The sequence below is a fragment of the Alternaria ethzedia genome (assembly GCF_023757985.1).
Source record: "Alternaria ethzedia strain BMP 0044 chromosome Unknown scaffold_8, whole genome shotgun sequence".
Classification (NCBI taxonomy): Eukaryota; Fungi; Ascomycota; class Dothideomycetes; order Pleosporales; family Pleosporaceae; genus Alternaria; species Alternaria ethzedia.
In genome coordinates this window covers 652,015-877,342 of record NW_026056201.1, presented here as the reverse complement: position 1 = coordinate 877,342, position 225,328 = coordinate 652,015, and the positions used below count along the sequence as shown (strand labels likewise).

The 225,328-nt window shown below is 52.8% G+C and overlaps 72 protein-coding genes across 72 annotated transcripts; 40 read left to right on the top strand and 32 right to left on the bottom strand.

Moving 5' to 3' along the window:
• Positions 1-5,456: 5,456 nt before the first annotated feature.
• J4E87_004493 (uncharacterized protein) lies at positions 5,457-5,894 on the bottom strand (the record flags this gene model as incomplete). The annotated part of the gene is made up of 1 exon (XM_049376114.1): positions 5,457-5,894. One exon carries the CDS (start codon positions 5,892-5,894, stop codon positions 5,457-5,459), a length of 438 nt encoding a protein of 145 aa, XP_049234323.1.
• An 8,050-nt stretch (positions 5,895-13,944) lies between these two features.
• Positions 13,945-14,549, bottom strand: J4E87_004492 (uncharacterized protein; the record flags this gene model as incomplete). The annotated part of the gene is made up of 2 exons (XM_049376113.1): positions 13,945-14,193; positions 14,280-14,549. The coding sequence occupies 2 exons, from the start codon at positions 14,547-14,549 to the stop codon at positions 13,945-13,947; spliced, it is 519 nt and encodes a 172-aa protein (XP_049234322.1).
• A 3,532-nt stretch (positions 14,550-18,081) lies between these two features.
• J4E87_004491 (uncharacterized protein) lies at positions 18,082-19,062 on the bottom strand (the record flags this gene model as incomplete). The annotated part of the gene is made up of 5 exons (XM_049376112.1): positions 18,082-18,126; positions 18,190-18,276; positions 18,328-18,360; positions 18,536-18,944; positions 19,058-19,062. 5 exons carry the CDS (start codon positions 19,060-19,062, stop codon positions 18,082-18,084), a joined length of 579 nt encoding a protein of 192 aa, XP_049234321.1.
• A 2,411-nt stretch (positions 19,063-21,473) lies between these two features.
• On the top strand, positions 21,474-22,486 carry J4E87_004490 (uncharacterized protein; the record flags this gene model as incomplete). Its single annotated transcript, XM_049376111.1, has 2 exons — positions 21,474-21,599; positions 21,653-22,486. 2 exons carry the CDS (start codon positions 21,474-21,476, stop codon positions 22,484-22,486), a joined length of 960 nt encoding a protein of 319 aa, XP_049234320.1.
• A 2,271-nt stretch (positions 22,487-24,757) lies between these two features.
• J4E87_004489 (uncharacterized protein) lies at positions 24,758-26,921 on the bottom strand (the record flags this gene model as incomplete). Its single annotated transcript, XM_049376110.1, has 2 exons — positions 24,758-26,577; positions 26,633-26,921. The coding sequence occupies 2 exons, from the start codon at positions 26,919-26,921 to the stop codon at positions 24,758-24,760; spliced, it is 2,109 nt and encodes a 702-aa protein (XP_049234319.1).
• Positions 26,922-27,586: 665 nt separating this feature from the next.
• J4E87_004488 (uncharacterized protein) lies at positions 27,587-30,630 on the bottom strand (the record flags this gene model as incomplete). The annotated part of the gene is made up of 2 exons (XM_049376109.1): positions 27,587-28,597; positions 28,828-30,630. The coding sequence occupies 2 exons, from the start codon at positions 30,628-30,630 to the stop codon at positions 27,587-27,589; spliced, it is 2,814 nt and encodes a 937-aa protein (XP_049234318.1).
• Positions 30,631-31,190: 560 nt separating this feature from the next.
• J4E87_004487 (uncharacterized protein) lies at positions 31,191-33,231 on the bottom strand (the record flags this gene model as incomplete). The annotated part of the gene is made up of 7 exons (XM_049376108.1): positions 31,191-31,734; positions 31,785-32,098; positions 32,148-32,394; positions 32,442-32,702; positions 32,757-32,867; positions 32,921-33,125; positions 33,183-33,231. 7 exons carry the CDS (start codon positions 33,229-33,231, stop codon positions 31,191-31,193), a joined length of 1,731 nt encoding a protein of 576 aa, XP_049234317.1.
• Positions 33,232-33,884: 653 nt separating this feature from the next.
• On the bottom strand, positions 33,885-34,678 carry J4E87_004486 (uncharacterized protein; the record flags this gene model as incomplete). The annotated part of the gene is made up of 2 exons (XM_049376107.1): positions 33,885-34,574; positions 34,622-34,678. The coding sequence occupies 2 exons, from the start codon at positions 34,676-34,678 to the stop codon at positions 33,885-33,887; spliced, it is 747 nt and encodes a 248-aa protein (XP_049234316.1).
• A 394-nt stretch (positions 34,679-35,072) lies between these two features.
• On the top strand, positions 35,073-35,938 carry J4E87_004485 (uncharacterized protein; the record flags this gene model as incomplete). The annotated part of the gene is made up of 4 exons (XM_049376106.1): positions 35,073-35,166; positions 35,217-35,324; positions 35,411-35,569; positions 35,664-35,938. 4 exons carry the CDS (start codon positions 35,073-35,075, stop codon positions 35,936-35,938), a joined length of 636 nt encoding a protein of 211 aa, XP_049234315.1.
• Positions 35,939-37,985: 2,047 nt separating this feature from the next.
• On the top strand, positions 37,986-40,867 carry J4E87_004484 (uncharacterized protein; the record flags this gene model as incomplete). The annotated part of the gene is made up of 3 exons (XM_049376105.1): positions 37,986-38,165; positions 38,325-39,002; positions 39,050-40,867. The coding sequence occupies 3 exons, from the start codon at positions 37,986-37,988 to the stop codon at positions 40,865-40,867; spliced, it is 2,676 nt and encodes an 891-aa protein (XP_049234314.1).
• A 1,168-nt stretch (positions 40,868-42,035) lies between these two features.
• Positions 42,036-43,872, top strand: J4E87_004483 (uncharacterized protein; the record flags this gene model as incomplete). Its single annotated transcript, XM_049376104.1, has 2 exons — positions 42,036-43,329; positions 43,391-43,872. The coding sequence occupies 2 exons, from the start codon at positions 42,036-42,038 to the stop codon at positions 43,870-43,872; spliced, it is 1,776 nt and encodes a 591-aa protein (XP_049234313.1).
• A 1,961-nt stretch (positions 43,873-45,833) lies between these two features.
• Positions 45,834-49,641, top strand: J4E87_004482 (uncharacterized protein; the record flags this gene model as incomplete). The annotated part of the gene is made up of 4 exons (XM_049376103.1): positions 45,834-46,008; positions 46,063-48,231; positions 48,280-48,619; positions 48,666-49,641. 4 exons carry the CDS (start codon positions 45,834-45,836, stop codon positions 49,639-49,641), a joined length of 3,660 nt encoding a protein of 1,219 aa, XP_049234312.1.
• A 1,350-nt stretch (positions 49,642-50,991) lies between these two features.
• On the top strand, positions 50,992-52,441 carry J4E87_004481 (uncharacterized protein; the record flags this gene model as incomplete). Its single annotated transcript, XM_049376102.1, has 3 exons — positions 50,992-51,109; positions 51,162-51,617; positions 51,675-52,441. 3 exons carry the CDS (start codon positions 50,992-50,994, stop codon positions 52,439-52,441), a joined length of 1,341 nt encoding a protein of 446 aa, XP_049234311.1.
• An 818-nt stretch (positions 52,442-53,259) lies between these two features.
• Positions 53,260-54,668, top strand: J4E87_004480 (uncharacterized protein; the record flags this gene model as incomplete). Its single annotated transcript, XM_049376101.1, has 5 exons — positions 53,260-53,607; positions 53,656-53,898; positions 53,945-54,266; positions 54,332-54,550; positions 54,646-54,668. The coding sequence occupies 5 exons, from the start codon at positions 53,260-53,262 to the stop codon at positions 54,666-54,668; spliced, it is 1,155 nt and encodes a 384-aa protein (XP_049234310.1).
• Positions 54,669-56,145: 1,477 nt separating this feature from the next.
• On the bottom strand, positions 56,146-57,300 carry J4E87_004479 (uncharacterized protein; the record flags this gene model as incomplete). Its single annotated transcript, XM_049376100.1, has 1 exon — positions 56,146-57,300. One exon carries the CDS (start codon positions 57,298-57,300, stop codon positions 56,146-56,148), a length of 1,155 nt encoding a protein of 384 aa, XP_049234309.1.
• A 1,596-nt stretch (positions 57,301-58,896) lies between these two features.
• Positions 58,897-60,548, top strand: J4E87_004478 (uncharacterized protein; the record flags this gene model as incomplete). The annotated part of the gene is made up of 2 exons (XM_049376099.1): positions 58,897-59,083; positions 59,134-60,548. The coding sequence occupies 2 exons, from the start codon at positions 58,897-58,899 to the stop codon at positions 60,546-60,548; spliced, it is 1,602 nt and encodes a 533-aa protein (XP_049234308.1).
• A 717-nt stretch (positions 60,549-61,265) lies between these two features.
• Positions 61,266-63,495, top strand: J4E87_004477 (uncharacterized protein; the record flags this gene model as incomplete). The annotated part of the gene is made up of 4 exons (XM_049376098.1): positions 61,266-61,661; positions 61,710-62,356; positions 62,411-62,917; positions 63,051-63,495. The coding sequence occupies 4 exons, from the start codon at positions 61,266-61,268 to the stop codon at positions 63,493-63,495; spliced, it is 1,995 nt and encodes a 664-aa protein (XP_049234307.1).
• A 222-nt stretch (positions 63,496-63,717) lies between these two features.
• Positions 63,718-64,325, bottom strand: J4E87_004476 (uncharacterized protein; the record flags this gene model as incomplete). The annotated part of the gene is made up of 2 exons (XM_049376097.1): positions 63,718-64,073; positions 64,133-64,325. 2 exons carry the CDS (start codon positions 64,323-64,325, stop codon positions 63,718-63,720), a joined length of 549 nt encoding a protein of 182 aa, XP_049234306.1.
• A 1,288-nt stretch (positions 64,326-65,613) lies between these two features.
• J4E87_004475 (uncharacterized protein) lies at positions 65,614-67,399 on the top strand (the record flags this gene model as incomplete). The annotated part of the gene is made up of 3 exons (XM_049376096.1): positions 65,614-65,689; positions 65,741-67,191; positions 67,244-67,399. 3 exons carry the CDS (start codon positions 65,614-65,616, stop codon positions 67,397-67,399), a joined length of 1,683 nt encoding a protein of 560 aa, XP_049234305.1.
• An 826-nt stretch (positions 67,400-68,225) lies between these two features.
• J4E87_004474 (uncharacterized protein) lies at positions 68,226-71,093 on the top strand (the record flags this gene model as incomplete). Its single annotated transcript, XM_049376095.1, has 6 exons — positions 68,226-68,233; positions 68,723-69,307; positions 69,364-69,463; positions 69,515-69,682; positions 69,847-70,312; positions 70,378-71,093. The coding sequence occupies 6 exons, from the start codon at positions 68,226-68,228 to the stop codon at positions 71,091-71,093; spliced, it is 2,043 nt and encodes a 680-aa protein (XP_049234304.1).
• Positions 71,094-71,963: 870 nt separating this feature from the next.
• On the bottom strand, positions 71,964-73,702 carry J4E87_004473 (uncharacterized protein; the record flags this gene model as incomplete). Its single annotated transcript, XM_049376094.1, has 2 exons — positions 71,964-72,794; positions 72,848-73,702. The coding sequence occupies 2 exons, from the start codon at positions 73,700-73,702 to the stop codon at positions 71,964-71,966; spliced, it is 1,686 nt and encodes a 561-aa protein (XP_049234303.1).
• A 3,969-nt stretch (positions 73,703-77,671) lies between these two features.
• J4E87_004472 (uncharacterized protein) lies at positions 77,672-79,878 on the top strand (the record flags this gene model as incomplete). The annotated part of the gene is made up of 4 exons (XM_049376093.1): positions 77,672-78,114; positions 78,174-78,206; positions 78,262-79,585; positions 79,669-79,878. The coding sequence occupies 4 exons, from the start codon at positions 77,672-77,674 to the stop codon at positions 79,876-79,878; spliced, it is 2,010 nt and encodes a 669-aa protein (XP_049234302.1).
• A 2,346-nt stretch (positions 79,879-82,224) lies between these two features.
• Positions 82,225-84,474, top strand: J4E87_004471 (uncharacterized protein; the record flags this gene model as incomplete). Its single annotated transcript, XM_049376092.1, has 2 exons — positions 82,225-82,851; positions 82,900-84,474. 2 exons carry the CDS (start codon positions 82,225-82,227, stop codon positions 84,472-84,474), a joined length of 2,202 nt encoding a protein of 733 aa, XP_049234301.1.
• Positions 84,475-84,939: 465 nt separating this feature from the next.
• Positions 84,940-85,737, top strand: J4E87_004470 (uncharacterized protein; the record flags this gene model as incomplete). The annotated part of the gene is made up of 2 exons (XM_049376091.1): positions 84,940-84,971; positions 85,020-85,737. The coding sequence occupies 2 exons, from the start codon at positions 84,940-84,942 to the stop codon at positions 85,735-85,737; spliced, it is 750 nt and encodes a 249-aa protein (XP_049234300.1).
• Positions 85,738-86,276: 539 nt separating this feature from the next.
• Positions 86,277-87,015, top strand: J4E87_004469 (uncharacterized protein; the record flags this gene model as incomplete). The annotated part of the gene is made up of 2 exons (XM_049376090.1): positions 86,277-86,308; positions 86,355-87,015. The coding sequence occupies 2 exons, from the start codon at positions 86,277-86,279 to the stop codon at positions 87,013-87,015; spliced, it is 693 nt and encodes a 230-aa protein (XP_049234299.1).
• A 306-nt stretch (positions 87,016-87,321) lies between these two features.
• On the bottom strand, positions 87,322-88,582 carry J4E87_004468 (uncharacterized protein; the record flags this gene model as incomplete). Its single annotated transcript, XM_049376089.1, has 3 exons — positions 87,322-87,732; positions 87,785-88,346; positions 88,401-88,582. The coding sequence occupies 3 exons, from the start codon at positions 88,580-88,582 to the stop codon at positions 87,322-87,324; spliced, it is 1,155 nt and encodes a 384-aa protein (XP_049234298.1).
• Positions 88,583-89,338: 756 nt separating this feature from the next.
• J4E87_004467 (uncharacterized protein) lies at positions 89,339-92,040 on the bottom strand (the record flags this gene model as incomplete). The annotated part of the gene is made up of 3 exons (XM_049376088.1): positions 89,339-90,133; positions 90,186-90,470; positions 90,931-92,040. The coding sequence occupies 3 exons, from the start codon at positions 92,038-92,040 to the stop codon at positions 89,339-89,341; spliced, it is 2,190 nt and encodes a 729-aa protein (XP_049234297.1).
• Positions 92,041-92,745: 705 nt separating this feature from the next.
• On the bottom strand, positions 92,746-93,657 carry J4E87_004466 (uncharacterized protein; the record flags this gene model as incomplete). Its single annotated transcript, XM_049376087.1, has 2 exons — positions 92,746-93,496; positions 93,653-93,657. 2 exons carry the CDS (start codon positions 93,655-93,657, stop codon positions 92,746-92,748), a joined length of 756 nt encoding a protein of 251 aa, XP_049234296.1.
• A 24-nt stretch (positions 93,658-93,681) lies between these two features.
• J4E87_004465 (uncharacterized protein) lies at positions 93,682-94,665 on the bottom strand (the record flags this gene model as incomplete). The annotated part of the gene is made up of 3 exons (XM_049376086.1): positions 93,682-94,170; positions 94,221-94,418; positions 94,468-94,665. 3 exons carry the CDS (start codon positions 94,663-94,665, stop codon positions 93,682-93,684), a joined length of 885 nt encoding a protein of 294 aa, XP_049234295.1.
• A 474-nt stretch (positions 94,666-95,139) lies between these two features.
• On the bottom strand, positions 95,140-95,678 carry J4E87_004464 (uncharacterized protein; the record flags this gene model as incomplete). Its single annotated transcript, XM_049376085.1, has 2 exons — positions 95,140-95,600; positions 95,648-95,678. 2 exons carry the CDS (start codon positions 95,676-95,678, stop codon positions 95,140-95,142), a joined length of 492 nt encoding a protein of 163 aa, XP_049234294.1.
• A 665-nt stretch (positions 95,679-96,343) lies between these two features.
• J4E87_004463 (uncharacterized protein) lies at positions 96,344-97,984 on the top strand (the record flags this gene model as incomplete). The annotated part of the gene is made up of 3 exons (XM_049376084.1): positions 96,344-96,621; positions 96,674-97,072; positions 97,120-97,984. 3 exons carry the CDS (start codon positions 96,344-96,346, stop codon positions 97,982-97,984), a joined length of 1,542 nt encoding a protein of 513 aa, XP_049234293.1.
• An 854-nt stretch (positions 97,985-98,838) lies between these two features.
• Positions 98,839-102,479, top strand: J4E87_004462 (uncharacterized protein; the record flags this gene model as incomplete). The annotated part of the gene is made up of 5 exons (XM_049376083.1): positions 98,839-100,938; positions 101,561-101,854; positions 101,903-102,167; positions 102,218-102,346; positions 102,403-102,479. The coding sequence occupies 5 exons, from the start codon at positions 98,839-98,841 to the stop codon at positions 102,477-102,479; spliced, it is 2,865 nt and encodes a 954-aa protein (XP_049234292.1).
• A 644-nt stretch (positions 102,480-103,123) lies between these two features.
• J4E87_004461 (uncharacterized protein) lies at positions 103,124-104,117 on the top strand (the record flags this gene model as incomplete). Its single annotated transcript, XM_049376082.1, has 6 exons — positions 103,124-103,132; positions 103,192-103,232; positions 103,315-103,463; positions 103,531-103,682; positions 103,742-103,979; positions 104,029-104,117. The coding sequence occupies 6 exons, from the start codon at positions 103,124-103,126 to the stop codon at positions 104,115-104,117; spliced, it is 678 nt and encodes a 225-aa protein (XP_049234291.1).
• Positions 104,118-107,726: 3,609 nt separating this feature from the next.
• On the bottom strand, positions 107,727-108,905 carry J4E87_004460 (uncharacterized protein; the record flags this gene model as incomplete). The annotated part of the gene is made up of 1 exon (XM_049376081.1): positions 107,727-108,905. One exon carries the CDS (start codon positions 108,903-108,905, stop codon positions 107,727-107,729), a length of 1,179 nt encoding a protein of 392 aa, XP_049234290.1.
• A 299-nt stretch (positions 108,906-109,204) lies between these two features.
• J4E87_004459 (uncharacterized protein) lies at positions 109,205-110,975 on the bottom strand (the record flags this gene model as incomplete). Its single annotated transcript, XM_049376080.1, has 2 exons — positions 109,205-110,725; positions 110,973-110,975. 2 exons carry the CDS (start codon positions 110,973-110,975, stop codon positions 109,205-109,207), a joined length of 1,524 nt encoding a protein of 507 aa, XP_049234289.1.
• Positions 110,976-111,412: 437 nt separating this feature from the next.
• Positions 111,413-112,570, top strand: J4E87_004458 (uncharacterized protein; the record flags this gene model as incomplete). Its single annotated transcript, XM_049376079.1, has 2 exons — positions 111,413-112,495; positions 112,550-112,570. 2 exons carry the CDS (start codon positions 111,413-111,415, stop codon positions 112,568-112,570), a joined length of 1,104 nt encoding a protein of 367 aa, XP_049234288.1.
• A 1,769-nt stretch (positions 112,571-114,339) lies between these two features.
• Positions 114,340-115,876, bottom strand: DBP5 (RNA helicase required for poly(A+) mRNA export; the record flags this gene model as incomplete). Its single annotated transcript, XM_049376078.1, has 3 exons — positions 114,340-114,609; positions 114,662-115,583; positions 115,629-115,876. 3 exons carry the CDS (start codon positions 115,874-115,876, stop codon positions 114,340-114,342), a joined length of 1,440 nt encoding a protein of 479 aa, XP_049234287.1.
• Positions 115,877-116,480: 604 nt separating this feature from the next.
• Positions 116,481-119,055, top strand: J4E87_004456 (uncharacterized protein; the record flags this gene model as incomplete). Its single annotated transcript, XM_049376077.1, has 7 exons — positions 116,481-116,522; positions 116,575-116,601; positions 116,700-116,884; positions 116,935-117,277; positions 117,324-117,404; positions 117,450-118,587; positions 118,652-119,055. The coding sequence occupies 7 exons, from the start codon at positions 116,481-116,483 to the stop codon at positions 119,053-119,055; spliced, it is 2,220 nt and encodes a 739-aa protein (XP_049234286.1).
• Positions 119,056-120,975: 1,920 nt separating this feature from the next.
• Positions 120,976-122,470, top strand: J4E87_004455 (uncharacterized protein; the record flags this gene model as incomplete). The annotated part of the gene is made up of 3 exons (XM_049376076.1): positions 120,976-121,918; positions 121,966-122,369; positions 122,423-122,470. 3 exons carry the CDS (start codon positions 120,976-120,978, stop codon positions 122,468-122,470), a joined length of 1,395 nt encoding a protein of 464 aa, XP_049234285.1.
• Positions 122,471-123,499: 1,029 nt separating this feature from the next.
• Positions 123,500-124,174, bottom strand: J4E87_004454 (uncharacterized protein; the record flags this gene model as incomplete). The annotated part of the gene is made up of 1 exon (XM_049376075.1): positions 123,500-124,174. One exon carries the CDS (start codon positions 124,172-124,174, stop codon positions 123,500-123,502), a length of 675 nt encoding a protein of 224 aa, XP_049234284.1.
• Positions 124,175-126,775: 2,601 nt separating this feature from the next.
• On the top strand, positions 126,776-127,817 carry J4E87_004453 (uncharacterized protein; the record flags this gene model as incomplete). Its single annotated transcript, XM_049376074.1, has 4 exons — positions 126,776-126,925; positions 127,112-127,360; positions 127,409-127,714; positions 127,764-127,817. 4 exons carry the CDS (start codon positions 126,776-126,778, stop codon positions 127,815-127,817), a joined length of 759 nt encoding a protein of 252 aa, XP_049234283.1.
• Positions 127,818-129,684: 1,867 nt separating this feature from the next.
• J4E87_004452 (uncharacterized protein) lies at positions 129,685-130,624 on the top strand (the record flags this gene model as incomplete). The annotated part of the gene is made up of 2 exons (XM_049376073.1): positions 129,685-129,738; positions 129,824-130,624. 2 exons carry the CDS (start codon positions 129,685-129,687, stop codon positions 130,622-130,624), a joined length of 855 nt encoding a protein of 284 aa, XP_049234282.1.
• A 3,421-nt stretch (positions 130,625-134,045) lies between these two features.
• On the top strand, positions 134,046-134,360 carry J4E87_004451 (uncharacterized protein; the record flags this gene model as incomplete). The annotated part of the gene is made up of 2 exons (XM_049376072.1): positions 134,046-134,052; positions 134,143-134,360. 2 exons carry the CDS (start codon positions 134,046-134,048, stop codon positions 134,358-134,360), a joined length of 225 nt encoding a protein of 74 aa, XP_049234281.1.
• A 1,654-nt stretch (positions 134,361-136,014) lies between these two features.
• On the bottom strand, positions 136,015-137,487 carry J4E87_004450 (uncharacterized protein; the record flags this gene model as incomplete). The annotated part of the gene is given in 5 exon segments (XM_049376071.1): positions 136,015-136,083; positions 136,100-136,325; positions 136,356-136,433; positions 136,645-137,313; positions 137,483-137,487. The coding sequence occupies 5 exon segments, from the start codon at positions 137,485-137,487 to the stop codon at positions 136,015-136,017; spliced, it is 1,047 nt and encodes a 348-aa protein (XP_049234280.1).
• Positions 137,488-137,557: 70 nt separating this feature from the next.
• Positions 137,558-139,413, bottom strand: J4E87_004449 (uncharacterized protein; the record flags this gene model as incomplete). Its single annotated transcript, XM_049376070.1, has 2 exons — positions 137,558-139,161; positions 139,263-139,413. 2 exons carry the CDS (start codon positions 139,411-139,413, stop codon positions 137,558-137,560), a joined length of 1,755 nt encoding a protein of 584 aa, XP_049234279.1.
• Positions 139,414-140,440: 1,027 nt separating this feature from the next.
• On the top strand, positions 140,441-141,828 carry J4E87_004448 (uncharacterized protein; the record flags this gene model as incomplete). The annotated part of the gene is made up of 2 exons (XM_049376069.1): positions 140,441-140,808; positions 140,892-141,828. The coding sequence occupies 2 exons, from the start codon at positions 140,441-140,443 to the stop codon at positions 141,826-141,828; spliced, it is 1,305 nt and encodes a 434-aa protein (XP_049234278.1).
• A 1,069-nt stretch (positions 141,829-142,897) lies between these two features.
• J4E87_004447 (uncharacterized protein) lies at positions 142,898-144,478 on the bottom strand (the record flags this gene model as incomplete). The annotated part of the gene is made up of 1 exon (XM_049376068.1): positions 142,898-144,478. One exon carries the CDS (start codon positions 144,476-144,478, stop codon positions 142,898-142,900), a length of 1,581 nt encoding a protein of 526 aa, XP_049234277.1.
• A 3,378-nt stretch (positions 144,479-147,856) lies between these two features.
• J4E87_004446 (uncharacterized protein) lies at positions 147,857-149,782 on the bottom strand (the record flags this gene model as incomplete). The annotated part of the gene is made up of 4 exons (XM_049376067.1): positions 147,857-148,766; positions 148,818-149,229; positions 149,284-149,391; positions 149,776-149,782. The coding sequence occupies 4 exons, from the start codon at positions 149,780-149,782 to the stop codon at positions 147,857-147,859; spliced, it is 1,437 nt and encodes a 478-aa protein (XP_049234276.1).
• Positions 149,783-150,074: 292 nt separating this feature from the next.
• Positions 150,075-150,958, top strand: J4E87_004445 (uncharacterized protein; the record flags this gene model as incomplete). The annotated part of the gene is made up of 4 exons (XM_049376066.1): positions 150,075-150,114; positions 150,169-150,676; positions 150,733-150,832; positions 150,884-150,958. The coding sequence occupies 4 exons, from the start codon at positions 150,075-150,077 to the stop codon at positions 150,956-150,958; spliced, it is 723 nt and encodes a 240-aa protein (XP_049234275.1).
• Positions 150,959-151,267: 309 nt separating this feature from the next.
• On the bottom strand, positions 151,268-151,986 carry J4E87_004444 (uncharacterized protein; the record flags this gene model as incomplete). The annotated part of the gene is given in 4 exon segments (XM_049376065.1): positions 151,268-151,287; positions 151,307-151,688; positions 151,741-151,954; positions 151,982-151,986. 4 exon segments carry the CDS (start codon positions 151,984-151,986, stop codon positions 151,268-151,270), a joined length of 621 nt encoding a protein of 206 aa, XP_049234274.1.
• Positions 151,987-153,479: 1,493 nt separating this feature from the next.
• Positions 153,480-154,434, top strand: J4E87_004443 (uncharacterized protein; the record flags this gene model as incomplete). The annotated part of the gene is made up of 3 exons (XM_049376064.1): positions 153,480-153,633; positions 153,687-154,312; positions 154,363-154,434. The coding sequence occupies 3 exons, from the start codon at positions 153,480-153,482 to the stop codon at positions 154,432-154,434; spliced, it is 852 nt and encodes a 283-aa protein (XP_049234273.1).
• Positions 154,435-155,171: 737 nt separating this feature from the next.
• On the top strand, positions 155,172-156,065 carry J4E87_004442 (uncharacterized protein; the record flags this gene model as incomplete). The annotated part of the gene is made up of 1 exon (XM_049376063.1): positions 155,172-156,065. The coding sequence occupies one exon, from the start codon at positions 155,172-155,174 to the stop codon at positions 156,063-156,065; it is 894 nt and encodes a 297-aa protein (XP_049234272.1).
• Positions 156,066-156,250: 185 nt separating this feature from the next.
• J4E87_004441 (uncharacterized protein) lies at positions 156,251-157,712 on the bottom strand (the record flags this gene model as incomplete). Its single annotated transcript, XM_049376062.1, has 3 exons — positions 156,251-157,222; positions 157,276-157,576; positions 157,654-157,712. 3 exons carry the CDS (start codon positions 157,710-157,712, stop codon positions 156,251-156,253), a joined length of 1,332 nt encoding a protein of 443 aa, XP_049234271.1.
• A 932-nt stretch (positions 157,713-158,644) lies between these two features.
• J4E87_004440 (uncharacterized protein) lies at positions 158,645-160,618 on the top strand (the record flags this gene model as incomplete). Its single annotated transcript, XM_049376061.1, has 1 exon — positions 158,645-160,618. The coding sequence occupies one exon, from the start codon at positions 158,645-158,647 to the stop codon at positions 160,616-160,618; it is 1,974 nt and encodes a 657-aa protein (XP_049234270.1).
• A 1,306-nt stretch (positions 160,619-161,924) lies between these two features.
• On the top strand, positions 161,925-162,387 carry J4E87_004439 (uncharacterized protein; the record flags this gene model as incomplete). The annotated part of the gene is made up of 2 exons (XM_049376060.1): positions 161,925-162,160; positions 162,243-162,387. The coding sequence occupies 2 exons, from the start codon at positions 161,925-161,927 to the stop codon at positions 162,385-162,387; spliced, it is 381 nt and encodes a 126-aa protein (XP_049234269.1).
• Positions 162,388-164,479: 2,092 nt separating this feature from the next.
• On the bottom strand, positions 164,480-166,249 carry J4E87_004438 (uncharacterized protein; the record flags this gene model as incomplete). Its single annotated transcript, XM_049376059.1, has 6 exons — positions 164,480-164,654; positions 164,705-164,871; positions 164,920-165,027; positions 165,076-165,821; positions 165,886-165,978; positions 166,036-166,249. The coding sequence occupies 6 exons, from the start codon at positions 166,247-166,249 to the stop codon at positions 164,480-164,482; spliced, it is 1,503 nt and encodes a 500-aa protein (XP_049234268.1).
• A 171-nt stretch (positions 166,250-166,420) lies between these two features.
• J4E87_004437 (uncharacterized protein) lies at positions 166,421-168,151 on the bottom strand (the record flags this gene model as incomplete). The annotated part of the gene is made up of 4 exons (XM_049376058.1): positions 166,421-167,123; positions 167,186-167,762; positions 167,808-167,896; positions 167,946-168,151. 4 exons carry the CDS (start codon positions 168,149-168,151, stop codon positions 166,421-166,423), a joined length of 1,575 nt encoding a protein of 524 aa, XP_049234267.1.
• Positions 168,152-168,324: 173 nt separating this feature from the next.
• J4E87_004436 (uncharacterized protein) lies at positions 168,325-169,153 on the top strand (the record flags this gene model as incomplete). The annotated part of the gene is made up of 2 exons (XM_049376057.1): positions 168,325-168,505; positions 168,558-169,153. 2 exons carry the CDS (start codon positions 168,325-168,327, stop codon positions 169,151-169,153), a joined length of 777 nt encoding a protein of 258 aa, XP_049234266.1.
• Positions 169,154-169,287: 134 nt separating this feature from the next.
• Positions 169,288-170,049, bottom strand: J4E87_004435 (uncharacterized protein; the record flags this gene model as incomplete). The annotated part of the gene is made up of 1 exon (XM_049376056.1): positions 169,288-170,049. The coding sequence occupies one exon, from the start codon at positions 170,047-170,049 to the stop codon at positions 169,288-169,290; it is 762 nt and encodes a 253-aa protein (XP_049234265.1).
• Positions 170,050-170,904: 855 nt separating this feature from the next.
• J4E87_004434 (uncharacterized protein) lies at positions 170,905-172,832 on the top strand (the record flags this gene model as incomplete). The annotated part of the gene is made up of 6 exons (XM_049376055.1): positions 170,905-171,168; positions 171,223-171,363; positions 171,441-171,861; positions 171,911-172,068; positions 172,116-172,265; positions 172,320-172,832. 6 exons carry the CDS (start codon positions 170,905-170,907, stop codon positions 172,830-172,832), a joined length of 1,647 nt encoding a protein of 548 aa, XP_049234264.1.
• Positions 172,833-173,651: 819 nt separating this feature from the next.
• J4E87_004433 (uncharacterized protein) lies at positions 173,652-177,476 on the top strand (the record flags this gene model as incomplete). The annotated part of the gene is made up of 3 exons (XM_049376054.1): positions 173,652-173,881; positions 173,935-176,351; positions 176,401-177,476. 3 exons carry the CDS (start codon positions 173,652-173,654, stop codon positions 177,474-177,476), a joined length of 3,723 nt encoding a protein of 1,240 aa, XP_049234263.1.
• Positions 177,477-179,488: 2,012 nt separating this feature from the next.
• On the bottom strand, positions 179,489-180,334 carry J4E87_004432 (uncharacterized protein; the record flags this gene model as incomplete). The annotated part of the gene is made up of 1 exon (XM_049376053.1): positions 179,489-180,334. The coding sequence occupies one exon, from the start codon at positions 180,332-180,334 to the stop codon at positions 179,489-179,491; it is 846 nt and encodes a 281-aa protein (XP_049234262.1).
• A 750-nt stretch (positions 180,335-181,084) lies between these two features.
• J4E87_004431 (uncharacterized protein) lies at positions 181,085-184,853 on the top strand (the record flags this gene model as incomplete). Its single annotated transcript, XM_049376052.1, has 4 exons — positions 181,085-181,675; positions 181,723-182,375; positions 182,612-182,621; positions 182,685-184,853. 4 exons carry the CDS (start codon positions 181,085-181,087, stop codon positions 184,851-184,853), a joined length of 3,423 nt encoding a protein of 1,140 aa, XP_049234261.1.
• A 688-nt stretch (positions 184,854-185,541) lies between these two features.
• On the bottom strand, positions 185,542-191,230 carry J4E87_004430 (uncharacterized protein; the record flags this gene model as incomplete). Its single annotated transcript, XM_049376051.1, has 2 exons — positions 185,542-191,119; positions 191,166-191,230. 2 exons carry the CDS (start codon positions 191,228-191,230, stop codon positions 185,542-185,544), a joined length of 5,643 nt encoding a protein of 1,880 aa, XP_049234260.1.
• A 3,681-nt stretch (positions 191,231-194,911) lies between these two features.
• On the top strand, positions 194,912-196,754 carry J4E87_004429 (uncharacterized protein; the record flags this gene model as incomplete). The annotated part of the gene is made up of 3 exons (XM_049376050.1): positions 194,912-195,727; positions 195,792-196,171; positions 196,280-196,754. 3 exons carry the CDS (start codon positions 194,912-194,914, stop codon positions 196,752-196,754), a joined length of 1,671 nt encoding a protein of 556 aa, XP_049234259.1.
• A 949-nt stretch (positions 196,755-197,703) lies between these two features.
• On the top strand, positions 197,704-201,736 carry J4E87_004428 (uncharacterized protein; the record flags this gene model as incomplete). The annotated part of the gene is made up of 4 exons (XM_049376049.1): positions 197,704-199,725; positions 199,775-200,686; positions 200,738-201,238; positions 201,290-201,736. 4 exons carry the CDS (start codon positions 197,704-197,706, stop codon positions 201,734-201,736), a joined length of 3,882 nt encoding a protein of 1,293 aa, XP_049234258.1.
• Positions 201,737-204,573: 2,837 nt separating this feature from the next.
• J4E87_004427 (uncharacterized protein) lies at positions 204,574-205,792 on the top strand (the record flags this gene model as incomplete). Its single annotated transcript, XM_049376048.1, has 3 exons — positions 204,574-204,696; positions 204,750-205,394; positions 205,448-205,792. The coding sequence occupies 3 exons, from the start codon at positions 204,574-204,576 to the stop codon at positions 205,790-205,792; spliced, it is 1,113 nt and encodes a 370-aa protein (XP_049234257.1).
• Positions 205,793-207,198: 1,406 nt separating this feature from the next.
• Positions 207,199-208,662, top strand: GEL1_2 (beta-glucanosyltransferase; the record flags this gene model as incomplete). The annotated part of the gene is made up of 3 exons (XM_049376047.1): positions 207,199-207,304; positions 207,353-208,013; positions 208,062-208,662. The coding sequence occupies 3 exons, from the start codon at positions 207,199-207,201 to the stop codon at positions 208,660-208,662; spliced, it is 1,368 nt and encodes a 455-aa protein (XP_049234256.1).
• A 3,774-nt stretch (positions 208,663-212,436) lies between these two features.
• J4E87_004425 (uncharacterized protein) lies at positions 212,437-213,540 on the bottom strand (the record flags this gene model as incomplete). The annotated part of the gene is made up of 1 exon (XM_049376046.1): positions 212,437-213,540. The coding sequence occupies one exon, from the start codon at positions 213,538-213,540 to the stop codon at positions 212,437-212,439; it is 1,104 nt and encodes a 367-aa protein (XP_049234255.1).
• A 1,021-nt stretch (positions 213,541-214,561) lies between these two features.
• On the top strand, positions 214,562-215,984 carry J4E87_004424 (uncharacterized protein; the record flags this gene model as incomplete). The annotated part of the gene is made up of 5 exons (XM_049376045.1): positions 214,562-214,635; positions 214,689-214,836; positions 214,935-215,438; positions 215,494-215,913; positions 215,964-215,984. 5 exons carry the CDS (start codon positions 214,562-214,564, stop codon positions 215,982-215,984), a joined length of 1,167 nt encoding a protein of 388 aa, XP_049234254.1.
• A 633-nt stretch (positions 215,985-216,617) lies between these two features.
• J4E87_004423 (uncharacterized protein) lies at positions 216,618-219,645 on the bottom strand (the record flags this gene model as incomplete). Its single annotated transcript, XM_049376044.1, has 5 exons — positions 216,618-217,640; positions 219,057-219,331; positions 219,383-219,500; positions 219,547-219,580; positions 219,635-219,645. The coding sequence occupies 5 exons, from the start codon at positions 219,643-219,645 to the stop codon at positions 216,618-216,620; spliced, it is 1,461 nt and encodes a 486-aa protein (XP_049234253.1).
• A 410-nt stretch (positions 219,646-220,055) lies between these two features.
• On the top strand, positions 220,056-221,052 carry J4E87_004422 (uncharacterized protein; the record flags this gene model as incomplete). Its single annotated transcript, XM_049376043.1, has 2 exons — positions 220,056-220,078; positions 220,122-221,052. The coding sequence occupies 2 exons, from the start codon at positions 220,056-220,058 to the stop codon at positions 221,050-221,052; spliced, it is 954 nt and encodes a 317-aa protein (XP_049234252.1).
• Between the last annotated feature and the right edge of the window lie 4,276 nt (positions 221,053-225,328).

Sequence of the window (225,328 nt, the reverse complement as noted above, 5' to 3'; positions counted from 1 at the left end):
ACAAGGCGCCACACCTTGATTTTGGCGTTCCAGGTAACAGGAAGGGCATGCGAGGTCTTTGCGCTTGTTGACAGTCAGATTGAGAAATGAGACGATGTTATTGCCAGAGTAGGGGAATTGTGTACGCCCACGGGGACTGATGAACTGGTGGGTACCCAAATTCAGATCGAGAATCGGCTCAATCGGCTCGGGATCGCCTAGAGCACCGATCGCTAGGGGAATGTGCACGCGGCCCTGGTCATGGCGAGGTAGCATCTCCTTGACAGGTAGATGCCAGGCGCTGCCATCGGAGTTCTTAGGTGGACATACTGCAACAGCCATGGGGTTGAGGAAGTAGTAGCCTGCCCACCATCGACGCTGATCGAGCCCAGAATCGTCTGTCATGAAGTTGTAGAAAACATGGATGCGGCACTCGTCGCAAGTGTTGACACCACATCCCACACACGGGTGTGACTCTGTTCCAAATCCACCTTTCGAGCAAACCATCACAGGATGGAATGTCTTCGCTGGACAGGGGCAATGAGTAGACATCCTGACGAACGAACCGAATCCGGAGCACAGTGTCTTGGAAAGAAGATTGGCTTTTGCGCTCGCATCGTCCATGCGAATGTGGCCATGAACAGTTTGGCAGAGCTGAGTAAGAGTGACGAGCCTTTCCGGTACCAGGAGCGAGACTAGGGCCTGCAGATCGGAATTAGTAAGGCGCATAGAGTAAGAGGCTCACAGACGTATGCCTTACCTCTTGTATTGGGTACAAAGCCAGAGCGACCGCGAGGGGATTGGTGATATTTGACACCGCCGGCGGTAGCGTCCAGGCGCGCTGCGCTGTCTGCTGCACTGACGACATCGCACAAAGCCTTCTTGAATGCTTCCAGGACTGTGGAGAGTATTGAAGCAGTCGCAATCGCAGTAGAGCACGCCTGCACTGTCTGGCCTTGTCGAAAGGATCGTTCAGGTACGTCTGTTCGATTGGCGATTGAAGTTACTTCCGCATTGCAGGGGCGCGAAAGAGGAAGACGGGAGTGAGTGCAGAATTGAATCAGGTAGGTACCCGAGTGACGTCGTCGCGGAGTAAGAGCAAGAGAGCCTTGGAGGCAGTCGCACATGGCACGTGCGCCAGTAGCAAACAAACACAATATCCACCGCCAAGTGAGATTAACAGCTACGGTGTCATGCCAACCTGGGGAAAAGATTGAACAGGTCTGCAGCCTACATTAATACAGAAACATGCCAAGTAAGAGACCTAACGTTGATGTAGGCTCCGGGCCTGTTCGGTTTTTTTCTTCATGTATGAGTTGCCACGTTCAATTCGTTGTTCAGCTACCTGGCCACTCCGAGTGAGACCTCATATCAGTTGAACCTGTCTCACCTAGACCTGCATTGGCAACTTAGTCCTTATCACACACTTCCGACATTTCCCACGATCTCTTTTAGGAGCTCAGGAACCATGACCGCGGCATCACCTTTGAACATCCAGTCGCCCGCCCAAACGCATCCAGGCTCGTCATAATACTCTTCCATATTGAAATATGCGACCCTCGCACCAGCGTTCCGAGCCTTGGGTATATACATCGCGGCCGGAAGGACGACGCCACTCGTACCGATTACCAGCAAGAGGTCGAGAGGTTCAGAAGATACGAAAGAGTGTATAGCCTCGGTGAGGTTGCTCGATAAACTTTCGCCGAAGAGTACAACGCTCGGTCGCATGAGGCTGTCGCACCGTGGGCAATGAGGGAGCTGGGTATGATCGAGAGGAGGCAGAGGGACGGACGCGTCGCTAATGTCGGATGTGATCGTGAGCGCCTCGGTAGCAGGATAGGAGACGGGCGTATTGTAGTCGCAACGGTCGGTAGAGTCTGAGATGTGCTTGCTGCATTTCATCTCGAACAGGGTGCCGTGTACTTGCGCGACCTGCTCGTCAGGTATGCTCGCTCGTTGACATAGACCTAGATAGTGTTAGTGGACGTTGTTCCGGCCCCTAGCCGTGAGAGGTCTGCTTACCATCGATGTTTTGATTGATTGCGAAGAATCCACTCTTCTCCTTTGCGAGCCTCGCAAGCGCGATATGCCCCCGGTTTGGCTTTGCCTCTTGCGCACGCTTCATCCGATCGCTGAAGAACCACCATACCTTCACCGGGTCCTGCGACAGGGCGTCGATATTCGAAAGCTCCTGAGGCTCCATACCTCTCCATCTTCTATCATCGCCGCGAAACGTCGAAAGCCCCGAAGCAACCGACAAGCCAGCACCCACGAGGGCTAGAACGCGTTTCGATGATCGCAGGTACTGTGTGAAGGATGTGAACTCGTCCATGTCGATGTCAAGCGCCGGATCGGGGGTGGAAGTCCCGCGGAACTTGCGCGTCTCTTGCTTCGCTCGAAGTGCTGATGTCGCCTTGGATTTGGTAGTAAATGATGAAGTCTGGGGCTTTCGAGGCGGGTTGGGGTTGATCTCTCCAAGCGCAGTCGCCATTTCCTTGGTATGGAAAGTACTTTCCACCGTGGAAGATGCGTCGCTCGTCATGGTGTTGGGTATGCCGTTGATGCATAGTGAAGCCTTTGAGCAATGCACCTAGGTATACTGAGTGGACGCCTTACATGGTTTAAGATGACTCATATGAGCTTGATGTATCCGCGCACATCGCATTGATCAAATTGCAATGACTCCGATCTCTACCTTAGAATCCTTGGGTACGTTGCAACGCTAATCTGCCGGTGACGCCTGAGGTGGTAACCTTGGAACGCATCGATGCATAACCATGGTAACAGTAGTGAGTGCGCGATGTTTGTTTGTAAGGTGGCTCACATCTCGTTTCTCTGGAAGAAGGGGACCTGTGAAGTCGGGGATATCTGACCAAGGACTCAGGTCATGACTATCGGTCGTACGTGATCTGTAAAGAAATGCGCCGCGTCGGTGACGCGTGACCTCGGGAAGCTCAACGCGCCCATTCCAGGCGCGCATTAATCAGCGCCCGAAATCATGGGAATCTCATCCACGGTTGAGGAGTGTTGTAACAGGTGTTGTACCATTGGCTGAACGTCGCAACCGTACAGTGTTCGAATGAGTTTTGCGAGGTCTGCCCGTAGTGTTGAGAACCGAGGTGCAAGCATGCACGGTGCGGGCAGGCTGGGAATGGCGCGTCCGCGGGTGCAATACACTAATTACGTCAGCGAGGCGGCTGACTGTCATCCGACCACCCTCTTGCCGGCACGTCTCATCAACTCTACGAAATCTGCATCAGCCATTTGCTTCTTCGGAGTTCAGTCGACTCAAACACCGTGAATTACACGTCGACGTCCTCTCTTGACCCTAACGACATGATCAACACGTCACTATGATACGCGCACCACCGACCCAGCCTCGTATCCCACGCCAAAGCTACGACGATAGTGTCCTACCGTCAGCCCTACAACACAATTACGGCTTATTATTTAAGTGGCGACTACACCCAGTGGTAAACGGCGGCAGTATCGAGTCCGACCAAGTGGATAACTGTTTGCTGCCTCTCTCCAATTTCGCCTAAATTCTCCACCCTTCCCAGCGCGTTTGCGATACGTTCACACTCATAGGCTATATCAACATTGATCAGCGTGGGGGAAAAACATTCCATGCAGGGACATACGTACAATCCAGATTGCGGAAGTCTTTTGCTCGTAATGGAAAGTCGGCGATAGGTTCATTCGTCTTGACGTCGCGCATATGACCCATTCTCATCTCGGAAAGTTTGTATGTACTGTGATATTGGCGCATCGCGGTATTCCAGATACTGACACATACTTGTTAATACATGTTTCGATTATTTCGAATCCTCCGACATCACTCACTGTGCCTGAACCTGTTTGTTGAGAGCGACGTAGTTGTGATTCAATTGTCGTACCTTTTCGCATACATCGCAGACTTGCCCCAGCATATATTCCATAGCTTGCTTGATGGGTCCATCGCGTTGAGTCTCTGGGAGGGTGCCGATGGCGCGGAGTTGGGCAGCGGCTGCCTCAAGCTGCAATGCGATGTCGTAGGGGTTGTTCTCCATGATGGCAGTGGTATGTTGACGACTTCGATGGGCGAGTTCGAAGTGGTCTCTAGTCACAGTGGTATGTTGACGTCTTCGATGGACGAGTTCGAAGATGGGCTTCTAGTCACCGAGGGGTCGATCAGCCTTTAACAGCAACTCGCAACGTCTGTGCATCTGCGAAGGGATATTCGCGGGCTTTCCAGAATGTTCAATATTACGCGCTCTCTCTCTTCGCGGCTCTTGGGTGGTTCAAGCTTTCGATCCCCTCATAATCGTTACCTCACGTCGACCAAACATCCACTGAAGGGTCTCTCCAACATCATCTGCTCTTGTATACCAACTCCAAAATGCGCAACAGACAAGCTGAGCTCGCCTTTCTCGAGTCGCAGCTATACTCTACAGTCGGTCAGCTGCAAGCCATTTCCATCATCCCTTTGACTGCTGCTATGGAGTCCGCTACTGTCCGCACCGATATCAAGAACCTCAATCAACGCCTTGTGTCCCTCGAAAGGATGGTTGTAGGTCTCCACGACAATGTGTTGCGTCTTCGGGCTTCTATGGATGCCGAAAGTCGCACACTGTCTGTTGTGTACAAAGATTTGTTGGTCAGAAAAGCGAGGTGAGTGCGCATAAAGCTATGCTTTATTGTCATACTAGAACTTGATAGGGAGCACAACACACACGCGACAGCCTATAATGCTCAAGCCGACCGACATACGATTCTGCTATCGATCCACAATTCGAGGACAAATGAGCCCATTCGTGGTTTTCCCGAGACTTTGGAATGTATTGACAATATGGGGGGTAAGTACAAGCTGTGGCGTGGGCTATCGACACGTACGAAGCTGACCAGCCATTTTTGTAGATCACCAGCTCGAATATCTGTTCCGCGTACTTGACCCGAATCATGTTCCAAGCTCTTGGACTCTTGAACAAGGGCGAGCGCGGCTTATTGCTATTATCCAGGGTGTCGAGAAGGTTCGACCAGCCGAGCTACTGCCTTCGAGATCTCTGGACCATCAGTCACAATATTGATAGCAGAATGGGAAGAAATAACTCCATGCGCAAGCACACAACCGCCATGCCGAGTCGCTAGTCACGTGCAGGAAATAGACGGTTCGGAGACTTCGATTTCGCGATACATAAGCACTACTACACGTCCTTGTAGTCAAACCCTTCGGGGATTCCGAAATATATCAGCCTGTACCCAAAGTATAGACCACCGCGTAGTCTGTTAAAGCTCGGCCGTGTAGTGCCACCCAGTGATAGACCCAGTCCAATGATGCACATTGCAGAATGGCATATTGCGCCGAGCGAATGTCAGATCGCGCGACCGTGACGATGACCCTGTAAATGTATGTCCTCGACAGATATCTTCTTTGCGCAAAGAGGAATGAGGTCCTCCTCAAGCATGGCAGACTCCTTGGGTCGGGCTTCTTCTTCCGGCTAGCCACTCAAACCGGGAATGAGAACTTGGTACTCCTCGCACAACTTCGTGAACTTCTCCAATGTAGCAATGTCGAAATTCTTCATGCGTATACCCAACTTTAGTGCGGAAGCAAGGTTCTTCTTGCTGTCCCTAGCGCACTCTTCAAATCCACGTAAGTTCTTGTTCCTTTCCAGAAACGCTTCCGGTGACTTGTAGTACGCAGCAAAGCGATGAGCTTGAAGTAGCGTTGGAGGGAAGTCGATTCCATTGCGTACGCTTTGGAGGGCGTCGTTCTTGTTTTCGCGAATTCGTTGCTGAAGATCCCTGATCCTGGAAATCTCGTGTGTCGATCTTGGGTGTGCTGCAGTGTACTTTTTCTCTGCGGCGTTGATGTCTGCCAAGAGTTGGCTGGTCGCTTTTGTGAATGCATCCCAGTTGGCGAAGCCGGAATTCATGATTGATTTTGTCAGGTCGCCGGTCAAGGCGTGATATCGGTCTTCATCAGACTTTGTGGGGATAGCGGTTGAATCCGCATGATGAACTGCGCGTATGCTGCCGCGTCGGGCGACTTTGTTGTGGGAGATGGCCATGGGAGATGAGCGTGGGATATGGATGTGGGATATGGATGTGGGAGATGGATGTGGGAGATGGACGTGGGAGATGGATGTGGGAGATGGTTGTAGGAGATGGCTGTGTGCGCCGAAAGAAGTAGTCACATCTGATGTCGCCGCATAGTCTCTGAACCATGGTTCTTGACCAGTTTTGCAGTGGAAACAGCGAACAAGTCGAGCAACTCGGCATACCTTGGTTCTACTCGACAAGAGGAGTGATATTGTATGTTGCACGGCCAATATCCTCTCTCGAATGTATGCACATCCAATGCTATCGCATTCGGGCTCCAGACATAGGTTGTATATCCCCGTCCAAATGCTCATTGTGCGCAACTGCCCTTGGCGCCTGGCTGGGATACCCAATTTGCATTCGCATGGGACGTCGACTTCGGTGACCTTCATAATGGCAAGGCAATTAGCGCATCGGTCATCAACCGCTCCTGATCACATGGTCACTCACCTTCGGCTCGCGGTCATTCTTAGTCAGCTCTGGCCGTCGACGTGTCGGTAGCAGTAACACCAAATCTTCGCTGATATTCGCATTAGCTTCTCACCTGGTCTGATAGGCGCTCCACATTACCAAATATGTATTTTTCTCCATGCGTGTTGCATGAATTCGTCATCGCTCAACTTCTCTCTGCGCAGCTGCGTAAGCTTTCGCGATCTCTCCGGACCTCTTCGTGCGCAGACAACCACCCACTCTGGCGACCTCGATCTGTGAGCTGTGTGCAGCCACCGCGCTCATTGACTGCGTACGCGGCTGCTCGGCTGGTTTCCAGATCATCGTCCAGAGCTCGCTTGCCAGGTTCATCGTGTAGTCGAAAGCGCCTTCCAGTAAAGGCCATATCGGCTGGTGATGCTGGTGGTCCATCGCGCGCTGTCGGTGACGGCCTCGGATGTCGGTTTTGAGTATCTTCTTTCTTTCGGACTCGTTGTGTGCCAGAATATGTGTCTTGTGAGGATGTTCGGCTAAAGAAGGTGGTAGAAACGCGCCGAGAGATAAGGTCACAAGATAAGGGTCTTGATATGGCATCGCAATGATTGGAGCAGCCCAGTGGGTCCAGCAACCTTTACAGTTTGTATCCTCACGAACACCGCGGGTAAGGATCGACCGCCTCTTCCTGTCTTCTTCTGTCCGCTATTGCACCGCGCTGATCATAGCCCATGCCGGTAGTGTACGCGCTGGTGATGTGCAGCCACTCCTTCCATCAGACTCACCGGCTCAGCATCGCGCCTGTCGCCGCAAGAGTTGAGCGCGACTGCAAAATGACTACTTTCTCGTTGGCAACTGCCTGAGCAAGGCCTTCTTGCCTTCGCGGCCCATCCCGTTTACCCTTGCCGCACAGCTTAAGAAAGAGAAATACCACGTTGGTGACATTGGTGAAGGGAAGTTGAGCGAATGCTGAGATTGCTATGGCACTTACTCAGCAATGAAATGGAGATGCAGAGAGACGAAATTCGTAGCTGGATGAACAGGTTTTATGGAGTAAAGGTAGTTATGAGATCAGTTGACTCGATGGTGAACATGAGGCCTTAAAGCGTATTCAAGAGATCGGTTCTTCGGAAAAAATCCCATGTTCAGGAAGCTAGCGAGGTGTCGCGATGAGATAAGATGAAGCCGTGAGATACATACGGATGCTGCTGGCCGTTCGCGATGCCTATGTTGAGATTCAGGCTCACGGAGTCGATATGACAACTGTAGCCAGCCGCTAATTTCTTTACGTACGTTATCATGTCTCTGAAGTCACGACGCGTCCGTAGAGATTGGATGTTGGTCTGGAGAATACGATGATTGGTCCAGTGGCCAAGGAACAGACCAGTATTCAGTTTTAGAAGAATGTCGTGGATATACTCAATGGGTGGAGGAGACCATAGCAACACCGAGGACTGCAGTCAAATGCAAGCGCACGTATAAAGAAAGCTCCTTAACGTGTTTATGGAAGAAAGTGGCTGGGGATGTCCGCTCTTACGTCATGCAAAGCACGGACATTGTCCGGAGATGACTCGGATCAAGCTGGAGATTTTGGAAAGACAAAACATCACAACGTGACATCTCGGAAACTTCTTCGCAAAGCTTTGCACAACGCAGCGCTATGCACGTAGACGATTTGTTGAATAGATTAACTATGCGACTCGAAGGTACATGGTATCCAGGCAGTGGACGAGGCGATGCGGGTGCTTACTCCGGTGGCAGCATCGGTCGGCGGTACCGCTTCTGAAACGCGCCATCGTTTGGCCTGATGTCTCAGGCATCAAGGTCGGCCCATGATAATTTATGGCAAAAGCTGAACACTGGGAATCAAAGTTTCGCACATGTCCTGCTGAGTTACTCCATATACCGAAAGGAAAGAGCAAAGAACTTGGAGATGCGTCTCAATAGAGGGAGTTGAACTTGCGCCTGGAGTGAGCAGTGAGCGCCGATCTGAACTGGTGTTCAGTTGCATCACGGCAATGGCGGGTTATACTAACAGCAGGCATGCCAGATTCTATTCGCCTACCGGCGCCGACCACCAGCCGTACGTCGACACCATGACTATACCACCAGAGGCGCGGATCGCAGTGGAGCCGCTTGAACCACTCTGGCAGCCGTCAGCCGGCTGAACATTCTTGGTAGCGATCGCATCAGCCAACGCTGGACCGCAAAGAGAAGGAAGAAGGGGCGCGACCAAAGTCGAGCAAGAGGATGTTAACGGGGCGAAGTTTTGTCAGCATGATCGATGCCCTGAAGGATGAAGAGGCTCTCACTGCTGTCCCCGGAACCAAAGTCTACGCTGTAAGAAGCGCATCAAGAACAACATGCACAATAGTGCCGATCAACTCGGGAGATTCGTCGCAAGCCCAACACCGTTGGGACTCTGGCACGGGAAGCGAGCGTTGCCAATAACACCCCATCACTAAGTCTCTCAGCCAACAGCGCGTGCACGGCAATGTCCACCTGGCTATAGCCGCTGTCTTATTGCGCGGCGAATAATATATGACAGCGCATCGTGATTGTGCTATCGTCAGCGTTGGGCCACTATCGACCAGGCTTGAACTGGATGGCGAGTGTGTTGGATCGCTCGCTACCAGATCAGTCCCGCAGCTTGCCTCCGGTGAGTGATGTCTCGGTCAACCCGGACGCGCGTTTGCTCAGCGGTGGCCTTCATTCCCGTCGGATGTGTCATAGGGAACAAGAGACGCTGAGCGAATGTCTCCGCGGCTTGACTGCTGGCACGGCGCTGCTGCAGTGCAGGTGGGTACCCTCGAATAGCGTCACATCACTGCCACGACGCCGCTGTCTGCTAGTACGCGCACCCGATCATCCTGAGGCCAGTCAGCGTGGACCCTTACATCGTACCCACGCGCCCTTGATGACCAGCCGCGAGCTTCCCCGGGTGAGGGTGTGGCAGTGAGATGTCCTTGGATGGCGAAGTGGTTCGCCTTAACGAAAACCTGGATTTGCTTCGGTACTCGCTTCTTCGCCCTGGACTTTGAAAGCCTCAGGAGAGAGCGCGATGCTGCCCCTTTTCGCAGCGACAAGCAGCAAATCGTCCTGAGGCGCCGGTCTAGCTTCTGTCCTCTCTGGTACTCATGGATCCTACCGAGAAAGCTTCGAGATATCTGTTCAAAACATGTATAAGCGAGACTATTACGACTTGTTCTAGCCGACCTCCATGTATGCGGCGTCGACACCCGCCAGACTGTAACCCTTCGTTGTCACTCAGCGTCACCCGGGCTACCAAACCACCTGCATGCTATGATCTAGATCACGTATCGGGTAAAACCAGCGACGACACGCCTCATGCACGAAGTAACAATGCTACATCCACTGGTCAAGAAGCTATCCCAGTCGCCGTGCCCTTGGGAATTCACTGTCATTACGCATACGCGAGCAACGCTAAAGGTGAATAACAACGGGTTACTGACGGCAGTTGAAACATCGAAAAGACAGTCGCCCGCAATTCTAAGGTAATGAAATCGCTGATGTTGTTAGTAAAACGCGTCTCACAGTGTCATGTTATGATGATAGTTACACTGACGATGGCCTTGATCATGTGATTTCACCTTCACGATTATCTTGCGGAACTTTAACAACATCCGCGCTCGCTTACGTACAAAGATACGAACGGCATCTTCCATGGGTCTTGCGAAATTTGCCAAGCGTTTGCGCAGATACCATGCTCTGCCGTTGTGGGAAGCGGAGCTATATCAGCTCCGCATATAGCCTATGTACCTCGCCTCACGGGCGACCCGAAAAGAAGCAACTTTCGGCGACACTATTGGCTACGACTCCACTTTCTATTTTTCACAATCGTCCAATAGATTTGCGGGCCGTTGGCGGCGGAGCTGGCACACGCATCGCGCTATGTTGTGGGCTACAGCTTTTGGCGCGTCATCAACACTTGACAGCTCTGCGGCGCACAAGATCGTATGCGACACACAGAAGCAGCAAGAAAAGCCGGTTGCTTCGAAACCGGCCGACCATCTACCGGGCTCCTGGATTGTTGCCTCTTGCCTCTATGACAGTGCACCGAAAAGGCGGGATGCGGCGACGGCACGGTACAACGCTCACTGCGCCGGAGTATTACTCGCGCCCGTTCGATATATTCCTTCACCGATTGACAGGGTACTGCGCACATGCAGGTGTTCACAGCGCCGGTGCAGCATCGCGCAGCAAGGCACCGAGCTAGCAAGCCCTTGTTGTCAATCGCCGCCGCGGTGGTGCGATGCATACATTGACGCTTGGAGGTGACCGGTCAGGCATCACGTATGGGTAAACCTCGGTGAATCTTGTGAATATTGAAACACAAGTTCATTGACAGCCCAAGTATCGCGAGAAGCAGGTTACGATGGGGATGACGTAGTCTTCAATGGTCGTCGAAGGAAAGGACGCGGACCATAAGTGCATAGCAGCGTTGGGCTCAGTAAACCTCCCCACATCAGCAAGTACACCTACGCCTCACGCGTCAATGCCCTCGATCTGTTGAGACGCCTCTCTGCACGATGAGCATGACTAGCGAATTCAGCATTCACCAGATCGATGGCCGCGGATAAGCGAAGTCATTGCCAAATTGGGCCTTCACCCAACGGCCTCCACCTCTACTCCGGAGTACCTGCCGTGACTCTATCGTTCTCCCCACATCCCGATGAAGCCTACACCCGCGGTGCATCTCTAAGCGATGTCTCTCGGTAGCACAGGTCCTCGTCGATCACGAGTACACGATCTCCGCTTTCCGCCTCGCAATCACTTCGTTATCCATCATCAAATGGTAAACATAGCAATCGCCACCTCAACATCTAAACATGAAACGCAGTCTTGCCACTGCCACATGGCCGACGAGGATGCCGTTACCAGCAAAAAGGCACAACGTGAGGCTTCCCAATATCCACTGCAGCGGCGTGTCGATCCTTGATGCTTCTCTTCCGCTTTCGCCTTCGGCGTATTCCGTTCGTGACCTCCATCCTCTGCGTTCGTCGGTTAGATCAACAGTAGCTAGCTCCCGAAAGAAAGCGGAGTACACGTAAGAAGGAGATCGCTACTGCTACGGCACAGCTGATGAGCAGAAAGGGAGCATCCACCACCATGGGGGGGTGCGGCATAGGCGCAGCAGGCAAGGGATTGCACGGTCAGGGTCCATGGAAAGTGTAAGCGAGAGACATGTGTGCCTGCGCCCATGGCAGTGGTCACGTCGGAAAAGCTTCATCATCATAATCATCATCATCAGCCCATCGGGTGTACGTCTATGGCAAGAGATCGTCCTGCACAGGGTCAGCAAAACTTCCCTCTCGCCCCGGTTCAACCCCAATCCAGCATATGCCTGCCGCGGCATGCTCGTTGCGTGCGTGTGGCCACACCCGAGCTGGCTGCTAAGGACCAGGGTCGTCTTGGTACGGACCAGTAAACGACGAGCTGGGTGCTCAAGAGGGAATCTTACGACAGGGTTCGTCGGATCGTGCTGCACAAACGGTCACTACTGGCTCGGGATTTGGACGAGTCGGATGCAAACCAGCGCATATCGTGAACGCCCAACTTGAAGACTTTTTCTTCTTCTTCTGCTCCGTAGACTAGTAGGCAATAGTCGCGAAGCTAGGCGCACGTTTTATAGGGTGCTATAGGTGGTTTGTCTATCAAACCGGTGTGACCAACGTCCAGTTCGCGTCGCATTCACTACTCTCCAAAACAAACAACCGCGCCTTCTTCGCCTCCCGCGCCCGCATCCGCTCTGCATATCCTACTTTGACCAAAGGACGCCATTTGGCGCAACAGTAGCGAGGTGTGTGCGGGAACAATGTACTATATCACTAACCCGGATATTATGAACAAGGTTTGTCCCCTTCCCGCATGCGGCATGGTCAGCCCGCGCTTTCTTAATATCGAAAGTATGATCGGTTGGCGAGGGCTCATGTGTATCTTAGTAATGGGTGATAATGCCTTGGTGTCATTAGTTCGAGACGGCTGGGAAGCGGCGTGGGGAAGGGATGGAGGTATTTGGAAAACGGTAGTTGGGGACATAGTGGTGTTGGTTGTGGACTAGGCATTGAGCTGGGTCTTGAGGCATCGCGTTTGGATAGGGATGGACTGCTTGCTTGAATACACTCTGATGTGGTTCCCAAATGAGTGTCAGCGCAATTATTTGGAATTGAATTCTTTCAAGCTTGTTGCTGTAGCTCACATGCGCTTGATGCAAGTACTATACCAGCATGAAGTTTGACTTGTTGCATCCGCGACCGGCCGCAACTCCGATGACACCACCACCACTTGTAAAGCATCATGCCATGCGCATCCAGATCTCATGACAATCTCGACATGTAACATGAAGCTTAAGCATCTGATCTCATCTTCGCGGCCATATTCGTCTCAGATTCGCATCTCAAACTGCTGGATCTGAAACCCATAGTTGTGGTTGAGACACAAGCCACAACCCCGGCATTGACACACGGTCATCAGCGAACATGATGCGCATAATAGCATTCCAAATTATTGATATCAAGTGCGGGTTATGATTTACATGCGATCGCATATCGCGTATCGAAGTTGCGATGGAGGACCCGGGTACAGGTATTTGACATTAGATGACGGGTGTCATGCCTTGAGAGATGGACGTAGGAGATGAATGTGAGCCACAGATTACAAATGGGTATTCTGAGAACCAAGCGAAAAATGCAGTTGTTGGCTCGAAGACCGTAGTCTAGTAAGACATGCAAAGTGTGAAGGAGATATCTGGCAAGATTGTGTCGCGCAGCAAGAAGCAACGATTATGTATAGAAGAGAATAGATGCAATGCGTGGATGTAAATAAGCAAAAGCATATGACGATACCGCCAGTGATGTACAAAGGAAAAGATGTAGTGACGAGTAAAACAAAGACCAATGAGAATGCGCCCCTTCCGACTCTGCCTGGGTATCGTTTCCTTCTCTTTCACTCCCTACACCCTTGTTGTGTATCCGGAACGCTGGCCGACTCTTTCTCAATGCCGTCCATGTCAACTCAAACCTCCAACAGCTCCCTGGATGATGTGATACCAGCCCGAGCCGTCTCTTTCCCAACGCCACCGCAATGCTGGACTCGCTTGGAATGTGTCGCGCGTCGAAGGAATAATCGTTCGTAGTATCCAAAGTATGCAGGTAATTTGTAAAGGAGTGTGTATTGGAAGAGGAAGGGTATACCGTTGGCCCAAATCGTGGTACGTCGTAAAGGAAATGTGTTTAGTGATTAGGAGGCTGGTGTGTGCCCCAGAAGAGTATTGCAAATGCCGAAATCGACCACAGAGAGGCAGGTTTGTGTCCAGCACAAACCCCGCAACACTGCCCCCCTTCCGCATACGCGCATGCTTGTTGTTCATATTTTTTGTTCTCACCATGCACGCAAGCCCTCGAACTGGCCAGCCAGCCCATCGCAGTTAGAGTCGGCCAGTCATTGGTAACTTGCGCCGGGATCGCTGGGACCAGCTGCCATCTGAGACGAGGAGTAGGCACCCTGGTGTTGATGTTGTCGATGTTGTGATTCTTCCTCCTCCTCTTCCTGCGCAGCCAACTCCACAGCCTCAAGTGCCTCGGCCTTGTCCTTGCACGCGGCGGGCGAGAAGCCACTGCCAACCTTCGAGGAGATGATGCGCCATCGGTCGTTCTCGTACTCCTGCATGGCGTTGCGAAGCTTTACCACCTGTATTGCCGGTTATGGTTAGCATGTCGGAGATTGTGGATGCGATGCACGACGTCGCGCGTTTCATGACTAGGGTTGCGACTTACCATATCATCCGTCCAGACAGTGGTCTTTGCTTTGAGCTTCGTGCAATACCGTACTTGGAGTGTGCCAGAACTGCGGCCAGGGAAGAAGTCGGCGATTTGCTTCCATGTGAGGTTTTTCTTCTCTTTGAGGTCGACGAGTAACTGGTCGTCCTCGGGCGTGAACTTGAGTTTTGGGCCGCGGGGTCGTTGCGCTGGCGGGGGCATCCCTTCTTGACCGACTACGCTAGGAGGGCCATGGTGTTGAGCGGGAGAGGGAGGTTGGCCCTCCATCGGGTGATGTCTCTTACTGCGATGAGTATTTGGCAGATGGTGGTGATGTGTGGGAGGTAAAGAGGACTGTGGAGCGGGCGGCGGATACTGTTGAAGGGAGTAACCCTGGGTCGCGTGTTGTAGTGAGACGCTTCCCGTTGCTTGTGCGTAGGGATTGAGCTGCTGCTCTAAGCTCGGAGGCAGTTCGTGCTGCAAGTCGTCCTGGTGGCTGCGCTTGCGTCCGGCGGTCTGCTGGGGCGGCGGTGGGTAGCCCACGTTGTAGGAAGATGGCGAGTGTTGCGACATGGAGTGGTGGCGCAGAAGATGGGGTTGATGTAATGAATGTGTGTCGATGTCTGTGTAGGTAGGGTGGTGGCCGGCGCCGGCATGTTGCAGCGTTTGAGACTGGTGTGGCTGCAGGAAGGAGTGAGGGTGGTATCCCGGAGGCAATCCGGTATGGGAATGGAGGACATTTTGATGTTCGACGTTTGAGGTCGGTATGTGATGTTCTTCCCCGGCATCGCCTGGTACGCTGTAGTCGAGGAAAGGGCCTCGATAGGGACTCGCCAGTGTTGCGATCACGCATGGAGACTACCAGAGCTAGGTTGCTCTGGCAGGCCGCCGCAGTGAGACCTGAGCCAGAAAAAGGATGCCTGGTTTGAGTTGGTGTTCGGAGTTGCGATGGCTGTATCGCACGCGTTTGGGTATTTCGAATTTTGTTATATTGACAAATGTTGGAGCAAGAAAGGCCTAGGGGAACGCGCCATCGGTCGAGGTCTTATCGCGTGTGTTAAGCGTCTGGGTTGTCGAATATAGGTTGTAGCCTTGTAGGGAACAAACGAAAAGTACGTATGGCTGGGGATGCTCGTGGAATATAAGATTCCTGCCTGATGGGAGAAGGCATTAAAAATCTCGGGCAGTAGGTCCCTTCAAAAGCCCGGTCCGTCTTGTGCGATTGCCACACGGACACAGGATCCAAGCATGTACAGCAATGGGTCGTCCCCACGAGACGCTCTGTTCCTGAGGAGCACAAAATGAGCTTAGTAGGGAAGGCCCAGGAACTGATTCTACGTCAAGCATAATGCGGTGATCAATGACAAGGAGGGGTCCCCCGGCATGCGATCTGGACGAGTACAATGCTCGCAGACGTGGGTCGTGAGTGGCTGCTGATGCAAAATGAGATGGGCATGAGGTACTGTGCCCGGCTTGCGAGGGTCGGTGGGGCCCGGGGCGTGCGCGGTCCATGCCATCGTCGTTTATTTCTAGAATGCCGCCAGAAAGATCTCCAACGCCGTTGCAGGCGCTGCAGGAGGGATCCTGGCGCAGCGTGGTGGCCAGGAGATGTGCATTGAAGACGTTCTGAACCGGCTAGCAAGACGGCAGGGGCTCGAGGCGATTCCCCGAAGAGGCAGCGCCACGAGCGAGCGCCGTCTGCCAGATTGATGAGACACAGTCTACCAGACACGGAGCCAGGAGCGCGGGAGAGGTGCTCGGGTCATGCTCGGAGGCGAGTGCTTCCAAACGGCCTGGCAGAGGGGTGCTGTGACAATGATGGCATTTTTTCATGGCATCTCAATGGCATACACGCCCGGTGCCTCAGTCGACGGCACTTCATGCCTGGAAGAGCCTTACCCGGGCTCAGGGCCCCATGAAGCATGATGGTGCTGGCGAAGAAGCGGTACTCGGATCAGGGCAGGACAGCTGTCGATGCCGGCATTTACGCAGCCGTAGCACCCGCCTGTAAGCAGTGGGACCGAGCGATGGCAGGGCTCTCGGTCATGGTTCTCTAACGCATAGGCATGACGGCCTCAGATTGGCTCATGCGTGGGCCGTTTCAAGGTATAGAGTCAGACCCTGCCCTATATGCGCTTCGTCACCCCCCATGAGTTGGGATCTACCAGCCACAGAAATATCCCGACGCCCGCATTGGATGACGCACTTCGGCCTGCTGCAGACGCAGCGGGTGTACGGAGTGCTGGTGGCAAGTAGAGATGAGCACTGCGAGAGAGTATACCTGAGACAGCAGCCAGGTGTTTGAGGCGGGCGAATGCGTGAGGCGTTGTGGGGAGAAGGAGCAAGCGAGGACGACAGCGGGCTCGCCTGAGTAGCGAGTTCCCGATTTTAGCGTCGACGTCGAATCGCAGCCGGCCGCGATCTTCTGGCCCGCAAGCCTCGCATACAGGTCATCTCTCGACTGCATGGGCGAGATGAGGCATCGCGAGTCCAGTGCGTCGTGCCGCTGCCTACACGGTCGCCCTATGTACGCCACGACGGATGCGCTCGCCGAAGAGGCAACCGCGTCCTCCTGGCGCGCCCTCACCACCAGCCGCTCTCACGTGACGACTTCACGACAGACGCGCTCCCCGGCTGGAGGCTGGGATCTCCCTGCATCTGCAGCCCTCGCTATGACCTCACCGCCGTCGCCATGTACGACTTTCAGGCCTAGCGATAGTCTGCCAATCTTCAAGTACTCGACCAACGGCGCATTATCCATTTAGGCTGATGCACGCCATTGCGAACTATAGGCTCGCGGAACTGCACGATGCAGCCCTCACCACGCTCCGTCCAACAGACCGCGCCCTTCACCGCGGCCACGCCCTTCACCGCGGCCACGCCGCCATGTCATCTGGCCTGCGTCGTGAGCGGAGCGCGTGCAGCGCATGTACACGGTGAGTAGAAGCGCGTTGCGGCGCATTGTGGGCGACCAAGTTCCCCCGACGCGCAATCTACTGTCGACGTTACGGCACGGCTTCGTGCAAGCGCGTCGCGACCACATCGCGCGCCCGTTGATATGGTTCGGTAGCATAGCCGGAGCGTTCGTCTGGGACTATGGGTAACTCATGCCGTTACACGTGGGCGTCGCGACTGAGATCGCCCCAACGACACCGTTGATCGCACGAAAAAGAAAACAACGATCGTCCTCTGCGCCATGATTGCTACACTGACGGCAAAGGCGCGTCGTCTATGTGTGCTACAAATAGCCAGGCGGATTCTGCCGATCTGCGTGCGGCAGTAGGTGAGGCGGAACGTTGAGGTGTGGTGTGGCGAGGGGTTGAAACATTCAACGAACCGCTGCAGGCTGCCGAAACCAACTCTCCCAACTGTTCGTTGACGTGAAACGATAACACAAGCAAGATCGGCCAATCGCCGCTTCGACACGCAAGACTTTGAGATGCTCCCCACATGCGATAATCCGTTATGGCATGGATACATTGCCGACTATTGCTAAGTAAAGACATTCGACATTATATCCAGGATGGAAGCTCCCTCAGGACTACAACCAAATCCCGAAGCGAAAGGATGACCGCGGAGAAACACAATAACATTGGTCAGCGTTGCCGAAAACTGCTAAGCATCTTTTGGAAAGAGAAGGCGACTAATGCCTTGTGTACTCCGCTGCCGAGAACCACGTCCGGAAACACCAAGAAGGACGAACGGATGCCCACAGCACTTTTGCGCATGCGATGCTCGATCAAGATAGGAAAGCTGGTATCATAAGCGGGCCCCACCGCACTAATTCCGGAAAGATGCAGACTGTGATCATGAGTGTCGTTCAGTACTTGCCGCCAAAATTCTCCTTTGCGTACTGCTCGCATGCCTGGTGCACGTCAGTACAAGCTCATGCACGCGAAGACTACGTTCAGAGACGATCAAGACATACTTTTGCAGGCTTGCCAACCTTCTGACCGATGACCTTCCATTTGTTGGCATCGTATTCTTTGATGGCGGCAAGCAGCGCGGCGCTCTTCTTACTCATCAGCACACTCTCAGAGGGACGGAGATATAGCCTCTAACTCACTTCGTCCTCAGCGAACTCGGCATAGTGCATGTCCTTGAAGGTCAGTTAGAGGGTCCGCAGTGGAACAGTACTGGTCGCATGCCCACCTTGTACCAATGTTTCTTTACACTCCCTTCTGTCCGCTGCGGGAACGTCTACCAAAGGCCAAGTCAGCTAACTGTTCTCCGGGAACACGGCAGTTGTCTGATCCGGCAAGCGCCCTGCTCACCTTTGCGATCTCGCTCCAGCTGTTTCCAGCATCTCTCATTTGTTTCAATCTCAATTCCTCAGCTGGCGTCCAAGGCGTATTTGTCCGACTCTTCTTGGTCTTGGGCTCCTGTGCAGCATCGACATCAGCCGTGGGTGGCAACACAGCACTACTCGCTTGCGCCTCTGCACTATCTGCAGTACCTGCCATCTGTTCCTGGGACTGTCCGAGGGTTACAGACTTGCGCTTTCGGCTCGTAGGAGATGGCAGTGGCGGTTGAGCGCCAGTGTGAGCCTCTGGATTCGCCGTGGTGAATGACGCCGCTGGCTGTAAACTGGGCAGCTCTGGCGGTCCAGAGTACTGAACGCTCGGTTGGGGGTTCGCTGCAATGGGCGACGGTTTCAGGCTACGCTTGGTGGAGGGCGAGGAGCTGTCGGGGGCCACAACGTCAGCGCGCGCGGCAAGGTACCGAGTCGAGTAGGGGAAGTATCTCAGAGTCGCAGAATGGGGACAAGACGAGACGGATATAGTGGAAAGACTCACGACATGGCGGCAGACGGGGCGATAAGACCTAAGCCAGGCAGGCGGCAGCACGAGACAGCTTCACTGGGGAGAGCAGGATGCGCCTATAGAGTGTAGTGTCATGCTCGTATATTACAGCTTCAGGACCACTTTCAGAGGGTACGACGGCCAGACTGGAGGCAGTAGATCATCATGATATCCAAGGAAGCAGATGGCCTGTCGGTGCGAGCGCTGATCAAGTACAAGGGATACAAAGAGGGTCAGGTTGGCAGCAGACGGGCGAATGGGAGGAAGGCATAGGCATCATGGTGGAGGACGAGGGCGACGCTGTGAGGTTAAGTGGCCGAATGCTAGCGGGGGTCGGCGCCCAAGATGGGGAGGGCAAGTACTAGTACTTGCCCGCTAGTGAATTGAAGGTGGTCGTCGAGGTATAGATACGCGGGGACGCGCTGCAGACAAGAAGCGGGGTAACAGGCTCTAGGGCCCGGCTCTGATGAACAGGTGGCTTTGAGGTTACGGGGACAGCGCGACGAGTGCTAAGAGGGCAGCGGAGGTAGAGTGCGCAGCGCGTGACTGCTTCATGCGTGTCCAGCATACATGCGAGTGATGCGGAGCGCCCCCGATCGGGTGTCGCGACATGATGACTGTGTATACAGACAGCCACGGCGCCGGCGGAGTAGTGGGCGAGACAAGCGCATGTTGTCATGAGTGTCATGGCGATTCCCATGCCGGGTCGAGTAGAGTGACTCCAGATCAGGTCACCGTGGAGTCGCTACCAGGCCAGATGGCGTGCCGTAGTGGTGACGGAGTTGCTGGCAGCTGGAGCGGGGCAGCGTGCATGGACCGGCCGCTCTTTCCTCGAGTGGTGCTCGTGCCTTCCAACCTCATCATCGGTCAACAACACAGCGGGAAGTCGCCATGGCGAGAGTCGCACAAACACGACCACGTCAGACGGCTGCTCTGCTCGACAATCTATCTCACGACCTGCCGCTTGACCGCCAATGGCGCCCTCACCACCACAGAGATTGTGCTGCTATTTAGCCCGGCCTCAGTCGTCGCCGAGTGCGAGCCATCCCTGTCTTCTCCACACGGCCACTGCAGCAGCGGCTTGCAACGATGGTACCAAACAAGGACCTCTTGCGCTCATCAGCAACACCGCTGGGCGCGGGGAAGAGGAGTGAGGTAATCGATATGCTGCTGCCGGACCGTCCTGAGTACTTTGCTCGCCGTGGGCCTGGATGCCTTTTCAACCCAGGCTCCGCTCCGCATTCAAGCCAAGCTCTTTCTCCAGCCGCCTGACGCAGCGCCAGTATCACTACAAGCCACAAGCGTTTGATCAGAACCGCTCTGCCACAGCCTTACCACTTACGACCTATAGCAGCACACATGGCCTGCCAAGCGCTTCGGCCTTACGAGTTGCCTGACGTGTTGATGCTGTAGGCGGAACACGACCCATCCGAACGTACTCGTTTCGCCTGTCTCACAGCGTCGTCATCTGCACTCTTGTGTGTTGCGAATCATCTCCACTCACCGTCTGCTCGGCCCTATTCACATGAGCAGATTCGTAGCAAAGTGTCTGAGGCATCGTCGTTGAGGAATGCTTCAAAGCTCGTTGCCAATGTTGTTTGTCTCTGCAATGGGCGACCGCCGGCGCACAGTCCCCCCCGCAGCCTGTCACAGCACGTTCTGCGTTAGCGCCCGCCGTCGCTTCGGCACTGGTCGCTGCTTGTTTCCAGCTTTCCAAACATTGTCAAACCTCGCGCTCCGTCAAAACTGCACCAAGTCCGACGCGCGCGGTTTTGAAACTGCCCCCGTGGGTCCCGATGAGGCTGAGGACCTTATGCATCCCGCTCTAGATCTTCAGAGCCCCAGGCAGCGATTTCGTATGCGTCTTCATGTCCGTTCCACTTCCGGCTTAACATGTCTCGTGTCAAGGTTCTTCTAAACATTTTGGCTGCGAACACCGTCTTTGCCCCATGATGCCGATCAGGAATCGAGTTGCAGAAGCGACGGTTTGAAAACGTTGCCAATCTCAGAAACTGCCACTGCTAATCGACCTGGTCTGTGACCACTGACCGACCCGTTTCTTGACCTCTGTCCAAACTCTATAACTGCCCGAGTGCCCCAAGTTTCGAGGCTTCAACCGCATCTGTTCAATCGGCATCTGTCTTTTGTTTTTTAGCAGCCTTGTAATACTCTCTTTTACTTCCCACTGGTTTGGGCTGCACTACATTCACTTAATCAACTTTACCAACATTGCTGAGCAATTACTTTTTTACCGACACACCGTGTAATACTTTCTTTTCAGAGCCAGCCTCGATCACGACGAACAGACATCCCTAGTGGACACGAATCAACGACTTCTTCTACGCCAAGTACTCCAACCAGCAACATCAACATCAACATACTATCAGCTCAGCAACACAACGATTACAACATGCTTCACCACCAGCCCCAGATTCTCTCCCCTCTTCCTGAGATGAACTCTCAGTCTCCTGACCCTTCCAGCCTCCGCGCTAGGAAGATGTCAGCCGGTGGTAACAGGTCTTGGTCCGAAGAAGAGGTATGTCCACCAGTTGCACTCATCAGCATCCACCATGTACTTACAATATCTAGGAGAACTACCTTCTTCAGACCCGCATGCAAAAGATGCCTTACAAGCACATTGCTGCTCACCTCAAGAAGACCGAGCTTGCATGCCGCCTGCACTACCACCAGCTCTCGCACGGTAGCCACCGCCGCAAGCGCAACAACTCGGTCTCTTCCAACGCCTCTTGCAGCTCTTCCGGTACTGCTCCGGTCTACTCCATGACCATGGATCAGGATGCCTACTCTCAATCTTCCCGCCATAGCTCTCCCATGAGCTACACTGGCAGTCCCCATGTCCGCGCCAATTCCATCACCACCTCTCCCGGCCGCTCCCAGCACAAGATCCTCCTTCCCAAGCCCCGCACCCTTACTCCCCGTGGATCTCCGGAGCCTTACAACGGTCTCCGTATCAACACCGAAGTGGCCCACCAGCCCAAGATTGTTGACACTGATCGTCTCCGCTCCATCTACGAGGCCCGCCGCCAACAGTTCTGGGCTACCGTCGCTGCCGACTACGGTGCGGATGTTTCCCCCGCCCAGCTCGAGGAGATCTGGCGCAACGGTTCCAACGCTGTTCGCCCTCCTACTCCGGACGCCTCGCCCGATGGTAGCATCATGCACAACCCCATGTTCAAGCCCTCTCCCTTCCCGAGCTACATCTCGCCTGCCCACAGCGAGCCAGCCAAGCACTACAGCCCGATGAACCCCATGAACATTAGCGCCGTTTCAGCCCCAGAGCGCATGCCTTACGTTCTGCCCATGCCTGTTCCTTCCTCTGGCCGCCCAAGGGCTGGTACGTGGAGCTCCGCGCCCAGGGACAACATGCCCATCGCCAGCCTCCTCAACGACGATAGGAAATAAATGTCCATTATCCTTACATTCCCGTACTTGTTAGATCACTTCCTGGGTCGTGGCATTATGCATGGGAATGCGGTTATGGCATTGGCAAATGACTCTTTTCTCCTCTTCTCTACTTTCGTTAATTCGCTATTCAATCAACCCTTTTCTTCATATTACTGTCTTAACGTCCTCGGTGGTATATGTCAAGAGCGGTATGGTTTGCATGGCATATGAGACAATTGTTGTTTCGGATCTTTTACTCAGGCGTTCAGCATTTGGAATTTTGGTCTTGGCGCATAGCATCAAGTGGTATCTGGGCGCTTCACTTTTTGAAGAGTTTTGCAGCATTGTTCTACGCGGTAGATGGTAGCGGTAGTCAATACAGAAGAATATCCACATTACTAGTCCAGATCTTCAAGACACTTGGTCGTTGTGTGAAAGTTCAACGAGCATACCCTTGACGACCACATGTTCCTGACATTTCGCTTACGCCTGATGTTTGCCTAATACAGGCGGTTAAGCGAGCATGTCAAACACGACTTCCTCTCCTTTACCTTTTGTGAACTTCCTCTTGTCCGTAGTATTACTGATATCATATCAAACGCATGTTAAGACACTTGAGTCTTGGACATGAAGATATTCGCAAAACCTGCAGTTTGACCACGGCATCAACGACAACGTAACCTTTTTCCACCTTCACACTCGACCTAGTGCACAATCAACCTCTTACTCACATTTACCCGCTCATGAGCTGATTCCTCGTCCAGATAACTAATCTGACAGCGGCAGCCTTGCTTCCAAGGCCCGCCCATGACACCCACCGGTGCCGAAAACCCCAAGGCACAGAACACCACATCACGGAACTTACCAAGCGAACGCGAACGCGCCATCTGAACTATCTGTCCTTTTTCTACTAGCATACCGTTGCAATCGTCGGATGATTTCCTTCTTTGCCGCTGCCGTTGTCGCTGCCGTACTGGTACCGGTGGGTGCGGTGAAGCCTGACTCGTCGCGTGTTTGGTAAGGTGAAACGTTTGGGACCGCACTAGTTGCTCTTTGCGCGGCACAACGGTTTGGTAACGGCGGGCGTGGGTGGCAGATGCACCTGTCAAGATCGTGTGTGCGTGTAGGTGGCGATTTCGCTTTGACGATGTTCGCTCACGATGTGCTCGGAGTGCGAAACGGCAGAGTGGGAAGTTGACGTGGTGTTGGTGGGTTTCGCACACGTAAGCAGGGGTGCATGCAATACACGCGTGTGTCGTCTTTGGCGATGTGCATATAGACAGCCTCGTCATAGACCGGAGTAGGACCATTGAGAATTCCAAATCACAACTGTCTTACTAAGAGACGCGACGGGTTTGCGAGAGCAGAGAGAAAAATCGGCATCCCGTGTTCCTATTCTTGTGTGCTGGTCTGACGCTCGACCCCATGTCAGCCCTGCGCATCTCCCGCCCATCCCGCGAACGTCATTTGACTCGCATCCCACCGATCCTAACGCACAACGCCACAGCCCGTCCATCCGTCCAACTAGACGGCATCCCAGCCATCTACAAGTTACCAGTGCTCTGTTGCTAATTTCCCGATATTCATGCCTTGGTGCCTTACCCTTCCTCCATGATCCCTTTCCTGTGGCCCCCCCTGTAAACACGCCATCTCATCGACCAGAGATCCTCCCTTATCCCCACCACACCCCCCTGGCTTGGAACCAAACGAGTCAATTTCCATGTCCCCGGTCAGCGCATATGCCGAAGTCCTAATGCAGATCTACGCTCCGGCAAGTGTCAGGGATGTGCGTTGGATTCCGGTCCAGTGGAGTCGGTCAGGGTCGCATTGGCGGTATTCATGCGAACTGGGTTTGAGACCTGGTGGGGATCTGTGAGCGCCTTAGTTTCGAGGCGCATAACTGTGGCGTGTGAGCGATGGATGCGCGCGATGGATTCGCATGCCTTGTAGGGCTGATAGAATCTGTGTATGCATGGCTGAGGGGGAAGATGACGTCGCAGGCTGAAGCCGTGGGTTCGGTCATATCCGCGACATGCATGAGTGAGGGGTTCTGGAAGTGTGACCGAAGGTTTGGTGGTGCATAAGGCGATAGGAAAGCCTGCGTCGGTGTAGTCGCCTAATGCGTGTGTAACGCGTGACTCCCAAAGGATTGTGTCGGACCGTAGAGTCGTTGGGTCAGCTGACTCTCGTGACTGTATCAACGTAATCGTTGTGGCTATCTGGGGTGATGTTTGGCCGACAGTACTCCCGAGGGGACCATGGCTGCACTGTGCTTGCGGCCCTTCTTCATCAGGGGTTGGACTCTGCGACTGTCTCTCCCGCCCCTTCCTGACCAGCCTCGTTGTCCGGTTGCGACCCTCTCCTGTCTTCGGGATCTTGGTCGCCCTTTCCACCATTCTTTTGTTGCTCGCCACTTGATTCAATGTCATCTCTCAGCTCTGCCTCTTCTTGTGGGTTCTCTGTGCCCCTCGAGCTGTACTCTTGATCCATGCGATGCATCAACTCTTCGCCGGGTAGAAGAATGCTTCTGTCGATCGCCAAAGGTAGTCCACGATGTCTACCACGTAGCATAGCAGCCATTAAGACGACTTTGCTCAAGCTGGCAAAGTCGCCGCATAGACTGGTGTTCTTTCCCGGTACACCGAGGCTCAAGCCGACAGTGCCATATGCCGATGTGACTTCGAATAATATCGAGAAGACGCTGAATCCCGGCGATGCGTTGAGAATGTGACCTCGCTCAATGATACATATGAGAAAGAACACAAAGAACTGGAACCAGATGTCGTAAGCAAGCTGCTTCTGCAAGTGTGATGCTACGCCAGCAGCACTACTGTCATTCTCTTCCAATCCGATCGATTTCTCCTCGTACGTGTTCGTCTTCCGCAATACCAACGTCATGGGGTAGATGGAGATGTACATGATGACTAAATAAGCCACCAAGCATGCGGGCGCGAGCGAACTCATGTTAATGATGTATGCGCCGCTAGTGCGTAGTCCGCTGGCCATGAAGAGTCCATCTACTACTCTAGCGCCAGTGGATAGAGCTTCGACATCTGGCATGCCGATATTCAATATCTCGAAGCAAAGCCAGGCAGTGATATCGATGCCCAGCTGGACGAGAAACAGGTATACTGTCTCGCGCTTGGGGAAAAGGTATATGAAACAACGTCGCGGATGCTGTAGTAGGAATTGCATCGTGTTCCTGATACGAGACTCCTTTGGTAGTATCTTCTTCAGCATCCATATCGTGATGCGGAGTAGAATCGGGAACTGCGTCTGACCAGCGAACGCGAGACATGCAGCCACAAGCAGAACATATGCATTGCCGCTGAAAGGGACGAAGTTAGCGTTCAGCACGTTGAGTCCACCGTTGGAGAACTCTGTCACCGTCGCAAAGTATGCCCACCATCCTGGGTTGATGGCACCGGGCTGCTCTTGATACAATGTGCTTTTGGTATCATCGCGATATGCGTACGGTATCAGGAAAGTGATACCAAGCAGATACCAGAAGATCTGATAACCCACCAGGATAAGCAACAGAGCTTGGAGTGCACGATACTCCACACCTCCGAGCTCCATGCGATCCTGCTCACTGAGCTCGCGGAATCGACCCTTGGAATCGAGATGCGGCTTGAAAGAGACGTAGTCGTGTTTCTCGGGTTTCAACTCTGTCGAAAAGCGGTCCAGCATGCGGCTGAAGAAGTTGCGTGCGGACTTCATTTCCCAGGGTGTTGGTATGAAGCCAAATCCGGTCTCGTAGTGATATGTGCGTCTTCTCGACTTGGGATACATCTTTGCTTGCGGCGGCTCCTCGTTTTCTTCTTGTGCTTTCTTTCCTGTCTGGCCTTGTTTTGTATTCGGTCGCTGGCGCAGGCTTCCGGTACTGCTGCTGCTTTCGTTTTGATCTGAATGGCTGTTCTCGATATCTTGCACGAGTCTTTGCATCGTGTGCGAATGTTTGACGACATCTGCCATCTTTTTCCGGAACAGTGCTCTTCTGATGAGTACCACAGCTGTCGATACAAATGGTATGTTGCCAATCATTAGCAGCACGGCGAAGGTCGCTTGCTGGAAGCCGGACATATCTCCGAGATCTACCGAATTGAGCCCTGCATCGATTAGTATTCGGCTCACACAATTCCAGAGGACGGGGAAGACACTTACCTGTAGTTGTCATAGCACTGGTGCACAAAAACAGCGCGTCGGTGTAAGTCACATGCGCATCTCCATACTCTTTGGGCCCATCAGCAAGACCCTGCCCATAAACAATAACCGAGGAGATCGCGATAACGACAACGAAATACAGCATATGCGCGCGATAAAAATTCAACTTCAACACCTCCTCTTTCAAATACTTCAAAAAGTCATCTTTGGCCTGACGCGGGTTGCGCAGCTCCTCAAGCGGGTCGTGCATCGCGTCGTTGTCGTCGAGCGGCAACCACGACGAGCTCATTCCGGCTGCAAGTCGCAATGTATATACTTTGCGGTATTTGTCCAAGACGCGTACCAAGAGAAAGCGCAGATCAACGTGGCAGATCTGGATAGCGCAACCTTGTCAGAAGTAGGCTGTGTTTAGCTGCGCTGCCCAGGCATTTTCGCGAGGGATGATGTCACTGACCCTCAAGCACGAACCTTATCGCGCGTGGGGAACGACGCATCATCGTGGACGCGACAACATTGATCTTCAGGTCCGCGGCGTTCTCAATTGGCTTGCTGTATTGAACGGTGAGGAGTTGGCAGATTGTAAGTTGTTTCCGTGCCGGTCCGGAGATGTGGTGATAAGAGCCTGGATTTGTCGAGCGATGAGGTTCGTCCCTGGCATATTACTGGGATCATCCATATCGAACTACATCTGATGGCTTATATGTGCGTTGTCACCGCCCCCTACGTTGCATTCTGTATTTCTTGTTATGATCTCGAAATGCTGGATGAGAACATGCAATCGTACGTTGGAGCGTAGTATGTGGAAGGAAACGTTATGATGCTGCTTTAGAATTGACCGAGACAAATGTACCCACTACATCTGTGAAAGAACTGTTTACCCAAATGCGTAAACTAGCTGAGCATCACATTGCGCAAAACACCATACTGGAGCTCTACCACCACGCCAATACCCTCCTACTCTGAGCACATAACAACTTTACCCTCCTCAAACACCACCCCCTTCTCCCTCATCTCCTTCTCTTCCTCCTTACCAATCACCGTCCCCTCTCCATCAACCCTCTCAAACACCACCCCCACGCGACTCAACTTAAGATGACTCCACATCCTCGCCGACTCACTCCAACCCCCCAACGCCCCAAAACACGCACTAATCCCCACAATCCGCTCTCCACCCACCGCCTTCCTCACGAACCAATCGCGCATATCCGGCTCTCCAAAGTAGCCAACCCGACCACTCTGCGTAACAAGCTTGAGAGCGCGGTACTGCTGCTCGACGTGGACTTCAGTGATGTCTTCCTGGTTCAGCGGGAAAGTGACGGTGTTTTGTTGTTGGTAAGGGTGTGGACCGCCGCCTGTCTTTTGCAGATCTTCCCATGCGGCTTTGAGGGATTCTTGGAGAGGCTCAGTCATGTCGTGCGCCCATTTGGGGGATTGACATAGGACGGGTCCGCGGGAGCCGACGCTGCGGCCGCGATTACCCCACATGTCATGAGGGCCGGGGTTGATGCCGACGATATCGATACCCGTATGGAGTTGGTAGGACGATGACGATGTGCTGGTTGCAGGGAGAGAGCTGGGCAGTGCTGTCGTTGTGGGGCTTGCGCTGGTCGACTGCGTGGGATCTTCGGTCGAATCGTGAGGCATGGAGAGACTCGTTGCAATGGGCTGAAAGCATTCAATACCTGTGTTTTTCTTGCTCCACATGAACACATCGTTGGGCATCATATCCTCGGGGAGTTCGTATGGTATGGGGTGAATGGGAGTGGGGAAGGACTCGAAATGGATCGTAGGATGCGCCCAGACTGAAGCCTGTTGAGGATACCTTTGACCAATACGGTCGTAGGGTAGCGATGATCCAAGCTTTCCCCATGCCATCTGCTGAACGGAAGGGTATCGCGGCTGAGCGAGTGGTGCTGAGTCCGGTCTGCATGCTTGAAGAAGACCGAGACGTGAGATAGCTCCATTCTTGCAATGAGGTCAGTAGATGCCTGTAGAGTAGCGCAGACGGCTGCAGCATTTGGCAACTCACCGAAGCAATTTGACCCGTCATTCCTACTAAATGCATGCCATCCAACACTTGGAACGGCCTCCGCACACCAGCGTAACTCTGGTGCAAGCCTTTTTTTCTCCCACTATTCAGTGTCACCTACTTCTAATTAGTATAGTTTTCTTCGGAGATGGTGAGCCCAGCGTACAGAGATACCGCTGATCATAGCAGTTTTGGATGGCCAAGGATCCTCAGGCTTCCCATGAGGCCCGGTCTGATTCACAATATCTTCGATACAGCAGACGATCTCCTTGATCCACTCCCCACGATCAAGATGAAGCGGAAGTCCAGTAAATCCATCAGAGCTGCCAAAAAGTCTTTTTTGGTCACCCAGGGTGACGGAGATGCCCACTAAGTAGTCGTGGCTGTTGTTAATCTGGCGCCAGTAGGTGTCCAAAACGCAAGCACGATGAGTAATCTCATTCCAAGAGTGAATAAACTGTGCCGAAAAGGTCTCGGTCTGAGCTGGCAGGGGATACATGGTCATGGGCATGTGCAAGCATGCGGAGCTGTCTAGAATCGCCTTTGCTTCGTCCGAGTCTGCCGGCTCAGCGGGCTCGACCGGCCCAGTTGCTTTCTTGTAGAGCGAGGCTACTGGCTGGCAGCAGCCCCAGATCCGGCGTCGATTTGCTATGTGCATGAGGGGTCCCTGGATGCCGAACCTGGGACGAGTCGATGAATCCACCCAGAGAAAAAGACCTTTGTAGTCGAGCGCATCGGTGGTCGCAGTCTCCACGAAGTAACGCAACTCGTAGAACCATGGCAATACACGCATGCGTACCATATGTTTCCAGAATGCGGCTTCGCGAGTGACGCTGCTGACGTGATGCGAAGCTTGCATGAGCGAAAGCATGTCTTTGGAGTCAACATATCCAAGGATTTCGAGAAGCAGGTCGTACGGGAGGACTGCAATTGGATCCGTTCGCACCTTGTGCGCTAGATTTGCCAACTGCGGACTCCCACCGAAAATGTTGGCGGGTAGGATGTCTTGTATACTTTCTTGGAGAGCAGGTCGGGGGGAAGGATCGCACACTTCATACTCCGATCCCGCTCCATTATGCCAAAATTGCTCGTTGCCCGAAAAGACCTGATAGTCCACATCCAAAACTGGTCTTTCGTTTGCAAGAAGAGCGCTAAACGTTCTCAACATCACATGCTTATTAATATCTCTGCTCTCAAGTCCTATGCTCTTTGCGAGAATGTCGAAGCATGCCTCGTGGAATGGAAAAGCTTGTTGTTCGTCCCCACTCGCGTAGCTCGTGATGTTCAAAGAACCTTCGCCCGGATCATTGGGATCTCTTCCAGGCCCTTCGATATCTAGAGAGCCATAGTCGTAGTAGCGGCCTCTACCGGATATGTAGGCTTTCCGCTCGGGATTGAGTGCCAGTGCGCGGACCCGATTAATCCATCTGACGTCGTCGAGTCCGATGAGTCTAGGATCAAAACTGTTGTCCTCAGTGTTCTCGGTACTGGCATAATTGTCAAGACCCCACTCATCGCTAATGTCCAACTCGGGATCTTGCGACCAACTTCCATCATCGACTTCTTCCACAGGCTCAGGCTCTGGAGTACGGGGTCGAAGAGCGACGTCAAGAATCTCGGATGATCTCGTAAGTAAGTCGGAGTCGTTGCTATCGATGGATTCTGTGTCTTCAGAAGAAGGATCCGAGGAATATTCGTAATCCGAATCTGCATCGTCTTCGTCCTGTTCTTGCTGTTCTTTGCGTTGCTTCTCGACGGCTTCGGGGTCGATCGCATCTTCCATTTCTTCGTCCTCATCGTCGCTGTACACAAATCCGCGTCCCACCTTCTTCCCAGTACGTCTTCCCATCCTTATATCCATCGCGCGATCTCGCTTGCGCAAAGACTTGCCATTTCTCGATCCAATCCTGATGGCGCCAATGTTCATGCAGATGGAGCATAAGATACAGTAACAATCGAAGGAGCCCATGATGAATGATGAAAGATGAATAAAACACAAGCTGGTATCAGAACAGAAGGTTGGAACTCGAGCTCTTATGAAAAGAAGCTTGTGGAGTATCTAGGGCGGTACGGCGGGATTATGGGGTCTTCGGATTAGGCGTGCACCCTTGGTGCAACGCCACCAACCCCACTTTGTCCCAAAACGTGGCTGCAGCCTTGCCATCCCCGGACATGATCTAGGCATCCCAAGGCAACACCGCCCAAACAGCATCATTCACAAACTAGTTCATTGCGCAAACCAACATGGGTTAGTACTTTCCAGAAATGCATTCGATGCCACCATCCATCCAACCACAACCCGTTACCAGGCTAGAGACACAGGATAAAATGAAGGCCGCATTGGGGTAATTCTATGATGGGATGCAGGTTGAAAAGCATCCGCCGCCGCAGCGTTTCTTGGATTCTTTCAATTCGAGAACTCTATAGATAGGATCGTGAGCCTTGACCCATGACAACAAAAAGAAAGAAGATACCAGATTATGGTAGTAGGTATCGATAGCGGAGCCAACGAGAGCTCGGAAAAAGAACTCACGATTGTGCATCATGGAACTCATCGTCCTCCTGAGTCTCACTATCGGTCCTCCGCAGGAGATCGTCCTTTCGTGGCTCTGGTTCGGGGTTGGAATTAAGGAGTTTGCTGGGAGGCAGTTCCTTGGCGAAGGCCTCACGGTTCTCGGGTGAGATCGCACTAGGTTGCGAATAGGGCTTTTCGAGAGGTGGCATAGGTGGGTTGCTAGGATTGCTGGGGATGCTGCTGTTTTTGAAGGGCGGGGCATGAGTCGATGTTCCGTCGAAGTTGCTGGGGAGACCTACGCTCTGCTGTTCGTGTTGTGTCACTGGTCGCGACTGCACGCTTGTAGGCTCGGACGGTACTGGCTGCAACGTTTCCGTAGACTGTGCTGACTGTCCAACGGGTACTTGTTCCGCTGGTTGTACAGCTCCTTGTGCCTGTGGTAGATGCGCTTCACTCGCTCGCGATGGGATGTTGAATTGTTTGTCTGGCTTCTGACCCGGGAGGATCGCGTAGATCTGCAGGATCTGCTTGACGACCTCGTCAGGCGTCTTGCCATCACTACATCCTGTTAGCACGAAACGCATACGGAGAGTTTGCAGGGTACTGACATCTTAGCATTGATGATCCAGTCGAGGTCTTCTTCGCCCTCTTCGCTGCCGCCACTGCCGCCCTTTACGCGTCTGAAGAGCTGTGGGTGCCAGTCCACGCCTTCGCTGTTTCTTTTCGCAGCTTCCTGTCTTTGCATGTCTTCAATCTTAGCCTTGGCATCGGTTGCGACGTCCTGATCTCTCCGCTTCACAGCCTCGGTCACATCGTGCCAGAGCTTTTGCGATTCTCGGTCGTTTTGTTCCTCGAGAGGCCGAGCCGACGGTGGGGTATGTTTGGTATGTGCTGCATCGAACAGGAGCTCCTTTTTGCCAGTCTACAAATGGTCAGTACATGTTCTGACCCTGCAAGAGTGAGAACCTTACTGTCAGATCCTTGATGTACATCTCCTCGTTCCACTGGCCCGAGAGCTCGTAGAGGTTCTTGCCGCTGGAGTCTTTGATGTAGCCACCGATAGCGTTGTAGGATCCACTGAAGTAACCCTTGGTCTTGAATTCGAGATCGGCAGTGAGACCGGTCTCGGGGCAGCGAATGTATGCGTGGTCGCCAAGCTCGTACTTCATCGTCCCGAAGAGGATACCGCGCGCGTACATGTTGGGTTGAGTGACGAAACTACCTGTCGTGAGCCTCAAGCTGTGGTGTTCATGCGCTAGACTTACAATCGCTCGCCGGTATTTAGTAGCCGCAGAACTGCGATGCCCTCCATCATACTCGCCGCGGAGTTGCCGAGGAACTTGCTGCGAGGCTTGAGGGTGCCGTCTATGCGGATGTTGTGCTCGGGGGCCATGAAGAAGTAGCTCGACTTGGGCGGGTGGTGCGACGTCTGTTCGGAGATGTAGTAGCCCTTGGTGCCGTCCGGGTAGTCCCAGTAGCCTGTGAAGATTTCACCCAGGATGGGGTTGAGCGGCTTCTTGACTCCCCTAAGTCACATCAGTTGTTGCTTGTGGGCGCAAGAAGAAGGCGGAGATGCATACGGGGGCTTGATGTGCCAACCACTCAGGTAGAACTTTGTCACTGCTACGAATCGCTGTACGGGGTCTTCCACCTTGGTTATAGGGAGAAGTGTCTCCGGATGTGCCATGAAGCTGCCTGATAGTCAGCCTATGCACCCGTCGCCAAGCCTAGATGCGCTACACACTTTGTTATGCGTTCCAGCATCGACCGCGGTTCGAGGATGAAGGTAGGAAGCGTGACGCGGCTCAAGTCGGCGCCGGGTCGCAGTTGGGATATGATGTGGGAGAGCATGCTGCCCTGCTCGGAATCCATGACGGTCTCGTCCTCCTTGGTCGTCTCGTCGCCGCCCTCGTGTCGTCGTGTCTCGTCTATGGAAGACCCGCGGCTACCTAAACATTCAAACTTGCATCAGCTTCGGTACGGCCGGAATTCGGGAGATGACGCACTGGTGAGCGACGACCGCCGGTGTTTGGAGACTATAGGGAGGTGCGGCATGGTGAATACAGGCCGCAGAGGGAGAGAAAGGGAAAAGTGGTGGAGGTGAGGCGGGCAGAAGCAGGCAGCGAAGTACCGGCAGAGGATGTCTTGGTGCTTCGGGTGCCGGCGAGGGTGAGCTTAGTCGCAGCAATGACGATGGGGGCTTCACAAAAACTAGCGACCCCGCGCGTTGGACCTGTTTAGCAGCAAACTGTAAACATCAACAACGCTCGACCGTGGAAGGGCGTGCAGTGAGGGGTCCAGGGCGCCAGGCGACACAGCATGCAGTCTTTTGAGCATCCAGCTGACTGGCCCTAATATAGCGATCGCCAGGCTGTGTTCTGCAGGCCTGCTGCCCCATGCCCCGCAGTCGGCACATGCCAAAGCGCCGCCATACGAAGTACGCGACACGCGCATGCGGCACGGCTCGGAGCACGACTATTCTTCCGAATACCCAGGACCTGCGATTCCAGGAACAGTGCCACCAGATACAGTGGGGGCCGGCCCGGATGTCGCGCGATGATAATCTTGAATGCTACGCGTCCGCATTCCGGGAGAACCGGGCGCGAGAAGGATTCATGGCGATGACGTCGCTGTCAAGGGGTGCACATCGCCAAAGATCTGACGAGACACCTTATATTCGATTACTATCAGACATTCATGACTGTCGTCTAGTCCAGCACACTCTCGCCGGCCCTGCTTGCATCCTTCGCGCCCTGGTCCTGAGTCCGCTGAATTTGCTCCTTGACCCTCTGGACCTGTGCATCATCCTTGGCTATAAGCGTCACTCCAACCTTCTCGTACTCCTTGTGGACCTCCTCCATTGCTGACGGATCGACTGCCCTTGTCGCATCGCCGACTACCCATGTTTTGAAGCCCTCCTTCTGTGCATCGATCGCAGTGTACTTGACACAGTAGTCGCCTGCGAGACCGACGACAAAGACGTCGGTGATCTCGGCCTTGCGCAATCTCTCTGCAAGATCGCTCCTGGCCACAGATGGGCGCTTGAACGGATCCGCGAACGCAGAGTACATCTCCACGCGCTTGTCCTGGCCCTTCTCGACGATGTGGTCCACCCTGCTGACGTCCAGTTCTGGCAGCAGCTCGGAGCCTTTAGTGCCCTGCACGCAGTGGTCTGGCCATAATCGCGTTTCCTGCGTCTCGTCTGGGTTGTTCGGGTTCTTGATGGTGAAGGTGGATTCGAAAGGCTTGTTGTTCGGCGGAGAGTGGTTCGAGGCGAAGGAGACGTGGTCTTGGGGATGGAAGTCTTTGGTCGCGACTTTGAGAGCAAAGGGATATGTGAGGAAGTCGTTGATGGTCGGGACGATTTCGCGTCCACCTGCTACTGCGAGCGCTCCGTTCTAAGCTTGTTAACTCGGAGGCACCCATGCGAATGGTGGGTGCTTACTGGCGGGCAGAAGTCTTCCTGTACGTCGACGATGACGAGCGCTGGTTTGAAAGACATGCTGGGTAAGTAACCAAAATTATCAAATTAGTGCGTTAGTGGGTGAAGATGTCTAGAGTGGTCCCAAGGTTGAGAGTAGAGTTCCGAAGGCTGTAAGGTAGAGCAGTCGTGCGTAGCACCGTCTTATAAATAATCACCAATGTCTAAGATCAATGCAGCGTAGGTCATGATGCTGCAGGTGCATGGCGCAAGCCGTAGAAACGAGCCGTTGATGAATCAACGATCGCAGACCACGAGGCAGAAGCTTGCCAGCAGCGTCACCAGCGTTCTGTGGCTTGCCTTACCTAATCACAGCGCCAAGCCGTCTGCCGTCGGCTCGTCAATTCACGACTGACGAACATCACCAGCTCGATAACCACGCCCACCCTCTCCACTCCACCCCAATCGTCCCGCCATGTTCGTCCAGCGCTCTGCTATCGCCGCAGCAAGGCGTGTGGCCCCCCGCGCCATTGCGACCCGCCGCACCTTCACCACCACCTTTGCCCGCTGTATGTTTCGCGAGGAGCTATCGTACGATGTGCCATTGACACCATAGCAGGGGAGTCCACCGAGAGCAAGGAGGCCAAGGAGAGCAACATTGCGCAGAAGGAGACCGGTCACTCGGCCAACTCCCCCAGCGTCCTCGCAGGCTTCAAGAAGCTCGACCGTATGTTGCGCCCGCACTTCGTCATCCGCATTGCCGCGGCTACGATAGGCCAAAACCATCAATTGCTGACGAGGTCACTTCTGTAGAAATCAAGACCGAGGAGGACCTTCTGCCCCCTGGTGCGCAGCCCGGTACCGTTCCTACCGATGCCGAGCAGGCGACCGGTCTTGAGCGTCTCGAAATTCTCGGAAAGATGCAGGGTATCGATATCTTCGACATGAGGCCATTGGACGCCAGCCGTCTCGGTACGTGATACCGCCCCCGGAAAGATCAGGAAAAAAAAAGAACTTGCGCGAGTTTGGGCTACTAGTGGCGTGATGTGATGCTGATGAAATGCAGGTACGATGGAGGACCCCATCACCGTCAACTCGGCCGGTAACGAGCAGTACGTTGGTTGCACCGGTTTCCCCGCCGATTCGCACAACGTCCTCTGGATTACCCTTACCCGCGAGGAGCCCAAGTCCCGCTGCATGGAGTGCGGATCCGTATACGAGATGAAGTACGTTGGCCCGGCCGACGACGCCCACGGCCATGACCACCACCACGCCGAGAACCCATACCCCAGGCCCAAGAACATGGCCGACTTCCTCAAGCCCGAGTACAGGGAGTTATAAGCTTGGGCGACTTTCTCGTAAATTATAGAGTGTATCTATATGGTCGCTAAACCTGTAGCATAGTATGGTGGAGAAGTTTCTTTTGAGTTGAATGCATGCATCCGACCCGTTTGCCTGGTATTTCGAATATTCTTCGCTCTTCCCTCGGGTCAGGCTTGCATGTCAGCCCGACGCGTCGAGGCTTCTCAACATCTGATCACCCCTAGTGGTTCACTGCAAGGAACCCTACCCTAGCTCATGACCCTTTCAGCGCGATAACACCCAGAACAACACTTTCGATATCTTTCTTCTCCGCTGTCCTCCTCTCTGCATCCGCATCCCCGTCAAGGCCACCGCCCTTCTTTCCCTTCTTCCCACTATCTCCTCCACCCAGCTTATACACCTTCTTCACCTTGTCAACATCACACCATTCACCCAGTTCCTCCCCATTCTCACCCAACTCCACACTCGTCCCCTCTACCGCACTGCCCAGATGCTTACTCACAGATTCATTCGTGATGCTCTCATCTTTTTCATAAGCGCCCTGCTCCCTTGTTGATGTTGAGGGAGACAAGGGTAGCTTGACAGCAATCAGTGCGGTCGTGGTATCAGCGATACCGAATTTCTTATATGATTCGCCAATGTTATTGTTGGGCGAGAGGCGGAATACTAGCTCGGAATGTGGAGTGCGGGTTTTGGCACGGTTGGTCAGGTGAGCGTGTAAGGCGAGGAATGTGGCCGAGAGCAGGTGGTGTGGTGAGAGTATCTGGGGTGATCTGTTAGTACCGAGGGTGAATGTCGATCCATCGTAGATGGCGATTCAAATGAACCGTGACAACAGGGTAGGGCTGAAATGTGGCATGGCTTTTGTCGTTGGGATACGTTAGTGCTTAGGGTTATCCAGCCTCATCAGATGCCAGACTGATTTACGCATGCGGTGTGATGAGATTAACCATGGTGCAAAGATGCCGCGGGGAAAATATCCACGCCTCGCAATCTCTTATCACGAAACTTTATTGACTTGTGGGGTGTTGTTTTGATCCAGGTGACTCAGCGGACCCTGACAGGCGGGGGTTGCTGGAGGCGCGAAAAGCAATGAACAGGTAGTGAACCACGACCTACCATGGATGCATCCAAGAAGGCATAGTCGAACTCTGGATTGGCCTCGAGTAGTTGGCGCCTTAGGAAGGAGGCGTTTTTGACATCCTTGAATAAGGCCACGTGGACAGGGAAGGCCTCGTAGTGCGGGATTGTGAAGGTTCGCACGGACGCCATGTTAGATGGGATTGGTGTTGGCGTAAGTTTGGGTGTTGAAATGCACCACGTCGCGGGGGCGGAACCTTGTTGGCGATGTGATGTCGTCGTGCGTGTTTCGTCGTGTGATGAAAACTCTAGTGGCGTCTTTGTGGTTGATGATGCTCTTTGGTGATCATGGAGACGGACGCTGCTAGGCGGTTCGCCAGTTGTCGATTTGCATTGGCAATCTCCAAGGATATCAGATCGTGGGTGAGTCTAAAGCTCGACGGCCGCTTTGGGCAGGAGCGGGGACGGCCAAGCTAGATTTAGTCCCAGAGAATGAAGGTGGCACGGCGAATCAGGACGGATCATCGTGTCGATCGCCAGAGAACAAACTAAATTCGCCGAATATGTCAGGGCAGGCACCGTCACAGCCGTCTAGAGGTCCAGGTTTCTGAGCGCCATGTGGCCAATAAAGGGCGGACTGGACTCGATAGCTGGAGGGCTTGCGGAGAATGGGCCTGTTCCCTAAGACGCATCGCCGAGAAACGCGCTTTCACTCGCACCCTTTGACTCCCAGCGCAGCCAGCCCTCACTTCCTCTTCCACCCTCTCGCAACCCGGCCGACGAGACTGCACAGAGGTCGCGCATCTTGCAGCGACGCTCAATTCCCGCGCAGCCGCAAGTCTCGCTAGAAGTCATGTGTCTTTCGTTTGACAGGTGATAGTCGCAAGCCACCCGAGGCGCACCACCTTTGCTGGGTTTACTTGCATCGGTCTTCTCCATCGGCATTTCCCGTCTCGTGCCTGTTTCGACGTGCATTACGAAAAGTATGGCCACCAAGCGACCCCCGGACGATGACCCCAATCTCGTCAACAAGATCCAGCGAATCGAGCATGCCGACCCGCTGAGCCCACAACACCGCCCGCCCTCCAACAATGACTTCTCCGGCTCTGTCAAGAAGAAGCTCGCCGACTCCAAGCGGACGGGTCAGGCGTGCGATCGATGCAAGGTACGTGATGTAGTTAGTCGCACGCGATGAAGGAGTCTTGGTGCATGTCAATTGGTGTGGACGGTCGTCGTCTCACAACATTGGCAACCACTGCGCCAGCGACGTCATTGCCTGGACGCGCCTTCCTAAACACCATGACACCACTAACCACCACGGCAGGTGCGCAAGATACGCTGCGATGGCCGCCCCGAGGGCTGCACACCGTGCGAGCAGAACAGGACGCCCTGCCGCACCACCGACCGCATCACCGGCCGCGCCACTGTCCGCGGCCATGCCGAGGCCATGGAGTCGGAGAACTCGTACCTGCGCGCCCAAATCGCTGACCTCCAGGCCCAGCTGAAGGAGCACAACATCGAGCCCCGCGCACCGCCCGCCTACAACGCCCTCCAACCGCCCAGCCACCCGTGGTCCTCCGCCCCCAGCGACAGCCAGGCGTGGAACGATGGCCCGCGACGCACCAGCACCTCACCTCTGCCCGGCTACGCGCCAGCCGGCACTCCAGGCAAGATCGAGACGCTGCCGCAGTTCAAGCACGGCTCCATCGGCGACAACTATCTCGGTGTCGCGGCGGGAGACTCACTCTTGAGCCATATCAAAGGCACCTCGCTGTCAATCTTCGGCACTGAAATCAACATTACCGACTTCATGGCAGGCGAGGAAGAGTACGAGAGCTCGCCCATGTCCTACACGACACTGATCGACATTGCAATCGGCAGTCGCCATGTCGACGAGCCCCAACTACCGCCATACCCGGAGCTGCAAGAGTACGCCATTTGGTATCTGCGTTCTCTGAACCCCTACACGATGCTTGTCCACAAGCCCGTCTTCATGGATTTGGTAGGCCAGCCACCAACTATCACAGTGCGCCCCGCTAATGCCCACAGATTTGGAGATTCGGCAACGACTCCAGCTTCGTTCCTACTGCACCCCAGATTGTGACGGTCCATTTGATGCTCGCGACCATTACCTACCAGATCGCGACCCGGAACAGCCAACACAGCGGCAGCACGATGCTGGACGATTCGCATGCCCACTACATGTATGCGCTGAGTTTCTACAAGGAGCTCATCCGTGGAGACCACGGCTGGGAAGACGTTCAAGCCATGGCCATGATATGCCACCATCTCCGGACCTTCCCCAAGCCCGGTGCGGCGTGGATCATGACCTCGACCGTATACTTGTTTGCTGTCCAACTGGGTCTGCATAGATCTGTCAAGGTCTGGGTAGACGGCACCGGAGAACTCGGCAAGCTGGATATCGAGATGAGGAAACGAGTCTACTGGACGCTGCACGCGCTGCTGGTCAACCTTAGCGGAAAGCTTGGTCGGCCGATACCCATCAGCATAAGTGACATCGATGTCGAATTTCCGGATCCAATGAACGACTGTCTGCCTGGCGAGGAAGGCAAGCTGGACTCTTTCCATCAATGCTCGTTCCAAGTTGGCATACAAATGGCTAAATACATTGTGTGGGAAACGGAACTCTACAAGATCATCTATGCTGTTCGACATTCGCCGAGAACATACCTGGAGGGCTTGAAACGCCTCGAAGCCGGCATACAGCAGTGGAAAGACGACCTCCCTTACGAGTTGCGCGACCCGTCGCATGCGTCCGAAGATGACCACATATTTGCCTTGTATCTCGAGTACTGGTATCAGGCGTTCAACCTGCTTCTACACCATCCAGCCGTTTGCAGGTCCACTGACACGGCCGTCATCAATTCCAATCTGGACAAGTGCTTGACTGCGTCGCAGAAGATGCTGCACAACTGTACGGCGATGATGAACAAAAAGAGTCTGGACATTCCCTGGATCAACACGGTCGTTTACATTGCCGCTGCCTTCACCACTCTCTTCATCTCATCTATGCGACAAGAGCAAATGTCGCCTGTGGATATGACGAAGCTCAAAGGCGACATGGCAGCCTGGGTCAATGTGCTTGGCGAATGCGACCAGTTTCTGGGATCCGGGAACAAGCTCAAAACTGCAGTCGCAAGGATCGTCGACCAGTCGCTTAGTAACATCAACGATAACATTGTCAAGCGAACTGCGACCGAGTCTCTCGCTCGCGTAGCGATGCATGCTCCACCCCGATCGACGAATACCGCCCCCACGTACGACAACAGCGGGTACCGCGACCAGTACACAACCTCATCCAGTTCACCCACAGACCCTACCCTCACCTCACAATCAGTAGGCCCGTACAGTGGTCTTCCGGGAAACAGTACACATCCATACAGTCTTGGCACCCCGGTGGCTCTCCCTCAGCATACGAATAGAACGTACGAACAACACGCATACAGCAACGGCGATGAGACAAGCATGCATGCGAACCATGCAGCAGCACTAGCAGGAGCAGGCTCGGGTAGCATGTCGCAACCCTCAACTGATGCGTACGCCTACAGTAATGCGCAAATTGCCAACAACGGCCACCAGCCCGCGTACGCGGCTAATACCTATGCTCCTCAAGACTGGAGTCAATGGACACGAGCATACATGCAGCCACACAGCCAGCCTGGTGAATATCTAAATACAGCAACCACTCTCATGACCCTGGGTCGAGATGGTGCGTCCCAGGGAACCGGGAGCGACGGCCAAGGGCTTGTCCAAACATCCGGAGTCCAGGGACACGCTCCCACACATTGGCCAGAGCTCGCATTCCCGAATGCCGCGACTGGTGGCAGCCACATGGCTCAACATTGAGCTCGGAAACACGACACATGGCACATAGAAGGCTGTGTCCCTTCGGCTAATCTACATGGGTATTTGATCTTTATGGTCCGGCGTAGTGGCAACCTTCGATACCCGGCATCTGGAACACTTTGTGGGGTTAATGTATGGATATGAAGCGGCTCTCTGCAAGCTGCATGTGTTTGGTAATTTTAATTGCGAGATTTTTTCTTATGTATAATACTTCGGTTGGAGGCCAGACTCCATTCTTCGGAGAACGAACGCCGAACACGACACGACGACCGGCTGATGTTGGTCAGCAAGGGTTAGATGTGACGTTGTTGTTGAAGGGATACTGGATATTTGCCGAGTTGCAAACAAAGGACCATTGCAGTCGAAACAATGAAGATAATGATAATATCGAAGTAGGCCCTTCTCTGTCGTAGCCTGTCTGATAACGATACTTCCACAAACCATGCCTTCTCTTCCTGCGAACATCCACGGGTCGGCCGTAATCATCGCCACAGGATCTACTCTCCGTCCAGACCATACCCAGGTAAATTGCCCGCCACCCGTCGCCTCGGTGCTACAGTGCGGACCCTGGGGAGTGCGCGCATCAATCTAGCAGCAGCACTAACCCGTGCCACCTAGGCTAAAGTAGGAAGCCGACTTGACGACTTGGCACGACCCCACCAATTGACCTTCCATTCGAGCACCAAGCCCGATAAGCTTCTGTACTTCGATCCACCGCGCTTGGTCACTACGTAAACCTCCTTCTGCTTTGGAGCTGGCGGTGCAGACAAGCACGACAGATCTCCTAAGCTTTTTTCGGTGCCATCCGTGGTTTAATAGGCGTTGAGTTTAATGACTCGGTAAGCCTTGCAGCCGATGATCCTGTGGCCCTTACCAAGGGCCGCAGGATGGGCGGCAAAACGGTATAGCGTCGAACTTAGCTATGTATATATGGGCGGCCTGAGGATGGCGAAGATGGATCTCTACGCCGTTCTCTCGTCCTTGAGTCGCTGTCGTGGTCTGTGCCGTCGATTGGGCTGTGTGTCTGACAACCTTGGTACCGAAGCTGCGCAGAAGAATATCTTCGCTCTTCTCCCGACACCCATACCTCACTCGCGCGGATCTCTTGCGGAGGTAATCCGGGTACAACAGTTCCTATCCACGCATCGTTACTTCTTTCATTCACAACATGCGGTCCTCGGTCTCCGTCTCGGCAGTGGCCCTCGCCCTGTTGCAGGGCACCAACGCCTTGAATGCGGCCATTCAGCGCAAGCTTAATCTGCTTGCCGATATGGGCATGAACCCAGATGGCTCGGCCATGGTCACTTTCTCGGACGACGCCGAAAACAGCGCTTTGGATGCCACGGCTTTCAAATCTCTCAGGGTTGCGACCACGTCAAACAGCCCGGCTGTGTTGGCTGCCGCGCCGCTCAGAAACATCACTCCGGAATATGTCGAGCTGCCACTGGACCACTTCGCCTACAAGAAAGGCCAGGATCCTTCGTACCATGGCACATTCTTTAATAGGTACTGGGTCAACATGGATGCGTACAAGCCTGGCGGTCCCGTTTTCCTCTACGACACAGGCGAGGCAGATGCAGAGCCGGGTGCGCTGACCAGGCTGCTAAACGAAACCAGCTTTTTCAAGCAGCTCGTCGATGACTATAACGGTATCGGAATCGTTTGGGAGCACCGCTTCTACGGAAACTCAACACCCACGCCTATCGACCTCAACACGCCAGCCGAGGCATTCGAGTTCCTGAACACGGAGCAGTCGCTTAAAGATGTCGACGCCTTTGCTAGGCAGTTCAGCAGGAAGGGTGTCAATGCTACGCTCACACCCGACAAGACTCCCTGGGTTTTCGTTGGTGGCTCGTACCCCGGTATGAGGGCCGCTTTCATGCGCAACTTGTACCCCGACACTATCCACGCGTCTTGGGCCTCTTCAGCTCCCGTCGAAGCTTCCGTTGACCAAAGCTTCTACTTCTCACCTATCTGGCGCGGTATGCATGCCAAGGGCTTCGGAAACTGCTCGGAGGATATCCACGCTGCTGTTAACTACATGGACAACATCATGGACACAGACTCACGCGCAACCGCCAAGCTTAAGGAGCAGTTCCTTGGACTTGGAGCTGCCAACAACTCTAACCCAACCTTTGCCGATGCTCTTACGACTCCCTTCTACCTATGGCAGTCTTACGGTATGGAAGGTGGATCTCTGGGTCTCCGTCAATTCTGCGACTACCTCGAGAAGGACCCCAAGACGAACACTACAGCTCCCGCGGAGGGCTGGTCCAAGAGCAAGGGCGCGAAATGGACGGTTGATCGATGGGCGAGCTACCCTGTCTTTGTCAACAACACGAATGATTACTTGGAAACCGAGTGCTCGGGCAAGTTGAACGTGACCGGTAACTGTGACCTGAACCAGAGGTTCACAGACCCCGCTTCGATTGCCTGGACGTGGCAATACTGCACACAGTGGGGTAAGTCTTTGGCCTCTCAAACCCAACTTCCCTCCTTGCATAATACTAATTTACCCATCAGGATACTTCCAATCCGCCAACCTAGGATCCCAGCAACTCGTCTCCAAGTACAACTCGCTTGAACACCAAAAGGACATCTGCCATCGCCAATTCCCCAACGCTCCCAAGTCGCTCTTCCCTGAGTGGCCAAATACCGCCCGCACCAACAAGATCTTCGGAGGCTGGGATATCCGTCCTTCAAACACCTACTGGTCCAACGGTGAATTCGATCCCTGGCGCACTCTCTCCCCCGCTTCTGCTGAGCCCTTTGCGCCCAAGGGCGTCCAAGTCATCCAGGACGTACCCAAGTGTGGAGTGAAGACTAGCAGGAACGAGCTGTTCGGCCTGGTCCTCAAGGACGCGCAGCATTGCTACGACTTCAGGACGACGGGTTCTACCGTGCCCGATGGCCCCGTTAGTCGGACGTTGTTCAGGAAAGCGCTAAGCGAGTGGCTGCAGTGCTACAAGCCCAAGAAGGGCCAATCGAAGCCTTGGAACGCCTAGACGCAAGATGCAGGTCTGGGAAAGGGCCGTCCCCTTGCTTCGGTTAGAAGAGGTGGCATTGCTACGTATTGTTCTTCCCTGCCACACCTTACTTAGACGTCATGATAAATCTTATTCTTATCATCTGATCTTACAACTTTGACCTCGCCACTTTTTCCTGTGACTGCTGTTCTAGAGATTTATCCAAGCGAGCTTCCCATTCCCAAACTTCCCCTGTAAACCTGTCCTTCTCCCACGCCTCATACACATTCCTCTTCTCTTCCTCGCTACTAACCTCACACATTTTCTCCCACACTTCCAACTGCTCTTTAAAGCCTGGATTCGGGTCGCACACCGGTCGCCCCTCACATAGCTGGTCCAATGCTGCGGCAGGGGTGATGTTGTACTTCCAGATCAAGTATGCGCAGACGAGTGTTGCTGATCGCGATTTTCCCATTGCGCAGTGGATGAAGACGCCGCCGTTTTCAGCGTTCAAGGCTGAGTCAATGTATCGGACGGCGGGGGTAAAATCTCTAAGCAGGTCGGTGTTTGGGTGGTCTTCTGAGCGGATGTGGAAACTAAACGTGAGGAATATATTAGTAAACCGAGATAGTTGGGAGCTAGAACAGTTTTTGCCCTCTCGGAGTATTCAGGACGATCACATACTGAAGCATTTGTCAGTCTACATTCATAAATCAACTTCCCAAATAATCTTTCCAACATACCTGTTTCAAATGCCTAAACTTCTCTTGCAGTAAAGGGTCGTAATCTATCACTGACAAGACGTGCGTTATGCCTGCTTTATCTATCAAGTCGCCTTGGTATAGAGCGTAGAGGCCGCCGATGTAGAGTTTACCCGCCCGGGGGACGAGATCGACCCAGCCCATGCCTGTGTGTCCTGTGCTGCCGTGGAGGAGGAAGGACATGTAGTCGGAAAGCTAGACAGGTAGGATGGTTGGGTATGAGGGGTAGAGAATGGGTGATGTGATGGCTATGCGATAGTGTTGATGGCTATAGGAGGACGAGAGTGTACGATCGCGGAGAAAGTACCGAGGTACGATTGGAACAGGACATCATCTGCTTTCAATGTAATTTCTGCATGTATTTGTACGCGCCTGTCTCTTATTTCGCATATCTCCCATTGGCATGCGATGGGTATCGTCGTTGCAACGTCCAAACGGTGTTGCGTGAGTGTGCTACCTGCAATCGGCCAATGACAGCCGGTGAGAGGAGGCCCCCACGTGCGTGGAGGGAGCGCTAGACGGCGGACGCGCCTTCCAGCCTCGCCATGAGACGCGTCAAACTTCACAGCTGCCCTCTACAATCTGCCAACGTCGTGCTCACCTCCAAAGATCGCGCGACGTTTTATTGGCACCCAGGCCCTTACGACGCGAGCTATTATGCAGCTTGACTGTGAGAACGGACTTCAACGATGCTGATGCAGGCGGTCTGGACATGACGTCAACGCGACTCTATCGAATTGATTGAAACACCGTCATGCGCTCACCCACACAGGCTGACACGAAGACGGTATATCCGCGTACTGATTTCCAACAGCAACGCGTTCACTCAGGTGTATGGCGTCCAGGACCTACTCTTCGTCCTCTACCCATCCATGAGTATCACCATGTTTTCGTTCCAACAATCTTTCTGTTGTTCAGATGGAGAAGTCGCAATCTCGACGCAGGCATTGCTTGCATGCATGCTTATCAGAAGAGCGCGGAGTAATCGGGTGATACGCAAACTTGGTCTATCCTATGCATAGGTGCCTGTGGTGAGGGTCTTGTGTAACGCTACAGGGCCCACCCGCGTTCAATCGACCAATACAGTCCCCGCGACTCTCGTCTAGTGAAGGGAAGCAGGAAACAAATTGTCCTAAACCGGCTAGCCGTAGCCAGATGCAGGTCCAAGCAAACAACTATTTTCGACACAAATGTTGCTCGGTCGTCTCCGAGTCTCTCCCCATTGACACTGCCCGCAAAATGTCGCTCAAGCCAGTTCATATCACGCAAGGGCCGTTCTTCTACCCCGTCGGCAACACTCCAGCTGTGTGCTTGACTCAATCCCTACCGCGCGAACAAGATGCCGCCCTGCTACTACTCGGTTGTGGGGATATCCGAAATATCCTCTTCACTGCTTATAGTGGAGCTGGAGCTGGTGAGTGCTGTTCTCGACTGTACATTGTACCCGCATATACTGACCGGGACGCAGACGACAGGAAGCTTGACTTCACATGCTGCGACATTGAAGCGGAGATCATTGCGCGCAACGTACTCGCCCTGACACTCATCCTTGACGACACGAAAGGTACCCGCGTGCGACAGCTATGGAACCTGTACTATCACATCTTTATTGATGGCGAATCCGCTGGTGTTCTGCGCTCTCAGTCGAAAAAACTGTTGGAGCTTGCGCAGTCGTTGAAAAGCTGGAATGAAGGTCCATATGGCACGATCATTCGATTCTGTGACAGCATCACACTCGAAAACGTTACTAAGCTTTGGGAGCTGTATGCGTTGGAACCAGTTCAAGACAAGACGTACAAGGTGACACAAGATATGCTGAAAGATCAATGGCAGGCTGCCAAGCAGGTGCAGGCCCTCAAGACGTCTGGGTCGGCGTTCGTGGGAGACGGCATTCGCGCATTCGCCCCGCTCTTGACCCAAGGCTTCGAAGAGGCTGGCAAAGCTTATAAGACATATTGGAAGAGTGGGACGTGTTTGGAGGACAACAAGGTCACCAAGAACCTCTCGATCGCCAATCCTATGTTCGTCTGCCATCGCAGTGGCCTTGTGCTCCACTACGGTACTAGCCCGCTCACCGGCTTCCACCTTGCGCCCATGTATGCTCGACTTGCCGCGGACTCACCCTTGTTCGTATCAAGTGAGACGACAAAGGGAAAGCTGCCAAAGCCCATGCAGATAGCGCTCGACCAGCTATCTGCCTGGTGCTTTGCGTTCAGGAAAGCATCCACGTGTCTCACCATTCGATATGTTAACTCTGACGCTGTCGCGTTCTGTCATGTTATTCAGCATCATCAAGCACACGGCGAATCACGCACAGCTTGTTGGTATCGCAACGTGTCGACATACACCCCACTAGTCTTAGAAGCGCCTGAATACGAGCAGAGAGGATCTGCACCGGCAACCTTCGATGTTATTGACACTTCCAACTTGCTCGACTATGTGGGCTGTCTCAACATTCTTGCAGCATCCGCATCATTGATTCGCCAAAACGCCTCGTCCATCCTCCGCACGGAAATGCTCATACCCTCTGAAGTCGACATGGCAGCTTCAGCCAGCGCTTTACTCTGTGGACACCTTCCAACAATTGCTCTACTACTCGGTCTAAAGCCCGTTCAATACTGGACAAATGCAACCTCCGTTTGGCACCTGAACCCCGCCAATTTTCCCGACTTGAACAAGATCAGTATGTTCACTGCAGCCACGTCTAGACCCATTGTACTTTGGAAGTCATTCGATACTTCTAGAATTCGTTACGATGCAGCTGAGCTAGCTAGACTGCTTATGTCTATGTATCTGAACATGTTCCAGGATGAAGGATGGGCCAATCAGTTCTCAATGCTAGGCTTAGGCAATGCAGAATTGAAGAAGAAGAAGCTTACCGCATACGAACTGTACACTCGAGCAAGCTTTGTGTCGCTGCTTCAACACATCAAGGTATCAAACGTCGTTGACTGGTCTCCATTCATGCATGCTCTGGTCAAAGTAGGCATCATGAACGACACAACCTTGAACATGGGTCCACACCACTTACAGTCTCTTCTCGTCTACCTTGACATGCTCGGGGTATGGAAGGTAGAAGATGCTTTTGAGTGGTGGCATCCACGAACCTTCGAATTGGGCGGTCTGTTCCGCAAATGGGAGGACATCCCTTCACTCATGTGCGTCACACTTGTCGTTCCTCACGACAAGGTCTCGATGTTCGGCGACCTTGCCAACGGCCACGGTACTCCGTTATGCCAGCTCCAGCTCAACTCGTCGATCAGTCCGAAAGAGGCTCTCTACACGGACATACAGATGGGTTTTGGAACGATCGAGACTTCTGGTTCCGCGTTCACGAATGGCTATCGAGTAACGGTCCAAGAAGATGATAAGGGCTGGAAGGGAAAGTCGCCATTGATCGTATCCACTATGGTCTCCACGTGCACCCTCACCGAAGAGGAAGATGATGCTTGTGGTGTTACCTTTGGACTCAAGAGTACTCCAACAGCTCAGCTGCAGTTTATGTCCATGTTTGGCATGCTTCTGCATGTGCACCGATCTGCTGTCGGCCAAAAAGACGTCTTTGTTTCGCGATATCGGCCAGGCTTCCAAGGATTCGTTTCCGTGAACAAGGTTACCACGTCCAAGGCGACTGATGGTAGGTCGGACATCTCGACGATCGCGGCTTTTGCTAACATGGGTCTAGTAAACGATGTTATCGCTACCATACATCCGCTCGTCAGTAGCAACAAGGATGAAGTCGAATCACTGCGAGTACATTACTCTGTAAACTCAGGAAAAGCAAAAGAGCTTCTGCAAAGTGGAGCCATCGTCTCGTTTGAGACTACGACGGCATTCAACCTAAGGCTCTTCATTGGGAAGACGTATCAAATGGATGTAGTACTTCCGTTCCCACCAAATGCGGCCAGTGCCAAGACCAAGATCGCACGCAAATCGCTATGGATAGAGTACACGGCTGCCGTACAGAGTGGAGCAGCAATCCTTCGACGCCCAGATAACATGATGCCCGTCCATCTTAATGAGCAGTAAGTGGGTCAAGAGAATTGTTTGGCATCCCCTGACACAACACAGGCATGGGGTCTCTCTCGAACAACTACACTACGTTCAACCTGATGTTCTACCAAAACTTCTCCTTGGTCAGAAGGCCTCGTTTGCCAAGTGGATCGGCTTACATCCTTCTCCCATGGCTACAATGTCGGCAGGAGAGTTGAAAGCCTACCAGAAGTCTCTCGCTGACGTATCATCAACCATGCCTGGACGTCTTGGTGTGAAGGAGACCCTACAAAGTATCTATGCACACCTTATTGGGGCAGAAGACCAAGCACAGGCAAAGATCATCCAATTCTGTACACCCACGTACTTCTTCGGCATTCTGTATATCGATTCCGTCCGTATGGATCTATCGAACCAGACTCTTCTCGCCGATGCTGCATATATTCCTTTCCATACGAGCGCGGACATGGCGCCGCTTGCCGCTGTTCTCGCAGCGCGTCGGGACGACGCCGTGGGCATCAAGATGAAGGAAGATGAAATCGCCTTCTGGAAGCACCTCCTACCAGGATTTGCCGAACGATGCCGCCAGTGGCAGCACAAGCCAACATGCGAGTACAAGGTCGCAGGATGCATTCCAATCTCAACTGACCCCGACAAGCGCTACATGTGCACTTGTGGCTACGGCGTCTTCCCCGCAAACTACCTCAAAGATCTCAAGCAGTCTAAAGATCTCTTCAAACACGCCGTTCGTGTCGCAGTCCCAGTCATCTTTGCTTCGCCCATCAATACCGATAGTCCTGCTTCTCTACCGTCGCCTTCGCCTCCTGCGAAGCCAAAAGCCCAAGCACCTGTGGACAAGCCCGAGCCTCGTCTGGTAGACCTTGATGCGAAGGAAGGCAAGTGTTGGGTGTGCAGTGCTAAGCGCCACGAGAATGGTGGAGCTTTGAGCCATTGCGCCGCGTGCAAAGTGGCTCACTACTGTTCCGACGGTTGTCAAAAGAAAGATTGGAAGAATGGCCACAGGCAGTTGTGCCCGCAGTTGAAAGAGGACTAGGGTGCTTGACTGCGCTCAGTGTCGTGGTAAAAGTAGGAGATGCATACTTCAAGCACGCCCACTGCAGAATCTACGTCCCGCTTTCACGACGACACTCGAGATGCGTTGGTAGCCTACTTATTTGGGATGGAGGGGTCGATCGGAGGAGTTGTGACAAATCTGCCGCTCATCTCTGGCGATTGTTGGGTACCAAGGCTTGGAAGTATTGACGTGGACAGACGGTGCTAGTTTGATCACACGATGTCAGAACGCAAAAATGTTCAATACTACTAGTATGCGCGATGTTCTTAGCACATTGTCTGTCGTGAAGCTTTGAAGATCGCCACGAGGCTGTGATGTGTAGTAGCCGTCTGCTGGTTGGCCTTGGGGTGGTCTGAGCGGCTCTTTGTCGGCTGGTGGATGTAACCTAATCATGATGCAAATAGCGATGGTCAGGCGACGTGTACGTGCTCGTGTCCTGCCGCCTGCCCCGGACCTGCGTCAACGGGTCCACAACCCCGCAAACATCAGCAGCGTTCCACGATACCGGCGACAGCGCAATGTACGACAGCATTTCGATCTGTGAAGCAAACTCGCGAGTGCAGTATGACGACAATTGTCCAGGGAGACGATGGGGCAAGCAAGCACGTGGGGCGCGAAGGGTCCTGCACGGTGAACCAAGAATAGACACTAGCGGTTATCGATAGATGCAGGGTGGCGATAGCGGAGCGCAACACCAGGATCGTCAGGGCAGGCCATGCAGGGACGATGTTAGCTGTCAACTTTTCTTTTCGGGGGTGGGCTTCACAGCTGTTTCAAGAGTTGAAGCGCGATGGAAATGCTCACGAGGACGCCGGAAACAATGTATGAAGTGCGACGTTGCCGCGGATGCATTTAACACGCGACACAAACGGCTAGCCCTTCCGTGATTTACGGCCTAGCGTGATCGTAGGCGGATGGTGCCCCGTATCTGCGCGGCGGGCCACCCCTTCTTCAAAGAGAGTGTCGCCGCTCGCTCCTGCCTCGATTCACTCCCTCAGTGCCCTTTCTTATCCTTCGGGACCACCTTCGCTTTACTAACCCGGCAGCTTAATCAACTTTCGTTTCCTAAAGACATTCGCTTTTCGAAACTTCTTCGCCGTACCATCTCAGGGGAACACAAACCACGAATTTCACGCGTGCGCCCTTCCCTTGCTCGCCGCACAACCGCCCGGGCCCCTACACCTGCTGTTTCATCCAACCATCGAGCGTACCTGCCCACGATAACTACAAGAGAGGTCGTGATACCATCATCTTGATCGCTGCGCTACTCCACTTGCCGACGATAAGGTGCTTACACGACATCGACGATCCCGCAAACGGTCCGACATCATGGTACGAAGTCTGCTGTCCGCCGCCTTTACGGCGACAGTACTGGTAGGCACAGCGCTTGCCGGAGCAAAATGCACAAAGGATAGCCACTGTCCTCAGGACACGCCCTGCTGCTCTCGTACGTGTCGCAAAATTCCATCGCATCGGGGTTGGTGCTAACAAATTCGCAGTATATGGCGACTGCGGTGTCGGCGCTTTCTGCCTCGGTGGCTGCGATCCCCTCATGTCACACAGCTTCGACTCGTGCGTTCCCGGTCCCGTATGCAAATCCGGAAAATACACACTAGACAACCTCGACGACGTGCAGACCATCGACAAGTACCTCGGCGATGCCTCCAAGATCAACTGGCAGTCGCAGGGCATGCCCACCATATACACAGACCCCAAGACCAAGGAGAAGTCAACGCTCTTGACTATGGCGCAAGGGACAGTCGGGACACTACTGGCATCTACCTACTACGTTTGGTATGGCAAGATCTGCTCCAAGCTTTCCACGGCACAGGGCAAGGGTGTCGTCACTGCCTTCATTCTTATGTCGGATGTTAAGGACGAGATCGACTTTGAGTGGGTTGGCGTGGACACAAGCCACGTGCAGTCCAACTTCTACTCGCAGGGTGTCACAGTGTGTAAGTAATCCGATATTCTGGCCAAACCACCCGCGCACCTGACTAACACGATTCCAGACACCAACGGCGAGAACCTTACTGTACCGGACGCGAACACGGTCGAGACCATGCACGAATACTGCGTTGACTGGAAGGAAGACACCCTGATATGGTCCATCAACGGCAAGGAACAACGCAGACTCGAGCGCTCCGACACATGGAACAAGACATCCGGCCGCTTCGACTACCCCCAGACACCCGCGCGCATCATGCTTTCTCTCTGGCCTGCCGGTCTGCCTTCGAACGAAAAGGGTACCATTGAGTGGGCGGGCGGAGAGATCGACTGGAACTCGCCCTACATGACCAACGGATACTACGCCGCCCGCTTCTCGGAAGTCACCGTCGAGTGCTACGACCCACCGGAGGGTGCGCAGATCAAGGGAAAGAAGACCTACAAGTACACGGATGAAGCCGGTACTAACAACACCGTCGCCATCACAGACGATTTAGTCGTTCTGGGCTCGCTCATGGGCACCGGCGAGAACCCAGGAGAGGCCAAGGACAAAGACGACGATTCCAAGGCCACCGACGTTGCCATGGTACCTGGCGGTAACCCTGGAGGTGGCGCTGGACGAGAAGTCGCCGAGACATCAGCTGCCGTACAACCAAACTCGCCTGCGCAAGAGACAGGTTCGTCTGGAAGCGGCGCCACCGCTGAAGGCCAGTTCGTTCAAGGTACAACTGGCAGCACTGGTGCTGGATCCGTCATTCAGCCCGGCCTCGGACGCATGGGAGGATCCGTCTTCGCCATCATTGTCGCCATCATGGGCTTGATCGCGTTATAATCGCATTACCCATATTTTCTTTTACCGTCTTATGCCCTTTCTCATGTCTGTCTGTCCGTGTCTATCCTTGGCGTTTAGTTCGATACCTGTAGTCTTGTAGTTTTGTGTACTGGGGAACAGGGGTGAGACGGGTTGCATACTCCCCCTCGTCGTCTTGTGTATAGTGCATACATTTTCCTTCCTCCTTATCGTCCATCAGCCGCAGTCTTCTGGTTATGACATATTTCCTGTCTAGATGATTGAATCTGTTTGATACAATAAATGTAATACCGCATTTCAATAAGCTGCTTCTTTCTTGATGAGATATTGGGGATTGACGAGTAAAAGGGTAACAAAGTAAAGAGTTTTGGTCGAGCTGCAGCATACCCAGATCATCGACAGAAAGTCTCCATCCGGCCAAGCACCGCATATGCATGCCCCGCGCGAGCATGGAGGCATATACAAGAGGTTCGCAGCATCTCGCTGGAAAGGTATATCCAAGGTCAGGGTACATGTCAGCGCTACAGTGGTGGGTCTCGGCTAACTACCCCAACCGTTCAGTGGATGCAGAATCTCCCCGGCCCCTGTAAATTACCATGTTGATGACTGCAGCCTCGTTCGACGGGAGACAAGATGAGCGAATTGGAAAGAGCTTGGTATGCGGAGTGTTATCTGATGCTGGCCTTTGCATGGAAAAGATGCTTGACCGATGAGATGGGTTGGAATATAAGACAAGCCCCTCGGAGGAAGGTTGCTCTGGCGTGGAAGGTCCCTTGCCGTTCGATTCCTACGGCAGTTTTAGAACACTCTGCAATCATTCAACACTTCTTCACATCATCATGTCCCTCGCACTCTACGCCCTACTAACTGCCCTGGTAGCAGTAGCAGCCTACAGCCTCCGCAACGTCGGCCGCAGGCCCTCCAACTACCCCCCAGGCCCACCGACACTCCCCATCATAGGAAACCTGCATCTAATGCCCAAAGAAAAGCCGCATCTACAATTCCAAAAGTGGGCCGAAGAATACGGGCCCGTCTATTCGCTCATCCTCGGGACGAAAGTCATGGTCGTGTTGTCGTCGGACCAGGCTGTGAAGGACCTGCTTGATAAACGGAGTGGGATTTATTCGTCGCGCCCGGATATGTATCTTGGGCAGATTGTGAGCGGTAGGTGTCGTATGTTGCTTATGGTAAGCTTCTCCAACACTTTCGAATGGTGATTGAGCTGACAGCGGTAGCCGTACGGCGATACATGGCGCATGATTCGGAAGATTGTTCATCTCAACCTCAATGTCAAGGCGGCGCGTACATATGTGCCATATCAAGAGCTGGAGAATAAAGCGATGCTCGTTGGCTTCTTGGAGAGTCCAGATCTCTTCATCGACCACATTCGTCGTTATACCAACTCTTTGACCACGCAGATGATCTTCGGGTTCCGCACTACAAGCATCGACGACCCCAAGTTAAAACAGCTTTACTCGGTAGGTCGAACCTCTGGAATCTATTGTCCCTCTAACACCACCACAGGGCTTCGAGAAGTTCTCCGAACTCATGGGTGAGACTACAGCAAAACTAGTCGACCTCTTCCCAATCCTGCGCTCATTACCCGACTTCGCGCTTCCCCTACGGAAATACGCAAAGGAGCTGCACGAAAAAGAGAGTGAACTATACGTCGGCCACTGGCTAAACGTGAAGAAAGCAATCAAAAACGGGACAGCCAAACCCTGCTTCTGCGTCGACCTCGTACGCGCACAAGACGAGGAGAACTTCTCAGATGAGCTCGCCGGATACGTGAGCGGTTCGTTGCTAGAAGCAGGATCAGATACTACATCCGCGACCCTCATCGGCTGTAAGCGAACCTCCCCCTCTACGCCCAAAAGTCATTGCAACTAACCCCCCGTAAAGTCATCCAAGCAATGATCCTCTTCCCCTCCGTCTCCGCCACCGCCCGTTCAGAACTCGACACGATCTGCGGCCCCCGCCTCCCCACCCTCTCCGACTTACCGCACCTCCCCTACATCCGCAGCTGCGTCAAAGAAAGCATGCGCTGGATGCCCACCGCCATCCTCGGCGTCCCCCACGCCGTAATCCGAGACGACGAGTACATGGGATACAAGATCCCCAAAGGCGCGGGTGTGCTGTGGAACGTTTGGGCCATCCATAACGATCCGGCACGCCATCCTGATCCGCGGAGATTTGATCCACAAAGATATTTTGGGGATGCGCAGACGGCGGCGGAAGCGGCGTGTAATGCTGATGCGGCGGAGCGGGATCATTTTCTTTTTGGGGCGGGGAGGCGGTTGTGTCAGGGTATGCATATTGCGGAGCGGTCGCTGTTTTTGGCTATTGCGCGGTTATTGTGGGCGTTTGAGTTTCATCCCGCGAGTGATGGGAAGGGGGGTGTGGTTATGCCTGATATGGATGATTTGACGGAGGGTATGTTGGTGCAGCCGAGGGCTTTTCCGGCGAGGATTGTGCCGAGGGATGGGGGGAGGGCGGGGGTTGTGAGGGAGGAGTGGGCGAAGATGGGGGGGTTGTTGGATGCGGAGGGGCAGTGGAGGGTTTTGCCTGAGGGGCTGATTTGGAGGGAGTATGATAGTGCTGCGAAGACTGGGTGAGAGGCAGCGAGAAGATAGAAGACTCGCTGCATAGTCCATGAAAACGTTTGATTATTCTTTTTCCTTCTAGTAGATGTCATATCTGGAGATTAAAAGCTTTCAGTTTGATACCAATCCATTCTCACACGACGATCTCAAGTAGACCACCCACCATCAGCACCAGTAAAAAGACAGAAGCAAATGCCACGCGTCCGCTACGACTGTACGACATGTGGTAGGAATAGACTCGCCAAGAACTTCCCAAACTACAACCCTTCCGCTGAATGCGACGACAACCATCGCATAAACACGTGTAAAGAGTGTCTCGAAAAGTATGTAGACACTTGCATCAACAACGCGCAAACCAAGATTACCACCGACCGAAGGGCTTCATTGGGAATAGAGTGTCCGGAGTGTACAGCTATAATGAGAGCTGTCAACATCGAAATCGCCACCACCAAAGCCATGTATGCGAAGTTCGAACAATTAGAGCGAAACCACGATGAAAAATGGCGCTGGTGTCTATCTCGAAATTGCAGTGCCGGACAACTCCACGACAGCAATCCAGAGAAGGAGGATGGGCAAGAAGACATATGTAAATGTCACAGGTGTGGAGCACTCGCCTGCGTGCCTTGCGATCGACCGTACCATAAAGGTGAGTCGTGCGAAGCCTACCAATACCGCATCAAAGACCGTGTCGAGGAGGAAGACAAGTCTTTGTGGACCATCAGGTGGCGAACCAAGCCCTGCCCTGGCTGGGGTACGAGAATAGAAAAGAACAGCGGCTGTGCTAGTATGAAATGTAAGTTCGCGCAACCGAGCCGATGGATGTTCGTCGCTTACTTGACTAGGTACTCAATGCGGGACGATGTTGTATTGGCTTGCAATTCCATCAGGACGACATTGACAAGTATTGTAATTTCAGCGAAACGAAACGACGACCTTGCTCAGGATCGTGGAGGTTGAGGCCCACCAAGACCCAACTTTGTGTAGTAAGAGTGATGTGGATAAGCATCTGTGGGCGCTTTACATGGTATGGGTATCATGAAACTGGTGTCTGTAGATAGCAGAGATTACAAAAGAGCAACGATAGTATATTAAGTTGCGTTGTCGAACTCTTTACCATCCACTTCACCTCTCAGGATGTCTATCAATCCATGCCGTATTCCCAAAATCCCCCGAAAACGGATACTGAAATACCTTATCCAGCGTCGAATACGGCTCATACTGCTTCCGATCCATAACAATGCTAACATTGCTCGCCAGTCGCGCAGTCTCATTCCACCCAGGCCCGTAGTCCTTGTACTCTGCCATCGTAGTGTTGAAGTTCACCCTTGGATCCGTAGTGCCCCACTTGATGTACCCGTTGGGCTGGATCGAATCATCAAGATAGCAGTTTGCGAAGATGGAGCGATGTTGAGCGTTCCAAGGGCGGCCTAGTGCGCACTGACCGGTGATGGAGAGAGAAGAATTGGCCTTCTTCACGTCGGAGTCATGGATGTAGACGCCGTATTTGTTGACAAAGGTTGTGTTGGTGCCCTTCCATGCTGTGATGCCGCCGCCGCAGTTGCGAAGGGAAACGAGACTGGATTGGATCCACGCCGTGCCGAAACCGTAGAAGAAGTCGGTTTGTCCTGCTATCTCGTTCTTGTAGAAGTATGCGTTGCCTAATTTGCCGACGTACACGGTGTCCTGGTACGAGTAGAATCCGCAGTAGTAGAAGCCAGTGTTTGCGTAGCTCACTGAGACTGCCAGAGCTGGACCGGCTGAGTAGGGCGCATACAGGTTGCTGAAGTCGATGTTGTATGCGCGGAAGTCGGTGTTTCCGAATGGTGTACCTGCAGGTACGGGGTCGCCGGTAGGCCCTGTGCCAGTCTTACTCGCGTTGAAGGTTGGCGCAACGGTGAGGACGGAAGTATAGGCGTTGTCCAATGTTGATAGCCCAGCTCCAGTTGCATTACGCCATATCACATTGACAGTGTTCTTGCTTTGATCGTTGGGCGCTTTTGTTTGACCAAAAAGGTAAACAGGACCTGGCCGAGTGACGTTTACTTGCTCAGTATAGTTTCCAGGAAGGACCAAGATGTGATGAGGTGTTGTGTCATTCGGCAAGCTGAGTACTGCCGACTGGATTGTAGAGAAGTTGTGGCCGGGACCAACCAGGATCGTGTTCTGAGGGCAACCGTCCAGTGGCTTCTTTGTCGGATACTGGCACGCTTTGCGGTTGACAGTCGATACAGCAGCGCATGCCTCGAACAGGCCAAGAAGTAGTGTAGTCCAATGCATGGTGAGAGGCTGAAGTTTCCGCACGGCCCGAAAAAGGATGTGCACCGTTTTGGCGGACTGAGGCTTGGCCTGCGCTTTATATCAACTCATCGTATCCGCACTTCTGGGGTTGGGATTCCCATGTGGCTCAAGACATCCGCAATGCCCGGTTACCGTTGTGCCCTGAGCACCATCATCAGCCGCAAGTGCACTTCTAGTATCAATTATCCGTCCAATGCCTCCAATCAGCATCATTACCAGGTATACTGAGCGCGGGGAGTATCCACCCAGAGAGATCCGGAGAACGTGGGGAAGATGGAGGAAATTATCCACCAATTAAGCCGATCACTAACAAGCCTCGGAGATGATCTCACATCGCCAGAAGAGCCGACAAACCGAAGCGGAGGGCGAGCAACGAGCTATGGTCAAACGCCGTTGAGTAGGCATGTTCCGTGCTGTCTGTGAGGCTTCCGTGGCGTTGGTCAAGCTTCGGCACAGAGCTTACTGAGGCTTGTTTATGTGACGTAATGACGCGTAAGATTGTGGGCTAAAGACGGCCTAAGATAAAACTGCAATGATTTCTAGGATAGTAGAAATTAGTGCTTGCATCAATGTCGAAGCTGAGCTGCCTCGCAAGCGCTTCAAAGTGGTGCGATGATGGTTTTGTTCCAGCTAAGACACCGCTAGCAGGAGTCCAGTCAATGTTGTGCCTAGGTAGTTGCGACGAAGACGTCCATTTGAAGTTGTTCAGCATCGAGGCCTCTGGTGCGTTACTGCGTATATGGGGTTTGAGCTGAGGTTGTAGAAGGAGCCAGCCGCCTGTGGTGTTGAAAAAGTGCCAGCTCGTGAGCCCCCTCTATTGCCGGCGCCAAACCGGAAATTACGTCGCCGGGAGTTCCGAGGTTTGGCACAAGACACGCGGAGACATCCCCAGCTGCTTTCAACCCTCGACTACACGTCAAGCTCTATTCACTCTCGTCAGCTAACTACCTGAAGCCCTCGCCGCGGCGTGCGCATTTGACCATGTGAATTACCTAGGTAATAACGATATTCGAGCGACACCGCTCCCTAGAGACCTCGGGACTGTCCCTTTCGCGCCACGAACACCCATGACAACGGTTCCTTACTCTACAAGACCCCCAGATCTTCATAAGACGGACATGAGGCGCCCTGGAATGCATTACAAGGCTATCAGTACACGCCAAGTCGTTGGTGGTAGGCTAATAATGCCCAGCGATCACGACATCGCCCTTGCCTTTTCTGCGCATCGTTGAGAGGATGTTCCAAGAGATTCCAACCAGCGACATGCTTCACCTTCCTCTTCAGGGTTCTTGGGAGCGACCACCTTTGGACACCACAAGCAACTCAAGCCTCGCAATGTTGCAGCGCTTGCTGATCGCGACATGGAAGGAGTGCATTCGCAATTTAATTCGCGTGGCATGCTACAACCATGTTATCGCGCAATTGCACACGGCTATATGACCCTACAAGATCCCGGCCACCGCGTAACCGTCTATCTTCTGCGCAAACCATTCGTAGCGACCGCTTCGGCTGTATTCTGATCACCAACTTGACGCGAGATATCGGTACTACTGGTGCTCCTAGCAAAGCCCAAGTATGGCCGCGATCGCTGACGACGACGCAAAGGTCGCGCGTTACACCAACGATGAAACCTCGCCTTCCCCACCGGTTTATGAAGATGGCAGCGTGCAGGAAGACAATGCCTATGTTTACGACGATTCCCAGAAGCTGGGCTACACGGCCACAGTCTTTGTCATCCTGAACAAGATGATCGGCACTGGTAGTACGTATTCTTCATGCTCATACGCTCGGATGGCTGCTTACTTGTAACAGTCTTCTCGACTCCTTCCGGTATCTTCGCAGCAACGGGATCGGTTGGGGTGTCACTCTTCCTGTGGATCATTGGTGGCATTCTCACATTCTGTGGGCTATCCGTGTTTCTGGAATTCGGTCTCGCAATCCCACGTTCAGGTGGCGAGAAGAACTATCTGGAGCGCGTCTACCGTCACCCTAAATACGTTGCGACATGCGTTCTTGCTGCGCAAATGTTGTTGCTCGGATTTTCTTCCGGTAACTCGCTCGCTTTCGGTCGCTACGTACTGTTCGCAGCTGGTTCGGAAGCACCGGATGGCTGGGCGGCGCGTGGCATAGCCGTTGCTTGTGTCACTTTCTCGGTTGTGCTCCATGCCACGTTACCGAAATGGGGCATCCGCCTCTTCAGTGTTCTCGGCGTGTTCAAGGTTTTCATTCTACTCTTCATCGTCTTCTCTGGCTTTGCTGCTTTGGCTGGTCATCTGAAGATCGAACAGCCGCACAACTTCGACAACGCGTTTGCACTGGAAGTCGGTGATGGCTATGGTGGCGGCGGTGCCTATGCGTACTGCCAAGCTCTGCTGCGCATCATTTACTCCTACAAAGGCTGGGAGAATGCCAACTATGTGTTGGGCGAAATTCGGAACCCGAAGAGAACCCTGGCCTGGTCTGCACCCCTGGCAATCGGTGGAACTACCATCTTATACGTCCTCGCGAACGTGGCTTACTTCGCTGCCATCCCCAAGTCCGATCTTGCGAAGAGCGAGGTAATTGTGGCTGGCCTATTCTTCCGCAACGTTTTCGGTAATAGTGCTGGAGCGCGCAGTCTTCCCGCTTTCGTTGCCCTCAGCAATCTTGGCAACGTGCTCGCCGTCAGTTTCGCACACTCACGCCTCAACCAGGAGTTCGCAAAAGAGGGTTTACTTCCGTGGAGCAGATTCTGGGCGTCGAACAAGCCATTCAATTCGCCGGCGACAGCCTTGTTCCTGCATTGGCTGATTACAGTCATCGTACTGCTTGCGCCCCCTGCTGGTCCTGCCTACAATTTCATCACCGATCTTTACACCTACCCCGGCGCTTGGATCAATGGCTTCGTCACTGCCGGTCTCATTTACCTACACTACTCCAAGCGCGAACGCTGGGAGTCGCCATGGCACACCTATCTCCCCATTGCCGTTCTTTATCTGGCCGCAAACATTTTTCTTGCACTGGTCCCCTTCATTCCTCCGGATGGCGATTGGAACGCAGACGGCTACCCATATTACGTATTCCCGGTTGTCGGTGTCAGCGTTCTGCTTCTAGGTGGATTCTACTGGCTTTGCTGGACGAAGATCTGGCCAAAGCTCGGAGGATACAAGATTGTCAGTGAACGCTATGAGGATGCCGAGGGCAATGAGCATGTGAAGTATGTGAAGGTATACACTAAGCACGATTGAGCAATCTGACGATCGATACATACTGTACCGATGTGCTCGGCCGTGGTGGTGGCGTCCTTCTATAGAGATAGTAATAGCCGTGCAGATAGCGGTGCGAACTTGCTTTTGTCTTATGCGTGATCCATTCTGTTGTGTAGGGCTCTCAGTACATTGGTGCCTGCGATTAAATATTTCGTTGATCCCCCCAGAACGATTAATGAGGGGCGCAGACAATGGCTGTATCGCGAAGGTCTTCGATATAAAAGCCAGAAGTAGGTGTGCTGCAGGGGACGGACATTTTGCGGTGGCGCCAAGACATCTGAGCTGTGGAGCCGATGACGCACAGACCTCGGAACGCGTGACGCGAAGACATCAGCTTCACATTACACCCTAAGCCCAAAGCTAAACGGCATGTCTGCACTGATGCCATTCTTCTCAAGCGAACATCATCGTCGCAATGCATCGATGGCACGAGTCGCGGATCCCCTCTCATGAAGTTCCGTTCGTGTCCGTGGCGCATCCTGGACGGGTAAAGGCTAGGCCTCCAACACGCCAAAGACCCCATCTCGCTCTATTTCGCTCTAACAGCTCAGGCAGCATGAAGTTGCCTGCGCTAGCGCATCAAAAACTTGGCCCTCTTGCCATATAGTTATCAACCTCCATTCGTATAAAGCAATAAGGATAAACGCTCCTTCACGGCGCACCAATTCACGACTCCCCACTCGCTCAAACACAACAATGACTGGGACTTCTGGCAAACCCATGAACGAATATCCTGGATTCGGACTACCTCTTTGCAATTGGGAATGGACCAACTACGGCTTCTATCCGATCGGCTCCCACCACAATGCCTATGGAAGCGAATCAGAGATCATCCCTGTGCGAGAGCTTGCCGTGATGGATGTTTTGGAAAAACTCACCGACAAGCCCGACTGGCATCAGAAGGTCTTTGATGATGAAATCGTTGCCAAGTGGCGTAATGAGGCCCTCGCCATTCCTGACCAACACTTTTGGCACCTGGCTACCGCTGCGAAGAGCCAATATTGGACCCACGACGATGACCGGCTCGATCTTCATGACGACAGGCAGTCTTGCATACTCGAGAATATCTTGGATGAAGGTACATTCGATACCGTACGTTACTATTGCTTTTAAATAGTCTTCATCACTAACGCTATGCAGTGTGTTCAAGAGCTTCGCAGCAAAGCCAAATATTTCGAACAATCGGGCATCATACCTTCTCTCGACGCAAGCGCTTCCGTAGCCAAGTCTGACACGCTCGTTACAAGCGAGCTACACGCCAAGCTTCGCCAAGCTTTTGATCAGCTCAAGTCGGACCACGCTGCATCTCCTGATTGGCATCCCAACTCGAATAGTATGGTGCAGGATCTGGTACACCCATCTATGTACCCATTGGTATATGGGCGCAGTTCTGGCTTTCGTGAGGAGCAGGTTGGTGTGACGGACGCTGTAGAGCGCTGGGCTGGCAAGGGCGAGGTCGTCCCCCAGCAGGGGCTCGAAACGACTACAGCGCAAAACCGACATGATTATAGCGTTGGAGGCAGCAGCATCCCGCCGGAGTACTGGTCCAATCAATACCAATGGTTGCCGGCCAATGTGGCTTTCCAGGATGATGGGTCTGTCAAGTTTACCAGCTACATCAACAATCTTCACCCTACGAGATATCCCGACATATATCGTACCATCGAAAAGCTGGTCGAAACATCCATACCCATGTGGGATCAGTGTTTGCGGTTTGCAGTCGGCTATCACAAGTTTGAAGGGGCCGGTCGTATGGAAACTCGCACCGGTAAACCCGAGAATCCTGAGTAAGTCAAAGTAATGTCTTCGAACTTTGCAGCTGCTAATGTCCCGTTGCGTAGTGACGAGAACGAAGAGAATTGGACGCCCAATAAAGAAGAGTGTGGTGATGTGGAAGCCAGCGAAGAAGACCTGGAGGAAGAAGGGTACGATGATTACTACGACAACGATGAGGATCGCCAAGAAGGGTTGCTGGAGGCCAAGTGGAAGATCGTCCGCAAACCTCGTATCATGCCAATTCCCTTCAACGACGTATCCTACGCACCGCAACCAGGCAAGCGTCTTGCTGATAGATTTCGCGATACGGGACTTCAGATCATTGTCAAGATGGCCTCGATTGAACTCACGCCCGAGAAGCCGGACTTTCCTGTGGGTGGATGGCACATCGAGGGGCAGATGAACGAAAACATCTGCGCAACTGCCCTGTACTACCTGGACAGTGATAACATCACTGATAACAGCCTCGCATTCCGCATGCAGACGTCTGCTTACCTACACGATGACGAGGGTTTCGACGTTGGACAAGACTGTTATCACTGGATGGAGCACGTGTACGGCACTGGCTTTGGGTGTGGGAATTCGCCATGTTTGCAGAATTACGGGAACGTACAAACGCGTGAGGGTCGGCTGCTAGCTTTCTCCAATGTCTTGTAAGTCGGTCAAGATTCTGTTCGGACACTGCCTTGGGCTAACGTATGTTAGTCAACATCGTGTTTCCCCTTTTAGTCTCATCGATCCTACAAAGCCCGGCCATCGTCGCTTTATTGCACTTTGGCTTGTCGATCCGACGAAGCGCATCATCTCTACGGCGAATATTCCGCCTCAACAAATGGACTGGTACGTCGACTCGCTACTTGGACCAAGCGACAAGATGCGCCAAGAAGCGTTGTCGAAGCTCCCCCCAGACCTCATCAATCTGCTAGCCGAGAAGGGACTCGCAAGTCCTTCTGTCACTACGGAAGGTCGACTGCCTGAAGAGCTCATGGCCTACGTGCGCGAATACTTCGAAGAAGCCAAGCACTCCCTTCCTATGGGTTTTCAAGAGGCAAGTGAGCATCGCAAAAAGCTTATGCAAGAAAGGGGCGCGTTTGTCCAGACCGCAGAGAAAGGATGGCAGAGGGCGACTTACAGCTTCTGTGAGCATTGAGACGCTGGCAGAACTTGATCAGAGCCTGAATAATGACAACTCTCGAATGGAACGGAGCATACGACAACGTATAGTGTTAGTTCTCGAGTAACGAATTGAGCTATGGCTGATCATGTTCCCTAACCCGCTGACATTGAAGTACTACTACCAACAGCTTCCTTGCGTAACGACTGTCGGGACGGCAACCCCGCAGAAACCTTTGACGTCCCAACAACATCCCATTCAACGTCGCTTCGACGCTTCACTGCTAGGCGCCATGCTCCGAAGTGTCAAAGGCACCTTGCCTTCCGTGTCGTTCCAATGCAACTCATACAGGCCGTTCTCAGCCTTCATGCCGTAGAATGACGTGGCAACCGTACCATCTTCACCATACAACATCACCGTGGAACCGTAGAAAGCGAAACCCGATGTTTGAGTCGTGGTGTTGCCAGTGCCGTTGTTGGGTGGGAGAAAGCCCACGCGCCTGTCGACCGATGATGACGAAGGAATGAAGAGAGCTGTATTTGACCAGGTGGGCTCACCGGTAGCGGTGGTAGCGTTGGGGTTTCCAATGAAGTGTTTGTTGGCATCGATTGTGACTATGTCTGTTAGTTGGGATGAACTTGGGTACGCGATGGCTCGAAGAAGCCGAACTTACAGGTTACGACAGCAGCATCGGTACTGTTGGAAAGAACAGGCTCTCCGAGGTATGCAAGACCATCGGCATAGAAGAGTGGCAAGCCACCAATGTCTTCACTGTATGCATACAGCTGGAAAGGCGTAGAAGCGACATCACGCTTGCGGGCGCCCAACACCGCGAGCGGGAGCAGAGCCAGCAGTGCGCTGCGCATGGCGATATGCATGATGAAGGAGTGTACGTTGAAGAATATTTTAAAGAGCGTCAGAAATGCAGCAAGAGTGTGAAGGGTGGTGGCAACAGCTAACAATCAGCAGTCCCAATGTCCTTATTACACTCGATACATCGGCCGAGTCAGTCTCTATCTCTACAGTCTCCTGAGCGACTCAGATGCATTACGACGTCTCCACGTATATTCATGACGCCTCGAGTGAAAACCATATCTCTTGGTATACTTCATTGGGAGGTCCCCGAAGGGCTACAAGGACCCGCTCTCGTACAGTGCGAATTGCGCTATCGAGGGTTGCATGCTGCCTGACTTCAATTGTTTCAATGCTCAGGCGTCGCGTAACCTCAGCCACTCAAAGCACAGATGCGATATGTAGTGCGAGTCGGAGCGGGTCTTATTTTTGGCACTGCCAAGCTCAAGCTAGAGAATGCTTGTCGTCCCCACTGTCGCGTATCTCTCTAGGTAGCGATCGAACCGTCTAAACGCAGATTCTACCCGTTTTTCAGTGGATATACGAAGAGTTTGTCTATTCGACTCCAAGTACCTCACTCCACTGAGTACCTGGCACAACCCAGCAACAACGGCGCGCCGACCTGTCATCACGGACGGCCCTTCCGCGGCGCTTCCTTCCTCCGATTCCGAGTCAGCAAACTCCGACCATGCGCAAAGATTTCTCAACAATCGATAATGCCATGGGCAGATGCGGCGGAATGGCACCGATCGAGTGGGGGCTCACCTGATGCGCCGGTAGACTTTGCGCATACTACTCAGTAACCCCACGGCCGTTTTTAGACGCACAATACCGCTAGCAGATCACCGAGCAGCCGGTGTACCTACGCCAAGTGATGCCCTAAGGGGCGTCTGAAGTTTGGAGTAGGGATCAGGGTAGTCTTGACCCACGATAAACAATGAGACTATCTGCGGAGGAGAACGAAAGAAGAGTACGAGCGAAAGTTTCGATTATCATGACGTCCTTGAGTCGTTGAAGACTGCACAGGTTGTGCCCCTAATAGATTCCTCGGATAAGACAGGCTATGAAGGTAGGATGCAAGGGCGATATAAAAGAAGCGAAGACTTGTTGTTGTGGAAAAACATCAGCTTGTCTTTACATTCGTTTGACTGAGCTCAGATCACTCTTTGAGAGCTTCTTTCTAGAGTCTTTCGCATCTTGTCATTCGCTTTAGACCTCACTTCCACTCATTACGCGATCGTTGGTCGTTGTCTCTACACATCTTCTTTTTTCGAGTACCAAATACTTCTAGGTATCTACATCATGTTATTACGGGGTGCTTTCGGTCTTGCAGCCTTGGCTGGCTTTGCGACCTCTTCTCCTTTCGTTTCGAACTTGAGTAAGTCACACATCATTCTCAGCCCGAGGACGCCCACTAAACCAGTTCCAGTGCCGAGAAGAGCATGCGATGGCAACACTGCCTCCACACGCTCAAAATGGTGCGATCATTCCATTGAAACCGACGCGTCCATCGAGATTCCAGACACCGGGGTGACCCGAGAGTACTGGCTTGAACTCACCGATGTTGTGGTAGCACCTGATGGCGTGTCTCGCACAGCGATGGCCATCAATGGCTCCATACCAGGACCAACGCTCATCGCAGACTGGGGCGACACAGTCGTTGTTCATGTGACCAATTCCCTTACGACATCCATGAACGGCACGAGCATACACTTTCACGGTCTTTGGCAGAAGAACACCAACGATCAGGATGGTGTGAGCTCCATTACACAATGCCCAACGGCACCAGGCGAGTCAATGACTTACACCTGGAGGGCTACTCAGCACGGTTCAACTTGGTATCACTCGCACTTTGCGCTTCAGGCTTGGCAGGGCGTCTTTGGCGGTATTGTCATCAATGGACCTGCGACGGCGAACTACGACGAGGACCTGGGCATGCTCTTCCTTAACGATTGGGATCATCAAACGGTTGATGAGCTCTATCTCTCTGCCGAGACGGATGGCCCGCCAGTTCTGGACAATGGTCTGATCAACGGTACCAACACCTTTGGAGACGGCGGCCATCGTTATAACGTCTCCTTCGAAGCTGGAACTTCTTACCGTATCCGCCTCGTCAATGCCGCTGTCGACACCCACTGGAAGTTCATGATCGACAACCACACCATGACTGTCATTGCATCCGATCTTGTACCTATCGAACCTTATGAAGCTACCATTGTCAGCATCGGTATGGGTCAACGATACGACGTCATTGTAACAGCTGATCAGGGAGACGTGGCCGACAACTTCTGGATGCGCGCGATTCCGCAGTCTGCATGCTCCGAGAACGACAACGAAGACGACATTCGCGGTATAGTCTACTATGGTGGCTCGGCTGGAACGCCAAGCACTTCCGCATACGATTACGAAGACAGCTGCTCCGACGAGACCGAGAACCTTGTGCCGCACATCCCAAAGACTGTCGGGGCAACATCGTCCACAGCCGATGAGCCTGTGTCTGTCGGCCGCAACGACGAGAACGTGTTCAAATGGGCTCTGAACAGTACATCCATGGTTGTGTACTGGGACGACCCCACTCTCGTGCAAGTTATGCGCAAAGAACGGACGTTCGAGGCCTCCAACGCCGTCTTCCACCTACCGCGCGAGAACGAGTTCGTCTACGTAGTCATCAGCACCAACATCGGAGTACCCCATCCCATCCATTTGCACGGCCATGACTTCTTCGTCATCGCTCAGGGTACTGGAGAGTACACCGATGACATTGCTCTTAAGCTCGACAACCCGCCGCGCCGCGACACCGCGATGCTGCCAGCATCGGGTTACCTTGTCATCGCTTTCGAGACTGATAACCCAGGCGCCTGGCTAATGCACTGCCACATCGTACGTAGCCCTCTTCGTTTGCACTTATATCACTTTACTGACATCCATACAGGGCTGGCACACATCCGAGGGCTTCGCCATGCAGTTCGTTGAGCAGTACGACAAGATCGCGGGGATAACCGACAAGGATGCGTTGGAGAGCCAGTGTGATAGCTGGAAGGCTCATAGCGGGTCTGTTGGTATCCTGCAAGATGACTCTGGTGTATGAGGCGTAGTGTCGTTCTGTCACGTGGTTACCCTAGAGTCCTCGGGCTCACCTTCCATGCGAGACTAGCTTTTTGGCACTTATAATACACACAAGATCCATCCAGTATCCCACACTCTTGCTTTATGCCCACGCGTACCAGTGACGGCGTTCTTGACCTCCGTTTCGCTTCCATTCATCATCCCCTGCGCCATCAGTCCATGCGAGGTCGGCCCCCGCTTAAACGCCGACACTGTGTCATGATCGCATCTAGCCAATTGTCATATGCTGGTGGCGCTCTTACTCGCAGCTCTGTTCAATCTAATCGAAACATTCAATCTACAGCGGGAAGCGCGTACCTGCAATATCGTGTGGCACAGCTCTCTAGCATACGTCATCCGTCATCAGCCGAACTTCGTCACCTTCGCCCCGCGCTGCCGTCTTACCAACATCCTCATCACAACGAATCGACTTTGAGTTCTTTAGCGACCCGCCGCAAAGCAGCATCTCTCGTGTCGCCTCTGGACCATTACGCGACGTCATCCTTCCCACATGCTGCCCCCATCATGGCGAATCCCCCCAACAAGTACGTAGACGTGCGTCCCAACTCTGGTCATCTCATGTTTCATAGTGCTTCCTTTGACTATGCCTCTTTGTCACTTATTAGAATGCTGGGGCCGCTGTACTACGACTAAACTCCACACATGCTGCATCACCTTGCCGACGACATCATGGCCTCGTGTCGAGATCTGGCCCCTTCTAAGAACTGCCGCCTGCTATGTCCAACATTACGGTGCCGCAACTTTCGGCCCCGATTATCGAAGCATCTACAGGCCGATCGAACAGCTCCATGGATATGTGCGCCTGCCCCGGAACTGGCACAGTTGATGGTCTCCGTAATGGCCTACCCGCACTCCAATGGAACCTTGCATGGTTGAGAATCACGCCGGATGTAAACTCCATGGCATGCCATACGTAGATAGTTGCACGACAGGCGTTTCGGTTCAAGACAGGAGGCCCTGGTGAACTCACGCCGCTCAACAGCATGAGGGCGCTGGTTGCATCATTACGCAAATCCGGACCCAAAACCCAAGTCGCCGGGGTAGAAGGCCCTTCTGACATTGAGTATTAAGAGATATGACTATCTTCAGTATGACTGAACTACATCTCCGTTACTTACACCACTGGCTCTATCATCCACATACAAAGTAGACATCACATTCTACCCTTTCTTTCGCTTCTCCGAATCAATCTTTGCGTGACTACAATGCGCATTCTTTATCTCTCCCTCCTGCTCTGCGTTGCGCAAGCATTCATTCCGTCGTTTCTAGCTGACACCACCACTAGAGACGCTGAGAATAATCCTGCGCTTGAGCGAAGGGAAACCGACCCTCCTGTCGAGCAACAGATCAACACCTTAACAAGTCCCGCATTGACCAGTGACCACTTGCCGCGACATGAGCCGCAAGACCGCGATATCACTGCCGTTCATGAGAACGCAGGCGAGAGTGATAGCCACGAACCTCCTGGGAATCGGCAAGGACACATCATCACCCGTCGAGATGTGGTCGCTTACATTGCTGTGGTCAAGGATGACTATGACATTGAGAAGTTCCGAGACTTCTTGAAGACCAAAGCGGAAGACGGCAATGACATCTACCAGATCGGTCCGGATAACAAGATCCTCGGATACGGGAACGTTACTTTGACTCCAAGTTCGAAAGCCGATGTAGAGAAATACGAAGGCACTCTCGGTCTGCTGGATGATCTTCCCGTGACATTCCATCGAGCCGTGCCAACGAAAAGCGCGTCTCTTGAAGTTCACCCGAGCGCCTATCCATACGAGAACAGCGGCAAACTCTCACGCAGAGCATTGAAATGGAAGGCCCAATATCCCGCGGACGAAGCTTTGGTGATGGATAGTGAGTATGAGTAAGTCGAATGTGATGCCATATGTCTTCTTGAACTAATCGAAGGTTATTGTTTAGTGGTGGCACCCAGACACTCGACTTCGTATACCCTGAGAACCCTGGTCAGGGAATATATGTCTACGTGATCGAATGGGGCATTCAGATCAGGGTCAGGAATGTAAGTAACCCTATCTCTACAGCCGTCGCATCGCTAATTCCACGCTTGCAGCCTGACGATGAGCGAGAATTCAAGACAGACAACGATCGTGTCCTACAAACTACGAGGTCTCTTCAACGGCATGCGAGTCCAGACACAGACGACAATACTGTCAAGCCATCTCACGGAACCCAGGTCGCTTCAAAAGCTGTGGGCAAGAAGTACGGGCTTGCGAAAGAGGTATGTTGTCAACGCTGCAAAGCGTTTCCGATTCATGCTTCTGCCTCCATCTTGTCCTATCCTGAAGGCAGGGCAGTATCTGCTCAGCCAGCCGATTATTCTATGCAACTCTGACAGGATCGGTGCATTCAAGAACACAGCTAACATCGCACCCAACTTTCTAGGCGACACTAGTGTCGACGAAGGTCATGCCTATAAGCGGAGATTGGGAAAATGCAATGTGGCTGATCGTGGAAGACATCAAGAGGAACGACCGTGCGGCGAAGAGCGTTGTGACCACATCCATGGCCCTTGGTAAAGGGATGACCGCCGAGGAAGCGAAGAACAATAAACAAAGCCAGAAGCTGTACGGAAACCACCTCCGTGAACTATCGAATCTTGGTGTTCCGTTTGTGGCAAGTGCTGGAAACGACGCAACGGATCCTAACCGGAAGCTGGTGGACCAACTTCCTATGTTGCTTTCAGGTGATGATATCCCTCTCATCATTGTTGGCGCTTCAGACTACGATGGCAAGAAAGCCGACTTCTCGCAAGCCGGTCCACTCGTCACGATTTATGCGCCGGGTGTTGACGTTGAGTGCCAAACGAAGGAGGATAAAAAAGGTGCAACTGTACAAGGGGCTTCAATAGGTAAGCAAACGTCCTCCACATCTCCACTGCTGTGTACTCGAATCTGACAAGCGACTCCGGAATAGCTGCGCCTCAAGTTGCGGGCCTTATAGCCACGTACTTGTCCTACGAAACTAAGCCTTGGGACGACACCAAGACTGGTGTCGAACGCGTGAAGGCCATCCGAGATTATCTTACCAGTGAGAAATCAAGTTGGGTGCGGGATAGGGATGATCCCAACAGCGGCATCCGTGTGATTTGGAACGGGGCAGATGCGGCCGCCCACGGGGATGACGACGATGACGAAAGCCCGAACGACTCTGATCCACCTCCATCGAGCCCTCCACCTCCGTCCAAACCATCTCGCAAGAACAAAGCACTTTCAATCATCTTCCAAAGGTATTTTGATGGGGTCTGGACCGACAACTCCTGGTTGTTCTTCGAAAGCGATTACGGCAAGTCTTCTGTATGTCGCGATGAAAAGCAAGCTACGAGAAGCGAACCAGCAGGAGACGATTACGATATGGTCAAGAACCCTCCCTGGCCTGGAGGTACGTACGAGATGAACGACCTCATCGACGGCGTCGAATGCGACTATCTCAACGATGGAACCAATCCTGGATCTCTTTGGTGTCAAGATTGGGATGCGCCATCTCCGGAGGACTCCGAAGGCCCTTTGCCTAAGGACCTAGAGATCAAGTGCAAAGAGGAGGAGGTGAGATGGAAGAGTGAAGCTGAGAGCTGTTCGCTTGGACCGCTCATAAACAGAGACCACCATGCCGTCGTTACGTGTGACTGGTAGCTATCGCCAACGATGCGGTAGAGATGTGCTAAACAGCTTTCCTCGGTATTTCTTTCGCTGAATTGTTTGGTTCGGTCTTTTCCTTCTCGGTACCTGATCCTCAGTCACGCTCGCTTTTGTTTGCGACATCTATTAGCTCTATGTTCTTGCTGAATACAACACGTACGTCAAAGCGTTGCTTGTGTGCCGATGAGCCCAGAAATTTCGAGATTAGCTTCCTATCCACATACACCTTTGGTATAAGGATGATAAGCCGGTGCAAAGAAAACCGCATTACGCCGTCAGTGTAATCCACTCGGCATCTTCGTACGCGTGGCTGCTCCGTTCAACGCGATGTTGTGAGAAGGTGACGCGTGTGCACGGCTCTCAGAGCCGGGCCACAGAACGCCCGTGTAATCTCCATAGTAAATCCGTGGTATCTCCGCCCATCAATGCGACCACGATCGTCATTCTTCAGTGCGATGCACGCCAGCATCCTCGATGATTGGGCAGCCACGGAGGAAGCTGTAAAGACGAACATCTGCGGGTCCGCGCTGCTCCATGGGCGAAAGCTCTGCGATGCGCATGCTCGATGCCGCCCAGTGACAGAAGATTAGGCCGCCAACGATTGATATCATAACGAAAGGGTATTCGAGATTCGCGAAGGAAAGATTGGCGAAAGGCCTGAAAACGCACTTAGCGGTTTGTGGCCTGTGAAAAAAACAATGGGGACAGCAACGTAGTTGAGTCATGCAGCTCGCAACAAACCATCAGCGGTGGGTCATGAGAGCGAAAGGGGCGATTGAGTAAAACTTTGTTCATTTTTCTTTTTGCTGCTATGCCCAACTTTGAAGGATTCATGCAGGTCAGGTGCTATGTAGATCATCGAGATCAAACCCTCAAACTCGCTACGTTTTGCGCCAAGAAGTCATGTGTATCACCCCTAAAGTCGTCATCGAGGTAGCTGTTCTTGTTCGCTCCAAAGTTGATCAGCTTCCTGCCTTCACTCCACTTCGGCCAGTCCATAAAAGTGTTGCCCTCATTGGGGTCCAAGTTGTAGACGAATGAGTAGTAGTAACCTCTAATAGTCTTCGCGGCATTGTTGGGCAAGATGCCATTGAAGACTTGCAGGATGTCGGAGCCATGGAACGTTCCTAGAATGGGTGTACCGAAATCGTATGTCGCGAGATAGGACCAGGATGGTACATCGGGAGCGACTTGTCCAGTGACTTCCAAGAAGAGGCGACGCGTGAGGGTGAAGGTAACGTCGCCGAGAATAGCGGAGACGCGCTTGAACTGCGGGTAGAAGTTGTTGAGCAGGCCGGTGCGGAAGGGCGAGCCGTCCTCGGTGATAGTTTGGTAGCTGCCTACTAGCTGTTCGACTTGCGCTGGCGAAGCATTCTGGAAGAAGATGGTTGAGAGATAGGTCGTTACTTCCTTGGTCGTAGTCAAATTCGATGTGAAGAGACCAAAGAGTGTACCCTCGTCTTCCTGGTCACCAACGATGAAGGGTACTTTGGCGTACTTTCCAGCTTTGACAAGGGCATCGGGAGAATCCGAGAGGGCCTTTCCATCAGGACGAGGGAGATAGGAAAGATTGACCGTGAAGTAGCCCAAGATACCCGGGACGGTATTGGCGGCATTGAGGAACTTGGTGTATGGCACTGTGCGGAGACACGCCAAGGTATCGGCAGAGCTGGCACATCCCGCTGCTTCAACGACCTGGGAGAGTTTAGCATCGTGTTATGCGGCAGGGAGTAGGATTGAACACATACCCTGTCGTAAATAGCTTGACCTTTGGGGCAGTCAACGGGATCAGCTGGAACTATAGAACCCGAGTTCATGATGCCAGCTCTGAATAGCGGCTTGCCATTGTAGTTGTTGTCGCCATCGTAAAGCATCATCTGATCCAACACAGAGATGGCACCTGCGCTCTCCCCCCAGATCGTAACCTTCTCAGGGTCTCCTCCGAATGCGGCAATGTTGTCAGCAACCCATTCCAAGCCCAATCGTTGGTCTAGTAGCCCTAGATTGGCGGAGCCATCGGCTAGTACCTCTTTCCCGGGCATGAAGCCAAATCCGCCCACGCGATAGTTGACTGCCACAAATACGATGGGCTTGCCTTGAGCGACTGATTCGGCGACAAGGCTTGTTCCATCGTACATTGCAGTAGATCCAAGTTCGAAACCGCCACCAAAGATCCAGAATAGTACAGGAAGCTTGTCGCCAGCTTTGGTACCCGCTGGGCGCTGTACGTTGATAGTAAGGCAGTCTTCTCCAGCATTTGTGACGGTCTGAAGAAGTGGTAGGTTTAGGATAGTGCCTAAGACGTTGGTGGGGATATTCCTCTCATCTATGCTGAAGAAGAACTGTGGGCATGCTTTTGGAATGCCGGTTCCGTCGACCTTTCCGAGAGAGGAAGTTATGGGCTGGGGTGGTTTCAGTCGTAGCTGGTCAATCGGGGGCTGTGCGTATGGTATGCCTTTGAAGGACTCAACACCCAATACGTTGATGCCAGCAACCGTGGCTTGAGGCGAGGGAGCCACAACGGTAGGGTTTGCTCGTTTCTCCAGGGGTGCTGCGACTGCTAGAGCCAAAGGAAGCAACGAAAGAAGGGTTGCTAGCTTCATAGTGAGTAGTTGTGCGTTCGACTCGTGGTTGTCGAATCAAATGAAGTTTTTGTTTCTGGTGACTGCTTCTGCCATCGCTGTGCAAGGCACGATACTTAACTCGCCCGGTGGAGAAGATATCACAAGCCAGATACTACGCTTCACAACGAACCTCGGACAATGTCAAGGTCTCCTGCGTCCGGACGAAGAGCGATTTGGAAAGATTCAACGTAAGTTCAAAGGCCGCCGTGGCTGCAGATACACCCATGCTTCAATAGCATCCTCCCGGAATTTTGGGTTGCAGATCGCTCTCATTTTGATGGAAGTGGGGTCTGACAGCCTTGTGAGGTGACACGGTGCATGAAGAACATCGTGCGCTGACCTATCCGAACTCGCAGTTCAGAGCGTCAGCCAGGGGAAAGAGCCACAATAGGCTTGGATCGCTGATGGATAGCTTCCGGCGCGTATTGTCTAGGCAGCTGGTCATGAGGTGTCGGCGCATCTAGCGGACGAGTAGTAATCCAGAGTTTATGGTTTTGCGCCACATCAGTCTTTACACAAGCCGTCCTCGGAAGTTCTCTGTTTGCGCTTTCGACAAAACGCGACTGACCTGAGTGCACCGACTATGAGATGTGTAGTGGAGGGACGTGCAAGGTAGGATATCGACGCCAAGAGTGGCATTGACTGCCGGACCGCAAACGGATGCATTCTCCCGGTCTGTGGGTGGGTGTATCGACTGAATCGCCATCGTTGTTAACACGCTCGGGAACCAGCCATAAACCGTTGGCTTGTATTCTGATGACGGAGATGCTGCCTTTCAAGGGGTGACTACTTCGCCCCGCGTGGACAAAATGCGGGGTATCCACGATGGGTCTCCCCACGATCTCGGCGAATCCATCGCTCGATATATTGGTGTTCAGCGCCTTACTTGCGGGCAAGGCTGACGCCTCGGTAGTAGAGAGACGCCACAAACTTACGCAAACTCAAATTGCATGTGAGAAGACTCTGAGAGGTTTCGAGAACTCAGCGCACCGCGCCAACGCCCGGGTGCACTCCGATGGCTGTTGGACGTGGAGCCGGTAACGGTAGTTGATGCTAGCGGAGCGTATTCATCCGTATAGAAAGCTTTGACAAATCTTGGAATGGAATTTACCGTGCATTCGGTATGGGCGCGCTCGCTGAGCTCGTGTGATAAAGGCAAAGAGGCTGCTATGACGTGGCCATAGGCCCAACAGACTCAGTAAGATCGCATGCAAAGGAAGGCAGGGAGAGGGGAATGCTGTCGAATTTCTCAACAATGCGAGTCCGCATGTTGGGAGTCGCATCCGTGTACAAAGCTCAGGTGCGAGGCACGCGAGAATACCATCTCAGCTTTGGGGGCCAGTGCGGGATTACTAAGCGTTATCTCCGACTCAATCGAGGGGATTCGAGGCTTCGTCCCAGTGCAACACTAATACTTCAATTTCCATCACGGCTGTTGGATTTGCTATGTGCCATCTGGACTTGCGACCAAAACGATATAAATAGGTCGGTACTCGTTTTCAGTCGCACATAACACGTAACCAGTATCAAAACAGCCACGGGGACTGTTCAATCATCTTGGCCTCATCGCCATCTCTAGCAACCCACTCATCTACAAGATGGCGGAGGAACACGGCAATCTCAAACTGCTGCGATGGGGCACACCTGCTTCCGATGTCTGAGCTACGTATACGGTATCAAGAATGAGCGCTGCCACTGTCTCTCTTCGTAGCTATCTGCTGAGGCGACTCATGCCACTTTGCTACGGACGCAAACTTGTTGTTGGGTAACTTCTTGGCACATCTCTGGATACACTTTTGTGTCCATATCGAGATACATTCAAGGTTTGAGGTCGAACAAAGCGAAGTAATGGTCCCACAAGGGATGGTACATATAACCAGCGCTTACATGCATCCGATATTACGCGGTGGTAGGTGTCACTGTGCGTGCTTACGTGCGTAAGTAATTTCCCGGTCACCGGGGGCCTGAAGGATAGGTTCAGATATCCCTAGCGAATTCTTCTGCGCGAATGTCTCGGCCGCATCATCTCCAATGTCGTATTTCAACATCGAGGTTGAGCCCATTCGCTACAACAGCCAATGTGTTAGTTTTACCGAGTGGGTCTCCTTGTTCACTTTGTGTCTTGCCCCATTGATCGCGGTAAGTCTAACCTGCGCTATACTCCTGCCTGAAGATAAAGTGCTAATGGAAGTCGTGCTTTAGCATATCATATCTGGTACACCTACAATATCGTATCTGACAGATCGGCGACCGAGATGGTACGATCGACTATGCGGCTATAACCCGACATCAATAATTTGGAGATACGCTGCGATAGCTGATCGACGCATTCGCGCTGTCCAATGGAGTCGTCAGGATTTAGCAGCCACCAACGCGATATTCTGGACCTCGAACGGATGGAATGGCGGAGAGGAGATGGTTACGGCCTGTGCTCCGCACTGCTTACGTTTGCCGGAGCACACCCACGTTGAAGTAGCCTCATTGACAACGTTGAAAACTATCATAACAACACTTCAAGGTGTGTCGGCACTCTATATACTTATCGGTGCCATGTCTGGAGCCGCACTTCCCGGTGTCGCCATCGGGTTTGGCATCGACGCTGTCTTCTTCCCGTTGGCGATATTAGGTCTTCTGCGCTTATGCGCTGCAACATGGCTGACAGAGGACTTTGTATACCAACGAGATGGCTTGCAGAACACTATCCGAACTGAGACAATCGTGCGGACGCACCGGATTCTCTTGCCAAAGGATAGTGGCATGGAACTCGATCAACGACCGACAGCATTGGAACCGCTCATAACAACGCCGTTCGAAACCGCTGGGTTCAAGTCTCCCGCACAATCCTGGCAAAGCCACCTCTTTCGCTTCTTCTTCCTCCTTCTCCTCGGAGGCATTTGGACATTAGCTCTTCTTATCATCACCCCAGCACTAGGAGACACGCTCTTCTTTACAACAACGACCTTTCTACTCGGATTGTTTTACTTCGTTTTCATCACCGTTACCCTTATGTTGTACGCCTTCTACTTTATTCGCGGTCAAACGACGACTACGATTTTGCCCTGCATCTCCAGCACGTGGTACCGGATCTATACTCTGCTGCTTATGGGTCTTATGATGGTCCTCATCGTTATTGCAAGTATAGAAACGAACAAGAGTCCCACGGGGTTGTACACCAGTGCGCACTTGAGAACGAATTTGGCATGCGCGGACTTAAGCCAGTGGTGGCAATTACCGCCTCCGAGTCAATGGATAGGGATTGCGACAAACAAAGAACTGGACGAAAGCGTGCTGACGCGAAATCAGACCAGCCTAGTCGTTAAGGGTGCCCAAGAAACGGAGTTCTGGTTGTACAACTTCACTGGCTTCTGTATGGGACATGTCAACGATATGTAAAGTGTTGATTTCGTGGTACACTTGTTGGCGCGTTTTGTATCTAGGTAGTAATAGAAAGCTTTGGACTGTGTCTGGACTAATCAAGACTACCCAAGTAGAATTTGAGCAATGCGATGAGTTCGTGCGTATGCACCAATTTGAAGTGCCTAGGTAGTCAAACAAACTTGCTCACGAGTACAACAATCAAGCTTGAGCATGAGTGTAGAGCTCAGAAGAGTGCGTACATAACCTTGGAAGCCTTCTCTGAGTTAAGCACAAATTCAATTGACCCGTGGAGTTTGCTGGTGACAAGCCGAAACGGGTTAGAGTCATGACGTAATAGCAGCTCGGCCTAAACATTCTCGCAGTCGGCGCGCACTACAGATAAGCAACAGCCATTGCGGTGCCCTTGGCCAGCAGCAAATTGTCGCGCGAACTACTACACGAGTATAATGTCCCAATTTGCTTGAAGTAGCGCGAGGTTCTGCTATTCCAACGAAGCTTCTCAGATCAGCAATTGATCAACTCTGACGCGAACTTACCACCCCACGTCTACATACTCAGCCACCAGTAGCGATGCCGAACCCTACAGATATTCCGTCCTTCGCCGCCTCGCAGCTCACCCTGCTCGATGCCGAGCTTCAAGCCGAGCTCTCCGAAACAAACGCGCTTCTCTCGTCGCACACGCCTACCGCCCTCTCGCGCGCCGGTCTCGCGATCCTGAACCTTAACATATCTTCTATACGGACAGGGCTGGGCGGTAAGACCGTAGTCGAGCTAGGACTGGATTCGGCAGTTGTCGCTAAAGGCGAGAAGCCGGACATCCCAGAACACGGCATACGTGTGGGCGATATAGTTGCGGTTCAAGACCAGCCTAGCGGGAGCGCGAAGAAGACGGAAAAGAAAGAGCTCGAGAAGAAAGGCGCCTCGGGCGTGGTTCTTAGGGTGCGCAGGGAGAATGTGGAAATCGTACTGGACAAAGAGGACGCAGATGTGCCTACTGGCGGCAAGCTATGGATGTTAGTCTATACATTGTGGGCGGCTGTGTCGGGCATAATGAGGCTGATACATGTACTAGAGTCAAATTGGCGAACGACGTCACCTACAAGAGGTACGTCCTGGCCGAATGCACTTTTTCAATTTTTACCTGAACTTATTCATGATAGGATGAACCAAACGATGAACAGGCTGCAGAAGCTCGGAGACCAAGAGTACACTCCCTTCATGCGCGTACTCTTTGGACAGTCATCGCCTACGCCCCTACCCTCGGACCTGAATGATCCATCAAATCCCCTCCATAAGCTTGAGTGGAACGATCCATCTCTCAATGACAGCCAACAAGAGGCCATCAGATTTGCGCTTGCCTCACGCGAGGTTGCGCTGATTCATGGCCCCCCAGGCACAGGCAAGACGCACACTCTGATTGAGCTTATTCTCCAATTACTCAAACAGAAGCTCCGCTTGCTGGTATGCGGTCCATCGAACATATCCGTAGATAACATTGTCGAGCGTCTAGCATCTCACAAAGTACCTATGGTGCGCCTCGGGCACCCAGCACGCCTCTTACCATCTGTCTTAAATCATTCGCTCGATGTCCTCACACGAACGTCAGAAGCAGCCGCGTTGGTCCAGGACGTTCGCAAAGAAATGGATGACAAACAATCTTCTGTTCGCAAGACACGCAACGCCAGAGAGCGCCGTCAGATCTACACCGAGCTGAAAGAGCTCCGACAAGAGTACAGAGAGCGGGAGAAGGGATGTGTAAACAACCTAGTGACCGGCAGTAAGGTCGTCCTTGCGACGCTGCATGGCGCGGGTGGCTTTCATCTAAAAGGTCAGGAGTTCGACGTCGTCATCGTAGATGAGGCCAGTCAGGCTTTGGAGGCTCAATGCTGGGTGCCTTTACTGTGGGTCAAGGCAAGTAAGCTGGTGTTGGCCGGCGACCACCTCCAATTACCACCCACTATCAAGTCTCTCAACTCGAAACAAACGAAAGCGGCCAAGAAGGAATCCAGCAAGAGTAAGGATAGCGCAGAGAATCCCGCTGGCAAGCTGATTACCGGCATGACGCTCGAAACAACTCTTTTCGACAGGCTACTTTCTCTACATGGACCGTCGATCAAGCGGATGCTAACGACGCAATATCGCATGCATGAGAAGATAATGCGATTTCCATCGGACGAACTATATGATTCGAAACTTATCGCAGCAGACTTCGTCAAGGACCGTCTACTGAAGGACCTGAAGTACGACGTTGAAGAAACTGAAGATACACAAGAGCCGCTCGTCTTCTGGGACACTCAGGGCGGTGACTTTCCTGAGAAGATCGAAGACGAGGGTGTGATAGGCAAGGGCGGGAAAGGCATGAGTCTTGGCGATAGCAAATCTAATGAGGCAGAAGCGGCGTTGGTGAAGATGCATGTCGCGAATCTGATCAAAGCCGGCGTTAAAGCGGAAGACATCGCGGTGGTTACGCCATACAATGCACAGGTACGCGTCTTTCCTCCCTGCCCATCATGCGTGTGCAATGCGCGTCAACTTTGTATTGTGGGGTTTAACGTTAACAATGGTAGCTCGCATTGCTTGCTGGAATGCTCAAAGAGGCGTATCCTGGCATCGAACTAGGATCCGTGGATGGCTTCCAAGGCCGCGAGAAGGAAGCCGTCATTGTCAGCACAGTACGGAGCAATCCAGAGCATGAGGTGGGCTTCTTGGGCGAGAAGAGACGGCTCAACGGTACGTCAGCTCCTACTCTGCCGACTCGCCGCAATATCTACGCATGAACACGTGGCTGCAGGTGCTAATGAAGGGCGCAGTTGCAATGACACGCCCAAAGCGACATCTTTGTGTGATCGGAGACTCAGACACAATAAGCAAGTACGTACCCTCTTCATTCCCAATTCATGTCCCCAGCACCACTGGCCTTCCTTGTTGGTCGTATAGCCGATACCTCATCGTCATCGCGGAGTCGCGGACATCGGTCATACCCGAGAACGTGGGCGTCGGGATGTGGTCTTTGCGAACAAGCAAATCTGAAACCCGCGTAACTCGAAACTGCCGTGACACGCCCCCTTGCTTTGTCACACGGGAACCCTTCGTCACCCACACCGAGACCAGACCCTCGGCACCCTGCTATACGGCGAAGGATTCTATACGCTCATCACACCACAGCGCCATGCATTGTTGCTGACTTAATTGATTCACAGGGGCTCCAAGTTTCTAAAAGCCTGGATGCAGCATCTAGAAGACCACGCCGATCTCAGGTATCCGAACTTGGCGGACGTCTACGTGGACCAAGAAAACGGCGGATGAGGGGTCTAAGCAAGCGAGGCTGTAACACATGCGCTGTCACGGGCTCCCAAACAAACAATGTCGGAGTTGTGGTTCGCTACTACATGTTGGAGTGGTGTGGGGAGGACATGGTCTCAGCGCTATGGTTTGGTTCGCAAGCGAAGCGCGATACTGCAGCCATGGTATGCGGCGTGATTTTAGCTGCAGTAGTCCCGCGTCAAAGTCGCGAGTCGAGACAGCTCGCGCCAAAACACCTACATACGCCGAATGTCATCGCCAAAGTGGCATGCGGCATGAGACTACGGTGGTAAGACGGCGAAGCAGGGCTTGCATGCGATTACTTATATGCGCAAAAGAGAAACGAGAAGGGCCAGAAGAGCACGCAGAACAGACAGCGAGTAATGCGCTCATTCTCTCAAACTCTTTATGCTGAACGGTGTCGTGCAGGATAAAGTGTGTGTGGTGGCGAGTCGTGACCATCAATACATGGCGCAATACTATCGAGCAATCAGCGCAGGCCGGAAACTTCATCAAAACGGCGCCCAGCGCTTGCGACGTCGCTTCTGTCAACGTCTTTCGAGACCCTTCGGCTACTGTCGACCAGCCTCCCCTATTAATCATGTTTACATCAACGTACATCGTCAACAGGTAACGCGTGCAGTAGAGTACCAAACAGTCGTGATAGACGGTGTGGTGTGGGCCAGAGTAATCAGCTCCAATCAGGCCGTCGTCGGAGTTAGTCCGCGGACAGCCTCAAACGCGTTAATGCAGGCTGGAGCAAGGATTCCTGTTAGTCTGCACGGCCGAGGGTCCATGACATGACATGCGTCCTGGCGACCCCATGTCTTCTTGCGCTCAGACCTGACGCGACAAGAGGAGGGTTCGTGGAACGCCTCGGTCAGTGCTGCAAGCCGCTATTTGTAGACGCAGAAGGATTAGCTCTGCGACGGCTTTACTGGGATTTGAGATGGCGGTTCTGGACGAGTGGTAAGTTTGAGAGGCCGACAGGGAAGCTGAGGTCCAAGACGTGTTAGCCGCATGTTTCAGAAGGGCTGAAGAGGACAGTGGCCGAGCGCGCCTGCGCGTGCCGTGCTGCAGCCAACGAACGTATCGATTGCAACAGTCCGCTTTGGCGAAAACATGCAGCTGTACTGGACGCAAAACCCCACAGCCCCATCGCCAACAACCTGCACGTCGTTCGTTCGCGCAGTGGTCCGACTTGTTGGCCTCTCATGCAACGCTTGTGCAGCAGCGATCAGGCCTTTATTTGTTGCTGCAGCCCCCCAGCCCCCGTTGTGTTGTGGTCAAAGGTAATGCCGGTCATACTGCTTGATTCGCAAATGCGCCATCAATAATAGCCTCCTCCTTCCCGCCGCGCCCCCCATCCGACTGACCCTCCCCACTCTATTGGCACCCTTGTCCAAAGGGTACATGACGCTCTCGGTCTGATACATAGACCCTAAGAGCGCCGCCCCCCGTTCTTTTGCTGCTCTTCTCGTTACGTCGTCTGTGGCACGTCTCTCTATTGTTTAACCTCGTCGCTCCTTCTGATCGAGTTCGCTTCTTTCGAGTCTTGGGGGCTATCGTTGTTAATTCCTTATTGCCTATTCTTGCCTTGCATCTATTTTCGGAGGAGGAACGTTTGCCGCGCTTGTCGCTCCGGTCCGCCCTTGCTTTGCTTCTTACCCATCAATTGCTTTCGCGACATCGGTGATGGTAGTCGAGATCCTCACGCTCGCTGGGTCATCCCGGTAAACCTCGCCTAAGCGCAATTTCCAGAACTCGTCCGCAGAAGCGCATTCGCCAACACTCGGAATCCAAAACATCGCAGCATCCATATGCTTCAAAGAGAAGGCTTTGTCGTCGCCGATATGAGTGCGTCGACGCCCTCACCCTCGCCTCTGGAGCGCTCCAGCTGGAAGGCTGAGGCTATCAGAAGAGGGAACTTAAAAATTAGCGGGCCGATCCCTATTACCGAGGATGTGCCGTTGAATGAAGAGGAAGAGAAGGAGTACGCGGCAAATGGCGCGCTGGACCGGACACTGCAGACGCAGGACGCGCCAGAAGAGCAGTATGAAAGGCCGCAAACCCCGCCAAGACCACTTCAGTCTCCTCCGCCTGTGCCTGAACAGCATATGTCAGCCTTGCGATCAAATCCCGTGGGAGAGCAGCAGCCGCAGCGCGATTCGGCTGTTCCCGAGCGCCCGATTTCTTCGAGATCCCCACCCAGAGTGCGACACTTGGACGAAGTACAGCGCGAAAGCATTGTGCCATCGACTTCGATCGCTTCCCCGTCGCCGTTTCGCTCGACGCCAGAGAGCGCCGGTAAAGCTGCGCAGAAGAAGAATAAGCGCAAGAGCGGCCTCAGAAATGTTTTCCGCAAGATGTTCGGGCGAAAAGGCCCGGACCGAGCGGACGATCTGGAAGAAGAGCCAATGCAGCGTGGCCACAGCTACCACCATAGTGTAAGTTTTTCTAGACCAGCGTGACGAATGAACTCTGACGAAGACTAGGACACTACCATGCTGAGATCAACACCACCAAGAGAACCAAGGACACCCCCGTCCAATCCTCGGATATCTGATCTGCCAGTGGAGGAGCTACAGCCATTACATCCGCTAGGCCAACATCTCCCGTACCCTATGAACGTGAACGCGCCGCCGGCAAGTCCGCCGAAAGAGTACCTTACATTCGATACGGACAGGCCGGATCTCGGTCGCCGAAGAGCCACGCTGCCCACTGTACCAAGTGCCATTACTCATCGACACAGTTTCGACGAGCCTCGGGAAAAGCTGGCAGCGTGGGACGAACAGGCTGAAGAAGATGAGATGTCTCCCGGTATCGGTATCGCACTGTCCAGCCCGACTCAAACAGTAACGTCCAAACACGACAGACGGAGATCAAGAAGTGCAGATGCTCTTCACAATCTCGCAAAAGAGCGCGCCTCGACGGAGAGAGGCAGGAGTGCGGAGATCAAGTTCTGGAGGGAGAGCTACATGTCCGGCAGCATCTATAGTAGACCGCAAACAGCGAAGACTGTAGAGACGGTCCGCACCGTGCCGATGCAAGAGCCCATGATCCGAGAACCAGACAACGAGTCGTTCAACGAGATGAGCGCGACGCTCGTTCAAGCGGACGAATCGCAGACCGCGACGCCGATTACGGAAGAGCCAAACCGCGAGCAAGAACGTAGTGTTCAGCCCCCAGTCTCAGCCTTCAACTTCGGTGACCTGAAGAATGCGTTGTTCGGACCCAAAGAGGAAACCATCCCAGAATCACCGCAAGTCCGAAGCATCTCGCCGCCGCCTCCGCCACCAGCGAAGAGCCAACATCGCATACCCATCGAGGATCGCGTTCAAGATCTTGAATCCAGGTACTCCAATCTCGAAACACTCACCCGCCGGATGTCATCCCGTAACAACCGGCAAACCATCATCCTCGAAAATGCACCGCGCAACCTGCGATCAAGGAACCGGAGTTCGTCTGCATCTGCATCGCGCTCTCACTCAAGATCAGCACCGAGCATTCATCAAGAGCTCATTGTCCAATCAAGTAGTGAGACCCTTGAGCCTGAGCCTGCGCCTGGTTCTCCAACGCTTGCCGCACCTCCCGTTCCCCACACTGGAAGTAACGAGGAGACTGCACGAGCTCTGCGGAACGTCTATGAGGCGCTCAGACATGAGAGGAGCGCGAGGAAGGCCTTGGAACAGCAGGTTCGCACTCTGCAGCACGATGTGTCGGACCTGCATGCCCTGGTGAACAAGCTCATCGTTTCGGCGACTGCTACATCACCATCGTATCCTACTCCTTCGCCCGACACCTTGATCATCTCGCGTGAAGGCGATCAGCGGATAAGCTGCTCCACACCGCGCGCTCCAGCGCACGACCGGAACGTCGTCTACGGCCAGCAGAGCCACGACAGGAACCAGCGCTGGGCCAACGACGACGCGAGCGTCTACTCTGAGGACCTGGCCCGCAAGCCGAGCTACGACGACGTCTCGCCAGAAGTCTGGGCCACGCCGAAGGAAGAAGGGTTCGATGGGAGTGGGTTCTTCCATGGCGACGACCGGGTAGGAGCGTATGCTTGAGGGCTTTTAGGTCGCTTGATGCGGTCTTGAGACGTGGAACGATCGGTAAGGTTTTCTTTCCTTCTGGATACGGCCGGGCATGGCATGACCTTTTGGACGTTTGTAAGATACCCAGCGTGCGCGTTGTTATGGCGCGCGCTTCTGTCGTTGAGCGATTTATTATTTCTTGTGTCTATTGTTTGGTTTAGCGAGCGAGCGTATTGAAATGCATCCATTATCGATCAATAATGTAATGTTCGTCCGTTGTATGCGCGATGGTTGCAGTGTTGCAGCTGGGGAGGTATAAACAGTGTGACGACGCTTCCTGGGAGTTGTGGAAGGTGCGACCTTCTCTCACTCCAGAACATGTGGCCCACTCCGGAGGAATGTGCAGGGAACACTTCACCTTGCGCAGAAACGAACCATCTCTCCAACATCACAACATCAGCCTGCACGCAGCAGTCGAGCGACGGACCATTCACTACGATGCAAAAAGGGTTCGAAGACGAGGTCGCCTTGTAAGTGCAGTGTGGAGTAGCATGAATCAGCAAAATAACAATGCGCAGTGCGAACGGAAACATGATCACTGTCAAAGTTGGTGAAGCTGACCAGGATGTGTTCATGCTTCCTGAAGATCGCCTTCGTGCCTCGTCCGAGTTCATCGATGCAGCGATGAGGGGACCATGGAAAGAATCGCAAGAGCGCATGGTTTCGTTACCCAACTTCGACAGAAAATTGTTTGCCGTCTACCTCCAGTGGCTTCTCACAGGCGTTGTCCACAGTCGACAACGCGGTGATGATCCGTTATCAGCCTTGTTGCAAGAGCTCGTGAAGCTACCTGAACTGTTCAACCTGGGTCATTATTTACTCGACACCGACTTTAGGGATGCTCTAAATGACAGCCTCATGCAATGCGTAATCGAACTACAGGGTAGATCGGCTGTATTCTCTCCAAGCTATGGATCGAAGTTCTACCAGAACGTACCAGATGGGTCGCCAACCAGAAAACTCATCACAGACATCATTGTATGGGGCAATCGCGGCGCCGCACTCCGAGCATTGCCTGCAAAAATCGACACCATGGAACCGGACTTGATCATGGACCTCCTCCTGGCTGTCACTGGAAGATATGTGTCTCTGAAGCCAGACAAGTACCCGTTCGACAAGTGGCAGACTAGCTGCAAGTACCACTGTCACGGCGACGAGAAGGTCTGCTATAGGCAGAAAGCTAGCACGTATGTCACGTCTTTTACTGGTGACTTGACCGCGGCTGAACGAGAATAGGTCATTGATTGGGGGAACGAAGCGCACAGCGCCCGATGACGCCGATTCATCAGACGCAAAGCGACGAGCTTGAGGATGGACTGTATGTGGTGTGAACTTGCGTCAGGATTACACGACCTGCTTCGACTGATGAGGCTCTGTGCGAGACTGGATGCCTAGTGTGGGTGGTATGGAAGGAGAAGAATGCCGCACGCATCATGACACATGAGAGAGAACTCGGGAGATATGCTGCACCCGTTTTGAAGATGCAGATGTGCACATATCTATGAACTCCTACTGATAGTAAGATATGGCCCACCATTCAAGTGTGATGGTGAGGTGAGAGAAGCCGGTTGCTCTTTCCATTCTTCACGAGCGTCTGTGTACAACACGTCATCCACCTCACGTGGCTGCCTCATTCCGTATCTCACCTTTTCCAGTACCAGAGCTTTTCCAAACTCTCTCGGAACTTTCGTCTTACATCACCACTTTCTGCCCTTGCACACGTCATTAGTGCATTTCCGTTGCCTCGCTCGCACGCGCAGTGCTTTACGGCCACGATGCCGCTTTACCCTGAGAGCAAATTGCTATGGTAAGTACGATGTGCGCCTTTCGTGAACGCTACTAACATTAAACAGCATGGGGACCCAGGTCGTCAGCATCAGCGTTGGCAAAAAACCCGACCACGAAGATTTCACGGTTCACGAGTGGCTCATCCGAGAATCATCAACCCTAATCCATGCGACCTTGCTATCGGATCAAAGCGAACGCAAAGAACGAACGATCTCTCTCCCGGACTACAAGCCGAAAGACTTCAAGATCTACATGCAATGGCTCTACACCGAACGCGTCCTCATGGAATCCGGGCTCGACGATGAAGCACAGATGGATGCCAGCTGTCAGAGTTTGATCAAGGGCTACCTTCTTGGTTGTCACCTCGGCGACGAGATGTACAGAGACACAATAATGGATTTCTTACTCGAATGGAATTACCAAATATGTACCAGTTACCGCCATCGGCCGATCTTTGAAAGCGTCAAAACCGTGTTCGACAGCACAGAGCTCGGCGATCCACTTCGAAAATTCATGGTAGACTTCACTGTCTGGAACGCAAGCCATGATTTCTGGGTCAAGAACTATGAGGACTTTCCCGATCACTTCGTCGCAATGGTTTCGATCGGTCACTCTTTCCGCTCTCACTACGGCGGCGATCCTCCCATCTCCTCCGTGAAGAAGAGACCTTGCTTGTACCACTGCCATACAGATGAGACTTGCTACACGAAGAGGTTGGACAGGTAAAATAACCATTCCTCCTTCTAATTTCATTTCCTAATATGTATGGACAGAATTGGAAGCGAAACCTCCTTTCCCTTCTTAGAGGAGGACATCTAGTCTCGGAAGTGAACACCCTACTAGAGATTGCTCTAGAGTGCGGAGGGAGAAGAAGGCCGGCAACAACTCGTTATTTCAGCAGAGTTTCCTATGAGGTTTTTCAGAATTACATTAACAATTATGTACCTAAAAGACTCGCTGATACGCTTGTAACACATCAAATTCATTCATCAGACATTCCACACATATCGTACATCATCATTCACACTTCCCTTAGTTAACATGAGGAATATAAGTAGGACCCCTACCCGCCTCAAACGCAGGCCCAGCAGGTCCATCAACGTAAGCAGTGTCGTGGTCGGAAACATAAGTGGCAGGAGGATTGGCAACATAAGCGCTGTCCCTCATGCTCTCGCTGTACCTAGCCTCCTTGACAACCTCAGGCCTCTGGTTATCCTTGCGGCCAAAGCTCCAGGCGCCAAGCAGAACAAGGGCGAAAATACCGAGGTCGCATAGCTCGCCGAAGATGATGAAGAGGAAGGCGAGGGCTTGGTTGGTGGTGCGCGAGTAGTTGTTTGTGTTGCGGTAGATGAGGACGAGCTGCGCGATGGAGAAGGCGTTGCGGACCCAGACGATGGGGGTGACGAGCATGACGAAGCGGGTGAGGGCAGACTTGGAGCGGTTCTAGGGTACGTCAGTATATGGTCGTGCGCAGTAGGGAAGGGAGTGAACTTACACCGACAACACCGTTCTTCTTGATACCGATCCAGCAGAGGATCGCCTCAAGCGTCGCACTAGTCGACGCAGCGATGACAGTGGCTACGTAGACAACGTACAGTGTCCTCACCATGTAATCAACAGCAATCAGACTCGGGTACGCCAACGCCGAGTTTCCACTACCGCGACGAGCAAGACCAACAGCCCAGCTAGCAAAGCCAAGAGCAAGGATAGCCAACATCCAGAAGCCGTTCAGAGCCCAAGACAGCACACCAGGCTCCTTGATGCCAGTGCCGTTATTCTGGACGTGGTTGGCGTGGATCCAGATGGCGCCGACGATGCAGGCGTTCATGATGATCATGGCGCCTTGATAGGTGAAGGAGAGGATGGAGATGATCTTTCCATACTTGATGGAGTCGTTGTTGCCGAAGGGCTCCGTGTATTGGGGGTAGGCGTAGGCGGAGGTGATGTAGAAGGGGGAGGGGAGGCGGGATTGGAGGGCCACGATGGAGGATTGCGCGGCGTAAGCGATCATCAGGGTGGTGAGACCGGTGATGAGGAAGAGTTGTGTGCCAGTGGAACTGTTGTGTGTTAGTTGACTTGGCATTGTATAGAAGGGGCATGGATTAGTGTACCTGTGTCTGTTCAGAGTTGACCTGTTAAACTTCTTGAATGTACGGGGACGTCCAGGGCCTCCAACGAGCTGGCGACCGAACAACGCAAGAGCGGCCAGGATAAGGATGATGGAGCCGCCTGCTGTAACGACATGAAGGGCGAAAATTGCCTGGACGGTGCTGGTGGTGTTGGTAATGGCCATTGTGCGTGTTCGGTGGATGTGCAGGACAGCACCCTTGTGAATTAAGTGATGAGATTGATTACTATACTGATGATATTCCTCCAACATGCCAACACGAGGGTCTTTATCATATCATTCAAACCTATGCGGTCATACCTCACAAGCCCAGACCATGACGATGCCTTGCGACGAACTGCTGTCAAACTTTACCAACGTTGACGCGCATCGAGACCAACAGTTCTCTGGCCTGGAATTAGCCATGTGACTAACCGTGGCCTCCACGAAGATCGTGCAATGAAAGGGTTCGGTGCGAGTCGCGACGTTGAAATGAGCTTGGGTGAATGACGTTTAGCGGCGCGCGGAGAGTAACGGAATGACGTCGCGCGTCGCTAGCAGAAGCAACATGGCCGTCGCAGCCGGTTGCTTTTTCGTTTTGCGTGAACGGTTATTTGAGATATTTGGCTTGGACCGCCGAAGATCGTCGCAGTCATGGTAGTGCCATCGTGGAGGTGTGAGCGCGGGAGATGTGTTCGCTGGCGTGATGATCTGCCCAGGGGTGTTCTTGTTTGTGGGCTCGACGGTGACGCGCTAGCGGTCGGAACATGATGTGCCATTGCCAAGTGGGCTCTGCAACAGGATTTTTCGAGACTTTCAAGAACACGACGATGATAATGAAAGCGGTCGCGCATCGAACGCACGAGGATCGAGCCGAGGTCAGGAAGGAAGTGAATCAGGATGGATCACGGACTGGATGATGGCTCTTCATCTCGCAGTTCATCAATCGCTTTTCCCAACCCCCACAACCCTCCCACTGCCTCGGAGTCCCAGCTCTTCAGGCGTCATGAACCTCCGCACGGCCTCAATGTCGTTTCCGCCCCAAGCACCCTTCCCGCTGCTGCGCTTTCCGTGTTGTGCTGTTTCATACTCATCTTTGTGCCATCCACACCCAAATATGCAAAACATGCACACGACAACGAACAATGCCATGACTGCGAGGATGAAGATGAACAGAGACCAGATACCGGAACTAAGCCATGTTACGAAGGACGCAGAAGCCGAGTTGACAACATGAGTCGCTGTACCCTTCTTGCCATTGTCGTCCCAATCATGGAACCACATTGCCGTTTTTTGTATGCGCTTGCCTTTTATGCTTGACTGTGAGCGTGGGATGAGTGTAGCGCGGATAATCTCGTATGCGCTTGCTGGGTCACCAGCGGATAGCAGGGGACGCTGCAGAAGGACGAGTTCCAGGATTTTCTGCTCTTTCCTGTCCATAACGATTGTGAGATCCGGAGAAGTCAGATCAGTCCACAATTGCATGATATCGAAGTGCAACACCAATGCATTGGAGTCTTTGACGTGGCGCAGGGAGTAGGCGTATGAAGCGCCAAAGTAAGCGCCGCCAAGGTTGTCGAGTTGATCAGATGCGACGAGCTTGCCGAGATCATCTTTCGATATGTCCAACAAGACTTGGTTAACGTACACTTTCGGTAGAATCTTGGAGTCTCCTAAAAGCGGGGCATTGTTGATGCTTAGATGCGCTGAGTCGTAGGGAAGGGAGATGTTCAGAAGCTGGGGCACGTTAGCGCGTGATCTGGTCTCTTTGAGAGTAGGGATGATTTACTAGAGCGTTGTCGTCTTTTCTCTGAGCCCATGGCGCATCGTTGCCTTTTGATGTGTCTTGGTATAGGAAAGGGCACCCAACACATGGGATCTTGGCAATCACGTTGTAGCCCTCCGCAACTGTCGTAATTTCCGGTGCGACTTCAGCAGCTCCGCACCGCGCAAACGCGAGAATCGCAGCGAGAGGTGCTATCCGAAATATCATGATGAGAGGTAGGATGATGAATTGTAGTAGGGTCATCCGTGTTGACACGTTTGAGGTTATGTGGCTGGGTCTGTATGTAAGCTGGAGGCGGGTGGGGCGGCTTCCATGGGTCATGTGAAGTCGCGAGCTAGCGTGTTTGGAATACGAGATGCAGCACTCACATCGCTCCCAGTCTTCACAGAAGTAAGACTCTGTTTGCCAATCAAATTTGCAGCAGCATTGGGATATGAGGTTCTGTGTCAGGCATGAATTTGAAGAACCAATGTACAGCACAATTCGTTTCTTGTGCATCAGAGGTACCTTGTATTTATTCACATCATGTATAGCCCAAAATCAACCATTTATGCGCTCAGCCCGGTAACGACCCAATCACTCTACGCCAGGCATCTGTTCCTTCGATGCCCAGCTCTATCGGTTTTCGATGTTGTGTAGAATCCTATCCAGTCTCCTGGCAATCAACGCCATTCTCTCTCATCAACAACCCCATGATTTCGTTGTCATCATCACCGTCGTATATACCATACTGCGCTCCTTCAAGTACTTTACTGGGAGCCTCCAAATAATCTTCTGCCACCTCGTCTACTGTATCGACGAACTCAGCTTCAATCCTCTTCGACAAAGCGTCTCGGATCGTCTTACACGCGGAAAGAGCCTCATTTGCTTCTTTGTCTTCCAGATGTTCTTCGATATCGGCGAGCTTCTTGAGGATTTGGGCGCGGTTTGTGGTCGGACTTTGTAGCCCAAGTCTAGGATCCAGCGTCAAGTGACTGGCAACCGCTAGAGCGCCAATCTCGATGATCTGTCTGCTTCGTGCAAGTTCATCAGGTCGTGTCATATGCCGAATGACCGGGTTATCCGAGCGAACTGCAGCATCTATCACGCCGGCACTGTTGTGACCAGTGCCATGTTTCAGATCCCGGCGATCTCTCATCTCGTTCAGCGGCGTGCCGATAGGAGTAGAAAACATGTCGGCGACGAATGTATCGTTGTACGTATAGTACGGTATGCTTGTTGGATTGAGTGGCCTTCCTCTCGGTGCCGGACCTTGACTCACACTCCTTCCATGTTGGAAGTGCGCGGCATGCCTTCTCTTGTGTTCTGGTGTAGCTGATCTCGCACGCGGTGCTTGGAGCCGAACGAAAGTGGGATTGGTGATGCTGTTGGCTGTGGCAATGCGATCTGTATCGCCAGTGCTCAAAGACCGACGACGACCATAGCCTTGCGATGGCTGTTCTGAGTGGAGGTAGGCATGGTTTGTTTGAGATCGCATAGGCCGAGGACGATCGTTGAGGTCTGGATCATCAGTTGTTGTTGGGAAGGCTCGTTGCAGATCTAGCGGGTAGGGATGGGGTGTACTTGGTCCGGGAGTCGGGTATGCCGCAGCGTTTTGGCCGAAGTCGTAATTCGAGAAGTCGGGAGTCGAAGTTGTGGAGGTGTTTGATGAGTCAACAGCTGCAAAGGCGCCGTCTCCATATGTAAGACCAAAGTCATCGAGTATATCGCTGTTGTTCGTCGAGAAGATAGGCTGTTCTGAGCCACATGGTCCGAATAGTTCGTTAAAGTCGGCTTGAGAGAGCTGTTGCTCCTCGTCCATGGATGGAAGGAACAGATCGGCGGCTGGGTGACTGAGTGGCGTGTTTGGCTGAGACATTCTGTAGGTTCCCAGTAGGATTGCAACAATGAGTAAAGCGCGTAATGTTACCGAGATCCGTGGCTCTGTCGATACGGGAAGGATGTTACACAGAAAATGGGAGGCTGCGTAAACGATGTCCAGATATAATTACTGTTTAGTCCTTCCGCTGGCCTGAGCTGAAACAGGTAGACGCGGTGAGTTTGGTGAGCATAGATGGTGGCGCTGGAGTAGGCCAATGGCCGGATGCCTACGTTGAGTACGTGGTCGATAGGCAAACATCGCTCCTGTGCATACAGTCAGTGCTCAGACTCGTTTTGCGTAATCCTTGGCCATCTTGTCATGAGAGGATTATTTGCTGTGATGGGAAGTAGAGAATTAGTTGCGACATGCTCGAGACATTTGTCAGAAGTTGATTTCGTCAGTCAGCTGCACTGCGCGTCCACTGTCTCGCAACAGTGTTGCAGATTCGAGGCGCATCTGAAGGCTCTGTATGAGAGACAATTCACTGATTGTCTCTTTTAATTTTACGCCCTTTGTTGTCAAAGATTCAGGTCTTCTGTATTCGTTAAGACATCTAGGTCATCACCTCATGAACGTGTTCCCGCTACTGGCCGGCCCCGAAGACCCTAACGTAGGGCACAATGGATAGCAGTCCTCCCCAAAGGCGATATCGTACATCCGTGTTATACAAGAGAATGCGGTTCTGCATACCCAAAGACATTTTCACTCCTTCTTGCTCTCGCCGTCCTTTCCCTTCTTCTTGTCCCAATTCCAAACCTCCCAAATCTGTTCAAATATCATATCACCGTAACTCTTTCCCTCTTCAATAGCTTTCTTTTCTTCCTCCAATCGCCGCTCCTTCCAGCCCTCCTCCTCATCGCCCATCCACAGCTTCCCAAGTATACCCTTTTCTTGCCCTTCCTTCCGCTCCAGTGTCCTCCGACTCTTTTCCCTTTCCTCTTGCAATATCTTCTGCATCTCCTTTGCGCGTTCGGTCGGTAGGTCCATGGTTCGCATTGGACTGAGGTTTTGTACGAGGCCGCGGCCTGTTCGTAGTGTGATGAGATGATCGGCGGAGAGGTAGAAGCCGATGCCTAGAGAGAATGTATAGAGGTCTAGTTTTCGTGGTGGGAGTATGGCTATTATTGGACATATTACGAGGCCGCCGATGGCTAGGTTACGTGTTATGCGCTGGTATCGGGCTTGTTGTTCCAGAGCGAGGCGCTCTTCTGGTGGGATGGGCATATTTTGTACGGGGTTCGGTGTCGCCATCCTGGTGAACGTGTTCGCGCAGTCGGTGTTGGAACTACAGTGGATTTCAGAGTAGATTGATTGCGCGTGTAGGAGTTCGAGCAGGCAGAGTGCAGGGGTGATGTCAGGGTAGTTCGGTGGTCGCAATGTCAAAAAGTTCAATGATGCAAAGACGGCGGCTAGCTCCCGCCTCGGCTGCAGCTTCCCCTTCGGAGCGGAGGTGCTGCGGAGATCTGAAGCCACGCGAACAGTACTCAGTGCACAGGCTGGCTTGGTTTATAATGCTCATAATTCAAATGCGCCTATTGATATGCTGTTCTCGACTTCCCATGCCCGTTACGCCGTTGTCCCCATTCTGCACTGGTCATGCATAACGGACCTCATGAACACGCGCAAATCTCTCGCTGGTTATCGTTGGAACTTCCTCCTCTTCACGTCAACTCTGTCTTCAAAGCGTGGACTCTGCCTCCCTGGCCTGTCCTCTGTCCTATTTCCTAGATGCTCAAAGGTTCCACTACTCCTCAGCCGCTTCGTTGGGGTTCTCTCGTACTCGCTCCCACTTTGTCCACCTCTTTGCCCTTCTTCATCTGTCCCAGCCGGCCCATCTGACCTGGGTCCATCCTCGTATGCATCGAATTTCCGCTTCTGCGCTGTGCTCGGCGTTTGCATCAGGCGCCGCAAACGGCTCTCTTGTAACCGCCTATTCACTTCCTCGGTGACATCAACATGTTGAACAACGTAGTCGTCTTCGATTCTGGCTCGTTTTGCGCGTGGTGTGGGCGATTGATCCACGAGAGGAGATATAGCATGCGGGTTGGAGTTCGGGGGTTGCCCAGTTGGTGTAGTAGAGGCATGTTTCGCGCCCTCGATACTAAGACGTTTGTTTGAAGTCTTGACCTGTGGCTTGTTAGCTTTTCGGCATCGCGTGCGCAAACGGCACAGCATACCTTCTTCTTTTCCGCCAGACCTTCGTCCTCGAGCTGGTCTCTAAATCTCTTCATGTCGTCCTGCAATCTTCCCGACTTGTTTCGCAGCGAGATCAAGTCCGTAGCTAGCCAGTCGGGGGCATTGTGATCCGTCGCATCGAGCGTCTCATTGAGAAACAGGAGTTGCGCGCGTAGGTTCTCGATGTGTTTGTCAAAGTCCTGAAGAATAGATGAGAAGTGCGATAGAACAGGTAATTGTGTGAATTACCTCGAGCGCAAATTTCGCCATGTTGTATGGCAGGATTGTGGACGGACAAGGGAAACCGCATGCAGGAGGCTTCAACTTCCTTGCGGAGTCCCGAGCGCTTGGGTTGACATCCTCGTTCCGATCGGAACGTTCCGACCTTGGCAGCATCTTGAGATCTTGCCTCTTGACCACGAAGGGCCAATGTGATAGGTCAGACATGGCATGCTGCATAGCTTAGTCAAAAGAAGAACGAAACTATGGGAAGTAATGGTATACCGTCATGGTTAAAATTGACGTGTACTAATTTCACTATGTTGCCCCATGTGCTCACTACCTAGGTAGCATCTTGAAAGGTAGGACCTTGGAAGCTCGTAGCCCTCGTATGCGACATTCCATGCTGTAAAGTGAGCTTTATACTAGAGTACACACGACTCAGCTTGAGCTTCCTCTTCTCCTTTGCGCCATATGTATCGCGTCGCTGTTGCTGTTAATTGCGGATCAGTCTGCCTGACCACGCGAGCGAGCCGCAGATGAATGAGAGTGATCACTATCCCGGAGGAATCAGCAGATCCGATGGTCTTGTGCAGCCTGAGTTGACGTTGGCGTCAAGTAGAGAGGACCAAGATAGCGTTGTGACTCGATGCATCGTCTTTAACAAGCGGGTAATATCCGATGGTTGAGATGCGACCGTCTTCAGCCTTCATCTTCGCCGAAAGTGAGCTTGACAGCTTTGGCCTTCTTCTTCGGTTTCTTCGCAGACTTCGCTTCTGGCTTCTTCACATCCGCCTCTTCCCCTTTTTTGCTCTCGTCCTGGTCATCCCCGATGATCTTTGCCGCCTTGCGCTTCTTTGAGACTGCACCAACCTCAGCAATCTTATCTTTGGATTGCGACGTCGCATCACCATCTTTCTTCTTTCCAGCCTCGTCTGCAGCCGGCTCCCCTCCCTCTTTGTCATCTTTGCCTGAGACCAGCGCATCATACTCCTCTTTACTCAGCGACTGATTTGTCTCTTCCATGACATACGTAGGCGCATCATCTTCGTCGTCGTCTTTCTTCATCCTCTTATTCCGCGCGATTGGATGTTCATGACGGGCTGTGTCTCCACTGGTGAGTTGCCCGCGCAGCCGCTGTAAGAAGGCTGGCTGTGAGCTGTCTATGGCGAGTCAGCGAAGGATACGATTGCGTTACATACAAACTTACCGAAATGGAGGTCTTTTGCTTTGAAGCTCATGGTGGTTGTAGCGCAAGGGATGTGCTGACACGGCATGCACGTAAGGGTCTAGATTAGTCGTTTGGCTGAATGTCGTGTCGATCGCTTAGCGGCGGGTTTCCGTGCGGCTCCTTCGCCGCCTTAGCTGCGGATAGTTTACGATGCACTTGCCGTCTACTCTTGGTTCCAGAGAGAATTCACTCCATCGACTTGTCTAGTCGGGTGCCTAGATATGGCGGGTGAAAGCCCATCCCGAAACGTATTGGTCCGCTGCACCTGCTATCGGCATGCGTGCTAAAGGGCTTGGCGCGTTCCGCCGACAGGGAACATGTCAACTAGCAGATCTCGAAACGCATACGCAATCATCGGCCGCTAATAATTTACATTCAACGACCCTGTTCTCTCCTTTCACTCCCTCAGGGTTACAAGCTCGAGCCCGTCACGCCAATCGCCAACCGATCTCGATAGTCGTACACCCACCTGGAGTCACGACCCACACGCTCGTTATCGACCAAGCTCCTTGGGTTGAACACGTCGCCCTTTCCTCATCCACAACCGTCGCATTCAGTCGACGTCCTCTAGACCCCTCGAATTCGCTCCGCACCGCTTGCGACTGGGCCAAAGAGCAATAGGGCTGCCATTGGCAGGGAATCGCATACCAGACACGCCACCACTTGGGCACCACCATGGGCTTCCTGCAAGATATGACGAGGAGGCTACCAACCTCAAAGGACAGTCTAGACAAGCTGGACGACCTACCGCGCCGCGCCGAAAAGAACTCCCCACGGTTGTCCTTCTTTCGACGCAGGATACGGCTGAAGGGGAGTTCATCCGTGTCGATACCGTTGGGCCTGGTGTTGCTGTTTCCATGTCTCGTTATAATAATAATCATAATACTGTTCGTAAAGTCTCCCGACTCGCAGGGCATTATGAACATGCCCGCCGGCGGCCCTCCCTCGATAAGGTACGTGGAATCTCATCATCTCAGCATTCAAACAACATCTAACAATGCGCAGACGGATAAGCGAGAAGTACGATAAGCCATTCGCGGTAGGCTGCCTCGAGCCGCAGGTCAACGGACCCCGAGCAAACGCTGCATTTGTAGTCTTAGCGAGAAACAAGGAGTTGGACGGTGTCATACAGTCGGTCAAGTCGATTGAGAGACATTTCAATCGGTGGTTCCACTACCCATACGTCTTCCTCAACGACGGAGACTTCAACGAGACGTTCAGGGAGACGGTCTTGGCTCATGTCAGTGCTCCAGTGGAGTGGGGTAAGATCCCTCCCGAGCAATGGGGCTTCCCCGACTGGGTAGATCCCGATGTTGCGAAGGAAGGAATCGCCAAGCAGGGTGACAGGGCCATCATGTACGGTGGTATGGAGAGCTACCATCACATGTGCAGGTTCTACTCGGGGTATGTAACCTAGCATTCTTTCTTCTGATTGCCACTAACACGGACAGTAAATTCTACCAACACGAACTCCTCGCCAAATACGACTGGTACTGGCGCCTCGAGCCTGAGATCAAGTACTTCTGCGACATCACATACGATCCCTTTATCCACATGATCCGGAACAAGAAGACATATGGCTTCACCATCGCGGTGAAGGAGCTACGAGAAACCGTCCCCAACATCTGGCGATATGCCTCGGCCTACAAGCGTAACAACAACCTGACCTCCAAGGGCATGTGGGAGATGTTCGTGGAGAAGCCGAAAGAGGAGGACGAGAAGGCGCCAAAGACAGAGCCCAAGTCGAAGAAGAACTTCTTTCCTCAGGATATAATGGATGCCGAGTTCGGCACAGAGGCCATGCCTGAAATCCACCCAGAGAACATGGAGGGCGAATCATACAACATGTGCCACTTCTGGAGCAATTTCGAAATCGCCAATCTGAATTGGTTCCGCAGCAAAGAGTACAATGACTTCTTTGAGCTGATGGATCGTAGTGGTGGCTTCTGGATGGAGAGATGGGGAGATGCGCCTATCCACTCGCTAGCTGTTGGTGCACTACTTGGCCCTGAGGATATTCACTACTTCCGCGACTTTGGATACCGACACACGACCATCCAACATTGTCCCGCCAACGCACCTGCGCGACAACTCGCCCGAGAGCCATATCTTGAGAAGACGACACTCGACGACAAGGAGCGACTGGAAGAAGACAAGTACTGGGCGTCATATGACCCAGTCAAGGAAAACGGTGTCGGCTGTCGCTGCAAATGCGACCAGGACATTGTCGACGTAGAGGGCAAAGAAGGGTCCTGCCTCACGGAATGGGTAGAAGTGGCTGGTGGCTGGGCATCACCTGGGCCTGACGGACCATGATCTCTCCTTCTCGCGTGATATTCTATCAGCTTCAGGCTAGCATTTTGCGGGAACATTAGCATCTACTCCTCTTTCCAGTAAGGCGTCAGGTGTTGGCATTGCATACGGGCTGGGCCGCCCTTCAATAGAGCATCAGGACTACGCGGGCGTCGTTGCAGGCTTACTTACTTTCTGCGCATTGGCGACACAGTGTATGAGAACGAATACGAACAAGTTGAAAACAGCTCTGCTCTTGAATGATCCCCTCGTTGTCTGGTCATGGGATTGCTTGCTTTAGATGACGGCCCCACCCCATTCAACGGGAAGGTCGAACATCCACCTTTTGAAAGAAAAATAGATCGAACAGGAATCGACATCGCCTCAGCATCTTACTAAGACTTATTATTGTGCTGATGCAGACTGCAACGCGCCTGTTCAGTTTCATTGAATGAGGTGGCCCGCTGTGGACATGTGAACCATGTTCCGTATCTTATCGCTTACTACGAGACTATGCGGGGTTACCCCCATTCGCATCCCACCTAAGCTCGACCGTCCATCAGCACCTTGTCGTCACCACAACTCGCAGCAGTTTGAACAGTCGCTCGTCTCTCGCATTCACTGACAGCATCTCTGTAGTCCTGCACTTCACTTATCACGCTATCAGTGTGCAATCTGGTATGTGCTGTCACCTGCTCCCGCTGGTCCCCACTTCCTCCCGAAGGCCCCCATACGCGCCTCGCCCGCAGCTAGTTAGGCAGCGTCCACCTGGTGCCCACCACAACCTCACCTTGACCGTTCCCCCCTCTCTCCTTCCACCATACTCGGATCGCTTTGAACTTCTGATCACACTGGATTTCGCATGAGAACAGGCTGACATGTCTTCCAGCGAGCCTAACTCCTCTCAGGATCTCAAGTTCCCCCCTGTGCAGGTGGCCCACTCGCTCACTAAGCTTGATCTTGAAACGCTCATGATGAGGTCGACTCAGCGCCGAGCCCCAGAAGAGGCGGGCAGCTCTCTCGACGACAGCAGTTATGACCTGCTCGGCGACGGCGTCATGGACATGTCCGACGACGAAGCCCACACCGAGTCGATCGCGTCCACCGACGGTCCCACGCCCGATGACACGTCTGACGATTTCAGTGATGACGACGTCGAATACGAAGCTGGCGAGCACCACTTACAAGATAGCACATACTCTTCGCACGGCGAATCCCAAGAGCAGCAAACCCACGTACACCCTATACTATCTGGGGAAGACTCCTCTTTGACAGAGGTTCCGCCATACCTGAGTGGGAGCATGAGCTCAAGGCATTTCGTACTCCAAGAGCAGGATACGGGCAGTTCTGATGTAAGCCATGGAAGCAGCGTCATCAAGAGCTCGGCAGGTTACACGGACGAGCTGCCACCGGTGTTCGACCGTTATGGCTGCAAAGAGATCAGGTTGTCGGTCAAGGCAGCCTTGTCCAAGGACCCTCTCGCCACCCCAGACGCATACCGAATACTGTATATTGGTAGTGGAAAGTGGGCAGAGGGCACCATCACCTCTAAGATCTGCGCAGCACTCGCTGCCTACCCTAGCGCCTCGAAGTCGGTCATGGTCCGCGGTCACATCGAGCCCTATGCCCCCGTCCCGCACGCTGATCGTTGTGCCAAAATGGAGATTCATAAGTCGCGCGAGAAGAGGCACGTTCTTGCCATCATGGAAGATGGACGACAGCTCATGTTCGGCTCCGGCCTGTCTACTCACTCTTCAGATCGACCAGACCTTGTGGTCCTCTGTCACCCAAGCGTCCTTGATAGCACTGCTGACAAGCAAGATCTTGCATCTGCCAAGGAAGTATTCGAACGCGAGACAATCCCATGCATCGAACTTGCTGAGACCAATCCTTTCGGAGCTGGAACTTCCGTTGATGAGAACACCACGTCGTTACGGGCATGCGTAGAAGGGCGAGACAACCCGAACACTGATTACGAGCTGAAGGAAGTACTGCCCCTCGATATCCACCAGTTCGACCAACTCGAGCCATCGCAGCTTAATCGCCATCTCGCACTCATTAGTCCTCATCTAGCGAAGGCACAGGGCACGAGAGCTGCCTCGACAGCCCGCACTTCGTGGTTTAGTGACAAAACCAAGACGTCTACGAAGAAGATGGGATCACCATGGCCAATTGCAAAGTTGCTAGCATCTGCTTTCGTTCTCTTCGCCCTCATCCCCGCGCTTCTCATGGGTGCGGCTTATACCCCCATGCTATACCAAAAAGTGTCACAAGGGCGATCAGTGTCACCAGCTGTATCAGAGATTCAGAACAACACCACAACGATCACACCCGTAGCGTCAGTGTCTCCAAGTGCGGCTCGTTACCCGGATTCGAGTCGCTCGAGCCTTGTACACGAAGCTCGAGGCCTCACTGTCGTACCGTCCCAGCCAAAGCAGGCTATCCAGAAGCCGAAGGCGAAGAACAGCCAGGCTGGAGGTTTCGAAATCCAGATCACCGGAGACCATCAGTTTGTACTCCGTCCTTCTAAATCCTTCAATTCGAACCGGAAGAAACCCCAACTTCAGGTTCAAGTTTCTCGCCACTCGCAAGAGGTTCCAGCACGTTACAACCGAACCACCACCGGCGAGTACATTGTCGACCTGGATCAGCAGTATCGATTCAATAAGTTCAATGTCAGCATTGCCACACATTCAAAGCCTCTCTTGCGGCAATCCTTCGAGGTGATGCTCGGACATAACAAGTCGACGCTAGATCAACTTCTCGACACTACCATGTCCAGCATATTGGACACACAAAACACCCTTCGCAACGTCTCTGCTGTAGCTGCACAGCACCTTCAAGAATACATGGCCGGGTTTGATCTCTACGCTTCCAAGCAACTTCAGGAGACTAAGCATCAACTGGAGATGAAGGCTCATCGGGCAAGACAGATACCGGATGCTACGTGGATGGGGTTGCGAAAGGTGACCGCACCGGTGCGGACATCGTCAGCAATGCAAAGGGCCAGGATGAATGCTCTTCGCGTGAGGTGCAAGATGGAGTTGGCGGCGGGACTGTCTGCAAAGGAAGGCGGTGAGGGGCAGAGTTGGGCATGTGCAAAGGTGGGAGGGGCGGTCTAGGGAACATGGGAAGGTGGCACGCAGTGGAGGATCTCATGTGACTTTCTGCACTGTCTTGTTTTGATTATGCGGCGTATATGGACAGGAGGGCAGACACAAGGGTGCAGTGATATACCCCTGGGACCTGGTGTGGACAGTAGGACAACTTGGGAGTTATAGGACTTGTCAAATTCATCTCATACCACGATGCATCTACAGCAGCTTGTAGATGCGCACATGCCCTTGGCTCTGTACTGACGTAGTTACACGTTGACTCATCATCTAGGGCAGACTGGTAGGGTGCACGTTGCGTCAGGTGTGAGCAGGCGCGTTGGGCACGTCCCCTGAGCCGAACCGGGTAAAGCGCGTTCTGGAGGGGCATCCCACTTCCCAATTTACAGGCAGTTGTTGACACAAGAACCCACAAACACACCACATCTCCCCCACAAACGCAGCTCTCTTCTTATTACACACAGACCCGAATACTCCGCATTAATAGAAGAAGATGTCTGAAGCAGCCAAGCCCGACCCCGCCGCCGAGCAGATCGCCAACCCTGCGGCGACTCTTGTTCAGGACGAGACCGCAAAGGTCACCACCGACAAGGCGTCTGACAAGCCCGAGACCACCACAGAGAGCAAGGATGACAAGCCCATCACAGAGAAGGCGACAGAGGCAGCGGCCGCAGTAAAGGACAACGTCTTCTCCATGTTCGGTGGCGGCCCCGCAAAGGTCAAGAAGGAGGAGGCCGATGATGTCGACGAGCCATCAGGTGCTTCCAAGCCCAAGGGCGAGGTGCGTGTGGGCTGGAAATCTACCTAGGATGTACTGACAAGGTGACAGGACGAGGACCCCGAGAACGAAGAGCCCGATGTCGACTTCCAGCCCGTCGTGCACCTCACCGAGAAGGTCGACACCAAGACCAACGAGGAGCTCGAGGAGCAAGTGTTCAAGATGCGCGCCAAGCTGTTCAAGTTCGACAGGGAATCGCGGGAGTGGAAGGAGCGCGGCACTGGTGACGTCCGGTTACTGAAGCACAAGGAGAATGGCAAGACCCGTCTCGTCATGCGCCGTGACAAGACCCTCAAGGTCTGCGCCAACCACTACGGTATGATACATGGAAGGCAGATAGGAAAGCGAATACTGAGAAGTGAATAGTTGTTCCCGACATGAAGCTGTCGCCCAACGTCGGCAGTGACCGCAGCTGGGTCTGGAACGCCGCCGCCGATGTCAGCGAGGGCGAGCCCGAGGCTCAGACCCTGGCCATCCGTTTCGCCAACAGCGAGAGTAAGTCCAAGCAGATGCACGAAACCGCGCAGCGGAGCACTAACTATATCTGTCAGATGCCAACCAGTTCAAGGAGGCCTTCATCAAGGCCCAGCAAGAGAACGAGGCGCTTTTCGGCAAGTCGGAGCAGTAAATGCTGCTGGATAATAACAGCTTGGAGGACGGGATGAGATACGAAAAGATGGTTTGCACGAACAGTGAATGAGGAATTGGGACGGCATGATAAGATGGTGGTAGAAGAGATTACCCACACCCTGCACATAACTAGATAGTAACTAAATGGCCCTACTACTGTAGTCAACGGCGTCCCCCCAAGCAAGACTTGATGGCACGAACTGCGTTAGTGATGGCTTTACTTTCAAGAAATGGCGAAATTGACCCTGCATAGCCTGCAGTCTCACCTGCAATGCAAACGTGTGCCGATGCCGTATCACGTCTCTCGCCTGGCAGAGGGCTAGTCCCCTGTCAGGCAGGCTTCCGTGCTCGTGCAGCTTTTCTTACAGCTTGATGGTTTGCGCCAAGCCAGAGCAACTAGTCTCCGTCTCCGCCGCCCCGCGACCATCTCTCAGTTAACTCGCCAAATCAGAGCTCGCGACCCGAGACCAGCCACGCCTTTACTACACGCGCCCCGGCTTTGTCGCAAGAGACCGACACGCCAGACCGCGCCCGACGTGAACCGCCTCTACATACCTCGCGTATATATTCTCCAGCCAGGCCGGAACCAATCACGCTCGCAGCAGCCCGTCTACGCAGTCCTCGCGGCGCAAATCAGACAAGATGCCTGACGTAAGTTGCGGCTTGGAGATGCCCTCAAAACCATCGCGCAAATGCTAACAACCGCGCAGGTCAAGCGATGGGTCAAGCTCATCACTCACCAGAAGCCCATGTACGTACAATCCGCGCGCAATCGCATGCGCCTGCCCATCTCACGCGTCTACACGTCGCCAGCCGCTAATACGCATTCACAGCGCGGAGCCTTCGCCCGTTGAGGGATACCCCATGCGATCATGGAGCATAGAGGTCTGGCTGCTGGATGACCAGGGCAACGAGGTCATGCCCAGCGTCTTCGAGAAGGCCGTCTACAACCTGCATCCTTCATTCGAGAAGAACAAGCACAGTAAGTGCGCCCGACACTGCGCTCAGCAGTATGCCGTCAGCAAGCATTCCCACTAACTTGCCAACAGTCATCAAGAAGCCGCCGTTCCGCATCGATGAGAAGGGTTGGGGTGAGTTCGACATGAGCATTGTCTTGTCCGCTGTTGGCAAGGGCGGTGATCACACCCTCGAGCACGACCTCAACTTCCAGTCGGAGCGTTATGAGGCCAAGCACCAAGTTGTAAGTACCACATACGCGTGCTATTCATCAGCCAGAACATTGCTGACCCGCCATTGCAGACTTTCCGCAACCCCAAGCCTGAGCTCCTCGCCCTCCTCGCCGAGTCTGGTCCCGCCGAGGCCAACGGCATGCGCAACAAGGACGCCGCCAAGAAGAAGGGCCGGAGAGACAAGAACGTAGACATGGAGAAGTTGGCCGATGGACTGCAGAAGCTGGGTGAGGATGACCTGCTGCACGTGGTCACCTTGGTCCACGACAACAAGACCAGCGAGACGTACACTAAGAATGACGTCGAGAGTAGGTTTCCATCATCTCCCATTGCAAGGCACGTGCTAACAAATCATAGATGGCGAGTTCCACGTCGACCTCTACACCCTACCCGATTCCCTAGTCAAGATGCTCTGGGACTTCACGTCCTCGAAAGTCGATTTATAGGTTGTTTCGCGATCAGAGGTTCCATCTTGCGTCGATTCTCGACCCTGAGTGACCAACACAACACGATATCTCGTTCGCACGTCCACGGTCCTTCCCAGCATCCTCATGCTCGAGAAACGTAGCAGCATCACGCTCGCTTGCTTCATCCTCGTAGCGGGAGGGATCGTGCGGTCCATGTCTCGAGTTCCCCTAGCTCTCAGTGGCCGGACACAACGTCGAACAAATATATCACTTACCCCGTGTTTCTGTTCCTGTTTTCTCGTTCTTCATGAGCCTCGGAGTTTTACAAAGGGCAAAAGCTGGGTGGCTATGCATACATGGCAACTTCTTTTGATATTGATTGGCGCTGGGAGGGTTACAGGCTTATTATAGGTGGATATGCATGGGCGAGAAATGAGATTACTTAATTCTTGGTTTTGTCTTTGCGTGTGCGGACTTGAGAGGTGATGGTTGTGTGGTGATGATAGACCTCATTCTGGCGTTTGAGGGGAGTGCGAGCAAGAGTTACTGACTACTTGTAACATGATTCACGACTTCAGTACATACATGTAGGCTGACCTTCCACAGGCCGACCGCGATTGCTCAACAAGGATACGGTACCACACATCGCTATAGGAGTACTGGATATCTGGCTCAGATCCATAACCCGGCCGATCGGCCTCATCGACGCGGCACTTTCCCAAGCTTCTACTGACTCATTCCAGAGCCAATACTAACACATCGTATAACATGAACCCAAGTTCAGATTCTCGTATCGATGGAATATCGGATTGCGGCGTGGTGGTGGCTATGGGACTGCTTGACGGAGCGTAGAAGAGAGGATGCGTGATGATGACGATCATCATCACTATTACCGAGAACAGCAGCGAGAAGCTCGAGGCGCGTTTGCAATTTGGGGAGAGAGAGAGACGCCGTCCGCCGGACATACTCAGGCTTCGCCACTGTTTTGGAAACTTCTCTCTCTCACTCCCCATTTGACGCTATACAGCGCGTTTTGGTAAACGAAGTGAAGAATGAAGCTTTCTGGTGTCGAGAAGAAGAGAAGCAGTCCCAGGCAAGATGCAGAGGCTTTTATACCTGAATTTCTAGTGCTTCGCTCACACATGCGTCCGTGTACTTTAGGTTTTGGAGCTGCTCTTTGTCTCGAACTCATGGCGTTGTAATCTCGTGGACTTTGGCACAGCAGAGCTTCTCAGACATTCTCCTCTTTTCTTCGCTTTTCGACAGAGCAGGCAAAGAACCATGTCTGCTCTGCCTTCAAATTTTGAAAGCAGAGTTTGTCCGCACATCTCAGGAGTCGACAACTGTTTCGACTAACTTTGGAGGTCGCGCGAAAAACACATAGCTTGTTTGTCGTCAGCTTTCGTTCATTTTTGTGCAGCTATAGCTTTTTGGTTTTTTGGAAGTATCCCGGAGAAGTTGGAGAGTAGGTTGTTGACGATGATCGGAAGAGCCTTTTATACAGCGTTGCGACTAGTGCTGTGTCCGGCCTTTGGTGTGGTTATAAGGGGACAAGACTCGCGGAAGCCATCGAACGGTATCATATAAATTTTGAGTTGGAAGAAGGTGGAAGACATTACATTGCCCACTTCTTTTTTTAAACTCGGAGGAGAACATAGAAATGTTGGAACTAAGTTCTTTCTTTGGCTTGACAAACACATAACTTGATGATATAGGAATTTTGGAAACAGATGTTTCTGAGTGGTGTAAAGAGAAGAAGGTCGGTGAGGAAGTAGAAGACGTTTTATAGTCCTCCAGTCGGACATGCACTTGGTGAACGCAGCTTTGAGTCTACACAGTTCCTCGAAATGAAGTAAGCCACTGCGTCAACGACTTTGGGTCATCCCACACTTCTGCGTGTGTTTTAAATAAAAAGCGCTAAATGTTTGCGTACCGGAGCACCCAGCGCACCAGACATCGCTGGTCGTGCTCGTGTTTTTGGTTCCATGAGCAGGGTGTATCTGAAATTTTAGAAAAAGATGGTGTAGATATGGTAGGAGGAAGAAGGACCGTGAAGAGGTAGACGAAGTTTTTATATCCTCCGATGAAACAAGGCTGGAAAATATGATGGTCGCATTGCATGGGATACGCATATACCGTATTCTCTGACCTTTTCGGTTTCGACAAATCGGCTTTCGTCAATATGTAGGTAGAATATCCAGACTCTGGACACATGTTAAGTAGTACATTTGGATTGTGAACTCCATGTCGCCATGTTCAGACTGTTTTGAATGATTGTAGAAGTCGCGCAAAAGCCCACCGAGGAGCAGACATAGACATGACAGTCAACTTCTTTGGTCGGGAAAGAGCCCGAGGGACGAACATCTGCTCTGCCTGACCTGCTTTTCAATGAATGGGACAAAGCGCAGCGGAAACCTGCCATCGATCATGAGGCTGTATTTTTTGACTGCGCAGCCATAAGTGCCCCATGAGGCAGTTTGAAAGAGTCGGCAGGAAAAGCGACATGGCAGTTTGGATACCAGATGTCGGCTCGAGAAACGCATCAACCTGGAGAGTGTAATTTTGAAAGTTCGAAAGAGCGGAAAGAGATTGCCATTGATCGTTAAACGTTCTGGACAGCCAAAACTGGTCATAGCCGTGGAAGTTTATGGTTTTGGAGGACATGATAGGAACCATCCGTCTTTTCGGGGAAAAGAGGAAGGCATGTTGGTATGAAGGAGAGAAGGCTAAGCAGAGAAAAGGCTGGACAGAAGATCGCCATCGATATTTGGTCGCTCTGTTTGTGGCTGCGCAACCATGTAACATGTATGCGAATATTTGGCAATACCGGAGACAAGAACGACAATGCCAGCTTTCGACTTGAGAAAAGCATAGGCGGTTCTTGAAGTTGTTTTGAAGATCGGAAGAGCAGAAACACATAGGAATGGCCCAAGCGTTTTTGGACAGCCAGGCCTGGTCATTGTACGGAAATTTGGTTTTTCCAAGACATCGACTGGTTTTTCGGATTCTTTTGTAGGAAGAAGAGGAAGGCATGATTGTGTATGGAAGAAGTCTAGGCAGAGAGGAAGGCTCGACGAACGACCATCAATAGTTGTCCAATTTGTTTTGTAGTCTTCTGGCTGCGCAACCATAGATTCTCAATGTGCAGATTTGAGAAGTCCAGCGGAAAGACGATCTATCTCCTTTGATAGCTTCCAGCTCAAGAACAACATGGCCTTTCGCGTCCTTGAATTTTGGAAGATTCGGAAGAAGGGAGGACATAATTTGTTCAGCCGTAGCTTTTGTTTTCGATAGTCAGCACCAAACATGACCAGATCCTCAGGTGGTTTTGGACAGAACGACATGAACGCGTGTATCGCATCTTTTTGAGAAAAAAAAGGGGAAAAAAGCTGGTATGAGAGAGAGCTTCGAGCAGAGAGAAAGCTGGTATTTATACCTCTTCAGCGCTAGCAAGCATAATAGGCATGAGATGAGATGAGCTGGAGAAGTATCGTTTGCATGCGGTGCATACATATGAGGATAGGGTATGCGGACATGCAATACATCTCTCGAGCATCGATGATATCCTACTCTTCTGTATCCTAAAGTTGTATATACATCATCTTGCGACTACATCCTCAATATTTATCGACAATCCTCCACATCCACTCACCTCCGTCGCCTCCGCCCACCACTTCCAGCTCTCCCCTCATCTTCCGCCGTATCAAGTAACGATCCAAGACCACTTCTATCGCCACCAGCACTCCCACCACCACCAAGCCAACCCGCCACCGTAGCCGCAAGTTCATCTCTCTTCTGTCTCCTCTCTTCCATCACCGACTGCCGTTGCTGCGTCACAGTCCTGAACCCCGGCTGCCGTTGCATCACAGTCCTAAACCTCGCAAAACGTTTACCTTTCTGCAACGCAGGAACAGTTTGATTCCGCACTGTCCGGCGTCCAGAAGGGTAGCGCACAACATGAACAGGTAGGTTGACGCGTCGGATGCGCCTGCGCCGCTGGGTTTGCACGACGCCTGGCCTTGCCTTGATCAATTTGCGAAGGTCACATTTACGCTGCCGGATGAGAGCTTTGATGCTTCTGACGCGCTTTTTGAAGGCTCGCATCATTGATATCGATGTTCGGCGCGCTTTGTATGCCGTGTCCAAGAGGAGTTTGGGTGAAGTATCAGGCTTCAAGGATACGATTGTAGTGTCGCGGCCCCATCGGCGCAGGTGTCGCCATTGAGTCTGCTGGGTGCGTTGCCGTTGGTGCTGTTGTTTGCGTTGCTGGATGGTAGACATTATAGTGCGTGCTTCTTCTGTTAGATTGAGGATATCTTGAACGGCGTAACCTAGTGTTTGATTGAAGGCTTGGGCTGTTGCTAGTTTTGAGACGGGCATTCTGCGGATGTGTGGTTTGGTGTGTTGAATGGCAGCCATGATAGCTCTTGCCTCTTCAGTCAGGCGGGAGACTTCAGAGACGGCAGGTTTGAGTTTCTCGTCGATCTCGACTGCTGTAGACATTCCGTAGGAGGTAAACTTGCGGATCGGCGCTCCTGTCGCTGTAGGTGATGTCGCGTTCGTCTTGTCCTTCCTTCTGGCACGATCCTCTTTCTGTGCCGCTCTTTCAGCCTTTTGTGCCCTCTTCTTCTCCCTCTTCTCTGCGTTCCTCGCTAGCCTCTCCTCCTTTGGCCTCTCTCGCTCCTTAGCTGGAATCCTTCGCACAAGCTTGCGATTGATGTCGTCCAAAACGGAATCAGCCTGTTCCATCAGATCCGCTGCATCAACCATAAGCGTCCTAAACCTCACAGCCATCAATAGACAGTGCCGCTGCCAAATTTCTGACATGACAGCTGTATGCTTCGTCTTCTGTTTATCGAAGAGCTTCTCGAATCTGCGCAATATTGCGTTCGCTGTCCGAACACGGAGCCGGCCGGAAGTAGATTGGCCTTCTATCTTGAGCTTGCGAACCAGTTCCGCCACTGTTAGTCTTGGAGGGGTCCGCGATTGCTCTTCTTGCTGAGATGGAGACGTGCTGGCTACTTTCAGAGTTGACAGATTGTGAGTCGGCACCTGCGTATGAATGGATGGCACAGATTTCGATGTATTTGGCTCATGTTTTGACTACCTGGGCTATCAGAACACATTCATGGGAAGGTCGAGTCCACATCAGGCTCACCTACGTCCTCGTCCTCGTTATTTTCATCAGGCGTAGCTCCATTTTTACGCATCGTCCGGAAACGAGAAAACGGAACATCGACCGTCGTAGTTACGCTGTGGAGCCTGCCTTCGTCTACTCGAGAGTGCTGTGTAAGCGTCATCGCTCCTTCACTCAGTGCACCAAAGCCAGGAAGACACAATATCTTGTCTCCTTTGGTCTGACTGTCTTGCGACAACTCCCCGGGGATCGAGTCCACAGTGCTGGGAATTGTGCCCACCTCCCAGCCCCAATTCATCTTTTTCCCAAAGGCAGCCCATCTGATCGTCCCTCTGTGACCGGACTTTTGAGCCAACTGTTCGAGATCAGATTTCGGAGAGATGAAGAACTGTATCGAGTCACCGTCTCGCACCACTGGCGTAAGAGTTGACTCGAAGTTTTGGGGATCACTGATCATGCTGAGGAAATCGTCATCCTTTGGTGGGTCTGCAGCTGGACTGGCCGCTGCAGGATCCAACGATAATAAGCCAGCTTTCTTTCCCCATCCACCTCCACCACTCAAGACTCGATGGAGACGTGCTCCTTCAGTAAGTGCTTGCGATACCAGCGTGTTATAGAGAGGGGAATCACTGCGCCATAGACGCTCCCATGCATTGGTGTGCTCGGAGACCGGACTCTGAGCGTCTGTTGGCAAGCCAGAGAGGATTTCATCCGTTCGAGCGGCGATGATGGCCCTCAGCTCATCGGGTATCACTAGTGCCCAAGCTACAGTCGCTTGCGCAGGCTGTCCTCGCGATTTGAAGAATCTGGGAACAACATTTTCAAGTTCCGACGAGGCCTGTAGAGATTTACCGCCAGGCCCGATAACCCTGCGGATGATGTTGCCCATGCAGCCGTTGACTGTGCGGGGCATTGTGAGTGGAATTAACGGAACGTGGAGAACGGGAGTTGAGTCTTTCTGTTGCTTGACTAAGCGGATTCCATGATGAGAAACGTTGGTCTTGGATACAGGGGTCATTTGACGATTCGCATCCAGGGTCCAAGTCGATAGGATCATCGTGGATGGCGAGCCTGTCTGGAAGACAGTATTTGCAAGAGGCAACCGCAAAGTGTCACGATAGACGGTGTCCTTGACGTTGTGTTCGGCAAATATGAAATCGATAGCGCTCTTGTCCAATGGCGACAGTTCGTGGGACGGTACAGAAACATCGGACGGGAGAATCGCGTAGGATATTCCTTCGAACCCCGCGCCAGCAAGAGGCGGCTGAGTAGGGTTCTTCTCCCCAACCCTGCTGACGGGGAGTTTGTCTACGACAGCACACAGTGCATCTATGTGGAGGTCCGGTATGTCGGCCGCATTTTCGTAAGCGCGCAGAAGAGCGTTGCGGAGGAAAGCGTCATCGTCCAGCAAGTAGTGCGCATACGAAGGCGTGACGAAGAAGACACAGAAGGTCCTTTGACGGGCGACGTCCAGTGGTGGAGGAGCGATGTGCTGAACAAGATCGTGTGGCTGGAGACGTTATTAGATTATGGCAGTGGTTTGGAGCAATTTCCTTACATGGGATTCCACAGACGGTGGTACAATTATGCCGCAGTGCCGACGAACGGGCGCGTGATATGCTTTGAATTGATCGAAGTTTGCGCGTCTATTCGGTATGACTGAGGGACAGCGCAGAGGGCGAGCGGCGGCAGCGGCGCGCCTCAAGAGTGGCCATTGTCGCGCAACCAGTAGAGGCATTTGTCGAAGCTCAATTGACCATAGTGAAGCATGGACGTGGTGTTGAAGATGCAGATGCAGGTGGTCATGACGCACCATCCGCAGCTAGCAGATCGCACTACCCGCGATGCCTGCAGGGCCTGGAGACGAGATGCGTACGTAAGCAGAGCCGCATCTCGCGACAACGGGCGTGGTAGCATGGCAAGCACTCCTGTCACCTGCCAGCCCGAGCATTGAGCCTGTCAACCGACGCGTCTATACTCCCTGGAAGCCCTCCGGACGCTTGCCATCCACTCGGGCGCCTGCACACGCCCTTGACACTTTTTGGAGCGCCGGCCAGGCCACGTCTCGCACACACCTCCTTGCGCCGACCCACGCCCGCACCATCACCACCGCCTGCCTCTGCTTCTGATGCGCCCTTCATAGACCCCTCCCATTTGGCAGCCGCGGTTCGCCTTCCTTCCTAATCGTCCACCCACCATGTCACGCTCGTTCCGACGCTCGAATCCGATCACCATAATCCTCGCGGGCATCCTCTGCATCGGCTTCTTCGTCTTCTTCTTCTCTGGGACCGATGTGCCATCCATTACCAGAAAAGGAGGGGGAGAGGTAGCCTCGAACCCCCTCTCGCCACCCTCGCTACCGTTCCGCAAGTCCAAGGCGAATGCTCCACAGGCCGCGCCGCCCGTCGTACATTACTATATGAACAACGTGACCAACACGCGCACGCCAATCGAAAACGAGGAGACGGTCCTGATTCTCACCCCATTGGCCAAGTTCTACCAAGAATACTGGGACAACCTGCTCAAGCTCAACTACCCACACAACCTCATCTCCCTGGGCTTCATAATACCAAAGACTAAGGAGGGCAATGCCGCATACGCAGCGCTACAGGCGCAAGTCACCAAGACACAAACTGGATCCAAGAAGAATCGCTTCTCCGCCATTACCATCCTCCGTCAGGACACCGAGTCCCCCCTCCAGTCGCAAACCGAAGCCGAGCGCCACAAGATGGAGAACCAGAAGGCGCGACGTGCAGCCATGGCCAAGGCGCGCAATTCGCTCCTCTTCACAACGCTGGGTCCCACAACCTCATGGGTCCTATGGATGGACGCAGACATCGTCGAGACACCACCCACTCTGATCCAGGATCTGGCCGACTACGACGTGCCCATCATCGTTCCCAACTGCTTCCAGAGATACTACAATGAAGACAAGAAGAGCATGGACATCCGGGAATACGACTTCAACAACTGGATCGACAGCCCCACAGCCAAGGACCTTGCTGCTAAGATGGGCAAGGACGACATTCTGCTCGAAGGGTACGCCGAGATGGCTACATACCGTAGCCTCATGGCTAAGATGCACGACACATCGGCGGACCCCAAGGCAAAGATCAAGCTCGACGGAGTCGGCGGCGCTACTTTGCTCGTCAAGGCGGAGGTACACCGAGACGGCGCCATGTTCCCACCGTTTGCCTTTTACAACCTCATTGAGACGGAGGGTTTCGCCAAGATGGCGAACCGACTGAACTGGGAAAGTTTCGGACTGCCAAACTATCTTGTAAGTGATTTTCCGTCCTGCGACACAGACATTGTTTGCTAACATTCATCGTAGGTGTACCACTACAACGAGTAAGAAGACCACAGGCGATGTACAATCTATTTGCAGACTGCTTCCTTTGGCGGTCTTGGGCGGCGTTCGAGAGGGGTTTCCGACTGCCACACTGTTGATATCATGAGCATTGCATGTACGAAAATAGTCATGTATTAGGGGTATAGAAGGCTTGCTGGCAAGAGATATACCAGCATCATCTCTGAATTGGATTACGAAAGTTTCTACTGCAACATTTGAGTTACTGGTTGATGAACATTGCGGCATGAATTAGTACCCATATATCCAAGATGTTTCCAAGCGTTTAGCCTCGACTATGTGGGCTGCGGAGCACGCTTCGTTCCAATAGGCCAGTGGCAGATGCGGGTCTTGCGTGACGACCAGGCGCAATCACGCTACACCCATCTTTAGATCTAACATGCCGAATCAAGAGACTCTACAAGCATCTGAATATTGAGGCAGCATGCATCGACAGGCGCATGCGACACTGAACCCCGCGGGGAACGGATCGTCGCGTGCCAGAGCTCCGGTACCTCGCCCGATCCACCTCGGTGCGGGATGACGCTTCGGAAGGCATTCCCTCGACCCAGCGACGACCATTCTCACAACTGAAACCGTACGGGACGACCGGAATATTTCACACACCATCCATCGACCAGTCTCGTAAACACCACGAATCGAGAGAAAGGAGGAAACCATGGCCGAAATCGCCGGCCCCCGTAAACGCACCTCGGAACGCGACGCCCTCCCACCACGAACCCACAGCGGCGCCTCTGAAACCTCACCCATAGTAACGAGCTCGCAATCCCACACCAAAGATTACAACTCCATATCCCCTGATATCCGCGCACGCGACTCCTTCACCTCAACCAACAACTCCACCACAACGACTAAACCCGCGAACCCGTCTCAAGACCCCAACGACGCGTCCTCTATACCGCAAGGGCCCTCCGCCACAGATTCCGGCGCGCCACAGGAAGGCACAGCAGGGACGTTGCAACCCGCCGTCGACCAACGCCGACTAAACGGCCATGCGAGTGTAGACCATCGCGCGAGGAGTGCAGAGCGGGAAGCGGCAGCGGTGGAACAACGGGAGAAAGGGTGGTGGAGTGCGTTTTGGGAAAAGTACGGGAGTGTAGAGTTGGATAATAAGGGCAGTGTTGCTAGGGATCATTTGGCGCTTGGTAAGACTATATTCTCGTCTCTACTTCTTGTGGATGTGAACCGAGGAAGACGGGAATGGTAATACTGACTTGATGAATAGAACGAACCTTCCTAGCCTGGCTCCGCACATCCCTCTCCTTTGCTTCGATCGGCATAGCGATAACGCAACTCTTCCGACTGAACACTTCGATAGCGAATTCGCCGGACTCATCTTCTACGACCTCTCCACAAGCGAAATTGCGGCATTTGGGGAAACCGCTGGGCGCGACGTTCATCGGTATTGCGATTCTCATGCTTCTGATAGGGTTTCATCGGTACTTTGAGGCTCAGCATTACGTTATACGGGGCAAGTTCCCCGCGTCGAGAGGCAGCATCATCATTGTCAGCGCCATAGCAGGCGCGCTGATAGCGAGTTCACTCATCATCATAGTGGTTACGGCGCCGGGGGCGTTTGAGACTTGAAAAGAGAAGACTTAGTTTACTTTGCTAAGCTTGGGTATCTTTGATTCATTTCCATCGTACGTGATCCTTTTATCTCTTCATAGAGGTCAACGGCTGCGTTGACCCTGTCATGTGTTCGCTATGGCTCAAAAGCTTTGTTCCCCCACACATAGTCCTTGAATTACGCCCTAGCCTCTCATCTCCTCCGTTGTCTTGCCAGCTCGCGATGACTTGATGACGCCCTGAATCAGTTCTTCGACCGCGTCCCAGTCCGATGTGTCGATGGGAACTAGGTCCGTCTTGAAGTAGCTCGCAATGTAGTTCAGCTGTGTCCAGCTGTTCTTGTCGTGTACGAAAGTAAGGGCGACACCGACGCGTCCGAAACGACCGGTACGACCAATGCGGTGGAGGTATGTCTCGGGGTCTGCGTCCACTCCGTTTGCCATGGTCGGGACGTCCTGGAAGAACAGTTAGTACCCCTTGTAGATATTCTTTTGAATCATAACTTACATAGTTGATAACCATAGTGACTGACTGCACGTCGATACCACGAGCGAGAACGTTGGTGGTGATGAGGACCTTGGCCTCTCCGGAGCGGAACTGGTCGATGATGCGATCACGCTCAGGGCCTTCCAGGGCACCACTGAGTTGCGCAACCTTGTGGCCTTCGGCAACCATGCGCTTCTCGAGCTCCTCAGCAGTCCTTCTGGTCCTGACGAAAATGATGGACGAGGCTTGTGTCATCAGACCGTAGAACTTGAGTAATGTTGCGTACTTGTCATTGTCCTTGTCGATATCAATGTACAGCTGCTTGATACCCTCGATGGTCAACTCTTCATGCGCTAGAGTAATCGTGTTTGCGTTGGGTGCGAAGCGCTTGGCGTATGCGATGACGGTGGGTGGGAAGGTAGCGGAGAAGAGGACTGTCTGGATGTCCTTGTTCAGAAGTGACTTGACGCGAGTGCATTGCTCGCCCATGCCCTGCTGATCCAACATGTTGTCGGCCTCGTCCAGAACCAGAATCTTGATGTTCTTTGGGTTGATGAGACGCCGCCTCAGCATGTCCTGAACAGTTCCCGGTGTGCCGACGAGAATCTGTGCATTGAACTGTTGTCCCCTCCGCGACGGGTCGGGAATGGCAGCCATAGTCTTGAGGCCGTCCATGAACTGACCCATGTGTGTAATGACACCAAGAATCTGACGGGCGAGTTCTCTGCTAGGCGCGAGTGCCAGCGCTTGCGGCTCGGGGTTCGAAAGGTCGACGCGAGACAGGATGTTGAGCGAGAAGGCGGCAGTCTTACCAGTTCCGGATTGTGACTGCGCGATCATGTTGGTGGGCGGGTTCATCAGAAGCAGAGGCAAGGCCTTCTCTTGAACTTTGGATGGCTGGGTGAAGTTCATGCTGCGAATGCCCTTGAGGAGTTCCTCGGAGCTGACATTGTTAGCTAGCTCGTTGGTGTGAGCGCGGTCCACTTACAGATTAAGCTCCTCAAACGATTTGACGGAGTAGAGCGGGTTGTTGGGGTCTGCCTGCAGGTCGGCGAGCTTGACCTCGACATTGAACTTGGGCTCAGCCAGAGCAGAGCCGTTTCCAGGTGGACCGCTGCCATCGGTCTGAGCCTTTTCGAGCGAAGACTCCGGAGCTTCTTGGGGTTCCTGCGCGGGCTGCGCGGGAGTCTCCTCGGTCGGCTCCTGCTTGATGGGGGTTTCTTCTGCCGCCGACATGGTGGGCGAGTGCGGGTCGCGTTGCGGGCGGTGAGGTGAGGAAGGTGCGGGCTTGGTGATAGTCGCGGGAGTTTGCTGAGCGGAGCGAATTGCTATGGATACAAATTCGTTGCTCGCTCAAGGTGGTTTGGCGCAAAGTGTGAGGTAGCTGTGTTGTTGCAGGTACAAGAGACGCGTTGGAAATTGTGAGAGCTCCAGTTGTCGACTTTGGCGGGGCTGAGACGCTAGGCAGCTTTAGCGCGCAGGCCGCATGAACAGGCCCCGAGCATGTGTGCAGGCGCGACCGAGTGAAGGCGCTCAATAGCCCTGTTCCTGCATGCCATTGTAGTCGGCGTGTGCCACTATTCACCACACCACATAATACAATACGAGCAGAAGATTACCAAGATCCAGCGTCACCGGCTCAGATCCCGGGTTTCCCTCCTCGGCACGCACCGCCTCGTTGCCATTCCTCCTGCCCCACTAATTGGGCTGCCGGTAACCAAGACGCCTGGTGTACTCCGCGTATCCCTTCCCGCCCTCGCCCCAGCACTCCTTCACCCTCTATGTCTGGGGCCCGAGTCCCCTCTCTCCACGTGCACGACCCATACTCATCTCAGCAATCATGGAGGTCGACATTGCGCCCCAGTTTGGCGCCGAACTGAAGGTATGCGGAGTTGGAGCAGCACCTCCGAGCATGCGCTGACGGGTGATCACAGGATGGCTTCAAGACAGTCAACGCTTGGGTACGTCATACACACTCTCATACAGTTCCGGGGGAGAACAGACATATGCGCCGCCAGCTACGTGCCTTGCGCTTCGAGTTACTGACACGCGACTGCAGGTCTCCGGCGGCATCTCCTGGCTGGATGACATCCAACAGTTCTACCGGGAACGGAGCGCTATCGAGAAGGAATATTCGGCAAAACTCAGCGCGCTTGCGAAGAAGTACTACGAAAAGAAGGCAAAGAAGCAGAGCAGCCTCAGTGTTGGTGACACGCCTACTGTAACTCCAGGCTCGCTCGAGAGGTACGACTACCGTCGCATGAGGTTTGGGCGTTACTGACACATCCACACAGCGCTTCTATGACCACATGGGGTGTTCAATTAAGCACCCTCGAATCCCGCGCCTCCGAACACGAACAATTCGCTGGCGCTCTCATCACCCAGCTCGCTGACCCCCTCAAGGTCCTTGGCACCCGCACCGAGGAGCTGCGCAAGTTGCACGGAGACTATGCTGCTAAGCTAGAGAAGGAGCGCGACAACCAGTATGGCGAGTTGCGCAAGCAAAAGGGCAAATATGACAGCGTCTGCCAGGAGGTCGAGAGCCGGCGCAAGAAGGCGGACGGCGCATTTGACCACGGAAAAGCCAAGGCGCGGAATGCTTTCGAACAGCAGCAGGTCGAGATGCGCAACGTCAAGGTACGTAGCATGCCAAATCTCACATCTCTTACACTGACCACCGCAGAACACCTATCTCATCAGTATCAACGTAACCAACAAGCAAAAGGAGATGTACTACCATGAATACGTCCCCGAGCTACTAGACGTAAGTCAAGCCGCAACATCAGTGACGCATGGCTAACAGTTACAGAGTCTCCAGGATCTATCGGAAACACGGGTTAACAAGCTGAATTCGATATGGTCACTCGCCGCTCAGATCGAAACCCAAACACTTATGCGAAGTACCGAGTATTTGAAGCATCTATCTGCCGAGATCCCGCGGAACAACCCTCTTCTCGACTCGATGATGTTCGTACGGCACAACGCTGGCTCATTCCAGGAGCCTGGTGACTTCCAATTCGAGCCCAGTCCGGTTTGGCTAGACGACAGTAGTATCGCGGTCGACGATTCCGCGACGGTATTTCTGCGCAACGTTCTCACGAAATCGAAGACGTCATTGGGGGACTACCGACGCGAGCTCGAGAAGAAACGTAAAGAAGTTGAGAATGCCAAAACCGTGCGCCAGAACATAAGGGACGGAAAGGACAAGAGAGATGAAGTGGACATCGTTCGCGCTGTCTTCGCTATACAGGAACAAATGCATGAGGTAGAAAGACAGAAAGTCAGCGCCGAGGTGGAGGTTTCGACCATCACTTCAGTTGTCGGTGACTTGAGCATTGGCGCAAGAAACCACAACTTCAAGTCGCAGACATTCAAAATACCGACGAACTGTGATCTATGTGGAGATCGGATATGGGGTCTATCGGCGAAGGGATACGATTGTCAAGACTGTGGCTATACGTGCCATAGCAAGTGCGAGATGAAGGTTCCGGCCGATTGTCCCGGCGAGCAGTCCAAGGTGGAGAAGAAGAAGTTGAAAGAAGAAAGACAGAAGGCCGCGCACGCAGTGACAGCGACGAATGGCGCCGCGACGAGCTCCAGTACGAATCTACCCCCACTGGGAAGAAGCGACACAGTAAACTCTATGAATACTCTCAGCTCTGGCTATTCGGCCACTGCGCATCGCTCAATATCTGGAGGCATGTCGCCTACTGCCGAGGAAACTCCACCACCACCAGAGAAGAAAGCGCCGACTGTACCGGGTGCCAGGAAAAACAGGCTAGTTGCTCCACCACCTACGCAATACGTCAAGAACGACGAGGACATGCCTCCACCCACACCCAAGTCTGCAGAAGCGAAGGGTAGAATGCTTTACGCCTATCAAGAGAATGGAGAGGGCGAATTGACTGTTGCAGATGGTACGGATGTTACCATTGTAGAACCCGATGGTATGTAGTAGACGCTTCTCACATCCCAGGTCTCTTTCGTCACTTTGCTAACACTCTGCCACAGATGGTTCTGGATGGATGAAAGTCCGTGCTGGCTTCAAAGAGGGTCTTGTCCCAGCAGCGTATGTCGAGATGACGGTCGCGACACCACCTACCACTGCTTCTACATTCTCATCAGCAAGACCTGACTCGACGTACTCTGCATCGTCGGCATCAACCACCAACTTTGCCGCGGCTGCCGCTCCCGGTAAGAAGAAGGGACCCGCCGTTGCGCCGAAGCGTGGCGCGAAGAAGTTGAAGTACGTCGAAGCCCTGTATGACTACACTGCGCAAAGCGACGCAGAGCATTCCATGTCAGAAGGAGATCGCTTTGTTCTCATCAACATGGAGGCTGGTGACGGCTGGGCAGATGTCGAGAAAGACGGTGTAGTACGCAGTGTACCAGCCAACTATGTTCAGCAAGTCTAGATCACTTGTCTAGCAGCAGTTCGCGAGATGAGCTTCTTCTGATTGATTAGTTCGTTGTCTACAGCGTAGGAGTGTTGGAGAAGAGCTACCTGCATGGAGTATCGCTAAAGTATCTGTACATACCTGAAGACATTATTCTTACCAAGTCTGTTTCTATGCATCTGTAACTTGTGCAGTTGTTGCAGTCACAAAACATGTCGGCCACGCTGTGGCACTACGAGCCCCTGCATCTCGGGACGAACATGTGGGCCCTGATTATTAGCGCAAAGCCATCCATCTCGTCACGTCGCTTTCTCCATCTTTCCCCCATCAACCTCACCATCACGTCTCGTCGCATGAGTCTCGCGTTCTACTAGAGGGTCCCATGATCATGTTATACCTGATGTGGCCCGCTGCGCCAAAACCCGTAACACACGACAACAGGGCTGCATAGAACACGAGCTTCGGGTGACCAGCGCGCTGCTACGTCGCTTACAACATGGCTGCTGAGTCGTCCTATGAACCTGGAGTACTGACCCTCACGATAGTGACCAACTGCTGAATTCTGTCGAAAGAGAAGACAAAGCAGGTTACGTATGCGCCCACACGCAGAGATCGGGCTTTCAGCTTGTTCACACACAGACGCCCTGATTCTCGAGGTCTCCCATTGCACGGCCAAATTGCGCAAATCATCGTGAGGATGTGCGTATTCTGTATGCAGTCTATGCGACAGTAACATCGGGGTAACGTCACCGCGCATACCAAGACCCCAGGGCAAGCCAGCGCCTATTGATATGGAGGACCGCACTATTGTCAGAACTGGCTTGGACCATTCTTAGTACAGTCCGACCATTTGACTATCTCTCGGCTTCCACGCACGTTCAGCCTGTTCTCTGCGCCACTCGTGTCTTCTCGCAGAATGCGGGCGCATTCGGCTCTTCCAAGTCTAACCAAAAGTTCGATGTCACACTGCATATTGACAGGAACAACCATTCTGAGCATGAACCAATGCCATGCGCAGATCAACATGCTCTCAGGAACCCGGTGCCTCTCAGTTAATCAGTGCTTTAGCCCTGGAGACACCACGTATCTCGCATTGTATCCTGGTGTACTTTATGTCTGGACGCATGGCAAATTGGCAGCGAAGGCGCACTCTTGTCCCTTCGGGACACGTACGTACGTGGCACAGACTGATAGCCTGCTCAGATAATACCCAGCTACCTATGCCACGCAGCTCGTTCACTAGCTCGAAAGGTTGTATGAGCGAGTCTCCTTTGAGATTGGTAATCTTGCTTTTGATTGCCGTCTCCGCTGTTTCTGTTGTTGAACCGATTGCCGCATTCACATTCACTCTTTTCAACACTTTCCTCCAAAGCTAAGATATCTAAGCTGTATATGCACTCTCTTCGCCATATCACACACTCTTTCCCGTTTCAGCGATCGACCATTGTCTATTTGCGGAAGAGCTCCAGAACGCAGTAGGCGCATACCTAACTCATTGCTCCTTCTTGCCCAAACGGAGCAACCACGCTAGTGAGATCCCGTCTTGGCGCCACGATACAAACAATACTCACCTCACTTTCGCTCTTGTGTCTTCCCACTACGCTCGTTTCCTATAAGTCAGAACCGACTCAGTCGCCTTCACGCTTCACTGGTCATTCTTTCGTGTCTTCACCCGGAGTTTCATCTCCATTTCGCTCCTTAGGCACTGCCAATATCCTTCTCCGCTACTTCCCCGCCTACTTCACAACAATAAAGTAGCCGACAAAGTCGAAAGCAGTACCGCGACACCGATCGTTCTGTCAAGAACTTGGAGGAAGTAACTGTTTATAGGGAAGAAACGGTGAGTCGCTGCGTGTCATACTACTTCCTGCCGCATAGGCTAACGTCAGGAGAAGGTATTAGTGACTTCCACAAAAGTGTTGCAAGCTCTAGCCTACTATGAAGATTGGGCACATAGTTACCGCCACAGCGCTTGCTGTAATCACTGCAGCGAAGCCGCACCACATGCACCGCCACGCTCATGCTCACGATCCGGTCAAGCGCGGTACCATATTCGCGCCTGCAGCGACCGAGACTCTTATCGTATACTGGCTCGATGATCATTCAATCACAGAGGAAGAGGCCCGTGAGGGGATCGCTAACGGCACTCTGAAGTGGGGCAATGATGGAGTCCTTTCGACATCGACTAGTAGCCCCGTCGTATTGCCTACTCTGCCTCCAGCTTCCAAGCATCAAGTTCCGGCCGCCGATCCGACACCAGAACCCACTCCTAAGAAGGCTGCCGAACAGCCTGAGTCTGTTGCGCCCGAACCTCAGAAGCCCGCGCCAACACCCGAAATGCCCCCAAGCGACCCTACACCGAGTCCCTCCCAGGATGCGACACCTATTCAGCCGTCTGGCACTCCGCGTCCCTGGATAGACATGGTCGACAAGGATGGTCACTGCGCCGAGTGCGATAAAGAATTCCCAAACGGCAAAATACGTTGCACCGAGTTCCCTTACGGATATGGCGCCTTGCCTATCGCCCATGAGGGACTGGGAGGCTGGTCCGGTATACAAGATCCCCAATACTCCGGAGGGGATGGTTTCGATGACATCACAACCGTTCCGAAAGGTTCATGCTCGGACGGTACCTGCTGCACGTCTGGCAGCTTCTGTTCCTATGGCTGCCCGAATCCATATCTCAAGGCTTCGTTCCCCTCGATCCAAGGTAGGACGGGTCAGAGTGTTGGTGGCTTGTACTGCAACGAAGATGGGTTCCTGGAGATGGCAGACGGCAAGATCGCCAATACCCTCTGCGTTCAAGGATCAAAGCACATGGGTGTGAAAGTGCAGAACAAACTCTCAAAGTCTGTCTCTTTCTGTCGCACAGACTATCCCGGTATGGTAAACACCCACCCTCCCAATGCACTCGCTTACACGTGGCAGGGACTGAGTCCATGACTTTCCCAGTCACCGTCGGTCCTGGTGAGACCGGCTTTCTAGCCAATCCCGATCAACAGAAGTACTTCTTTTGGCAAGGCAAGAAAACTTCAGCTCAGTACTACGTCAACAAACAGGGCGTACCTGAGGACGAGGCTTGTACATGGGGTACAGAAATGGGAGGCAAGGGCAACTGGGCGCCGGCGGTCTTTGGAACATCTTTCGATGACGGTCCGATGCAGGAAGGTTTCTCCAGCCTGAAACAAAACGAGCTATGCAAGAAGGAGCGACTCGGCTACGACATCACCTTCATTGGCGATGGCGTTGTATCTCCTTGCCGGTACAAGAGCGCCACAAACCAGTGGTGTCAAGCTGACAAGTGCTGGGAAGACCCAGATCGCGGCTGCACTGTATGTCACTCTATCGTCCTTCCGTCAATCCAGACAATCGCTAACTTGGACAGGCTGCTATTATGCATGGCGATCTCACTGTTGTACTATCGGATGGCTAGCACACCCGGTCTTAGTGCAGCGTCAAACGCATGTACCCCACTGTCTTGTCACTTTCCTTGGTCTGTCTCTATTAGATCCTCGGCTCTCACGACACTGTTTTCACTATTTCCCACTTCCACGTCAGCCTATTTCAGCAGGCTCATGTATTCCTGGTCAATACTTTCACAATGTCGAAGGCCCGGCGGACTGCGGCAACGATCTCGACGGAGCTTTTGGAGGAGGTTTCGGATTTCTTGAACGGATTACCAATTACCTTTCTTCGGATATGTACACATTTTCTCTTCTGTTAGCAATAATATCGAGATCTTTATGGGCGGTGATCCACGTGCTGGTCGTGATGCATAGTCTTCTTGGACTTCGAGGTCGTGAAGGGCTCTTCGCTCGTTGAAGCCAATGGTGGATTGACTTCAATGTCTGACGTTGATACTATACACGATTGCAAGAAAAGTGACACACGCGAATCAAACAATACTCAGGCAGTAACTCATAAAGCGTAAACATCGATTCACTATGCTATCGTACGGCAACGAAGTCTCCATCAGCGCGATGCCGGGGTATCGTCTCAGTACACCAATCGGTGAAACAACAAAAAATGCAAAGTGCAATCCTCCGTGAGCCAAACTGCCAACTCTTGTGATGCTGCTAAAACACAATTGCCCCCTTCCATGACGATGCAACGGTAAACGATCCACCTGTCACACTGTGACGACGGCGAACGTGTAGGAGATGAAGTTGGATTAGACTGAATGGAGATGTAACGTATAGCGGGCGTGAGGGCGGGCTAGTCGATGTGCTGAAGGATAGCGGGCTGTAATAGGCTGCGTTGCCATACCTGCCATTCGTAGCGCACCTTGACGCATACAAGCTGATGATGTTGATGCATATCGTTAAACCGTGTCGATGACTCGCGCGTAAGTGCGCGTCGCTGTGATGTAACGTGGAACAATCGAGAGGTCCTTAGTACGAGCAGCAGTCGCTTTAAAAGCGAAGTCACTCGATCCAAAGGAACCCCATGTAAATGGTTTGCCTCAACTCGGGTTTGGATTGAAGCTGAGGAAGTCGGTCGGGTCATTCATGTTGAGGGCCAGACTCGGGTCGAAACCGAGAAACGAATCATGCTCTGCAGTCGTCGTCGGTGCTGGGTCCTCTAGAGGTTCACCGGTATGACCGCCGTGTGTAAGACAGCCGACGCATGCGCAGCCGTCTCCGCATTGACAGGTGCCAGACGCGTCTGAACAGCTTGGTAGAGTCATCTCGTTCCAGAAGTAGGATGATGGCGATAGCGTTACGGTGTCTTCGTCTTTGATGTCGCTTGGGCTGCTGGCTGCGGGTGATCCTATGGTGTCGGCTGACTGTTGCAACGTGTCCCTTGGCGCTGACATGGATGGTGAATAACCAAGGCTGCTGGGGAACTGGGCTTGCGGCTGGCTTGGTACGGGGTTCAGTTGCTGTGGCCAGTCCCTGGGCAGCACCATTGGTACCTGGGGCATGTTTGCCATATCCATACTCTGTTGGAAGCTCATCTGCGTTGGTGTGGGTGTTGCCAAGCTTTGTTGCATTGGGCCGAAGTTCAGGTTGTGACCGGCTTCCGCTCCATAGCCAGGTTGATGAGGGTAGGTAGGCATGTCGTAGAGAGGTGGAGGCATCCCTCCGAAGCCGCCGTTGTACTGAAAGTGTGCCATGATCCTAACATATTCCATCATTGTAGCGTTGTTCGGATGCGCTGCGCATCCAAAACAGCTACATGACTCTCCGCAATGGCAGTTGTGTTCGGGGACGTGTTGACCGATGTGAGGACTTGCAACAGACGGTGACATGGGAGGATTCGTTGACGGGCTCATCGATACGGAATTTTGGCGATGATAGGCTGCCGCTGCATGGTTATAGATTGGAGTGCCGAGACCGAAGGGGTTCGGTGCAGGCGATGGTATTTGCGCATGGAAGTTTTGGTACTGTGGGATCACCGCTTGAGCTGGAAATTGGAATTGATGTCCCATATGTTGATAAGCGTGTGACTGGTCGTTGATGGGTGCATCTTCCTGCTTCGTTGAACAGCAAGACTTCTTCTGCACTGGCGGCTCTGGAGCTGGTTTGGCTTTGGCTTTGCTGCTACAGCAGCCTCCTTGTGCTGGTGCTGGTGCTGGCTTGGCTTTGCTACCACAACAACCTCCTTCTTGAACTGGCGATAGAACCGGCTTCGGCTTGCAGCAACTTGAGACGGGCTCGTTTTGCGCAGGGAGTAAACGTGGGGTTGAACTTGCACTCGAAGGGAGTGACGCTGCGTTGCTACCACTTGTCTCTGAAGGCGTATACGTGATGGAAGAGGCATCAGTCTTGGCGTCAAAACCAGCCTGAATGGCCTTCTCGAGGTTGTACGGGGTGACGGCTGCAGACTTACGCCTGCCTTTTTGGATTCGACTGTTTCCTGCAACGGTAGCTGTAGGCGCAGCTCGTTCCGAAGGGCAAGCACATTCAGACGCTTTGGGAATTGTGTAGTTGATGACGACACGTTCGCAACTGCATGAGCCAGTCGGATGTGGACAGCTACTCAAAGGTCGACCCGGCTTTCGAACCTCGACAAGCACCCGATCTCTGTGGTCGCATTTCGACGAGCGATGGCCGCGGATGCACGGACCGCTGTTGAAAGTCAGTTAAAGTGCACAGCGAATGAGCAGCCTGCGCAATGCGATGCAAGCCGCAGTCGCTAAAGAATTTCTCGGGTACCTGCTGTATGTGCGTAACAGATAGCGAAGACGAGAGGGTAGGACAATGCAGAACAAGGAGCAAGACGAATAAGCGGGAGTACCTACCAGGCGACCTTCTTGCGCTCTCCATTGACTTCGGCCCACATGATGCGGGGCTGATATGAGGTCGAAATAACTTGCTCAATCCGCGGCAGGTTACCACCAAATGCGCCGTGTATCGGGGACGAAGTAAGACTGCTGATGGAAACAGCTTTTGTCCAAGCTTACTGTACACCGCGCACGTGAAAGTCTTGCGGAGGGGTGAGGTGGCGTACGGCACGGAAGACAGTGCAGTGGCAAGAGTCTAGGCTAAACGTACGACTCTCGTTGGATAGGAAAGTGGCCGACAGGCTTCAATGTGGTGCGATGTAACTATCCGAAAGAGAAGGTAGACTCGGTACTCGGCTTGGCTAAGTGATCTGTGAAGGGTCCAGCTCCGAGCGCCTGGAGCGTTGATAACCCTGAGCGCTGCCACCGGCTTCCCACAGTGTCGGTGATAATACTGTATAAGCACAGGCGTTGGTTGATGCAGTAGCGATCTTGAGCGCGGAACGGATGAATGGTGGATCGTATGCAGGCGGGCGCACGTCGGAAATGCACACGGCAACAGCGGCAGGGTCCTCAGTTGAGAGCCGGCGGAATCAGGGCGCCGGTTGTACTGGATTACCTCCCAGGATGCGGTCTGGAGAAATATTGCCTTGACAGGGCCCAGCGTTGGTGGGGACGTGAGATACCAGTTCGAAACCGCAGAAAGAACACCGCCGTCACCTCTCCCCACTAGACGGATGAATGACTCGGGTCTCCAGTTGTCAAGGCGTGGGATCTGCTGGTCGGCGCTCGAAGGTTTGTCGTGGATTGAATGGATGCGACGTTTGGCGGAGGGTTGGATTAGGCTTAGTGCCTTAGCGTTGAGCAAGTTTCTTACTAAGCGGTCTTAGTCGCTTCAGGGCGGCACAAGCAGAAGGTGCGATGATGGAGAAATAGATGCCAGGCGATGTCTCAGCGGTAAAGTAAGCGGAGGAAGTGCTGAGATAAAGTACGTGCAAGGCGGGAGTTATGAAAACGTGACCTACGGAGAGCAGCACCTGTGCCTGCTCAGATCATGGTCAGAAGAACCGTGGAAACGATGCTGCGGCCGCCGGGTATATCACTGGAGCGTGGGGAATCTGGCGCCGAGCGGACCCTGGCGCGCTCAGATGAGTACCGCGATAATTCAATCGGTGTGGGCGCGATTGGTAGGCCGTGGTATACATGAGGCGTCGCTCGAAGCCACCTGGATCACGTCCCACGCCATCGGGCTGGTGCAACGCTCGCTGCCACAGCCAACGAGCGAGCGGCAGACCCTGCGGCCGTTTGCAGCGCATCCTGCCTGGTCAGCCTTCAGACCCCGTTGATGACGGCGCTCCGCTGTTTCGAAGATTACGTCTGTCTGGAACGCAGCTGAGATAGGAAAGGTCGTGGCTGGTGATCTAGGCACGTGCCACTTGTGGCTCCGCTCTTCGAACACCCAAAATACAATCTTCGCCAAGACCATTGTTTCGTCACAACTTTCCTTTCATCATGTCCTCAGAAGCCGACGAGGAGGGCCTGGACCTGTTCCAAGAGCCTACCGATTTCTATGAACCAGAAAAGCAGGCCACATTCGCGTCGCATCAGCTGCTTTCCGGCAAAGAGCTCACTGTTCGTTTGGTTGGTCACAACCCTTTGTGGGTAAGTCATGCACTTGATCACCGACATGCCGAAGCACTGTATGGAACTTGCCAATGCAACCACTATTGGCTCCCGTTCTTCTAGAAGACTTCTAGAAAGCCCGTGGAATTTTCGGAAATGCTTCGATACATTCGCTGAGTTCTGACGTACTTGAACTGCGCCTGGCACGTTCACTGACACATTCAGGGGCACTTTCTATGGAATGCAGGGCGCACTATATCTGAATACCTGGAGGAGAATGCAAAAGAGCTCGTAGAAAACCGGACGGTTCTCGAGCTTGGCGCCGGAGCAGGTCTTCCAAGCCTTGTCTGTGCTCTCAACGGTGCCGCTCAAACGGTCGTTACGGACTATCCCGATGCTGAGTTGGTCGAAAACCTGCAATACAATGTCGACCATTGCGAACTACTTTCTAAGCCACCCAAGATTGTGGCGAGGGTTTGTGACTGTGCTCAACCTTAGCAAACATCACTAATGTATGTACAGGGGTACCTCTGGGGTGCGCCTACCGGTGACTTGACGAAATATCTGGCTGATGGTTCGGGCTTTGATGTCCTCATTTTGGCCGACCTTCTATTCAACCACTCGGAACATGCCAAACTCATCAAGACTGTCCAGCTGACCCTCAAGAAATCGCCGAACTCCCGAGCCTACGTCTTCTTTACACCATACCGCCCGTGGTTGTACGAGAAAGACCTGGCTTTCTTTGATCTGGCCAAGGAAGCGGGCTTTACCGTTGCTATGACGTTCGAGAAGGTCATGGATAAGGTCATGTTCGAGGAAGATCCTGGTGTGAGTCTTGCGGATCGCTTACTCTGTAGACGTCACTGACCGAACTTAGGATGAACTTCTTCGCCGGACTGTCTTCGGCTACGAGCTGACTTGGAACGCATGAGGCTTGTTCTCAGAGTAGCAACGAGTAAAGCACAATGTTTTCCGCAGGCCAGACCAATACGTCATGGTACTCGTCCGCCGTATGTGGGGACCAGTCCTGAAGCAACAGAACTTTGGTACGCAACTGCTCAGTTTTGTTTTGAGAGCCTTTCAGCAGTTGTGTGAGCGGACTTTTGCCATCGCATCTCACGCCATAGCCTTCCCCAAGCGAGATTCGTATATCCGACTCCAGTAAGTCGTGTATGATTTTGAAGACGTCCGGCAAGCATGCATAGGATCGACTTTGCGGGCTTTCAGACATGTAGCGGTACGCGTATAGTATGCATAATGCCTTTCCAGCCTCTACCCTGCATATCTTGTTCACTAATTCTAACACATCCCCTTTCTACGCGACATTGTGTACGTACTCCGTTACAGTCTCACATCGTGCGTTGCGGGAGCGTGAAGAGGGCTCTATTGCACAAAACACTGTGACTTCTCCTATTGTATGATTGTACTGATAGACTCACTAGGCACGCAGAACAGATTCACTTCCCGCTGGGTATGCTGCGATATGCCAACACACCGCGCGAAACACTGTTCACTCCGTTCAACATATGCCTGGGCGAAGTTCCTCAGTATGGGACATAGGCAACACATCACTCCCTAAAGGTTTTTCACGATCAGCGCTCTAGATTCATCACCCCTTCTCACCTCTGCTCAACTAATCTCATGGTCGTGTCAACGCTTGGGTCCCGAGTGGCATCTCTGAGCCCGGGCGGCTGTGTCGGATGGCAAAGTCGGACTGATCTAGTATTTCCAGTGTCTCCCATTGCCCCTTCCCCAGCTCCTGACCCATCTAGCTTAGATGTTACGTCACACCAAGGCGCAAGCGATGCAGTGGGGCTGAGAGGTAGCGTCAAAGGATACACGCCACCCCCACTCCCAACTCCTGTGGAGCGAATGATGAGGAACTTGCCTGTCAAAGGCCAGCGTCCTCTCCTGCAACACATCTCACGCCATCCGATGACCCTCGCTGATGTCGAGGCTTTGGTCCCTGCACTCATCGGTAGACACAAGATCATGGACCAGATGGTCATAAACATTGGTTACTTCAATGCTAGAGGCTTGATATCGTCTTCTGACCTCGAGCACATGCTTATCCATATCCTCGCTGTAGGTGACGAACAGCATTACCTATACGAAACAACACAAGCCCGGATTGAACTGGAACGCCTCCGCTATCAATACTGCGAGCGCATGCAGCGCCAAACTCGGATCAAAGATGTCAAGGGTTTCAAGAAGACGGGAAGACTAAGGAGCAATGTCCAGCATTGTGAGTCTATTGGCGACTTTTCTCGTTCCAGGCTGCACAGTGGGCCGGGCCTAACGGATCGGAAGTATCCCAGGGTCCGGCTGCCGCCCAATGATACACGACAGGTGAGCGTGATACCCAATCTGCCAGTGTCGAGAATGGATATGGAGGTCGAGCATTGTGATGTGTCGACGAGGACCGGATCGACCCCCGAGTTTCAGGATGCGAGGATGGAGATGAGCGACAAGATTGTCGTGAACCTTCCTAAAGAGCCTTCATCCCACGCCCAAACACCGCCTAAGCGTCGGAGACGAAGAAAGCAGTCCAAAATACCTTGAATCATTAGAAATAGCAAAATTAGTGAAAGTTGACCTCAGTGATGAACGATGCATGCCTGTGAGGTTGAAGTGTTTGCGGGGGCTAGCGCCGTTGACCGATAGAGCTTACCTAGGTATCCATTGCCGAGGTTCCATGAGGCTTCACGACTCCTCGACTGCCGACCACGATGACGCGCTACAAACCACCATGACAGTCTCATAGCGATGCTTGCCATCTCTATCAACATCAATCTATCATGACCTCCTCAAAGCCACCAAAAGCCATCCTGTTCGACATCGGCGGGGTTGTCGTACGTACCTCCTCACACTGCCACCTGCCCAGCCATCCATCACTATGCGCGACAGGACCACGTTGGCTAACGTGTCTCATTACAGGTCATAAGCCCTTTCCAAGCCATCCTCGATTACGAAATTGAGAACAAGATCCCGAATGGCTACATAAACTTCGCGATCCAGAAAGGCCCTCACGACACCGGCGCCTGGCAGCTCATCGAACGCGGTGAAGTCGAACTAAATGACGACTGGTTCGCGGCCTTTAAGAAGCAGCTTATGCGACCGGAAGTATGGTCGCAATATCTCCAGAAGCTTGCGCAGCAAGAGAGCGTCGGTGGTGGGCAGGCGATTGAGGGCGGGAAACCACAAGTACCAGACATCGACGCGAAGAAGCTGTTCTGGCGCATGATGAAGATCAGCCGAGCACCAGACCCGTACATGTATCCTGCGCTGCGTAAGCTGGGAGAAAGCGGAAAGTTTGTCCTGGGCGCGTTCAGCAACAACGTTACCTTTCCCACGGGCATTCTCGACGACGAAGGCAAGCTCTTCACCAAAGAGCTTATCCACGCTCCCGCCCCGAATCCCTACGCGAACGACTCCACAGATATCACAACATGCTTTGACATCTTCCTCGGCTCGGCGGTGGTTGGCGTCAGGAAACCGGATCCGGAGGCATACAAGCTGGCTGTACGGGAGATGGACAAGATCGCGAGGAAGAAGGGCATGGGGAGTGTGACAGAAGGTGACACTCTCTTCTTGGACGATATCGGCATAAATCTGAAGTTTGCGAAGAAGACGGGACTAAGGACAATCAAGGTGAATCTGGGCAAGACAAAGGACGCTGTGAAAGAGCTCGAAGAGGCGGTTGGCATACCATTGTTGGACGAGAAATCTAAGCTATGAAAGCCGACATGAATCTTATTTCTGATCATACAGACTCTGTCACCCAATTCCACTTGCTTCAGAGATCACACGCCTCCTTAGCCTCCAAATCCGCCATTCTCTTATGCGCTGCACTCTCCACCAATCTGATGACAGCCAACAGCGCAGACTGACGACTCAGCCCTTCCTGAGGCGCAATGAGGAACTTTCTTTCTGCCCCGCCAACTGACTTGGTGTTCCAGCCAATGACGCACGCGCGGAACTTCTCGATGCCCTCTCCTCTGCTTTCGTATCTACCCATGAGGAGCAGTGGCTCTAGCGTCGGGCGATACGTGGACGTGATCAACTCTGTGATTGTGTTAGTAGAAACATAAGGTTTGGTGAAAAGGGGTGTTGTACTGCTGAGATAGCTCAAGTGATTCTCATCGCTATCCAAGAGAGGCGTAGCAGGAACGCTGGGAGGTGCTGGTACGTGAGGGCGATTCTCATTGCTCGATTCATGTGCCATGGTACTCATGATGACTTCAGTCTGCGAAGCTTTATTGGAGAGTTGCCCTTCAAGGCTATGTATCGGTCGGGCTGCTTGCTCTCTGACATCGCAAGCATCCTCAAGAAGCTTTTGTCATAGCAAAGCAAGCCTTGTATTTTGTTGCTGCTGACAACTATAGCAATCGGAAAGGCAGTCACCAAGTGTAAAAGACGCACGAGGTTCCTTTCTAGCATAAGAGACGACTGACACACCTGTTCTCTTCTACTGCCTCTCGCTCCAGACATGGCCAGCCCCCAGTATCGCAAGAAGACGTCAATACTCTCACGTGCATCAACCTCCTGATTACAGGCATCTTTCCGTTCCCCCACCCGTCCGCCGCTGTGAAATTAGGCTGTCTGAAGAACGAGCTAGGAGTTGTCAAATATCGTGCGAGGGTCATTTCTTGTTATCACCATCAGTTTGACACTTCCAGCGGAAAACCCGTGAAGCTGATGACGGATCTCATCGAGGTGCAGGTCGCAGGTTCGCGGAGTGAGGTGCTGTTGAAATTGCTAGAGGCAGTGGAAGATTATGCTGGACAAAGAACGTTGTTCCCGGAAGTATCCGACGAGAGAGAGAGCGAAGAAGACTACGCTGAAGAACGACGACCGGGAGAGCCCGAGGAGAATGAAGACGAGTAGGACTTTAGGAAGATAATGCAGATGATGTCCAGGGGAGCGGCAGAGGGCGAGTATGATTTGTTGGAATCACAACAGATCACGCAGCAGGAGGGTTCTTGAGAAAGACACTGATTTGAGGGATTTGAACATCATGGTAAACAGCAAAACGCCCCATTTGCATTACCCAGTCAAGCAGTCTTGCATACTCCAAGGACCCTTGTGACAACATGCCTGACTGATCCCTCCGAAAGCACCCTTACACCTTATGCAAGGAAAAGGTCAGAACACCCTAGGGCCTACATTGACGTTTGGCCACCTACTTCGCATCTTTCTATCTCAATGTAGGCCACAGACCCACTTAGGGCTTTTACTTGAAGTGCTCACCCCCTCTCACCCCTCCCCACACTCCCACTCCCAACACTCCCACCCCCATCCCTCGCCGCCTTCTTCTTCTGATAATTATCATCATTCAACATCATCCTGCCAATCTCCATCTCCACAACTCCCAACAAATGTTCCAGCGCCTCTTTCCTGCTCCCACCCATTTCCGGGCCCAGTTCGAGGCTTCTGACTCCGCCTTGTTCGATGCTGTAGAGGGAGGCGCAGAAAGCGAGAGAGGGGTCGACGGCTTTGGGTTTGGAGCTGGAGTTGGCGGAGGCTTTGGGTGGGGGGTGGCGGCCTAGGATGCAGGAGGGGGGTTTGAGGGGGGAGAGGATCCATGATTGTGCTGAGGGGGAAGGTGAGTGGGTGGGAGGATGGGGTTGGGGGGTTTTGGTACTTACTTTCGATTAAGTCGATGAGATATCTAATCTCCGTTTCGTCTTCACCTCGCAAGTTTGGAAGAGGTTCGCGAGGTCGGCCGAGGCGCTCAGGCATACTTGCTGCCAATGAATCCATGTCTGATCTCTGCGACTTAAGATTGTAGACATGAAGACCATCTAGAGACGGTCTATTATGGCGAGAAACCGGTGAAGAAGCCGCGTCATCTACTAGGATCAGTGGTGTACCAATGTGTTTGTCTAGTTGTACAGTGAGGCGGGAAGGTCAACAGGTGGGTGAGATCACTTGGAGAAGCAAACTTTGTGGAACCGTCGAAGCGATTCGATACGATTGCATATCCTCCATACGAGACCCCCATAAGAATGCGCGATAGATAAATAGTGTCTGGTACGTCGTTTGCATGATCCGAGCTGGTTGAAGTCGCCTGACACGTGCGATATCTACGTCAAAAGATGATTTTGGTATGCCTAGAGTGCATATCGCTATTGACGAGAACTAACACGTTTAGACGCAAGGTCCTTCCAATCTCAATACAAAAGCTTCTTCCGTTCTTTCTCTCTCCAATCTTCGTGCAAATCTCTTGCCTCTATCATGTGCCTCTGAGGTCACCTCGTCCACCTGTTCCATCATCCGTCGCCCCGGTCGTCGCCTCTCGAGCAGCGCGCTCTGCTCTTTCCCTGTTACTGGCCATTACTCCTTTATAGACATTCTCCCAAAAGTCTACTCGGTTCTTTTCCTGGGTCTTTTCCGCCGCCCACCCCTCCAAGCTGCGTAACAGTCCTAGTAATGCTTCTTCCCTTGTCAAACCCCTATATGGCCCCCCAAATGGCAACGACAATAATCTTGAGGGATCTGTGGTTGAGCGAGCAGCAAGGTTAGTCAAATATCCATTGGGACCGGTTTTGTCGTAGCTTGGATAGACGACGATGGATGGTTTAAATTCATCGCCGAAAAGGCTATCGGCTAGCATCTTCACATAGCTGAGAGTGCGGTGATCGGCTTCGGTTACGTGTTTGGCCATGACTCTGGAGTTCGCTTCCACAATAGCTTGGTGTTTTGGTGAGTTGGAAAAGGGAAGGCAAAGTACGCTCCCTATATGGGTGGATAAATGCGACAGTTTGCTCGCCATAGCAGTAGACACAAGCGCGTCGAATAGTCTCTGATGGTCCAATGGTGTGGAAGCCCCCATGTACTAGACATTCTTCTGCGACATGGAAGAATACTCAAGAAAGATGAGGATCAAAAGCACGGCCCATTCGACGTCTGCTGCACCATCGTAGCGTGTTGGTGTTGCGTTGCACAAACGCCCAACAAGGAATGCTCCGCCCTTGTGGCGCATGCGCAAACGCCCGATCTGTTTTTTCCAGTTACTTCTCGGATTTTCGCCGACTCTCTTACATGATCTGGCTGCTGCCTTTTCCGATCTCGTCGACACGATGACGCCGGTGGCACTTCTTGTAGCAACTGTCTCATTGGTTGCGCTCGTAATCCAGTATCTTTCTTACCGACGACAATGGCTCGTAGGTCCAATCTATCACCTACACACTCCCAAATTACTGAATTTGCAAAGTCAGATCAAGCGATTAGCGACCGCCACGGATGTCTTCCAGCCCCCAGACTGAAGAACCAGAGGCCATTTGGTATCGATCGACTTGAGCAGATCTTCCGCGCAGACTCTGAATCGCGATTGATGGAGCTCTTCCTGTTCCATTTTCGGCAAACGGGAAAGACACTAGAGCACAAGTTCTTGGGAGTGAAGGCGTATGGAACGGTCGAGCCGGCTAATTTGGAGGCTATCTTGTCTACCAGTTTCAAAGGTACGGAATGAAGAAGATGAGGTGGTGGGTATTTTAGAACGCTGACTTACAGGTAGATTTTGGTCTTGGACCTCGTCGAGCTATCCTGTTTCCGGCGTTTGGTGACGGTATTTTCACGCAGGAAGGCGCTGACTGGAAACACTCCCGGGATATGCTGCGACCGCAATTGCAGCACAAGCATTATGAGAGCCTTGAAATATTCCAAGAAGCGACCAATGATCTCATCCGGTTGGTTCGAGAACGCGACGGGATCGTTGATCTGCAGCCGCTCTTCTTCCGCTTGACTCTCGATACTACAACAGCGTTTTTGTTTGGCGAGTCCACTCGCAGTCTCGCAAACCCGGAGGTTATTGGGGAGCGGACTTTTGCGGATGCATTCAATACCGCCCAACAATGGGCCGTTATCAGATATCGACTCCAGGACCTGTACTGGATGATTGACGGTAGAGGGTTCAGGAAAGCTTGCCGAGATGTTCGCGAGTTTGCCGACAAGATTATCGATCGCAACATTTCGTCGAACCGATGTAAGACAGGTGATGAGGGTAAACATGTCTTTCTGGATGCCGTTGCGCAGCATGCGTCGAATCGAGCTGTATTAAGAGGTCAAATCATCAGTCTGTTGGTCGCTGGGAGGGACACCACAGCCTGCCTTCTTTCCTGGACATTGTGAGTTGCGCTTTCCGGTGTTGGTATTCGCGTCTAATGTGAACAGCTTTCTACTCGTACGTCATCCGAATGTGATGAAGAAGCTGCGCGAGGAACTTCTCTCGACCTGTGGCGCTGATGCGGAACTTGGCCGCGATAGCTTAAGACGGTTGCCGTACCTGCAAAACGTACTCAAAGAAGGTACGTCTCAACCCTAAGTTTTCCTCTCGAATGAGTTTCTCACCCTCAGATCAGTCCTGCGACTCTACCCATCTGTACCTGTCAACATCCGTATGGCTACAAGGACCACGGTACTCCCCACAGGTGGCGGTCCGGATCGCACTTCCCCAGTCCTCATACCCAAAGGGAGCGCGATAGCTTTCAGTGTGTATGCCATGCACCGCCGACCGGACCTTTACGGGATGGATGCAGAGCTGTTTCGGCCAGAGAGGTGGGATGAAGAGATGCCTTTGCAGCAAGATCCGACGAACGCCAAGTGGGGATATCTTCCTTTCCATGGTGGACCGCGGACCTGTCTAGGCAGTAAGTACCTGCGTGGGTTACGCTTTTCGTCATTAAGCTAATCTGAAATTCTAGTGGACTTCGCGCTAACGGAAGCTGGATACGTGGTTGTGCGACTTCTTCAGAGCTTCGCGGATGTCAGACTTCCCAAAGGAGAAGCTGCCGACCTGGTAGGAGTGGAGAAGCAGGTCATGACATTAGTCATATCGATCAAAGACGGCTGTAAAGTTGAGATCAGTTAGTAGTAAGGCACAACTTTGGTAGGGTTTCTGGTGATGAGATGTGATGGAGATGTCCACCTGGGCAGGTGCACATGTACTTTCAATCTGATTAGCGCGCGGCGCTAGTGAGGACCCTGACTCCTCGACCAGCAGGTACCAGGGACCACATCTACCAAACATGCCATCCATTGCTTAACCATGCCTCTACGTTTTCCTATCTACCAAGGCTTCTGTGGAATAAACTCTACCCCAATTTCTCTGGCGATATCTTCCATCGTCAAAGCTTCTCCTGCAGCTGAGACCAGCCCTGTTCCGCTCTCCGCTCTCCTCCTAGCTTCTCCATACGCTGCTTCGCAACTCACCAAGTTCTTCCTCTTCCGTTCGTTTTCTTCCACATCATCTCTTTCCTTGTCGCTTATGATCACGTCGAGTCTCCAGGACGTGATTTCCTCAAGCCTCTTCCGCACGGCTTCTAGAACACCAATCCGAGTTTTGGCTGTTTCGACCTGCGAGAGTAGTCGTCTCTTGACACTACCCGAAGACTCTATTTTTGACTCTACTACAGCGGCACGATACCGGTAAGAATCCCTGTCAGTGCTCAAGCCGTGGGAAACGTACAATTTGCCATTTGGATAGACGGCGTCGAGAAGCTTGGTTACGACGTAGAAGGTCTGGAACTCGAGGTCTGTGATGCTACTGGACATTGGTGCTGGTCCCGGGTTGTTAGATAGCGTAAGTGTTGGAATGTCAGCATGCGTGTGCGTGAAGTTATATAAGTAGAAGGCAGGTATAAGTTTGTCTACCAGAACAGTGATCAAACTTAGCATCACCCAGCCGACTTAATCCCAGTCTCATGATAGCCGCACAGGTACTTGCAGCAGAACAACATGTCACATATGTAACACACTACGAAGTCTGCACATCACCCTGACCGCCCCTTGTCCCTTCCTTCAACTCTCTATCCTCTGGCTTCGCTCTTGCCTTCACCCGAACTGGTGAAGAGTCCTCACTTGACTTGCGTTTACCAGACTTTTCCGCGTCCCCCTTCCCTAGAGACTGGTCGGTGTCCAACCGGGGCTTTTTATCAGCACCTCTTCCACCCGGCACTCTCCCCTTTCTCTTTCCCCCCTCGTCTTCCTCTTCACTGGATGGTTCCATGGCATCAAGTTCAGCATCAAGTTCAGCATCCCTAGCCCGCCGTTCCGCCTCGATCTGCTCAAAGTTATCATGCACGTAGTCCTCCAGATCTCCCAAAAGTGTGTCTAGTGCATCGACGCGTTTCTTCGCATTACCGCTAGCCATGATGATTTCCTTCATCACCTTGCCTTCATACTTCGCTACCCCGGCGTGGTAGCTGAGAACCTTGCCGGCTAGGTTCTTTTCACGGGCAACATACAATCTGTGCCCCGGGAACACCTGGCGGATGAGTTTGGCGATGAAGTAGAAAGTGTTGTACTCTGCGGCTGTGATAGGCATGTGTGCTGATTTTGATTTCGCGAAGTTCTCGTCGACTATCGGAAAAGGGTGCGTGTATGAGTTCAATCTGATGAGCATGCGAATGCGCAGATATATAATACTACAACGGTACAAGTTTGCTTACTTAGTCAGCTACTAGAATCAACGAGACTTGACTAACTACGTACAGCTGGTCTCAGGAGAGGAACGCAAGAAATGAAAAAGCCATTGGCAAGAACATCTCCATTCCTCAAATGACTAGACATAAACTCCATTCCTATGCAACAAACGCCATGCTATGCAACATTGAAATGTACATATCAACATAACCAACATGCCTTCGTATCCGTTATATTCGCCATATCTCACGTCCCCCAATCATCCCATTCGCCGTTTTTCCGCGGCCGTTCCCGACTTGTGCTTTTCTTCGCTTTTGGTGCTGGATCTAAGAACCCATCTGGTATATCATTCCAGTTTTGCGTTCCTTTTGGTGGTGCAGATACGGTTTGCGCTTTTCGTGCTTTTCGTTGGTCTACCGCTTGCTCGTCGCTGGAGACTTCGTAATCGTCGTCTTCGTCTTCGGATATGTAATTGTATTGGTCGAACTTCCTCCTGTCGATATTTTGCAGCTGGACGTCGCCATCGGCGTACATGCCGCGTTCTCTTCCTAGTATTTGGTCGGCTTTGTTTGGGCTTCTTCGCCCGTCGATTGGACCTTTGGCGATGCCGTTCGAGGGGGTAAGGTATTGAGTCGGCTCGCCTTGACGAGTGGGTGCTTGCCACTCTGGTCGTCTTGTGGCTCGCGGTGGAGGCTGGTTGTATTGGCCGGGCATCCACCCACCCGGACCGCGAGTGGGACGTGTGAATTCTGCCTCAGTAGGAGTATCAACACCCCAGCCAGCCGCGCGCTCACGCTGCTTCTGTATTTGCTCTTCCCTTTCTCTTTCACGCTTTATCCGTTCTCGAGCTGCCAGCCACTTCGGACTGGGCTCCCACGACCATCCGTCTCCAGTTGTTGTTACCAGTGGCACGAACCACTTCAACGGCGAAGGGCCAAAAACATGTCCGATGTTGCGCTTCCAGCCCAGATCGAATGCGTTCGGTAGCATCTCGTTGTCGCGCTCGTCGAGGTAGCTGTCGTAGCGGTCTTGGTTCTGCTGGCGTTCTCGGTATTCGTAGGATTGGTAGTGCGGGTGGGAGTAGCCGTTCGCGTGGCCTGGGACGGGAGAACGCGATGCGGAGCGCGAAGGCTGCTCACCCTCTTCGGGTCTGGTGACTCCCGGGAGAGCGTTCGCGTGGATCTCGCGCAATTGGTCGCCAACGCTCAAGCGACCGTTTGCTTGCGCCTCGACATAGTTTCGGTCGTTGAGTTGGTGCTTCATCGTGCTTCGGAGTGGTGAGAGGTAGCGCGTCTTCTCCAAGCTCTCGATCGTAGTCTGGCCCCTGACCGTAAGCCATAGATGCCATGCGGTGAAGCCTGTTATGACAATTCCGATAATGCCGGACAGCACAGCGAGCAAGACGTAGTTGACGGGCATGAAGGACTCGGTGTATTGCCCGTCACTGAGGATTTCGCTCCAGACCCAGGTCGCAGATGTCGCAAAACACACCCAGCAGAAGAAGGAGAGATATGTCAGGAAGAGGACGAAGGCTTTGTAGTTGCGCAGGCCAACGCAAGTCGCGAGCCACGGGCAGTGGTGGTCCATCTTCAAGACGCAGCGCTTGCATGTGGAGCAGTGGTGGGAGCGGTCGGGCTTCTTGGACTGGCACTTGTTGCAGAAGCGCAGTTCACCGGTCGATGCCTTGACAGTGAAGGACGTGTACTGCATCTCTCCTCCCTCTTGTGACGGCAGGTGGCTATAGCCATTCTTGATATTGAGCGGCGATCCGGGGTCGGTGAATACGGCGGTCGTGTAGCTCCAGTTGAGCATGAGATAGAGGAAGACGCCGAGGGCAGACGAGAACTTTCCTATGCGGCGTGTCAGTAGTCGCGTCCAGGTATTTGTTTAAAGTGGTCTCATTGGACATGGACAGATATGCATTGGATGTATTGTACAGAGGGAGACGCACCCGTCCAGACATTCTTCGACGGGACAAAGCCGATGCCAGCCTGCACCCACACGGCCCACGACGTCAGGCCGTAGACGAAGAGCAGCGGGAAGTAGGTGACGGCGGTGCAGCAGTAGCGCTCCACCTTCCTGGCCCAGCCGCGGCGGCGCATGGTTCGCGAGGGGGAAGTCGGGGGAGAGGGCGAGCCCAGCGTGGCCATGTCTATGGACGCAGCGAGTGGGCGGGCATGTGGTGCGGTGGGTTGCGAGGGGATGTTTGTGCCTGGGGTCACCCCGTTTAGGCGCAGATCGAGGACGGGCGGCCTGGAGAAGGGGAGGCTGCGGAGGACAAGCAGCCGGCGCACGACTAGTTTCAGGGTGCAGCGGCGCACAGCATGACACAAACTAGCAAGCAGCGGACGGGGCGGACTTGAGAGATGGAATAGGTAATGTAGTGCTGCAGAAACAAGTCGTGCAGGGTCACGGGGTGTCGTCGTCCAATTCGTGGTCTAGTCGTGTCTGATCGTAGTCATCAATAGTCGTCGTAGTCCAATGTTGTAAGCGTCGGCGTCGTAATCGGTGGTGGAATGAGGCGCATGATGGGTAGCGCAGAGGGTAGCGTGTCCCGGAGTACGCAGCGGCGCGCCTTGCTCACATCGACTCGGCACGCCGACCACGTGACGCCGTTGTTGGGACCGCCAACGCGACGCGGTACGTATGCATGTCATAAAACAAAAAGTCAGCCGCAAGCACCAACGGACAGGTGGCAGGTCAGACGCGCCTTTCAATTTTGGAGTACTTCCACTTTTGGAGGCGTCTGGGTGCTGTCGCCCGTTTCAACTGCGCCGTCGCACACTCAGCCTGCGACGGCCGCGTCCTCTACAAGCTATATCCACCCGGGCGAGCGTAAAATAACGGCAATCCCGGGTGCATGCGCGATAATCTAAGGTAGCCTGATACAGTGGTTACAAGACGCAATGTCGGTGCCACACCCCGGCATGCTCCCGTATTGCTCCCGCCGCAACCTGCGACATTTAGACATGGCCCTCGCCCAGCGCGATCTGCTTCGGTCCTGCCACACAACGTCCTAATGCCTACTTTGTTCTTGCGATAGCGTGCCCCCACCTCCTCGACTTCGCGGACATGTCTAGCAACTCTCCTTCAACAGCAACAACTTTTGGCCCATTACCTTAGCTAGACATGCTTGCCTCCAGGAAGCGGCCCACGCCGCTGCTGCTGCTCACAGTCCTCGTCCTCATCGGAATATGGTACCACAGCAGAGACACTGACCGCATATACCTGCAATGGATGTCCTCGATTGAGTCGCGCCCTGCAAAGATACCCTCCAACAAAACCTTAGGCTTCGGCGCCGTCGTAGTCGTGTCCAAGGATGGCTCCTCGCGCCGCAAGCCACTCCTGCAAGCTGCCAATGTCACCGACATCGACCTTACCATCCCGACCCAGCCAGAATGGACAGAAGGCGACGTCCAGCGCTTCATCAACGGTCAGGAAAAGGCGCAGAAGGGATCGATACTAGCGTGGTTAGGGCACCACAACGCGCTGCGCTGGTAAGTTATATCGACGCCGGCATGCCACCCGTCTTGGCGTGCATGCAGCCACATCGAGCAGCTGCTGATTCGCCATGATTTAGGTTTCTGGATTCAGGCCTCGAGACGGCTCTCATTCTCGAAGACGACGTCGATTGGGACATTCGCCTGCGCAGTGTCCAGATACCCCTTGCGGCAAGCGCTGCCCGACAGCTCCTTCCTCCACCACGCGCTCAACACCCGGGCGTCAACACCGCCAGCAACCACACACAATACTGGGGCGACCAAGATGCATGGGATCTGCTCTATCTCGGTCATTGCGGGGACTACTTCGACATTGTCACCGAGGACGGCCCAAAGACCGACCGCCAAAACTTCAATCTGAGCGCTATGCCACACATCCTATGGCAAGATCCTACGCTCCCATCGTGGATTAACCTGCACCCATTTACGCAAGACCTATTCCGACTTTTAGGCATGCCCGAGAAAACGCGCGTCATGCACCGAGCCAAGTTCCCCCTCTGCTCCTTCGGATACGCCGTCACACGCCGCGCCGCCGAACGTCTCCTCAACGATCTCGCTCCGCCGAAACTGAAGAAGTCAGGAGCCCGCGCATTCGACGTCGCCCTTCTTCACGCCTGCAACAAGGGAGAGAACACGCCATCTCCCACACCAGAGTGGCAGAGAGCCAACCCACGAACTCGAAGCAAATACCCGAGCCCCGGACTACGGTGCTGGACACTGAACTCCGAGCTATTCCATCACATGCCTGGTAAAAGCGAGATTGATTCAATTGGAGAGAAACTCGGCGAGGAACATAGCCTGCCGCCAGTAGACCTGGCAGCCCAAGCGCAGGTCGTATACCGAAACGAGACCACAAACATCGACTGCGGATTCTGGAACGGCGCCTTCGCGTTCGACGAGGACGATACCGAACGGCTGCATTTCCTGCAAGAAAAAGTTGGGAGGCAAGGCAACTGCCTCAAAGAAGGCAAAGACCGAGACGAGATCACATACCCGCCTCAAAAAGCGATGACGTGAGAAACCCTCAGTACAACATCGCATGTCACCTTCCATGTACATATTAGATTTCACGACGAGCACATCTTAACAGGATACCCGGCGTTATAGACACCACGGGATTTACGGGCGTTTAGCAGGAGCATCAACTAGGATTTCATCGGCGACATGAAGCCTCAGGACAAGGCGCAACATGATCTTTCTGGATTTTCTTCTCTACACTTTTTAGGGCACTATACCATAGCGGCGATTTCATCTACCAAGGCGTATGTATGTGAGGGCACGGTTTCGAGACCACCTTTTTGTCACAGTTTACGATAGCTTCTATCGACGTTACTTTGATCCGCTTCATGAAACAGATTCGCATTGCATTTTCTCATGCTTCTTTGCCTAGTGACGTACACACATGTTCTCCCCTCGAAACTCCAATGCAAGGACCACAAAAAGTATGACCGCTCATTCGGTACACGGCAGCACAACACCAACGATCGCAATACTAATCTTCTCCACTTGCAACGTGTGGGGCCGTACTCAACCACCGCGCAATCACCGACGTCACAGCGAAACTACCAATGCAAACCGACAACACGATAAGTAATCAACCCCCAAACCCACCGATGACCAAGAAAACTTTTCCCATCCTCTTCTCACTCTTCCTAACCGTAAAATAAGCACGGCAATTCCCACATCACCCACCCGTCCTCAACACGTTGAGTTCCTTAGCCCACGTCGGCGTACCTGTCGATCTGTCCAGCTCGTTTCGGACAACGGACAAAGCAAGCCTTATCCTAGTACGGAAGTGACATGTAGATCCTTGCCCGCGTTTTGGGACAGCGACGTGTAGGCTGTCTGGGCGTGAAACAAGCTTTTTTAGGGCCGATGGCCACGTGTTTGTGATAGGGGAGGGGGAGAGGGAGATTTGAGGGGGGGTTGGGTAGGCGTTGTTGGAGGGTGCTGACGAGGTGTGGAGGGTGTTGGTGATGCGGAGGGTTGGCGTGCGATATTGAGTGAGTTCGCGATTTTGTGGGGTGCCGAGTCGGGAGAATCGGGTCCGGGTTTGTTGAAGGCATACTGCTGAACTAGATTCGATTCAATCGTAAACTCTTGATAGCAGATCCAACTCTTCCTCCGTCGTCGAGCTCATAATGTTGCCAATCGCATCGCAGTCTTGCTCTCCATGTCTGGACCTCTTCCAGTCTTGTAGTAAGTCTACCACGGAGTTGTGGCCATGATTTTGCGCCCAGTACAGTGTCCTCCTGTAGTTATGATTGTGCCGTCCCTGAACATTAGCTCCAGACTCGAGGAGGTAGGTGACCATTTCGAGATTGCCCTTGTCAGCAGCGATCTCGACTGCGCTCCTGCTCCATTTACGCGTAGTAGAATTGACATTAGCTCCAGCTTCAACTAATATGCTGACTATCTCGAGAGAGCTCCCGTAGACTGCTTTTTGTAGTGGCGTCAAGTTTGACCGGCTACTCAAGACGTTGACGTCGGCCCGGGCCTCTACTAATTGGCGCACTATAGCAACGTTCCCTTCTTCTATCGCCGAATGAAGCGGTCTTATTATTGAACCCGAAACATATGTGTACGACAGAAGGTTTGGATTGGCACCCATTTGGAGGAGACACCTGACTTCTTCGCAATAACCGCGTTCCACAGCTTGTTCGAGTGCATTATGGAGGTACTCTTGCACATAGTCGTATCCCATGGCTAGTTTGACGTGGTCAGGACGCCATCCAGCATCTAGGATTGCCTTTCCGAGAGCGACGTTCTCGGTACAACGAGCTGTTACATATCCAGCAGTCAGCTGTCGTAGACGTTCTTGACGCCGCTTCCTGTCGAGAGCATGATACGGGAACGTGAGGAACTTTCCAAGATATCTGGTCTTACTAGTACGCAAAGAGACCATAAAAGCGCTGTCGCGAGGCACCCATCCAGTGGCGAAATCTCCTCTATCGGCTCTGGAGTAAGGGTTAAAGCCTGCTTCGAAGAGGATATCTACTATGTTGTCGTAGGATTGTTCCACGGCGTGAACAAGTATATCCAATCCTTTCCCGCCTGGTTTGGAATGCCAAGTCGCTTCACTAGCGAGCTGTGGTTTCGCGAAGTCTATAGTATTCCGAGTGAATGCGCCCGAGAGGAAGTCGGAATCGACGACTGGACTACCAGTGAAGATTCTAGCACAGCAGCTATTCAGGATGTCAATCACGTTCTTATTACCGCCGAGGATAGCTATTTGTAAAGCGTTGAAAGCTTTGAAAGTTGCCGTTGAATCGTGAAACTGTCTGGAATGTCCTCTCGCGTTGGCATCCACTCCAACGTCGAGTAGCATCTCTAATAGCGCTTCGTTCTCATCTTTCACTGCATCGAACAAAAGATTCTCGCAAAATTGTCTCCATTTTACCTCTGCGAACGAGTTCCCGTCTGATTTGGAGAGGAACACTAGGCGACGGAGAAGCGCAAGATCATCGGCAGTGTTGAAAGCTCGCAAAATGTCGTACAGATCATCTTGTGGTAAGTTGTGCTTGACAAAGAACTGGAGAAATTCATCGTGCCCGTCGTAGAGAAGCTCCTTCACGGGCCTTTCGTTTAGATAGCGAAGAGCGTATCTCTCCGTTATGGGGACATCATCAAAACCCTCGTCCTCAATGACAGAGATGGCTGCACACATGTACTCATACAATATGTCTGAACATGAGCGCTGTGTTGAGTCTGAGACCGAATGTGGGGACAGAGACTGTAAGTGTGTCGCTTCTGAGGGTGTTTCGGTAGAAATATGGCCGGACACGTCAGATACAGCGGTCACATCTGGAGCTGTAGCTGCCGGCGACAACACACAATCGTCATCCCGGGCGTGTACAAGTGATCCTTGAGGATTACCAGCTGTCGGTACTTCTTCATTGAGGTGTTCGTCATGCTCTGGCCCCTCGCTCAGCTCCTGGCAATCGCGCTCTACAGTCGGCGGTGGCGTCGAAATTTCGATGCCTGGTGGCGTTCGAGAACGAGGCTGAGGATGCAGTCCTGATTGATCAGTCAGTGGATCGGCATTGCTAACGACATCTCTTCACCTACGCGATTTGCAGAGATCAAAAGTTTTATCCCGTCTCCGGAGCTTCTGGCGCTGTAGCCTTGCCTGCGATACCGTTACACCACGGACTTCGACGTTTGTTGGACGCTTCCTTTCGTCCAGACGATCGAGAATGAAATTCCATTCCTCTTTCCGCACATTTTTCGAGACATGCCATCTCTTGAAAGATCGTTCATATTGCGGCTTGCTTTCATTTTGATTAGCAAAGTACTTTTTTGGTGTAAGCCATCGCTCACGTTCGTATAAAGCCGTGCGTGGCCATGGCGTGCATGACGTCAGACAGCGGCTTGTCTTGCTCAACGTATAGTGAGAGGATGTCTTTCTTTCGCAACATCCATTCTGATTCTTCTTGTTCTAGTCTTCTGGGCATTGCTCGAGTCTCTGACAAAGGAGTAATCGCTGTTGTGGAGTTCAGAGTAAGACCTTAGTGTGAGTGGTCCTTGGCGATAAGTAAGCGGTAAGCGGTGAAAGGCGCAGAAACCTCAGGCAAGATATCGAAACTCGTCAGGCTCTGGCGCAGTGGTATGGAACACACAAACAGAACTGTAATATCTGGAAACAACATCTGATTGCGACGTTCAGCAAGTAAAAGGTAGAGGGGGTGAAGACGTTGAGGATGAAGCGAGGTAAGCAGCACTCCATTGGTCACTTTCAGAATCATCGCAAGCTCACCACAATTTTCCCGCAAGGCTGCTTCTCTTTGGTTTCTATAACTCGGTGATTGGATGATGCCATAATCTTCGATGGCATCTGCCACGTTGTACACAGCCGCAATTGCCCCGCGTGGGTTGAGGCGCCACGTGACTCGGGACGGTCCATCTGGTAGGTCTATGCCAAAATCTCTCATGCGATGTGCTTCGAGCGTAGTGAGAATAACTGTGAAGCACGCGCTCCAATCTTGGTGATTGGCTATGTCTGGTTGCTCCTGGCACGGAGCGCAGTGGAGCTCCAGCAGGGGTAAGATGCAACCCTTAGTCGGTCGAAGGAGGGCTCTCGCTTTTGAGAAGCTACAGGGCTGTACCTACCATGCCTGCAGCTCGTCCGGGCACGGATCACAGATCCACCTAGCATACTCGTGCGTATATGTAATTGGACGCAGCCACCGGCATGCCGCTGCCTGCGTGCACAGCCTGATCGCGAACGTGCAACGGCTTTGACTTAGCATGCCACCTGCATGCGACTCGCGCCCCAAGGTAAACCTAACTGAGTCAAATGTCTTTCGGCTACCACAATGGCGGGTGCATATCCAGAAGACAAAAGATCTGAGCATCCGTGCCAGCCTCTTACGTATGTTCATGCTAGAATGCGATTGTGAGCTGGTTGGTCGCAGCCATAATCATCGATCAAGTAGCTGAGCCGCTTGGGGTATATAACAGTCCCCTCTCGCTGCTATGCCCAAGATCAAACAACAGCCATAGGGCTCTCATTAATACTTACCTAAGACCCATGTACATATGTCAGCCATCCTCCACTCGTTTCAATACAAAAGTATCGTCCTGAAGCGATGCCACTCGACACCCAAAGCATAGTTGCTATCGTGGCCCTACTCATTACATGTCCACCGACAATCTGGCTTCTATATAAGTTATACATGCGACGTCGAGACCGAAGTATTCACGGTATGTACGCATGATTCCGAGGTCTCCTACCAGACCAATGTATAGCTAACTATCCTAGGATCAGACAGTCTCCTTCCGACGCATACGCACACTCTAAGTACACACATACCGAGACGCAACATTCTCCTTCGGCAGCAGCGCGCACACACGTGGTCGTTACACACAACCATTATGCTCGAAGATATGGCGTCTGTATACCATCATGAGTCGAGAGGTACATTGGCACACCTTCACGTGTGTACATATGACACTGACTCAATATAGATGGGAGAATCTAGTTCAGTTCGAAGCATCCTCATGTAGACGCGGTTGATCGCTCGATTTCCCAGATAGCATACTGGGACAAGCACCCCGGGTTATCGAAAGCGGGCGCAGACCTTGCCAATATAGTAGACGTCGTGAATGATGGTAAACATGAGGAGGTGCAAGAACCAGGCGATGCCTGCAGGATACGATGTGATACGATGGGTGTATGTAGACAACACCGATAGCATATCAGTCTCCGGACTGCCCAATACCTTCATGGTGCTCTCTCATATTCGGCGATCCTGTCTCTGCCCGCTGTTCCCATTCTATGCTCATGGCACCGCAGGTCGCTTCTTGACAACGGATGGTTTGAGTACCCTCTGATACCGCGCCAGATCAAAACTCCCATCTTCCAGCTCTTTACTATCCGGGTCACCAGCCCAACAGAATGTCCGACACTTCTCAAGCACCGTCTCATCATCAGTTAAAGTCGCCTCGCACCAGGTCCAGATGTAAGCACCGGTCTCGTACTCCTGCAAACGCTTGAAATGCTCTTCCTCTTCTACCTTCCACACCACACCTGACACCTTCCCATCGCCATCGCCAGGTATTAACGCTGGGTACATGCTCCACATTCTGACTTTGAAGCCAAAAATGGTTGCAGGTCGTGTGGTGGGAAGCTCTGGAAGGCTCAGGACCGCTTGTAGGACTTCCGGGTCCATAAGTGAGCCGTACAGGAACATGTTGCAAGGACTAAAGGATTGATCAGGTGGAACTCGTAAGGCATTCGTACTGTGACCATGCTTTGTTTGAGATGGTGGTGCTGATACTTTCAGGTTTATGGCCTTTGAGGCGGGCTTTGGGGCAGGCGGAAGAGGAGGTGGGGTTGGAGCAGGCATGGTAGCAGTATCTATAGCACTGTCGCGTTCATGAGAACCCAGATTATCGTCACAGAAAGATGAGTTACGGGCTGTGTGGCATTCAGCGCGTCGAAGAAGGCTGCAGCCTAGGTAGCGTCCACGTACACAGCCTCGGGCATCATCGGCCCCCGAGCCTGTGTCGGATCCAATTACCGCAGCGCAACAACAAAAGAACACTATCGCTTCCTCTGAACGACAACTCTCACTCCCTGCGTCCCCGGCTTCGCGCGCGGAACAAAGCTATCAAGGTACAGGTCAACGGCATCGCGCCCAGTCTCAAACAGCGCGCACTCAAACCGCCGAAAGAAACTCGCAATGCCAATGTACAAATCCGCGTACGCAAGCTGCATGCCCACGCAGCTTCTCGTTCCACGTCCAAATGCAATCAGGTACTTTGTTAGCGCCTTTCCATCTGGCGCCTTTGCATCGTTTGCCCAGCGCTCCGGTATGAACGCGAAAGGATTGGGGAAAATGCTTGGATCATGAGAGGCGGTGTAATGGTCCATGCTCACGATAGTGCCTACAGGGAGCTGGTAGTCTCCTTCGGGGGTGTGGTAGACCATGGGTGTTGGCGAGAGGCGAGGGATGCGCTGAGGAGTGCCGTAGCCGAATCTCAGAGCTTCGTTGACCACGCCAGTCAAGTACGGCAACTGCATCAACGCGTCGAGATTCGGGATGTGATTCGGATCTGGAATCGCTGCGTCGAGTTCAGTGCACAACTTGGCCAGCGTCACAGGACTGGCGAGTAGGTGATACGAGCATGTCGACAGCGTGTACATTGTTGTTTCGATTCCCGCGCCGATGACGGAGATGGCTTCGTGCTGCAGGCGTTTGGTGGAGAGTTCGCTAGGTGGGAGGTCGGACTCGAGGAGAGCTGTGAAAAGAGATGGGATGGCCATCGTCTTTGCTCCAGAGGCGTGTACGGCTTTAGCGTGCTGAATTTGCGTCTCCATCTCTTTGTTGAAGGTCATGACAGAGCGCATTGGCGGCGACAGGAGCACGACGAGCCAGTCTGGGAGCAGCTTTAGGGATCTGATCATCCATGGGAATTGCGTGATGAAGTGGACAGGGTCGAGAAGATCAACCCTAAAACGTGTTAGTCATGCTACGTGTATGATTCGACATAAGGTGGCATACATGGCGTCGGAGAATTGGGCGCGAAAGTCAGGGTTCAGGATGAAGTCATACGGCTTCTCGAGACAGTATCCGACGACAATGTCCGAAGTGAAGGCGCCCCACATATTATTCAGGTTCATCGTCTTCCCGTTGGCGACGAATTCGGAATCGATGCGATTGCAGAGACGATCCATATGACTCTGGACGTGAGGCGAGTACTGAGTTATCTTACGTTTAGAGAAGAAGGGGTTGAGCGCGCTACGACGCAAACGATGAAGACTGTGCTCAGCAGTAGCGAACGAGGGCATCTCATTGTTGAAGCGGTGCTCAAGATGCTTGAGCTTGTCCGAGTGGCGAGACTGCGCATACAGGGTATCGTAGAAAGTGGGATCTTGGATGTGTACTTCGTTTGGACTAACACGCACGATAGGCCCTGCAACGAAGTGGTGAGCAAACAGTATTTGCTTCCTGAACCATGTAGACATACCGTATTTCTCGTGCCATTTCTGGTATTCCCACATGAATTGCCCACCGGGTGCCTTGAAGCACTCATAGTACGTTTCGACCCATTGCGTCAACGCGGCAAGCCTAGGACCTGGAACGCTCCGCAGAGAATGGAAGCAGAGACGATAGATGGAAACGCAAAGTACGTATAACGTGAGGAACACGCTAGACACAAGTCCAATCCGCCCGTAGGTCGAGGACACAAGGTTGTGGAAGAGTTGATTCATGACAGGATTCTGAGGATCTCAACCGCAGCCCGTTTGCGCAGACATATTGTATCAAAGCTTTCGAGCTGTACGAACGTGCACCTGAAGCTGCAGAGTGCTGACTTGAAGCATGCCTGGCAAATTCACTGCGTTTGGTGGTTGCTGAGTAGATGAAGATGACCACGCAAAGTCATTGCAATCGGATCATCACGAGACGAGCGCGAACACAAGAATGTAATACACGGACCGCAATCTTACAGGATGCTGACCTTGCATTAGTGTGACGGGCCGCGGGTGGGTGTGCTACAGCCAATTAGGAGCCATCAAAATAATCATAAATGTAAACATCAAGCTGTGCCACGCTCGTGCACGCTGCTTAGAAATGGCAGCTCGGTGCCTTCCTGCTAGACAAGGCTGCAGGTGACCGTGCAGTGTCACGTGGCTACTCAACTCACGGAGTAAGAGCCATGGAGCTGAACCATGATATTGGCCGGCTCGCGCTATAACCGACTGCATCTAACTGCAACCTACATACCATTCTCACCATACCCGCTGCACCTCCGAAAACATGTCCGGAAAGACGTATCTCATCACGGGAGCTAACCGCGGTACGTGCCTTTGACCTACTTGGTATTGCTAAACTGATTTGACTGGATATGCAGGCATCGGCCGCGGCATGTTCGACCATTATGTCGCACAGTCAAACAACACCCTCATTGCTGCCGTGCGCGACCCTGCCGGTGCTCAAGCCCTGCTCAGTGTTTCCAAAGGCGAGAACACCAAAGTCTTCATCGTCAAGATTGACTCGGCGTCCAAGACAGACCCATACGAGGCCGTGAAGGGCATCGACAAGATCGACGTCGTCATCTCAGCTGCTGGTATTGCGCCGCTCAACACCGTCGCCGATGTGCCACTCGAGGAGTTCGAAAACGCCCTCCAGGTCAATGCCATCTCTGTCATGATACTGTACAAGGCGACCCTGCCCTTGCTCAAGAAGTCAGACTCGGCCCGCTTCGCCTTCATCAGCGCTGCTGGCGGCAGTATCAACAACATGCCTGAGTTTCCTTATCCCAATATCAGCTACACCGGCTCCAAGGCGCTCGCCAACGTCATGGTCCGCAAGATGGGTATGGAAAACGACTGGCTGATCACGCTGTGCATCCATCCTGGGTAAGATATCCCCAAGCTTGTCGTGTGATGCCGAAGTTGACATGTCGTGTGAATAGCCTCGTTCAAACAGACATGGGCAACATGGGCGCACGCGCTTTCGGTCTGGAGAAGGCACCGCTCACCCTCGAGGACAGCAGCAAGAACACTGCGCACATTGTGAGTTTGATAACTTCTCTACAGCGTTGTCTGTCGTTAACGGGGCTCTAGGTCGATAATGCCACCAAGAAGGAGCATTCTGAGCAATTCTTCAACGAGACCATTGACCGCCGCTACCCTTGGTGAGACGAAATGTTTGATGGTAGAGGGAGGATCGTGTCTGGACAATATGAGGATGGGCATATCGGACGACTGTGCGACGTGGAACTGGTCTTACGAATTAGTATTGTAGTTGGCATATCGAGATAAATCATTTGCACCCGACGCCTTATGAGGAAAGTTGCAGACAGCGGTTACTGTTTATTATTAGCCCGAAAAGCCATGAGTCCTTTTAACAGACTCTGTGTTGCTTCACCGTACTTTAGCCTTTGCCAATGCTCACAACAGCGATAACAAATCCTAGCTATTTTTCGGGCGAAAGCCCTCGATCCTTCGCTACGAGAGCTTCCTTGAATCTGTCACAGCTCAACTTACCTTTCGCACGCTTGTTCAGATCACCACCATGTCGGACCAGGACCTCTACTACCTCCATCGAGCCGAGAGAAAAGGCCATATGCACGGGAGTCCAGCCGTGAACATTCATCGCGTTGGGATTTGCACCGGCTTTGAGTAGCCTCGACATCACCTTCACATGTTTACCAAGACTGGCCCTATGCAGAGCTGTGTTGCCGTCACTGTCGGGTTCATCGACGGTGTACCCCGAGCCCAGCAGAAGACCTACGAGGCTGTCATGACCGGCCTCGGCCGCGATGTGGAGGTTGGTCTGAAAGGGCTCGTCGTCGTCGAGGTCGTTGTCTTCTCCAATGCGGCCATCGACAAAGAGGTTGGGGGTGATTATACGAGTGTTGATTTGTGACTTGCGCTCATGTTAGTGATTCGCCAGCTTTATGACACGTCTCGAAATTTACCGCATCACCGCTGCTTTCAGACCCAGTTTGGGCGCGGCTCGCTCCGATGTCAGGCCACGCGGTTCTGTTTGTGTCTTGATTGAAGTAGAAGCCCCCAGCGTCGTCAGTACTGAAGACCATGGCCTCGGCTGGAGGGTCGTGGGGCCATAGCACAGCGTGACGTGACTGTGTCATAGACGGTGGGAAGTTGAAGTCGGTCATGTTCATGTGCGAGCTGCATGTCACTCAGCCAGATCGCCACGCCATAGCATTGAGAGTATCTTACCGTGGTCGCAACGATGGCGAAATAGGCGAATCTTGAAGTTGGCGGAGCAGCCCTGTAATTGTGACGTCCCCTCGTAGTGTGTTGCCGTCATTGGGGGTCGTCGATGGGGGCATCGGGTCTTGCTCCGACGTCTGTAGTCCAGCTGCGTGAGGGTGAGATAGCCTTCCCTCGCTGCCCCATGCCAGCACATCGTGGTTTGACTGCGGGCGCGGCTGTATAATTGGCCCGCTCGCTGTAGCTGCAGCGGACGGTGCCGCCGCTGTCGTGAATGGCTCTCCTCCATTTTTAGTCGCCTTCTTGCCTGCAGTGCCCGAACGGTCAGTATCAAAGGGCCGAGTAGTCGCAGAAGCCTCAATAATAATAGAAGGCGCGCCTTTGACTCGGACTAGGGCCCGGCCTTGGTTCGGGCCTTCTAGCAGTCTAAATCACTTACTGCGAAAGCGTCGCTGTGCGTGTCGGTTCTGTATCTTTCGCCGTTCCACGGCATCCATGGAGGGTTGCATTGTTACGGCACGGGCAGGTGGCTTGAGCTATATAGCGAGCAAGAATGGCTAAGACTCACGTTAATGACTGCGCACACGTGCAGGGTCTCAGGCACCCGCTGAAGACAGGGCCGAGTGCTGTGGGTGATCTCAGCCCGGCTCGGAGTTTGGCACTACTCTGTCTAGCGCCGAGAGCTAACCTTGTTTCGGTCTAGACTGATCACGTGATAGCCACGCCGTCAATCAACTGCCTACCTAGGTATACAACACACTTCGCATGATGCTATATCTTATTCTATCCACAAGATTACAATGTACACATACACGGTGAGAGCTTCAAAGCAATACTGACGACTATTCAACACATCGCTATCTTGTGTGATGTACCTAAGTAGAGTTGCGAACTCGGAAACTACTCTCCGTACACCATAGGAGAATCATCCAATTCTGAATTTGATTGTCTTCCGTGCAATAGCAGGCGACTTTGTTAAGACCGCAGGCGCGTATTTCCATATGCGTGTCGATTTGTAAACACACTCATTGGCAATAAGTGCCTGTGAGCATTGGGGGTTGCAGACGAAGGTATGCGCGGCTGAACGCCCAGCGAGGTCGATATAAGGCAATCAGCAAAGGCAACCAGTGTGGCGTTTCTAGCGTTCCAGGCCAGCGGAACTCGTCGAAAGTTGCTCACCCGAAACGTGGAGAGCGGGCCGTCGATTATGTTACACTAATCATGCAAGGTCAGCATCCCATGGAATTGCGGCGTCGTCCGTGCATCAAGTCCACATTTGCAACGCAATATGTCTTTGTCTTTGTCTTTGTATCTGCTGACATTTCAGCCGCAATTGCTCGCGCTTGCGATTGACCGAGCTGACAAAGATGCAAACTGTGTCACACGTGCGCGCTCCTTCGAGTTTGGCTTATCAATTCAGCCAAACATGATCGTAGGTCTACGGTTAAGTAGACAACTGTGCTGATCAAACAACCCATACATGTCACCCTTCTCTGCATTGTTCTCCTGCTTCAAGTCCGACAGCTCCAACACAGATCAATCTACCAGCAAAAAGACTTCGAACTCGTCAACTCCCAGCGACAATTTCTCCACTATGGCAGGAACAACTTACCTCATCACTGGCGCTGCTAGAGGTACTTCTGGCTGACCTAGCATCTTATTCGATGTTCAACTAACCATTCTCCAGGCCTCGGAAAGGCAATGGTCGAGACCTACCTGGCGCGCCCAAACAACACCGTCATTGCCGTAGCACGCACCACCAGCTCCGCGGAGCCACTCAAGTCCCTCCCTACCGGTAAAGACAGCAAGCTCATCGTCATCGCCTACGACAGCCGCGACGCCGAAGGCCCGAAGAAAGCCATTGAACAACTCAAGAGCCAAGGCATCACCAGCATCGACACCGTCATCGCCAACGCTGGCATCTCCTCAGACTACGCCCCCGTTGCGTCAGTCTCTCTCGACGTGCTCAAGTCGCACGTCGAAGTAAACGCTTACGGCCCCCTTCTTCTCTTCCAAGCTGTGCTGCCCATGCTACTGAAATCGTCCAACCCCAAGTTCGCTGCACTCGGAACGCCAATCGCCAGTATCACCGGTATGGAGAGCCGTCCGTTCCCCATGGCTGCGTATGGAATGTCCAAAGTCATGTTGCACTGGATGGTTTGCAAGGCGCACTTTGATCACCCGGAGCTTACCGCCTTTGTGCTGGATCCTGGATTCGTACAGACTGACATGGGTAATGAGGGAGCGAAGACGTTTGGTATGGAGAAGGCATTCATTACTGTTGAGGACAGTGCCAACTTCTTGGTATCGACGGTAAGTTTTTCGCGAGGCTGCTGTGCAGAGTTGATGCTAACGTTGCGTAGATTGACAAGGCCACGAGGGAGGAGACCTCGGGACACTTTCCCACGATCGAGGGTGGGGACTTCAAGTGGTGATCTGGATCGCTGTTTACTCGCCATGGGGTCTTTCCTAGTCATTGAAGAGGAAAGGAAGTCCAGTACGAGGCTTTTATGCCGGCGTAGGCTTAGTACTGGTGCACTGGATGCGTGATGACGCTCGTACGAGATGATTTTGCCCTGCCAATTCAAGCATTCTCATGATCCCTTCTTCTTCCCTGGTTTTATCTCCAGTCCTTTGAGGTGGTAGACTCGAGTATATTGGCAATGTTTCGGATGCGCTTTTAGTGATGTGTGCTTTGGTGCGTCGTAGAAGGACTGTATCGAAAGTGCTGTAGCCTAGCGTGAAGCGGGCACAGCCTCGTGGCTGCCCCCGGGGCCGCTGGACTCGCCCTCGCTACCCATGTAGAACTCAGATAGAGACAATCTTGTAAGCGACGAACATCGGGCTGGCGTCTAAAAGCCCGCGAGAACGAAAGTTTCCACAAGCTTTGCGACACCTAGGAAGGACTCGATAGATTCCACGCTGACAGCCTAAGGTGATGCAGAACAATGTAAGCCTCAAACAATGTGTTGGTATAAAGTGTGGGTGCTGCGAGTAACTCGTCGTGGTCTATTGGCTCACTGTAGTACCACTGGATACATCGAACAGCAACCAAGGTGCGGTATAACGTGTGGCTATGACTCAGAAAGAGGAAAAGCATACATAAAGACTGTGAAGGCGCGACCTGCAGCAGAAGAACTTCATCTCTCATACACTGCTTAGTCCAACAAACATGATGGAATACCCCGACGATCTAGATCTAGAAGGCATGAACGCCCTGGACGAACTGACCGGCGATGCCGCACCATTCGATCATACTGCGGCACCCAAGCTGTCCTCCGAGCTAGAAGATCTCATCCGAGCCACCAAGTGTCATACTCCAGCGAATGGAACCCCCAAGCGCAAATCGAGCAAAATGGACTACCTCTTCAAGATCACAGCCCCCATCACCACCACAATCCTCGCCTCTGCCGCCATCCTGCCCACCCAACCCAAAATCCACGAAGGCCAAGGCGAAGACGGCGACGCACTATTTTGTCAAATCCGCGACATCGACATCCCAACGATCCAGAAATGGCTTGCGGAGGCATACCCCACCATCTCACCAACCTTCATCCCCATCAACATCGCACGCAAAACCCTCTCTCCATTCTCCGCATACCCAACTCTCGGCTACGACACCACACTCCCCCACCGTCGCCCTCAAACCATCACGCCCTCCGACTACCTCCCAGCACAAAACCAATATCCCGTGTGGTACTTTTTCTACGGCACCCTAGCCAACAGCTCCCACCTAGCCCATCTCTTCGGTTCGCCACCAGGCCAACAACACACACTTTATCCAGCTATGATACATTCGGGAAAAATCAGAACGTGGGGTGGCAAGTACAAAGCTTTGGTCGATAACCCGGGTACGTGTGTGGAAGGCTGCGCGTACGAGGTTGTGTCGCAGGAACAAGAAGATGCGCTGAGGGCGTATGAGACGGCGAAGTATGAGGTTGTGAGGGTGGAGATTATGTGTCGGATGGATTTTCGAGCGAGGTTTGTGAGGGGGTTGACGTTTCGGTTTGCGGCGGAGGAGGGGGAGTTGGATGAGGATGAGGGGGAGTCGGACGAGGATGAGTGAGTGGCGCAGCAGTTGTGGTGTAGTAACATATTAAACATTCGTAATAAAAACACCTACATAAATACAAGTGATCAAGATATAACTCGCCTGATAGCAAACCGCTATATCCTGAGAATGCCTTCTCAAAGATACTCCATGCGCCACGCTGTAAATGCAAACACAGAATGTAAACCCCCGCGGGTTGATCATAACTCAAAGTTGTCAAGCCAGTGCTTAATAACCACCTTACCCTCATTGAAAGAAGGCTTGTTCATGCGTACAACGATAGCCGCATGCGAGTGTCGATGGTTATGAATGTAGACCGGGTGCTTCGTGAAGCCAACGTTGTCCAGCGCTTCAATCATCCCGAATTGCTCTTGCGTGAGAGCTAGCGTGGGGAAGGTGGGAATCGCGGCCTCCTTTTGCTCTTGTATCGAGTCGACGTCGGATCTGGACTCGTCCTTGCGTGGAGAAGCAGACCCTACGTGTTCGTAGCTCTCGCTCAAGTATTCTTGGCTCTGAACGTGGTTTGCGTTTTCGTACATGCCCTCGGCCTCGCGCCGTACGGCATTGATCATGAGCGGTATGCGATAGCGCGCGTAGTCGATGCCAGACCTACCCTCCTCGTGTAGTCTTATCCGTTGCTGGCTGCGGATCGATTGGAATGCCGAGTTGATGAGGAAAGCCGACACGCCGATTGGTACGAGGACCGTCAAGGCTGCGACAATGCCCGTCCTTCCAAGTATTGTCCATGTACCCTGTACCAGCCGCTGTGATAACGCCGGGGGCTCTTCTGGCTCCTTGTGCGAGACTGGGTGCTGGCCATCGACAATGACATCTTCGTAGTCTGGGATATAGTTTATCTTGATGTCGTCCGGGTCGACAAAAGGGTCGGTTTGCGAAATACCGGCGGTGTAGTATGTGACTGTTCGATCGTTCACGACGTTCGCGTATAGACTCCGATGCTTGAATTGAGCAAGGCCTCGGATGAAGATGCTTTCGGAGTCCGCAAGTACGGCTAGAAGTGATCTGTCTGTATCCCTAAACTTGTCCACGCCAAAGAGTTGTCTCCCGCTCATGGAGAGTGTTCGGGCACCTAAGACGTTCCAGATGTGGCTGTGGTAGCCTTTGAGGGGTGTTCGTACGCCGAGGTGTGGTGTCGCAAACGTTGTGAAATTCTGGTGATGTTAGTTTACTGGATTGAGGGTCGTGGAGGGCAGTGTAGACATACGACTGGTTGTATCTTCTCGAAGATGCCTCTGTGGAACAGCAGGCCGATAGCATAGCGTGCTATCAAGCCTCCTAGCGAGTAGCCAACGACACTGATCTTCGTTATGTCGTGTCCAGCCTCAGCGAGCTCATCCAACTTTCTCTCCACCTCTTCTGCCACGCGCTCGCCACCGGTATCGATGCCATCGTACGTGAAGCTGCCAGCGTTGCGCTTGGCCACGAGGATGTGCAGTTTGTCTTCTGGATATCGTTCGCCTAGAGTAGTGCTGACGTATTTGAGGTGCTCAGGCTTGCCCCAGAGGCTGGGTGTGGTCAGCGACAGTGTTCCCTCTTGTCATGATAAGAGGCGATAAGGCGTGCGACGGAGACAGGGACGTACCCATGAACGAGGACACAGAGGTGGTCGGCTTTCTTAGAAGTGCTCATGGAGGTAGACATGTCGAAGGTATCTTAGCTGACCTGGGTATCACGGTGAAAGGCGCAGTATTTGTATATCGCTCGGGCGTCCACAAGTCGTCCGAAAGGCGCAGTATGACCCGAGACGCGCGCAGTCCGAAAAGCAATTCCTATGCGACGAGGACACTTGTGATGTCGCGGAAAGTGGCGAGCTTGTCAGAATATGATGTGTAGATGCGCAGGTTTATTCAGGGCCAGTTGCGCATACATTCATGGGTATTGACGCTGGCTGGAGGGTGAAAGGGAGGCGGCCTGGAGATGCGCACAGGTTGCATCACCGCGTCATGACGGAATTAAGGCGGATCGCCGTCGCAAGTTCGCCCGCCCGCGTCCGTGGACCCTGCGTCTAGCGCTAAACATCTACAGGGCTGAGATGCGCATCTCACCTCATCTCTCACCTTCACCGTCTAGCCCGCTTTAGCTCTTTCGGGACAACTGGAGCTCACACTAGAGCTGCTGGTAACTTTGGGTGCAGCGCATCTCTACAATACTGCCCTTCGTGAAGCTACAAGAAGACTTTTAACGCGCAGGCTGTCGTACCAGCCGCCTTTGCATCTACATCAATCTTTTCCTGCGCAATGAGATGTTGAGAGCTTGACCATCACTCCCTCAGATCGTTGCCAAGTCGTGCAATCAAGCGTGTGGCTGGTGTCAGACCCAAGGCCAGTTCCCATCTTCGCATCCATTGGCTGTATAGCTCTTCGTCAGCTCTAGCCTGGCACCTCATGCAAGAAAAGAATTGAACAGGTCTGCAGACTACATTAAAACAAGAACTTGCAAAGTAGGTCAGCTAACGTCAACGTAGGCTCTAGAGTGTTCAGTATTTTCCTAAGATAGCGTGCTGGTAGGTCACAGGCGCGTACAGCTTTGTATTGGATTTACTCACAGGAAAGAATCGTTGCAACGCAGCAATCATGTGGCCTTCAGTACCAGCTTACAGAAGTTTTGCCAACGTAGCATGTCCTTCGGGTGCAAAGTGTGAGCTGCCTCACTGCATCTTCGGTCACGATTCTACAAAACCCACTACAACACGGCGATCTCCATCGCCAGCTGCAGCAACATATGATTCGGAGCCAATCGCGAAGAGACTGAAGCTTGACCACGACAAGACAGCACCCATTATCACCAAGCCTACATCGGCCCAGAACACGCCCGATGTCTCGGTCAGCACGGACATACCCAAGACCAAGACACAGACAACAAGCAATGGGTCTGCGGCTGCTAACCCTGCCCCTTCTAAGGCATCTGTCGCAAATGCCACTACCTCTACTCTCCCTAAGTCTGCCACGCGGCTAGTATCACCACCTCCAGCTGCAACTGCGCCCAAGGCTGCCGTCAAACCCGATGCTCCTGTTACTTTGATGCCACGCAAACTCAACAAAGAACCAGCCACCTTCACCAAACGGGTTGCTTTACTCAAGGCGTTACATTCCTACATGAAGCCGCAGAACGACAAGCTCCTCAAAGCAGTCAAGCCTGAGATCAAAGCGCTGCATCTATCCGCAAACCAGCTCAACAAGCTAGCAGTTGACGAAGAAGAAAGGATAGCTACATCAAACCCCTCGGTATACGAGAACATACTCAAGCAGCGATTGGTCAAGTTGAAAGGCATGCCGGCAGAGGAATGGGTAAAGGAACGGCGCGATGCGGTAGCCAAGGAGAGTGGAGAGCCACCAAAGAAAGCACCACCTAAGAGAATAGACACGGGTCTTACAGCGAAAGAAGAGATGACGTTCCTCCCTAGGCTTGTGTGCCCGCAGGATGGATTAGACCAGCACGGCTATGTAACCAAGGTACCTGCTGAGGCCGATCTCAACGAGACGAAGTTGGCGCTCGAAGCGGCTGGTGGCTGGGAACAGTGTGACCGCTGCAACACTCGATTCCAGGTCTTCTCAGAGCGGCGAGAAGAGGATGGAGTGCTTACAACAGGAGGGCAGTGCAAGCATCACTGGGGGAGGCGCATTTTTCCCAGGAAAACAAGAGGTGTCGCCCCTGAGCCTACAAAGTTCAGTTGCTGCAACGGGGAGGTAGGGTCGCCAGGCTGCACTACACATCCTTCCCATGTGTACAACATCAAAGACCCAAATCGACTGTCACTCATCATGCCCTTTGTCGAAACGCCGGAGAACGACAAAGTACCAAAGGACACCGCTGTCTGCTTCGACTGTGAGATGGGCTATACGACCAATGGCCTTGAGATGCTTCGTCTCACGGTCATTACATGGCCACAACACAAACCTCTTGTCGACGTACTGGTCCGCCCACTTGGACACGTCTTGGACTTCAACACCCGTTTCTCTGGCATCACCGCAGACCAGTTCCTGAACGCGAAACCATATGATCCAGACAACCCAAAACCCGTGCGAAAAGACCTACGTATTGTCGAGTCACCCCACGCAGCGAGAGACCTCTTTCTCACCCACGTCTCTCCCACCACCCCAGTTCTAGGCCACGCTCTCGAAAACGACCTCAATACCATTCGCCTCGTCCACCCCACCATCATCGACACCGTACTCCTATATCCAAACCCAAGTGGTCTCCCCTTCCGATTCGGCCTGCGAAAACTAGCGTCTGACCATCTCGGCGAGCAAATCCAGCAAGGAGGCGCTGCCGGCCACGACAGCTACGAGGATGCGCGCACCACGGGCGAACTAGTCCGATGCAAGATCAAAGAGAGGTGGAAGCTTCTCAAGATCGATGGCTGGCAGATTAGAGACGATGGCGTGTATCCGCCTATGCCAGCTGAGAAGCCGCCGGAGCATGCGCCAGTGGCGCCATCCATGGTCCCGGAGGCAAAGATGGCGGTTCTGGAGGGAAATCCGGCGCAGAAGAGGAAGGCGGAGGATGAGAAGGGTGACGAAGAGCCGGAGGCGAAGGAGCAGGGATGAAGATGCGGTGGTAGAGCGGTTCCTGGCGTGCGAAACGAGAAGGATAGATGAGTGGTATGGCGATATGATTGAATATGTATATATGCATGGTATTGCAGCATAGCACGAGATGACTTCCTCATCCTCTACCTATCCCGGAGGCCATCTCATGATTCACAGAGCTTCGGCCCTTGTCCATCCGCGACTTGCCCAACTCCTGGTCCATCTTCTGGTCTCCCCTTGGTGCAGGTGGTGGGCTTGTCTATCATCATCATCGTCCTCGTCGTCGCCTCTCCAAGGCTTATCTCGTCTTCCCTCTCCTCCCCGTCTTCCACATCGCACCTCCCAGCCTTGCAAATCTGCACTTTGATATTATTACTTCCCATTCCTCTCCTCAGCCCACTTTCTCCCTATCCAACCCCTGCACGCCCTCCAACCCCTCCTTCGTAGCCTCATACACAACATCCGTGTCTAAATCCTTCATCACCCCAATCACAACGCCTATGCTCTCGATGAACCCGTTCACGGCGACGCGCAACATCCGGTTTGTGGTTGCTGCGTAGTTTACTTGGAGGACGCTTTGTTCTATGGATGAGGATGGGGATGAGGGTGGTGTGGTAAGCGTGAAGGCGCGGCGGACGAGAGGTGAGAGTTCGGCGTCGACGGAGAGGGCGCGGGAGGCGGTTGAGGCGAGGTGGGGGGTTGGGAAGGGGATGTTTAGGGTGCTGAGGTCGTGTTAGGAATTTGAATGGGATCTATAACCGCGTGAGTACATACAGGGTGCAGGGGAAGTCCTCTGCTTTCCAGTCTTTTTGGTCTGCCATAGTTGTGATGGTCTTGTCGTACCACTCGTGGTCTTTGTCTGCTCTGCAACGTCTGTGGCGCTGAACAAATATCTAGTCGAGTGTTGTATATCTAGTCGGGTTCTCTGACAGTATTCGATGTCGATGTCGGCAGGATGCGCGTTCAAGGTCGCTAGCCTGGGCCCGTCTTCGCGATGAGGCTCAAATGGCGAAATGTGGGGGAGGGGTAGATGCCACCCCCATGCGGTAAGGCGCGTCAGGTGGAGCTATGACCCGCATGCCGCCAGCCATGCCAGGTACAATTGGAGAGAGCGTCATACATCATCATTGCTAGCTGAAATGTGCAACCGCGTCATGCGTCATTTGCTTTTGCATACCTCGGTCTCTTCTAGACTTTTGCTTCCTTACATCCATCCACCCTGACTTCAACCATCAAATCTACCCAATTGACACATACACAACCTCATCGTCAACCCTCACCACCTACGTAATAGACAGCTCGAAGCTCGACGAGCCAACCCACCATGTTCCGCAACAGCATGATCCGGTCCACAAGGGCCCTACGCCTCACCGCCCCATCCGCACGACTTTTCTCCCTCTCGACCTCAAGACGCGTCGAGCAATACCCCAACAACCTAAGCACCAACTCGAAGACCAAGACGGACAAATACGACAGCGATAGCCCGCATGCGGTACAAGAAAAGGTCAAGCAAGGCGACACACACAACGTCCAGGAGAGCAATGCAAAGGCAGGCATAGAGTGAGTGGTTTCCAGCAACATACATAAGGGGACGGAAGGCAACGAACGTGGCTTATCGCAACATACGGCTAATACCATGAAGCAGCGCACAAAAAGAGGGCAGCGGTGGTCATGCGACTGAAGGAAAAGACTCTGCTGGTGGGAAGGAGAAGGCGAAGAAGGAGTTTCCCGAGGCGCCCGACCCAGCTATTGGTATGCAGGATGAGAGGGGTGGACGGGGTGGTTAAGTGTGCCTAGGCGTGCCGGGGTACGATGTAGTCTTCGAGCGTGTGTGCTTACGTTTGTCGATAAGTCTGCTCGTCTGCTTGGTGTTGTGTTCGATCAAGATCACAGGTTATGGTGTTCTGTTCGGTCGAAGATCAATAACCTGTGATCTTGATCGAACATCTCGCCGGGCAGATGAGTAGACTTGTTGACACGCGTAGGTGCATACAAAGAAACTGTATTGGGGGACGAGACTAGAACGAAGGCAGAGCATGTTGCTCGAACTCTAGGAATCAACATAATACGAAGAGATATTGCCAAGTCTGCGGATCCTACCATGGTGGCTTGTTGGTGTGAAGTATCGGTCATCTACAAAATGCATCACTACCATTCAGCATCGGATACTGATACTGATCCGGCGATCCTCGCCGTACTATCCGCTGTGTGTTTTGTCGCTTCGTACATTCCAAAACAGTTCGCAAGGGACGAATAAAGGAAAGTCCATGCGGCCTACCCAACGACCTACCAGACGATACGAACATGAAAGAAACCTCTACTAACCAAGACAGGAAATATGATCGCGACTCCATCATTCACTGTAGATAGATAAATACTCAGGTCATCGTGCCTGTTGAAATAGTCCAGCACAGCGACCCATCAGCTCCACCAAACCACTCTCACTCTTCTCTACTCGACTCAACTCAACTCCACTCCACCGCAGAGAAAGCACTCAACCACTTACCAACACCACCATGAAATTCCCAACCCTCTTCCTCGTAGCCCTCACCACCGTCGCAACCGCCACCCCCATCCTCCCCCTGGAACTAGCAGAACGCCAGATCATGACCGACAACCCAACCAACATCTGCGGAACATGTGCTCTCGTCATCGATCTCTACACCAAGGTACGTCTCTTATCCCATTATTCCATCATTTCCTGTCCCCTTCCCTTCTTAAACCAACTCCCCGCCACAAATGCCCATCACATGACAAAACCCATTCTGACAATTTGCCCCCATAGGTAAACCACTGCATCCCCAATGAGATAAGAAAGAAGACAGGTGCTTGTTACGATGAACAGGTGTGCAAGGCTGTTAAAAAGAATCTGCTGTGCAAGGGCGCTTGCGGGTACAGTTGTATGGGGGTGTGATGGGTTGGCTGTGGTACAAAGAGTGGTACGTGTGCGTCCGGAGTAGCTTTTAGGGGACGCGTGAGGGACTTGTTTGTTAAGCTCGTTGTTACGGTTGGATGGGATTAGATGGGGCGGGTGGCTATCTGGGCTGGGTGATTGTGATAGTGATAGCGATGTGATGGATATGTGTTGATGGGCTGTTTGTTGGTTTCTTCCGCTCGCTTGGATATAGCTTTCCTGTCACCTTTACCTTTTATCTACGGTCCCTGATCTACAAGCTCACTTCCCTCCATATCCCCCATCTAGCTCCAGTCTCCAAGAATCGCCATCGTGAGAATGCCTCGTCTCGCATCCTCAACAATTCTCTTCTTTGCGTTTACGGCATTCGTCGTTGCGCACCCTCTCGCGGCAACTCCTCCTCTTGACCAGCCGATCCACAATCCCCCGTCTTTCCCACCTATTTACTACAAAGACCCGGTCGCGAACGCCCCTAGGCATGAGGCGCACACATGCAGATACCATACCGGATACAACTGCTAGAGTAAGTCTCAAAGTGTTCCGATGTCAGCTAAGGATACAGCATGCTGCACTAGAGAGGTAACAAAGGGAAATGAGCTGATGTCAATGTAGTGTCGTTGCGATAAAGCTGTTCGAAGTGTTTGAGAGATCGAGTGTTAAGTTCGCGGGCAGTATCTGTGGTGCATGGATGAGTAGCTTTTGGGTGTTGTGGCTTGGACTAGATCGGCTGGTGTTGGGGATGAGAGACTGTAACATTTCGAATCTATACCTGACACTGACTGCTCTGCACGACTATCGAGGAGAGATGAGGGAAATGGAAAGATTGCTAGCTAATGGTCCCGTTCTGCTGTAGAGCCAACAACTTTCGTCATGAAACAGGCTTTTGGAAATCGCTTTACATGATGAAAGTCTGCACGTACTCCCGATACATCAAGATACAGATCGTCCAGCATAACACCCACCCTTCACTCCTGCAGTATCTTGGTGACCCTCAGATTGACGCCGAAGTTGTAGTCCTTGTCAAAAGCCAGACCAAAGTCTCGATCAGGAGTGATGTTCTCGATAGAGGAATCTACAAGCTCCAGGTCAAAGTTTTGAACCATGGCAGCAATAGTGAGGTACATCTCTGCGTATGCTAGGCTAAATTCCGTTAGTATAAGTCTAACGTACTCAAGGATATGATGACTTACTTGATGCCAAGACAAGCTCGGCTGCCCTTCGAGAAGGTAACGAGATACTTGTCGAGGTATTCTCCGCGGGCTTTGGCTTCGATCCACCGCTCGGGCCGGAAGATGTGAGGATCTGGGAATACGTCGGGGTGGTTGTTGAGTAGATACGGGGATGCGCCGATGATGGTCTTGGCAGTGTTAGTTGAGTGAATCAGCAGAACGAGTGTCATACTTACACCAGATGGGATGAGCAGGTCCTTGTAGGGAATAGGCTCAACGACCACGCGCGGAAAGCGGCCTGTGAAGCAACACTGGAAGCGGAGAGACTCGTTGATGACGGCTGTCTAGTCCGTGTTAGTCGTTACGACCGAGTGTGGCAATCGACGACTTACCAGATACGGCAGAGCCTCGAGCTCAGTCAAGGTCGATGTAGAGTGGGACTTCAGCTCCGCTCGCAGCTTCGCCAATATACTCGGATACGTGAGCAAGTAACACATCGCACAAGTCAGAAATCGAGCTGTGGTATCCACACCAGCGAATAAGATAAGCGTGCCCTCATCCTTTAATCGTTGCAGCGTCTTCTCTTCTTCGGGAACTTTAGAGCTGAGGAGCGCATCGAATATCGTCCTAGGCTTGGCTGGCTCCACTCCTTTTTGGCTCTTCTTCAGCGCCTCGATGGAGTATCTCGTGATTCGGTTATCGAAGTCCAACCAGCTGACGATAGACGGGTTGATACGGGTGATCAACCAGGCCGGTATAAGCATCAGAACCGCATCCATGGCCGGGAAGAATTTGCGCAGGTTCAAAGTCAGCGCTACGCCTTTGACGTCTCGCTGAAGCTCACACGGTAATCCAGGCTTATCGAGGTCGCCAAAGCTCTCTCCGTACGCGTAGTGCGAGATGATGTCAACCGCGAGGCTGCCAAACATGAGATGTCCGATGAGTATCTCTTCTGTACGATAGGCCTGTTTCATCAGCGTGACCAACTTATCGACTTTGGACTGGACGACATTCTCGAGATCCGAGATAGACTTCTTGGAGAACATATTGGCAATGTAGCCCCGACGTTGTCGGTGCAGGTCGTGGTCTTTGGTGGAGACTACAGACGTAGCTACGGTTTGTGAGAGCTCGGGGTGCTCTGCAAAGGTAGAGGTACGAGGTCAGTACAGGTCTCACATGCACTTCGTACAGTCAAAACTTACTGTTCATTTTCCTTCCAGCGCCTGAGTAAATCTCGGTGTAGAAGAAGGGATCGTTCAATGAGAGATGGTCCGGATTGACTCGTACGAGGGGGCCTGCGTGCCATTAGCCAATGCTTTTTGTGTGGATTGCGTCTCGTGTCTGGTACCTACCATATTCCTCATGCATTTGAATGACCTTTTTAAGATACTGCCCACCTTGCAGGACGTCGTAGTAGAACTCCGCCAGATATGACGCCGTCGCCCACCACGGACCGGGAAAGTGAGCCAAGGGGTGAAAGAAGACATGGTAGATAATCTTGCTGGACCAGTACGTCAAGGCAACTGCGAACAAGCCTTTGACTATGCTGAGTAGATCAAGCTCCATACTTGAGGCCAGTCGACAGTCGTTGTGCTCGCGTAAGTGTTTGAGGAGGCAAGGAGGACACACAAAGTGCTTAACGTCCGTGGCCGAAAGGACAGTAAATAAATTTTTTTGGGGTTACACGACAATCACACAGCAAGACTGCGCCACATCCGAAAGTGGAAGGGCCCTCCCTCACTGCTCCTTGCCAGCTTTGCGTTTGCGTATGCGCACGGCTATTTTCTCCTTCGGTCGCACCAGTCCAAAAGCCGACTCCCGCAACTCAGGCATCGCTGCATCGATCAAATCCGGATCGCATAGCTGTATCTCGAACTCGTTGAATAAAACAGCCGTAGTCGCTGCCTGCATGGCTTGAAAATAATGGCTAGCAGGGTCGAACGCCATCTCGTCACCGATTGCAGGGACCAGCAGCTCGAGATCTTGCGTGTCGAATCTCGCCTCATTCATGCTACTGCGGCTCTTTCGCTGACCATGTGCCTTTGAAGTGTCTTTCTCAGGGATCAAGAAGCGCTCAGCCCAGAATTCCTCCAATGGTTTTTCGACGGTGCGTGGCCGCGCCTTTGCCCACACTTTCGTGTTCAGTGCGAGATCTCGCGAAAACGAAATTCCATTGCAATTTCTGGGAAGTGTCCACTCGCTGTCAAGGGCAATATCAGCAGTTATGGTATATATCGTATACCTTGCCACACGGAGACGGCTGACCTCTGCCTGTAGAGACTGGAAGAGGGGCCTAGCTAGAATCCCATTCACATCATACGCGGCCGCTTTTGCTGACTTGCTTGTGGAGACCATCGCAGTGATCTGCTCGGCTAGGTATGGTTTGCGTAGCAATTCGATCGTAGTCCAAATAGCGCAAGGGATCAATTCCACATTCGAGCTATAATCATGTCAGCACAACTGTACGAGCCACGGCAATATAGTTTCACGGGGCATACCTACTAGTGCATTACGTCTAACATCTCCGCGATTCTTGCCTCGAAAGGTAGCTGTTTGCTCGCAATCATGTCATCAAGTTCTTGGATGAACTTCGAACCCTTATACTCGTCCAGATCTGTGTCATCGGGTCCAGTCTTCGCGAACTCGGTGCCACTGTGATTGACTTTCAGCCACTTTTCCACGCCCTGCCATAGCCGTTCGAGCGGCTCTTTGTAAGGTGCAGGTCTAAACAAATGTTGTACTGATAAGTAGTCTTGAATAGCGTCTTCGAACTTCCAGTAGTCTTTTATGAGGCCAGGATACTGTTTGAGCATGGCGGAGCCAAAGAGCAATTCCAAAGAGCACCTTGTAAGGACTTGCTGGAGGAACGACCAGACATCTTCTATCTGGGTCCAGCTGCTGACTTGAAACATCTTATCGTTCATGTTACGCGATAAGATATCGGTATACAGGTTGGTCATGGTGGCCAGCGAGCTGCCTTCCAGATACTTACGCGTTGTCACGCCACGCTGAGTTATCAAAAAATCTTGCGCGTTGACCGCGGCATCCTTATACTTCTTCCTAATGTCTCTGCGATAGCCTAGAATAACTTCGTGTATATTCCTCCTTGTGACGACTCCCCTACATGCTTGCATGACCTTCTTCGTGTGTTCCGGGTCTCGAAGAACGGCGAAATCCAAGACGAGGAACGGCGCGAAATGTTCATATTCAGCACTAAGATGTGTCAGTACTCTTCCAATTACTACCACACAATAAAATTTACATCAGCTTCGCGAAGTACTTCTGCTGTCCGTTGAGAACGAAACCGAGATAATGGGAAGCTATTGGAACAGAGTAGGGAATCGATGGTGGTAATTTCCCTGACGCCTCCTTGTCCTTAAAATCTGAGTAGAAAATCCAAGTTGTAAAATAGTAGATCAAGGCAGGTGCGACGATCAGCAGGGCGAATATGAGTACGAGGAGCAACATTGCGGCTGTGATGGAGATGGGATGGATCGAGGTACCTCCAGGGCTAAGTGAAGTTTGACGAGCGCGCTATCTAAATGGGGTAACGTCCGATTTTCACGCGTCGCGCTAGTCCCCGCGATCCAATGCACATGTCCACCGTGATGGTCATCGCAAACCCACCCAACACTCTCACAATGGATCGACGCGTGCCAAATGCGAGGTCGAAACAAGGCACTGTCGTTGAACAGAAGCATAGATTTCTCCAGACCAGGAAACACATTCTATCGCGTTCGATACCGCCATCAGAACGGTTGCGTACTCTTGCGCAAGATGGTGGCATTGAACTCAGTGTCATGAAAGGCGTGCTTGATAAAGGTATACAGGTCTCACCCATAATATTCTGCGAACCAGCACTAACACCATGCAGTCAACCGCGACCTAAAACAACACTCCCGAAAAGTCTACAGCCGCCAAATGATCGAGCACGTCGTCGAGCAAATCGACATCTTATACTGGGACTCCGGCGCGCAACACGCCGACGACGACAACGAAGACTCGCACACTTCCTCCTCCTTACCCGAAAACGACGCGCACACCCTCTACCAAACCGACGACCTAACCCTCGACGAGAACATCGCAAAACTCCCAACCACATGGCCCGACCGCGACGCCGGAGTCACACAGGACGAATACCTCTCCTCCGTCTCCCGCCTCCAAGAACTCTCTGCATACCGACAGACACTTCAGAATCGGCTTGATACATACCGTACGCTGCTTTCGCTGTTAGAGCCGTACCGCAACCCGAAGGAGAATATACAGCCGAATCTGGTGTGGAAAGATGCGCCGCTTGCGTCGGAGTTGGCAAAGACGCGCACGCTGGCGATACGGGTTGCGGCGCGTGTGGAAGAGAAGTTTGGGGACGTGCAGGTTCCTTCTACGGCGGAGGATGAAGAGGATGTTGATATGGAGGGGCTGGATAATGAAGGAAGGCGGAAGGTGGATGCGGTGTTCGCGAGTTGGTAAAACCCTCAGAGTTTGCTCAATTCGCTTTTCGGAGTTTGGTTTGGCGTTTGGATATGATACCCTGGGTTTATCACCTCTTACATTGACAGACAACTTTTACAAAAGAAACAGGTATTGCGAAGCTATTGATACAGCTAAGACCCACCTCCCACCTTCCCCCTCTCCTCCACCGTCCTCGCAATCTCATCTCCCTCATCCGATCCCATCTTCTTGAACCCCTCGACCACACCCTTCTGATCCCCAACCCCCATCTCCTGACTCATCTTCCACTTCCCCCCTATATCCGTTATCTCAATCTGCACCCCAATAATCGCCTTCTTCAATATCTCAATATAGCTCGATGGCGCATCGTCAACCTCCCATGGCTTCTCGTAGCCCATAATCCCTTTCTCGGACTGCATCGACAGGTCCCGGATTTGTTTGTCGAGGAAAGAGCCTGTGGCAACGGCTTTTGTATCGTGGAAGATGGTGGCTCGGCCGTAGACTTGGATGGCGGAGTAGTTCCAGGTGGGCACTACTTTGCCGCTTGCTGGTTTCGTCTCGGTGTAGAATTTTGGCGTGACGTAGTGGTGGGCTGGGCCGTTGAAGAGGATCATGATGTCGCGTGAGAGGGTCTGGATAGGCTGGTCCGTGTCGGAGGTGGTTTGCGATTTAAGGTGTTCGATTAGGACTTTGGCTTGGGGATTGGCGCGGGCGATGTGGCCGCGGAGGACGCCGAGATGGGTCGAGTCAGCTTTGGGTTCTTCGGCGTCCAGGACCCAGGGGATGTGGCTTGATTGGAGGAAGGGGAATGATTTGGATTCGATGGCTGTGGTGAAGATGCCCAGTGGGTTTGCGCGGATAAACTGGTGCAGCTTCGCGACATCTGCCTCGGCGTGGACGGCACGGAGGTACATCGTGGGTAGACTAGAGGTTGATGGTCTTATCCAATGTTCACGTGTTGGTTGTGTCGGTTCTGTCGAATTTGAATGGTCTTAGGATGTAATTCGTTTGCGGGTTTCGGGCATGGTCTGTCTTGTAGCATCGACATGTCGGGCGTTCTATACTTAGGCATGTTCGCTGCCTTGTAGGGCGTGGAAAGAACGACATGGCGTCTACAGCGTGTAACCAAAAGGCCTACCCAAAGATTATTTGATGATACGGAATACGTGAGGGCTAGAGCGCGGAAACGAAAGGACGAAGCGTGTCTATCCGCTGTTTGCCGGGCGAGAATTCAGCTGTAGTACGGTAAACATACCCACGTTGGGAACACTTTCCATTCTGAGAAGTTCAGTTGAGTAGAACACAACTGACATGCGATAGCCACGGCCTAGTCGCGTTGTGTACTCAGCACTGCACCTGATGGAGCTTGCCTAGGGTGTGACCCAGGTGACGTCATTCAGGTCTTGCCAGTACGAAGCGGCACGTTATACGGCGTCCTGTCTCTTGTAATGACCGGGGATTTTCGAAACTTTATCGCTTTAAGTCTGACAGCTGAATCTGGTCTACGAGACCTGAGTACAACTAGCATCGTAGATGTCGAGAAGCGAAATACCGAGCCGTGTTGTCGGAAATGCTCCGCACGCAAGGTGGGGTTAAGTCCTGATGCGGTAGGTGCAAGCGACTATCCTGATAAACGCAGTACGTATGAGCGTTATCATCGCCCTTTAGTCCGGCGCCAGTATCGGTACAGGTGTCTCTCTGAGCATTAGACAGACTGTGTTTCATACCAAACTTCTGTCATCGCCGCAAACAGCGCACGCACATCAACAATGGGTTCAAACTGGGAGCAGCTTGCTGCCGACAAACGAAAGCGCATTGCCGAATCTATCCCCTCAGACTGGTTGATCCGAACACCTCCGAGCGACAACAATGTGTTTGCGTATCCGAAGGAATCAGGCCTGCTTTCTGCAAAAGAAATCGAAATAACCGAGTCATCGGCGACTGACCTCGTCGCACAATTGGCACAGGGCAAGCTGAAATCGGCTGATGTCACGCTTGCGTTTTGTAAAAGAGCTGCTATAGCACAGCAACTGGTGAGATTAGGATCTAGGGTAGGTACAGATGCATCGACTAACGACTTGTCATAGACGAACTGTATACATGAGTTCTTCCCCGAAGAGGCTCTTGCACAGGCGCGTGGTCTAGACGAGTATTATGCTAAGCATAACAAGCCCATTGGCCCTCTGCATGGGCTTCCCATTTCGCTGAAAGATCAACTGCGGATTAAGGTATGAAACTGTTCTCTTCTCATCTGTGCGGCTCTCTCTGGGTAAGCACTCAATGCACAACTGACACGCTCGATCAGGGAAAAGAGACATCAATGGGTTACGTCTCCTGGCTAGGAAAGTACGATGAAGAAGACTCTATCCTCACGGCACTTCTCCGCAAGGCCGGTGCCGTCTTTTACGTCAAGACAAGTGTCCCGCAAACATTGATGGTTTGCGAAACAGTCAACAACATCATCGGCAGAACGACAAACCCACGCAACAAGAACTGGTCGTGCGGAGGCAGTTCAGGTGGTGAAGGAGCTATGATCGGTATTCGTGGAGGCGTTATCGGTGTTGGCACCGACATTGGCGGCTCCATCAGGATTCCATCGGCTTTCAATTTCTTATACGGCATTCGTCCGAGTCATGGCCGTATGCCGTATGCGAAAATGGCAAATAGTATGGAGGGACAGGAGACTATTCATAGTGTCGTTGGACCCATAGCGCACTCTGCAGCCGGTAAGTGGATCTAGCCAAACTCGTGTCAATAGATAGACTGACTATTCAGACCTGAGGCTCTTCCTCACTTCGGTGCTTCAGCAAGAGCCCTGGAACTACGACTCCAAAGTCGTCCCAATGCCTTGGCGATCTGACCTGGAAGATGCTGTCAAAGCAAAGTTGGGTTCATCTGGTCTGACTATCGGATACTATAATTGTGACGGCAACGTGAGTTTCGTAGAACCACGGCATGATGGCGTTCGCTAAGAGTACAGGTTCTCCCACATCCTCCGGTACTGCGCGGGATTGAGCAGGTAGTTGAAGTCTTGAAACAAAACAAACACAAAGTCGTGCCGTGGACCCCATACAAGCACGACTTTGCCCATGATCTCGCTAATAAGATCTATGGCGCAGATGGTAGCACGGTAAGATCCTCGAAATTGATTTCACGCAGTTCCGCATAGCTGATCGTTCAACAGGATGTGATGAGGGACATCAAAGCTTCCGGGGAGCCACCAATCCCTAACATCAAAGAACTCCTCAACCCTGATATCAAAAAAGCCGACTTGAACGATGTATGGGACATCCATCTACAAAAGTGGGACTACCAGATGCAGTATCTCTCCAAATGGCGGGAGGTCGAGGCTGAGCTTGGATGCGAACTTGACTGTATAGTTGGACCCATCAGTCCAACAGCTGCCATCCGACACAACCAGTTCAAGTACTATGGCTATGCGTCTGCGATTAACTTGCTTGACTTTACAAGCGTCGTCGTTCCTGTTACTTTTGCGGATAGCAAGGTTGATGGCAAGCGGGCGGATTACAAGCCATTGAGTGACTTGGATGCGAGTGTTCAGGCGGAGTATGACCCTGATGCGTATCATGGCGCGCCGGTCGCTGTTCAGGTGATTGGCAAGAAGTTGAGTGAGGAGAAGACGTTGGCGATTGCGGAGGAGATTGGGAGGTTGTTGGGAAATGAGGTGACGCCTTGAGGAACAGTCGAATACAAATGTACACGCATTAAGACAAAAGAAAAGGCGCAAGTGTCAAGACGAATACTAGAAGTCTTCAGAATAGTGCAAGCTATGGGCTGGTTGATCTGCACGTGTGGCGTGAGTGTTGAAGTTCGGCCAATTGAGTCAAGGGCTCGGCGTGCGCCTCAGTGTGGCGCTGGCGCGTAGCTCTTCATAGAAGGTGGGAACAGGCTGGCGCGTGCGCAGTCTAATACGGCAATACGGAGCGGATTCCTGGTAGCAGAACGTCATCGAGGACGGGGAGGGATGCTCAGATCGGATCCATGCATGTGCCTCAATCTTAATGCTCCTTACCCACAGAGACGGGTCGCACAACAGATGCCATCGTGAAAGCAGTGTTGTTCTGCTGCGCGCAACAAAATCACTGTGTCGCTGTCAGCCTCAAAGAGAAAGGGCCTAGGCCAAACGGCTGTGTGTAGTTTCAGATTAAAGACCAGGCCAGCGGTTGTTTGGCTCAAACGGCGGGCGGTTGGCAAAGTAGCGCGCCCACCAGCGCCAGTGACGCCGCCAAGCCCCCGACTGACCGCGTATCAGGGAATGCGAGGGTTGAAACACGTCGCCGTGTGCGCCATGCCAGTCACCTCCAAGTTCATAATGAACCCTCTCTTTGACGTTCTCATTCACACCCTCTGTGCGACTCTACTGCCCTAATAATTATCTGCAACCGCAAATAACAGCGGCTGCTCCTCCCTGCCCTTCTTCCATGGCCATCTGCGCTTAAGACAGGGGTTCCGCTTCACAACTTGACCGCATACGCGACCTGCACCGCTCTGAGCCATGTCCGACCCCAACAAACCATCGCCAGAGTCGCGGCGGAACCAGAGCATCGAGAACTTCGCCGCGTCGCTCTCCACTGCCGCCGCCATTTTTGGTATCCAGATTGTTGTTTTCTTGATTCTGAGTGGCAACTGGAAGCTGCACAAGGGAGTCACCAAGAAGAAGACCGTAGATGATGCAGACCAGGCCGACAAGGCGGCGGCACGACAGAGTCTGTTCCACAAGATATAGTATGCGACGCCGCTTCCCTGCCTACATACCCCCATGTGCTAACCGTTGCCAGCTACTACAAGACCGCCTTCGTTCCCGTAGCCAAGCGCATCGCAGCGCCCACGACCGCCATCGACTCATTCCGCAATGTCTTCACCATCAGCGACAAGGAGCTTATCCGCGTCGCCGGCGTTGATGGCTACCTCTTCCTCCAATACCTGCAGCTGCTGCTCCGCATCTTCATACCCATGGCACTGATTATCCTGCCTGTCCTCCTACCCATAAACCGAAAGGGCGACGAGCCCGGTGTCTCGGGCTTGGACTCCTTCGCCTGGCCCAATGTCGCCTTCCCGAACAAGAGACATCGTCTGTGGGCGCACTGCATCATTGCCGTATCGGTCGTATGCTGGGTGTGCTTCAATTTCTACTTGGCGCTGAGGCAATTCGTGCGCCTCAGGCAGACCGTTCTTACCAGGCCCGAGCATCGCATCCGAGCATCTGCTACCACTATTCTCGTGCAAAGCATTCCTGAGAAGTGGCTCACGGTTCCTGCGCTCGACGCCCTCTACGATGTCTTCCCCGGCGGCATCAAAGACATCTGGATCAACCGCAACTATGACGATCTCATGGACAAGGTCAACGACCGTACCAAGATCGCACGGAGCCTTGAAGCGGCCGAAACAAATCTCATCATCACATGCACCAAAAAGCACAAGAAGATGGAGGAGAAGGCCGCCAAGGAAGCTGGAAAGAAGAAGTCCAAGGCGGAAAAGAAGCACGACGAGGCCATGCAGAACCACGCAATCAACCAGGAGATTCACGAACAAGGTGTGGACGCCGGTAACCCCCACGAGATCGAGCAACAACTCCAAAAGGTCCTGGCAGAGTCTGCATCATCATCATCCTCTTCTTCGCGGTCGACTTCACCTGATCGCAAGCGCGGCGTGAACATGAACCCATTGCCCTTTTTAGGAGAAGGCATGCACGCTGTCGGCAAAGGCTTCCGCGATGTCGGCCAGGGTGTGGATCGCTTCAACAAGAACGTTTATGGTGGAATGCGAGGAGTTTTCGGCGGAAAATCCCGTCAGGCTGGTCAAGCGCGGAACCCTGAGGAAGCACAGCCAAGTTTCGACGGCAGCGATGAGGTTCCAGCATCGTCACCCACATCTGCGGACTACCACCAAAGGGCCGCTAGCAGCGATACCCACACTCCATTGGCCACCAAAGAGAAGTACGATTCTGAAGGTACTGTGACAGAGCCCAACTCTCCTCAGACGAACTTGAAAGCACCCGCAGCCGAGACGGACACCAAAGACGACAAGCCTGTACAACCTGCATGGAAGCACCCGCTCAACAAGCTCAAGGCCATGTACGTCGGTCAGGGTGACTTTATAAGCCCAAGTCCATTCGTGAAAGAGGGAGAACAGCTACCATTAGAAGTCAAGGATGCCAGTAAGATCAAGTACGACCTATCAGGCTTGTACGACGAGTCTATGGAAGAGGATGGCGAGGACGCTCTCTGGAGAAAATACATGAAGCCAAAGGACAGAGAAACGATGCGTCTGCCCATCTTGAACTTCTCGTGGTGGCCGTCGCTGCCACTGATTGGCAAGAAGGTGGACACCATCTACCATTGCCGCAAGGAGCTTGCCCGCCTCAACGCTGAGATTGCCGACGACCAGGCTCACCCAGAGCGCTTCCCACTGATGAACTCGGCCTTTATTCAATTTAACCACCAGGTTGCGGCACACATGGCCTGTCAGTCATTGAGTCACCACATTCCCCGGCAAATGAACCCACGAACCGTCGAGGTTAACCCCAACTACGTCATCTGGGACAACTTGACCATGAAGTGGTGGGAGCGCTACCTACGCATGTTTGGAGTCATTCTGCTCATCGTCGGACTTATCATCTTCTGGGGTATTCCCGTCAGTTTTACAGGAGCTCTGTCCCAAGTCGACTCTCTGACCGAAACATTGCCATGGCTTGGTTTCATCAATGATGCCCCCGACTGGGTCGTTAGTTTGATCCAGGGTGTGTTGCCACCAGCTTTCTTGGCCATTCTCTTCGCTATTCTGCCCCTACTCCTGCGCTTCTTGGCTGGTCTTACCGGTACGACGACATTTGGCGAACGCGAGTTGCTTGTGCAGAACTTCTACTTCGCCTTCGTATTTGTCCAACTGTTCCTGGTTGTTTCCATCTCTACCGGTATCACTTCGACCATCGACGATCTGCTCAACGATCCACTCAGCGTTCCCCAGACATTGGCGCAGAACCTTCCCAAGGCCGCCAACTACTTCTTCTCTTACATGATTCTGCAAGCGCTCAGTATCAGTTCCGGTACTCTGCTGCAAATTGGTGCTGTCGTTGTCATCATCTTCCTCCGTTTCCTGGACACCACACCGCGCGAGAAGGTTTCAAGGGTGTTGCAAAGACCGGGTATCAACTGGGGTACCATGATCCCGGTCTATACCAACTTTGCTGCCATTGGTAAGTTTGTCTATCGAGGTGAACCTTTACATAAACTAACGATACCCAGGTCTCATCTACTCAGTTGTCGCGCCCTTGATCCTAATCATGATGTTGATTACCTTCAGTCTCTTCTGGTTTACGTACAGGTACCAGATGATCTATGTCAGCTACGCCAAGGCCGAAACCAACGGTCTCATCTTCCCCAAAGCGGTCAACCAACTGTTCACTGGACTCTACTTCCTCGAGCTCTGCATGATCGGTTTGTTCTTCCTACAGGAAGACGAGCAGGGGAGGCAATCGTGTTTCCCTCAGGCTATTATCATGATCATCATTATGGTCTTCACTGTGCTTTACCAGGTCGTACTGAACAGAGCGTTCGGGCCTCTCTTCACGTACTTGCCAATTACATTCGAAGACGAGGCGGTCCTGCGAGACGAAGAGTGGCAACGGGCACAGGCCAGCAAGTGGGAACGGGAGGACGAACACCAAGGTCTTATGTCTCAGGAAGACGCACAGCGGACAGCCGAGGAGCGCGAACGAGCACACCTAGACGAACAAAACCGCCTCGAGGAAAGGAAGGAACGCGAGGCAGCCCATGGCCCTGGATCATACGAGCTCAGCAATCTGGATGGTAACATGCCACCCGCCGGCTACGGGCAGTCACCTCGACCCGACAATCGTGCGCGCAACTCAAGCTGGGCTGACCGCTCACAACGCTCCCGCCGCAGTTCGCGCTCGCAGTCCCACCACAAGAAGCGCAAAGACCCTCTAGACATCATGACCAACGCACTCAAGAAGGGTCTCGACGACGTCGCAAAGCCCATCCGCGACGCAGAAGCGCAAGTCCTTCCCGCTGGCAACCTCTTCGACGAAGTCGACGACGAGCTCGCCGACATTGAGCCCGAAGCCCGCCAGAAGCTCATCAAGCGCTCTTTCCAACATCCCGCCACCCGCGCTATCCAGCCCGCTGTTTGGATCCCGCATGATGACCTGGGTGTTGCTAAGGATGAGATCCAGCGTACTAGTGCGTTTACCAAGCGCGTGTGGATCACGAGTGTGAATGCGCGGTTGGATGCGAGTGGCAGTGTTATTTACAGGGGATTGCCGCCGGATCGGGATCCGTTTGAGAATATTGAGGTTTAAACGGGTAGTTGTTCAGAACGATGGGAGGTGGACTTGTTGTATCATCATTGTGGTGTGGATGTTATTTTCTTTTCTCTTTCGTGTTAGCCGTTCGCGGCACCTTTATAGCATACAAGCATAGCGTGGAGTTTCATGGCATTGGGGGGGCATCAGATGCATTCATCGTCTTCTTCTAAGACTATTACTACCTATTCCGTATAACTACCTGACATTAGAGGCATAAGACCTCATCCATTATTCAAAATATCAGATCCTCCAGATTATCGTTCCAGCCGCACACAAACTCGTCTGTTTCCGCATTCGCAAGCCCATCATCCGCCGCAGCTCTAGCTTCAAAGGCATCCATGAGCTCCTCAAAGGAATTCTGCTCCACGATACAAGGTTCTTGGGGTAGCGGGGGGTCCGCCCATATGCTCTCCGCCGCTGGACTCGCGGGGAAAAAGGAAGCCGGGAGGTCGTCAGCGGGCGCCACATCCATGATCCAAGGTTCTTGGACCATCGGGGCGTCCGCCCATATACTCTCAGCCGCTGAATACGCGGGGAAAGAGAAGGCCGGGAGGTTGTCAACGGTTTCCACAGCTTCGGCGCTGTCTTGCCCACGCTCTTGTAGGCGGCAGGGGGTTCCTGCCTCGACGCGTTGGTCGATGGTGTACGTATTGAAGCCGGCAAACGGGGCGGCTTCGAACGCGAAAATGTCCTCTAATGAGGAGTTGGTGGTCGTGGTGGTGTCAGGGGTTGGTACCTGGGCTACGACGACCGGCCTAGTCTTGGGAGGTCGTCCCCTCTTCTTTGGTACCTGAACCTCACCCACAGGCTTAGCCTTGGGAGGTCTGCCTCTCTTCTTTGGTACCTTTGGTACCTCATCTTCGCCTCCTGACTGCCTCTTTCTCTTTGTAGGCGCGGAGGGAACGGGGACGGAGGGAGTTGTTGGCCATGTTGACGACACCTCCCCGTAATCATCCCGTGTGAGGTCAAAACTTTGGCCATGGGTAGTAGCATCGATGATACTACTCTGCTGCTGCTGAAACATAGGCGTGAAGTTCCTTCTAACATTCTGAAACATAGGCTTTGGGACGAAAGCAGTCTGAACCACAGGCTGACTAAACCTCTGTGGCTGCCGTGCGTAGGGGGAAGAATAGCAATTAGTAGCAGCGACGCCAGGAGCATTCACGGCGCCGGGTTGTGGCCTACCCGGCATGTGAGAAAAGTATTGCTGCTGGTTGGGGACGAAACCAGCAGGAGGAAAGCAATTTGTGGCAGCGACGCCAGGAGTGCTCACGGCGCCGGGTTGTGACATACCCTGCATGTGATAAGGGTATTGCTGGTTGGGGGCGAAACCAGCAGGAAAGCAGTTAGTAGCAGCGACGCCAGGAGGAGGAAACTGTTTTGGCATGCTCATTTGTTGCGGCATGCTCATTTGTTGTGGCATGCTCAATTGTTGGGGTGGGTAGGTTGGCCTTGGAGCGGAGATGGTGATCCACTGCTGCAAGCCTGTACTCCACATGCGCTGGTTTTGGGTTGCGGTGTAGGCGGAGTAAGACATGTTGGTGTATGTGGAGGGTGTCTGTTGTGGGTGTGTGAGTGGTGTTGAGGCAGTGTGTGTGGGTGGAGAATTTGGTAGTTCAAGATACTTTTGAAAGTTGTGATGGTGAAAGTAATTTGGTCTGAGAGTTTGAGATATTAGGAGAGACGGAAGGGGATATCAGCTATTTATGGCAGCGCAGAAAAGAAGATGTTCGGACTGCGATATATTGTAACTATGGTTCATTTTGAGGTGTTTTCATGACTGTATGCTATGGATGTAACAGCGGCGTTGGAGGCCGAGCACATAGGCGCAATTAGACCAGTAGAGAGCATTGCAATTACCTGAGAAAACACGGAAGCGTCCTCTAAGGCATCCGTATGTCGCTTGGACCACACGAACAAGCCTATCGAGTCGATGTCAATTACGCGCGACCTCGCACACTTGATTTGACTTGTGACTCTTCTCCAAATTTTCTCGAGCCGAGCCACTATGCTAGCCGCTTGTGTCGGGGCCACAACCCGTGATGATACCAAAATCCCCTAGAGTCCAGCTTCCGACCCAAGGCACCCATATCGCGCGGTAAAGCACGGATACCCTGCTCTTCCATGAGTTCGCCCACCCATTTAGCGAACTCCTGGCGCGTCTCCACCTCCTCCTTAGTCATGGACGACTCGGTCATGGAGCTGAAGCTCATGATGAGGTCGAACCAGTCGTACACGCGCATATCAGCAATGATCCAGCGCTTGCCCGGCGTAAACTTCCGATGAGTTGCGATTATCGCTCTTGCGACGTCTTCGCCGTGGATGAAGTGTACAGCGCCTCGCTTAGCAACATCGTCTTTGGACTGCCCGAGGCGAGGCAGCCATCTCGCGGGGACGCGCTCGCCGCCGTATAGGCCCGATAGATTCAGCACACAGCCGTGGAGCGCTAGCAGTTCGTCTTCCGCAACCGCTCGCTTATCCTCTTTGTCGTATGGCGCGTCATCGGCGGACCAGTCATTGGGCAGTTTGTTGAAGATACCTGTGGATCCGAGCTGCACCCAATTGTTCTTTGCACCGTGAACGGAGCGGTAGAGCCCTACGATGGTCTTTGACTGCGAGTGCCCCACCAATGGAAAAGTGATGATTACGGTTTGCGCTGCTGGCAGGCGCTTGTATGGCTCCGCATCACCAGACTCCGGGTCGAACTTGAACGGGATCGTGTTGTCTCTTCCGGTTGTGGTGGTTGCGGCATACGTGATATCGGTGTCCTCCAGTTGCGGAATCAGGAACGTGGACGTCCATCCAGCGCCCAGAATCAGTAGGTCCACCTCTTTCATTTGCTCGCGTAGCATTCTGTGTTGCGGGTGTGGCGATTATTGCCGTGGAAAATGTAGCATACACGCACGGAAGACTTTATGTTTGGATGTTATAGATTTCAAGAGGTTGAGCCAATGGGTGACACAAGGTGGGAACGACAGCTGGTGTTGCGTATGAAGTCGTGACGTCTCCACACGAGCCAAATTAGCTTGCTTCCCGCACGGCCCATCTGTTCGGCGCAACCATCCGCGCGGGAGTTCCTAACCGGCAGGAGGCTGGTGTTACTTATTTGAAAGCCTACATACTTTAGACTTTTTCGGGCTATAGGAGTTCATGAACTGTGTATGCTACATCTCAAGGTGGAGGTAAGTACCATGCTGAAAGCGACGAAAATACTCTGGATTTGGCCTCTAGAAACTTGGTTCTAGAGGTGTCAATCCAGCCATAAGAATCCAATGGGAGCAAGTTGAATCGTGCCCATGGCAGGCGCCATCTCAGTCCAGACGCCAGTTTCCCGATCAGGTAAGTTGTAGAGACGTGGGTTCTCGCAAATCTGCTTTCAATCGCAATCTAGAATTGACGTCATGTGCGGGAGCTTCTTCTCACGTGCCAGCGCGGTAGCCCATTACATCTGAAACGCGCTGATTGGCTGCTTCCACTTCCAGGGGCCGCGTCTTCGTCATCACTATCACTATGAGCTGCGCATCAGCCCGCGAGCTCAGATAATCTGTCGCAAAGATCATTCGCTCATTGCATGCTGTTTGCGCATTCCAATTGATCATCCAATGCGAACATCACGAGTTTCCCGAGACGCGTCCCGCGTTGTCGCAGCGAGTCGCACGCAACGAGCGTTACGTCAGACACGAAGCGCGACCAATGCGCCAGCTCCAGTCAAACGCGAACCAGGTAGCGACGAGAATGCTGGATCAGATTTAGACCTCAGCTCTGCGCCAGCGGACTCCGCCTCAGATGGTGAGACGCGACGAATGCCTATGAAGAGGAAAAGAGGCCAGGATATGCCAATCCTTGTAAAGAAGGAGGCAGAGGAGACATCAATCACTGCAATCGCGTCCCCGAAGAAAGTCGCCAAGGTCAAGAAAGCGCGTCGTGCGCCTGCGAAGAAGATCAAGACCAGCGATGGAACTATCACGATGGAGCCACCTGCGAACTGGGAGGAGATATATACTCTGACGAGAGAGATGCGGAACGAGAACCTCGCACCGGTGGACACTATGGGTTGCGAGAGCCTGGCGAAGGACATCAGATCGCCTCGCGATCGACGGTTTCAGACGCTCATAGCGTTGATGCTGAGCAGCCAGACCAAAGACACCGTACTAGCGCCTGTCATGCGCGGTATGCAGGAGAGGATGCCTGGGGTATGTGATCCAAAGCTATATTCCTATTCCCAGTTAACATAGTGCAGGGCTTCAATCTCGAATCGGTCCTCGCCTTAGAACCCCCCGAACTGAACGCGTTCATCAACAAAGTCGGCTTCCACAACCTCAAGACCAAGTACATCAAGCAAACGGCCGAGATATTGAGAGACAAATTCGACGGCGAAATTCCAGATACTATCGAAGGGCTGGTGTCACTACCGGGTGTCGGACCTAAGATGGGGTACCTGACGATGAGCGCAGCTTGGGGCAAAACAGAGGGCATTGGTGTCGATGTCCACGTCCACCGCATCACCAACCTATGGGGCTGGCACAAGACTCAGCAGCCAGAACAGACGCGTGCAGCGCTAGAGTCATGGCTGCCAAAAGACAAGTGGCATGACATTAATAACCTGCTCGTGGGCTTTGGGCAGACGATATGCCTGCCTGTGGGCAGGAAGTGTGGCGATTGCAAGTTGGCGGAGAGAGGTCTCTGTCCTTCAGCAGTCGTAGCTAAGAGCACAAAAATCAAGAAAGAAGCTGTTGTGAAACTAGAAGCGCCCAATGGCAGCGAAGAGGCGATGGTGAAAGAAGAGAAGGTGGTGGCTGAAGTCGATGAGATCAAAGCAGAAGATGTGGAAGCTGCGTCAGACATAGAAGACATTGGGCAGGCGCCACGAAGGAGGCCGCAGAGAAAGAAGTAGTAAGTAGTCCTAAAACATATTCTGAAGCCATGGCACGGCGTCTGACCTCCAAATCAGAAGCACACACCTTGAACACATTTTTACGTTGTGTCGCGTTGGTTTGGTGTTCAGCAGCAAACGCTCGAGTACGGTCCTGGAGTGGGCCCTTTCGTCATGCAGGCATTGGGACCATATCGCGCCTTCCAGTCTTCAACAGGCAACGGCACGCGATCGAGCTCTTGTCTTCATTCCCCAGTCTACTCACCGTGAATTTCTGCGAGCGCCCCCCAAACGAGTGCTGACAACGCTTCTATCACATTCTCCTCTAGGCAATTCACTGCATACCAGCTAAGGGCTGCCTGGTCAAGCACGGTCTTTGGTCCCTGGCGACCTCATCCGTGGTACTCAAATACGCTCCCCCACGTCTACATAAGAATTCGCGATTGGCCCACCCCTCAACCACACTTGCGAAGAGAAATTCCACCGATCTCACTTCCGCAGACGCAGACCCACAACGCCGCTGCACCTACACCACAGCAGCTAACTACCACAAGGCTCAACGATCAGCGTCCACTACCACGCCATCCACCCGTGTGGGAGCCAGCACCATGCCATCTCGACCAGAATACGAGGCGCCTACTCGGAGTCAGTCACGACGTGAGGGCCGTTGCGCTGCATCCGAATCAACAGAATCCGATCCTGCATACGTCCCCATTCTCCAACGCGCCTTTCCGCGCGTCGCGATTCTACTGACATGCGCCATCTACCTCGCATCATCATTCGCAGCTGTCTACGTCGGATTCCACGGCATCGCGAACACCATACACCCTCGAGATAAACAAGCGGTAGACGAGTATTTGGTGCTTTCAACATCCAAGTTCACAGAAGATGCACTGTACAAGAATTTGGATTCGCTACTTTCTAGCCAACTAAACCGCGGCTTCATGGAGACCCATGAAGACTGTCTTGTCCGCGGTCTAAAGGAGGCCAACTACGAACTCTACGGCCTCGGCTTTCAGTACCCCGACATGCGCACGCAGGTCATGGACTGGACAATGGAGAACTGTGGTAGACTGCAGTACACGCCACAAGTGGTGATACAGGATCCAACCACACAGCAGGCTGTGCTGACATTCTGGGCGGATGCCAGCTATCGCTCTCGCCATATACTTGAGGGAGCTCTGGGTGCCGTGCAGCAGCAGGCTCGTCGTTTCTGGAACCGACTTTCCAGCGCGTTCACGCATAAGAAACCATCTCCCATCACCGAAAACGTTCCTGTTAGCGCCAACACTGGCGGAACGCTTCCTCCGAGTCGAGCCCTGCCCAAAGTACCGTTCGGCTTCGCTCTGCGCTGCGAGTCCGCCGAGCCATGCCGCCTAGTCTACCCATCCGGTTCTTCTAAGCGTGCAAATAAAGTCAGCGTCTCACGCGAGGTCCTCGCGAAGCTCAAACGCGAGATCAAAGAAATGCGGGACGCCAGCCGCAAGGTCAAAAAAGCTAAATGGGCTGCGGAGCGGGTTGTGATCTTTTTCGACTACATCCACGCCTCTATCTTGGTGGTCATGTTTGCGATCATCTTCAGTGTGGCACCATTCGTCATACCCAAGGCCCTTCGCCCTCCTCCCCCTTCCCGCAAGACGGAACAGATCAAAATCATGCCCGCATCCCTGCATTTTTGTTTTGTAGGGAGACTGATACAAGAGCTGTTGTTTGATTATCCAATACAGCTCCCGTATGGCGCCCGGTGGGTAACGCCCTTCCAGCTCTACTTCCTGTTCGTTGGTAACACGATGCTTCTTCAATTCTTCATCATTAGCGGACCGCGGTTCGAGAATATCAACCTCGTATACAAGCAGATCAAAGAGCTCTACTTCATCGCCCGAGGGTGGGAGGTACCTGACGGAGCGATGGACAGCATGTTGACTTGGTACGGAATTCACATTCAGCCGGCGGACCCCAAGCCCAAGCCTACGGAGGTTCCTCGCGGAACGATGGATAATATACTCGCTTGGAACGGAATTCGCTTTGAAGCGGTGGACTCCAAATTCAAGCTTCCGGAGGTACCTAGCGGAGTGATTGACAAAATGTTCTATCAGTGCGGAATTCAATTTCAATACGCGGACCCCAAACCCAAGCCGACGGAGGAACCGGCCACGGTCAAAGTAACCATGTCTTCCCCATCTGATAACCGCCAACAGCACAGGCAGTCGCACCCATCGCACCAGGGTCTGGCCGCTCCGACCACTTTCCTCCAAGCAGGTCCCGTGGCGCACTTCAAGAAGGTCCAAGAAGGTCCCGAGGTGCACTTCAAGAAGGTCCAAGAAGCGTCAAAATCTCAGCCGGCCGAGTATATCGATTTTCCCGATATCGGATCCCTCGTCGATACTGACAGCGAGACCGAGTCTGAGGACGAGCATGGTAGCTTCGTCGACCTGGCCTGTGGCGTTACGCCTCAAGTCAGCGATGCAGAATCTGGCTGGTCTATTGTGGATGCTTAGGAAAGGCATGAACATCTAGTATAGGATATGACACGGTTGTTGTCTCATGGCACGTAGTACGGGAGTTGTCAGACATGTCGGCGCTAGAGCTACTCCGTCTGGCGCGTGTGGTGCAAGTATGGTATATGTGCAAGAACATGGTTCTTTTTGCACGGCGATCGATGTCGGCCTCAATGGCTGTCGGTATCTACTAGTAGTGTCAGATCAATAAAAATGATAAATTTCATGTTATCCCCCATTCGTGACCATGATACCCAGAAATGTCGAGCATGAAGATGAGATGATTCAGCATGGTTGGAAGCCAGTGAAAGTTGCTACAATCTACACCTCTTGGAGGACTTGCCTAATCGGGACTATGTTGACTTGACTCATAAAATAGGGTGATGGTGACGGATCGGGAGAGTGAATAGAAAAACCACCACAATCCACGGTTTTCGCGACAAGTTACTCATTTAAGAAGGAGTTCGATGTGAGATGGGACGAAACAGAGTTGGAAGCCCGACTTTGCTTGTACACCAGTACCCAGCGACACCATGAACTCATACCACTAAAGACAGATACCATGCAAGAAAGTAACATTAAAAGTACACTACACTACCACATCCTAGATCCGACGACCAACTAATCTCAAAACCCCGCTCCAGAACTCCAGCGCTTTTACAAATCATCCTACACAATCCCCCTCCCTCTATTTCTTGCCATTTCCATTCCCGTTCCCATTCCCATTCCCGACACCAAGACACTTCCCCGCATCCTCCAATTCACCCAACACCCTCATCTCAAGCTCACTCAGCGCATCCTCACCTGATTCCTTCCGGCTACTCAGCATCTCCAGCTCGCGCTCATCAACAGCAACAATACGCTCACGCAGCGCACTCTTGCGACTCAACCAGCTCTCAACGTCTTCCTTGATATTTTCCTTGTCCCAGTCTAGCAGAGCGACTTCGTTGGCTTGGATACCCAACTTGGGACCTTGTTTGCGGACGTTTTCGAGGATGCTGGCGATGAGGGAGAGGGAGTGGACTTCCGAGGCGACGGTCAGTGTGATTTTTGTGGCTGATGTGCGGGACGAAGGGTTCGAGTTTATGCTTAGTGCTGAACGGGCGAGTTGCTCGGGGAATTGGTTTAGGAAGGATGAGATTTCCGCGGCGATGGGCGGGCCGACGGAGAGGAGGAGGTTGAGGCAGAGGGGCAGGATGCCTTTTGTCCAGATGCTGTACATGCGTGATGGGTTGTCGAAGGGTCCCATGCCGTTGGTGCGTCGGTAGTAGTTCATGATGTTTGCGGTGTTGAGTTGGCTGAGTATGCCTTCCACGGCCATGGTCTCGGCGAGGGCTGAGATGCTCGATAGAGAGAGTAGGAAGAGGACGCTGAGCTCGCCGTAGATGGGGTCGTCGACGCCGTTGTGGGAGATTGTCAGGCGGTCGGCCCATGAGAATAGACTGGTGGCGTAGCGCACGGTGTTGCTGTTGGCGAAGAGGAGAGCGGCTTGTTGTTGCCACTTTGACATCTCTGGGATTGCAATGATACGTTGGAGAAGCGCAGTGAGGAGGGCGAAGTCAGATGGCGAGACGGATGCGGGTTCGGCGTGGAGTTGGTTAGCCAGGCTGCGGAAGCCCTTTGCAACCGTATCTGACAGGATCTCGAGGAGTTGGGTGGAGATGGGTTCCGTGTATTTGTTGTGGCTCGTGGGCATTGTGCCGCGGAAAGAGGAGCGGAAGGATGCGTCGTCTGACGTGTCCGTGTCTTCGATGAGATGGAAATGAAGGGCGAGGTACAGGATTCGTAGCAGAGACCGGTAGTAGTGCACAGCATCAGTCGAAAACACGTTCTCGAAATCGGGCGTAGAAGTGCGGATAGCGTTCCATACTGGAGCGAGTAGTTGGCGTGCCTCGGTTGTTCGTACTTTGGCCTCCACCAGCTTCTTAAGCAGTGCGAAAGCCAGATCTGCTCGCAGGACCATGAGCTGGCCAAACAACGCTTCCGGAAGATTCGATTGTTGATTGGCAACCATGCACTTCTGTATGACTCCGACAAGGACCTTGACTATGCGCTCATCCTTTGCTACGACTTGGCTCAGCTCAAGAGCCAGTAGCTTCCAGCCTTGGAGCAGTAGGACTTGAGACTCAACGAGGCCAAGGTTGTAGTTGGCCTTCTCCACTTCGGCAGCGAAGCCCGTACCTTCTCTAGGACCTGTCCATTTGCTGTTGAAGCCCAAAAGCTGTTGAGCAAGGTCGATGTCGTAGAAGAAGGCGCGCCCAAAGGTCTCCGGGTAGAGTGTGGTTCGCTTGAGGTTTCCCAATGAGACACCAGGATACTGTTGCTCGAGGTTCTGTTTGAGATAGCCGTGCAAGGATGTACTGTATGACGGTAGCTCCAAAGCAGTATCTTCCAGGTATGTCAGACTCGGCACGACATCCTTGAGCACAGTGATGTCGCCTACTTGCCGCGAGCTGTGGAGGTACATGGCGATGACTTCGCATGCTAACGACGCAAACCTGTTCTGGAAAGAGCGCTCCAGTGTCTCGCTATTGCTGCTCAATTTTGGTTGTTTGGGTTGCTTGGCCATCCACTTCAGGAAAGCAAGCAGCTTCTGGATCAAGTCTTTACGTTGCCTTAGGTCACCCATCGCCCACGACCAGTTGTTCTGCGCTGATGAAACAAACTCAAGCATGGCAGTGTAAAGAGGCCATGAAATCCCACTCGCGTCTTTCTCGGGCAAAGCCATGCTAGAAAGCGAATCGAGTGCTCGCGTGAGGAGAGCTTTGTTTCTTGAGTCATGGGTCGCATCCTTCTTGGAGCGAATCGACTCACGAGGTGTGCTACCAGTGAGCAGGTACAACGAGAACCATTGCTGCTTGCACGTTACTACAGCCGAAAGCAAGTTCCAGACGTTCGTCTGAATGTCGACTATTTGCAATGGCTCATCTAGTTGTGACAGCACACTCAAGAAGTTCTTTGCAGTCCGTGGTCCAAGGTGACCAAGTAGGGAAGGCGGTTCTTGCTGTTCAATCTGTTTCCGGGCAGTCTGCTTTGGGTCTCCGTCTGCCATTGCTGAGTCTTCTTGTCCAGCGACCCGAACAGCACCGCGTACAAGAGCTTCCAAAAGGAGCACGACCTGCGACTTCCACTTGTCACTGGTCGCATATAGTCGTGCTAATAATGGCGTAGCTTTGAACAACTGCTGCTCCAGGTGTGTCCAGGGCTTGTTAAGTAGTATTGCAACCCTGACAAGGACATCGGCGAAGGCCACAGTAGTTTGCGTCTGCTGCATCCACAAAGCACTCGAGGTCGTGAGCAACGTGATGTCACTGGGGCTGACACCAGTAACCAGAGATGTCATCAGCGGGTTCGTTGGAAGATCTGCACCAGATCGCGTAAGGTATAGCTGGGTAAGGTACTCAGCGATGGGCGCGATAGATTTGGCAAGTTTAGCAGATAGCTTGGGCTCGTCGTCGACGCTGTACGCAAGGTTCAAGATCGTTGTGAAAACCTCGCAGATAGCGATATTGATCTCAGGACGGTGGTTGGGTTGGGAGTATTTCCAGTTCAAAGAGCTCTCGTATATGCTGGCAAGGGTCCGGCCGAATGTAAAGAGGATGGTGCTCATGATCTTATCCGACGTTCCGCTTTCTGAAGGCGCAGATGCATTGAAGCGACTAAGTGCTTTTGTCGGCACTTTGCGAGACACCGATCGCTCAACGGCATCCTTGACGAGCCCCTTGTAAAGTCGAATGCATCCTATGAGGAAGTCATATCGCCCAAGAACCATCTCAGTTCCGATCAGAATAGTCGCCAAGCTTCCGTTGCCGTCGCCTTCTAGCAACCTGCTCCTAGCGAGCCAGGGCCACACCCTATGTGGTGAGACGATGATTAAGGCCTCTAGGAAGTGCGTGCAGTTGACCAGAAGCTCTAGAGAAGCCTCGTTACTAGGCTCCTGGCAGAGGTGAAGCAGCTCCTCCTCGAAAATGGCAAGCACAATGTTGACAGTATCCTGGCTGCTTTCAGCACCGATGCTGATCGCCTCCAGAAGTTCCGCTGAACAGATGCCCTCAGAAGCATGTAAAGAAGAATGCATCAAGTCGGCGAAGAGTCCGATGATCTCGATGACGCTTTCGCGAGATGCGGGTTGCTGCGTGGCGGTTTCGACCTTACTGCTGCCTACAGGGTATGTTGAAAGCAGCTCGACTAGGTACGAAAGTGTAGAGTGGTGATGATGCCATACCGCCACATAAGGCTGTGAGCTATCATCGACGATAATTCCTTCTGTGCCAGCAGGTATTCCAGACAGGCCGTCAGACTGTGTCGACCTGCCGGAGGTCAATAACCGTCGTTGCCCACGGAAGCTTGAAGGGGTTCCAGTCGAGAAGAGTGGAAGATTGGCTGTAAGTTCGACCCAGTTGGCATTCTCCTCCTCGCGCGTCAATGCATAATCCCTGAAGCCTTCTGGGAGGCGTTGCATAAGTCGGTTGTGGTTCCCAAGCTTCTCGATAAATGTAGGCATGCCGTTCTGCATGGTCTTGTCCCCGCGAGTCAATGCGCTACAGAATTTGAGGAAGGGCGTCATCTCGTAGGGATAGCGTAGGCGAGCTTCGTTGAGCAGCAGTGGTCGAAGGATGTATTCGTCTTCCAGGAAATACGCAACAACCGGATCAGCATGACGAGAAATCTCGCCATTCTCCCATCTACGGAAGGAGTTGTCACCGGTGAGAATTGTGTATGTTGTTACTATCAGATCCGGGCTGTACGCGACAATGTCACTGCCGACTGCGGCACGGATGAGTTGGAGGAACAGTAGACGAATCCTATCCTGTGATATCTGGTCGATCGATGTTCCAAATGCTGGCAGACTGGTCTCGACTAGCTGGTTGATGATAGCTAGCACGCCCACTGCTGAGCTAATGTTGGCCAGCTCCTCATAAGGCATCTTGCCGTCGAAGAGCTCATGATTCTCAAGTCTAGCCACGACCAAAGCAGCCTCTTCGAGTGGTGAAGTCTGAGGTTCCGTGTTCCCTGTGTCGTTTGACGCTTCGATGAGACGGTCACGCTCCTGTTCCTCGTAGCTCGCACGAGTTGTGAGCCTCCAAGTCAGGATAGCCCAGGCGAATGTTGGCGGTGTAGCCGGACTGGCGCCCAGCAACTTGGCCTCTCCGAAGATCGTGGTAATGCTCTCTACAACTGTGCCGTTGAGAATATACGATGAGGAGTCCCAGGCGTTGCAGTTACCGGATTCGAGATCATCCATGATTTTGTCCACTTTCAAGATGGTCAGAGACATGAGTGAAGTCAGCAGTTGTATCACCGGGATGAGAGGTTCCTGGCGAGCCGTGACTGCTGGGAATTCGCGGAAAAAGCCGCGGAAACTGAAGGCTTTGAGCCAGTCCTCGATGGTAGCCGCAGGTAGGAAGTCCTTCGCGACCAGGTCTGCGTGTACCAAGGCCAAGTGAAGGATATGCAGCATCTCCGTAGTCTGCGCGACGACCCATTTCTCTGACGCAGGCTCTAGTATCGACTCGTCGACGTCCCAGCCATAGCCGGTGTCCAAAGCGTCGCATCTTTTGGAGAATGCTTTGAGCAACTCGTCTAGGGCCTTTCCGCCTGAGGGACCATCTTGCGCTGCTGCGATAGCCTGTCCCAGCTCTTCAATCCAGCCGGCGCCAATGCTGAGGTAGTCGTTGCCGTAGATGGTTTGGCTGCGCAAGTTGGACGCGCAGCCCCACGAGACCAGAAGCTGGCTGATGCGTATGATGGACGCGCACGTCGAATGGTAGACGTCGAGTATGTGGAGGCGGCGCTGGTCCTTTGCCTCGAGATGCGCGGTCTTGGAAGCGAGCGGTGAGGCCATGATGGACGAGTTTGGGACGAAAGTCGAGGCGCCTAGATTCCCGACTCCAGCGGCTTCCTGTACGCTGAGGGCCTCCTCTTCAGTGAGTCCACTTAGCAGCTGTGCGGTTGGCCTGCCCTGCCATTCCTGGACGACCAACTGCAGCGCTGCATATTCTGATATCTGCGCCTCTTTGGCCAGCCACAGGCTGTCGTCCTTGATCTCTGCTACATCGTAGTGCTCGCTCTGGGCGGGCGTGACGCTGATGGGCGCGGTCTTTGATTCGAATTTGCTCTTCTCCTGCGACGACGGGTCGGGAAAGGGCTTCCACGGGTGGGCTAGGATGTCTCTGTTCTCGTTGGCGGTGAGGAAGGCGCGTAGGGCGTCGCTTTTGGACGCGGTTTCGGGGTCGCAGAGAGCGCGGTATGCGATATCCCAGGTCCTGCTACTGTCAGCTACGTTGCCGCGCTCGATGCAGGTAAACATACACAAGCTGCTGCTCGCCCTTGAGGCACTTGCCCAGGTCGAACTCGGGGGATTGAATGGGAGCCATGGATGCGCTGCAGTGCGCGAGTAGGAAATCAGCTACCCAAAGGCCATGAAGGTGCTGGAGAGGCGCGGGGGTGGTGTTGCCGAATGTTTGGCTTCAATGGCTACGAAAGTCGCGAAAGCCAAAGCTCACGCGAAAGTCGAGCTAGTACGTGCAGGGATCATCACAAGGGCTCTTTCTTGCGATCCTCCCCAATACCTTGCACACACACTTCAATGTTTTGGAAACAGACCAGATGCGCATAGAGATATTATCGCCATTCAGTTTCGCTCGTATTGGTTCACGTCGCAATGGTGTTTCGTCTGATTTTCAACTACCTCCTGCCAGCAATGCAGCAATTGTCCGCAGTCTGCCTGCACCGAGAGAATGACCCGCTCTCTGGTAGACACAGAATCTGAATAATTTGTTACATTTTCTACATCCAAAAGGTCGCGCAATAGCGGCGTTGCTGTACCAGACATGAGGTACAGCACCGTAGCACTAAGGACCGATTCATGCCACCTCCGTGCTAACTCCGCAGCCTCAATGTCTGAATAGTGCATCATTGAAAGAAAGAATAGAGTGCGCCTTTGACTCAGACTGCGGTCTGGTCCTAGGTTGGGCTGGGTCTTTGAGATGGTACTTTGGTATACGGTATGATTGCAATAGCTTTGATGTTGAGCATCATTGAGTCACCCCACCACTCTGGTTGACAGCCAATCCTTTCCACCTTCCCGTCCCAAAGTGCACTCACATCTCCTGGCGCGCACTCCGTTAATCGGCAGCTAATATAATCCAAACGACGACCTCGCCGTCAAAGGGCCGGCGCGCTTTCTGCCATCTGACCGCCGGAGGGTACTCAGACGAAGCTATATAACAGCCACCGGGCTTCCAACGCGACGGCAACGCTGACGCAGAACACCGCCCAAGATGCCCGCCCTCGAACTGATCGACCACTCGCCCAGCAATCCCACGCCCTCTCCGCCCATCCCCACTGCTTCCAACGTTGTACTCATTGACAACTACGACTCGTTCACTTGGAATGTCTACCAGTACCTCGTCTTTGAAGGCGCGAAAGTGACTGTATACCGAAATGACGAGATTACCCTAGAAGATCTCATCGCGAAGAACCCTACACAACTGGTCATCAGCCCAGGTCCAGGACACCCTGAGAAGGATGCAGGCATTAGCAATGCGGCCATCAAGCACTATAGCGGCAAGATCCCGATTTTCGGCGTGTGCATGGGCGAGTGAGTTCTCGGTTTCCGGTGGGCGCAACACGCGGGGCAGTGCTGACACGATCAAGACAGTGCATTTTCTACAGCTACGGCGGTACTGTAGACGTCACAGGCCAGGTCCTGCACGGCAAAACGTCGCCTCTTAAGCACGACGGCAAAGGCGTCTTCGCAGGCGTCTCGCAAAATGTCCCCGTTACGCGCTACCATTCCCTCGCCGGCACCCACGGCACTCTCCCAGACTGCCTCGAGGTAACTGCGACCATACCCGCCAACGAAGAAGCCGAAGTCAAGGAAGTCGTTATGGGCGTGCGACACAAGGAATACGTTATGGAGGGTGTGCAGTTCCACCCGGAGAGCATCTTGACAGAGGACGGTCGGCTCATGGTGAGGAACTTTCTAAAGATGCAGGGAGGCACCTGGGCCGAAAATGAGCGACTACAGAAAGAGGCACATGCCCAAGCAGTCGGTGCTGGTTCCAACGGCACAGCAACCGGCGCAAAGAAGGACAAGCAGACATCCATACTGGAGAAGATCTACGACCATCGCAGGGCCTCGGTTGCTAAGCAGAAGGAGATTCCGTCCCAACGGCCCAGTGATCTACAGGCTGCGTACGATCTCAACCTAGCGCCTCCTCAAATCAACTTCCCCGAGCGCCTCAGGCAATCGCCCTTCCGGCTGTCGCTCATGGCCGAGATCAAGCGCGCATCGCCTTCTAAAGGCATAATCTCGCTATCCGCATGCGCTCCCGCTCAAGCAAGGCTATACGCAAAGGCCGGTGCAAGCACGATATCCGTACTGACTGAGCCGGAATGGTTCAAGGGTAGCATCGACGACCTCAAAGCTGTTCGACAAAGCTTGGAAGGCATGCCGAACCGTCCCGCCGTCCTGCGCAAGGAGTTCATCTTCGAGGAGTACCAGATCCTGGAAGCTAGGCTCGCGGGTGCCGATACAGTGTTGCTAATCGTCAAGATGCTGGATGAAGCAGTCTTGAAGAAACTCTACGACTATTCCCGATCACTCGGAATGGAGCCTCTCGTCGAGGTCCAGAACGCGGAAGAAATGGAGATTGCGGTCAAGCTGGGCGCTCAAGTCATTGGTGTGAACAACCGTAACCTTGTGAACTTCGAGGTCGACATGGAAACTACCAACCGTCTAATCAACATGGTTCCAAAAGAGACAATCTTGTGTGCGCTAAGCGGTATTGCCGGTCCCAAGGATGTCGAACCATACATCAAGAGTGGAGTTGGCGCAGTTTTGGTGGGTGAAGCGCTGATGCGCGCGTCCGACACCGCTCAGTTCATCGCGGAGCTTCTGGGTGGCTCATCTACCAAGAAGACGGGAACAGCATCAAACCCGATGGTGAAGATCTGTGGTACTCGCAGTGCCGAGGCCGCAAAAGTCGCAATCGAAGCAGGAGCTGACCTTATCGGCATGATCCTCGCGCCAGGGACCAAGCGAACAGTCACGGCTGAGACAGCTCTGGAAATCTCGGAAACCGTACACAAGACCAGAAAGCCTGTGGTTTCGAAATCAGGGCTACTTGCTGAATCAAAGACCGCTACCGATTTCTTCGAGCACGGCGCAGCACGACTGGTGTCAAGTGATAGTCACGCGCTTCTCGTAGGCGTGTTCCGAAATCAGTCACTAGAGTACGTACTTGAACAGCAGCGACTGCTGAATCTAGACGTCGTACAATTTCATGGTCAGGAGCCATTAGAGTGGGCAAAGCTTGTCCCGGTTCCTGTCTTGAGAGCATTTAACCCGCATAACCTTGGTATTGGCTCAAGAGGGTATCACGCTCTACCACTTCTGGATGCAGGATCCGGCGGCTCGGGTCAGCAGTTGGATCTTTCAGATGTCAAAGCAGTATTCGCGAAAGACGATGGTATCAAGGTCATATTAGCAGGAGGATTGAACCCCGACAACGTCCAAGCTACGCTCGCTGGACTCGATGAGTACCGGGACCGCGTGCATGCTGTCGACGTCAGCAGTGGTGTGGAAGAAGATGGCAAGCAAAGTCTGGATAAGATACGGGCATTCATCAAGGCGGCGAAGAACCAGTAGTGGCGGTTTAGAATATGACTACCGAAGCTGAAGGTGTTTTTCGGAATGATCAAATGTAACACAAATGGCCCAGCATCCTTCTGATCATTCCTTCAATACTCTTTTTGGTCCTTTTTTCCTTACGAATCAGGCAGCTCATAATTCCGACAATGGTGGTTTGTGCCGCCGCAAATAGCGGCCTGGAGTCGCTTTGTCGGCGTCTCTTACCTCTTGATGGCAGCCGCACGGTCCCGGCAAACGCTATATCACTTCGACCGCTGCCCACCACCACAAGGTAAGACCAACAAGGGTCTCGCCAGATTTGCACCCTCAATCTGGACACCATAAGCCCTCATCTACGTCCTCAAGCAAGTTTACACACTATCACTCCTACACTCTACAATCCAACCACCGCGCCGCTACGATGGGTGTGTTGGATAAGCTTACTATTGCCGTTGTCGGTACCCATCCCCATGATGCTAAACAGATCAAAGCCTGGATCGAGCGAAACGGCGGCAAATACTCTGCGAAGATCACCAAGAGCGTCACCCACCTCATCGCCAGTAAAGAGGCTTACAAGAAACCCGCCGACGCTGTACAACAAGCCCACGACCTCAACATCCACGTAGTCAGCTATGACTGGTTCGACGACTCGTTGCAAGCGAAGAAGAAGTTGGGCACTAGGAAGTACACGTGGGAAGTGCTTATGAAAGAGAGGAGGAAGAAGAAAGAGCTTAAGAGGATAGGTACTCTGGCGGATGGCAGTAAGTTCAGGAAAGGTTGTGAGAACATCGAAGGGTTGACTGGATCAGGTACGTCGAAGACATCTCCCGTTGTTGCAAGAAAGCCGAGGAAGAGCAAGAGTTTCTTCTTTGCCACGTCTGCCCCGGCTATTGCGCCCATCCCTTTTGTTTCTGCAAAAGAAGACCTCTTACGTAGGAGGGCAGAAAGAGCAGCTGCGTTGGCTGAGGGTACTGGAGCTGGAGCTTGTGAGAGCCAGGCGAAGGACTCTGCTGAAGTCATGAATGACACTCCAAGCCCGGCCAGCCAATCTCCAAAGCCTGTCGCTCTTATCCAAACACCTCTCAAGAAATCCAAGCCCCATGCTACCTCAAAGAAAGTTCCACAGGCTAAGATTTCTCACTGGAAAGAGGATTATCACTACTATCAAGATACGGACGGCTTCGAGTATAAGATTCTGCTCGTACGCGTGGACAATCCTCCCTATGGCTCTGCAAACGTAAGCTCTGGCCGTACGAAATGCTTGCGAGACATATACTGACCTCGCACCTCTGCCTCTACAGTACCACATTGGGCTACTGGAGAGCCATACAAAGCCGCATGTGTACTGGGCGCTTGTACAGTACAAGCCCGCCAAGATCTTACCGGCAGCGGAGAAGGAAGAGAAGGAAGATGTCAAGCAACAAGTGTCTCTGAGCAGGGACGAAATCACCCAGCGCCCCGAAGCGAGCCGCCTGCTATCCATCATCACCAAGCCAGCCCCAACACCAGATGCTCCGTACAACGGCGAGCTATGCCCCCGCGGCAGTGACTTCGCTACCGCCTTGCGCTCCTTCCGCCACGCTTTCCGCGACCTCACCCTCCTCTCCTGGGAAGAACGCTTCGACGACGACAAAACCCTTCAGAAAGCGCGCGCCCAGCTCCTCAACATCGAGCCCTTCTGGTACGGAAAACCGAAAATGGGCATGCCAATGGGCAAGTAGCATCCACTTACAAGAAGACATGAGACACGTGCTAACTTCATACCAGGCCGCCTACCCCAAGCACCAAGCATGTATACAGGCACAACAACCGGCCTCGAAGTCCTCGGCGACATATCCGACACCTACGTCCGCGGTACCTCTCTCCTCCCCTCGATCTCGCACCCCCTCACCCGCCACGGCATCATTGGCGGCCCCATCCACCGCGACGCTGAAGACGCCCGCAAAGCCGAAGAAGCCCGTCTCCAAGCCATCGCCGACGCAGAAGAAGTCGAAAAGAGGAAGGCTGGTCTACTGCGCGCGAGGGATATGAAGGTCAACCATAATCGACCCATGTTTAACGGGCCGATGGGTAGACCGACGGTGGATGCGTATGGCCAGCATATCAGTTATAGGGGGGATGGCGGGATGAGTAAGTATACGGTGCCGATGCCTGTGGGTGGGGGTGGGAATGCCAACAGGGGGTTTGTGGCGCCGGAGTTTGCGCATTTGCTGAGTGGGAGGAACAGGAAGAGGAGGCTGTTTCCGAGTGAGAGGTTGGAGTGAGGGGGTTGAGGTTGGGTGTCGGCATTTGGCATTTATGGGACTTGAGACATGAGGGTCGAAAGAGAGACTTTGGTTCTTGGTCGCGGTGACCTCGGGAGTCATCGGAAACGTATTTGGTGGCGATGTTCTGCCTCTTGCATAGTATGGCTTCATAGGCTAGGGCTATATTCTTCTACCGACTATCGAGAATCTAAATTGCGAATGGCAACTTGCATCGAAGTTGCTCTATGCTTGGTATCCACTCAATGAGTCAATGCACTAACCCAATGTGTCACTAGCGCCCGGCTCCCTCAAGACGCGTCCCTCCATTTCTCCTCCCGTTCCACCTACACCACGCTCCCCATCAACCCTCATGTCGCCTGTGACGCGATACATCTTTCTTATCGAGTATCTAGCTTCAATGAAAAATTATCGTGCGAAACCTACAAACGCGCAAAGCCATGCTGCTTGCCGCGGAGCAGCTTGACGTAAGCCGCAAGTACATCGACGCGTATCGCGACCATCAATCCGCAAATGTCTAAAGGCAACCTTGGAATGGCGAGAACGCTCCTAAGGTAGGAGCTATCTGGAAGTGGCAAAGCAGTCGACTTAGTGGGCACATTCTTCACCAGTACAGATGTTAACGCAGGTAAAGCAGCGGGCACACCGCTTTGTCCCAAGAGTTTGGCGTTGCGCAATGCTTGCGACTTCTTGTTAAGATGTTGTTATATGAAAGGTTTGGGGTTGCGTTTTGATAATAGCAAAGGGTATGTTGCATGAAAGCTGGATTGCTGACAGAAAGCACGGTAATTAACAAAGTGGGGATGGGTTTGCAATGTGTGATGAGAAGGATATAACGTGCCTACTTACACCTCATTCTCACAGCATCTATTCATCTCGTCAGTACCAGGAGTGGATCTTCACCGCTGCTTCATTCAGGCATTCGTTCCATCTTTGGCACATCTCGACTATGTCTGGCTATCGCGGACGTAGTACGGATAGAGGTGGTGGTGAGCGTGGCGGACGGGGCGGACGTGGTGGGTCAGTGGGATCGGGCACATCACAACGACCTTCGAGAGCTGATATCCAACAAATCACTCCGGCGAATTTCGCACAAATCATCGACAGGTACCAAGCGGCGTTTCCTTGCGAGAGATGCGGCGACTTCAACCACAACATCCTGCAATGTAGACGAGTGCAACCGCGCTGGCCAAGTTGGCTTTGGCAAAGGATCATCGACCTCAACATAACTGCACAAGCAAATGCCCATATTGCTTCACTTCAACGAGGAGGAAGTGGCCTGACCCCGTACCACGCGTCTCCGCAGAATATGGGCTTCATGGGAAATTTCGCGCAGCCTCCTACAACCTCAACCTTTGGATCACAAAGCCAAGGTTTTCAGGGCAATTTCAGTAACTCGCGAGTCCCTGGTCCGATGAACCCTCTAAATGACGGCATGAACAATCTTACAGTCGCCGAACCGGCTCGGCAGTCACCCAACAGCCTCAGTCAAGATGGCTCAGTTCAAGGTCGCGGTCGTGGGGGTTATCGCGGAGGCACTCAGAGAGGCAATCGTGGAGGAAACCACGGAAGTTTCGCTGGTACGGCAAGCGCGACCTCCCCAGTAACATTCGCTGGTGAGCTGAGTTATCCGCGCTTCCGAACTCTGACCATCGAAGACAAAACGCCGAATGGTGTGGGTAGAGAGTGGAAGCTCTCTGAAGCAGTGAAGAATGCCAAAGAGACTTCCGGTGCGATCGAGTCACCCACTCATCCTATACGTCAAGATTTCCTCGACCTCAAACCGGAGAGCAAAGTGCTTACAAACCACTTCGAGTATTCGGTTTCAGCAGACGTATTCTATGAGTACAAGATCAACAACATCGGGAGCAAAGACAAGAGGAAGACGAAGCTAGTTTACCAGAAAGCTATCGAATCTTGGGAGTTCTTGAAATCACACAGCACTAAATTGGTCACAAACAACTTTGACTCGATCGTCGCTTGGCACAACCTTCATCAACACATCTTGGAAGATCCAATTAGAGGCGACAACGAATCCACTGGCCTTTGGAAAATGTCACTTCAAGACGGTACCGGTCAGCTCGAGCTCGAGTTCGAGCTGGTGAGAAAGATTGACGTCAGTGATTTCCAACGATACTCAAACGCGGATCCTCAGCAGGAGAATCAAAGCTTTGACGTCATAGCTCGGTGCCTGAATCTCGTCATCTCGAAGACATTTGATGACAGCAAGCTTTACCGCCAGTCTGCCAATAAATTTTTCGTCAAAGACGCGAGGTCTCTACTCCGCTCAGGAGATGAATCGTCTCAATCTCTCGAGATCGTACGCGGCTATTATTACACTGTCAAACCCGGTACAGGATGCATCATTCTCAACTTCAATCTGGCAACTAGTGCGTTCTTCAAGCCCATTCTCGTCAGCAACTTTCTCCAAGATACCAAGACCTTTGGTGGTCACCAAGAAGACAACCTCAAAGGTCTCCGAGTGTTTGTCGTAACCGACAGACGCAGGATCCCAGGCGAAGAAGCAAACTATGATAAGCTAAATAGTGCCAGTAGCCGAACCAAGAAGGTCAACTTCATCGGCCCCGCCCTTAGCACTCTGACATTCCAGATGAGGGTGAAGAATACCGACGGAACATTTGCCAAGAATCTCGATGGATCTTACAGAAAGACGGGAAATCACATCAACGTCGTGGACTATCTTAGAAACACCTTCGGTCATACAGGCGACGCAACGTGGAAAGCTATCAACTGTGGTACTGAGAAGGAACCTGTATGGTATGCCCAGGAGCAACTCCAGATTCTTCCATGGCAGATCTACCGACGTCCGGTTCCAGAAAAGTTCACCAGTGGGATGGTCCAAGAGGCTGCAAAAAAGCCTGATGAGAGTCGAGCCCTCATCGAGAACGAAGGACTACGGAGCCTGGGATTCGATCAGCAAAGTATTACGAGCGCTCTATTCAGCAACGTTGTAAGTGTATGAAGTCTTGAGACATGAATGAGCTAACTCTATATAATAGGGAAACAGTAGCGAAGTACCGATTCAAATTGTTCCCACCATGATGCAAGTTCCCTGCCAAATACTCCGATACCCACTACCGTCTTACAAGACCGTCACAAACGATGCTATCAATCCCAGTGAACCTATACCAGTGACGCTCCCGGCGGCTGGTGGAGCTCGTTGGAAAGTTCCTCCCAATTCTGTCTTCTTTTCGACCAAGCCAAAAGCCTTCAAGTTTGGCTTCCTCCGCATCCGAAAGGATCCGTTACAAGATCGTCAGGACGAGTTCGGCAAGACGTATCAAGTTTACCCAAGAGAGCAACATAAATTCGCCGTGGACGATGATTCGGTTACAAAGTACTCCGATGAGATCGAACGACAGCTGAATCGGTGTGGACTCACTGCTACCGACATCGACCTTCAGCTTCCTACTGCTCTTCAAGACCTTGAAATCCGCGATCTAGAAGCTGCTCTGCAGACTGCCAAAGACGACGCTTACGATCTGGTCATCCTCATGTTACCGAAGCCGAACGTAGGCATATACTCACGATTCAAGACTTTAGCTGAGAGGGCATCCGGCCTCCAATCGGTCGTTGTTGTGAGCAAGTTTTCGGCCCCGGACAAAAACTACCTCCTTACAGAATGCATCACCAACATCATGATGAAGATTAACCTCAAGCTAGGCGGCTTCACACATTCGGTAAAGGACGTTCAGTCGTATCTGTCACAGCAGGATGTTATGGTGCTTGGTGCTGATGTAGTTCATGCGGGACCAAGTGCATTCGACGGCTGCCCATCTATCGCTTCGATAGTCGGATCTGTGGACTACTCAGCGGGTAGATGTCTTGGCTCTGCACGCCTGCAGCGTATCGAGAAGGAAGCGAAAGATGACAAAGGCAATGCGAAGCCTGAGCAGATAACGGATCGAGAGGTAAGGTTCATCTCCCGTCATTTTTGTCAAATCGCTAAACTAACCTCACAGATCATCCAAGAGGTCGAAGCCATGGTTACCGAGCGGCTCAAGGACTGGATACGCCACAGCGAAAAGAAGACCCTGCCCAAAAACATCCTGTACTACAGAGATGGTGTCAGTGCAACCCAGTACGAACAAGTCAAGTTGAAAGAACTGCAAGCTATCCGCGACGCTTACAGTGGGCTGGCGAACAAGCTCGGTACGACTTCCGAGGTGAGCCTGACTGCGGTAGTCGTCACGAAACGTCACCACACACGTTTCTACCCAATGTCACAGAAATTGCCAGACCCTAAGCCATGGGAGAAGAAGCCGACCTACTCGGATCGCGACACATTCGGCAACTGCAACACGAAGCCTGGTCTGTTTGTGGATCAACTCGTCACGTCTCCATACTACCAAGACTTCTTCCTGCAGTCTCATTCAGCTATAAAAGGAACGGCGAAGCCCACTCACTACTTCATCCTGGAGGCTGGAATCGAGGGCTTGGATCTGGAGAAGTTGCGCGATCTGGTAAGAATCCCCACGAGCCTGTTCTAACGAAGCATGGCTAAGTTGTTCTAGACTCATGCTATCTGTTTCTCCTACGTCCGCGGAACAGTCGGTGTATCCTACGCCTCGCCTACCTACTACGCCGATCGCCTATGCGAACGCAGCCGCACTTACATGCGTCGATACTTCGTCAAGACTGAAGACGTCGCAGGCCCAGGTAACCTGGAAGCAGCTCTCGCGTCGGAGAAGCACCGCCTTGAGCAACATTGTACGACATTGCTTGACTCACTCTACCCGAAGAACCGACAGTTCGCCGACAAGAAAGACGAAAAGAAGCACTTCAAGGACAGGAAAGCAACAGAGGCTGATCATCGAAGGGAGATCGTGCTGGGTCTGAGGAGGTTCGTGTTCGAGAAGGTCGAAGATGACTTCTACAAGTTCAAAGACCAGACTGTGGATGGGAAGCCGTGGCTCAATCCTTGGGATCCGTGTCTGAGGGACACGATGTTCTGGATGTGAGGGTTGGCGGTGGAATCGAATCGACACCTGGTGTGTGGGGGTGGGTGGTAGGTGTTGCGAGACTGCTGGTGTGTCTCTCATTTCCTTGTATCACATGTATTTGCTATCTGCGTTATGCCCTTTGTTAGCCTCCTCGCGGTCCTGGTTTTGCAGTTGGCCTTTTCTACTCGTTTTGTTTTCATTGTACTTGCTCTCGCAATAGACTAAAGCTTCTCTGATGTGTATACACCCGACCGACCTCCAATACTTTGCTCAATGTCTGGCCTCAATGCAGCTATCGTGTGAAAACTACATACGTGTGAAGCTATGCTGCTTGCTACGAATTAGCTTGATGTAAGCAGCAAGTAGGGTAACGCGTACCACAACTGTCAATGCGCAATGCTTGCTCCCCCTGGTAAGAACTGTCGTACCTGCACAGCTGGATTTGATTCATCCTATTGTAATGGATACATTTTAGCAAAGCTGGCTTGCTTGTGGAAAGCACGGTAAAGCGAAGCTGATGTAAGTTTGCGATATGTCAAGAGAAGGATATAAGACTCCCATAGACCCCGGTAATAAGTCCTTGCCTTCATCTTTCACCGCATCTAACCAGAGCTAAGCTCGAGGTACCTCTTCAGTCCAGTCTCAGCAACGATGGTTTGGTGTTTCAACTGCGCTGGCCCGCACTATCAGCAGAGCTGTGAGCTACTTTGTGTAGGCTGCCCTAACTCTGCTCACGCAGGAAAAGACTGCGCTAATTGCCCTGTACGACGAGGAAGCAACTTCCGCGGTGGTAATGGCGGTTCTTTTAGCCAAAGAGGTGGACGCTCTACCGCTCCAAACGGCCATTACGGAACTTGGAATAGTGGTGATTGCCCTGTCTATCCAACGATGGCATACACACCAAACCTCAATATGAATCAGCCAGGCCTATACTCGTATGCCACTAGTTCTGTCCAGGATACCAGCGGAATCTACTATCAAAACAACGCCCCGGGGTACCCATTCTTTCCTGAAACGGTTCCCCATCCTAACACCAACGGGCAGCCCATGTCACCCTTCAGAGGAGCAGCCAGGTCAGAACAGCAAAGTAAGTCAGCCCGACACAATCAAATCTCATCCACTAATCCCACAGCTCCATGGGACGTCCTTCAACAACGCCTATATGCAAACCGATGCCATTTCCCCTGTAGCTGGTGCGGAGATTACTATCACTGCTTGCTTGACTGCACTGGTCAGCTAACTAAATGGCGCGCTCCTTTGCGTACTTGGATAGTTCAAAGCGGCTACGAGAGCCAAGCAGCCTTCTTCGTCGCGGGTTTGCAGGAACGGCATAGACCGGACGAGGTTGCGCCTTTCATGACCGCACGGCGCAGACCTTGTTATAGCCGGACGGAGAATCCTAACTCGATGGGAGGTGCGGAAGCACAAGGGCAAGGGCGAGGAGAAGGACGAGGAGGCGGAGATGAAGTTTCGGGCACCTTGGGTCGTCAGGTTGGAAATCGTCAGGATGGACATCATCAGCCTGGTGAAGACCAGCCGGCTCCTCCGACATTGCCCTCGACGCAGACTGCTTTCGACGAACAGCACTCACCCCAGCACCAAAACGATCAGTCAAATATTGATATGCTGGGGGGCGTAACGTTGACGTAGGCCTCCCATGGTGTCTTGAAGGGACTTCTCAATCATGCCGCGAGCTGAGCCGCTCAAGTCTTGTGCATACTTAAAGAGGAGAAGAGCATTGCCGAGAACACGAACTGGATTAGACCTCACGGCTGCATCTAATTCCATCCTCATCATGATTCACAAGCTCTTCCCAGGCAATAATCAACCACTCTTGCATCTGGAAGCGCCACTTGAGTCCATCCAGCATAAGAAGAAGGTGGTGCATCCGCTCTGTGATACTCTTTTTAGGCAATCCTGTAACTTGGCTCAATCCTTGGGATGGCTCTTTCTGCTCTTTTCCCTTGTATGAGGTGGTAGAAAACGTATTGGCCACGAATTGACACTGATGTGCTTCGCCGTGTACAGATGCAGTTCTGACCTGTGTAGTTCCCATTCTACACCAGGAGAATACATTGAGCGAGATGCCATATTGGCCAAGAAGGGTGGTGCTTGCGAGTGGGTGCCTTAGGACGATAGCCTATGTTGTAGGCGCTGACATTGTAGTAGAGCTGTGGGCGCAGTCATGCTCTCCGGGTTGCACGGTTGTCTCTGAACATAGCCAGTCAAAGATGGCGGCAGGGCGGGATCGATATCGCATCGGACACTACCTCTTTCGGGTTATTACCGTGGGCGACAAGATCTAGACCTGAGTACGCTGCAGGCCTTGTACTTCTACTCCAGGTCAATCGCGCGAACAACACACAGTATTGAAAAGACGAGAGTGTACAATGAGGTTCCCCAAAACGATGCTGCCTTGTCGTGATGATGGAGACGGTGGTGCTGCGCCTCGCACGGGACTGCACGCTACGCCGGGGCGATCGTCACTAGCGATGACTAAGGGCGTGCCTTGCCCGTTCTCGTGCGATTGGTGACGTGCGTCTTCGCGGCTCAGAGCTCGCTGATTCAACAGGGTCCCTTCATTTAATTTCCCTCGCAGCCCACATCAAAACAAGGCCACGGCAAGGTTCAATTAATCGATTTTGAGCACTGCCAGTCCCAGCGACCCAGCATCCGCTGTTCATTTCACCAAGACTAGTCTTGTTGTGCGGAAGAATTGCTGGACTAAACGCCGCGCGCTCACGTCCGTCGGTCAGCGCAAGATTCCGTAGCTTCCGCGGCTCATCTCAAGCTCCACTGCGGCATTCCGAAACCATCGCTCCAACGCTGCCAATCCATCCCAGCCAACACCAAACATGTCGCAAAACTATCAGCAATACGGCGGCAACCCGTATGGCCAGGCCGAGGCTGGATACGGCGCGCAATCAAACCCATATGGCGGCACCGGCTATGGCTCAGCCAACCCCTATGACGGAGGAGTAAGCAGTCGCGACCGCGCCGCCTGAACTCAAAGACTGACGCGACGAAACAGTATGACGGCCAGGCCCAGCAGCTCAGCCCGCCAGCGCCCCTCCAACGTCATGGCGACTCCAACTATTCGCAGCCATCGCAATATTCGCAACCCGGCGCAAACCAGCAACCACCCAACGTACCGCATACCGACGTGCCGATGAACAACATGCCTGCGTACGGCGAGCCGACCGGAGCCACCGGTATGGAGGCGCCAGGACCGCAGCCCCTCAGCCGCGACGACTTCTTCGCGCGCATCGAAGGCGCAAAGTCGCGCATCGGCCAGCTCACTTCCGACATCCAAGCCATTGCAAGCGTCCACCAGCGCATGCTATCGTCGCCCGACAACCGCTCCACCGCCGAGCTCGAGAGCATCGTAACCGCCACGCAGATCAGGAACACCCAAATCAAGGATGAGATCAAGTTCCTGGAGAGGGACGCCGTGCGCGACCCCAACGACCGGACGAAGAGGACGCAGGTGGAGGCGCTGAAGAGGACGTTCAAGACACAGCTAGAGGACTTCCAGAGGGAGGAGGCAGACTACTCCAAGAGGTATCGCGAGGCTGTCGGGCGCCAGTACCGCATCATCAACCCGGATGCGACGGATGCCGAGGTCAACGAGATTGCCAACTCGGATCTGGGTGACGAGGGCATCTTCACACAAGCTGTAAGCTGACACAAATCGCACGAAACAAGACCTACGTCACTAACAACCCGCAGCTCAAGTCCAACCGTAGCGGCCAAGCCTCGAGCGTCCTTGGCGCCGTCCGCGCCCGCCACAACGACATCCAGCGCATCGAGAAGACCATGGGCGAGCTTGCCCTCCTCTTCACCCAGCTCAACGAGCAGGTCGTCTACCAAGAACCCATCATTCAGCGGACCGAGGAGCAAACCGTACAAGTCAAGGACGATACCGAGAACGCGAACAAGCAGCTGGACGAAGGCATCAAGTCGGCCAGGCGCGCGCGTAGGCTCAAGTGGTGGATCCTCTTGACTGTCATCCTGATTCTGGCCGTTATCGCGCTGGCACTTGGACTATACTTTGGATTGAAGAAGGACAAATAGAGGATGTAATGACCATGTGGCGGTGTGAAAAGAGGAGGATGCGATATCATGTTGGGACTATGTTTCTGTATAGGGAAGTAAATGACTTCTCGTTGTTTTCTTATTATTAGTAATGATCCGGGCTGCACTCCGCAGTGACGAATGTGTATACAAAGGAGGTTTCTTGGTTGTATCTGAAGGTACGCGCGTGGTTCTATCGAGATGTAAACACAATGCAAGATAAAGTCTACTTTTAGAACACCCGTTCGTGAGGTACGAGGCGGTTCCAGAAACACGAGCGCCTTTGCGAACGGAAGTCGGCAAGGAATAGTTCTTAGCGCTGGTGGTATGATGGCAAAAAGCCCGTAAAACAAAGACTACGTTCCCAACATGAAAGTCTCGACCGCTACTGGGATTCTGGACCGGCTGGCGCAGGTATAATCGATAGAGCTGCGGCAAGGCAGCGGGGGATCCGTTTGGGGAGAGGGCGTGCTCTTGAACTCGATCCCAGATGTGCTGGCTGGACATGTTGTGTTGAGAAGGCTGGCCAGGGCTCTAATAATACGATGGCGAACTAGCCTGCCGGAAACCTGCCTTCCAGCATTTGAGATACGAAGGCTGATGATTAGCCGATGAAATGCCTCACCAGAATCCAAGGCTCGTGATGTCAAAACAGTGCCAGGCGCGGACCGACTACCTCGTTTCACAGGACAGCGTAGGCAGTATCGCCGTTTCGGAAGCGACCAGCGACCAGCCAGCCATGCGATCCATGGATGCAACAGCAGCCCACGATGCCTCCACATGACGTCGTCTATCCAATCTTAGCCGTGGGCCGTCATTTCGGCATCACGCCTGCGCGACATGGGCAGCGGCATGCGTTGAGACGTTTGATACCGATCGCCAGCGTCTGCGCAGCAGAAAACAGTGAATGATTGACGGCGGACGCGTGTTTCAGCGCGCTTCACTGCCGTCGGTCCAAGCATGATCGCCACGGCGAGCCAGTCTGCTTAGCTAGGCTTGACGGTGGGCTCATGCGCGTTGGCGGCTGCTTGGAGGTGGGCTTGGTGCGGCTTGTTCAGGGGTTGGCGCTGCTTGCATGCTTGTCTCCCAGCCAGGACCGATCCCCACCGGGGTTGCAGCCTATCACAGGCGGAAGGCGCAGTCCACTAGGGAATTGGACGCGTCGCCTCCCTCGCAGTCGACTGCTTAACCTGCTGCGCTCCCCGTTGAATCCTTCCTTCTTCAATCTCACGACTCCAAGTGCTTCTTGCTACTTACACCTTTATTCTAATCGCAACTTCTAACACTCGTTTCACGGGAGTTGCTCTTTACTTCGGATTTATAAGTATTTTACTTGTTTACTTCGGCCTCGCAGTCGCTATAACAATCGCTCAACTGTAATTATCATCAACACCCACACGACCATCATGAAGACCTTTGCCATCGCCGCCGTCCTTGCGGCCTCCGCTGCTGCAACCCCCGCGGCCACCCAGAAGCGGGCCAACATCACCCCCGTCACTGTCAAGGGAAATGGTACGTAAACTCATCATCAGAAATACAAGTCTGTACTAACATCTACAGCTTTCTTTGCTGGCAACGAGCGTTTCTACATCCGCGGTGTCGACTACCAGCCCGGTGGCGCCTCCGATGCAAAGGACCCCATCGCCGACGAGGCTGGCTGCAAGCGCGACATTGAGAAGTTCAAGGAGCTCGGTATCAACACCGTCCGCATCTACACTGTCGACAACAGCGCCAACCACGACGCCTGCATGGGTCTCCTCGCCGATGCCGGTATCTACCTTGCCCTCGACCTCAACACCCCCAAGTACTCTATCAACCGCGCCGAGCCCCAGAAGTCGTACAACAAGGTCTACCTCCAGAGCATCTTCGCTACCGTCGAGATGTTCGCAAAGTACGACAACACACTGTTGTTCTTCTCCGCCAACGAGGTCATCAACGACGACAAGACCACCAACTGCGCTCCCTACGTCAAGGCCGTCACCCGTGACATCAAGTCTTACATGAACGCCCGCGGTCTCCGCAAGATCCCTGTTGGTTACTCCGCCGCTGACGTCGAGAGCAACCGCTACGAGATGGCCGACTACATGAACTGCGGTGACGATGCCGCCCGCAGCGACTTCTTCGGTTTCAACGACTACTCCTGGTGCGACCCGTCCTCCTACACCACCTCTGGTTGGGACCAGAAGGTCAAGAAGTTTGCCAACTACAGCATCCCCATTTTGTAAGTCGCTCAACTATACTCTTCACAGCCATCCGCTAACATACCCAGCCTCTCCGAGTACGGTTGCAACAAGGGAACCCGAAAGTTCGAGGAGGTCAAGTCGCTCTACAGCACCGACATGACCGGCGTGTACTCCGGTGGTCTCGTCTACGAATACTCCCAGGAAGACTCCAACTACGGTCTCGTCGAGATCAACGGCGACTCCGTCAAGGAGCTCGCTGACTTCACCGCCCTCAAGGACGCTTTCTCCGCCACCAAGAACCCCAGCGGCGACGGTGGCTACAAGAAGGACGGCCAGCCCGCCACCTGCCCCGACCAGTCCAAGACCTGGGACGTCACCATGAAGAGCGACGAGCTTCCCGCTGTCCCCTCCGGTGCCCTCGACCTCATGAAGAAGGGTGCTGGTGACGGCCCTGGTCTCTCCGGCTCTGGCTCCCAGCAGGCTGGTTCTTCCGACGAGAACCTCGCTCCTGCCGGCTCCGGCGCTGTCACCTCCGGTGGCAAGGTCCCCACTGCTACCGGTGGCAGCAGCCCCTCCGGCTCCGAGGGTGCCGCCGCTTCCATCCGCCCCGAGTTCAGCTTCGCTCCCCTCGTCTGCGGTGCCGTTGTCCTCGCCTCTTCGCTCTTCGGCGGTGCTCTCATCTTGTAAGAGTCTGCCAGTAGAGCTGCGTGTGTTTCTTCGATGTAATGCAACGACCCAGCGCGGGCAACGTTATTGGAATAGATTTGGTTCTTCCTTTCCAAGTAGCATTGGCTTTGAAACGCTTTTGTGATGGGAGTTGGTTGACTTTGTTGTCGGCCTGGCGTCTCATGTTTTTTTCTTGTTGTTCTCTTTGTTCGAAGTATCTCAGTATATATCAGGAAATACAAACACATCGAAAAAACTACGTTGTTTTGTTGTGAGTGTGGTTGAGACGGTTATCCGCTTGGTGTTGTGATGTTGATCTACGAGCTATGGGGCGATATCGACTGGCGCTCTGACCTGTTGGTCTGCATATAAAGTTCCTCTGACTGCCACTTCTCTTCCTTTCTTCATCCACGAGCTCACCTCGCTTTTCCAAATGCCCGCACCTGGAGTGCCATGTTTCCGCTTTTGTCCTAAAAACGACAAGGTGCGACTCATGTGTGCCTCTTTCTTCTGGGTTACCATTACCAAAACATATCTGCTACCCGCCCTCATAACATGCCGGTTCAAATCGCAGCATGGAAGTGCTATGATTCCGTGCCGTCGTCGCGCGTACCGAAAAAAATCCGGTGATGATATAACCACATGGCTCTGCGTCTTCTCCAAATATCTACTCCAAACATTTCATGACTGTGCGGTGCGTTTCCAAACACCAAAGCATGGACAAAATGTCTTTCTCCGTCGGACTCTGCGGACTTGATCAAAACACCGTGCGGTGCGAGAAGACTGAGAGATGAGGTATAAAAGTCACCTTTCTCCCGCCGGAGTTGTTGTCTTCTTATCTACACAACTCCATTCGTTTTTACCAAAAGTCGACGCGGACCTTCCGATGGGTGTCTGTCTCCTTCCGAAAACCTAAAAACCGCTTCTACTATGAGCGTGTCTCCTTTCCAAAACACAGAACAGAAAATTCATGTGCGGTGGGAGGCAGCAAGACTTCATCCCATGCTTTCGAGGCGATCAAGCCGTATAAATACCTGGCTTTCTGGACTTGTTCTCTTGTACACCACTCTACTTGTTTATTTACCAAAAACGAGAGGGTTAGGGACCATGGGTCTGCTCTGCTCTTTCTTCCAAAAACTGAATGTCAACTTCCTATGACTTTTCTGCTCCGGCACTCAAAACAGTGCATTAGCCTTAGAATGCGCGGGCTGCTGCTTTGCTCCGAGTTTCAAAATCCCACGTCCGCAATGCCATGTTCTGAGACTGGGTTGAGCAGCTACATGGGCTTGCTCGAAGATGTCGAAAAGAATATAGAGAAGAGCTATGCGGCATCGTTGTGCTGCGAAGCAAGCCCGGAAATGAACACCAGCAAAAACTATGTGTCTGGCGACGCGCTCGCGGTGCATCAGCAGGCACACGACTGAGAGTGTATAACGCCTCCTACTTGGTTTCTCCCTTTCTACTTCTCTGTCGCACAGCCTGCTCCTATTCTCAAAAAGCCACATCGGAAGCTACCGATGTGTCTGTTCTCTGAAAAGTGGAGGCTGACCTAAGAATGAGCAACGAGACTGCTTTCCTCCAAAACCAGCAGCTCGTCGACCTGATGTCTTCGTCTCGCGTCCTAGCTACACAATAGAAGCACACTTATCAAGCGCTATGTAACTAGAACACTGGTTATACGGTTACATGCTTTTCTGGACACCTCGCGGGGGTAGTCATATATAAAACGCCTTCTTCCCGGTTTCCTACTTCTATCATTCCACTCTCTACTTATCCAAAAGAGTGTTTATCCAACAGTCTGGTTCAAAAAGCCATGTGGGCTTGCCCTGCTCTTCTCCAAAATCTATCAACGAAGCGTATATGGTTGTCTCTGCCTCAAGAACCAAAAAAAAAGATTCTTCATAGTCTACATGGACTTTCTCCTCTGCACTGGCATTACTAAAAGCCGAGTGCAGATACTTCATGTCGCAGAAATTGCCGACTGTTGTTTTGGATGAGTGGCGCGCTGCCTGCAAAATGTTCTCCTCAGTACCTTACGGTTTTCCTGGATCAAAGCCTCTGGTCTACTATATAAGCGCTGTGCTGTCCTTTACTCCTTCTTCAACACTTCCCACAGTTTGGACCGAAAAGCTCTGGAAAAAGAGGTTATGGCTGCTTCTCCACTCTCAAAATCCTCTTCTAGTATACATATGGCTCTGGGGCTTCTGGCACCGAAATCCGATATGATGAATGTGATGTTCTGTCCCGTCTTCTGGTGCGACTTACTTAAGCCCGTTATTGCTGCAACTATGTTTCCACACGTCGCTACATTAAACAATCAGTTCCACTCCTCCCTCTTCCGAAAAGTGCTACCGAAAAGGACAATGTCTCTTCTCGCCTTCGGAGCTAGCTACAAAAAGCCTATCCATCGGACACTATGTGTTGTACGCGAAATAAATACGGCCTACACTAGACACGTGTGTTCCTCCCGTTGCGCCGCTATCAGACAACAGGATATTTAAGACGTCCACAATCGACTCTCTCTAAACCTTTCTATTCCACACTTTCTACCACCATTTACCAAAAACGAATTAATCAATACTTATGACTTGCTTCGCCGCAGAGATCGAAATCACCCTTGTCTGAATTCATGTCCGTTGCGCCACTCGGTACTCTCTCGTCTATAAAGTCCAAGGACTGCGAACTCTTACTTCTTTCCACCTTTGTGTGACTACTTTTCGAAAATAGACACCATCAAGCAGTCATGTTCCAAAACTACGAAAACGGCGCCTATGTCCTGGCTCTTCCGAGCTTCTACAACTTTCCAATATGAAACATGTACCTTTCTTGCCAACCCTACCCAAAAAAAAACAAGTTAAGCACCTTTTTATGTCTTTCCGTTATACTAGAAAACAGCAAGCCTTTCTGTCATGTTGTGGGCCTGCCGAAACGTGCGTGGCTTTACGCAATGGTTGGTTTCTGCCGAGTTGGCGAAGTCGAAATTTCTCAAAATTTGAATTGCAATTTCGATGAGTACCGAGGCTTGCTGGCTGCTGTATAAAATATAAGCTTGAAGCTGGATGTTTCTCTATCCTCTCTTAATTCACAATACCAACAAAAAGAAGGACTTCAGTGTCGATGAGTATGGCGTCGAAATCAAAACTATGTGTGTCCATTCAATGTCTGCTTTGTTGCTCAGATTGAAAACTACACTGAGTGGCCTTATGTTGTTGCCTCCTCTAAACCACTGAAAAGACAAAACATACTCTGAATGAGAGTACTGAACTCCGCCACGAGGATGAACAGCTCCCCGCTCCCTTCACCAAAAGTTCGTCGAAACTTTCCCATGGCGGAAGCAACTGTATGACACCGCTTCGGTCGTGAATTCCGCCTTCTGGGCCGCTGATGTACGCTCCGTCACGATGCGTCATGTGTATGTCTCACGGTCCGACGCTTGACCGAAGAGTTTGAGGAGTAAAAAAGACCACAAAGCGAATGTTAAAATCAGTTATGCAGACTCAGTTCCCTTCATCCTCAAGCCTTCTAAAAGTCAAATCGCAAATATGATGTCGCTTCCTTTCCTGGGCACCAAAAAACGGCTATAGTGGCTCTCATGGAGTCAGAAAGATCGGTTAGCTGCGGATAGTGTCGACGGCCCGTCTCATAACTTTTCAAGGCTGCCTCTTTGGGAAGGGTCCTCCAATACATGTGATGATTCGTCATCTATACTATGAACATACATGCCAATAACTGCCGACCTTCTGAAAATCATTTACCTCAAACGCGACAGCCCACCGCTCATCGCCCATCATCCATTTACTCAACAACCCCAACAACCTTAACCTCATCCGCCCTCCACTTCCTCATAGGCACCTTCCCCAACTCCCCTCTCAACCTCTCCCGATCCCCCCAAACCTCCTCCCCAACCTCTTCCCTGCTCACCCAAGCCCAATCCCCTTTCAGCACACCAACCCCATACCTCCCATCCTCCTCTCCCACCTTCAACAACCTCGTATCCGACCCCCAAATCCCCGCTTCTTCCGGATCAGAAATCAGTGTGTAACTCCTCTCATGCACAGTCTCGCTGTTCTCAAAAACGAGGACTTCAGTCTCGTTGGGTGGGAAAGGGTCGGTTTCGCCCTCTACGTCTGCGTCGGGAGGGCTGTAGCCTTTCATTGGGCCTCGCTTCTTTCCGGTTTTGAGGTCCCGGAGTTCGACGCTGGCTTTGTTGCGGCCGTGGGGGATGGAGCGTAGGACTGCGATGCCTTTTGTGTTGGCTATGTCGGAGCGCGTGGTATCTAGGCGCCAGGCGAGTGTGATGGTGCATGGTGGGTTGCCTGAGATGGATATCGTGTCGGTTGAAGTAAGAATAGTTGGACGGATAGGCGGGGGCTTGGGCACTGTGGCAAGGGCTTTGAAGGTGTAGCTAGGTAGCGGTGGAGATGGTTGTGGTATGTCTTCTGTTTCCGGCTCGGGTAAATTGGATGGGTCATGATGCTCACCAGCGTACCATGTCGTTATGCCGTGAGACCGGAGACGAATGGTATACGTTTTCCCCGCTACGAGCGATGACGGATCGAAAGTATAGGGCATGGGATTCGAAACTGTAGTGCCTGGACGAGTCGACCACATGGTATAGCTGTCGAGCTTTTCGGGGTCTAGTACAAGAAGGCGTCGTTCAATGTCTTGAGTAGCAGTGCTGGAAGGTACGTAGCCCACACTTTCACCCGTCTCTGCATCGACGATTTCGAACAGGCCTTTTGCAAAGGTTGCCTCCGGATCAAAGATCGTGTTTTTGGTGTCGATGGTGAGTTTTGAGTGGTAGTCGACATTGCGTACAAGGCTGATGTCGAACGTATCGCTGCAGTCAATGTAGCAGAATGCACTGGTGTAGAGAGTGAAAGATATCGAAGGAGCCATAACGATAATCGCGTTACCAGATCTCTGCTATCAACTTCCTCGGTTTTTTGATGCAGTCGTGACGAATATAAGCAACGATGTGTCGGTGGTTTTGCCTTCCCAGGCACCCATGGTGATGTGACGTCAACGGCGCTAGTCTCTGGTCGGGTGTCACCAAAACGCCCCAGACCTTGTTCTCGTTCGTCGCATTGAACATGCGCAGTAATTCTTCCCATTCCGCCCCCCAATGAAACATTTACGAGGGCGCAAGGCGAAATGGGGATGCTTACGGGGCGAAGTGACGACATAGCCATCGTGGAGTATCACCTCCCGAGGTCTCTACGCGCCATACCGTAATCATGGCTGTACGTAGTCAAAGGATCCGGGCCGCCTGTTTTCTGAAGAGTTCGTTGGACCGATTACTAAGGCTACATGGTGATGTAGAAAGTAAGCGGCCCCAGAACAAAACCACCGTGTTGTACAATGGGGGCGATAGCTCCTTGATTCTGCCTTGGACACCATGTTCTATTACGATCGAACTGAAACAATGACGACTTTCTGTACCTAGATGCCGAGCGACTGCTGCGGGGTCAAGTTCTAAGACGATCTGTGCGGATTCCAAACCATAGCCACTTGGCCCCAAGAGAGGCATCAGGCAGATTGAAATGACGTTGTATCCTCTCTGTTCCCTCGTTTCGGTCGATCATCTTGTCCAGTCCCACGGCAAATGTCTCGAACAATCGTCATTCCCATGTTTTGTTTTGAGAGAAGTCGTTCAAGACACTCTCGAGATCCTTCTACATGTTCGGAAACTCCGAGGGCCCCAGAGGGCCCCAAAGTTCTGAGGCAAGGCAGTGTTATTCCGTGGATTCAGGCGTACTCTGGTCTCTATGGAGGTTGTATGTTGTTGATGTACGCCATCTGACGGAGTCGAAACAGCCCCAATGGATGTGTATAAAGCACTGACATTCTGGACACTGGACTCTTGATCATACCACAGACCGACTTCTACCCAGCTTGAATAGATCCTGACATCACGAAAATGTACCGCAATCTGAGCATCCTTGCCGTGGCACTCTCAATCAATGGACTTACCTCCGCTAAGCCCATCAATGGGTCAGTCACACCTCTTTCACATCTGTCGATCATGCAGAACTGACCTTTCGTAGAAAAATCCACGCTGTGAAGCGGGCAGATCCAGTGTCTTACCCATACGGCGATGCACTCCCCAACGAATTTCAGTGGCTTGGCTGGGATGCCAACGATGAAGATCAAAAGAAAGACGGGCAAAAGATACACGAAGCGTTCAAGCAATGGGTACGTAATCTGTCATACGAAGAGCGACCTCCGTTTCCTCTTTCAACTTTCCTCTATTTCACAATGAGCGCATGGCTGAGAACACTTCGACAATTTAGGCAGACTTAGCCAAAGCAGGTATTACGGCTGCCGGAGGCGCTCCCGACAACGTGCACTTCAAACGTTTCTTCGGCAAGCAAGATGCAGACGACACAGAAGCCATTCAAAAGACCATGGCAAATATGTACGACACCACAGCAGACTCGGCTACAGAAACCATTAAGAAAATGGTCCTTGAGCGTTCTGACTTCGGCGACCATTGTGAGAAAGACGGTTGGTTCGCGTATACAACTCCCACGGATGGACACTTCCACCTGTGTCCCAAAGCAATTGCCCTGAAGCAGAACTCGGAGACCGAATGTGCGGATTTCAAGCGAGACTACATCGACAATACGGCGAGGACGCTGTCTTTTGTCATGCTACACGAGTTCACGCACTACGACTTTGTGGCCGACGACAGGATCGGTGGTATCATTGATAACGCCATAACTTCTGTCAATTGCTTCAACCTTGATGATGACGAAAAGCTCAACAATGCTCAGAGCTACGCGTTCAACGGCGCAGTAAGTTTTCGACATTCATTTATGTATACAGCACAAACTAAGAAGATATTTACAGGAGCAATACTGGTCCGACAAATGTCCAGACAAAGACTTTACCGACCCTGGTGTTAAACGTCCGGATGAAACTCCTACGCCGACTCCCACGCCCACACCAACGCCAACCCCCGAACCCGTAGCCCCCTACGCCGACCAACCAGGCCAATGCCACATCCACGTCAACGAATACGAAACCTGCGACTCGCACGACGAAAACCTCAGCGTCGAAATCACCATGTGGGACGTTTCCGGCGCCCAAATCGGCTACGTCGACCGAACCGTCGCCGGAGCCGGAAACCCACTCATGATGAAGAGCAAGCTAGAAAACACGCTCGAGGTAACGCCAGAGAACCAGAAGGATTACATCCAATTCACGTTAGGCGGGCAGTCGTGGGCGACGAACAAGGACAACGATGAGAGTGCGCCGGCGTATTGTAAGGTTGGGGGCTGGGACCCAAGGGCTGGGCCATTGTGTAATGAGTTTGATAGTGGTACGGCTCAGGAGTCTAAGAGGCAGATGGATTGTTACTTTCAGTGTGCTTGGGGTGGTGGGGCGACGTCTGATGGGTCGTAAGGCCTTTTTAGGAAGGGCAAGATGTACTAGATGTTTGCGTAGAGACGGATAGCGAATTTGCTTAAGAGGTGGGAAATGGACACTCTTTTTGTACGGCGTAGAGAACGATTTCGGTCAGTAAGAGCACAAAATCATGGAGTAATGGAATGTACAATATACCCTCGATTTCTCACACGTCTCACGTAACACATCTCATCCCATCATCACCACCCGATCTATCGACTACGCATACAAAAGCAGACGAAAACGCTCGAAAAACACAAGAACAAACAAACAGGGGTATCTCAAGGCTCAGACGATATGCAACAAGGACGTTAGAACGCGTCGCTCCCACCGACCGTAACGCCTTGTGTCAGTCAGGGTCGTCTTCTCACGAGCCGGTGAAGAGATGCCAGACAGCTGTAAAAACAGGTAGCAAACTCCACAAAACGCCTCAAATGCCGCATGTAGAACAAATAAAAAGAAAATCAGTTCGTAATCAGCCACCTGGCATGTTGAGTGCCATCAAGTAGCAGGCCTAGAGGTGGGGGCTGTTAGCGGGGACGCCTTACGAAGGCGATGCAGGCAGCTCAAAGCTCCATCCTCTCAATGATGCCCTCGCTCATCGTCCGTATCTTACTCACGGCCCTCTCTCGGTCTACCAGTGACTCAACGTCGCTGTCGTCATCGCTCTCGTAGTACTCGGCGTCCATGCTCATGTCTCTGGCTGGCAGGTACCGCTGTTGTTCTGCATCGACGACATCGCCGGGGTGGTCAATGACCATGTTGTCGAGCTCATCACTGTCTCCATATGCCTCAAGCCCCTTCCTAGCACGATCGCCGAGCCAGTATTCCGCGCGCTTCCTACTGCCCGCATTCGCACTGGACTCGTACTTCGATGCTTTGAACTTGGACATTAGTGACATGGCCACGCTGGGTGAATTCGACAGAGCCGATATTCCGCGGAGATAGAAGTATGCAACTCGCTTGCGCTCCTTGTTGTACAGGAAGAAGTGGTGACTCCAAATCGCACCGTCATCAGCGAAGGGGTCATCTGACGGCTCCCATGCATAGTATTCACAGCTCGACATGTCCATCTCCGTATCGAGCAGGTGCCAACTTCGCGGACTCCATATCGGCGACCCAAGCGGTGTGACTGCGCCTGCTGGTAGTCCGGCGGAGTACACTTGCGGGCGAAGATAGTACATTGTAGTGTCGATCTTGTGCATGAAGCTGTGGATGGTCTCGCGACGGAACTCATCAGGGTTCAGCGTGTTCGCGAAGTCGTAATCGATGTGTGTGGCATTGAGCGTCGCGATGAGGTATGCGAAGGTGTGACGGTTTGCTGCTTCGCTGAAGGATCCGAACGGCGTGTCTCGGGAGATGTCGAGTTGGTCTGCGAACTGAGCTGCAGACTGCTCGGACAGCCCCGCAACCGCTGATAGCAGGTCCTTGTGCCGCTCCTCGAGCGTCCTCTCGATGCGCTTGTACAACTTCTTGTCGCTTCCCGCTGCTTTAATCGTCCAGAGATCGCATCCGCCGATGATTGCCGTGTCTTGCGTGTCGAAGTTGAGGGCGAGGTTGACCTCGTGGAGGGCGCACAAATCGAGGTACTACGGTGCCACCGGGTCAGCTATGTCGTCACTCTGGCCTTATCGCATCGAGCACTTACCTTCATTGCGCTTGATGTGGACTGGCTTGGGCTGAGTGCCTATTATAGAATATATCGCGTGTGGTTCGAAATCTTCGAGATACGGTGTGATTCAGCGCGCCGTGGCTGCTGGGCGTGGGTGTGGCTGTGGTCGGGAGGGGGTAGCCTGCGCGAACCGATACAACAAGTAAACACGACTCTAGGCTGGCTGCGGAGAGGAGAGGGTACTGTCGTTCGGCCAGACGATCGTCTAGCAGGCAGTGGACATATGTATGGCTTGGGCGTGGTAGTGGTGTGAGATGTCGGTGTCGCTGTAACGACGTGGTCGCGATTGCGGAGAAGGTCAGCTTGGCGGTGTCGCCGAGCTAACAGCGGCATGTGTGTCGGGTCGTCCTTCCTGATTGGTCGATGCGCAACCTGCCTCTCAACCAACAACAGCTGCCGATAAGAGTGGATGGGTAGGTGACTGGTGTTGAGTGTTGATGTTAGTTGTACGCGGCCATGCCGAGTGTGTCTGGTACGCGGGGCATGTCATCTGATGGTCGAGCACGTGAAGGATAGAAGATGCCTGGAAATGAATCCACGTGAATTCGGCAACGTATCATTTGATGAATGCATGTCAAGGTTCTGGGTGAAGGACCAAACGCTGATCCGAACCAATTGCTGTCACGAAGTGCAGGTGCGCAGTGTCTCGGCGGTGTGGAGACCTGTAGCTAGATGAATAAGGTAAGTGTACCAGCATGAGGAAAAAGAAAAACGGAAGAGAGAGTTGTCAAGTCTATCAGGGTGAAGTCTCGATATCATGATGTGTGATCACGTTCGAGCCCTTGAACCGCTTGTGTCAAACCTAGCTGTGTCGAGCAAGCCCGCCAGTCCGAGGTGTATGAATTGTAGTAGATAGAGTACAGCTACCGCCATCCGCTCTACAAGGCAGGATGGCAGGTAGTGCGTTCTCCAGATGATCCAACCCCTGCGCCGTGTGATATCGTTTCGCTCTTGACGCCTGCCCTTGGAAAGATGTTTAGCATGAGCCGTGTTGTGACAGTCGACTGTGTGCCGTAGCCCTACCCCAAACTCCAATAACGCCGTACAATGTGTGTTCGTATGTGGATGTCGGATCGGGTCTACAAGATGCCGCTCTCTCGAAGTCGGCCTTTGAATTCATCCGCGTTCTGGAAGCCATCAGGCGCGGTCAGTGGGGACTCTTGGGACGGCGGTGACGGAGGGCCAGAAGGTGAGGTGCGACAGTGCGTTCCGTACACTTTTACATAATCTTGGTAACGATATCGTCCTCAGCCTGACGACAGGGCGCGTCAGCCAGCTGGCGCTATGGGTGCGTGCGGCGAAACAGACCCGAAAGTCATCACACCTCACTCACCTCCATATCTTCGAGGCTGTCCTGTTGTCCTATACACCGGAGCACGTTCTTTTTGCTGCTCTCTTGCATCTCACCGGCAAGCAGTAGCTCGTCCAGGATGAAGTAGGCCTTTTGGAAGTTGAAGATGATGTCGAGCTCGCAAACGTTGCCGTAGTACTTGTCCATCTGCTCGACGTAGCGGTGGACGATTTCGAGCGTGATCAGCTCATTGTCGGTCGAGTCGCAGCCGGCGATGAAGAAGAGCGACGCATATCTGCGATATACGATCTTGGTGTCTGGAGAAAGTGTGAGCTAGCGAAGCTCTTACCCCTGCCGGACCCACTGACCTTTGTACTCTAGGAAGTTGCACATGCGGGTGCGGCGGGCGAGGACGAGTTGCGAGACGTCTTTGACAATCTTGGCCTTGTCTTTGGGGGCGAGGGTGGTGAACCACTTGGCTAGGCGCTGCGAGCTTCAGCAAGGGACTAAGGATTTAGGGTGAGGAACCAACCACTTTGCCCTGCCGGGACAGCAGAATGAGGTACCTGAGTTATTAGTGACTGCACTCTGTGTAGGTAATATGTCAAGGGTCGTCTTACTTGATCGTCATGGTGTCGTGTGAGGAGAAGATGGCAGTAGCTTGTGTCTGGCGCAATGGGGAAAGATGTTAGGTTCGGCGATCGGCGGTCACAGGCCAGCCCCGCGACTTTGAGACGCCAATGCGCCCTCATATCCCCGCTATCACCATCTCAGTCTGAACAGTGGACATTTGCGCGCAAGCAATTCTGCTCTTAGCCCATTCCTACTAATCATTGCCTAAAGCCTTGCGATTCAAAATATCTGCGCTACTGCACATCCGACGCGACTGCTATCCTAAGACGACCCACCCGCTGACAAACGTTCACCCTTCATCGGCAACTCGAGAACCCCCGAAGAGTCACCACCACACAATATAGGAGGCTCTTTCGTCAGAACTGTTCTATCTCGCGTCATAATTGCGCAATAACACTGATCGCCATCATGAAGCTCGTACTATCTACCTCGTACGTCTCTCCATCTCTCCAAATGCCTTAACTAACAACCCAGAAATACCATGTCCGGTGGTCCTTCCGTGATAAGACGACCCTTCTTCGAGAAATCAAACACTGAACTCACCTCCTCCCTGCGCGCAAACTTCGCTGCCCACCAACCCTCTCCAACACCCTCAAAACCCGACTACACAACATGGACCACCAAGACCGACTCCGCCCTATTCGTACCCACACACACGCCCTCACCCCTTACCGAACCGCGAGAATCCTACGACATCACAGTCAAACTGTTCTACCTCCCCAACATACCCACCGACAGACGCTGCGCACAAACACGAGAAGCGATAGAACTAGTGCTGAAAGAGCTGGGCACATCCTCGATAGACCTCCTCATCGTCAGCTTCCCAGGCGTATCCTTCGACGCCGACGATGAAGATTCCGACCTCGATGACGACGACGAACCGCCCTCGCCCCCATCCGCAACACAATCCACAACCGAAAACACCACGGGCGACTGCCCCGATGCCGGCGCACCACCAGAAGACATAGAAACCATGGTAACAACATGGCGGTCGCTCGAGAAACTGCACGCAGAAGGCCTTGTATCGAAACTGGGAATTGCAGAATTCGGAGTCGCGCGCTTGACAAAGTTCCTCGAACAGACCAAGATAAAACCAAGTGTGAATCAGATCAACGTGCGGGACTGCTGTGTCGTACCCAAGCCGTTGATACTGTATGCGAAGCAACAGCAGATCGAGCTGCTGACACATAACGATTGCACCAACATCTTACCGCGCGGCACGCTACGGCAAATACTTGGTTCGGGGGAGAACGGCTCGGGTGTATTGGCAGGAGAAGGAAACCAAGACGGGCTCAAGGGCGACGTAGAGCCGCAGTGGGTAGTGAAATACACGGCTGTGGTCAAAGACAGAGGTGTCGTAGAAAGTAAAGGATACTTCGCTGTTGCGGAACTGAGGGATTCATGAGCACACGAAGAAACGGAATCACTCAAATCGAATACAATGTTCAGATGACTCTGGCCATGAGAATTGACTTATACATATATCAGGCGTCCACAGACTACTCCATACTCGCCCATGAGTAACCACTGACTGGCTGATCTTTTTATCATGGAAACGGCGCAAGCGCTCCGCATACTTTACAATTCAGCAATTCACCGAGGCGCCCCAGATTCGCAGCTATCAATGGTTTACCACACTTCTTACATTTTGCCAGGTCGAATCCACAGTTGTCTGCCTTGGGATATGTTGGCGGTGACTGCGCTGGTGCGCTTGCGCTGGCCCTGCCTGTCTTTTCGTTGAAGTTGTTCATCGTAGATTGTATGGGTGTTCGGCAGGTACGGTAGATGTTTGCTTGTATGTGTGTATGTATCTTTGGTAGTCGGCGTTTGGTTGGATCGACTTCGTGTGTGCTGGTGGGAGAAGAGGTTTGGACGGGGGTATTTGCTAAAAAGAATATGACCATTCACCATGTAAGTACATACTGTGCACTTCACTGCGAGTACTCTACTACGTTGTAGAATGTCACCATGGATCTCCTAGAAGACTCTTGATTATTCGTCTTCAACTTATGGACGCAGCTCGTTCATGGAATCAAAGTAGCGCGAGGCTTCACCACAGCATGGACCTCTTCGACGGACTGAAAGTGCTACGTACGCGACTGATGAGTACTTTGACAGTGAAGTGAGTATGCAGCTATTCGCTGGACTTTCAACTTCACGAAGCCTCCACTGTGAATACATGAGTGCATCACGAAACCCACATACATAAGCTTTTCGGTAGCCCGTCATGCCGCCCCCATATCTCCGACCTACCCCAACCAATATACCGTACACGCACCCGATCTTGACCTTCAATGTCTACCCAAACCAACCCTCCAATCAAACAGTCCGCCAACACTGCATCAAACACCTCATACGAACACGAGCAGACCTCAGATTCCGAAACCGACCTTCTCATCCCTTATGTCTCCGACGACGACGATGATTCCGACGACGAAGCAAACTCCGATAACGAACCTGGTTCCTTCGGCCACTGCTGGCACTGCGATGCCCCCTTACCTCTACCCACCTCAGAGGAAACCAACGTCAACTGTCTCGAGTGTCAGTTTCCGAACTAATTCGCGCGGCGGAAAAAGGACTAATCTGGCTAGGTCATCAATGTGGCGGCTGGTTGGGTCCACCTTGAATGGACTGACGGGAGGAATGAAAGGGGATGTGGCGTTAGATGTTGAGTTTGTGTCGCTGTAGAAGAGATGTTACAACCTAGATGTAACGAAGAACGCATCTTAACCAATACATGCCCATCGCCATTGTAGTCTCTCATAGCTTAACGTTTGTCTTTATATTATGTATCAAGGCAAAGGCATTCTACGTATTGCTCAATGAGCCAAATCACCCTAGCAGTGATACCCATTTCTCATCCAGTATGTGCCATGATAGTATGTTGGTAGTCTAATTCAGCTTGTTCAACCTCCAGTAGTTCCTAATCGAAATCTTTCTGGTTATTCTGGTGAAAGTTTAGAGAGTGCGGTCACTCCCATGCACACATCCGTGCATGGCTGCTCATCATGTTCTCAAACGACAGCAGCATTGCGCATTCACTCCTCCGCATCGTCAGTCAACCGTGTTTGACCCCAACACACAGCGAACCCTCAGAATTCCTACCAGAAGCACATACGGACTTACCACTCCGAGGTTTCTTCGCAACCCAGCTCGAAGTATCAACATCGTGTCAAAAGGTCCCATCATGTCCACCCAAAGCCAATCCAAGCCGCTGGAGGTGTACTTCTCCGTCTACGGCTCTGCCCATACAAATCCGGTTATACTTAGCATTTCTGGTACAACATGCTCAACCCCTACTCCTACCTCCACCCCTACTGCCACTTCAAGGTACACCTCTCCACCCTCAACCAGCCCCAAACTCTCACTAATAACACCACCCCCATCAACCAGCGGCGCCTTAACGCCCTCACCTAGCTCTTCACGATCCTCCCCTTCGCCTTCCGATATGCACAACCACAGCATGTACGTCCAAACCGACAAAGGCATATACTACCAAGACGAAGGAGAAAAAGACAGGAACGGGAACGTGATGATCCTAAAGGACCCGTGTGAAGATTGCGGAGGGAAAGTAGTTTGGGCGACCAAGGGGCCGTGGTTGTTGATTTGTCGGGATTGTGGGGAGATTCAGTAGGGATGAGAAGGTGGACTGGGAAATGGGAAAAGTATGGTGGATGAGACTTTGGAGAAATGAGGGATGAGGACGTGTGTGTAAGTAATGGTTGTATAGCGCGAGAAGATGGGTTGTATGTATGTAGTAGGTGACTCCTGTTTCTTGACTTCGGCGCCACGAGGGTAATGGATGAGGTATTCTCTCTTGAAGGTTGAGACTACCAACTCAAGGTATATGGATAGCGTTTGACTCGTTCTTCTGTCTACCCACATTTTGATAACTCCTCGGAAGTCTTTCTAATGTCTCGTTGGGATACTGTCATGGATGCACAGTGTACAGTGCGTTAGTCCTTGGACTATGAGCATCACGAATGGTGCTGTCTACCGTAGCATGACAACCACATGTTTTGTAGTCTAATCATTCGCATGAACCTGGTCAAAGATGTAGACACTAGTGCATGTCCTAAATGCCAATACAACGGGAATTCGTCATATCAGACTACGACTAGAAAGGACATCCCTTTAACTCCTCATTCCCGGTTGGATGGCCGCTGGAACTAGATGCGCGGACCCAGCGGGAGCAAGCGCTTGGATAGAGACGCCGTTCATCCAAGCGACGTCCCCATGAGGAAATCCCTTTGTCCCCAACCATGCGGGCCGTTGGGGTCTGGAAAGAGTTCCCGGTATGATCAGACCGTGTTTTAGGGTTTTGGAAGGAATGCGCATGTCGGAGATGAAGTGTTCCTTCCGGTCTTCGCCGATGAGGATCTTGGTATATGGACTTGGCTTTATCTGGCCAGCGCGTATAGGCTGACGACAACGACAGATAGTAACATGGCGCTATGTTATCAACGCTATCGCATCGTTCCGAAGTCGACATCCTCGCGTACGATAGCACATCGTTAGGCCACCAGACCTCGGGAAGTTTGGTACACATGTCGAGATACGTTAGCGCCATCAAAGTCAACAGCTAAGCATGAAGCGGCTCATCACACGCATATCCTCATCATCGTCTTTCGTGTCAGCAAAACTCAAAGTTGGTGGCGCAACGCCCTAGTCCAGGCACACGTCCCACCGTGGGTCAAGATGTACACCGATCAGGAGGTATAACCACGAGGTCGCCTTATCGATAGGAATTAGGTTTGCCGTGCCGCATGTCTTCTTTCTTTTGGTCGATGGAATGGGACAAGCGACGCCCATCCCAGCGCTACTGCGACCAAAACGTCTGCCAGTGATGGTCAGGTGCCACACACCCTTCTGGTAGTATCGCCGTCATGGAGCCGACGGCAGCGTATTCGTACTTTTTGAATGGTTTGCAGAGTGAGGTTTTATTGGTTGGGGGGATCGAGATTGATGCTCCAAATTCGAGAGTGATGTTTACCTCACCGCAAATCCACGTTCGCGCCGACTTTCGACTTGCATACAAACAGAACATGTAATTTGTCGCAACGAAGTTTTGTAGCCCATCAACCGCTGAGACCCGCTCCGGTATCCGGGAGCTTGAGCAGAGTGCGGTTCCTTAGTGTCCAGGGGACGATCAACGACCCTGTTGGTTATTGGTTCCCATCCGAGCGCTTTCGATGCAAGGGGTCGAGGGTCCAATGAGTGCTCGTAACCACCCACCACATAGAGGAAAAAGAATCGTGTCTTGCATGCACCCTTCCGTACTAGATCGTCAATTGCATCAGGTTACCGACCCAAGGCTCCTTGTGCGGTCGAGGTAGGCTGAACTCAGCAATTATGTGAAAGCCCTGTTGCTCGTAGTACCTAAGAAAAGAACCTCTAATCAGTACCACATGGTGCGCTCCAGTGACAACAGGGAGGAGAGACTAACCGAATTAACTTCCTCTCGTTTCCTGCCCAGCCATCCAAGTATAGAACTTTCTTCCCCCGGCTACGGCCATAATTCCGCACCTCGTGAAGAAGTGCAGCCCCAACCCCACGAAATAGATCCTTCGTACGGCTATCGCTAACCATGACTTCAACATACAAACTTTCTTCGAGTTTGAATTGTCCAGCTTGTGGGATTGTCGCTGCAGGAAGATAGGTAGGGAACCACTTTCCGCGGA